At 55.1% G+C, this 284,978-nt stretch overlaps 2 protein-coding genes and 1 pseudogene across 5 annotated transcripts; 1 reads left to right on the forward strand and 2 right to left on the reverse strand.

Annotated features, from left to right (window-relative positions):
• Window positions 1–11,487: 11,487 nt before the first annotated feature.
• CAMK2D (calcium/calmodulin dependent protein kinase II delta) lies at window positions 11,488–170,548 on the reverse strand. Of its 3 annotated transcripts, none has more exons than XM_079771813.1 (20): window positions 169,769–170,548; window positions 168,381–168,475; window positions 95,963–96,022; window positions 72,775–72,829; window positions 56,446–56,511; window positions 53,842–53,914; window positions 47,013–47,115; window positions 43,808–43,891; window positions 42,011–42,105; window positions 40,425–40,547; window positions 39,677–39,760; window positions 39,272–39,314; window positions 36,223–36,260; window positions 32,709–32,768; window positions 31,075–31,116; window positions 28,738–28,786; window positions 23,287–23,362; window positions 19,653–19,747; window positions 17,959–18,187; window positions 11,488–12,749 (listed from the first exon to the last, which is right to left on the reverse strand). In XM_079771813.1, the coding sequence occupies exons 1-20, from the start codon at window positions 169,831–169,833 to the stop codon at window positions 12,746–12,748; spliced, it is 1,539 nt and encodes a 512-aa protein (XP_079627939.1). In that variant the 5' UTR covers window positions 169,834–170,548; the 3' UTR covers window positions 11,488–12,745. The 3 variants fall into 3 exon arrangements, with proteins under 3 accessions (XP_079627939.1, XP_079627940.1, XP_079627941.1); XM_079771814.1 differs by having other exon boundaries at window positions 32,748–32,768; window positions 169,769–170,547; XM_079771815.1 differs by lacking the exons at window positions 31,075–31,116; window positions 32,709–32,768 and having other exon boundaries at window positions 169,769–170,544.
• Window positions 170,549–227,627: 57,079 nt separating this feature from the next.
• On the reverse strand, window positions 227,628–241,546 carry ARSJ (arylsulfatase family member J). Its single transcript, XM_079772158.1, has 2 exons — window positions 240,592–241,546; window positions 227,628–230,216 (listed from the first exon to the last, which is right to left on the reverse strand). Exons 1-2 carry the CDS (start codon window positions 240,993–240,995, stop codon window positions 228,824–228,826), a joined length of 1,797 nt encoding a protein of 598 aa, XP_079628284.1. The 5' UTR covers window positions 240,996–241,546; the 3' UTR covers window positions 227,628–228,823.
• A 35,715-nt stretch (window positions 241,547–277,261) lies between these two features.
• On the forward strand, window positions 277,262–278,595 carry LOC307100294 (protein phosphatase methylesterase 1-like; annotated as a pseudogene). Its single transcript has 2 exons — window positions 277,262–277,339; window positions 277,591–278,595. The product of its transcript is annotated as a protein phosphatase methylesterase 1-like (transcript).
• Window positions 278,596–284,978: the final 6,383 nt, after the last annotated feature.

The raw sequence follows: 284,978 nt of genomic DNA on the forward strand, positions 1-284,978 counted from the left end.
AGCTCTGGCTTCAGGAGAGAAGTCGTGCCCTGTGAGGCAGATGAGGGAGCATCAGAGAGGCAGGGAGAGGGAGAGAGACATCAATGAGAGAATCATGGATCGGCTGCCTCCTGCACGCCCCACACTGAGGATCGAGCCCGCACCCCGGCCTGTGCCCTGACCTCCTGGTTCCTGTGCCCACGCTCAGCCCTGACCCCGCCGGCGGCTCTGCTGCCGTTTTACCTCAGAGCTGCCTGTGCCGTTGCTGGCGGCGGCTAAGCCGAGGAACGGGCCGCCCTGAGGCCCTGTGGGTGTCGGTACACAAAAGGAGAAAAGCAAGGGTTTCACTTGGGGATCCCTGGTGACTGAGATCAGAATTGGGGTGGGGGGGGGCTGCGGGTGGGTCAGTTCTGTCCTGAGGCCCTGGCTCTCAGGACACACCTCCATGTGCCTCCCAGTTTATTTCTCCATCTTTCAAGTCTGGCTACAAACAAAGAACCTAGAAACTTAAGTCTTAGAAACTGCGGGATATGGCAAAGCAGAGGTCCCGGGGAACCCGGCCTCGAGCCAGGGCCCTGATTCCAGGCCGGATGGCCGGACCGCCAGACAAAGTGTGTGGAGTGTCCGCGAGCGAGCGAGTGGTTGCTGTTTGGGATGAACACAAACCTGCCAGACCCGACTTACTGATCGGAGGAGAAAACACGAGAGGCCCGGCTGCCTGTGGGGGTGCCCTGGGGAGGTGTGCGGGAGGGGCGGGCCTTGTGGGCCTGGGATGTGTGTCTCAGGCCCTGGAAGGGAAGTGCGTCTCCTTGTCCCGGACAGCCCCTCCCTCCGCACCTGGTCTCCTGGTCTCCGAGGCACCTGAGGCCCTAGGGGCCTGGGCGGGAGCCCTTTCCCACCCCTGACCTGGGAGCCGGCAGGCTGGAGGGGATCCGTCCCCAGCGCCCCGTGGGCTCCTGGGTCCTGCCTGTGGGATGTGGCCCAGGAGGGAGGGTGGGGAGCTCAGAGGGCGGGGGGCACGGGAGCCCGCCCTCCCCACCTGCCTGTTCCTGCGCGACGCCCCTCACGGTGCACGTGATGGGGGAGTTACAGGTTCCTCTCGGTTCTGTGAGGGGTTCTAACCAATTCCTGGAACCCACGGGGCGGGCTGCGGGGCCCTGACTCCTGCCAGGTGGCAGCACGGGCTTGGGACGGGCGTGGAGGGCGGCTGTGGGCCCTGCCCCTGGGAGCTGAGCTGGGAGGACACAGCTGGCGGTGGGGACACACGCACTGGGATGGGGGGCAACACTCCTTCAGGGCGGTCCTCAGGGCGGAAGCAGCTCTAAGAAGACGCCACCTGATTGTGTGGAAGGAAGCGTGGAAATCCGAATAAAGATGACTTTGTTTAAATGGGAATTAATGAGAATTAGCACAGAAGTGAGAATTCTGTGTGTCAGTCTGGCTGGGCCCAGGGACACCCCGCTGAGTGGGGACCCTGCCATCGGGCAGGTGTGGGGGAGGGCACCGCCCACTCGGCGCAGCCTGAACAGGACGCCCCTCTTCTCCTGCCGGTGACGGTGACGGCAACGGTGACGGTGACGTCGGAGGCCTCCCAGGGGACGAGGGGGGCTTCTGGGTCTCCTGACCCCGTGAGACGGGGGGTTCGGGAGCCGGTCCTGCCTGTGGGCTTCTGCCTCACGAAGTTGGAAGATAAACGTGTTAGGAAAAGGGTGGGAATGTACTGGAAGCAAATACAAATGCCCACGTGGGGAGGGGTTCCCGAGGGGCCGCCACGGAGCCTCTGGGAGGTTTTAAAGGCGATGGTCTTGGTCCGCCTCCCCTTCCCACTGTGACCCCCACTGTCCCGGCTGTCAGCCCCCTCTCTCTTCCCTCCCTCCCCGTGCCCTCCCCCTCCTCCGGGAGAGTGTCTCCCTCCCTCCCCGTGCCCTCCCCCTCCTCCGGGAGAGTGTCTCCCTCCCTCCCCCGTGCCCTCCCCCTCCTCCGGGAGAGTGTCTCCCTCCCTCCCCGTGCCCTCCCCCTCCTCCGGGAGAGTGTCTCCCTCCCTCCCCCGTGCCCTCCCCCTCCTCCGGGAGAGTGTCTCCCTCCCTCCCCCTCCTCTGGGAGACACTCTGCTCCCTTCTGCCCCCATTCCTCCCAGGGCGGGGCGGCGGGCACCTCACCCAGACTCCCCAGGCCGGGCTGTGCAGGCGGCTAGGAAGCTTCAATAAACAGGAATTCCCACGTCTCGGGCTGCCCCGGGCCCAGGAGAACAGGCAGGTTCCCTACGTTTCTTCCAGGAAGCAAAACGGCAAAGCGCCCCCAGAATATTTAAAACGACAATTAAACCGAGGCCAGTGCCCCTGAGGAACCGCCAGGCAGATCACAGAACGACAGTGGGTTCAGCACATGTTTTAAGAGATTTTTATTGATTTTTAAAGAAAGCGGGACATGAACATCGACCAGCTGTCCTCCCCCCCCCCCCATGGGGAATCGAACCATCAGCCTTTGGTGCCGGGACACGGCCCAGCCAGTGCCCGGCCAGCTTTGCACACGTACCACGCAGCCAGGCCGGTGCCGGTCGCTGTCCCGCTCCACGCTGCGGCCAGGGGCCGGCGCACGGGGTTCCCACCTTTTGGGAAATGGATGCCCTTTTATTTATAAAAGCACATGGAATCACTGTCCTCAAAATCCTTCAACCTCCACAGCCTTCTGCAGGGGGGCCGGGCGGGGGGACCCCTGCTTGGGGCGCGGGTCTGCGGTCCTGTCTCCTCGCTCTCTGAGAGGCACTGTCCGCGCCCAGACTGCAAAGATGCTGGAGCTTTCCAGCCCCATGGAGACCAGTCTCTAGCCTGCTCTGGCCCTGAGGGTCCCGCCGTCCCCACCCTCCCAGGCAGGTCCCAGCCCCGCCCTGCAAAGGTGGGGAGGTGTAGGCGGGCGGGCGTGGGGTTCAGCAGTAGCCCATCTTTGGATACGAGATGGCCAAGGTATTTGACTTGAGGTAAGCACAACTGAAGCGCGTCCTTGGAGACGTCTGTCCCGTATGGCTAGCTGCTGCAGGAGGTGGAGCGTGTCCCTTTGAGAGTCTGGTAATGTCCTAGAGCAGTGGTCGGCAAACCGCGGCTCGCGAGCCACATGCGGCTCTTAGGACCTCGAGCATACACGTACATCACCCACATTCTGGATTAGAGTGGGATCTCTAGGGACTTTCACCTCATTTCCATCAGCTTCTCATGTCTGGGAGAAATGGGCGGGACTTCCTGCATGTCCCTGGGCATCCATCACAGTCCAAGGAAATTGTCCATCTTCCAGGTGAGGCCGAGATACTGACTGTCCTCTCCTGGAATGCTGCAGAAGGCCCTGCGTGAGCCTATTCCTGGGCCCTGGCCGGCTCGCTCAGTGGATGGAGCGTCGGCCTGCGACCTGAGAGGTCCCAGTTCAGTTCCGGTCGAGGGCGTGTGTGCCGCCCACACGGCCAAGGGGAGCCTGAGGGGGCGGTGAAGGCTTAGAAAAGACGGACAGAGAGGAAAGCTGGGTCTCGGTGGGACGCTGCTTCCTGAGACAGCGCCACGGACTACAAGCCGGGTCTTTATTGTATAGCCGATGCCACGAGGCAAAGGAAGGACGTGGTCAAGATGTTGACAACATTCTGTGAGTTTCGATCCTCCTCAATTACATGCACCTGATCCAGCTTTGTTTACTTGCAGCCTCTCTCACTCAGGCACGTGGGGCCACGTGTTCGTGTTCGGACCACAGGTTCAAGCTCACAACTGCAGCTGTTGGCTACCACTGTGCTGGGAGGCCCTGCCCTCCAGGCTGAGACTTGCATGTGGTCATGAGAGGACTGTGCCCTCTCGTCAGTCCGAGGCTTGAACCTGTCCAAACACTGTAGCCGTGCCCCCCAGGCATGTGCCCAGGTTGTGGGCTTGATCCCCAGTGGGGGGTGTGCAGGAGGCAGCCAATCCATGATTCTCTCTCATCATGGACGTTTCTGTCTCTCTTCCTCTTCCTTCCTCTCTGAAAATATATATTTTTAAAATCTATTACTGAAAAATATTGGCAAGTCACAGGAATGGCTGCTAATAAGGTATATGGATTTGGAAATACAGGATGTCTGGGAATAACGATCCTATTTACAGCTCTGAGATCCTGTACAAATCTCCATCCTTCCCCATTTGGTTTCTTTACTAGAAGGCTAGGAGAATTACAGGGGCTTGTACATGGAATTATAAGTCCTCTTTTTAAGTAATCCTATATAATAAAAGGCTAATATGCAATTTGTCCCCTCCGGAGTTCAACCCTTGGGAGTTTGACTGTTCACCATGACAGCAGAGCCCGTGCTTTGTCCCGGCGCCGGCCCGCACCCAGCCGGCCGCCGGCACCGTGGGAACAGGTGAGGCGAGACCTGGAGCCAATTTTCTCTTCCCGGCTCCACCAGGTCTGTGATGGGCCAGGGTGTCCTGAGGTGAAGACCTGGGAGCCATTTCTCCATCCTGTCCAGGCAGCGTGTGAGATGTGGGGTGCCTGGGGCGGGGTGCCCTGCAGCCAGCTGGAGGCCTGTGGGCACGTTCTCCAGCTGTTTGCAAGTCGTGCTTCCTCAGGACCCTTTCCTGGGGGGGCGCCCCGGGTTCCAGTGAGACCCCATTTTGTGATCACCTCCTCCAGGCAGGATGCGGGGTGCACTCCTTCCAAATTGACGAGTTAATGGCTCAGCTAGAAGGCGCAGTGATGGGCCCAAACCCAGGGGAAGGCTGCAGGTCAAGGTGTCTCCTCCAGCGGCCAGGAGAGCTGCTGGTTACCAGCATAAAGGAAGCGGGGCGATGCCCGCGTTTTGTGGAAAACCTGCGGTATTGTAGGTTACCAGACCATGTGTGTGCTCACTCAGAGGACCACAGTCGGTCATACGTGTTTGGTCTCGCCCACAATTCCTGCTCGCGCCCCGGAAACCCTGGAGTTTCCCAAGAGGTGAAAGGTATCAAGGTCCTTTGTTCTGTGTATAAGGCGACCTTAGCTCAGCCCCGAAGGCGGGGCTGGCTGCCAGGGGAACCCTGGGATTGGAGGGATGGAGCTTCCAGTCCCAGCCCCGCCCCCACCCCCAGGGAGCTGACTGGCTCCCAGGGGTCAGCGAGCTAATCCATCACGTGCAGGTGAGGAGCCTCCATGGGAACAGGAGGTTGGAGCTGGGTGGTGAGCGCGGAGGAGTGGGGAGCGGGAGGGCTGTCCCCGCCTCGTCCCGCACCGAGGCCCCTCCGCTCCGAGCTGGGCAGGCGGAGGCCGGGGCGCACGCTGGCGCCTTGTGGGGGCCAGACCCGAGTTAACGCGGGGTCTCCGCGGTTGGGGCGGCAGGTTTGGGGTGAGGGAGTCGGGGCGACCCGGGAGCCTGGGTGCTTTCCGCGTGGGCCCGGGGGCGGGCGCTCCAGCCGCAGCCGGAGGGCCCTTCCCAGATGCTAGGGCCTGCTGAGCCGAGGTCTGCTGGGCCAGGCTCTGCCGGCCCCACCTCCCCGCTCCCCCCTCCCCCCCCAGCTCCTGCCGCCGGGCTGCTCCTCCCCCGGGGGCCCGGGAGGGGCGGGGAGGGCGGGAGGCGCCCGCGGCCACCCGGGCAGCCCGCCCTCCAGGTGCTCCGCGGCAAAGGGAGGCGGAACCTGTCAGTGGACACGCGTCCTGGTGGGTGCAGCCGGCAGGGCTTCGGGAGGGGCTGGGGGCTGAGGGCGGGTCCCCACACCCAGGCCTGAGGCCCAGCCCTGGGAATGCACCCCGTTGTCCAGGGGTGGAGACACCAGGAAATGCCTGGCTGGTTTGCAAGAACAAAACTGTGAAGAAATGTCAAAGAATCTGAGCTAAAATGGCCATGTTTATACAAAAAGATGTGTTTTATTTTTATTACTAGAAGCCCGGTGCACGAAATTCGTGCACGGCAGGGGGTTGTCCCTCAGCCCAGCCTGTACCCTCTCCAATCTGGGACTCCTGGAGGGATGTCCGACTGCCCTAAACGGGCAGTCGGACATCCCTCTCACAATCCAGGACTGCTGGCTCCCAACTGCTTGCCTGCCTGCCTTCCTGATTGCTCCTAACCGCTTCTGCCTGCCAGCCTGATCACCCCCTAACCACTCCGCTGCCAGCCTGGTTGATTCTTAACTGCTCCCCTGCCAGCCTGTTTGCCCCCAACTTCCCTCCTCTGCCAGCCTGGTCACCCCTAACTGTCCTCTCCTGCAGGGTTGATCACCTCCAACTGCCCTCCCTTGCAGGCCTGGTCCCTCACAACTGCCCTCCCTTGCAGGCCGGGTGCCTCCCAACTGCCCTCCCCTGCTGGCCATCTTGTAGTGGCCATATTGTGTCCACATGGGGGCAGGATCTTTGACCACATGGGGGCAGCTATATTGTGTGTTGCGGTGATGATCAATCTGTATATTACTCTTTTATTAGATAGGATAGAGGCCTGGTGCACGGGAGGGGGCCAGCTGGTTTGCCCTGAAGGGTGTCACAGATAAGGGTGGGGGTTCCCTTGGGGTGTGGGGTGGCCTGAGCGAGGGGCCTGTGGTGGTTTGCAGGCCGGCCACGCCCCCTGGCAACCCAAGGGGAGGCCCTGGTATCTGGAATTTATTTTCCTTCTACAATTGAAACTTTGTAGCCTGGAGCAGAGCCAAGCCTGGGGCTCTGGCAGCCATTTCTGTGGCAGTTAATTCACCTTCTACAATTGAAACTTTGTAGCCTTAAGCGGGTGAGCCCGGCCAGGGTGTGCGGAAAGCTTTGCTTCCCCTGTTGCCGCCGGCAACCCTGGCCTGCTCTCTCAAGCTCCATTCTGCCACCATTTGTTTGAATTTGTTTACCTTCTATAATTGAAACTTTGTAGCTTGAGTGGAGGCTTAGGCCTGCAACGGCTATGGAAAGCTTGGCTTGCTCTGTTACCTGGGAAACCTTGCTCTCTGTGGCTGTAGCCATCTTGGATTGGGATTAATTTGCATACTCGCCCTGATTGGCTGGTGGGCGTGGCTTTGGCTGGTGGGCGTGGCTTATGTAGCAGAGTGATGTTTAATTTGCATATTACCATTTTATTAGAGAGGATTTTTAAAAAATATATATTTTTATTCATTTCAGAGAGGAAGTGAGAGGGAGAGAGAGAACCATCCCTGATGAGAGAATCATGGATCGGCTGCCTCCTACTGGGGATCGGGCCCACAACCCAGGCCTGAGAACTTGATCAGAATCGAACCCGGGACCCTTCAGTCCGCAGGCGGATACTCTACCCACTGAGCCACACCAGCCAGGGCCGGTGTTTTATTTTAAAGCATTGCTGAATTCAGACAAAAGAAAAACTAGTTTTCAGTTAATGAATGTACTTGCCTTTGGAACGGCCATTTTCATGGCGAGTGATGCGAAGGTTCTCTGAGCAGTGAGGTGGGAGGGAAGGTCAACACCTTCAGGCGAGTCTGTCTCCCAGGCCAGCCCAGCCTGTCCGTCTGTCCGTCTGTCCGGAGGGGTGAGTGCCCTGAGGGCGGACACTCCCCAGGACCTGCTTGTTGTGAAGTGGAGAATCCGGTGGCCCCTCTCCCTCCCGCTCTTGAGCCTGGGGCCTGTGATGGGGGGGGGGGGGGAGGGGGCCGGGGGCCCACAGGCTGGCTGGCTGGTGGCACTGTCCCCAGGGCCCCTCTGCCCGGGGGCGCGCCCCCTCATTCCCTGCAGGCGGAGGTTTCCGCCTTCAGCCGAGGTCAGCAGACCCGCAGCCTGGACGCAGCCAGGCAGTCAGCCCGCAGCCAGGCGGGCCCTGCTCTCCGCAAGCCCAGCCCGCACAGGGCGCACAGGGGCGGCTCCGGCGGGCCAGCAGGGCTGGGCACTGGGGTCAGGCCTGGCCCAAGGGCAGAGCCTCCAGCTCCCCCTCCGGCTCCTGGAAACGCACCCGTTTGCCACTGGTTGGGGCGTGACCTTGGCGTGGCCTCTGCAGAGGCTCGGGCTCCGTCCGTTTCTGGGTTTGATCCCCCAGCACCACTGCCCGCTGACTGACAGGGAGCTGTGGCCCGCCCTCGGGGCCTGGTCCCCAGAACCTCACTCCAAACAGGGGGTCGTGTTTGCAGGGCCGTTGCCCTGCGGGGTGATTTCCGGGCTGGGGGAGTCTGTGGCCCAGGCGGTGCTGGTTTCCGGTTTCACGGCTGGTAAAGGAGGAAGCAGTTCGGGATTGTTGGTAGCGAAGTTGTCTTCACACCGTGTGGGGTGATTCCCTGTAGTCACAGGGTGAGACGGCAGAGCCTTTTAGTGGGCGTGGCCAGAGCGGCGGGAATGGCGGGAATGTGGTGAACGGGAGCCGGTGGCAGAGATGTTGTAGCTCAACCCCACCCCCAGGCCACGGCTCTGCGTTCCGTCTGTGGAGAACAATTTCCCCGGACTTTCCAAAGTCTCGAACAACAGACAAGGACTGTCAACGACAGATAGATGTTGGTTGGGCTGGACCCTATGACACGGCCTTTTTTGCAGGTCAAAACGGTGGGTCTGGCTTAATGACGTGTGTGAAATGCTAGAAGTTAAACAAAGGCGAGGGGGGGGGTGCTTGCGTATTACCATGTTTTAACACTTGCTGGTTCTAATTTTGAAAATGGTCCATCAGTGAACATAACCTCCATGGATACCTTTATGAGGTGGCCCATTATTTAAAAAAAAATTTTTTTTAAATTGACTTCAGAAAGGAAGGGAGAGGGAGAGACAGAAACATCAATGATGAGAGAGTCATTGATCAGCCGCCCCTGCACGCCCCACACTGGGGATCAAGCCTGCAACCCGGGCACGTGTCCTGACCAGGAATCCAACCCTGCGCTCCTGGTTCAAGGTCAACGCTCAACCACTGAGCCACGCCAGCCGGGCTGTTGCCAATTATGCTGGAGAGGAATGTGTCCCGAGACAACTGAGAAATGGCCCCTCAGTTTTGTGAATTCCTTCCTTTTTCCTTCCAGTTTTACAGTCGCAGGAGGGGCTCTATTTCTTGGGATTCCCTTCTCCTGAGGTTGGCCACTGGCGTGGATGCCATCAACACGCTGCTGCTCCTCTGGGCTGACCGGAGGCAGTGCTGTTTTCCTCTGTCGCTGCCAGCACTAGTGCGGGCCGTGCTGCCGCCTGGCCTGGGCGTCCCTCTGCTAAGTGAGGTGCTTGAGCGTGAGAGTAGCATGGAGTTGGTGGAGGGAGCAGCACAGACCACCCTCCCCTAATGCTGGGCCTCATCCAACCAGTCGACGGTGTGAGCAGAACACAGAGCTGCCCTTCCCGGCAAGAGGAGGGCTCCGTCAGCCGGCTTCCCGGCCTTCAGCCCTGAACCGAAACCCGGGCTCCGGGGTCTCCGCTCGGCCAGCTGCGGGTCTTGGGGCTGCTCGGCCCCCACAGCTCAAGCCAAGCCTTTATCGTCAGTCTCTGCTGCGCACGGACCCATCGGCCTCCTTCTCCCGGAAACCCTGATGAACGCGCCAACAGCAAACAAGCACCAAGAGGGGGCTGCCAAGGGGCCTGGGTCCTTGGGAGTCCAGCCACTTGGGCAGGCCCCACAGGTCACCCTGGCCGAGCCCCACCCAGCTGTCAGGCCCGGCCCGTGGGGCGACGCCAGGAGAGCGGGTGTGCCAGTGAGGAAGGCGAGCCGAAGGGAAGAGCCACCCGACCCCAACGGGAGCCCCAGGGGACATCGGACGGCTCTGCCAGGCTGAAGCCCAGCAGCAGGTCCCGGATCGCCCGGGGCCTGCCCTCCCGGGTGGGGACGGAGTCCACGCACACCGCCGTCGCCGGGAAGCCTGGCCCTTGTCCACGGCATACGCCTGGGTCACAGGCGAGGGGAGACCGCGGCCTCCGAGAGCCACGCTAGGGGAGCACCTGTTTGAAATGAAACTATTTTGTGCTGCTGAGTGGGAAGGTCAGGCCTCCTGTTCACGTGCGTGAGATCGGGGACCGGGCGCCCCGCTCCTCCTGCCGACAGGAGGGAGGTGTCCCCAGCACTCCACCCGCTGGTGCGTAACCACCAGGGCGGGCTCCTCAGGGCCGTGAGCTCGGCGGCGGTGAGGGGGAGACACCCTCCACGGAAGCACAGGCTCCCGAGCCGCTCCAAGAGCTTCTCCCTGTGCTGGGGGAGCGGGGAGCCCCGAAGAGAAGCCTGGGGTTCCACGCTGGGCAGAGGCACCGGAGGGAGGGACCAGTTCTGGCTTCAGGGGCCCTCGTGGGGATGGGGTGACGTGACAGCTGTCCCGCCCGAGCTCCGTTCCCACCTGCCTGGGGCGCGTGGGCACTGCCCTCCGGGGTGGGGGGGGGGCGGGGGGGCGGGCTTCCAGCTCTCCTGGCCGCAGCGACGCACAGGCGCCCTGGAGGTTCCCCACAGAGTTGGTCCTGAGCTCCTGGGTGCCGGGCCTGCGGGAAAGTGGGGTCTCAGCGAGGTGAGGAGGGGGAGGGGCGTGGGGCGAAGAGGGGAAGCCTGCCTGGCTGCGGGAGGCCGGGAACCAGCGGTGGTGGAGCCTGGGCTGGCAGGTGAGGGGGGGAAGCATTGAGGCCACCACGGAGCAGAGCCCAGTGCGGTGGGCCCGACCTCTGCGCCTGGCAGCGGCCGGTGTGCCTCTCGGTGAGTCCCCGGCACGCCGGCCGCGACACCTGTGCGGGTGGAGCGCCAGGAGCCCTGCAGGCTGACTGTCGCCACGGAGACCAGCGACAGCTCGGACAGGTCTCCCACTCAGGGCTCGGACTGGGGAGAAGTCCCTGAGGTGGACACGCCCCGAGACGGGCCTTACAACCGGGCTGTGCTTGGCGCTCGTTTCTGTGGCTTTCGATTTTGTCAAAATTTAATCAACATAATCCCGCCCTCTGGAGGGCCCGCAGGGAGCACCGCCTCGCGGGGTCTGCAGAAGCTGAGGGCGGGGAGGCCGCGGGGCTGTGCGCCCAGGTCCCCGAGGTCATCCAGGCCGCAGCCCTCGGAGGCCCCGCGGACCTTCCCCAGACTCTGGGTTTCTCCCTCACGGCCCGTCCAAGCACAGGGCGGTCACAGCGCCTCGTCCCAGAGCGCCCGGCCCGCGCCCCTGCTCAGAGCCTCACGCTCAGGCCTGCTCTCTTCTCACTCTGGGACCGAGCAGAGGAGGTGCTGCTCCAGCCAGCGCCGGGCGGCCTGGCCTCCTGCAGCTCCGTTCCCCACGGGCCCAGGGCTCCACGAGGGTGCACCGCCCTCCCCTCCCCTCCCCCCCCCCTTGGCTGCCCTCTCCTCCCCCTCCCCCCTCAGCTGCCCTTCCCTCCCCACTCCCAGCTGCCCCCCCACCCGGGTTGCCCCCCCTGCGGGCCACATGCAGCTCCAGCCTGACTCCCCATGCTCCCGGGGAGCGGGGGCCTGGAGTCCACAGGAGGGGAGCCCTGGGCTGAAGGGGAGAATGGTCTGGAACACACAGGGGTGCCCCTCGGTAACCAGGCCCTGAGCGGGGTGAACGCTCTGCTCCCAGCACCTCCTGTCGGGACAAAGTCACGCTGCCGGCCCGCAGTGGGGACGGTGCCACGGCGCAGCAGCCGTTCCTAAGGAGGGAGGCGGACACGCTGCCAGCAGAAGTCACAGATTTATTAACTCTTAAATATGTCGGTCGCCCTCGCCGTCACGGCGAGTCGTGTGCAGGGCCTGTGGCAGCTGCGGTGCTTCCCAGCGGCGCCGAGCGCCCACGTGCTCCTGTAAGCACACGTGTCCGTGTGCAGCCGCGTCACAGGAGGGAGGGGCACGGAGGAGGAGCTGCCACTTCACAGGCTCGAGGCGTTCACTTTGAATGTATGCACGGTGCAGGCGTGGCGGGCCGGAGGGCGGTGCCTCCCGCACACCCCGGAGGACACGTGGGGGCTGGACACGCGGGGGCTGGACACGCGGGGGCTGGGCGGCGGAGCGGCTGCTGGCTCTGCTCCTGCTGGGAGGGGAGCGGGCGGTGCAGGGAGCCACGCGGGGGCATGCACGCGGGCGGCACAGACACTGGGACAGCGGGGCAGCGGGGCGGGACCCACACCAGCCCTGCCCCTGGCCCGGGAGGGAGGCCTCCTCAGGGTGTGGCTGAGACCCCGAGAAGCGCAGTCACCCCCAAGTTCAAAGCGCTGTGAGGACGAGACCGCTCGGGCGGCCCTCCCGGGGCTTCCGGCCACAGGCCTGGCCGGGCCGCCTCCCGGTCCCCACTCCAAGCAAATCACAACCCTACCCCCACCGCACCCCGTACACCCCGAAGGTGTGCAGCCGCGGGCGGGGCCTGAGGCCTGGGCTCCATTTTCCTTTGTTTACACACACCCACTTCTCACACACCAGACAGAGGAAGCGAAGAGGAGGATGGGAAAAAGTTAGAAATGGGGAAAATGAGAGAAACCAGAGCAGATCTGAGGGACAAAAAGGCAGCCCAGCGGTCCCGGCAGTGCCCGCCTCCCCCGCGATCACACTCGACCCACATGGGTCCGACCCCCAATGGCACAGCGCCGCACCCTCGGGGCAGCGCCACTTCGCCGGGACACGCTAGGGAACACGTGGTCTTGCCCTTTTTGTTAAACAAGCCCAAACAGAGGACAGCAAAGTTTAAAAATGTACATTTCGCGTGCACGCCGTCCTGGGGACAGCGGGGGCCGCTGCGTCTTGGCAGGAACAGACACGAGGAGCAGGCGGTCCTCGGGCGGAACGGCGGCCTCCTGTGGTGCAGCTGTCCGCAGGGTACACACGGACAGCAGGCCGAGGACGAGACGCGGCACAGGCACGGGCCGCCTTCTCGCCTCACGCAGGCACCAGGGCCCGGTCCCGTCCGGTGCCTGAGACACGAGGCCGATGTGGCACGGGTGCTTAGCTGCCAGGAGGAAGGGGAGAAGTTAGACCGCAGCCTCCAACTGCTGTGCGGTGCTCCGTGAGCTGAACCCCGGGCTGAGGTGCTATCAACACCGTGCTCCCAGAGACCACACTCACGGGAGTCCGTCAGTCGTCTGCCCGTCTGTCCACGCGGTGCTGAGCTGCGGGTGACGGGCCGGGCTCCGAGCACACAGGGAGCAGCCAGTGAGGAGGGAGCAGGCCCCGGGGAAACAGCGACGCAGCCACCCCGGCTCCTGTCCCACTCCCACACCCGGGGGGCCACGCCGACAGGGAGGCGCCCCTGAGCCCTCCCCGTCCGGGTTCAGAGAAGGACCAACAGCAGCAGCTGAGGCACGGATTTCAGGGCAGCTTCAGGGGGCTGAGGCGTGGGCGGAGCAGCTCAGCCTCTCGGAGCCAGGAGGGCACCAAGGCCCCGGAGCGGGCTGGAGGCCTGTCTGCGTGACTGAGTGACTCCCGCCCGAGGCCCCGGGGCGGGAAGCCCAGGCGGCCAGGCCTGCAGGAGGCTGTGCTGCCACCGATGCCCAAAGGCCTCGCTTCCCACGGCGTGTCACGCGGAGAAAACCTCGGGAGCAGCCACGCAGCTCTGGGCGCCCTGGTCCGGCCGAGGCCGGTGCTGCTCACAGGACACGGGGAGCTGTGAGCCTGAGACGGCTGGCCGCTGGGAGGCGCCTCCCGAGGGACGGGAGTGCTGGTGAGAGAGGCTGTGCTCAGCCTCCTGGCCACGAGCACGGCGGCTCTGGGACACCAGGACCGGGAGCCTCGCCTGCAGGACGCTGCCCCCTGCACGTGGACGGGCCATCTGTCCTGTCCCTCTTTGGGGTAAAAAACACCCAAAATGGGTTTCTCATGATTGTGACATTCCTTGTGCACAGCACGGTCTTTAGACTGAATGTCCACTTCTCGTTTCTCCCTGTGGACGCGCTTTGACAAGCCCAGCTCCAGCCCCATGCACCTGGCGAGGTCTGGACGGGGCCTGGCCACCTGTGGTTCCGAGCCAAGAGCTCTGGACGAGTCTCTGGGGTGAGGTGAATGTCCGCTGTGTGACCTTCACTGCCCCCCTCCACCCCCCCAGACATTAAGGGGTGAACCTGGCGAGAGGACCGGCTGAGATGAGGAGGGGACACAGCTGCACAGAGACACCCTCTCGCTTCTCATCAGCCCTGTTCCCACCAGCCCCTCTACCCACAGCCAGTGCCCAAGCACTGCATGGCCTCCTCCGTGCCCCCGAGCTCCGCCCACTGCCTTTTTGCGGACGACATGATGCTGTACAGAGAAAACCCTAAAGACTCCACAGAAAACTAGAAACAATAAACAAACACAGTCAAGTTGCAGGATACAAAATCAATGTGCAAAACCCACTGCCTTCCTATACACTAATAACAAAACTTCAGAAAAAGAAATGGAACAAAAACAAAACAATTCCTTTTGCAATTGCAACCAAAAGAATACCTAGGAATAAACTTAATAAAGAACATGAAAGACTTACGTACCAAAAATTACAAAGCATTATTAAGAGAGATTAAAAAAGACACAGCACAATGGAAAAATAATCCGTGCTCAATGGTTGGAAGAATCAACTAGTTAAAATGGCCATATTACCCAAAGCAATATGCAGATTTAGTGCATTCCTCGTCAAAATCCCAATGTCATTTCTTAAAGAAATAGAACAAGAAATCATCAGATTTGTATGGAACTACAAAAGTCCCTGAACAGCCAAAGCAACCCTGAGAAAAAAGAAAGGAGCTGGAGGTATCAGCTACCTGACTTCAAATTATACTACAGAGTTACATAATCAAAAAGCATGGCATTGGCTGAGAAACAGACACACAGACCAATGGAACAGAATAGCCAGCCCAGATATAAAACCACAGGTATATGGGCAGATAATTTTCAACAAAGCAGCCAGAAACACAATGGAGTAAAGATGGTCTCTTCAATAAATGGTGCTGGGAAAACTGGAAAGCCACATGCAAACGAATGAAACTGAATTGCAGTTTGTCCCCATGTACAAAAGTTAATTCAAGCCTGGCTTGTCTGGCCCAGGTTGACCCATGAACCAGGAAGTCCCATGAACCAGGAAGTCATGCCTGGTTTGACTCCCAGTCAGGGCACATGCCAGAGTTGCAGGCTCATTCCCTGGTGGGGGAGGGGTGTGTGTGTGAGGCAGCCAATCAATGATTCTCTCTCATCATTGAGGTTTCTGTCTCTCTCTCCCTCTCCCTTCTTCTCTCTGAAATAAGTAAAAACATTAAAAAATTAATTCAAAATGGATCAAAGACCTAAATATAAAACCTGAAACAATAAGTTACACAGATGAAAATATAGGTACCAAATGTATGGACCTTGATTGTAGAGAACATTTTATGAACTTGACCCCAAAGGCCAGGGAAGTAAATGCAAAAACAAATGAATGGGACTATATCAATCTAAAAAGCTGCACAGAAGAAGTAACTGACGACAAAAAAAAGAGGCAGCCAACCAGATGGGAGATATTTGCAAACAGTACTCCCACAAAGGTTTGATCAAAATATAAAGAACTCATAAAACAACACCAAACAAACAAACTACCCAATCAAAAAGTGGGCAGAGGACCTGAAAACAAACCTCCCCTAAGAAGACATATCCAATCCTAATATATAAAAACCCAGGGTCTGTAACGTAACGACTGAAGGCTCAACCAACCGGAGTCAGTCCTGTAGTCAGTGCTGGGTTGCCGTGGCGACCCAGCACTGACTGCTGCTGCTGAGGGTGCGGCGACCCAGCACTGACTGCCGAGGGGGCTGCGGATCAGGCCCGGAGAGAGGCCCAGGGAGAGAAGCAGGGTGTGATCTGTAGCCTCAGTGGCAGCTGTTGATCAGCACCTGCCTCTCTCTTTCTCTCCAGGCCTGGCCAGCAGCTGTGCCTCTCTTTCTCTCCGGGCCTCCACGGAGGGGCTGCTGATCAGCCCCACCTCTCTGATCAGGCCTGGAGATAGGCCCAGAGACACTGACTGGCATAGAAACTGACCAATCAGAACCAAATCTGGGTGAAGTGAGGAGCCAATGGCTGCTTAGGAGGCGGAGCTTTTGACGCTGACTGGCATAGAAACTAACCAATCAGAACCTAATCTGGGTGAACTGTGAAGGCAGAACCTAAGGTGGGGGCTGAGGAGGGGTTTTAAGGGAAATAGCTGTTTGGTGTAAGGTATAAGAAAGCGGTTCAATTTTTTAATGACCGGTTTGGCAGCATAGTGCATATGGCTATCAGTCCACAGATAGGGATTATGTGTTTTTGTCTGCCAAGAGCATCTCCTCCTGCTGAAAAAGGCTTTCCCCCATTTAAGCAATCCTATCCTATATAATCTATCTATACTAATAAAAGGGTAATATGCTAATTAGACTGGGTCAACAGGACATCTTCCAGACGTCTGACTTCCTTCCAGACAAAGCCATGGTGGTGGGGGCCAAGGCAGAGAGGGCAGTTGGGGGTGAGATCAAGCCGGCAGGGGAGGGCAGTTAGGGTCGATCAGGCAGGCAGGCAGAGAGGTTAGGGGCGGTCAGGCAGGCAGGCAGAGGGGTTAGGGGCAATCAGGCAGGCAGGCAGGTGAGCGGTTAGGAGCCAGTGGTCCCAGATTGCGAGAGGGATGTCCGACTGCCGGTTTAGGCCCGTGGGATCGGGCCTAAACCGGCAGTTGGACATCCCCCAAGGGGTCCCCAATGGGAGAGGGTGCAGGCTGGGCTGAGGGAACCCCTCCCCTCCTGTGCATGAATTTTGTGCACCGGACCACTAGTATATTAAAAGATATTCAACCTCATTGGCAATTAGGAAAACGCAAATCAAAACTACAATGAGATACCACCTCACACCTGTTAGAGTGGCCATTATCAACAAGACAAGCAATGACAAGTGTTGGAGAGGCTGTGGAGAAAAGGGAACCCTCATTCCCTGCTGGTGGGAATATAGACGGTACAGCCACTATGGAAAGCAGTCTAGCGATTCCTCAGAAAATTAAGAATAGAGCTACCATACCACCCAGCAATCCCTCTCTGGGTATATACACACAAAAAAACTCGAAATCATGTATCACAAAGATATATGCCCCCCTGTGTTCCTTGCAGCATTATTCACGTGGCCAAGACATGGAAACAACCAAAGTGTCCCGCGATAGAGGACCGGATACAGAAGACGTGGTCCATAACACAATGGAATATACTCAGCCACAAGGTAGGACGAAACAGCGCCATGGAGGGACCTTGAGAACATTATGCTGGGTGAAATGCATCAGCCAGAAAAGGCTAAGAGCCATATGACTTCACTCATACGTGGGCTATAAAACTGAAACTCGTGAACACAGACAGCACGAACAGTGTGCTGGTTGCCAGAGGGAAGAGGCTGGGGGGAGGAGGGGCCCTAATATGAGGTGACAGGAGAAATGTCCCTGTGGGTGGTGGGCGCAGGGTGCAATGCACCGATCTTGTCACACAGAAACCCACACCTGAGACCTGTAAGTTCATGTTGAATGTCACCCCAATCAACTTAATAAAAAAGATAAAGTAACAAGTGAGTGAGTGATGTCTGTGACCAGCTGGTGGGTGGCCTGTGGGCTGAGGCACCTGAGGTTACACTGACGCTTTAGAAAGCCCCGGATATTCCCCCACGGCCCTCCCACTGCCCGTATGTCAGTGAAGTCAGACATGCCGTCCTCTCACACGGACCGTGATTGGTGCTGACAGCCCAGCCCGAGAGGCACCCTAGTTCCCACCTGGCCCTACAGGGAGACGCTGCAGCCGGTCAGCCCACACCGGACGCATGGATTACACCCACTCCCACGTGTGATGCCCTCTAGGAGCAGTGGCTGAGTGATAGCCTGGCGGCCGGGACTCTTACTCGGTGGGCACCGCGGGGGACTCTTACTCGGTGGGCACCGCGGGGGACACTTACTCGGTGGGCACCGCGGGGGACACTTACTCGGTGGGCACCGCGGGGGACACTTACTCGGTGGGCACCGCGGGGGACACTTACTCGGTGGGCACCGCGGGGGACACTTACTCGGTGGGCACCGCGGGGGACACTTACTCGGTGGGCACCGCGGGGGACACTTACTCGGTGGGCACCGCGGGGGACACTTACTCGGTGGGCACCGCGGGGGACACTTACTCGGTGGGCACCGCGGGGGACACTTACTCGGTGGGCACCGTGGGGACACTTACTTGGTGGGCACCGTGGGGGACCCCGAGCGATGGAAGTGCACATTCTGCCACTTCCCGTCCCGGCGGTGCCACACGCGCGTCTCCTCTGACTGCATGGTCCTGGGCCTCCCGCCGCCGTCCGTGTACTGGGTGAGCCGGATGTAGGCGATGCAGGCCGCGTCCTCGCCCAGCAGGTGCACGTGCGGGTTCAGGAGGATCGTGTGGACGGGCTTGCTGCTTTTGGACAGAGCTGCAGAGGAGAGGAAAGAGCTCTCAGCCCACGTACAGAAACCACACCAGGCCCTTCAGCGGGATCAGCGAGCGAAGGCCACTCCGTCCTCCGACTCAGCGGACGCTTCGTGGAGAGCAGCAGGGCCAGTTCTATTCCTCTCGGCCCCAGGCAGTGCTGCCGGGACACAGGCAGGGCAGGCTCCGGGCCTTGTGTGTCCTGGTGGTGCCGTGTGTGGGGCAGGAGGCTGTGGAACAGGCACGGAGGCTGCTGTCTCCGACGAAGAGGCCTGGTTGGTGTCCCCCAGCCTGAGGCCCTTGCTCAGCACGCCCGCCCAGGCCAGGCCAGCTGCCACCCAGCGAGAAGCCCAGGCCTGAGCTGGCGGTGCAGCCCGCCGGCTGCAGCCTCGGTGCTGACGGGAGGACTAAGGCGTGGAGGTCCGTAGGCCCCCAGCAGGTGGAGCCATCTGACTCTTGGGCAAACCTGCTCCCGCCCTCGGAGGGGATGTGTGAGCTGGCGCCAGGCCAGCGGTGCCGCCTCGGAGGTCGGCGGGCATGGAGGGCACTGTGCGGAGTGTGCTGGTCAGGCAGGCGTCGCAGGCCAGCCCCCGCTCCCTCCCCTGGAGCTGGGGCAGAGGTGAGGCCACCTCGGAAGCTTGGCGAAGCCAGTGACCACACAGTCACCTTGTCTGCCCGCAGATGCGTTCCCTCCACAGCACTGAAAGCACCCGCTGAGGCCCTGCGGCGGCCTGTCCTCCCTCAGTCCGCACAGAGCCCGCCCACGGCGGGGAGGCGGGGAGGGCGCGAGCTCTTCTGCAGGCGCTTCTTCGTCACTTGCTCGGAAGCGAGGCCTCGGAGGCCATAAAACCTTCACCTGAGCGCGGGCCTGCGGCCTCACGGCCACTCGCCTTCGCTCTGACGGGAGCACCGGGTGGGCTGGCCGCTCTCTGGACTGCAGGCTTCTTCGCCTTTTCATATGAACAATGTTTTATGAAAACTTGAAATAACGCATTTTTGGGGAACTCACTTTGCTGCCTATATCACACCTTTACTGGGGCTTGTATGGGTGTATTCAATCAGCATTACTTTTTATACAAAACCTGGTATTTTTCAAAACACACTAACACTTTCAACCCTGTCAACTTTTTAATGTTTTTATTGATTTTGAGAGAGGGAGGGAGGGGGAGAGAGAAGGAGAGAGAGAAACATTGATGAGAGAGAAACATCAATATCCACTGGCTGCCTCCACACTGGGGACTGAGCCTGGAACTTGAGCATGTGCCCTGACCAGGAGTCAAACCATGACCTCTTGGTACATGGGATGACTCTCAATCTACTGAGCCACACCAGCCAGGCAACCCTGTCAATTTTTTCAATTTGAAATATTGAAAATACTCATTGCATCAAAGAGCCAAAGAAGCTGCAAACTGGGGAGAAATTCCAAGAGCAGCGGGAAAAGGCATGCCATGGAGGTAGGATGACGGTACCGTTTTCAAAGTAGAACCGATGGAAGTCCATCCCTTCTACCAAGTTGCCCAGAGCTTCCGGCTCAAAAGCAGTGAGGCCCGGGTCACAGATTTTTCTGTAAGGAAAAAACAATGAAAAGTAACGAAAGAATTCCTGTACCTTGTTGTTTCACACATATCCATTCTGGTCCGCCCAAGTCCGTGACCAAGAGTCTAAAACACAAAACTGTAACCCCTGCCCAACCTTGCCTGGGGAGGTGGGGGAGGGGGAGGGGGAGGGGGAGGGGGAGGGGCAGACCCCACGTGACGGGCAGGCTGGCACCGGGTCCAGCAGACGGCAGCTTTTACAAGCTCCTCCTGTGTTAGCGTCAGGTGCGTCCGAGGCCTCCCAGGTGCTCCAGCTCTGAGTTATTGTGTGTGAATGCTGTCCGAGCCCACCAAGCCCACTCTGGCTCTGAAAGGAACCACGTTTGGGCTACCTTTTACACCTTCTCCATCGCGACACACTTCTATGTTCTGATCGCCGTGAAAGCAGTTGTCACATCCCACACTTCCTGGCAATGTTCGCAAGCTTAGTCATCTTCTGCTTAAATTTATTTAACTTTCAACATGAAGTTAATGAGCGGTTCAAATGCACACACAGTTTTCTTTTTAATCCTAGAAATCCGATTCAACAAAGCACGGCACCGTTTTAAATACGTCTTCAGAGAAAGCCAACGGGTTTTCTTTTAACACCTCTCATGTGGCAGATATTCTCCGAAACAAGCAATTAGAACACAACAATGAACCTGGCAGAGTAGTAAGCAGAGTCTCAATAACCAGGTCACTTGCACACAAGACGGACAGACTTAGGAGAGGAAGGAGTTGGAGCCGGGCTTTTACGTCTGGGCAGTTTTCCTGGAGTGTGGGGGGCAGGCAGTGAGCACCGGCAGAGCTGTGAAACGCAGTGAGTCTGGGGACGATGGTGGTCTGACAGGAGCATCGCTGGGTGTGCAGAAGTCCCCGGGGGCACGCGGGGAGGCAGTCCCGGATCAGTGGGCATCCCAGGACGTGACATAAACTCTGGGCGTGAAGAATTAGTGGACGTTCACACGGGAGACGGAAGCCGCTACGGAAGGGTTCTGGACTAATTCGTGTTCTGCTGGGTCGGCACCCAGATTCCATAGGGCAAGTCCCCACTGGGGAGGGAGGACGTTTTCACTGCCCAACAGAAATACAAGCGTCACAAGGCAAACGCACTATGGTTCTGAAAGCGCCGTTCGTAGGACGCGGGAGTGAGTGTAAGAACAGCCGTGGACGTAGTTTTAAAATGAAACATCACAGTGGTTGCTCTGTGGTCAGAAAGCCTGGAAGGGGCGTGGGGGGGGGGTTTGGGCTTTGCCTGAGGCTCCGGTGGGCTGGTGGTGTCAAGCTCAACGCCAAACACATACAGCCTCTTTCTAAGGAGCCACGGGAAGCACAGTGTTCCCATGGTAACCACAGGCTTGTGCGGGGCTAGGGCACCTCCAGAGATGATGTGGCTGTCAGCATTGGGGAACCGAGCTTTCCTCTCCCACCGGCATGGACTCACTGAGATCGCTCGCTATGACAACCCCTCAGCCAGCCATCAAGACTCAATCCATCCGAAAACCTGTTCATCTGTTCTCTCGTGCACGTATGTACATACGTGTCCCTCCTGTAACCACTCTGCGTTAAAACGCGGCTCAGGAAGCTGCACATGGCCTGTGGGGGCGTGCTCTGGACCAGGTCTCGGGCAGGCGGCTCGCGAGAGAGGGGTGGGGCTGTCCCTGGGCCTGCCGCGCGGACCTGAGGGGATTCCAAGGAAGTGCCTCGCTTAAAACGCCCTTCAAACGGAGAACCAGGGAGCCCCGTTTGCCACTTCTGCCTGGCTGTGCCCCAAGAGAGAGCATACTTCTGTTCCACAGGGGACATGCGTGCACATGGAGCCTGAGCAGGAAGCGGCTCTGTCCGGAGGGTCACCTGGTGTGACAGGCCTACCAGCAGGAGAGAGGGGGCAGGTGTCCTGTTTATCCCACACCTCCCCGTCCCTTCTTCCGAGGTCACTCCGAGGCCACATTCCGGAGCTGATGCCGCAAACTCATATGCACATGCCTGCACTAGCACACACATGTAATCTGGGGAACAGCCCACACAAACACACATGTGCATGTCTGCACTAGCACACACGTAACCTGGGGAGCAGTCCACACAAACACGTATGTGCATGTCTGCACCAGCACACATGTAACCTGGAGAGCAAACACATATGTACGTGTCTGCACTAGCACACATGTAACCTGGGGAGCAGTGCTGGCCTGGATTCAGACTCACGCTGTCACCCGCGTCTGTCTACATGTGCCGCCCATTGTAGCCGATGATGAAGGAAATAACTTCTCATCACATCAAATGCGGGAAGAAGTGGGAATCCCCAATTTGTTCTCCCAAAAGCAACCTAGTTTTCCTTTTTAAAAACAATCTCGCGTTTTCTCTCCGTTATGCTGATGCCGCTGGACTCGTCTGGAAACACGCTCACATCCCGCTTGACCTTCAGTGACTGTGTGCGCCGTCAGCGCCACCATCTGTCTGCCACGTCTGCAGCGTGCGATGCACCACGGACCCTCTTGGCGCCCGTGACGGTGGACACAGAGGTGCTTCCAATTCTGTTATGAACACGGCTTCAATACACATCCTGGTTCGTGGTCTTGTCCGTGTTTCAGATTCAAAGCCCAGGGCCACGTGACATGTTCGTCGGCAGTCCTCGGCCTGAAGTGACGGGACTGCCTAACCCTCTCCTCCAACCGCACGCACGCCACGGCCAAGCGCTCCAGCCAGCGGCGGCCCTCACCCTCAGCACCGCCAGGGAGCTTCCGGCTCGCTACCCTCTGGTTGCTGCCTGCCTCCGCTTCCTGTTCAGGCAGCCAGGCCAGTCATCGCCTCACGGGGCCACTCCCTCTGCTCCACCGAGGCCGCCCCAACCAGTCAGGCCCTCTCGCCTGCGAGGCACCAGCTGGGGCAGAGGGAGCTGAGACCAGTTTTCACCTCACAGTCAAGCGGGGCTGCTGAAGGTGGAGGCTGCCTGACATCACAGACACCCCTCTCCCCATGCCCCTCTCCCTACACCCCTCCCCCCGCACCCCTCTGCCCTGCACCCCTCTCCCTGCACCCCTCTCCCCGCGCCCCTCAGGCCTGCACCCCTCTCCCCGCGCCCCTCAAGCCTGCACCCCTCTCCCCGCACCCCTCAAGCCTGTACCCCTCAGCCCCACGGCCCTCTGCCCCGCGCCCCTCTCCCTGTACCCCTCTCCCCACATCCCTCTCCCTGCACCCCTCAGCCCTGCGCCCCTCTCCCCCGCGCCCCTGTGGAACTGCAAGGATGTTTTGAGCCCCCTTGTCCTCTCTCTGTGCTTCCTGCCCTGTTTTGCCTGTAGGGGTGGAGCTGACTGCTTCCGCCCCCCACAGAGAAACCCCCTTCCTCTCCGAAGTCCTCTTCTCCTGAAATGCTGACACACCTGCTGATTCCTGGGCCCGGAAGTCCTTCACCCCTTGAAATACTAGGAAGGCTGCTGCTGACACGGGAGCCTGGGTTACATGCAGATGAACTCGGCTCTGAGGACGCACTCCCGCAGACTGCCCCGGCCACGCAGCCCCCCGCACTCACGTGTACGCCTCGAAGTCCCCGTTGTTGATGGCCTCGATCAGCTGCTCTGTGACCTTGATGATCTCCTGCTTCCGAGCTAAAGGCAAAGGGACAAGCTGGTGAGAACGAGGACCCGGCACCCCTCCCCCACCCCCACGACACGGCCTTCCTCCCTCCGGCGCCGCAGTGGACAAGGCCTCCGGCAGACACTGCTCGGCAGGGCCACCGACCGGGCTCCGCCCCACCCGGGCGGCCGTCTCAGCCGCTCAGGACCACGGGTCAGGGCTGCGCCGCTCAGGGCCCCCAGGACCCAGGGCGCACCCCCAGGAGGCCACGCCCTGCTGCTTGCTGCACAGCGCCCCACGGCCCGGGCTCTGTTCTTATTTTTTATTAAAATAAACGTAGTTTAGTACCATGGTTTATTTCAACTTTTAGGCTTAAAAATGCTTTTATTTCAGAGAGAGGAAGGGAGAGAGAGAGAAATATCAGTGATGAGAAACATGGATCGGCTGCCCCTTGCACGCCCCACACTGGGGATGGAGCCCGCAACCCGGGCATGTGCCCTGATCGGGGACCGAACCCTGACCTCCTGGTTGATAGGTCAATGCTCAGCCCAAGCCACAGCGCTACGACCCGCGTTTAACCTGAGGAACTGCGCTCCCGCTCCGCTCCCGCACGAGGAAGCCACCAGAGCCGCCATGCACTGAGGGGCCTTCAGGGAACTGACCACATGGTCGTCAGTGGGCGTCCACGCCGCCCCACACAGGACTTGCCGCCCCAGCCCACGCCTGCACGTTAACAGCTGGCTTGGCTCGAATCCCACCCGGGAGACTCTCCTGCTCACGCCGCCGGTCCTGTCCGAGGCCGCGTGTGCGCTCACTCGCGTCGCAGCCGGTGCCTCCCGGACCCTTCTCTGTCCCACGTGACCCGTGCATAGTGACCCTCTGTGGCTCAGTCGGCTCTGGCCCTGACTGTACCCTGAAGGCCGCCGCTCTCTGGTGCCCTGAAACCCCGGACCTCACCGTCCTCACGGCTGCAGAGCCTTTGCAGGAGCAGGGCCCCCCCGCCCAAGGCCAGGCTCCTCCTCCACGTGGGCTCCACCCTTGGGGCCTCCCAGGCTCTGTTCCACCCACCCTGTGTCCTGGTTGCTACCCCTCACGTCCCTCTCCTGAGCCCTGCAGCTCCCTTGCCCCATCCTCACAGTCCTCCGGTGACGACAAGGCCGAGCTGTCCCACACTGACCCCAGCAGCCGCAGGGGAGAAGTCAGCCCACTGCAGCCTCCCTTGGACCCTGGCGGGATCAGTCATCTCCAGGAGCTACTCCGTGACTATCCAGAGGAGGAACCGGCCACCAGGCTCCAGCGCCTCCTGCTCACATCCGACTGCAGACGTCCCCACACCATCCAGGGGCAGCACAGCTCTCCTTCCTGCGGACTCTGCGCGTCCCAGCGCCTCCTCGCTCACCCACACCCCCCATTTTCCATGGACCCTGGGAGTTCCCCCACAGTAGCTCACAGCTGTCTCCCCAGACCACATGGGCATGTGCCAGCACAGCAGGCCCAGGACGGACCGGCTCCCACCGCCCTGCTGCTGGCGGTCCGGCTGGCGCCCAGGACCGTCCTCTCTGGCCAGCACGTGGCGATAAGCCCTTCCGTTAGGACGTCGTCGTCGGCCTCCAAGGTCCGGGTTTAACAACAGGCGTTCACAGGTCTGACTGGGACTGGCCCACTTCCTCCCTCCCGCCCAGGACGGAGCGCTTGTCCACGCCTGCGCAGGAGCCAACAGCCGGTAGAGACCCCGTCTATGAACACAGGTACCTCTGACGACATCACGTGCCAGCACACAGTGATGCCATCCCGTTGTGGTATGGGGGTGGCCGGGCCACCCTAGGAGTCACCCGCAGCTGTCGCAGCCTCAGGACAGCAGGACCACCACACATGAGGCCACAGGGTCTCCGCCGCCGGAGGCCCAGCAAGAAGCCGGAGGCCCGGGGAGCAGCCGAGGCCCAGCGAGAAGCCGGAGGCCCGGCGAGCAGCTGGCACAGGCGCAGCGAGATAAACCGCGTGGTGAGTCAGTCCTTTCAAGGCAGTGGCGGGCAGAGAGGCCCAGGTGTCTGTGGAGGGAGCTCCTTGCTAGTGCACCTGACGCAGGAGCCAGCTGGTCTGCGATGAACTCGGCCAGGAAGGGAGCCAGCCCACGCCTGCAGGTGGACCCTCATCCAGCGTGAGCAGGGGTCTCACACTGAACACGTGAGCGCTGCCTGAAGGTGTGCCTATTCGGGGGCAGGCCGCACAGGGCGCCGCCCGCCTGTCTGCGGTGTGTCATCGTAGCTAGCAGTTCTGTCTATTCGCTGTCTGCCCACATGGAGCTGTTTAAGGCGGCCTCTCCATCTCAGAGCCCGGCTGGGGGCTGCGAGGCGTGGGGTGCCAGAGGCTGGGCCAGGGCGGAGCTTTACGTGGCTCAAGGCGCCTGCCGCTCAGTAGCTCATCAGCTCCTCTCCAGCCCCTGGTGCCCAGCTCAGTATTCTGAAATCGTAATCTTAAACGAAGCACCTAAAATGCCTCCGACCTTGCCAAGCGCGGACTGACACTTCGTGACTGGGCCAGGACGGTGACTGATCGCTACACAATCCCCAGGAGCGGGTGCCTGTGGCCTCACCGTCTTCCAGGCCGCCGTCAGCAAAAGCAACTACAAATCAGGGCGTTCTCACGCTCTGGTGCTTTAACAGGAGCCCAGCCTCGCGGGGAGTTTCCCGCCAACTAGCGGTTGCTTCTTAGTGGCCGGACCCCCTCACAAGTCGACCTGTTAGTTAACATGGAGCGTCACTGCCATTATGTTGGCCCCTGGAGGTGGCTTAAAAACTGTAACGTTCTTAACTCTAAGGCCTGGAAACCACCACCTTTCTACTTGAGATGCGTTCAGGAATACCCACAAGTCACCTGCTCAGTGAGCCCTCCAGATAACAAAGTTAACTTACTGAAGCCACTTTTTACTCTGCGTGACCCGAGGCCGGGGCAGACTGTCCAGGGCTGGGCCGGGGCCGGAGGGTCAGGAGGCCTCTGGCCCGTCCTGGGGCTTTGCAGCCACTGCAGACCCAGGGCAGCAATGTCGCCTGACCTGGCCTACTCCTGGTGTCACCCTGACCGCTGCCCGTGCACACGCTCCGGGCAGGTGACGTGACCTGGCCTACTCCCGGTGTCACCCTGACCGCTGCCCGTGCACACGCTCCGGGCAGGTGATGTAGGAGAGGTCGACGGCAGAGATGTCACGTTAGAAATGGAGGGAAGAGATGGCGGTACCTTGGAGCAGACTCCTGCAAGGGCGGGTGGGAGCTGTGTATTTTGAAGGACAAGCAGGAGGATTTGCTGATAGACTGGCTGTAGGTGGAAGCGAAGCTGAGGAGACACGTTGTTCGATGGGGACAGGAGTGTTGAAGACACGAAGTCGTACCGCATCCTGTTAGACTCACTCGTCTGTGAGGCGCGGGAACACGGATGCAGGAGAGCAGAGACCTGACACTGGGGGCAGTGCAGCTGGACAGACGCCGTGCGCAGCACAGACAGGACAGGAGGGGAGGGGACGGAGGCACGTGTCTGGGAGGTGTCAGCGTGAACTGGCGTTCGGGATGTAAACTACAACCTAAGCAACATGGCATTGTTTTACAGAGTTTTTATATTTGTTTTTAAAGAAAACACAACTGAAGTCCGAGAGTGGTCAACCTCAGCACAGCGCTTCCATCTCCTGCTCTGCTCCGAAGGTCACACAGCCACCAGAGGCACCTGCCCTCGAGGACCAGCCCCGGCCAGGGCGCCGCCACGCAGTCTGCCTGTTGTGCCAAACACGATGTGACTCTGTCACGAGTGCAAACCCTGCTCCACAGCCCCGGCCAGGGGAGCGGCCTCCATCGCCGTTGGAGCAAGGAGAGGAGCCGCCTCCTCCACCATCCAGGGCAGACAGCGCTGCAGGAACTGTCCTGACAGGTGGCACTCCTGGGGAGGGGCCCCCCAGGTGAGCCTCACAGCCTCTCCCGGCTGCTCCACAACCAGCACACAGTAGGTGCTCAACAGTCTTCTCTAAAAACTGGAGTGCACCCCAGCATTCCACACGGTGCTGTCTTGTTAGGAATCGCACATCCTGAGCGCCACGGAAACCTTGCAGAATGGCTCCCAGAGGACTGTTTCAATGGACGTGGACGTTACTCCGTTTTAGAATTATCTGGACACCAAGGTCATTCTCACGCAGCACGTCTTGTCTCTTCCAGACCTGCTCACGGGCAGGAAGCGCGGCTGCTCTCCGCACGCGCAGCTGCAGGCCCCACAGGACACGGGCTGCACGGGACGGACAATGGAGATTCCGCTGCTCCGGGTCCAACGGTGAAATCGCTCACTCCAGGGGCCCCGCTGCTGAGCGCCTTGCCGCAGCCACGCCCCTCTGCTTCCTGCCACACCTTGGGTCTCCAGGACACGGGTCTGGCAGTGAGACCTGTAACCCGGAGAGGGGGCTGACGAGGCACAGGGCTGAGACTCACTTTTACTCCTCTCACCTCAACTGCTCCTGCGCAAACTCAAGGGCTACAGCGGGAGCCTGTCCGCGGGGAAGGCCGCCGCCCTGATGCCTCGGCGATGCCCCCTCTGGCACCCCAGCCCCCGGTTCGCCATCAGGAAAGCGACCTCTCCGGGAAGGTTAACCAAGTGATGCCCACTCCCCTGGGGTTACACTCCTCCTGTCACACTTCTGCTCGGAACACCCTACTGTTACCACGGTGCCTGGGACCCGCTTGCAGACACTGGCCTGTGGAAACGGCAGTTACGGAGACTGAAGTACAAAACGAGAACACAAATGCAAACCAGGTTACCCAGGGGAACGCTCTAAGACAGCCACGGACCAGAGAGCAGGGCGACGGCGGCTGATTCCGGGGTGCACATGCGTGAGATGGTGCGCAGGTGTGGCGAAGACACCTGCTCAGCTACGGAACCTGGGCAGCTGCCCCTGCGGAGTCAAGACTACGTCGCGAAGGACAGGAAGCCCCGCATGAGAAGGCCACCAGAGGCAAATCCCACCGACGCCCATTCCACACCCCCGACGTCATCGTCAGAGCCTCCTTGCCTAGAAATGGTTTCCTGGGAGGTTTCCTGGGTGCACGCAATACATGCACATGTGTGTTTCCTTCTGACTGGTCCAGTCACAACGTGGCATGACGTTTCTAAACTGTCACTATTAGTTTAACATCACCACAATGTGCTAAAGACCCACCTGTTGTCTACAGTGTAAAAAACAGAAAAGAATATAGTGTGGGAAAACCTGACAAAATCTGTACATAGAATCAAAACTCTAACAGAACACTAACACAGAGGAGGTTATTTCTGTGTCTTCGGACAGGCCCGATCCTAACAGCATGGTTATGTGAAACGAACGTGATTTCTGACACACACGGAGCTCGGAGTGGGGCGCCCACCCCTGGCTTCCTCATACCTTTCACATCTTCATCCTCGATCGTCGTGTTGGAACTCTCTGTGGACTCCTGCGGAGAGGAAAACACACACGTTGCAAACAATGAACAGCCTGGCTTATTTTCTTCCTAGGAAACTGGCGAGTGATGCTCACATCATGCAAACCCCTCAGCAGGCGTGTGCATCTCTGACATGCAAATGGACAGACACATCCTATGGCGTTCACAGAAATGAAATGCCAAACGCTGCAAACACTGGGAGGGGCGCACCTGCGGCCTCACCTCGGAGCAGGACGAGCGGCGATGCGCGCACACAGCCTAAGGCCGTGCCTTTCAGGATTGAGGACCGTCTGGGCACAGTGCCCCTGGTGCTCTCTCTATGTGTCTGTGAGAACCTGGCTCTATTAGCCTAACGAGCCGGAACCTACAACAGAACAATTTGTGTTCTCCATCTAGTATCAGGAAGCAGCCCTTCTCCGGCTGGGGTGGCCCACGAGCACAGCCGCACAACCTGTCCTTCCGTGGTCTCAGCCTGCAGGGAGCGAGCCTCTCGGGCCAGGAGGGAGGAGGCACTGAGAGGCACACGTGCTTCCAGGAGCGTCCGCGCGGGCAGCACCGGGGTGACAGCGAGTCACTGACTGAGGACAGTTAGGTTCTCTCACCTCTGAGGCGGCACTGGCTGTCATGACAACGAAAGGCAGAGCTGCTCTGTGAGCCCCCAGTGCAGCCGAGCTGGGGAGCACACCGGGGCCCATGCCCGCCCGAGGCCACTCCTCACAGTGTCTGACACACTCTCCGTCAAGGCAGTTCCAGCGAAGAAACTCACGTTCCTAAGACCCAACTTTCTACTCCAATGGCCAGAAACTAAACAACTGGACACCAACTTCCACTCAGCAGCTGTGTGCTCAGGGACGAAGAATGGCTTTTGCAAACACCAGCCAGCGTCCCTTTAGAGATTCAATATTCAAAAAAGTGACCCATTTATACAACGATCACAGCGAGTATGGAAACCAAAGGGACAGGCCCATCAGCTGTGCAGGGTCTCCGTCCCCCCAGAGCCAGGGTCTTCCTGCTCTGGGCCTGGCCTGGCGCACCTTCCACTCGCGAGGAGGTGCAGGCGCCTACACACAGAAGTCCGCAGAGCCAGGCAGCCATGCAGCAGCCCCACCCGCAGAGCCACCGAGTGGCCCCGGCCGTGCACCTGGCCTTGCCTGGCTGACGACCCTGCAAACCTTGGGCTCGCGTGGGACACTCCTCAGTAGCTCCGGGTGTTAGGGACCGAGGGCAGCGATTTCCCACCCGCGTGCCACAAGGACGTTGAAAACATGCAACGCCTGACTGTTCAGCCAGGGGCACGGCCTGCTTTCCCCTTAGACTGTGAAACAGAAAATGACAACAGCCAGCACAGCAGCCAAACACTGTGCGCGCAGATTTAGTAACCAGCGTAGGTGCCGAGAGATGGAAAAGGTGGGAAATCGCTGCCTTAGACCATTTTAAGTGTCATGACTACAAATATGCCTCCTAACAGAGAATGAAGCGCATTATGGTTTTTACGCTAATGATTTTGATACTGACTCACTCGATGTTAAACCAGAGATAGTGTGTTCTGACTGCAATGTTGCTGCTAACAGTGAGCAGACAGACCAGGCCTCGCCTGTGGAAGTGAGAGGAAGCGCTGCTCCCTCCGTAGAAACACGGCCGTGCGTGAGGATGCCAGCTGGTCCCAGCGCATGCTCAGAAAGTCTCCTTCCCCAGGCGTGCACACAGCCCGCCACGCAGCGAGGACGCCGTGCGGACGGACACGCACAGGCTCCTCTCGGCACAACCAGTCACACGTCTGCTGCTGACATGCATGTATTTCCACAAAAACATGTTTCCCAAGTGAACTCCCTTATTCTCTGCAAACTCATGCCAAACAACAAAAACACTACCAACCGGGAATTCAAAGAAAAACCCCTATAACCACAGAATAAATGAACTCAAAGCAACGTTAAACCTCAACCCAAGCTCTGAAGACAGAGGAATGACACAGCAAGAAATTCTAACTTCCATGCAGACACAGGTCAGTGCAATGAGACAGGCGGGGAGGAGGGCGGGGGCGGCGGAAAGAGCGACGGACTCGCGGAGGACACAGTCGTCTGGACAGAAGGACACTGCTGACCGACTTAGTGACTAACGGCACCCGCGTCTCTCAGGGTGCCATTCTTTGCCTGTTCTGAGAGAGGGTGCAGCACTCGGTCCGTCGGGCCACAGGAAGCGTGGTGGGCGCGGGCGGGCTACCCCCATCCGGCAGCTAAGCCGCTTTGTGCGGGATGAGGTGTGTGATGGGAGCACGAGGCCGCCCTGCCCTCTCTGCGTACCTTGTTTCCATCAGGGCTGTGGATCACAGTGGTTTGGGGTTCCTGAGTGAGAGCAAAATGGAGAGAGAGCAGTTCGCATGGTAAGTATACTCTGGCGGAGCAGGAGAGCGCTGAGCCAGCCCGCAGCACCCGGGGCAGCGGAAGCGATGGAGCTAGGGCAGGGCTGCAGAGGCAGGGCTGATGGAAGGCCTCCGGGGCCTGGGCCCGGCCCGGCAGCAGCGTGCAAAGGCCTGACTCATCGGCACACAGACCGGCTCTGACGCGGGAGACCTCAGAGGCAGCCACTGTCCAGCCCGCACCAGGCCCTCTCCAGCACGAGGCCTGCCCACGTCTGCCCCGCGCTGGCCAAGGGCGCCGGCCGCCGGGACTCTGAGGACGTACAGTTCTCTCTGAAGATACTTTCCAGCTGCAGTGTTTTCAGGATTGATTATGGTGCTGACAATATAGTTAATACACAAATACATACCCTTGGAAAATCTCCATTGGACTACACTTTAAAAAGTACTATCGTAAAGAACATATTTCAAATGTCCGTGAAAAATTCTAAAGGACACTAAAAAGGTTTATTTAAAGGGTTCTTTCTAGAACTAACCATAAAATCATAGTAATTTGAGACACAAGGCTGTTGAGTCCTGGGTTGGTTCATTAACACATTAACTTTTCCGCTTTATGGACCACATGTAACATGTGCACAGAGGCGTGCTTCACTGTAAATCCAGCTTTCTCCATAAGGGAAGTAGTGCTTACACTCTCCCTCTTTTAAAATGGGATTGTTTTTCCTATTGCTTCCGACCAGAAAGGGGAGACACGTTCCCACGTGGAGACTAGTCAGCGCCGTGTGGACGGCGCCTGGTCAGCGGGAGTCCCTGCCGTGTGCGCCCTCCCGGCTGGCTGCAGGGAGCCTCGGAGCCCCTGTGGCCGCCCTCTCCCTGCGGGACCTTTGCGTGCACTGAGGTCAGGGAGGGAACCCGCCATCTCCACCTGTCCGTCCTTTAAATGTACTAGTAAGTGGAGTACATTTGGATTCATTTAAAATAGCACAGAGGACAGTAAAAAATCAGGAACATTTCTGAAAATCATCAACCCAAACAGGAAACAGTTCAGGGGAAATGGTGTGGAATTCAGAGTGCTGCTGGGAAGTGGTGGCTGCGGGGGCAGAATGGGCAGGCCGGGGCTGTGCTGTGGGCGTCCTTCTCTGGGTTGAAGTGAAAGTGACCTTTCAGTGACAGTCGACAAAGCGCAGACTGGAAATCCAGCGCCTCTTCATCTGGCAGGGGAGGCCGCCACGCCGCCGTCTGCAGCCAGCGGCCCGGCCCTGCGCTGGGCTCCAGCGCTGCCTCTGAGCCTCCAGCAGCCACGCCGCGAGCAGCGAAGCGCATTCTCCTGCCCGCGGGCACATGCAAACGTCACCGCGAGACACAGCGGCCACGCTCAGCCATGGCATGAAGGCGTCACGTTAGCCACACGCTGCCTGACAACCACCTTAACAAAAAGAAAAGGAAACAATGAACGTGCCCGTATCTCAGAAAGCAAAACCAAAACCAATGCCAAAGCCCAACACAACGCGTGTATACGTCTGCACACAGCACACGAGAGCAATGGCAGAGCAGTGAGCACGCAGGGCGTCGCTGTACCAGCGCCGGGGCGGGGGCGTTCTCTTTGGGGCTAGTTACCACGTTGGCTCTGCTGTTTATCTGTGGGTCGCAGAAAACAGAGAGAGACGCCTTAGAGCCCGGCAGCAAAGGCTCTCCCTGCAGCGTCTACGTGCAGATACCGACACGGGAATAAAGGGGGTTGCCTCAGCGTGGAAGACGCTGGTGACGCAGGAGGAGCCCAGCCTTGTCCCTGATGGTCCCCGCAGGCTGGGCCCAGACCCGGAGGGCGCCCAGGACCCGGCTGCTCTGGCTGTGCCCGCGGCGGACAGAGCAGGCGCGGGTGAGTGCCTCCTCCATGCTCTCCACGCGGCACTGCCGCGGGCTCCGGCTCACTCACTCTGGGGCCAAGCTCGCCACCGACCACCGTCCTGAGCCCCCATCCCTTTGCTCCAATAAAACTCATCTGATGAAACCCAGGCTTTACAACACATTTCTGACAATGAGAAGTCTGGGTCTCCTTCATAAACGACGTCTTCATCACAAATGGGCAACTGCACTCTCCCGACTGTAACATCCTTCCCTCTTCACAGGGAGAGGAGAGCCCGCTGCTGTCACCGAGGACGCCCTGGGACAGCGGGCCTGCTCCCTCCACGCCCCCCTGCAGCGGCCGCTGTCCCCGCGGGAGGCACGGAGCGCCACCGTCAGGGCTGCAGCCGCCAGGGAGGCCTGCAGACAGGCACGTGAGGCTGCAGCTGAGCTTGGACCTAAACGGTCACAGACGAAGGTCGCAATCGGCAGTCATCTAAACTCTTCACCTAAACTCCCACCTGACAACTTAGTGTGGCCGTCAGCCAACAGGAGCAGCGCTCATTTCCTCGCACTATGCTCTCTACGCGTTTTCTTCCCACGTTATCCCTAGAGGAGCACAACCCACAGGGCAGTCTGAACGCACAAGGCGTGAAGACAAGCACGCGCTGCAGAAAGAGGATGCCGAGCAGCTCCCAGCAGTCACACCGGGCACGGTGTGGGCTTCCTGGGAAGCCGCCTGCTGTTACACCAGAGATCACGCCGCATCCAGCTCCGAGGAAGATGGGGGTTCAACGTGGACCCAGGTCCATACGTGTCTTCTCTAACCGCCCTGCGGGTGGGTGGGACCTGCGTGCCCAGCGGGCGGGTGGGACCTGCTGGGGACACGGGGGAGCGGAGCCGGGCCTCGCTGGAGAAGCTTGAGACATCGGTCTGTCTTTGGCAGATAGTTTGTTGGGAACTTTTCTTTCAATAGAAGGGCACAGAATTTAACATGAATGTTGTGCAACATCTCGAAAGAGACCAGAGGAAATGGGGTCCCCTGAAGACGGCGCACAGAATGCCCAGCAAGGGGCAGGCACCCCCAGCAGCGCCGCTCCTGGGAGCTGTGCTGGCCACGCAGCCCTCTGCCTTCCCCGGACAGAGGGCTCGGTGCACGTGGGTGCCCAGAACCGGTTCATCTTGGTGCCGATGTCCCCCACGCACACCTCTGCACAGACGGCACGCTGCGCACACAGCACACACGCCACCTCCTCCCCATCTCGCATCCTGGGTCAGGCACGGCCAGTGTTGACGGCATTTAAGAAGTCTCTGTCACGTGGACCAGCCGGTGAGAATTCACTACAGGAACCCTTTGAAGGTAAGTGTGATAACGACTAGTTGAAAACAAGGGGAGACTTTCTGAGTCGCGCGGGAGGCCCGCCGTGCGGAGGGTCCAGCCCCAGGCGGGGCCGCAGTGCCGTGAGCCGACGGGAGCCTGGCTGTCGGGAAGTGCAGCCCTTTCAGTGGAAGCCGGTATTTCCCTCTGAAAAGAGCCGCATCAAACCAGACGTGTGAAGCTGCACCGAGTTACCCTCTGAGGCGCAGCCAAGACACTCCCATTTCTCAGGTCACTTACTCCCTGCAGGTTCATCACGTTTCCTTGGCCAGGACGGCCGCATGGTCCACCCTGTACTGTACGTGAACGCCGCGGGGTGTTACAGCGATCCGCACCGCCGTCACCCTATTTGAGCATCACAGTCGTCATTTAAAAATAATCCTAGTCTTGCCCTGGCTGGTGTGGCTCAGTGGATAGAGCGTTGGCCTGCGGACTGAAGGGTTCCCTTCGGTTCCCAGTCAGGGCACTTGCCTGGGTTGTGGGCTCAATCCCCAGTAGGGGGCGTGCAGGAGGCAGCCGAACAATGATTCTCTCTCATCAGTGATGTTTCTCTTTCTCTCTCCCTCTCCCTTCCTCTCTGAAATCAATAAAAATATAAAAAAATAGAAAAGTAACAAGCATGCTAAGAATATTAAGAAAAAACAAACCTGTCTTTTTTACGATCAGTAAACAGACAGCAGTTGCCTCCCTCCTCCCGTCAGCTTCAGAGGAAGCTGGGCCTTGTCCCGGTGCAGACCCTTCGCAGCGCCTGGAGGAGTCGGGGCTGCGCCTTAACCAGCCACCTTCAGAGGTACCTAGCGTGGACCTGCACTCCCCCAACTCGGTGGGCGGGCTGTGTCCTGTCCTCACCACCCTCTGAGCACTCGAGCTGGACCTCCTCCTCTGAACTGACTGGCCAGAGAGCAGGGAAAGAGAAACGTGGCCGGCGGAGCCTGTACGTGTCGCAGCACAGAGCGCAGCACAACGCAGGCCTGAGGAGGAGCTGTGAGCCGCCTGGAGGAAAACACTCTGGGAGCGTTCCTACACGAGGAGCCTGAGCGCCGAGTCTCTGAACCTACAGGGAACGCGGAGAGTGAACCACGCGGGAGACGTGCGGCCACCACATTCCTCCCGTGCTGACGGGGCAGGCCTGGAGCTGAGGGAGAGATGGGCCATGGGCAGAGGGCGGCGCTGTCCTCCTGGGCAGGCAGGAGTGGCTGCCACGGCTCAGAGCCCGCCACAGGCGGTGAGGCGAGGACGGGCACGAGCACACGTGACTGGCCCTTTTCCATGTTACGCTTTCAAATGACTTTGGGTCAAGGTCAAACGGTAGGACAGTTAAGAGTTCCCACGAATGCTGCCGTGCTGGCGAGGCACGCGTGCGTCTGCTGCAGGAAGCGTGGAAGACATCGGGTAACACTGGAGGATCAACACGGTCCCAGCAGAGGAGGACCCGGAAGCAAATGGAACCCGTGGAGTCAGTGGTGGGGTTTCGTTCAGAAACCGCGAACGTGGCGGTGACCTACTCTCTCTCCCAGAAAGCGTCTAACGTCTGTCCCGAAAGTCCCCTGAGCTCCTCTGGGCCTGGCAGACACCTGGGAGGTGGCACTCGGCGCCCACGGCCGCAGGCCGCCCACTCCGCAGCCTCCAGGAACCCAGCACAAATCCTGGGAAAGGTCTGGTTTCCACGATTTTCAGGTCTCCACGACAATTGGAAATGTGGGAACAGAGAGGAATTAGACGCTCCGTTTCCATAGCAGCTCCTAGGGCATAAGTGCTCGTCACCGTGTGCGACAGTATGTGACACGGCAGCCTGCGTTCTGCTCGGGAACAAACCAGCGAGCTGGAGACGCGCGCCGCAGCGGGCACCCAGCCAGCAGCAGAACTCACCTTCACTCCGTCCGGCTTCTTCAGCAGACTCTTGGCCGCTGCAAAACGAGAGAGACCGTGTTAGCCAGTCCTGCACAGGGGCCCGGCCGGTGCCGAGACGGGCGCTGCCTCCCAGCACCGCTGAGCCACGCCACACGCCCAGCCGCGAGGCCCGCGAGCCCAGCTCCTGGCGCGGACACACGGTCTGGCTCCAAGTCGCTTCAGAGCTCTCTGCACACAAGCGAACAGGTGGCCAGTCCTGCCCCTGGGCCCGTCCCTGCCGGGGGAGGCCTCGCGCCTGTCGCCGGCGGCCTCTGTCCGCGGACGGCGCCTGTGCAGTGTTCACGTCATGCCAGCCCTGCGCCTGAGTCCTGCTCCACAGGCCCAGACTCACTGGTGAAAATTTTCTCTGGCAAAATAACATCTTTTAAAAATATATAATTTTGAAATCAGATCATTTCACTTTTACAAAAATGTTAACAACTGTATTTAAAATAAAATGGTATATTATTGACCTACTTTAAACCCTTAGCATATATGTTTAAGAAGAGAAATTATGTATTCTTCTCTACTTCAAAGTCAGAATAACAAGACTTCAACATCAAAAGCCATTTACACCAAAAAATTAAAAATCACAAAACCTGAGGTCAGACATGAAACAAGATAAAACCTTCAATTCAACCAGAGAGCTCCCAAGGACGCGGTTCCACAGCAAGGTCGCCCCTTGCGGGCGCCAGCGCCCCTTCAGTTGCTGAGCCTCAGCACTGACGATGGGCACGCGGACACTCCACGCCGCGATGAGCGGCCAGGGGCAGAAGACAGGACAGCGGGACGAAGCGCGCCGGCACGGGAACGGTCAGTGCGTGGCCGAGAACTTGGTGTCGGGAGTGAACCGCCTGGCTGTACCAGAATCGCATGCACACCCAATTCCCTGTCATCTCTTTTCCATGGGACGGTACTTTGGCAAACTTTTAAACTTATTTAAGACACAAAGCCTGATTTTATGTAGTCCTTAGCAACACGGCTCCGATTTACTAGTAACTGGGAGTGTGAGAAATCCTTGTCTTGGCGACACTACTACTCGCATGGAGCTAAAGAGCAACACTGAGCAAATCCTGGGCCTCCAGATGGGAGAGCAGCGTGTGGGTGGAAATGTGCTGCGGACAGAGGGGACCCAGCGGGCAGAGGGGACCCAGCGGGCAGAGGGGCCCTGCGGACAGAGAGAGGACGGGACGGGCTGGGCCAGGACGGGTGGAAGGGACCCGGGCCTGTGCACTCGCCTCACAACAGCACCTCCCACCTAAGGGAGAGAAGGAAACACGAAAGCAGTTCTACAGCCCGCCGTGCTTTACAGGGCAGCTGGGCGAGGAGACAGAATAAAGAAAATACTCAATGGACACAGCGCCAGGCCCGCACTGGGACCGCAAGGCCTCAGGTTATCAGCCGGCTCTGAAGTGAGGAGCAGAGCCTGCCTCCCACGCGGTATCAGGAAGGACAGCACCCACACCTGGCCACGCGCCCGGTGCCTGAGGAAGAGGGGGCAGAAGAGGCCCGCAGGCCAGAGGAGGCTCAGGGCGCGTGCATTGTCAAAAGGCCCAATTATGGCCTAGAACGTGGTTAAGCCTTTAACAAAACACACAGCCTGTTCCGAATGTTTCCCCGAGCGAGTCTGCCATTCACAGCAGACTGCACAGACCTCCCTAACGCAGAGCGACTTGCTCCGATTGGGCCCCAGTGCGATACGGCATGGATTTATTTGAATACAGTGCACGCTAGGTAACCTTCACAAGAGGAACTGAGCTCACCCCTAGATGGGCCAACGACATGAGCCAGTTGTTCACAAAGGAGGGCACTAACTGGCAGAGCGACCCGCAGAGTAGACAGTTCTCACAGCTGACCCCAGGCCCGAGCTCCCGGCTGCTCTCACTGCTGCTGGCTTCCCTGCCGACACCCAGTGCGACAGCCCGTCCCCGCGGTGCCAGGCCGCGCGGAGCCGACTAGAGGGCGAGACCCTGATAGTCCTGCTGACACTGCAGACCCTCTCCCGAGCACAGTCGTTTGACAGCGGTTCCAAGGGTCAAAGGCCAAACAGAAGATTGACTAAGAGCAGCTTCCTTGCTCTGCCGACCTCCTGTACTTCAGACTGACCAGCTGGTGCCAAAATCTGACTTGGAAACTAGGTCCTTTGAGATAATCTGTCAAGAAGGGGCCCCAAATGCAAGCATTTCTGCCGACAACAGACACTGTACCACTCTGCAGGTGCCTCTCGGGACGTTAAAGCACCGAGGCTCAGCCCCTCACTCACATTCCCTGTGCCCACGGGCTCGCTGAGGTCCGCCCCCATCCTGCAGGGATCCCGTGGGCAGCTGCTCTACCGAGCCGACACCCGCCAGCGGCTCCCGTCTGCACCCAGGGACACTGCTTTCGGGAGGAGGCAGGCCTCGGAGAGCCGGTTCCTCAGTGTGGTCTTAAAGATCTTGCTTACTGCAATGCCCTAGGGCAGTGGTCAGCAAACTCATTAGTCAACAGAGCCAAATATCAACAGTACAACGACTGAAATTTCTTTTGAGAGCCAAATTTTTTAAACTTAAACTTCTTCTAACGCCACTTCTTCAAAATAGACTCGCCCAGGCCGTGGTATTTTGTGGAAGAGCCACACTCAAGGGGCCAAAGAGCCGCATGTGGCTCGAGAGCCACAGTTTGCCGACCATGGGCCTATGGAATGTGATACCAACTCCTTCATTGTGAACTTTATGGATCATCAACTGACGTATCCGAGGTGCAGGTGCTGAGCCAGGACGACAGGGACACATGCAGGGTCGGCGGCCGGGGCTTGTGTCCTGCATAGGCTGCTGGGTGGTGGGGCGGCTGCACCCTTTGGGGGGGGGGGGCTCACCTGCCTGAACCCCAACACACCACAGTGTGGGGAGCCTGTGGGCCCATGAGGTTGAGTCCACGCCACATCACCATCCCCAAATAACAGCGTGTTCCTAATTATTATTATTGTTCAATCCCAAAGAGACAACTGAAGAGGATAACGGAAGACAAGGACCAGGTCCTCCCCACGCACCTGAGAAGTTCCTTGTGGCCAGCATGGTGGTCAGGATGGCGCCCTGCCAGGGAGAGAAGACAGGTAAATGGCGCTCTACAACCTCTGACCCAACACACAGGCCCGACAGCCGCCCAGCCCGACTGGTCGGGGCGATGGCCGGTTAGTCCCTGTCGGCTTCCCAGGCAGCAGGCTCTGGGCCGAGGCCGTGTGCGCGGCACACCAGGCTCCCGACAGCCGCTTCCTCGGCCAGGAGGGGCAGGCACACGCGGTCACAGCCCTAGTGCCCCACCATGGTCCCTTCCCGCGTGCCCCCAGCGCCCCAAAACCCTGAGACAGTCCCGAGGGGGACCCGCAGCACTCTGCTCAGGTCAGAGGCCCTCCCCCAAAACTCCCCCCCGGCTGGCCCCCAGGAGCGCCCCTCACCTTGAGCTTCCTCCGTGCGTTGAACTTCTTCAGGCAGTCCACCGTCTCCTGCCTGTGCATCATGGAGGCCACCGTGGAGCGTTGCTGTGGGAGGGAGGGACGTCACCCAGGGCTCCCACTGAGCACCCCACCACCTGGCCAGGCCCCACACTCGCCACACGCACGCCAGCTGTGTGCACGAGCCAGCCCCTCCTGTTAACTCCCTTCAACACAAGGCTCATCGGACCCCCACAGGCCTGCCTCTCCTTGACTCAGCAATGCAGTTAGCACCCTGACGTGTGACCCACATCCCTAGGCGTGACAGCAATCCACCCGCAGTGCTCAGGCTGTGTTCTCGGCACGTGGACAGCTCTGCCCGGCCTCCGGCGGCCGCTGTCCTGCGTGGACCTCTCAGCTGCCAGACCTGGCGTCCCCTAAAGCTGCCTACCATCCCCTCATGGACTTGGGCCCCTCCTTCCTGGGGTGTAGTGAGGCCTGGTGTCATTTCCTAACTCCCGCTCGTGAGTATACTAGTAAAGGGGAGGCGGACGCTCGCCCCGTGTGACAGTAGGCAATGTGGATTTGGCCATGTATGTAAGCCAGATTCTGCCACCCAAAATGCGTTTTTAGCCATGAAATTAACTTCCTTAAATACCTGGAGTCAAAATTCAATCCCTCATCTCCTCTTTTCCTGCAAAAAGTACTTTAAGCCCCTGACAACTAAGGCAGCCCCTTCCTTCCAGCCACCGGGCGGGCGGGGGCCACTCACGCAGATCCACGGGTGCTTCAGCGCCTCGGACGCGGTGATGCGCTTGGCGGGGTTGATGGTCAGCATCCGGTTGATGAGGTCTTTGGCTTCGGGAGTCACCGTGTCCCACTCTGGTGACGGAAACTTCAAGGCATAAACTCAGAGTTAGCAGCAGATCCCTCCGTGGAACAGGCAGCAGCAAATGCAGGATCATTCCACAGGCAGTGGCTTCCCCTCGAGTCACGCTGTCTGAGCGGAATCGTCCAGAGAAGCTGACCGAGATGGGAGCTGCCCGTGCACCGAGCCACCCCCTGTCTATCAGAGAGAGGCGCTGCTGGGGCACACACACACAGATGCACGTTACATCTGGTCCATACACCCTCAAGCTTAGACAATTCTGAGCATCTGTTAGTCCTCTCAGAGGAGCTTCGCTTTGATCTGAAAATGAAATTCTACGCAATCCTCCTAATTATTTACAAAAATCACTAACGCATAGAGCGGAGAGCTGCCCTCGGCACCGACGCCCTCGAGCCGCTGTGCTGGGCCGGTCCCGGGGCCCCTCCCGGCCCGAGCAGCGACAGCAGGCCAGCTGCCGGCACGTCCAGGCTGCGTGGGCCACAAGCCTCGGCCTGCATGCCAGCCCTTCCGAAGGCTGGCCCCTCGCCAGGAACCTCCCCAGAGCCGGTCCTGGAAGGATCGCCTCCCTGACTTCCCTCAGGAATCGCTTCACCAGGGACTTCACAGCGAAGCATTTACCCTGTTTCTTCAAGTGAAATTTTTGTTGACAGTTATGCAACCTCACTCACATAATTAGCACATTCAGCAAAAATACTCTCAGTGAAGGGTTAAGAGTTTACATCCCGCCTGGCCAGCGTGGCTCATTGGCTGAGCGTTGACCTATGAACCAGGAGGTCACGGTTCGATTCCCAGTCAGGGCACATGCCCGGGTTGTGGGCTTGATCCCCAGTGCGGGGCATGCAGGAGGTAGCCTATCAGTGATTCTCTCTCATCACTGATGTTTCTATCCCACCCTCTCCTTTCCTCTCTGAAATCAATAAAAGCATATTAAAAAAAAAAAAAAAGAAAGAAAGGAAACCAGATGTGGCCGTATTCTTCCGATTCGGAACTAGTCCACGGGTGTGGGTGCACACACCAACTTCTCATCGTCAACAGCCTTTCCAATGCCTTTCACTGCGCAGCCCTTCTTCGAAGGGAAGCCTGCCCGGGCCCAGGCGGCACAGAGCCCAGGAGAGGCGCGGGAGGGGGCGGTGTGCCGAGCCCCTGCCGACCGCTGCCATAGGGCGGAAGGCGATGGCAGGCACTGGGGACTGCATTAAAACCAACAGGTGGGAATCCTTTCTAAAGCAAACATGTTTCCATCTTTAGGTGTTAAAATGCACCGAGAGCAAACATTTTGACAAGATGTCCTTCCTCAGAGACTTGGAGCTACTTTCCTCTCGCTCTGAGCAGATGTGGGCTGAGGACACGCAAGATGTGCCGCGTTTCCCTGCGAGGACGACCACGGAGCCTGTGGGTGACCTGCATGCGGTGGAGGCGGCGGGCGCTGCCCTCCCAGAGCGCCCCATGCAGCCCCAGCCCCCACGTACGTCGTAAGCTCCGGCCTTGATCTGCTGGTAGAGTCTGTGCTGGTCCTCGTCCCAGAACGGGGGGTACCCCACCAGCAGGATGTAGAGAATGACGCCTGCAGGGACGAGCGGGAACAGCATTAGGTCGCAGCCACGGAGAGCTCCCATGGCCGGCCCTGGACACAGCCCTCCCCACCCCGCCCCTGCAGGCTGCTGGGCCCCCGCAGGCCGGGGGGGGGGTGTGTGTGTGTGTGCTTGGAGGCGCTGGGGGAGGGGGATCTCGCGAGCACGGCCCCAGCGTCCAGCACCAGGACTCCGGCCATGGCAGAGGCCAGCAGGCCTGAGCTGAGGCCTCCCGAGCTTCCCGCACTCGCCTCTGCTCGCTCCTGTGCAGCTTCAGTATTTGTGTGCCTGTCTCTTCTAGTCATTTTGCCTCTACTTAGGCTACGTGTTGAGCGATGGGGCCGGGTATAAACTCACGCCCTGAACAGCAGGGCCTGGGAGTGTGGACAACCTGCGAGGAGAGGAAGCCTTGCTCCTGCGGTCTCGGTCTCCATACAGAGTGCCGGGGGCCCACGGAGGCCCAGGTTCCCACAGAGCATGCGTTACAGGAGGGACATGAGGGAGAGGAGGGCAGGCCTGGCCCCGGGTCCCTGCCCAGTCTGCACTACCGGCCCTCCTTCCAGCGTTCAGGGTTCGAGGGCAGCCACACACCCGCTGCCGCCACAACACCCCTCAGTGCCCGCCTGTTAAATTCAGCAGCAGAAGCACAGCTGGTGGGGCTGACTTATTGCAAAGCCAAGATTGCCATTAGCACGTAGAAGGGAGCAAGGGTGTCGGACAGTGCCCACCCCAGGGCCCTGGGGCCCAGGCTGGGGAGCCGCTCAGCAAGGGGAAGGCAGGCCGGGGAGCACACCTAGGATCTCACCAAGTCAGTGGACATCCCAACCTTTTAGAGTAACCGCTATTTGCATGTCAGTTGCTTTGCAAACTATATACTACCTGAATTTAAAGAGCACCCTACTTGACCTGCACGTAATTCCACGAGGGCAATATCCTCCTGTTCACAGTAGGGATGCCACTCAGAGGCAGGACGGGCGGGGTGGCAGGCGCCCAGCAAAGACTGACCAGCGTGGGACCTCCCAGTGGCCGCCCTGGGCGAGGAGGGCCCAGAGCCGGGCGCTCCCAGGTTAAACGACAGGCACCTGGTGCTGCTGCTAACGAGGCCACAGGAAGTGGAGGTGGGACAGCCCACTCTACAGAGCCTCAGGGAAGGGCTTGTTTCTAAGTGAAACCAAGTTTCTTTCAGAATCGCAGCTGTGCCGGCCCGTCCAGGCGGAGAGGAGCAGCAAAGGCAGCGGGAGCCGTGCGCGGCCCGGAGCGCCCGTGTCCATGGCCCCACAGGACCGGGCCCAGCGCGCCTGTCCCGCCTGCTCAGCCTCTCCCGGGCAGTGAGCTCCCGGAGAGACTGCTGCAGACACGGCGCCGCCCGGACCCACAGGACAGCCGGCTCCTTCTCTCCAAGCGGCACCCCGCCCCCCTCCCACGCACGAGCACTCTGCAAACCCAGGCTCCGCGAGGCTGCCGAGGGGACAGAGGCCCAGCAGGCTCACCGTGGGCCGCCACGCCCCTCACCTCAAAGTGCCACTCAGACCAGCCCCCGGGAACTGGGAACGGGCTCCTGAGTCAGAGGCGGCAAGCAGGGCCCGCCCGCCCGCCCGCCCGCCCGCCCGCCCGGTGACCTCGGTGCAGATGGAGAAGGTCCTGTTCTAAGCCTATCAGCTCTGCTGCACCCAAACCTGCCGGGAGCGTGCTTACCGCAGGCCCACATGTCCACCGGCTTTCCGTAGGGGTCCTTCCGCAGCACTTCTGGAGACAGGTACCCGGGCGTGCCAGCGAAACCTGCGGGCAGAGCCAGGGAGTCGGCAGGTGGACAGCAGCGATGGGAGGTGGAGGCGGCGAGGGAACTTTCCTGCTCTGTCAGCCGTTTGTCCAGGTGAGCTGGCCTCAGGCAGGAAGACAGCGTCTCTCCCACGCTGTGTACACCGATCTGCCGCCTGGTGGCTTGGGACCACCCAGCTCGTCCTGACACGAGCCGCCCCACGGCGCCGGCCGGCCCCTGCGGCCCCCGAGCAGCCCCTCCTCTGTGTGGGGCTGATGCTCCCTGTGAGGGGGAGGACGCACCCCCCACACGGTGAGGCCCCAGAGCGTTTCAATGCAGGCAGGACCCCTGCCTCCCCCTGGGCACCAACAAGCAGGCCGCCAGTGTCCTGTGCAGAGGGCCCCCTGCACCAGGAGGAGGGCCCCCATGGCACCAGGAGTGCGGAGCGACGCTGAGGAGTCTGTGGAACAAACCCACTCACCACGCTGTGTTCCCGCATCTTCCGCACCTGCCACTTCCACGGCTTCCCCCAGCCCAGACCCTTTCTCTCTTCAAGTAAAATGATGTAAAAGCCTGAAACCCTGGCATTTCACACGACAAAGGAAGTTCTGTTCTTCTCTCACGAAGGTGAAAAGCCCGCCCCACCAACACCACCTTTTACCAGTTGACACGGGTCAGACACGTGAGCACTGAAGGCAGACGACACTGAGTAGACACGGAGGAGCTGTGGGCGCTAGCCAGGCCCTGCCTCCCGGGCCCAGGACCCGGGGCCCCAGGCGCCCAGCCACCCCGTGCCTCCCCGCAGGCTGCACGAGAACTCACATGTACCTCAAACTTAGCAACGAGGGTCCCACACATTAGAAATGCGCACTTTTCTGAAAAGGCGCTTCTCTAATGGGCACCTTAGCAAGAGCTGCACGTGGGCAGTGCGTGCTGGGGAGACGGGAGCTCCCCCCCCGCCCCCCCCCCCCCCCCCCCCCCCGCATCCCGGCTGCTGGGACCAGCTGCTGCCAGCAATGAGTGACTGCAGCTCACAGCGGGACGCACTGGCCCTGCCTGCGGACTCGCCTTCTGTGCGCTCAAGCAAGCGAGTGAGGGGTGTCCACCCCAAGGGTGAGGCTCGCTCACAGGTCCTGGCTCAGCACGCTTGCGGCCCTGCCCAGAACGCCACCTCCTCTCACAGACACGGCCTGGGAGTTGGAGCGACTGCCCAGGACATAGCTCCAGGAGTCAGCCAGGGTGAGGCTGGGGTCCTGACTCAGAAGAGCCAGCCCTGCCCACACAGTCCACCTGCCTCCCGGCCATGGAGATGACACGGGAGGGCCAGGAGCACAGACGGCCCCTGGCACTCAGGCCAGACGCTGGTGCCAACTCCGCCGTGGCTCTGGCCACGAGGCTCCGTCCATCCTCCTGCTCCCGGTCATCCTCCTCCAAGCCTGCCTCCCCCCATCCCGGAGCTCTGGAGGGTCCCGCTCTGTTCTCGACAGAACCCGCCAGGCCCCGGCAAGATTCCTGGAGCTCAGAGCCGTGTGCTACCCGAGGAAGGGAACCTGCTTGCGCCCCCTCCCACGCCCATTCCCGCTGTCCTCACACCGGCACGCCAGCACGCCCCAGTGTCCTCCTGGCAGGAGGCTGTCGGCACCCCCACCCACTGCCACACCGGCTGCTGCACAGCCCAGCACGCCCCAGTGTCCTCCTGGCAGGAGGCTGTCGGCACCCCCACCCACTGCCACACCGCCTGCTGCACAGCCCAGCACGCCCCGCTGCACCTGAACTTGGCATCACATCCCTGAACTTCCAGGGCAACAGCAGCCCCTTCACTGGGACAGGCTCCCTCCTGCCTCCACCGACCCGCCGGGCGTGCACTTCAGCTGCACACTCCTCAGGCCCGAGACCCTTCGGGGCCAAGCCCGTGCCTGGACACCCTTAGCGCCTTGCCAGCTGGAAAAAGCCCCCTCCTTCAGGATGGCTGAGTGAGCCTCCTGCCAGACCTGCCAGGCTGTGCTCTCCATCCCCGTCAGCCACGCTCTCACCCAGCACGCAGGCGTCGGAGTCTCACGCTTACAGAACGAGTCCCAGGCTCCACCTTCGTTTGTTCTACAGGGACAAGCAGGGCGGGCTGAGAGCGTGCCTCATGGTGGGCGGGAGGGACTGCATGGGGAGGCATATGCAATGGGAGTGGGCCACAGACAAGAACCGGTCTGGTCCCACGGACACAGGACAAGGACAAGGACAAGGACAGCAGTAGAAAGTGAGGACCCCAATCGCCGGGAGGCCGCCACGCCATCCACCATCACCTGGCAGGCAGGCGAGGGGCGGGCAGCAGGCTCTGGGCACGGCCAGGAGATGGGCGTGTTTCGGGCACAGGCGCGTCTGAGGACAGCGGGGAAGGGAGACCTGCAGGGTGTTCCCGCTGACAGCTGTTCAGAGGAAAAGGACTAGAAGCAAAAGGCATTTGAAATGCTCTCATCGCAGCCGCTGAGCGTCAGGAAGGGAAGGAGACCGAGGCTGGGGAGCGGCTGCCTCAGGGCGCCCTAGGAAACGGGTGACTCGGGCGCCCAGCAGACGCGGACGTCAGTGCAAAGGAGCTATGCAGGCTGGTCGCCGAGGTGGTCCCGGCTGGCAGAAATGCTGCAGTCTACGCTGGTTTAGCACCATCTCCTCCTTCATTGGAGGTAAACAGAGACTTCATCGTATAGAAATGTCACAATTATCAGTTTTAGAGAGGAAACTGGCCTTTTAGAGAAAGGATATTTAAGATGGAACTCAATATCTATGTACATGTTCTTACAACTATTTTTTAAAATTTTCACTTACTAATCACAGGCCTGGGGGCACTCTGCAAGATTCCCTGAGTCCTGCTCTTTGCATCGTCTCAGCATCAAGTGAGGCTGCGCGTGGCACCCCTTTCCTCACGAGGGAAGCTCAGGGGCTCCGAGCGGCGTCTGTCACACTCTGGGCCCCTCCCCGCCCAGCAGAGTCCCTGCTGCTCCCGTCACATCCCCTCCCGTCCCTTCTGACTGACACCCTGCAGTGCCAGGAAGGCTCAGTGCTGTCAGCCCATGTTTCTAAGCTGGAGCCGGGGGAACCCGTCCCCCCAGTCCTCGTCAGGAGTGGGGTGATGACAGGGGGGCTACTCACCGAACCACGCCTGCTGGTCCCCTTGAACCTCAATGGCGAGGCCGAAGTCCGCCAGCTTCACGGCCGCCCCCTTGGACTTGCTGGCCAACAGCAAATTCTCCGGCTTGGTTAGGAAGGAGAAAGACGGGAGCCCATGGTGAGTGACGGAACTGACATGCTCTGTGATCGGGAGCAACCAGCACGCACTGTCCTCTCGAGGCGGCTGTTGCTGACCCAGGGCGACGCTGCTAGGAAGGGTGACCTGCCATGGTGCGGGTCAGACGGACGCACGGACGCACAGGACAGGCCCTGGGCAGGAGGGAGGGTGCTGCCCGCTCCCAGGGCAGGCGGGGTCCGGCCGGGCCACAGACCGTGGCTCAGAGCCTGCAGAGCAGACACTCAGCAGAAGAGAACGTGGCAGAATGACCCCAAGAGTAGGACCAGTTTACACAGGTGATTTTTGGGGTCTCCCAGGCACGTGGCACAGATTTTTGGGGTCTCCCATGTATGTAGTACAAGAGTTTTGTTTTCGTTTTCCAGGGGATGGGTGCGTGTGTTTGTGTACTCAGCGCAGGGAGCTTCCAGCAGAAGCATGTGACCACAGCGTGCAATCAGAGGTCTGCTCCCATCAGCACATGCGGTGAGGCCGGCACTGCTGTCCCCTTGACTGCGTGGCCGTCAGCGCACACTCAGGCAGCGCCTGCGCCAACACCCAGTGCTGCCCTGGCCTGGCACACAGACACTCAATGGCAAAAAGCAGAGTGACTAAATGGATTACGGGATTCATCACACACACAGCTTGTTCCTAAAATAACTACACCAGTGGTCAGCAAACTGCGGCTCGCGAGCCACGTGCGGCTCTTTGGCCCATTCAGTGTGGCTCTTCCACAAAATACCACGTGCGGGCGTACACATACAGTGCGATTGAAACTTCTGCCCATGCGCAGAAGTCGGTTTTCGGCTCTCAAAAGAAATTTCAATCGTTGTACTGTTGATATTTGGCTCTGTTGACTAATGAGTTTGCCGACCACTGATCTAGACAAACATAATGCACAAATACGTTCTTTAAAGTTTTATCTACATGTGGTTCTCAGAAAAGTGGAATTGTGATTTTAGATTTGTTCAAAGTGTAGAATTCATAACTTGATATATGTACTACCATGTGAACAAGAATTTACTATGTCTCACGTTCCCCCCAAAGAAGGAATTTCTTTCTTTTCTGCTCATAACTATTTTTCCCCCATGAAATAGTATTTAAAATCCTCCCAAATCCAGAATTACTACCTTCATTAACATCTCTTTGTCTTCCTATGTCATCTATCAATCCATCCATCCATCCCACACCTACCATCCACCCACCATCCATCCACCCACCATCCATCCACCCACCCCACCCATCCATCCCACATCCACCACCCATCCACCCACCATCCATCTACCCATCCCACCCACCATCCATCTACCCATCCCACCCATCCATCCCACATCCACCCACCATCTATCCACCCATCCCACCCATCCATCCCACCCCCACCACCCATCCACCCACCATCCATCCCACCCATCCATCCCACATCCACCTACCATCCACCCACCATCTATCCACCCATCCCATCCATCCATCCAACATCCACCACCCATCCACCCAACCATCCATCCACTCACCATCCATCCCACACCCACCACCCACCCACCCACCCACCATCCATCCACTCACCATCCATCCCACACCCACCACCCATCAACCCACCATCCATCCACCCACCATCCACCCATCCATCCATCCACCCATCCCACCCATCCATCCCACATCCACCACCCATCCATCCATCCACTCACCACCCATCCACTCACCACCCATCCACTCACCATCCATCCACCCATCCATCCACTCACCATTCATCCACCCATCCATCCATCCACTCACCACCCATCCATCCACTCACCATCCATCCACCCACCATCCATCCACCCACATCCATCCACTAACCATCTATCCACCCATCCATCCACTCACCATTCATCCACCCATCCATCCATCCACTCACCACCCATCCACCACCCATCCATCCACTCACCATCCATCCACCCACCATCCATCCACCCACATCCATCCACTCACCATTCATCCACCCATCCATCCATCCACTCACCACCCATCCACCCACCATCTACCCATCCATCCATCCACTCACCACCCATCCACCCTCCATCCATCCACTCATCACCCATCCACCCTCCATCCATCCACCCACTCACTATCCATCCACCCACCATCCACCCATCTATCCATCCACTCACCCACCACTCATCCACCCACCATCCATCCACCCATCCACTTACCATCCACCCACCCATCCACTTACCATCCATCCACCCACCATCCATCCACCCATCCCACACCCACCATCCATCCTCCCACCATCCACCTATCTATCCATCCACTCACCATCCACCCACTCATCCACCCACCATCCATCCACCCACCACCCATCCACCCACTATCCACCCACCCATCCACCCACCATCCATCCACCCACTATCCATCCACCCACCACCCATCCACCCACCAATCACCGACCCACCCATCCTGCCGGGGCAGTGACGTGTGCCCCTGCCCTAATTCCCACCCCCACCTGCCCCTCCTGCTCACTGCTGGATGCCTCTGCTCGCCCGGCTGCGCTCAGCACTGTCCGCAGTCCTGGGGCTCTGCACCAGGCGTGCCCATCGTCTAGCAGCCCCCGTGAGTGTCCTGCAGGTGTGACTGTATCAGAGACCTCGTCTTCTCTATTCAGTACCCAGTGACGTGCGGATCAATCGCCTTCGCTTAGCGCTGCTTTTGCTAGGCACCTGCCGCACCTTCGAGAGGTGCGCTCAGCTCTGCACCAGGCCCTGTGGCCCCCTATCCCCTGAGCGCTCAGCTCTGCACCAGGCCCTGTGGCCCCCTAGGCCCCTGAGCGCTCAGCTCTGCACCAGGCCCTGTGGCCCCCTAGGCCCCTGAGCGCTCAGCTCTGCACCAGGCCCTGTGGCCCCCTATCCCCTGAGCGCTCAGCTCTGCACCAGGCCCTGTGGCCCCCTATCCCCTGAGCGCTCAGCTCTGCACCAGGCCCTGTGGCCCCCTATCCCCTGAGCGCTCAGCTCTGCACCAGGCCCTGTGGCCCCCTATCCCCTGAGCGCTCAGCTCTGCACCAGGCCCTGTGGCCCCCTAGGCCCCTGAGCGCTCAGCTCTGCACCAGGCCCTGTGGCCCCCTATCCCCTGAGCGCTCAGCTCTGCACCAGGCCCTGTGGCCCCCTAGGCCCCTGAGCGCTCAGCTCTGCACCAGGCCCTGTGGCCCCCTATCCCCTGAGCGCTCAGCTCTGCACCAGGCCCTGTGGCCCCCTATCCCCTGAGCGCTCAGCTCTGCACCAGGCCCTGTGGCCCCCTATCCCCTGAGCGCTCAGCTCTGCACCAGGCCCTGTGGCCCCCTATCCCCTGAGCGCTCAGCTCTGCACCAGGCCCTGTGGCCCCCTATCCCCTGAGCGCTCAGCTCTGCACCAGGCCCTGTGGCCCCCTATCCCCTGAGCGCTCAGCTCTGCACCATGCTCTGCAGCCCCCCGAGCCGCAGCAGTGCTCCCCGAGGGGCTGCAGACAGCACCCCACACACGCCCAGCTGGGCCTTTGATGATGAACAGCAACTCTCAGGCTTCTCTCTGACGGACGTGGATGACTGAGCTGTGCTCACACGTCTGCATGGCCCCGAACTAGCACACGAGCCAGGGCCTGAGAACAGTCAGGGCAACATTGCGTGTAGCGCCCGGCAGGAAGGACCCAGCTGTGCCCTTGCCCTTTCTCAGGTGCGGCACGTGGCCGCCGCCCCAGGGCTATGGCGAGCCCAGGACCACACGGGGACGGGGCTGAGTGGGCCTACGGGGAGCGGTCTGGCCGGAACAGGCGCGAGCTCCCTGAAGCTCACCCCGTCCCCTAACGTCAGAGGACGGAGCAGAAACTTCTCCCCAAAAGAGCCACGTGGGGCAATGGTGCGCCTTACCGCTCGGCGGGAAGCGGTACCGCTTGGCAGTGAGCCTTCCCGAAGTCCCTGCCTGCGTTTCTAACTACTGACTTCAGCTCACACGTCACAAAGTAGCTTAGCGCACAGCTCACTCGCTGGGCCCGCCGCCAGCCTGATGCACGTTCCCGCCCGCAAAGGGCTCAGCTGAGCTTGGACACCGACAAACATCCACGTCACGATCCCAGAAAACGCACGACAAAGGTCCTGGGAGAGAAGCCACTTTCCATCCTTGGCTCTTAGGCCCTTGGCTTCCCACACACAGAGTAAGATTCCAAACGACCGGTTTATTACAGAGCAGCCGACCCCATCGCATAAAAACGTGCACGTCCTGTACGTTCGCTTGAAAAGAAGCAGTTCTGAGTTCTGATAAGGAACAAAAAGGGCTGTCTGTGCACGGCATGGAAGGAATAAGATCACCAAAGAAATGAATTTTCAAAGGAATGTGCTGTTCCCTTATTCCGGCGGGGAGGGGAAACCTGCCAAGGGCTAGTGGGCGCGCAGTCCGAAGGAACCACCACTGACCACGCCTTTGCCTTCAACACTGAATGCTCTCAGATGCCAACTGAGGTCAAAGGAAGATTCCGGAAATGAAGGTAATGTTTTGCTTACAAATCTCATCTTCAAGTAACGCACTGTGGATCTTTAAAAACATATTCTTCCAGGACGTACAAGGGATGTATGGTCGGTTGTAACTAGAGAGGTCTGCCCATGAGAAAGCCCAGGGGCCACCGGACACGCAGCCGCTCGAGCCGCTGCCCCAGGAGCAAACGCCTGGCCAGGCCGAGGTTTCACACGAAGTCCCACAGCTGCACACGCGGCGCGCACACGCAGATGCTTCTGCCCACGGTCTTCCTCCATTTCCATTTCCCGGCCGTCACTCCTCCGAACGGCACAGGCACAGCCGGGGTGCTGAGGACTCTGGTATGAGGTGGTATGAGGAGCTGAGTGACATCCTAACGTGTGCGTATGCTCCATAAACCCTACTGGATCAGAACACGTGCGTCACTGTCTTCGCCTCACTGAGAGGTGCCGGCGTGTCCCCGGGAGGCACGTAAGGTAGGAACAGGACGCCTGGCGCCCTCAGCCTTCCTGGGCTGATGTCCAGGGAAGGAGACTCCGCGTCCCTCACGTGGGCCTCAGCTACTTGTGACTCTGCCTCCAGCTCTGCCACCTGGGAACCGTCTACTCACTATTGGGGCCCCAAGGCCTGGCTATACAGCGTCTGCCCCGTGTCCGCAGACCAGTCCAGAATGAGGGAGCGCATCGCGCTGCTCGCCGGCCCACTGGAGGCTCTCCTGCTCCGATTCAGGAAGTCATTTCTCTGAGAGACACGGAACCGAAGTCTCAGCTGGCGAGGAACTGGTTTCGTCCCGAGCGGGAATGAGCCCACGGCTCTCCAGTGGATCTGCCGCAGACAGGACTGCGGTCAACAGTCTGGCACCACTCACCTTCATGCCCGGTGGTCCACGCCCACTGAGGCAGGGGGGCGGGCTGGCTGCTGAGTGCAGTGACTATGTGCCAACACCAGGGGCAGCGTCAGTCCCCAGCACACTCAGGAGCGGGCCTCCTGTCACAGCCGGCCGTGTCACACCTTCCGGAAGCGGACACATTGCTCCAGCACAGTGACCACTGCTTCAGGACAAGCAGGGTCCTGTCAGACGTGTGCCCAACGGTGGGCCCGCGTGTCCTAGAAAAACCCACCTTAAAGATGCTTCATTTAATCCAGGAAGTAGATTAGGACACAAACCAAACCTTACAGCTGTTGTGCTCCCCCAAGTGGTTCCCCATTCTTTCCATTTCCTGGTACCTCTTGGAGGCTGTCAAAGCACAGGGCACATGGGGTGACACTCGGACACCAATGCATTCTGAAAAAGCCTGGCTCTGCCTGCCATGGGATCACCTCCTGCCGAGGGCTGAGGGCCTGGGGGAGCCACCTGCCGCCAGCTTCCCTACCACGGCCTCCGGGTCTCAGGACAGAGGTGGTGTTCAGTCCGAGGTGGCACACATCACAGGCCAGTGATGGGCAACCTTTTGAGCTTGGTGTGTCAAACTTCACCAAAAAACTGAGCATAACTCGGGTATTGTGTCATCAGGAGCAGCAAATGTTTCATCCTCGGCGGCTGCATGTCATCAGAAATGGCTACGCCTGTCAGTGCTGACACGCGTGTCATAGGTTCGCCATCACTGTCATAGGCCAAGGCCTCCAGGCAAGCGCTGAGTTAGGGAAAGGCACCCCCCCCACCCCATGCTGCCCTGCTCCCTGGTGCAGCCCCGCCCTCTGGTGCTGCCCCGCCCCCTGGTACAGCCCCGCCCCCTGGTACAGCCCCGCCCCCTGGTGTACCTCCTGGATAGGAGCAGGCATGTCCTGTACCATCCTGCCCTGTCGCTGTGATGCATGTTTTTCTTTTTAATATATTTTTATTGATTTCACAGAGGAAGGTAGATGGAGAGAGAGACAGAAACATCAATGATGAGAGAATCATGTATCGGCCGCCTTCTGCACGCCCCCCATTTGGGATCAAACCCACAACCCAGGCATGTGCCCCTGACCGGAATCGAACCCAGGACCCTCCAGTCCCCAGGCTGACGTTCTATCCACTGAGCCACACCGGCGAGGGCTCACTGTGATGCATGTTGAAACTGCAGACAAGCAGCTGGGAGGCATGGAGCATCATTTCAAAGCAGTCAGTTTGGGCGGAAAGCTGGGAGCAACCAGGGAGCCATGTTAAGTGCCTGCCCTCGGCTCTTTCCCGGAAACAACACACTCCTCCAATCAGACTACAGGGACGCGGCACACTGACCTTCAGGTCCCTGTGCACGATGCCGTTGAGGTGGCAGTGGCTCACGCTCTCCAGGATCTGCTGGATGCAGTGGCTGTGGAGACACAAGGCAGAGGGGTGCTGGAGGACCGAGTGCCGATGGCAGGCCAGTTCCAGCACACACACAAAATCACCCTCTTTCCCAATTTCCAACTGGACACTGGAATTGAATGATGCCGAATAAAGGCGATTCTGGTCCCAGCACGGACTCTGTGGCATGTTCAGACAAAACCACTGGAGCTGCGTTCCGTGGACCCCCCTGCAAACGAGGCCACTGCTACACAGGAGGGAAGGGTTCCTGGGAGAAGAATGTGTCCCCGCTTCCCATTATGTCCTGGGAACCCCTCAGGGACAACAGCGGGTGGTGTTTCTCACACACCTGAGCTGTGCGCACCTGGTCACCATGAGGCACGGGGGGAGCAGGAAGGAGTGGCAGGTTACAGGGTCGGACCTGGGGCACAACTACCATCTGACTCGGCAGCGCTGCTTCGTGTCTCACATGTCGGAGGAAAACGAACGGGGTCCCCGAAAGTCCACCCACAACGTGAACCGCCTCGGCCGTCGGGCTGCTTCTGGGGAAGGGCTAAGAGCCGAGGGGGAAACAGTACAACGGAAGTCCTGGAGCAGGTTACACGCGTTTCCATGCCAGTTTGCTGTCACCTGTGGAGCTGCACCAGTCGTGCCCTCTCTCTCAGGCCTTGCTCCCTGCTGGCAAACGCTGTTCAGTTAGGACCCCCCACTGCGGCTCTTCGTCCCTGTCACCCAACAGTGACATGGGCCTCCGCCCGGCAGTGTCCGAGCTCAGGCACACACCACGGCCAGAGGAAGCGAGAGCGCAGGGAGGACACGCTCAACCATTAGGGCACAGAGCAGCGCTCCAAGGTGAGCCCTGGTGGACAGTGACCACCTGGTGTATCCTAGGTCAGTGCCAACACGCCGGTCAGGGCTGGGCGCCTGCAGAGACCCTCAGGCCGGCTACCTATACCAAGGCTCGTTTGAGTGCTGGCAACTTTTCCTAAATCCTGGGACTTGTTTTCCTTCTATAATAACGTTCACTTTATACTACTTTTTGGGAAATTCACTTTCTCTCCTCAAACTACGGTACAGGTCCCAGGGCCTGAAGAGTCACAGAAAAGGAGGAAGCAAACAGTAACCCACACTGAACGGCCCTCACCACTTCCTGGTGAGCATGGGCGGGACCCCGAGCTCCCTGAGGGCCAGCAAACACGCCGCCAATGATTTGCAGAACAAGCTCTTGATGCTTGTGGCTCGGAAGAGAGTGTCTCCTCCTCGACTTTGTGTGGACTGCCCCCAAAATGCCCCTGGGAGCTCCAATGCCACGGGAGCATGCGCACGGGTGACCCGCCCGTGGGGCTGCCCAATACCCTGGGGCCCTCTGATGGTGACACAACCTTTATTTAATTTGGCCGGCATTTTTCGATTGTACATCGGCTGCTCACATAGCACATGAGCACTCAAGTAAGCCGCCAGCTTGCTGGCCACCCTGAGCACCCACCCTCCCTGGCGCGGGTTCTCCTGGCTGCGCAGGAGCCGCAGGGGCCTTGCAGAGGGTCTGGGTCTGGGTCCAGGAGCCACTAGCGAGTCACTCAGCGGAACAGACGTGACACGGAGCTTTCCCGTTGACTCTGGCAGAGCCAGCCGTGCCAGATGAGCCCACAGAAAGCCTGGAGCAGCGGCGCTAAGCGCAGGGCATTCGCAGGGCCTAGGGAGCTGCGCAGCCCGGCTTCTGGGGAGACAGGCCACTGCGGCCGGACCAGCCGACGGCACCGCGGTGTCGTGCACATGCTCACAGGGGGCCCGCGCTCCTGGCCGGCTGCTCGCGGGAAGTGCCAGCTGCGGCCATTGGCTTAAGCAGCGGCTGCTGCTCACTGCGTCACCTTGTGCAGCCTGGCGCTTCCCAGTGAGACAAGTGGGAGCCACTTCTGACTTCTGTACAGACTTGTCAGTGACAAGATCGGAAAGTCCTCTTGGACACTCTGAAATACCTGGACGAGCATTTTCCAAATGAGGGTTCCCAGGGCTGTGAGGACACTCCCAGCTGACCGTGACCGTGCCTCTGGGTGACTCTGTGGGCCGCTCCGAGGCCCGGAGGCCGGTGCTTGGACCTGCTGCCAATCGTAGCCCCTGAGATGTGGCCTGTGCAACCCAAGAACTGAGCTTTTAATTTTACTTAATTTTAATGATGAAACAGAAATCGAAGGGTCCTATGTGACTAGGCACCCTGGGCAGCCGGGACCTGGAGACCAGAGGGTGTCAATCTTCCATCTCTCACATCTGCTAAAAAAGTGTATTTCTTCAGCAGAAGCCATTCTAGTGAGGCTTTAAAAAATAAAATGCCTTAATCAATAAAGAAAATAAAAAAATAAAACGCACACTCTAACTACAGACACTAGATAAAAATAAAGTTTAGACCAGATTCATAGACTTTTTTCCAGAGAATCATCCTGGAAATCCCGCAGAGAAAAACCGCCAATGAGGAGAGCATCATCGTAGGAGTCCAGACGGAGCTGAGTCCCGGGCCGCGCGGGCGCGTGCGGAGCGGGGGCGCAGGTGGCGGTCACTCACCTGGCGTCGGCCTCGCTGTAGTACTCTCTCGCCACGATGTCTTCAAACAGCTCACCGCCAGTCACTCTACGGGAGGAAGAATGAGGTGGCTATGGATGTGCACCACACTCGTGTAGAATTTTGTTTTATTTAAAAATTATCATAATAAAGTGTTTTAAAACTGTAAGAACTGCCATTTCCTAGCAGTCAGTCTATATGAGGTAAATGTTCCTCTCTTGCCTACACGCCTCCCTGTCACCAGACCCTGAGGACACCACGTCTTCACACCGTCACTCCTTCAGGACTCATCTATGGAAAGCGGCTGCTGCGACCCCCTCTGATTCAGTTCCTCACAGAGGGAGCGTGGAGAGGGGTGAGGAGAGGGCAGGGAACGTTTTCTCAGCTCGTGGAGGACGGCCTGTCGAGGCAGCAGCAGAGGGAAGCGCACCCAGCCTGCCTGAGGGCTCCTCGCAGTCTGGGATGGACGTGCCTGTGGCCAGAGGCGGCCTCCCTCACAAGCCCAGGGCCGGCGGGGAGCCGGGCTGTGCTGACAGCCGGTTCCCTCAGACCCGGGTTTACCAGGGACCGAAGACGGCTTTGAGCCATGTCCGGGAGGCGGTGGTGACCAGCCAGCCAGGAGTCTGTCCCCCTGCAAGGACTCCCCCCGTCCCAGCTGGACTCAGTTCCTCAGGGAGCTCACTCACACCCTGGGTCCCGGGCCTCCCGACAGGACGGGTGGTGCCCTGGAGGCGCTGCTTCTCCAGGGCCTACAGGCGACTGGTTTGGGGTAGAATCCTCCGAATTCTCTGGCTTAAGTTTCTTTCTTTCTCCTAAAATAGCATGTTTTTAAATACAAAGTGACAGTGTTGTAGGGAAGTTTAAAACTACGGCAGTGCACCAAGTACTCCCCTCTCTACAACGCCACCCTCTGGAATAAACGTACTTCATGCGCATCCCTTCAACGTGCTCATCTTTAAACGTGTGTACTTTCCTCCTTGCAAAGACACAAAGGAAACACTTTCTCACCAGTGGCTGGGGCGATAGGTAAGGCCACTGTGACTTGTTCATTCCACAGGAAGTAGTTTTCCATTTAAAATAAGTAACGGAAGTCCACGTGTGTGTGCATACTTCAGAGTATTTGCGGAATACGCCTTCTTAGAAGTAAAACTGCTGGGTCAAGAGTACCCACATTTAAATTTGGGGGCAAACAAACCTCCCACATTGCCAAGGGCCACATCATCATAATAGTGGTTACGGCACCCAATCACATGCGGGTCCCTGGGAAGAAGCCCCTCCCTTCGGGTAAATTCCTGCTGCCAGTGCCCTGGACCCTGCTCATCATTGAGCAGCTGTTCCCTCCGATTGTGACCCGGAGTGAGTCCTGCGCCACGACTGCTGTCCCAGGCTGCCACCCTCTGGCCGCCTGCCCGTGGCGAGGAGACGGAGCTGTGCCAGCTGCGAGTGACAGCGCTCTCGGGGCGCTCGACAGGCACCAGCTCACTTCCAGAACGCGAGTGTCCCCTGCTCTCGGCATGACTGACGGGCAGCCAGCGGGAACAGAGGTTGGCAATGAAGAGTCCAGGTGTGAACTGAAGGGAATACATTTGCTTTAAGGAAAGATTTCAAATCAATATCATACCTTGTTCTAAATAAAAATACAGAGAACCATACATTTTTAGAGCTTTCATCCGAAATGTAATTTATTCCAACGGCCTGATTAAGCCGGAGACACCACGGAGGGAAGCGGGGTCACAACCAGCACGGTGAAACCCCACTCACAGACCCCGGTCAGAGCCGGAGGCCCCGCTTCCTCACCGCACGCACAGGCGCGCAGGCCGACTTCCAGCCGAGACGCTGCCCCGCTGCCCCACAGCCCACACGGAGCCATCACTAGGTGCCCCGCCCGCCCCCCGCCCACGGGCCTGCCCGTAAGGACACTGTGCAGCGAAGTGTGCGCCCGGTCCCAGAGGTTCTGCTGGGCTGTGGGGGGCAGACTCCAGGGAATGAGTCTTTCTGCTGAGGTCGGAGGAAAACCGCAGGACTATTGGCCCGCCCTCTGACCTGATGTCGAACATGCATTCACAAATGCACAGCACTGTGAGCAAGAACACGAATCCAGCCATGCACTCACCATGATGGATGTGAGAATGCCAGAAGGTTCTTAGCCCCTTCCGCCAGGAAATCCTCCATCAACAGCACATGGCGTGATCCACGGGTGGGACACGCTGCCATCAATCCTCTGAGACTCACTGCTCCAGGTTAGACCAACCAGGCTTCGTACAACAGCACCGACAGCTCCACAAGCACGGGACGTCCTCACTCCCTCCTGCAGGCGCCTCTCTGGGCCGTCTGTCTGTCACAGTCCTCTCTGGGCCGTCTGTCTGTGTCACAGTCCTCTCTGGGCCGTCTGTCTGTGTCACAGTCCTCTCTGGGCCGTCTGTCTGTGTCAGTCCTCTCTGGGCCGTCTGTCTGTGTCAGTCCTGTCTGGGCCGTCTGTCTGTGTCAGTCCTCTCTGGGCCGTCTGTCTGTGTCACAGTCCTCTCTGGGCCGTCTGTCTGTGTCAGTCCTCTCTGGGCCGTCTGTCTGTGTCAGTCCTGTCTGGGCCGTCTGTCTGTGTCAGTCCTCTCTGGGCCGTCTGTCTGTGTCACAGTCCTCTCTGGGCCGTCTGTCTGTGTCACAGCCCTCTCTGGGCCGTCTGTCTGTGTCACAGCCTCTCTGGGCCGTCTGTCTGTGTCAGTCCTCTCTGGGCCGTCTGTCTGTGTCAGTCCTCTCTGGGCCGTCTGTCTGTGTCAGTCCTCTCTGGGCCGTCTGTCTGTGTCAGTCCTCTCTGGGCCGTCTGTCTGTGTCACAGTCCTCTCTGGGCCGTCTGTCTGTGTCACAGTCTCTCTGGGCCGTCAGTCTGTGTCACAGTCCTCTCTGGGCCGTCTGTCTGTGTCAGTCCTGTCTGGGCCGTCTGTCTGTGTCAGTCCTCTCTGGGCCGTCTGTCTGTGTCAGTCCTCTCTGGGCCGTCTGTCTGTGTCAGTCCTCTCTGGGCCGTCTGTCTGTGTCAGTCCTGTCTGGGCCGTCTGTCTGTGTCACAGTCTCTCTGGGCCGTCTGTCTGTGTCACAGCCCTCTCTGGGCCGTCTGTCTGTGTCAGTCCTGTCTGGGCCGTCTGTCTGTGTCAGTCCTGTCTGGGCCGTCTGTCTGTGTCAGTCCTCTCTGGGCCGTCTGTCTGTGTCAGTCCTCTCTGGGCCGTCTGTCTGTGTCAGTCCTCTCTGGGCCGTCTGTCTGTGTCAGTCCTCTCTGGGCCGTCTGTCTGTGTCAGTCCTCTCTGGGCCGTCTGTCTGTGTCAGTCCTGTCTGGGCCGTCTGTCTGTGTCACAGTCTCTCTGGGCCGTCTGTCTGTGTCACAGTCTCTCTGGGCCGTCTGTCTGTGTCACAGCCCTCTCTGGGCCGTCTGTCTGTGTCAGTCCTCTCTGGGCCGTCTGTCTGTGTCAGTCCTCTCTGGGCCGTCTGTCTGTGTCAGTCCTCTCTGGGCCGTCTGTCTGTGTCAGTCCTCTCTGGGCCGTCTGTCTGTGTCACAGTCTCTCTGGGCCGTCTGTCTGTGTCACAGTCTCTCGGGGCCGTCTGTCTGTGTCACAGTCTCTCTGGGCCGTCTGTCTGTGTCACAGCCCTCTCTGGGCCGTCTGTCTGTGTCAGTCCTGTCTGGGCCGTCTGTCTGTGTCAGTCCTGTCTGGGCCGTCTGTCTGTGTCAGTCCTGTCTGGGCCGTCTGTCTGTGTCAGTCCTCTCTGGGCCGTCTGTCTGTGTCAGTCCTCTCTGGGCCGTCTGTCTGTGTCACAGTCTCTCTGGGCCGTCTGTCTGTGTCAGTCCTCTCTGGGCCGTCTGTCTGTGTCACAGTCCTCTCTGGGCCGTCTGTCTGTGTCACAGTCTCTCTGGGCCGTCTGTCTGTGTCAGTCCTGTCTGGGCCGTCTGTCTGTGTCAGTCCTGTCTGGGCCGTCTGTCTGTGTCAGTCCTCTCTGGGCCGTCTGTCTGTGTCAGTCCTCTCTGGGCCGTCTGTCTGTGTCAGTCCTCTCTGGGCCGTCTGTCTGTGTCAGTCCTCTCTGGGCCGTCTGTCTGTGTCACAGTCTCTCTGGGCCGTCTGTCTGTGTCAGTCCTCTCTGGGCCGTCTGTCTGTGTCACAGTCCTCTCTGGGCCGTCTGTCTGTGTCAGTCCTCTCTGGGCCGTCTGTCTGTGTCACAGTCCTCTCTGGGCCGTCTGTCTGTGTCAGTCCTGTCTGGGCCGTCTGTCTGTGTCAGTCCTCTCTGGGCCGTCTGTCTGTGTCAGTCGTCTCTGGGCCGTCTGTCTGTGTCAGTCCTCTCTGGGCCGTCTGTCTGTGTCAGTCCTGTCTGGGCCGTCTGTCTGTGTCACAGTCTCTCTGGGCCGTCTGTCTGTGTCACAGCCCTCTCTGGGCCGTCTGTCTGTGTCAGTCCTGTCTGGGCCGTCTGTCTGTGTCAGTCCTGTCTGGGCCGTCTGTCTGTGTCAGTCCTCTCTGGGCCGTCTGTCTGTGTCAGTCCTCTCTGGGCCGTCTGTCTGTGTCACAGTCTCTCTGGGCCGTCTGTCTGTGTCAGTCCTCTCTGGGCCGTCTGTCTGTGTCACAGTCTCTCTGGGCCGTCTGTCTGTGTCAGTCCTCTCTGGGCCGTCTGTCTGTGTCAGTCCTGTCTGGGCCGTCTGTCTGTGTCACAGTCTCTCTGGGCCGTCTGTCTGTGTCACAGCCCTCTCTGGGCCGTCTGTCTGTGTCAGTCCTGTCTGGGCCGTCTGTCTGTGTCAGTCCTGTCTGGGCCGTCTGTCTGTGTCAGTCCTCTCTGGGCCGTCTGTCTGTGTCAGTCCTGTCTGGGCCGTCTGTCTGTGTCAGTCCTGTCTGGGCCGTCTGTCTGTGTCAGTCCTCTCTGGGCCGTCTGTCTGTGTCACAGTCTCTCTGGGCCGTCTGTCTGTGTCAGTCCTCTCTGGGCCGTCTGTCTGTGTCACAGTCTCTCTGGGCCGTCTGTCTGTGTCAGTCCTCTCTGGGCCGTCTGTCTGTGTCACAGTCTCTCTGGGCCGTCTGTCTGTGTCACAGTCTCTCTGGGCCGTCTGTCTGTGTCACAGCCCTCTCTGGGCCGTCTGTCTGTGTCACAGCCCTCTCTGGGCCGTCTGTCTGTGTCAGTCCTCTTTGGGCCGTCTGTCTGTGTCAGTCCTCTCTGGGCCGTCTGTCTGTGTCAGTCCTCTCTGGGCCGTCTGTCTGTGTCAGTCCTCTCTGGGCCGCCTGTCTGTGTCACAGTCTCTCTGGGCCGTCTGTCTGTGTCAGTCCTCTCTGGGCCCTCTGTGTAAGCGGTACGCTCTGCTCAGTCCTTACTTGGTTCATGCTAGTTTAACAAAATTAAAACCTCGCTGGCCTTTCCTTGTTCGCAGGTCCTGAGGGGGAAGGACAGTTGGACTTTATGGTGCAGTTTCCATGTGAAATCTTACACCAGAAACCTGCCCGTTTTTAAAGAAGGAGTTTTTCATGGAGCGAAACGGAGCTGGCGCAGCTGTTTCAACCCCTGCGCGTCTCCTCCCCGTCCCAGGACCCTGGTGAGAGATGCTGTCTTATTTTCCAAAACAAGGAGTGATCGCCTTTTCATTTGTTCTATTTGAAGACCAGATACCACGACCGAGTCATTCAACAGGTTTCACTCTGATTTCTTGGTCAGATTTCGCCACTTAAGCAGCGGCAGAGAATGGCGACTCTGACACTCGGTGACCCCCGTGCCTGGGTTTGGTTCTTTAACTCTCGGAGGGCCAGTCCGCCCACAGGGAGTCTGAGCAGAAGTGGTCTTCACAGCGTGGCATTCCATCGCTAACACGTGCCAACCTGGTGCCCACACCGTCAAGTCGGGCTGCCCTAGGATGACACACATTTCCTGAACCTGGAGAGAACCGTCTCTCTAGTTAGACAAGAGTCAAAACCCAAGCCAAGTGCAGAAACGGTGATGACGCCTTCCTCAGCCCTCACAGGCCGACAGCTGTGCAGCCTCGGAAGCAGGTCTATCTGGGCTCGCGCTCCGGTACGAACGCTCACTTCTTGGCGCTGAGGTGACAGCTGCACGAGGCAAGCACCCGAAAGGTGACGCCCCAGCCGGTTCCTGCTGGGGGCAGGGTGGAATGGCCGCGGGCACACGCGCATGTCCTCAGGTTGACGACAGCTGACTTTAACGATATCCCACTCTGCAGGAGGGCTGCCTTCCACCTTCCTTTAGGAAAAGGTGTCCGTTATCAGCCGCTCAGAGTGCAAGGAGAGGCAACCTGCTTTCCTCATGAGGAGGAGACTTTCCGGAACAGACGCTGGGCGCTGGCACCCACATCGGGCTCCGTGTCCCTGAGCAGCAGCAGAAAGGCCTTCTCGCTGCCCACGAACACATCCCCCGGGCCAGCATTTCTGGAAAGCGCTGAAGCATGTTCACCTTCCAAAACAGGAGATTCAACAGCACACAGAGGCGTTCTCCCCTCGACACCACGAAGCACGTGGCCACGCACGCACTGCGGGGCCCAGCCGCCCGGAGTCTGAGGACACGGAGCCCGTCCTCGGCGCCTGGCTCCGGGAGGCAGACCTGCTCGGCTCGCTGCCGAGAAGCAGTGACCCCACGTCCCAAGAGGAAGCCCAGGCGGGCGGTGCGTGTAACAGTGGAGGAAAGTCAGAGCTCGGCTCTCGCGCCAGGGACCACGGGTGACCTCACACTGTGAAAGGCGTGCCTGACCCCCCAGTGTGCTCCGCAGCAGATGTCTGGCTAACCTAACAAAGCCATGTCGATGCTCTGAGCAGCTACCTAGCATGTAGGCAGCCGGACCCTCGAAGAGCCGGCACCGTGGCAGCGTGGGCACCCAGAAGAGCAGACCAAAGGCCTAAAACGGTCGTGCCAGCCCCTGCACACCCCTCACAGAGCAGGGTGTCCTCCGCAGGTGGCCGAGAGCCTGTAGGTGAGGCAGGTCCAGGCACGGCCTCCATCCAGCGGGCGACATAATCACCCACAGAAATGCAGTGTCATGCACGCGGTCAGGCGGTGACGAGTGTCGAGCAGGAAAGAAACCAGGCATGGAGAGGCTGGGGGAGCTGGGGAGCAGGTGGACTTCCAGGCCGGGTGCACAGGGCAGGCGGCCTGGAGGGGTGAGCTGTGAGCCACGCCAGAAGGGGCGGCAGGACAAGGACACCCAGGGCCAGGGGCAGGCGACAAGGACCGCAGTGTGGCTGGAGCTGGGCCGCGGTCTCCCCTCACTGCACTGCTTGTCCCAGATGCGGCGCTGCCCAGACGCAGGGCCCGCAGCCGTGGAGGGTGCCCTCTCCCTCTCCCTGCAGCGGGGTTTAGCGCAGGGAGGGGCTGCCCTGCCTCCTCCTCAGGCTCGTGGCCTCCCGTGCTCCCCTCTCCCTCAAACCCACTGGCCTTCCCCATGAGGTCCCGGGCCTGGCACTGCCCTCGCCTCGGGGCGCTGCAGGCAGGAGCAGGAACTCCTCCCTGGCACCCTGCCCGCTCCCCTCCCTGCCGCCTGGCTTGCAGAGCCCCTTGGCACAGGCTGGAAGCGCCCGTGGGCAGCAGGGTGCCTGCTCTGGGTCTCACCTCCAGTATTCAGCGAAGGGCATGGCATATAGTTAGCCCCAGCCGTATGCTAGCCATCGGGTGAATGTTCGTAACAACAAGTCTATTCGCGGAGAAGGTCCGAAGCACAAAGCTCGGGACACTGACGCGCAGGCGAGCAGCCTGCCAAGCCCGTCTCCAGCCAGAGGGGACGTCAGCGGGGCCTGGTCCAGGCGGAGACATGGCCGAGGGCCCGGCGGGATGTCACCACCCGAAGAGCCGCTGCTAAACTTAGCCCCACGTCCTCACACGTGAGGCCCGCAGCTTCTCCTTCACAGCAGCGTCACCAAGGGCAGACCCTGCCGTCGCCCAGTGACCAGGCGTCCAGGACAGCACTCCGCCTTCTCCCGGGATCTGCCCACCCAGGGGCTGCAGGCACCCGCTTAGGAAGCAGCTTCCCCAAACTTCGCGATTTCATAGGTAACTTTCGGAGAAAACTGGGCTTTCAAAGGCTCCTTGAGCAAAACAGGCAGGAAGCTCTCTAATGATTCTGGACACCAGCTCCAGGGCAGCGAGGTCACCAAGGCCCAGCCGCTTTCTGAGCAGGCGCCACAGGCACCCGGGTCCTCAGGCCACAGTGGGCCTCACGGGGCCCGCCATGCTCATCTGAAAACAGGCCTTAAAATGTACATGTCCAGCCTTGAGTTCTGGCCTTTGGCTAATAAATGACTATGGCTTGTCTTTTTAATTCTAAACTATTTAGGAGCTTTCAATCGAGTTTATAAAATTCAAGATTAGAACAAAGCCCCTCGTGGGACCTCTGGCTTCCGGTCTGCATGCGAGGAGTTAGTTAGACAGTGTCGCTGTCCTAACAGGAAAAGCTGAACTGAAAAACCCTAGTTCTTCACAGATCTGCCCAGTCAGGTCCCAAGCAGACCGTCCTCCTCCCCGAGCCCCGCACAGGCCCATGCGGAGAATCCAGCGCCCCCTGCAGCCCAGAGGCCGGCAGGCAGGGACACCCGGGCTGTGACTGACCACCCACTGGAGGGTCAGCGAAGACAAGGCCTGAGACAGACACGGGCCCACGGCGGGGACCCAGGACGGTCACAGCTCACAGGCAAGGGCCACCAAAGCCTGAGGCCTGCTTACTCAGGACCACAGAGTGCTTGCCCAGCCCCATGCCCACGTGACTAACGACCTCTGACCACGTTCTACCCAGCACGTCATGTCCACGCTCAACAAAATTGCAAGACACACTGAGAGGCAAAAGCCCACTTTGAAGAAACTCAACAAGCATCAGAGCCAGAGTCAGATATGGCAGGAAAGTTGGAATTATCAGAACAGAAATTTTTAAAAAACTATGATTAACATGCGAAGGAAATTAACAGAAAGAGTAGACAATGTGCAATAACAGATGGGTAATGTAAGGGCAGAGACAGAAATTCTAAGGAAGAATAAAGGGGAAACTCCAGAATAAAAAAGAACGCACTGTGACAAACGCGCGGAGTAACGCCGAAGGGCTCGCCAGCAGACACCATCACACCCTCATCAGAAATGGACTGGTCCAGGAGGCAGGAAACCGTGAGGACACGGGGCACGCAGGAACACAAGTCAGCTGTGAGACTGACGCCCAGCGGTGAGACTGACGCCTGTCGCTCACGCTGGACGCACATTCCTCTCCAGCTCACCTGGACATGCACCTGACAGAACGCATTCTGGGCCAGAAAACACACCTTCCTTCACGCGTTCAGTACAGAAACCACACGACGTCTGCTCTCAGACCACATGGAATTAAACTAGGAATCAATAACAAGACAACAGCTGAAAAATCCAAAATACTTGGAGATTAAACAACATGCTTCTACACCACACGTGGGTCACAGATGAAATCGCAACAGAAGTCTAAAAATACTTTGAATTAATATCAGAAAAGATAAAAGATATAAAATCAGTAATCTAAGTTTCTATAAGGAAACAAAAAAGGGGGCAAATTCAATACAAAGCAAGAAGGAGAAATAAAAATTAAAACAGAAATCAATAGAATTGAAAACAGAAAATCAATAGAGAAAATCAAAAGCAAAAAAAAAAAAAAGCCAGTTTTTTTACTAGATCAATAAAATGGATATGCTTATAGACAGGCTAAAGAAAAAAGAAGACACAGCCTGATAGGCCTGGCTCCGTGGTTGAGGGTCGACCTATGAACCAGGAGGTCCCAGTTCCATTCTTGGTCAGGGCACACGCCTGGGTTGTGGGCTCAATCCCCAGGCAGGAGTGTGCAGGAGGCAGCTGATCAATGACTCTCTCATCACTGATGTTTCTATCTCTTTGTCCCTCTCCCTTCCTCTATGAAATCAATACAAAGTAATTTTTAAAAAAAAGAAGACACAAGTTACTAATATCAGAAATGGAAAAGGAGACATCACTACAGATACCATGGACGTTAAAAGGATAAGAAAGAAATATTATGAATAATCAATGCCCACGTTTGATGACCTAAATGAAATGGGCCAATTCCTTGAAAGGCACAATCTGACAAAACTCACACAAGAGGGAATAGACAATAAGTAAGCCTACCTATTAAAGAACCTGAATCCATAATTAATAACCTTCCAATCAGAAAGCATCACACCCGGATGAATACACTGATGAGTTACACCAAACACTTGAGGAAAAATTTAAACTAATTGTTCACAATTTCATCCAGAAGTAGAAGCAGAGTGAACACACCCCAAAACACTCCACGAGGCAGCATCACTCTAATACTAAACCAGATAAAATACTACAAGAAAGGAAAATTATTGACCAACATCTTTCATGAATATACACACAAAAATCCTCAACAAGATACCAGCAAATCGAAGTAAGCAATGTATACAACTGATATGCACTGCGAACAGGAGAGGTTTACTGTAGGTGGGCAAGGCCGGTTCAACATTTGAGTATCAATAAATGTTACCCCTCATTACCAACAGGCCACAATAGGAAAACCACAAGGTCATATCAATTGATGCAGGAAAAACATCTGACAAAATTCAATATACATTCATGATGATAGCGCTCAGCAAACTAGGAACAGAAGTGACCCTCCTCAACTCGATTTAAAAAATCTACGAAAACGCTAATATTACATGTCATAGTGAGAAAGTGGATGCTGTCCCACCAAGATCAGAAAAGACAAGGGTGTCCTCTCGCACCCCTGGGAGTCCTAGACAATAAAGGAAATAAAATATACACACTGGCAGGAAAGAATAAAGTGGTCTTTGCGCATAGATGACACGATGCTCTATGCAGAAAATCCCAAAAGATGGACAATAAAACTTCCGGAGCTAAGCAATCACAAGTTACAGGATACCAGGTTAATATCTAAAAGTCTATTGATTTCTTATATACTACAAATAACCAAGTGAAATTAAAAACACTTTGCCCATTTACATCCCACTTCCCAGAAATGCGATACTTAGATATGTCTTTCATAGAAGAGCCACATGAAAAAACTACACCGCGCTGATGAAAGATCTCGAAGAAGAACTACATAAACGGAGAGATTTCCATGTCAATCATTAGGAAGACTTGTTATTGTCCAGATGCCAGTTCTTAACAACTCAATCTATAAATTCAACGCAATTCCAATCAAGATCTCAGCAAGTCACCTGTGGAGACTGACAAACTGATCCTAAAGTTTATATGTAAGGGGCAAAGACCCAGAAGAGCCAGCACAGACCAGAAGGAGAGCAGAGTGGAGGACCGACTGCAGAGCTACAGGGATGGAGTGTGGTGTTGGTGAGAGAACGGACACAGAGACCGTGGGACAGAACAGAGCCCAGGAACACAGCCAACCCACCTCCCACACAGGAGCGAAGGCCGTGTGCTCAACCAACAGTGCTGGAGCCACTGGCCACCCACGTGCAAAACATGAAGCTAGACACAGACCTCACACCTGTCACAACAATGAACTCAAAGTGGATCAGAGCCCGAAATGTGAAATGCAAAACCATAAAACTGCTAGAAGATAGTAAGGGAAGAGATAAATGACCCTGGGTTTAGCAATGACTTTTTAAATACAACATCATAGGCACAATCCATGAAAGAAATCACTGAAAAGCTGGACTTGGTTAAAAGTAAAAACTTTCGCTCTACCAAAGACAATGTCAAGAGAACAAGAAGGTAAGTCATGGACTGGGAGAAAGGATTTGCAGAGATCTCATGAAGTGTGATCCGAAGAGTACAAAGAATGCTTAAAGCTCCACACAAAAAATAAACAGTCTGATTAAAAAATGGGCAACTGACCTGAAGAGATACCTCACCAAAGGAGATACACCGATGGCAAGTGAGCTGCCCATGCTGGCAAATGGAGGCAATGAGCGGCACCACGCCTGTCAGACGCACAGGCCGGAACTGGCCCCCAGTGCGCGCGGAGGGGGGGGGGGGGAGGAGCAGAGCAGCAGGAAGCTCACTGCTCGTGGGCACGCACACGGCGCAGCCCCTGGGAAGGCGGTACGGTGCCTTCTTACAAAACTAAACATACTCATAAGATCCAGCAACCGTGCTCCTTGGTATTTACCCAAAGGAGTTGAAAACTTATGTCGACACAAAAAACTGCACACAGATTTTTATACGCAGCTTTATTCATAACTGCCAAATTTGAAAGCAACCAAGATTACGCTAGGCAGTTTTAAGAGGAATGAAATTTGCTATGATACTGAGAATGAAATTTGCAAAGGGTACTGAGAAGACCACACCAGCCCTTGACGTGTTACAACCGGGGAGCGTGGTGGCGTGTGTGCCCCATGAGGCCCAGGAGGCATCGCCAGCACGAGAAGAGCTGTGCTAACCAGCATGGGGGTGACCAGCGCCCGGGCTCGCCCCGAGGTGCTCGCAGACGCGGGAGGCCTGTCCGCCGTGTCTGAGCGGTGAGCTTGCCGACGGTGGCTGTGCACCGTGCTCCCGCAGGTGGCAGGAAGCAGGCCCCTGGCACAGGTGGGCTCCCCCGCTGTCCTCCAGGGAGCTGGCCTGCAGGCCGGACACGGAGTGTGCCTCTCGGGATGAAGGGACAGCACCAAGATGCCACTCTGCCGCAACCTCGGGCCCCGACACCCCATAACTGCTCACGCTTTTCCGCGCAGGTCTGCACCTTGACGTTTTCCAAGCTGCCCCGTACCTTTCTGAATGTGAGATCTTTGAAAAAGGGAAGGTGTCTGACTTCCCTTCAGTTCTGACATCACCAATGCAACTATCAGCTCCCCGCCAAAGGGTGTGGTTTGAAAAAGTATTTTTAATATTATGACATAATTTCAAAATTTGTGGAAATGAAAAATATACATGGTAAGTACAAAGCATGCCCAGCCTTCCAGCGGCACAACTGCGCTCAGAGGGGCGGGCAGCACGGCCGCGTGCTCTCTCCTGGACCCGTGGCGCTGGGACACGTTCAGAACCATGGCGTCCCGAGCGTCAGGCACAGTGCCGTCCGCGTGTAGGCACCACTGTGCACCGTGAATAGGATTTCTTACCTGGAAAACACGAACACTCTGAACAGAGGGAGAGAGAAGCACTTCATGTACCCGGATGGGCTTTGCTGGGGGTTAGGGGAGAGGCAAGTTCTTTTGGAGATGTAATAACAGCATTTTTCTCTAACAGTTTGGAATCCTGACAGTTTCTAATATTTAAACATGACACCAGGAGCCCCACTAATTCTGCCGGAACTCTCCAATTGACGAGAGTGGCCCCGCGGCCCCTGGGACAGGACAGGACAGGATGTGCGAGACGGCTCCACCTGCTCCACCGCGCGCTGTGCAGAGAAAGACCAGGCTCAGAGACAAGAGCGAGTTCAAAGGTCAGCCCTGGGGTGCGTGAGCCGGAGACGCAAGCCTCGCTCTGGGTCAGACCCCTCTCCAATGAACCGATTCTAACCGCCCCCTCCATTCCCGTGGAGATGGTCAACGTCGCCTGTCTCCAGGTGCTGTCTCACCGGTGCGAGAGCTCCACGTGGGTGGTCCCGCCCCTGCAGGGGCCACACCTTCTCCAACACATCAGTCAGACTCCTGGCCAGGCCCTGCCCCTGGGACTTGCTCCATGGAGCTCAGAGAGCCCAGGCGCCGGCCCCACAGGCTGTGGTGGAACCCCGCCAGCCCCTGGAGGCCGCTCTGCGCCCCCTCCTTGCTGGCGGCGAGGACACCTCCGCTCTGCGGCAGGCCTTTCCCGTCCCCAGGTCGCCTGCAGAGCAGCTACTAGCGCTGCGTAGCTGCAAACGGTGGACAGACACCCAATCACACCTGCCACTTAAACTGGCAAGACGCTGTGATTTCCCAGAGAGCCCACCGCCTCTCGGGCTGCTTTTCAGAGAGGGAAAGGTGTCCACCAGGAAGACTCAGCGCCCCTACAAATCAGACCTCCCACTCGGTCCGGAATGGCTGCTGGCCGGGTGTGGGAGCCCAGCCACGCCCCGAGAGGAGGCCACAGGGCCCTCCTGGAGGGCGGCGAGCCGCTGACTTCCTGGAGGGAACTGACCTGCGAGGCAGCTCCCGCTCTCCCCGAAGAGCATCTCACAGACACACTGAACACGTTCTCATGGAGCACTACTCCCCTCTGCACAGGACGCCACTGCCATCCTTACATGATTTAGAGGAATTACACATTTGTTTTCTATATGTTTTTTTAAAAACTGGTTTCAGGGAGGAAGGGGGGGGAGAGGGAGAGAGAGAGAGAGAGAGAGAGAGAGAGAGAGAGAGAGAGAGAGAGAGAGAGAGAACATCAATGATCAGAGAGAATCATTGAACGGCTGCCTCTTGCATGCCCGCAACCTAGGCATGTGCCCTGACCAGGAATCGAACTGTGACCTCCTGGTTCATAGGTCGACGCTCAACCATTTAGCCACGCTGGCCGGGCTGAAGCAAGTTCTTAAAGAGAAAGGACACCAGGAGAGAAGGGACCCTGGAGCAGCAGGAAGGGAGGAAGGGTCACGGGAAAAGCAAACAGGAGCTGAGAAAGGACGCGCAGGTGGGACGGTGCAATGGAGTGACATGGCGCCGGTGCCTGCACACACCGGGGTTTCGGCCTCTGTCTCCTGCACACACGCGTCACCCACATGCCGGCCGCCCACCCAACAGGCAAGACGCCCCTCCCTTCCTGGCGACAGGCCATGCTGTCGCTCTGAACTGAGCATCGTGTGACGATCAGGGGCCAGCTCCGGGCTCACAGACCAGCCTCACACTCGGTCAGAGCCCTGGGGTAGGTATCCCTTTGCCAGTCTCGGCTCAGACGTGGCACGGCAAGCAGGGCTAGCCAAGGACTAACACAGCTTCTCAGGGCTGGGGAGGAGGGCGGGTAAACACATGCCATGAGCTAACGCTCCCATTTCTCCATAAGGGGCGCCCGAGCCAGAGGACACGCCCACCTGCGAGAGAGGACAGACAGACAGACAGACCTGGATTCCTCAGTGACGGCACTGAAGGGCTGCATGAACCAAATCTGCACCAACTGACCTTTAGACTCGTTATATGAAAGTTTTTTCTTTTCTGTTCCCCAAACGCCACGTTAACATGCTGGGACTACCCATGCTGAGAATTTACTGTCACTGCACAGCTGTGCCGCTATCGTTGGATGCTCAGGTTGTTTGCTTTCTTTTCCATGAGTCTCACTGTAAAGGAGGATGCAATGGACATCTCTCCGCATGAAGCTTTGTCTGAACTTAGGACCTATTTTCCAAGGAGTGAAATTGTGATGTCAAGTGACAGGAGCATGTCTGATGTGAAGTGTCAAACTGACTTCCATTCTTGTGAAGCCCTCCCCGCCACGTGACGGTCTGTCTCACCACGTCCCACCCAGCCAGAGCTGACTGCTCCCAGGCCACCACTTCCCTCAGTCATGGCCACAAACCCTGGTCGTCTGTCAACCTTGGCAATCCCCTTCCTCTTGCAGTGACCAATCCTGGCCAATGACAACTGGGGGTTTCCTGGGTAGAAGTGGGGGTTTTCAGCTTTGATTCCTAAGAAGAACGCGAGGCAGTGTCCTGAACTGGGCAACCCCATGTGTGGGGGACAGGGGAGGGCGGCCCTGCGTGTGGGTGACAGGGGAGGGCGGCCCTGCGTGTGGGGGACAGGGGAGGGCGGCCCGCGTGTGGGGACAGGGGAGGGCGGCCCCGCGCGTGGGGACAGGGGAGGGCGGCCCGCATGTGGGGACAGGGGAGGGCGGCCCGCGTGTGGGGACAGGGGAGGGCGGCCCCGCGCGTGGGGACAGGGGAGGGCGGCCCGCGTGTGGGTGACAGGGGAGGGCGGCCCCGCGCGTGGGGACAGGGGAGGGCGGCCCTGCGCGTGGGGACAGGGGAGGGCGGCCCGCGTGTGGGGACAGGGGAGGGCGGCCCCGCGTGTGGGGACAGGGGAGGGCGGCCCGCGTGTGGGTGACAGGGGAGGGCGGCCCGTGTGTGGGGACAGGACCTGCGTGGCTGTGAGCACAGCCAGGAGCAGAGCTAGCAGCTGAGTCTGAGGTGCTGTGAAGCCCCGTGAACCAGCCCCAGGGCCCTTCCCTGACGCTCCTTTTTATACAAAACGACAAGTGCAGGCCCTCAGAGCCTTCGATGGCAACTGGCGCTGGTGGCCACTTGGCTCCCCGGGGAGCTGACTGGGGATGGCGTCACAGGGCACACCCAGGACACAGCTCGTCACCGAGGGCCACTCCGCTGTGAACACGCCCTGCGGAGCGCCCCCCTCACGGGGAGCTGGGCTGACTGCTGCTGGAGGACAGGTGACGACTGAGGGGTCACCGATGGGAGGTAACCGGGGCAGCGCCGTCAGACCGGGCGGGGAGGGTACTCACAGGTCGAACACCAGGTAGTGGAAGCCCTCCTCCGAGATGCTGTCGTGCAGCCGCACTGGGGAGAGAGAGAAGGCAGTGTTACAGGTGCGGCAGCCTCCCCTCCTCACTGACCAGCACCCCGCGCAGCCGCGGGGCTCACACCCCCCCGGCGGGGGGGTCTGGTCCTTTAAGTGCTAACTGTGTGGTCACAGTCAAACGAACTAACTTGTAATGACATGGTGCCTGCCCTGACGGAACGGCTGTGAAGGTTAAGGAGTGGAGTGGCCCCAGGTTGCTGGTGAGGACCGACTAGTGTGAAGGAGTTATGTCTGCCCCTGGATGCAGAGCGCCCACCCCAGGCCACGCTGTCCTCACCAGCCAGGGCCTCCCCCTTCACCTGCATCCCCATCAGGCCGACAGGACCCCTGTGAGAGCTCTCTATTTTTAATCCTCCCCCGAGGATATGGGTTTTTTTTCATTGATTCTATAGAGGAAGGGAGGGGGAGAGAGAGAAACATCCATCAGCTGCCTCCCATGTGCACCCCGACCAGGGTCACACCCACAACCTGGGTATGTGCCTCGCCCGGGAACGGGCCCGAGCCCCTTGTGCGCAGGACGATGCTCTGACCACCGAGTACCAGCCAGGGCTGTGAGCGTCTGGTCGGGGTCTCTGCCTCTGCTGGCCCCCTTTCCAGGGAAATTCCTGCACAGCACTCCCTGGCCAACCTGTCAACAGTTTTCTTTATGACGCTGCTTCTAAACTCACGTCACTTACCAAGTTCGAAGCCAAAAATGTGCAGCTAGAACTCCTCATAAAATCATCGACTAGTTCCTCACACTAACACTGCTTAAGTTTCCAGGGGGCTAGGCTTCTACTAATAACTAGCCAAAGCAAACGTTTCTTCTGAGCTAAAACTCTCGGCATCTACCCTAGCCTCTGAAGCTAACACACGTGCAGAACTCACACACTGCTCGTTCTGTTTATTTCACATAAGCCTCCCCCAACTCGCCCCACAGATGGTCAACCCCCTGACTATACAACTGCCTGTGTGGCGAGGCCGTCGCTGGAGGCTGCAGGGGCAGGAGAAGCGGCCACCTTGTGGGACCTGCTTCTGAGCAGTCAGGACCGGACACGATGCACCACGGCCTGTCCTTAGCGTGTTCTCCACGCGGTGATGACTGCCACGTGGAAGGGTGGACTCAAGAGAACCGTGAACTGTCACACCAACTACAACCACCTGTGAGGGACTTCGCAGCACCTGCTCCTCCCAGGCTCAGACCCAAAGCAAGTCCATTCTTTAATTCTTTTTGTTGGTTTGTTTTGTTAATCCTCACAGAGGATTTTCCCCCATTGCTTTTCAGAGAGTGGGACAGAAGAAAGGGGGTTGGGGGGGTAGAGATAGATAGAGAAAGAGAAACATTTATGTGAGGGAGACACATTGACTGGTTGCCTCCTGCACGCGCTCTGACCAGGGGCGGGAGTGAACCTGCAACCCAGGAAGGTGCCCTTGACTGGGAATCAAACCTGCGACCCTTTGGTGTGTGGCTGGCACTAACCACTGGACCACACTGGCCAGGGCCGAAGTCCATTCCTGAAGTCCAATGCCAAGCCCTTCGGACGTCATCCTGGCCCACTACTGAAACCTTTCCGGCTCCCTCCCCAGGAATTTCCAAGGCAGAGACCCACCCCCCACCCCCCCGCCGTGGCCAGATGATCACTTGGCAAGTGGGCGTTCTGTCCTAGCAAGGGGATGGCTCAGAACGTAGGGGATGGGGTGGCTGCATTGTCTCCTCCTTCCCGTCTCAGCGCTGCCTGGACGTCTGGGCAGCATCGCTTACTTGCACTAACTAACGGCTGAGCTTTCTTCAGTTCCTGGAATTTCTTCTCACCCACCAACAGACCAAACGGGAACCATGTTTCAAAAACCCGTTTTCATGCATTTCCCACCCGGGATGCTCAGCGCTCTTCCAGGGCCAGGCGCGTCCCCCACACCTCTGGGCACCTACTACCCACGTGGCAGGTACAGCCTCCTGGAGCTGGATGGTGGGGACCCTCTCTCTCCTCTGCATGTGAGACGCCTGCTGCTGTCATCTACACTGGGGAACCTGGTTTCTGCCAAGGGCCATCTGGATATTTATAACATCATTTGCGGGCCATACACTTATAAATTTCAACGTTAGCCTGCTACACGTGGTCAAACATTTCATTAACTCGCCCCTAATGCCTCGGCAGGGCCAGACCGAATGATTTTGGTGACCTCCCGCAGCCTGTGGGCCGACGTTCCCACCCCGGTCTGGTCTGCCTGCTCCCAGGCTCGGCCACGGGTGAGCCAGGCGAGCCGGGCACTGCCTTTCCTGAGAGCCTCTCCGTGCTCACGGGCGGACTGGGGCAGTGTCCGTGTTTCAGTGAGCCGAGTGGTGCGGCTCCTTAGAGCCCGCAGTTGCTGTGTGAGAGTGAGGTGGACTTCTAGGCCAGTGGTCGGCAAACTCATTCGTCAACAGAGCGGCAAACCGCAGCTTGCGAGCCGCAGTTTGCCGACCACTGTTCTAGGCTATAAAGCCACGAGGAGTAAAAGTCTCACTGTGCGCCTGGGGTAGAAGCTGCCAGTGGTGGCTCCCGGCTGCCGGGCCCAGGGTGCAGAGAGAGCAGGGCAGCCAGCACCGCTGGGGACTGGGACTCACGTCTGCTTGTGTTGGGGACACACGTTCCTTAGTCCAACAACCACTGCCGCCCTAACACTTGGAACAGTCGTCCTTTGGCGGCGAATGATTCTGAACAAGTCAAGTTGCTCAGGTGCAATGCATCCTGATGATCAGACCCTCTGTTTCCGGTTAAAACCGGTCTCAGGAAGGCATCCCGCCAGGCAGCGCAGGGCAGTAGAGACAAACCATTTGGCCGGGTCCACTGCTCCTGCATCATCCAATTCCAGATCCTCTCCACATGCCTGCCGGGCAGGCGAGGCCGATACGAGAAAATGTCAGGACAGCGGAAACCCAGCCGCGTCTTTACGGAGAAATACGTGCACATTTCTCCCTTCTCACAACCCCTGCGCCTCCTTCCAGAAACTGTGAAGTGTTTCATGTGTTAATCCAACCAGGAAACCCAGTCTCCACACAGGGGCTCCACCAGCCAGCTGGAACTCCAGCCGGGCCCTGACCCCCTCAGTGGCTCCTGTCTCAGCTGGCCTTCCGCTGGTCGGGCGTGCCCCGCCCCTCCTGAGACCAGGGCTGGGGGCGGGGTCTGGGCTGGACAGAGCACCAGCAGCACTCCTCACAGTGAGCGTGCAGAGGAAGAATTGAGCTCTTTCATGGGAATCTGTAAGCACGTTTTGAAGACTGGGCTTCAGTTCTACCCATGAATGGACAGCAAATCGTCACTGGAGACATCCCCATTTCTCTTCAATCACTGCACGGCTGCTCTAGCCCAGGCTAAGACAATGGAGAACAAGCCCCCAGGTAATCATGCCAGTAATTCCATGTAGAAACGTGTTTTCTGTCGCTATAACAACTTTCGGCGGCCTCCCGGTCAGACCTCCCTGTCTGAGTCGCAGGGCACTGGGCCGTGGACACAGCCAGTGCTCGGGGACGCCGGCTACAGTCCCTGCCCCTCTCTGGTGCCCCTGCTCTGGATCCCAGGTCACCGCGTGACGCTGACTCACAGCCCTGCGCTGAAGCACAGCGCGGCGCCAGGACTCACCCGCAGGACGTCTCCACCAGCTCAGCTCACATGCCTGTCCCTGCCGTCTCACAGGCCCCGGCAGCCTCCGTGCGCTTAGAGACAGCGTCCACACTGTGCTATGGGGCCACGTTAGCCAGCCGCTCGCCACAAAGGCAGAAACGTGGGCTAAACAGATGGTGGGTCTGAGAGCTGGCACGCAAGTGTCACCGCCATGGAGCTCAGCTGGCCGCCCAGGCCGCCAGGGCTTCCCCCGAGCCTGATCCCGGACCCCACTTGGAAGTGGCCCGAGGGCTGATAGGCTCACAGACAAACGTGAGAGAGCAGCGAACGCCTGGACATGTGTCTGCAAATCCCGAGGACTGACTGTGTGCATCCCTTTCCGCTTCACGGGTCCTGGCTCCAGCTCTCTGTCACCCGGACTCAGTGCCATCGCGACGTTATTAACACACACAGCGCTGCAGGGTGAGGAGGCAGCCTTGTGGGGGCCGTCTAGGACATGGAGCTTTCTGATACACAAGTCTCATCAGGTCAGTCCACCTGAGACTACGTTTTCCAGACACAATATCCCTAAGTATTCCCACTCACCGTCACCGACACTGCTACAGGACCAGCCGCACACACCGCAGGTCATGTGCTGGAGCCCACACCAGCACACAAAGGGCCGGCAACCTTGGTGGGACCATCTGCACCGTCAACTGTAAAAACCAAACACGACTCAAAACAACTGTAAGAATTTGGTTTTTCAGGGAAAGACGGATGGCATTAACTGACTAAACGGAAGTTTTTAGCCTTTTAAACTTTTTAGTAAGAAACGACTCAGTAAAAGCACATTCTGTGTAGCACACACCTGAGCAACGTCCACACACGCAGCGGACAATCACCCAGGCCCACACGTAACTGCCACGCACTCCTCTCCCGTCGTCCGCCACATGTCCAGTTCTCTGCACAGTGCCTGCGACTGGCCACGGAGTCCTGTCCACACACACACCAGCCTGTCCTCACCCACAGGGCTGCAGCGCTGGGGCACTTAGCGAGCAAGGGCCCCCTCCCCCATGCTCTTCGCTGTAATACATGTCCTATAGGTTCCCTCTTGTCAACATCACATTCGCAGTGAAAACAAAGGACTGAAAAGCAAACTCTCGGCCTGCCACTGTCCCCACCCTTTTAAGCCAGCCTCCGCGCCCCTCATGGGACGCTGCACGGCTTCGAGGCCTGGACAGGAGAGCACGTGACAGGAGCGCGCGGGAGCCTGGCCACCAGGGTGCACACGCAGCACGTGACCATCCCCGCTCATCTCCCCGCCCATCCTACCCACTCAAATCACTGCCCAGAGCATCGTCTGCTGGTAACAAAGATGACGCTTCTTTCCAGGGACCAATGCTCCCACGGAGGGGACGAGGGGAGAGAAGGGAGCGCAGACGGACCAGCGTCTTGCTCATCAGTGTGTGTCTGCAAGGCTGCTGCCCAGAGCCTCACCAACACACAGCTGTCTCCTGTCCTGGTCTCCTGGGTCCGTTCGTGACACGCAGGGCATCGTTAGACACTTGCTCAGTCAGGCTCTCAGGGTTAGAACTGGAAGCGCCGAGTCCACGCCACCTGTGCTAAGGCCTTCATCAAACTGGCATGAGGCAGCTCCGGGACTGGCTGGGAAGGCTCATGGTGAAGCTTCCAGGGAAAACCCCCACACCAGGGTCCAGAAGCAGCCTGAGGAGAGAACTGCCCTGTGCCCACACCCTCACACCCACTGGGAGCCTGGAGGAGGGGCCCCGCCCTGTGAGAGAGGACGTGGGTCTGGGTGCCATCCACCACCTGGACCCTCGGTAGATCAAAGCCTGGGCCCTGAGCAGCACTTTTAGGAAGAAACAGAAAGCAGTTGAGTAACGCCAGACCCAAAGGCCCGGGTCCTTCCCAGCTGATCTGGAAGGCGGCACGCGTGGCAGAGCCAAGGTCCCGCAGAGCCGGCCAAGTCCAGGCTGCGCCGGTCCTGGGGTCGGGAGGGACCCATCCCCAGGCGGGCCGGCCGCGGTCCTGCAGCCCTCTGCGCCAGAGGAAGAACAGCTGCTCTCTCCGCAGAGACCGGTCAGGAGACCCGGCTACAGAGTGGGTGCCACTGAAGAACACACGAGGGAGTGTGCCAGCAGGTCAGTGTGAAGATGTTCAACGCGGGCATTAAAGGTTCCAGTAAGAGTTTTCAGCGGCTGCAGAGCTCCGTTTGTAGAAAATACATTTAGAAAGTGACCTGCTTCCTGTCTGTCTGTCTGCCAGTTTCCTGGGCACCAGCCGAGGACATCCCCCACACAGGTGGGGTGTCTCCACACCAAGGCTGTCACCAGAGTGGCCACAGTCACGTAGCTCTTAGGACATGGCCTTTCAAAGGACGTGACTGAAACAGCCTGACACGGACACAATGCACAGCGGAACGACCGGCCGCTATGATGTGCATTGACCACCAGGGGAGAGAACAGAAGCGTGGACAGGCCCCCATGCCCGGGGTGTCACCTGAAGCTGCATTTGTGGGAATCGGATGGGCATTCCGTTGACCAGACACAACAAGTCGCACTTCTGGTCGTTACTGTGGTGGCGTCTCCAACATGGCAGCCGTCAAGCTGTACGCTGTCCCTGAGAGGAGCCATGCGAGTCAGCACAGGCAGGAGCGGTGCGTCCCCCTCACTGCGTCTGTGCTGTGAGTTCCCAGCTGTGGGCACGGGACTGCCAACAGGACGCCGCGCACCGAGCCTCGGCATCACGCCCGCACGGAGGACACCCACCCAACCTCGAGCAGTTGTCATGTTAAGAACCAGGTTAAAGGGGCAGTCAGGGAACAGCTGGGAAGGGCAGGGGATCGCACTGTGTCACAACTATTTCTGGAGTGTGGGGAAGCACGGGACCTGGTTGGAATGTCTGTAAGGAGGATTCTCTGAAAGGTCGGGGCCTCTGGGGGGCCCTTGCTGAAGGCGGCAACCCCTCCCTTGACTTTTCCAAACTATTCCGAGCCCCTGTGTGTTCTGCTAGAATCTCTATGTTTAGTCTTTTAGACCCAACCTTGTTGGAGCATGTGCTTTCTCAAGGATGCTCACCTTGCTAATCTATAATAATACTAGTAAAGGCGTAATGTGCTAATGAGACCGGACGTCCTTCTGGACAACCTTCCAGATGAAGCCGGGGCTGAGAAGGAAGCCCGGGTCCCAGGTGTCAGAGGGAAGCAGGTGGCAGCAGCCGGGGAAAGGAAGGCCTACTCTTGCATAAATTTCGTGCATTGGACCTCTAGTATTTCTATAAATCTAGATATTCTATAGAGTTCTATAAATGACATGGAATCTTGTCCTTTTTGCAAAACACAATATTCCACAATATTATAACACTAGAGGCCAGTGCACAAAATTCATGCACGAATAAGGTCCCTAGGCCCGGCCAGCAATCAGGGCTGATCAAGGCCTTCTGGCTGCTGGTCAGAGCCTTCCTTCCCTGGCTGCAGCCTTCCTTTGTTCTGCACCACCCCTTGATGGTCAGCACACGTCATAGTGAGTGATCGAACTCCCGAGGGGACAATTTGTATACAATCTATCTATATAAAACCCTAATATGCAAATCAACCCAACAGCGGAACGACCGGCCGCTATGATGTGCATTGACCACCAGGGAACAGATGCTGCTCAATGCAGGAACTGCCCCCAGCCCGCAGGCCCCAACCAGTGGTGGCGGCGGGGGACGGGGCTGGCGAGCGGGAGGTGCCAGGCCAGCCAAGGTGGGTGTGATCAGGGGCCCTGATCACCCCGCTGGTCGCCCTATAGATCAGCCCTGATCGCTGGCCAGGTCTAGGGACCCTACCCGTGCACGAATTTCGTGCACTGGGCCTCTAGTTAGTTATAAATGAAAGCACATTAGAATTTATTTAATATGCATCTGTAAATAGAATATAATTATTATTCCTTTATTTGATAGAGCTTCCCATATACCTTAAGTATAAAATTTTCCTTCATAAGGAGAGAAAAAAAAATCTTAAAATCCAAACCCTGGGAAGGTAGACAAATATATTATACTAGAGGCCCGGTGTACAAAATTCATGCACGAAGGGGGGTTGTCCCTCAGCCCAGCCTGTACCCTCTCCAATCTGGGACCAGTCAAGGGATGTCCGACTGCCCGTTTAGGCCCAAGGGATCGGGCCTAAACGGGCAGTCGGACATCCCTCTCACAATCCAGTACTGCTGGCTCCCAACTGCTTGCCTGCCTGCCTTCCTGATTGCCCCTAACCGCTTCTGCCTGCCAGCCTGATCACCCCCTAACCACTCCGCTGCCAGCCTGTTTGACCCAACTTCCCTCCTCTGCCAGCCTGGTCACCCCTAACTGCCCTCTCCTGCAGGGTTGATCACTTCCAACTGCCCTCCCTTGCAGGACTGGTCCTTCTCAACTGCCCTCCCTTGCAGGCCGGGTGCCTCCCAACTGCCCTCTCCTGCTGGCCATCTTGTGTCCACATGGGGGCAGGATCTTTGACCACATGGGGGCAGCTATATTGTGTGTTGGAGTAATGGTCAATCTGCATATTACTCTTTTATTAGATAGGATAGAGGCCTGGTACAGGGGTGGGGGCCAGCTGGTTTGCCCTGAAGGGTGTCCCGGATCAGGTGGGGGTTCCCTTGGGGCGTGGTGCGGCCTGAGCGAGGGACCTGTGGTGGTTTGCAGGCCGGCCACGCCCCCTGGCAACCCAAGCAGAGGCCCTGGTATCTGGAATTTATTTTCCTTCTACAATTGAAACTTTGTAGCCTGGAGCAGAGCCAAGCCTGGGGCTCCCTCTGAGGCCGGCAGCCATTTCTGTTGGGGTTATAATTGAAACTTTGTTGCCTTAAGCGGGTGGGCCTGGCCAGGGTGTGCGGAAAGCTTTGCTTCCCCTGTTGCCGCCGGCAACCCTGGCCTGCTCTCTCAAGCTCCAATCGGCCGCCATTTGTTTGAATTTATTTACCTTCTATAATTGAAACTTTGTAGCTTGAGTGGAGGCTTAGGCCTGGCAAGGGCAGGTGGAAAGCTTGGCTTCCTCTGTTACCTAGGAAACCTTGCTCTCTGTGGCTGTAGCCATCTTGGTTTGGGTTAATTTGCATGCTCGCTCTGATTGGCTTTTGGGCGTGGCTTGTGGGTGTGTCGGAGGTATGGTCAATTTGCATATTTGTCTATTATTAGGTAGGATTATTACTTATTATTATTAAACAGTATTAAGTAATCTATACATTTAAAGTAATCAAATTCCTGACTAACATAACACAATCATTTTAATAATACATATGTATATATTTGCTTCCTAGGCAAACACAAGAAAAAGCATTCCCAAGCGGGCTCCAATGACTTCCTGTGCAGTCACTTTCATTTTCTTACTCTTAGTTTTCGAGGGTTCCGTTGCGTTTCGTTGCATTCCTGGCTCCTCACACAGGGCACTCCTTTGCCGGGGCTGACCGGCAGACCCTGAGCGAAAGGTGAATGGATGACTTTGACACACGTTTCTGTGGAAGAGAGGCTAAGGCACTACGTGGCTATCGCCGCCAAGGAGCCCCGTTCGCCTGCCTCCTTTGGCTTTTATTGTAACAACAGCTTGAACTCAAATTAACCTCTAGATACAATCAGCAGGTGAGCATCCTTGAGAAAGCACATGCTTCTACAAGGTTGGGTCTAAAGGCTAAACAGAGATTCCAGCAAAACACCTGGGGGCTCGGACTTGTTTGGAAAAGTCAAGGTAGGGGCTTCCGCCTTCAGCAAGGGCCTCCCAGAGGTCCCCCCAGAGGTCCTCGACCTTTCAGAGAATCCTTACAGACTTTCCAACCAAGTCCCATGCTTCCCCACACTGGAGAAAGTCTTTGCTTTTTAAAGACAGAGAGCACAAGCAGAAAGCAGAGAGCGATGTGGGCAGAGTCCTGCAGACCCAGCGTCCCACCCAGGACCCTGCCTCCCACGGAGGACACAGCTTCCCCCCACGGACATGGCCTCTTGCAGCAGACATGGCTTCCCACTGTGGACACAGCCTCCCACCCTGGACACGGCCTCCCACCCTGGACACGGCATCCCATCCCGGACATGGCCTTCCACCGCAGACACGGCCTCCCGCAGCGGACACGGCATCCCATCCCGGACATGGCCTCCCACCACAGACACGGCCTCCCGCAGCGGACACGGCATCCCATCCCGGACATGGCCTTCCACCGCAGACACGGCCTCCCACCGCAGACACGGCCTCCCGCAGCGGACATGGCATCCCATCCCGGACATGGCCTCCCACTGCAGACACGGCCTCCTCCCGCAGCGGACACGGCATCCCATCCCAGACATGGCCTTCCACCGCAGACACGGCCTCCCGCAGCGGACACGGCATCCCATCCCGGACATGGCCTCCCACCGCAGACACAGCCTCCTCCCGCAGCGGACATGGCATCCAATCCCGGACATGGCCTCCCATCCCGGACATGGCCTCCCACCGCAGACACGGCCTCCTCCCGCAGTGGACATGGACTCCTGCTGTGGACATGGTGTCCTACCCCGGACACGGCCTCCTGCTGTGGACACAGCCTCCCAGCCGCCTTTGGGAGCTGTGTGTGGAGCAGCGGCCCAGGCGCCTGTCTTCCCTCCCTGTCTGACCCTCGGCAGCGTCCAGGAGGCTCCGGGCTGTGCCCACTGCCCGTCTAGCTGCCACCAGGCATCTGAGAGGCTGGAGAAGGGACCTGAGGTTCCTCCAGGAGGCGATGGAAGGGCACCCGCGTGCACCAGGAGTGGGTGGGAGGGTGAGTCAACGCATCACTTCAACAGGAGAGGAAAAACCGCCACACCGCCCACGAGAGGACACCCGCCCGACACCAGCAGTGCCCGTCCCAGTCCTGCCACTTGTCAGCCGGTCAACGCTGCCCTCGGAGGCGGCACCGGGAGCCCTGGCTTCCCTGGGACTTTCAGGCGCCCACAGACTCACTGAACACACTCTGAGCACCAAGGTGTGCCAGGGCACTTTCTAGAGTCTGACCCGACTCCCTCCTGTGCCCCGAGTAGAGACGCGCTGAGGCCCGGGGTGTAGGGTCCCTCTTCTGGGGCTCAGAGCCCAGACCATCCTCTTCCCGACACACACTGGGCCCTGTCTTGGCCCTCACACAGGGGGCACAGCACGGGCCCCAGGACGCAGAGCCAGGAGTGGGGTCCCAGTCCTCAGGCGCCTCAGCAGAGGGCGCCCAGCCGTGCGGCGGCGTGCCAAGCACACGGATAGGCCAGGCAGCCTGCGCAGCCCGAGGCGGCACCGCCTGCATCTCCCAGGCCCGACACCTCCCTGGCCACGTCGGCCTCGCGCTCTGGAATGCAGCCCGGACCCAAACCCAACGTGCGCGCAAGACTGCCCTGGTGCCGCCTGGACTACGACTGCTGAGAAGGCGAGCAGGCAGGTCCCTCGAGCACCAAGAACAGCCACGCGGGAAATGGTGCATTAGGCGCGCGGCTGTGACGGGGCTCCACACAGAGCCCCAGCCCCAGCCATCAGGCGGTCTCGGTGTTTGCTTTACAGACTTTGTTCTCAAGAAGCCGGGTGGCTGTGGTTGGAGCACTGTCCCGACACGGAAAGGTTGTGGGTTCGGTCCTGGGTCGGGGCGTGTACCGGAGGCAACCGATCCATGTTTCTTTTTCTCCCTTCCTCTCTCTTCTAAAATCAATTAAGAAAACAATTAAGAAACATTTTTCTAAAGGAAAAGGAACTTTTCTGCAAAGGTGGGTGGGCTGTGGCCACGCTGGGCTCCGAGGCAGCCGGTGCTCTCCAAGGCCAGTGCTCACCCTCTTCGGAGCGTGTGCTGAGCCCCCGGCTCAGGTGGCGAGGACAGAAAGCGACGCGCCCTGCTCTGCCTTCTCCTTCCTGTCCTCATGTCAGTCCGAGTGTGAGAGTGAGTACCCCAAGGGGGAGGGGTGCCTGCAGCAGGGGCCCAGGGGGACAGGGCTCCGCCCCTCCGTCCTGACCCCTGGCCTGGCCCACAGGCTGCTCAAGATGCCGAGCCTCTCCCGGCTACGCTGGCAGCTCCCACGGTCTCACCTGACGGCCACCCAACGTCAGGCTCCCGTCCGACCGCCTTCCTGCCCTCTCCAACGTGGAAGTCTGACTGGCATTTTGAAATCCATGTGCCAAGGGGAACCCTCGCCTTGCGTCACAATACCAGCGCACCATGCCTGTTTCCCCACCAGCTCCGTCCTCGCAGCCCCTCGGACTTCTCCTGGGCCCCGTGACAGCGGGACCATACACTGGCTCCGCCTGCAAACATCCAACCCGACCCCAACCTGACCACGGCCGCCCAGCAGGCCTCCAACACAGCGGCCAGAGGGACCGTCTCAAAGCACAGCCGCCCCCCCCCCCCCCGGGCTCCCTGCCCAGAAAGCCCGCAGCACCCCCCCCCCTATCCGTCTGCGTGACCACCACAACCACATGCCACAGACTCGGGCTCACACAGCCACACCCCTCAGTCTGGGGGCTGGAGTCCCAGTCCAGGGGCTGGGGCGTCAGTTCTGGGGAGGGCTCTCTTCCTGGCTTGAGAGGGCCACCCTCTCACCGTGTCCTCAGAGGGAGAGGACCTCAGGTCTCCTCCTCTTGCAAGGGCTCATGGGCCTCACCCTCATGACTTCACAAAGGCCCCGCCCCAAAGACCACCCTCGGGAATAGGGTTTCAGCGTGAACGCAGCACCGTCTCCCAGGAGGGAAGCAAGGCCTTCCACCATCAACCCCACCCGCTCTGGTGGCCTCACCACAGCCTCCGGGGCACCCCGCCACCCCGCAGGCCGTGCCCTCACTCCCTGCGGGTGTGGCTCACTTCCACATGGGACCCCCAGAGTGCAGGCAGGACGAGGCCAGGGGAGTGCATCCGCTGCTGTGCCTGGAGGGCCCAGCATGGCAGGGACTAACCAGCCTTTGCTAACATGAAGAAATGAGCACGCTGTAGCTGAGGCCGCGGGAAGTTTCGCTCTGCCATGATTCCCCTACAACCTTGAAACAGCTCTATATCCAAACTGGAGCAGATCCTCAGTATTGTGCCTTGTTTCTCAAAATATCATAACAAAACCTATCCAGTGGAAAGAAAGCTGAGCGAGAGTGAGCTGTAAAAGGGAGTTATTTAAAGTCGGCTGGCAGTCATAGCCCGCGTGCGCCCTTATCTTCCTCCCTTGGTTTCGCTCGGGTTTGGTTTCAGAACCCTCCCAGGAAGCTCAGTGCGTCCTTTTGTTCTGGTCTGGGCCCCACAGGAAGCCTCCGGGAGGCTCAGGGACAGAGTGCCAGCCAGGGTCAGGCAGGGCTCTAAGCGGATGCCTCCCCCGCCAGGTGGCTCTGAGCCAGGCCTCCTGCTCACCCGGGCCTGTGGAGTCCGTGGCACAGTGCGTGAGCAGGCATGGCTACCAAGCCACCGCCTGTGCTCTATTCCATGACCACTGGGCGCTAGTCTTGAAGATAAACTGTGAGGGAGGTCCCCAAGGCTGAGGAGCTCGGCGTAGGGGAGTCTGGGACATAAATGGGTCACGTGGTGCCCTGTGCAGCGCGCAAGGCAGCAGCCCTGCAGACAAGCCCCGTGCCCTACATGCCGGGGCTGGTGGAACCAGGCGAGAGCAAGGCCCCCGATCAGAGCGTCACTGCTGCGCAGGGGCTGCTCCAGCAAATGCGGCCAATGCAGGGGAGGGGACTGCAAAGCAACAGGTGGGATGCACGTCACCGAGATGCCGGGCAGATTGGAGGGCAGGCGCCCGGGAGGGCGTCTCCGAGATAAAGGAGGAACCCAGGCGCCAGTCACAGCAGCCAGGCAGGTGACTCACACTCTCGCCGCAGAGACAGGGCGAGGCCCAGAGCGAGGTTCCCGTGACCCGAGTCAGCAGGAGGGACTGGTCCTGGACAGGCCAGTGTCACTGGGAGCCTAAGGGCGGAGGCGGGGACTGGGAACCATGCCCCTTCTGGGCGCTCCCTGACCTGCGGGGGGAGCGGGAGCTGCTTACAGGCTCACCTCAAAGGTCCAGGGCCTTGACATGTGGAGAGGACCGCCCACTGTGCCGGAACCGACTCGTTTCAGCTCCCAGGATTTGGGGGCAGCACTGTCCCCCCCAAATGTGGTCCCTGAGGTAGGTGGCTCTGCCCCGGATCTGCAGGAGCACCCACAGGCCGCACGAGCCTCTCCCTGACCCCGCTCTGCTGCACGGCCAGGTGCTGGCTTGGAGCGGACGTCCTCACTCCCGCACGAGTGGGCTGGGACGATGGTGAGATCAGAGCTTCACTTAGACCAGGGCTGGGATCGGGAGGTCTGGCCCTGCCAAGACCACCGCAGGCGGGACTGACATCCGGGTGCTTCCTTCCTGCAACACACGTTCACATTAGGTGAGTTCTACTGAGCGAACGGTGTGACCAACAGCCGAGGCCCTGGCAGGACAAAGGCTCCCACCCCGAGGGGCAGCTGCCCGGCGAGCCTGGCTCCCAGCCGGCAGGAAGGGGAGGACAGGACCCACAGGGACAGACCTGGACTTTGGAATCAAACAAAGGCTCTGAATCCGGCCCCACCCTCGGTAAACTGTCCCCGCCCCAGCAGCTTCCTGCGTGCAGGGCAGAGGGCGGCACAGGGCGGGCTCAGTGCTTATCACACTGACTCCGAAACAGGACATTCATGCCTAGAGTTCCTGGGAAGGGAAGCAGATAACCAGGGCAAGTGTGTGGACACACGGGTCAGTAGGTTATCACTACCTCAGCCTCCACCTGTCCTTAGTGCGTTCCTGCTCTGGACCTCGGCTGGAAAGGACGAAGGGGACAGGAGGCAGGTGATCGGCCCGAGCGGAATAAAAGGCTTCGCCCAGGTTTATAACATCACCCCGAGCACAAGGCCTCTGTAACCGTGGTCCTTGAAACCTGTATCAGAACCACCTGGGGTGCGTGACTTAATGAACTAATAAACAGCAAAGCAAGAAAACAAACGAACGGGCACCAACTCCTGGAGCCCGTCGCTGCGGTGGCGACACGTGGGCTGGCACACCGCCATGGGCTCCAGGACACCCGCGGGACAAGCCCCTGGAGCACTCACTGGTTCCTCATGGCCACCAGGCTGCACCGCCCCTTTGCTCTGGACGGTGAGGGATGGCGGGAAGAGCCCAGAACGACAGGAAACTCAAGGCATGTGGCCACTCCCTGCCTCCCACATTCCTCCCACCTGCAAATGCCAACAAGAGGGGACAGCTGGACAGCTCAGGCTGATACCCAGTGTCCACGAGAGGGGCTGCAGGAACGCCCAGCTCAGGTGTCCCTCATCTGTGCACGCTCACCACGCAGCCTCAAGGCCAAGCCGCTGCGAGAACTGGAGACTGTCCCCTCCTCCTTCTTAGGCCCACACAGCCGGCCCCCCTGAGCCCGTGAGCATGGCCCCACTCAGCCGGCCCTCCTGAGCCCGTGAGCATGGCCCCACACAGCCGGCCCCCCTGAGCCCGTGAGCATGGCCCCACACAGCCGGCCCTCCTGAGCCCGTGAGCATGGCCCCACACAGCCGGCCCTCCTGAGCCCGTGAGCATGGCCCCACACAGCCGGCCCCCCTGAGCCCGTGAGCATGGCCCCACACAGCCGGCCCTCCTGAGCCCGTGAGCATGGCCCCACACAGCCGGCCCTCCTGAGCCCGTGAGCATGGCCCCACACAGCCGGCCCTCCTGAGCCCGTGAGCATGGCCCCACACAGCCGGCCCTCCTGAGCCCGTGAGCATGGCCCCACTCAGGCGGCCCTCCTAAACCCGTGAGCAGGGCCCCACTCAGCCGGCCCTCCTGAGTCCGTGAGCATGGCCCCACTCAGCCGGCCCTCCTGAGCCCGTGAGCATGCATGGCCCCACACAGCCGGCCCTCCTGAGCCCGTGAGCATGGCCCCACTCAGCCGGCCCTCCTGAGCCCGTGAGCATGGCCCCACTCAGCCGGCCCTCCTGAGCCCGTGAGCATGGCCCCACTCAGCCGGCCCTCCTGAGCCCGTGAGCATGGCCCCACACAGCCGGCCCTCCTGAGCCCGTGAGCATGGCCCCACTCAGGCGGCCCTCCTGAACCCGTGAGCATGGCCCCACTCAGCCGGCCCTCCTGAGCCCGTGAGCATGGCCCCACTCAGCCGGCCCTCCTGAGCCCGTGAGCATGGCCCCACTCAGCCGGCCCTCCTGAGCCCGTGAGCATGGCCCCACACAGCCGGCCCTCCTGAGCCCGTGAGCATGGCCCCACACAGCCGGCCCCCCTGAGCCCGTGAGCATGGCCCCACACAGCCGGCCCTCCTGAGCCCGTGAGCATGGCCCCACTCAGGCGGCCCTCCTGAGCCCGTGAGCATGGCCCCACACAGCCGGCCCTCCTGAGCCCGTGAACATGCATGGCCCCACACAGCCGGCCCTCCTGAGCCCGTGAGCATGGCCCCACTCAGGCGGCCCTCCTGAGCCCGTGAGCATGGCCCCACTCAGGCGGCCCTCCTGAACCCGTGAGCATGGCCCCACTCAGCCGGCCCTCCTGAGCCCGTGAGCATGGCCCCACTCAGCCGGCCCTCCTGAGCCCGTGAGCATGGCCCCACTCAGCCGGCCCTCCTGAGCCCGTGAGCATGCATGGCCCCACACAGCCGGCCCTCCTGAGCCCGTGAGCATGGCCCCACTCAGGCGGCCCTCCTGAACCCGTGAGCATGGCCCCACTCAGCCGGCCCTCCTGAGCCCGTGAGCATGGCCCCACTCAGCCGGCCCTCCTGAGCCCGTGAGCATGCATGGCCCACACAGCCGGCCCTCCTGAGCCCGTGAGCATGGCCCCACTCAGCCGGCCCTCCTGAGCCCGTGAGCATGGCCCCACTCAGCCGGCCCTCATGAGCCCGTGAGCATGGCCCCACTCAGCCGGCCCTCCTGAGCCCGTGAGCATGGCCCCACACAGCCGCCCCTCATGAGCCCGTGAGCATGGCCCCACACAGCCGCCCCTCATGAGCCCGTGAGCATGGCCCCACTCAGCCGGCCCTCCTGAGCCCGTGAGCATGGCCCCACACAGCCGGCAGGCCCCCACACATGGAGGGAGGACTACACTCGCGGCAGGAGGACTTGTGGCTGACAGGGGCTGGAAGATTGTTTTAATAAAAATTACATATTGGAATCGATACTTTCCATCGCCTGTTTCTTCAGTTCCTCATTCAGAAAGCCACGAAGCCCTTCAGTTGTGAGGGTACCAGGTCCCTCAGGAAGTGGCATCTGAGTGTCGCCTGATACTCACACACGATCTGAACTGTTTCCACACCTTCTCACGGTGCTTTTCAGGAAGAATGTTCTTTTTAAGAATGAAACATTGTCAGGAGTCTCTAGCGTGGGCAGGAAGACACTAAGGCGGCGCACCTGCAATGGGCAACTTACAGCCACGACAGCTGTGCGGAGCCAGGGCACACCTGCGCGGTCAGGAGTCCTGCACGCAGGCTGGGGTGCTGCGGGGAGTCCCAGAGAAGAGGGCCCTGAGCAGCAGCAGCGAGTCAAACACAGACCCGCACCCCATTCTCTAACTTCATACTAGTACACAGCGCGAGCTACCTCTGTGCACAACTCAAGGCTTAGAAATTAACAACCCAAGTTCCAATAAGTGAGCCCACAGGGTGAGAGGGTGCACCTTCCTTGCAGAGCAGTTGCGTCTGCGTCTGCGTGACACAGCCAGCTGTCTGGCTGTCGGAGGCCCGCAGGGCCTGGTGGGAGGGATCAAGGTCAGCAGCCACCACAGGCCCAGGTCACAGAGCCGCCTGGCTCAGGAGCACAGACCCTAGCAGAACACGGGGGGGCCCAGGAAGAGCAGGAAACATGAGCCCTGCAGCAACACTGGGCAGCAGGGTCAGGGTGTGGGGCAGGGCTGGGGCGCGGGGAGACAGACTGGGGTTGGCGCTGTGCCTCCCCAGGGACTCTGACAGCCATGGGAGTGACACTCAGCTGCAGCTCGGGGCGCGTCCACACCAGCCTGTCCCTCACGCCTGCCCACTGACCCGTGCCTCCCCAGGGACATCCCTCTGACACCTGCAGGGCCAGCACAGAGGGCTGTGGACCCCTCAGGGGCTCGCCCACAGGGTCTCAGGACTGGGCAGGGTCAGGGCCGGGGGCCGACAGGGGCAGACATTCGGGAGATGTTTCCTCGGGAGAGATTAGACACCCACATTCATCCGCCTCGCCGGCCGTCATGGTCAGACAGAAGCTCTCACGCGAGGCCACGCTCCTTCAGCTTCCTGCACCCACAGACCCGTCCTCGGGTGTCTGGGGAGGCCGGGTAAAGAGGAGGCTCGGGAAACAGGCCCCACACAGCAGAACATGCAGAAGAGACCACACCGGGCAGGCCCCGGCTCCGAGCACAGCACACGCTGGCCCAGGAGTTAGGAAGTGCGCAACAGCCAGGGGTCGGGTTATTTTAGCAGCAGCACGTGTGTACATTAATTTCAGAGAGGAAGGGAGAGGGAGAGAAAGATAGAAACATCAGTGATAAGAGAGAATCATGTACCGGCTGCCTCCTGCATGCCCCCTTACTTGGGATCGAGCCCGCAATCCGGGCATGTGCCCCGACCAGGAATCGAACCGTGATCTCCTGGTTCCTAGGTCAACACTCAACCACTGAGCCACACTGCCCGGGTGGATTTAACTTTTAAACAAAAATTATAAAGACTACATCACTGTTACTATCCTATATAATAAAAGTGTAATATGCAAATTGACCAAACAGCAGAATGACCGGTCGCTATGACGCGCACTGACCACCTGGGGGCAGACACTCAATGCAGGAGCTGCCCCCTGGTGGTCAGTGCACTCCCACAGGGGGAGCGCCACTCAGCCAGAAGCTGGGCTCATGGCTGGCGAGCACAGTGGCAGTTGCAGGAGCCTCCTGCCTCCACTGCAGGCAGGCAGTAAAGAGCAAGGGGTCCCCAGATTGCGAGTGGGTGCAGGCTGGGCTGAGGGACACCCCCTCCCCAGTGCATGAATCTCGTGCACCGAGCCTCTAGTATTAAAGAACCAAAGAAGAGAAAGCTGAAGGAGACAATGAGAATTCTTGAGAATATGTATTTGCTGGGAAACTGTGCTGTTTCCCAGATTTGTTGAAAGAGGACAATCAGCTCCCAACCAGCTCCGCAGCAGGCAGGGTATTCTGAGCACTGAGGCCTTCACACCAAACAGTCAAGATAAGGAGGTGAGATTTAATCGAACTGCAGGTGAGCTTTTTACCACTGCGCAGTGTTAAATTACCTTATCTGCCCGGTGGCTAGAGCCGTGCAGCAATAAGCCTGCCTGTTCCCTCTCGTGTGATTACAGACTGCGAGGTGTCGGCATAACCGCCGACAGGAGGTCACAGAGGACAGCGCCGCTCGAGGGACGCTGCTGGGTTTCTCACAGCCGCCGCTCACAGCTCACAGGGAAGTAACGTGCAAGGTCATTCCCACGCTCCTCCAGGTTGACATTTTAGGAAATGAAAGTTACATAAACCGCAGATGGCGTGAGCTGTCACTCACAGGCCCGGACCGCGTGTGCGGAGAGCGGGGGCTCTGTCTCCAGCCCGCCGGCAGCTCCCGCAGCCTCGTCCCTCCACTGTCCGACCAGGAGCACCTCAGGGCACCTTCTGCAGCACGCGCCCTCGGGGGAGCGGACAAGGCCACGGCACCTCTGACGCTCTCTCCAGACTAAGTCTTGGGTTTTGTGTTAGAACGGGAAGTTTTTAACTTGATGTCTATCCCGAGGAGGGGAGACTCCAAGTTCTCCTGGGACGGGAGCGCAACAGCCATGTCTGCACCTGGCTGCTGCCACGCAGGCGCCCTGGCCCCTGCTCACTAGAGCAGCAGTCGCCAACCTTCCGGACCTCACCGACCACCGGCTGGCGACTGCTGCACTAGAGGGTCTCCTGGCCCAGGCTGGCGCGTCACGACCAATGGTGACTGTGGAGAAGTCATATGGATTCAAAATTTTAGTTTCTTCAATTATTAAAGCAAAAAAAAAAATTAGTTTGTATAGATGTCCTATAGACCCTGTTACGGTACTATTACTTATATGTTATATGTTATGTACCACACACATTACGTCACGGACAGCATGCGTGGTACAGAAAGCTCCTGCCACAGGCTTCCCGCCGCGGCACCTGTCCCAGAAGAACCCCTAAGCCCTGACGGAGGCGCCCCAGCTGTCTGTCTCCATCAGGCGTCTTCCCGGAGGTGAGCTGTCCCCTGGGTAACCCTCAGGGAGTAAGTGGTAAGTGTGTCTGCGGAAAAGAGCGCCTGGGCAGATGGGAGGCCTCGGGCTCAGACAGCACCGCAGCGGGAGCGCGGTCCGCTGGGGCAGGCACTCCTTGCCCTTCATTTCCACCGCCCGACCAGGCGCCCGGGAGCGTGCCTGTCTGGGTAGCGGGGCGAGGGGGTGGGGGGGCAACTGGAAGGAAGGAGGTTGTCGTGAGATGTGACGATGTGGCCCACAGGTCACCGCCCTGCACGGGCCGCAGCGCTGACCAGGCAGGGGGAAAAGGGCCTTGAGGCCTCTCAGTGAGCTGCCGTCCAGGGCTGGGGTGGATGCTGAGATGTAAATGTTTCTTCAAACTTTCAAGACGAGGTATTGCCTTTCTAAAGTCTACAGTGTCCATCAAGGTCTCTAGAGAATGGGACAGCCCGCAGCAAACCCATCCTGCCTCCAGCAGCGCGGCCGCCTGCGTCCTGCCCCGCACGACAGGCCCGGTGTCCGCTCCACATGGGACCCGCTAGTCGCTGGTTCCCTCTTCCTCCCGGGCCCACCCCTTTCCCACCAGGTCGGGGAGACGACTGTTCTGCCTGCCTTCCTCCCGACGTCCGAGCTATGTGGGCTTCACCACAGGTTCCAACACATTTCTCACCAGTGCTGCTTCCCGAAGACCAAGCACAGAGTCAGTGGGAACACGGAGTAGATGGGAAACAACGTGGCTACTGCCTCCACCGTGTGAACCCATTACCTTTAAGGTATTCTCTCCCTTAGGTAGGGCATATGGTGACGTAGCTTAAACAATTTGGTTTAACAAACATCAAGAGAGAACAAGTTATTTTGTGAAAATAAAAGATACATAATTATAAAAAGGGAGCGAACCAGAGAAGCACGCGTGAGGTACGCGTTCCCTCCAGCTGTTTGGCCCCTTTGTGCTGAGGCTGAGTCACCATCACCTCCCCAGCGGACGCGGACGCAGACCCTGCTCGCTGCGCAGCCTGACTGCAAGGGGCTGCCCGCCCTGTCCCGTCTGCAGGGCCTCGGGGAGCTGGGAGGGTGCCGCAGAGAGCCCGGCTGCAGCACTGACATCTCCCCGAGCAGAGGGAGGCCTGGGGTGCGCACGCTGGGCCGTGAGGACGCAGCACTTACACGCGCAGCGGTCAGGCGGGCGGTGGCACCCTCTTGCTGAGCTAAGGCCTGCCCCGGCTTCCACCCGCTGAGCAGGAGCTGGTTCCACAGCCCCCCACCCCAGCCACCCCAGCCACCCCTTCCACAGGGAAGGTCCTGCTGGGGCCCTCCCCCCCAAGGAGGGAAGCCCAGCCCTCGGGCTGTAACCCTCTCCTGCGCCTTTTCCTGACAGACCTTCCTGGCACCTGGAGGTCACGGAGACATGACTCCTCAGACACATCTCTCTGCGGGTGACAGACCCCCCGCAACCACACTGCACGCAGGCTCCCCGAGCCCTTCCCCGGGCCTTGTCCTGTGGGGCCGTCCCCACCCTGCAAGACGTCTGAGCCGAGAATCCTGCTGGGTCGTCCCCTCTCTGACATGAGACCTCACCCATCCGTGGGGTCTCAGTCCTTGGCCTGCCTCTAACAGAATCGTTTCCAGTCAGTTTAGTAAGACCCACCCCCCACCCCCATATCTCCTCATGGTCATTTCCACCACTCACACCGCGTGCTGCTCCTTGCTCCCCGGGGCCCCCAGTCTCAGGGGCTCCCAGTCCCCGGGGCTCCCCATTCTAGGGGCTCCCAGTTCTAGGGGGTCCATGTCCCAGGGGATTCCCAGTCCCAGGGGCTCCCAGTCCTGGGGCTCTGTTGCACTGAGCCTGAGCTAGCTCCCCCGCGCCCAGGACACTGAATGACACCTCTGGCTTTAGCTCAGGCACGACTGCTTCCTTGACAGCAGCCACACAGCCTACCAGCACCAAACCGCCTGTCTAGTCCTCTCATGAAAGCGATCCCTGCAATGCCATGGGGGCGCTGTCCCCCTTGACCACTGCTTCATCATCACAGCGACACGTTCATTTTGTTGATTTGGAGACAATTAACAATTACATTTCCATGGTTTATCTGAAGGGCTATGAAAATGCTCACAAGAAATTCTGGAAGTTAACATACATAAGATGTGTTATAAAAAGGCAGAAATAAATACGAGTATTAAAAGTTGTTCCCTCTGGTTTCTTCATGCATGATTGTTTCCCGCACTTTCCACTCAGTGTGTGCATTACTGTGAAAATCAGACAAACATCAAAACAGCCCTGGTGAAAAAGTGCTCCAGTGAGCACCCCTCTCAGGAGCCCCCCTTTCAAATGTGTTTCTCTGGGAGAAACCGTCTCCTGGCCGCAAGTTCTCAGACGATGGATCCTGTGCCGAGAGACAGGCACACGGAAATAAAAATGTACACATTTCCGGGGGAAACCCGTCCGTGCAGCATCACCTGCCTGGAAGCTCTAAAGCCTGGCAGACGGAAGGAAACTGAGCATGTAATAAAGTGGAGGAAGGCGAGGAGGGGGAAGAAGAGGACCAGAGTCCCCAGCCTCTCAGCCATCGCACTGTCTGTTCCAGGGAGAAGAGCCGGGCTGTTCCCTGTGTGACTCTCAGGAACGCAGCACACGTGCTTAGGAACTGCTCGCTGGTCGATGCTTCAGGGTTACTATGTAGAGCCTGCTCATTCCCGTCAGAACCTGAGAAACACCCACGAAGTGGGGGATCATGGAACTCCCGGGCAGGAACAGACACTGCGAGGGCCTCTACGTCACAAGAGAACTACAGGCTCCTCCGTGAGTGACTGCAAGTCCTGCTGCCCAGCCTCGGGCTTCCACGGCAGAAGGCTCTGCGGACAGAGACCCTGCAGAGCTGGGCCCGACGTTCCCCAAAGGAGACCGACTCGTGCAGAATTGAGCAGCAGAGTTGTTCTTCCTTTTCTTTCTGTGTCTTAGTTCATCGATGTTTCATTTTGAACATTACTGTGCTGTTGTAAAATTCATGAGATGCTATTCTACACTAGTTTCACTCGTTTCTGGAACAGGGTCAGGGATGGTAAGGACGAACGACTTTCTACAGGGCTGGGCAAAGCAACTGCCTCCGCCTTCATCAGCTGCCGCTGCATAACCCTTGGAGACATACAAAGGCATTTCCAACTAATAATACCTTACATTGGTTTTTAAATGTCAGTATATATAGACCTGCTATTTCTGGAAAAACTTAAAAACCTTTAAAGAATCAAATGTAACCAAGACTGAAAGTTAGGAGCCTATTTGTTAATCGTTGCAAATACTAGATTAAAAAACCACTTTATTGTGGTAAGCACACACCGTCACATTGTAATTAAGTACTTAATGCACGGGCACACTCCTTACCGATGTTGGGGTGCTTGAGAAGACGGCAGATTCTGGCTTCCCTTTCCAGTTTCTGATGATCTGTAAAAAAAAAACACAAAAACCCCACAAAAGTAAATCACAACTTTAGCAAAAAAGATTAAAAGATAAACAGTGTACCCAAACAACAGAAAGCCTGTACATTTACTTATCTTTTGATGTCTTTTAAAAAACAGATCATTTGGCCCAGCCAGTGTGGCTCAGTGGTTGAGCATCAGTCTAAGAACCAGGAGGTCCTGGTTCGATTCCCGGTCAGGGTACATGCCCAGGTTGTGGGCTTGATCCCCCCCGTAGGGGGCATGCAGGAGACAGCCCAACAATGATTCTCTCTCATCATTGATGTTTCTATCTCTATCCCTCTCCCTTCCTCTTTCTAAAATCAATAAAAAGATCTATTTTTTTAAAAACTGATCACCTGAATTTGGAGCTACGTGACACACAGTGTTTACCAGCCCAACTGCCTTCCCTATTCACTGGCTTCATGCTGGACAACAGGGACATGGCAGGCAGTGGTGTCCTCCTCTCTAAGTGTGTGCTGCAACAACTGAAATAGCAGCAGGCACCCACGGAAGAGGGGCCCATCTGGAACCCCGATGCCCAGGAGCCGGGCGAGGAGGGCTCCTGCAGCCTGTCCCGGCACGGTTCCTGTCTCTTCACACGGCTGTCCTCTCCGCCTTCCTAGGTGGCCAGGCTCTCCCTTGCAGCACGGACGCCCCAAAGCCCCAGCTGCTCGCTCTTCACGCTTCCCTGGCCCAGCCACTCTGTGAAGGGGCAGGAACACTGCAAACCTGCACTTGACGAACCACCTGATGCCCTTCTCTGGTGTCTCTGTCACGGTTCATGTGCATATGGTTATAACAAAACCACCAGCCAAAACACAGCAAACGCAGACAGAGGCACGAGCACAGCGGACACCCACGCGCCACAGCAGCCCGTGGAGGCCAGTACGAGGGCTTTCCTGAGCGAGGGCACCCGACTCGCCCTCACGGCCTGAGACGGAATGTGCCTACCCCTCACTTACCGATGTGACCCCAGCACAGAGAGGCTCACAGAATCAGCAAGGGGCGCCTACCAGGCAGCTCTGAGCTAAAGGCATAACCGCCGAAGAGAACGTGGGACACCACCCGGACCCCGGAGAGCCTCGCACGGGGCCTCAGCGCCGTGCTCTCGGGCCTCATGCTCCTAAAAGCATCGAGAACCCACAGAGCTTTGTTTATGTGGCTCAGAGCTGTTAATATCCACCCTATTACCATACAACTGAGGAAACTGTAAATAAATATTTAATTCACTTAAAAACAAAAATGAACCCATTACATATTAACATAAGTGCCTGCATTTAAATTTTAAACTTTTACTTGGAAATAAAACACAAGAAATTTGGAGAATGAGAATAGTATAAAAACACATGTGTACAATTTATCCAGATACAGCTCTTAACACTCCACCAATTTTTAACCATTTATCTCTTTCTGTCATGTACACCTGTGTGTGTGTACACACACATTTATCTAATTGACACCTATGTATAACTATACAAACATATAAATGTACTAGGGGCCCAGTGCACGAAAATTTGTGCACTTGTGGGGGGGGAGCTCTCTCAGCCCGGCCTGCCCCCCCTCTCACTGTCCAGGAGCCCTCAGGGGATGTCCTACTGACGGCTTAGGCCCGCTCCCCACGGCTGATCAGGGGAAGGCACCACCTCCATCACCCCCTCACTGCTGCTGCCTCTGGCCTCCCTCTGTAGGAGGTGGCCCGGCAATCAGGGGAAGGTGACACCCTCATCATGCCTCTGCTGCTGCCACTGCCAGCCGCACGGCTGCCTGAGCCTCGGCCCGGCCCTTGTTGCCTGAGCCTCGGGCCCTGGGCAGCGGCAGCCGCCATCCGTGGCTTGCCTGAGCCTCGGGCTGGCGCTGGGTAGCGGCAGCTGTCATTCATGGCTTGCCTGAGCCTCGGGTCAGCCCTGGGCAGTGGCACCTGCCATCCGCGGCTTGCCTGAGCCTCGGGCCGGCGCTGGGTAGCGACAGCTGTCATCCATGGCTTGCCTGAGCCTTGGGCTGGCCCTAGGCAGTGGCAGCCACCATCTGAGACTTGCCTGAGCCTCAGGCAGCTGCTGTGCTTTGTCCATAAGGACACAACATCAAGTCCCTGCCCACCTGTGTGCACCTCACCGAGCACGCAGCCCTGCCCAGCCGCGCGCACAGCCTGCTGATTGGTTGTTATAGCGTGATGGCGTGACGACTGTTAGCATGTTAGCTCTTTATTATATAGGATATTTACACCTAAAGTAACTTTCTCTGACCCTCCTGCAGGTAAGTAATTTAGGAAACGACTTTAAATGTCTCTACTGCTGTGAACAGCCCACAGTGAAGTGTTCAAAGGAGCCGGTGCAGTGCAGGACGGTCTGGCAGTGCACCCACCACCTCCAAATTACCAAATGCAAAGGCTGACATGCTCTGGCCACACCACTCTCTAACACTACCCATCCTTCTTCAACCCCCCCATCTCCTTCTGAAGACAAGCTACTTCTAGAATATTCTTACTTAGAAATAGACAACTAAACCCCAAACTCAGGTCCTGAAAGTGTGCCTAACAGCACTGTCAGTGCCGTAAAGGGTCACCCCCGAGCCCATGACAAAATGTGCTCTCAGGAACTATAATTCTGTTATAGATGGAGATATGCAAATATATGTGCAAAACCATGAGGAACAGGATAGAACCATTCACACAGATGGATATACACAGTAACCATCTGATTCATGTACAACTGAAAAACAAGGTATGAAGACCTTTATGGTAAAAGTGTGCAGAGTCTCAGCTGTGGGGAGGGCATCGGCCCGGTCGGTCCCTCGGCCAGTCCCAGGGAAACCTGCACTCATGTCCTAACCCTCCTCACGATGGCCCTGTATTTGGGGGGCGGGGTTTTAAAGGGGCAGGTAAGCTAGAACAAGGTCACGAGGGTGGCCCTACTCCAATGTGGCCAGAGGCCTTAGAAGAGAAGATGAGGAAAGGGATGGCAGCGGGGCCCTGAGGACACAGGCGGGGAGCGGCCCCCTGCCAGCCAGGGGAGAGGCCTCTGGAGGAAGTCCTGCTGGGGTCACCTGGCCCGGCTGGCGTTACAACGCTGGCTCCCCAACATATCCGCCTGGGCGTCAGCTTCCTGCTGTCAGAGACAAGCTCACGCATGCAGACGCCTGGGTTACGTTTAAGGGTGCCCTTTGGGGGTATCAGGCTGCAAGAGGCATCCCCAGGACTCAGGGCTCAGGTGTCTCTGGTCTTCACTGGAAGGCTGTGCTCCAGGTCTAGAGCCGTGGGGGCGTCCTTGGTCCTCGGAGAAGCTGAGCGGAGGTCTTGGTCCCCACTGGGCGCTGGGGGTTGCGGGGGTCCCCAGATGCTTCCTCCCACTCACCAGGGAGTCTGCCTTCCCACCCAGCACGGCACCGGTGAGACCACCACCGCAGCCAGTCAGCGGCCGGAAGTCACCAGGCGGCCTACACTTGGGTCAGGACAACACAAGGACAGGAACCCCAGGAGGCCAGAGCCGTGGGGCCACCTCCGAGGCTCCCAGGCTGCGTCTCGAGGAGCCTTTCCTCCGACAGGAGCTCTGACCTGCGCCCTCCCCCACGGCCCCCCGCCCGGCCTCCCGTGGCCACGACAGCCCACCAGGCGACAGCCTTGGGCAGCGGTGCAGTGCCCCCAACCCACAGGGGCTCCACCTCTGCTCAGGGCGGAGCCCTGGCTGCCTGCCACCACCGTGCATTCTGCAGCCACCCTGACAGGGAGCTGCGTGCGTGTCCCCTTCCAATGGCTCCCTGTGCCCTCCTGCAGCCTCCTGCCTCCGTCCTCCCTCCCGCTCTCTCTGCTACCTGGGAGGAGCAGGCGGTCACACTGGAGCCACCTGGGAAGGTCCTGCCCTCCCCACATCCTGAAGCTCGCAGACGGCTTTACCGTCAGCTCACTTACTGTGGGACCCAAACTGCGCCCGCTCATTGGCTCTTGCTCTAGCGCAAGCCCATCTCAGGCCCCTGGTGGCCCAGGAGGAGGCCTGCAGGGAACAGTGTCTAGGGAACAGCACGCAGAGCTCTGGACCTTAACATGGTTCCTGGGAATTTTGAGAAATATGCTTATTCCCAGCTTTAAGATACCTCTTTTTAAGATAAAAAGATTTTATTTCAAACGAGGAGAAAAACAGGAACTCAGACCTAATGAGCTAAATCCCTCACTTCTGTTCCAAATCCAAGTTCAGTCCCTCAGAGCAGGGGCGTCACCGAAGCTCCAGGCAGGACAACCACACCTGCTGGGTGGGGACGCGCCAGCATCAGCAGGGAAGCCCCAGCAGACATCCCTTCGATGCCTGGGCCCCAGGGGCCGCGGGGAGCTGCACAGTGCCTCTTGGAGTGGCTCAAGGGAACCTTCGCCGCAGCCATCCCCACGGCTTTGACCAGGGAGCCTGGAGGCCAGAGGGTGTCCCCACCTGCTCCCTGCCCACCCCAAGGAGTGGCCTTGTCAGCACAGCCAGTGCCAGGAAGGTTGGGGCAGAGGGGGGCTTGCCTCCTCCGTGACTGGTCAGGCAGTGCCCCGGACACTCACAGGCGCACAAGCACAGCCTAGGAGGACCCGATGCCTCCCCATGGGCAGATCCCTACCCCGGGAGCCATGCAGCAGTTGGGAAGCGGCAAAGTCCCTGTCCCCGGGCCCGCCCCCCGCCCTGAGGCCCGGCCCTGTGCTGGGCTCAGATCAGCCCTCAGATCCCCTGGTTTCGAGGGCGGCTCACCCTGCTCCTCTGGCTGCAGGACAACCAGCCCAACTTGATCCTCAACTTGTTCACATTTGCTCAGTTTCTGAGAAACTCAAGTCCAAGCGAGAGACCTCCCAGCCCAGGACCTCGCCCAGCTGGCCCCCACCCTCAGCAGAGGAGACGAGGTGCAGCTGAGGCCGCCCCTGAGCACCGCACCTTCTCCCCACACGCATGTCAGCGCTTCTCCAGGAGGGGAGGGGACATATGCACACTGTACCTGGGCGCCAAGTGCTAAATGGATAAGGGCTGCCTTCCTAGCACCGCACGGCTGTGAACAGCACGAGGGACCCAAAACCATGAACCCCCCCCCCCCCGCCACACACACACACAAAAACCTCGCTGTCCATTAGGCACGATGGAAAGTTACTGTGTTACAGTCCAAGCATGATGTAGACGGGTTTAAAGCCATCATCTTTAAATTCATAATTAAACTAGAGGCCCAGTGCACAAAATCGTGCACAGTAGGGTCCCTAGGCCTAGCCCTGTAGTCGGCAAACTGCGGCTCGCGAGCCACATGCGGCTCTTTGGCCCCTTGAGTGTGGCTCTTCCACAAAATACCACGGTCTGGGCGAGTTTATTTTGAAGAAGTGGCGTTAGAAGTTTGTTTAAAAAATTTGGCTCTCAAAAGAAATTTCGATCGTTGTCCTGTTGATATTTGGCTCTGTTGACTAATGAGTTTGCCGACCACTGGCCTAGCCTGTGATCAGGGACATCTTCTGCCCGTCTGCCAGTCTCCAGTCCCACCCCGCCGCCGACACCCACCCCAGTTCCCTGTTTGCCATCTGGCGATCTATCGGAGCCTGCGGGTCGGGGGGAGGGACCAAGAGACTCTGCCCGTCTGCCAGTCCCCAGTCCTGCCCCACCGCTGACACTCATCCCGCTTCTCCGTGGTTCCTGTTGGCCATCCAGCGATTGGAGCCTGCGGGCTGGGGGGAGGGACTGAGAGGTGGTCAATGCCCCTCATGGCGACTGGCTGATCGGTCATCCTGGTCGGGATGCCCTTATGGTCGCTGGCCTTTTATTATATAGGATACTGTGCTTCCGTTTTATACTTTTATTCTAAACTTGCAGCTCTGTCCTGGGGCCGCAACAGCCCAGTGAGGGGACAAGAGGACCGCACCCCACCCCCGGTCCACCCGACACAGGCCTGCCCTGGAGGGAGAGGTCAGGCACTATGCGCTGGCCAGGGCTGGTCAGCTCCGACACAAGGCTGTGCTTGTGGCTCAAAGGGGTAGCAAGGCGGAGACTGGCGGGCTTGCGGGCGCAGCAAGGACGTGAGTGAGGGTCTGCAGTGCTGAGGATGCCTGTCCCGTCCAGGACCTGGGCTTGCTGCTCACCGCCATTTCCTTCTCATCCAACCCTCACTTGCGAGTCCCTGGTCAATCCCTCTGGAAGCAGAGTCCGGCGGCCCAGGCCGCTGCTGAGAGCCTGGGAAAGGCCGTGAGCTGCCCCATCCCTCGTCCTCCGGCACTCCTGCAGGGGCACCTCTACCCCTGCTCCGGGCCCCATGGGGCCTCGGGCCACAGCGGGAACCCCTGCACAGGCTTCGCGCGACATGCATGCTCTGCCTCGCCCGCTCCGCACAGCCAGGCGCTGGGGGCTTCACACCTGGGCCCACTCCACGGCCACGGCTGCCGCCCTGCCCCGCCCAGCGCCCACATATCCAGGGCCACCGCACTGACTGCTCCTCCTGGACTCGGGGAGGAAAACGCTTGCCTCTAAGTGGCCACTTTAAGGTTGCCAGGCACTCTGTCCTGGGCACCATGACATCGCCGCCCGCTCCCCTACGAAACCCACCTCCAGTGTCGGTCGGCAGCACGGCCTGAAAACACCTTCTGATCTGTGTTAGTCCACAGGTACGTTCGGATTCACAACCGGCTCCCTGACAGCTGGAGGGCAGGGAAGCCCTGGGTTCCTGGTTTTTGTGTCACAGGGAAGCCAGTGGCTGCCTCTCCTCAGGGAACAGAACGCCGGCACTGGGAGAAACCATCCATTTGCTCCTGAAAAACTCGAGACTTGGAACTCTGCCAAGTGACCTGGAGACGGGACTGCGCCAGACCCTGTGACGAGCATCCTGCCGTCCAATCAAACGTGCCCAGTGCACCGCGCCCTCCCCCACGACTGTCCCGGCGCTGTAAGCCCAGTCCACACCCCTTCACACAGCCATTCTTGACAGAGTCCCCATCCTTGTTTTACCTTTTCTTCTCACCCCAATAATACTTTTATTTTTTAAAAGCCTTATTGCAAAATGATAGCTTTCAATTGTAAAATACATGTGACATTTTTCAAGTGATGCTTGGTACAGAGGCGGCCGGACCAATGAATGGCAAGAGCTTGCACACCTGACGGGGCAGAAGAACCTCCCAGCAGACACGCCCCATCACCGCAGAGTCCCTGCAGTGTTCGTCCAAAGCGTGGAGCTGACGGTGCCTCCCACACTCCCACACATGGGATCGGAGGAGAAATTGATTATTCTGATTAAACGTTCACTTTTGGAAGGAAACACACGAGACTACTGTGTAAACAATGCCACGCAAATGTGACTGTGGTCCCAGGGAGCAGCCATGTGCCGTTGCTGCAACGCAGGCTCCATGCTGCGCGCTCCACCCCCGTGGTCCGAGCTTTACCAGCCTCGCCGCCTGGGCCTGGGCCTGGACTCAGGCTCTGGAGGCCCCGTCACTCTGATTCCCTCTGTGACAATGCGGAGACAGAATGAACTATGGACCAAACAGCATTCCAAATCCAGGCTATGGCTGTCCTCCAAACCACCCACCTCAGGAGACGCTTCCTGAGCGGCAGTGAACGTGCCCCACCCCAGCACTCTGACCCACTCTGTCAGCCTTGCTTCCCCTGCTGCCAACTGGGTGCCCAGCAGTCCCTGGCCTCCTCGCCCGGTGACCTTCACGCCACTCCCCAAAGTCCCCGCCCTCACAGCCACTCCCTGGAGCTGCTTGTCCTCCAGAGTCAGAGGGTTCAAATCCCCACCTTCAAGCACCAATGGCTCACTTTCCACAGTGTGCTCATGGTCTCCTAGGTAACTACCTTCCTCCAGACTATCAGGACCAGCAGCCACAGGTTCCCGTGCCGCCCGGCCCAGGGTCCCTTCACTCTCTACGTTCCTCCACGTCCCACACCCTCTCCCCTCCAGCCCGGCCTCCCACACAGCAACACTCTCCTGTGGCTTCTAGCTCTGCGGTGTGAACGGACTCGCTCGGCAGGCGCTGTGCCTCAGTTCTGTGCTGTCCCTGAATGCGCTCCAACCACACAGCACTGCTCGAGGGTCTGGTGCGGCACCAGTGCTGAGGGGACATGAGCGAAGATGCGTAACGGACAGACAACAAGCAAAGGATGAGAAGCTGTTCATTATGAGAGGGACCCTGGGCCAGGCTGCAGAGGAGCCGGTGGCTGTGCTTGCGGCTCAAGGGCTACCTACACTGTCTTCCTGCCCAGGACTGACCAGGTTGGCTCCACACCATCAGCTGGCCCTCGCCTCTGCTCACATGTGCCCTTGTGTTGAGATGTGAGCTCCTCCCAAGTCCTTCCTTTCCTCTACCGCTGCTTAGATGCCTGCCCTCAGGCCAGCCATATGTCCCTGTCTCTGCTCCTCTGACCTTGGTAAGAAATGAACAATAGCCCTAGCCGGTGTGGTTCAGTGGATAGAGCGTGGGCCTGCGGACCAAAGGGTCCTGGGTTCAATTCCAGTCAAGGGCACATAAAATGGTTGTAGGCTCCTCCCTGGCCTAGTCAGGGCACATGCAGGAGGCAACCAATCAATGTGTTTCTCTCACATTGATGTTTCTCTCTGTCTTTCCCTCTCTCTTCCACTACCTGCTGGTGACCGGACAGAAGTCCAGGTCCCAGATGCCAGAGGGAAGCCAGTGCCAGCAGCTGGGGGAAGGAAGGCCTACACTTGCACGAAGTTCATGCATCGGGCCCCTGGTATATATATAAAAGGCTAATATGCTAAATGTCCTTCCCTCTGTCCAGGTAATGACGTCACGTAGCAACGCCCAGCTTCTTCTCCCTAGCGACTAGCCTTGTTGGAGTTTCTTCAGCCCAGGAACACGACTTACTTTATAGCCAGGTGGAAACATTTTATACTGTAACCAAATATCTGTGAAGCATTTTCCCGTGCCTCATCTCATTTGATCCTTACAGAAGTCCTGCAGTAGGTAGACAGGAGACTTGGTGGAATCCGATTTTCATTAGCCAGAAAATGGAGATTTAGAAAGTTTAGCAACTTGACCCAACTGGAAAGGAGAAATGGTGGGCCTTGAAAATGACTTCCAAGTTTTCTCACTGCGCAGAATACAGTCAAACACTGCTAGTCAAAATATTTTACCCTTTGTTCTCCCTGCGTGATCTACAATAATAATCTGACGGCAAAGATGACCAAGTGCAGACCCCTGAGGAAAACAAAGGAGAGAGAGGGCGAAGGGGAGGCCTCGCTGGGACACAACCCCATGCACTCAGGGCAGAGCAACCCCTCAGGGCGTGGCTCAGGTGCAGCCCCGGGACCAAAGAAAGCCACTAAGCAAGGACGCGGAGGAGCGTTCGTCAGGAATGAAGAATGGAGGTTAAACACACATCACAAACATACAAACCACAGTGAGCAGGACGGACACTCCCTGCCAAAGGCTCCTTTCAGCGGAAAAGTCGGACACAACGACCCATACCAAACTCCTCCGCAGACCTGCCGGGCTGAGAGGTCCCTTCTGGGTGTGCTGTTTTACTGGGGACTACTGCTGCCTGCTCTCTGGAGCCCCCCCGCCCCCCCCCCCCCCCCGGGTCCTGGCTTCCCTGGTTCAGCTCCTGCCACCGCCCAGGCCTGTGGAGGCAGACGCTGACAGACAGTGACAAGACCAACACCGGGAAAAGAGGAGGAGGGGTGATCGGGCCACGTGAGAGACAACTGTGACACTCCCTCCCCCTCCCCCTGCTGCTGAGTCTGCCCTGCCCCCCCGCCCCCCAGCAGCAGGGCCCTCCTGGGCACAGGGTCAGTCCAACGCACGAGGCTCAGGACGCCGGGTGGCACAGGGCAGCAAGGTTAGGGCTCCTCAGGGTCACACAGAACTAGAGGAAAACTGCTCTGGGTGCCACGCGAAACTTGTCCGTGGCCTGAGCACAGTGACCGTGGGACATGGAGTGATGGCGCTGTCCTGTGGGGACAGTCTGACTGATAGGCACCGTCTCTTGGGCAGCGCGGGCCCCTGGCCAGCAGGGCATCACTGACCTGCGCCATCTCCCTGAGACCGGCAGGTCACAGAGGGCATCACCCGCACCTGAGCACGGGAGAGAACGAAGCACGAAAGGAACCTGTGTGGCTTTCCTACAATCATTGGTAAGTCAGGGCGGAGCCGCAGAGGCCAGCCGCAGCGCCCGGGGCTGTGTTTGCTGAGGCAAACACTGGGCGTTACCGCCAGCTGTTTAACCTCGGGGCCAGCTCTTTCCTTCCCGCCCTGTCCTCCTGGGTGGTCCTCCTACGCTAATGAAAGGACATGACACCTTTATCTCAGGGCGAAGAGTGAGCGACATGGCCCGAGGCACAGAGAACTCCAACTATCAGAGGAACATTTCAAATTCCACCCTGAGTTCATGCCAAGCTACAGATACACGTGATCATATACCGAGGGGCACAAATCACAGATAAACACCCAGTTAGCCCACCCTTAAACCGGACCCGCTATTGAGATTAAACTGACACATGAAATATGCCCGGCATAAAAACCAGCCCTCTCCAGTGTCAACATGTGGTCTGGTTAGTTGTGCGATTCCAGTCTGACTGTCCCAGCGCGGGGTCACCAAGACCACCCCGCTGCTCTCCCAGCGCTGAGGCCAGAGTCTGGGGGCAAGGGCACAGGGAGTCGAAGTGGGCACACGTGCTCCCCGTGGAGGCACGGGCACCTTCTCTCGTCCATACCTGGCCATGGCCATGCAAGGTTACAAGGGGTCAACATAACCCTCGTCCCTACAGACACCCTGGGGCGCTGCATGGATGAGCGTGACTAGGACGAGAACTTGGAAAGCAACCACTGACACGAATAGTGTTCTCGTCTGTGTCAGGCACGCGGCAGCACATGGGGCGAGGAGGGGCGCCCTCACGACCCTGCAGCCAGCGCGACTCAGAACAGGAGAAACCCGCCCACCCCCTTCTGCCCGGAGTCCCGTTTACTGGAAAAGCTGCAAAAATCTTTACCAAAAATCCATTTAAAATTCTCTTTCTCAGAAAAACAGTGTTACTCTTCAGTCCAGAAATAACATCCGGGCCTCAGAGGGCTAAACTGTCATTGCTCCTAAAAATAAACAGATCTAGTCTTGAGGTCAGTTCCAAACGCTGTGCGGGGCAGCCGCGCAGGCCGCTCCCCGCGGTGGCCGGGCTCCCCACAAGGCCAGGCACCGAGTGGCTCCCACCCCCCAGATGGCCGCCCAGGCGGACACGGCCCAGCAAGGCCTGGCCCTGGTGGCTGCCCGCAGGGGGCGCCAGGAGAGCAGGCCCAGGAAGGGAGATCCCCCAGCCCAGCCCGGCAGCCCTTCCCAGGGGCAGTTCAGCGCCCCCAAACCCTGCGGACTTCCTGAGGAGCCCCTGACGTCACCTCAGCATCTGTCATCACAGTCCAGGCTTCAGAGAGGAAGCCAGGAGAGCGCACAGAAGGCACAGTGTCTGAATGTGAAACAAGCAGAAGGTGGTGGTACTATAGAAAGTGTTGAATCGGGACAGGCTAATTCGATGTCAATAAAGTCGTGAAAATTGTCCGTTTTTTAGACTAAATAACAGCTATCTTTGGGAACCAAGAGGTAAACATTTAAGTAATATATATCCCCATTATTTTCTTTGAAAGTTACAATTTAAACAGATGAATTAATAAAGAATGAAAGAAAGCCAGTCCTCAAAATGCACTTGATGCTGAACAATGTCTTTGACACTAAAATTGAAATTCATTTTCACCTTGAAGGCAACAGCAAATATTCATCAAACTCTTTCCAAGTGACCAAGTCCATCTGCCCACAAAGCCCCCGCAGACCTCTGCGACGCCAGGTGCCAGCTCGCTGGGGAACACCCACAGGAAGGCTTCTAAAGAGAGCGTGCGACTTCTCCCTTTTGTGCGAACCACTGAGCAGCCACACCTGCGGCTGCTTTCCTACCTGCCCTCAGCGACCCAACGTTCCCCTGAGGTCTCTATCTCCTCAGAAGAGGGTTCTACACCGAGGGAGCATCCCTCTTTAAGAAGAAGGAGTGTGAAGCTCACATCCGGAACCACTTCCCGGAGTAAGACTTTCGGAAATGAAACCTGCAGGAAGTCTGAGCCACACCCCAAGACTCTCGAGTCTGGGAGGCTCTGGTACATGTTAAAGCACCACTGAGAACGGAGCCTTGGCCTGACTCTGCCTAAGAAGAGAACCTTTCTCATCCACGCTGCTGAGCGTCAGACTTTTTGCCACACACGAAATGCAACATATTAAGCCCCTTTCTTGTTTTCAATGCGTATGTGTGTACACCCACACCCCGAATTGCTCCAATAGTGATTATGCCGTACCCGAAAGGAACCTTAAAATTCACAAGTGGAAGGATAAGAAAAAGAGTCTCGCACCACCACGTTGCAAGGTTGAGGGAGACGTTCCTAGAAGGAGAAATATTGGTTCTGTGTACATCGCGACGCGTGCGGAGGTTCCTGGGAGCGAGCAGGACACCCAGGAACCGGGGTCCTCTTCCTATCCACGGGCCTCTCCTCCCTGCGCACAGGGAACGGACCCCCTCCCCGCTTCCCTCGCTGAGAGTCCCTGCCCGGTCCCCAGGCTGCACCCAGCCACGACTCACAGAGCAATGCTGACAGCTGGATGTTTCCCGACTCAATCACCATTGATGGTCATTTCATGTGGCCTGTGGTCACAAATTATCTTTTATTTTTTTTGGTTTTTTTAAGGTTTTTATTTTTATTGCATTTTAGAGAGATAGGAAGGGAGAGAGAGAGAGAAACATTGACTGGCTGCCTCCTGAACAGCTCCCGTCGGGGAATGAGCTCACAACCTGGGCATGTGCCCTGATGGGGAGTGGAACCAGTGGCCTCAGTGCACGGGTCAGCACTCAAACACTGAGCCACGCCAGCCTGGCACAAACCACCTTCTTAGGGGCAAGCCAGGTCACCCACCCAGTCCAGCTCAAATGGTTCAGCACCCCGGGGGGAGGCAGGGCAGCCGCAGGCCGCCAGCCCTCCCCAAGTGCACCGGGACCATGGACCGGGACGCTGCGTCCAGCTCAGAATGCACAACCCAGCGGACTGCGGGGCTGAGCCAGCGCCACGCCAGCAGCGCCCTGTCCAGGGCGAACGTGGGATCTGCGCTCTCTAAGGCTTGTTAGCTGGACGCGCTTTGTAAGAAACAAGGGCCTCGAGAACCCTTGGACACCACACCAGCTGAAATGGGTAGCTCCCGCCTGCTCCTTCAGTAACGTAACAGCGGCCGAGGTAGGTGGAGTGTCTGCGCCCACCGTGACCCTGACCCTGAGCTGCACACGGTCAGCGCTCTCCAGAGCTGCGCCCGCACCCCTGCTGGTCCCGGCAGCACAGACGCTCACGGGGGCAGTGTTTCTGTGTTCAAATGGGTTCAGGAAAATCACCCGTTCAGATGATTCTGTTACAAATAACAGACAAAGTAACCCTCTATGGGGAGGTCCAGGATGCTGAAGGAGGTGCCTTGTGGACCAAGGGAACAGGCTCCCAGGGGAGGACGGTCCCTGAGCGGACCTGGGCCTACGCTGACCTCTAACCGAGGTCTCCACAGTGTGACCTGAGAAGCGTTACTGTGGTCGCCATCTATGACCCAAGCTGTGTTTCTCAAACTGCACACTGAATGATTCCCCGTGTTGGGCATTCCCTGCTGCCTGTCCAGCATCGTCTGAGCGTGACAAAGCTCTCCCCAACTTACAACAGCCCTGACCTGGCCTCAATTCATTCACGACACGTTCACTGGCTCCCTTACGCGCTCGGTACTGTGCCAGGCCTCAAGCCACCGGGAAACCGAGAGTCAAATTCCCCAGTCTCGGGAATACTTCCCTGTCTCCAATACTTCCCTCTGGAAGCTGGGCCAGGGACTGCTGCGAATACCCTGAGACCCCCAAACCCTAGACATAACCAAGGTCGTTACTGCAGCCCCACAGCTCTTAGCGCCAGCAGGGCGTTCGCGGAGGCTCCTACTATCCGGGGCCATAGAGCAGCAGCTCACTCCCAGAAAGAGGCCCCTGAAGACTGTACCTCCACGGAGTGGGGACACACAGGTTACCATCACGGCACTTTCCAGGACCGAACACTGAAACCCCGCCGGCCTGCCTGCCTCCTAGACGAGGCCCCTCCGCACTGCGAACAGCTCAGGACAGGAGACACGCTTCACTGAAGACCACCGCCGCCCGTGCCTCCTCCTGGGCAGCGGGGCAGGGGCACAGCGTGGCACGGGACGAAGGCGATGCCGTCGGGCGGGCAGGCCTTCCTGGGCCAGTCCCTCACAGGCTGCATCTGCGTCTAAGCAGGTGAATAACTGACCCTCGGGGCTGGGGACCCCGTCACACGGGCGCACGGCTGGAAGGGGAGGCGGGGCACTGGCCCCTCTGTGAAGCGTGCCAATAACAGAGCCTGTTCTGTGCTTTAACGACACGTTCCTCCTACTCCTGAGAAAAAGACAGAGAAAGCAGGTGCGCGAGAAGAACAAAGCCAACTGTGAAGCAATCACATGGGCAAGGCCCCGGACGCCGCCGAGAAAGCCTCTGAGTCCTTGCCAGTGTCAGCCTTCGGCCCCGTCTCTGAGTTCTTGGCGAGTGCCGGGCTGCACCTCTGCCGGGGTCCCCTCGGACCGCACTGTTCCCCTTCCTACAGCAGGCGCACTCAGCCCCTCTGAACGGGCGAGAGTGTGCTCAGTCCCCAGACAAAATATATTGAAAAGAAATGAAATCAACTTGGTATTCTCACTCACTAAATAAAAACATGTCCATAACCTTCAGTCTGTGAACGTTTTTTGAGAAATATTAAATTTGGATGCTTTGCATTTAGTGTTAATTCCAGTTGCACTAAATATTTAGAGAGACCGTGCATGCACAGAACGTGTGTGCATATGCTAACATACTCCATGAATACAAGCACGTGTGAGAAATGTGCAGTGCTCGCAGCACACTCTCTACTGCACCTGCTGTAGGACCCTTGTTGTAAGTTGCACTGACACAGCCTGCAGCTGCCCAGGGCTTCATCAAGTCACAGGCCATGAGAACTGCCACCCCTCGTCAGGCAGGAACCACAGGCACCCGCCCGCAGGCCTCTGACCACGGTGGCGCCTCTGACCACGGTGGCGGTGAGCCGCTCTGAGCTGACCTTCCTGACAATAGTCTACCAAGCAGGACGGGCCAGGAGGAATTCTGAGGAAGCGTCAGATGAGAAAACCTGTCCCACACCATGTCCCAGGTGGCAGGCCTACCCCAGCGGTTTCGTTATGTTGTCAGAAGCAACATGCTTATGGGGCCCACAGCTCCATAAAAACTCCTAGGCGACCAGCCTGATGCCAAGAAAGCCAAAGGGAGACTTAGCGAGTCTGGGTGAGTTCCAGAATGTTAATGGCTGTTTTTGGTGTACGGCATTTGGCGACGATCCAGCAGCTCCTACCTTTTCTTGCAGCTGCAGTCGGGCCCTTGTGAAGAGCGCCTGCTGCCGCCCCAGCTCCTTGGGCCCCAGCGCACAGAGCAACTGGAGCGCTGGCCAAGGGCGCCGGCCCAGGAGGAAGAACGCGCGGCCATCTCCCTCCCCCTCGGGTCTCCGTTGCGCATGCCCCGTGCACCCCCCCTGGGACAGAAATGTTTGGTTCTGAAAGGTTAAGGGGCTCTAGTGGAGACTTCTGCTCAGGACCTAAGAATCTGAGACTTGTGAGGCCAGATATGGCTAGAACCAAATATAAGCACAGAAATAAACAGTACCTAGTATCCATAAAAGGGTTTCCACTTGTCTAGATGAAAGCTTTTGGGGATTACCCAAAGGAAATGTTTTAGACATTCTTACAGTATCCACATCATGTTTTCTGATTTTAAGATCCACTACAGCGATTTCCAACTAGTGTGATGGGAACATCTAAAACATGCCATCCTGGCTACGGAGTGAGGGGCACTGACCTCTCTCCCCTGAGCTTGTCAGATAAAAAAAATGACAACAGCCAGCACATCAATAGCTGTCGGTGTGAATGAATCAGAACGATACCTATATTTTTGTCAGATCGGCAAAAAGCATTCTTTGGTGTGTCATAGAGTTTTAGTAATTAGTTTGTGTGGATGAGATAAAAAGGGTTGAAAATCGCTGACCTAATAAAATGAACCCAGTTCGGGAGACATTACCTGCTACAGAGCCATTCCACTCACACCAAGGCTCATGGGTGTTTTCCCGGCCGCTTTCCCGCACTCACTGCCGGTAGAGGAGCATTTCCGAGCCAAAGCCAGAGCTCTGCCTACAGACCAGCCTCTCCTACTCGTTAGCCGTGGGCCCGTGTGAGGGCACAGGTGCACTCACGACCCAAACCAGCTAGCTCGCCGTCGGGCGCAGGTGGGTGTGTCCAGGGAATGGAAACACCGCCTGATACTGTCTGACCTCAAACTTCAGTGGTTCCTGACCCTGGAGCACGGAGACGCACTGAGTCTTCAGGAAAAGAAGATCCCGTTTCTGGGCCGCGCTCATTATTCATGAAGCGCTGACACAGCTTTCTTCGTGCTCTCGGCTCTGAAGGAAGGCCCGGTGCTTCTATGGGGAGAGCGGATAGTGCAGACCCAGCGGCAGCCTGCAGGCCACTAAAAGGGTTCATTTCCCAAGAAGTAGGCATTTCATCTGGCCAGGGGCTCAGCTGGTGGGAGTGTGGTCCGGCGCCCCAAAAGGTTTCGGGTTCAATTCTTGGTCAGGGCACATACTCCAGTTGCCGGTTCGATCCCCGGCTGGAGGTGTACAGGAGACAACTGATCAATGTTTCTTCCTCATATCGATGTGTTTTTTCTCTCTCTCTAAAAAAAAGAAATCAATATAAACATATCCTTGAGGGAGGATAAAGAAGAAAAGCAGGTGTTTCTACGAATGAGGCTCTTCCTTTGGGAGGTGGGTCCCCCTTCATCGACCTGAGTGAGAAGGAGCACGCAGCTCTGACCTGAATGCCTGCCACCGTGTCACCAAGGCCAGTGGGCAGTGGACAGATGGAGAGCACTGCCCCAGGCAGTCAAAGGTTAATGTCCATCCGCTTTTCCTCATGCTGCTCTCATACACAGCCACGGCTCACGGAACAGCGCCCGGCTCCGGCTCTCAGGCTCCTGTCCCGCAGCCGCCCGGCTCCGGCTCTCAGGGCTCCTGTCCCGCAGCCGCCCGGCTCCGGCTCTCAGGGCTCCTGTCCCGCAGCCGCCCGGCTCTGCCTCTCAGGGCTCCTGTCCCGCAGCCGCCCGGCTCCGGCTCTCCTTGAGGCCTGCACTCTGTGCAGCATCTCTCTGTCCCCCACGTGTGCACAGACTGAGTCCTGGAAGGGCAGACCTGCACCGCACACGCTGACACACAGATAAACACCGCCAACAAGGGCGAGGACAGCAGGTTTCCCACACTGCCTGGAGCTGAGCGGGCCACCGGCAGAGGCCGGGAGAAGATGCTGCGTCTCGCTGAGCACTTGTCCGGCTCTGGTCAAATAAGGACAGCAGAGCAGGAAGCTGACGACCCTGTCAGCGCCAGGGCCACGTGGCTTTGCGAGGCGGGAAGGAGCGAGGGAAATCAAGTAAAGGAGCGAGATGCAGGAGGTCCGGACGTGCTCACCTCCCATTGCGCCTTCTCCTCGCTCACTGTCAGGAAGCAGGGCTGATGGCCTCCCGAGGGCGGGGTGGCCAGGACCTGGTGAGTGACTGGGAACTCCCTCCTGTTCTGAGGGGTCTCCTGACTCACTAGACAAACGGCAAATGGCCCTGCTCGCCCGCAGGTGCCAGGCACCAGTCTAGGTCCCGGCGGCACAGCAGGGCCCAATCCAAGAAGATGGCTGCCTTCCTGGCGCTGACATTTCAGTCGTAAGGAAATGTAGTGGTTACTGAGATGGCAATAGGGCTGGGAGCGAGGACACCGGGGAAGCGGTGTGTGAGTGTGTGTGCACCTGGGGAGGGGTGTGTGAGTGTGTGTGCGCCTGGGGAGGGGTGTGTGAGTGTATGTGAGCCCGGGGAGGGGTGTGTGAGTGTGTGTGCGCCTGGGGAGGGGTGTGTGAGTGTATGTGAGCCCGGGGAAGGGTGTGTGAGTGTGTGTGCGCCTGGGGAGGAGTGTGTGAGTGTGTGTGAGCCCGGGGAGGGGTGTGTGAGTGTGTGTGCACCTGGGGAGGGGTGTGTGAGTGTGTGTGAGCCCGGGGAGGGGTGTGTGCGCCCGGGGAGGGGTGTGTGAGTGTGTGTGCGCCTGGGGAGGGATGTGTGTGTGTGCGCCTGGGAAGGGGTGTGTGAGTGTGTGTGCGCCTGGGGAGGGGTGTGTGAGTGTGTGTGCGCCTGGGGAGGGGTGTGTGAGTGTATGTGAGCCCGGGGAAGGGTGTGTGAGTGTGTGTGCGCCTGGGGAGGAGTGTGTGAGTGTGTGTGAGCCCGGGGAGGGGTGTGTGAGTGTGTGTGCGCCTGGGGAGGGGTGTGTGAGTGTATGTGAGCCCGGGGAGGGGTGTGTGAGTGTGTGTGCACCTGGGGAGGAGTGTGTGTGTGTGTGTGCGTGCGCACGTGTGCCTGGGGAGGGGGGGGTGAGAGAGTGTGAGTGTGCGCACGTGTGCCTGGGGAGGGGGGTGTGTGTGTGCGCGCGCGCGCGCACGCACACGTGAGCGTGAGCCTGGGGAGGGGTGTGTGAGCGTGTGAGCGTGAGCCTGGGGAGGGGTGTGAGCGTGTGAGTGTGAGCCTGGGGAGGGGTGTGTGAGCGTGTGAGCGTGTGAGCGTGAGCCTGGGGAGGGGTGTGTGAGTGTGTGTGCGCCTGGGGAGGGGTGTGTGAGTGTATGTGAGCCCGGGGAAGGGTGTGTGAGTGTGTGTGCGCCTGGGGAGGAGTGTGTGAGTGTGTGTGAGCCCGGGGAAGGGTGTGTGAGTGTGTGTGCGCCTGGGGAGGAGTGTGTGAGTGTGTGTGAGCCCGGGGAGGGGTGTGTGAGTGTGTGTGCGCCTGGGGAGGGGTGTGTGAGTGTGTGTGAGCCCGGGGAGGGGTGTGTGCGCCCGGGGAGGGGTGTGTGAGTGTGTGCGCGCCTGGGGAGGGGTGTGTGTGTGTGTGCGCCTGGGAAGGGGTGTGTGAGTGTGTGTGCGCCTGGGGAGGGGTGTGTGAGTGTGTGTGCGCCTGGGGAGGGGTGTGTGAGTGTGTGTGCACCTGGGGAGGAGTGTGTGTGTGTGCGTGCGCACGTGTGCCTGGGGAGGGGGGGGTGAGAGAGTGTGAGTGTGCGCACGTGTGCCTGGGGAGGGGGGTGTGTGTGTGTGCGCGCGCGCGCGCACGCACACGTGAGCGTGAGCCTGGGGAGGGGTGTGTGAGCGTGTGAGCGTGAGCCTGGGGAGGGGTGTGAGCGTGTGAGTGTGAGCCTGGGGAGGGGTGTGTGAGCGTGTGAGCGTGTGAGCGTGTGAGCGTGAGCCTGGGGAGGGGTGTGTGAGCGTGTGAGCGTGAGCCTGGGGAGGGGTGTGTGAGCGTGTGAGCGTGAGCCTGGGGAGGGGTGTGGGCTGCAATTGTGAAGGTGGTGGTGAGGAAGGCCTTGCTTCAGGGCACACCCGGGGGGGGGCGGTCCTGGGAGGAGAGGAGAGGCCGCAGGCACCTGTGAGGAGCTTTCGGGCAGAGGTTCAGGAGGTGCCCAGGCCCTTGGGGGAGCACACCTGGCCTGGGCCGGGGACACAAGGGGCTCACACAGTGGAGCAGAGTGAGGCTGAGAGAAACAGTGGGCGAGGGGCGGCCGGGTCCCACAGGACAGCAGCCACAGCAGGAATGGGCGTCTCGGAAGGGTGTGGGCAGGTGCTGACGCCTGACTGGATGTGATGGGGCACAGACAAGAGGTGGAGGTGCAGGAGGCGTGGGGAGGCTGCTGAGCTATCCAGGTGCGCCATGTGGGCCTGGTGAGCTATCCAGGTGCGCCACCGGGGCTGCCTAGAGGTAGGGACAAGTTCTAGACTCTGGTTCCATGTTGAAAGCAGAGCTGTTAGAACTGCTGAGACAGGGTAGGAGGGAAAGAGGGGTGGGAGGGTAAGGGAAACAGAGGGACCACGCGGGTGGCTGGCGGGACAGGAGCTAAGCCAGAGCCTCAAGGACACTCAGAGACGGAGGGCTGAGCCTGGGCACCGCCTGCCGTTCAGGAGAGTCAGGGTTGGACCCGCACACCTGAGCTTGTAAATGCACACGTCTGTTCACGCCAGGGCCCAGGAGCACCTGCCTGCCCACCTTCGTGGCAGGTGAGACTGCGCGCAGAGGCGGCCCAGGCACACAGCCTGCCTCCTGGGAGCTCACAGGACACCTGGCCCCAAACCACCCTCACCCACAGCCCTGCGGGGCAGGCTCCCTCACTTCTCCCTTTCTAAAACAAGGCACTGAGCTTCAGAGACTTGCAGAGATTTCAGCTCAGGCAGGACGCACGAAATCGGGATGTGAGTTCAGGCCGCTGTCGAGGGCCACGTTCTTCACTCCAGCACCCCCGAGAAACGGTCCCTCGGGGATTGTAGCAGGGGGTGTGCGGGCGCCAGGATGTCTGAGGTCGTCGGAAAACGGCCTGGTGAGTGAGACTGGACCGGGTGCAGGAGGCAGGGACACTGACCCAGGGTCTCTCCAGAAGTTCACGGACTCCGGTCAAAAGTTCTGAGAAGGTCAAGGAGAAAAGGAAGGCAAAACCCACATATGGAAACACGCACGTGCAGGCACGTGGAGACACGTGAGTGCATTCACTCACCACCTGTTTCGCACCTACGCTCCAGGCCCGGACCCTGGAACCACCAGCCTCCTGTGCTGGGAGCTCGCCTGCCCACAAAGGCGGTTACAGGGCAAGGCAGAGCCGTGCAGACCAGGCGCGCAGCCAGCCCGAACCACAGCCTGGAGGAGCACAGAGAGAGGGCCGCCATGTAGGGCTCTGAGGGTAGGAGCAGGCGACGCTGGCGGGAGAGGTGTGCAGGCGCAGGTCTCTGGGCCACACGAGGATGCTGTGGGGTGGGGATCACTGTTCTAAGGGCCTGAAGCTGCTTTTCTCCCTCCTGGCCAGGCGACCACGGCAGGAGAGGAAGTCGTCGGTGAGCATCGCTCAGCCCTGTGATAATCCTGGAAACGTGAGAAGGGTCATCTACTGTCCTGGGCCAGTCTTGGGAGAATGACTCATGCAATGCCTCTCTGATTTGAAATTCCTGCAGAAAATTCCAAAGCAGAGCTGATTTTTCCCCCTGAAAAGGACTCCCTCCAATACAAGTCCTTAGAATTCCTCAAAGAGCCATGTTCTCCTTGAATCAAACTCCTAAGAACTACTGCCCTGTGCTGCCTGCTCACAGCACAGAGAGCCATGGTGCAGAGCCCGGTCCCATGGAGGCCACACACACGTGGCAGGTGCTCAGCACCGGCCCTGGCGTCCCAGGGCTCCCTCACAGGACTGGGACACAGCCACAGTCTCTGTACCTCCACGCCACACCGACAAAACTGGGACCTCCAGAGCCCGGCCTGGCGGGGTGTCTGCGGCAGCTCGGGGCGCGGGTGCCAGCCCATCCAGCACGCAACAAAGCTCGGCTCTCCCCGCTGCGACTGCCGCCTGCCTTTGGCTTCCTGCCAGCGCTGAATGTGCGCATTCACGATACGTTACACACACTAGCTGTACAGGTTAATAATGCTGATTTTTTTCAATAGATGGAGTTACTCATATGTTGATATATATGCAATTTGATATGTATGCTATTTTGTTGTATTGACAACAAGCTTCAAAACTTCATATGTCAAATTTGCTGAAGGTGCTAACATCATAGGTATTTTTACACTTAAAAATGTCGAATTTCATGCCAAAAAAAGGGTTCCTCTCTCTCGACTGTGTGGCTGGGTTTACAGTGAGTGTACCAGGTGTACCGGTTAATACTAGCAGATTTTGTAATCAAAGGAAACACGATAATTTCAGAAGTGCTTCACGCGAGTGAAGACCCGTGAACCCCTTCTCTTCTGCTCACCTGACACCTCTCCTCCGTGTCAGCCACTCCACCACGCACATGCGCTCTACTGAGCTGTACTTTCCAGACGTCACACTCGGAAACACTGACGCCCAAGCCCTGGGGCCCCTGTCCACGGCCTACGCTTTATCAGGGCGAGCACCGCCCGCCTCCGTCTGCCCCTCCATAGGACGCGGCGCCAGCACTCGGCCGCTCGGCCTCCAGCGCCTCCATGCTTGTCCAATCCCAACAGAGAGTAAGATGGATGGGAAGTAAGAAACTAGCCCTCTACAGAAGGAAGCACACTCCAGGAGCTCCGATGCAGTTACAGAGAGAGTACACAAGATATTCTGCAGGTAGAGACCAAATCGCTGTGACAAAAACGTAAGCACTCCCGTGACGCTGTGCTCACCGACTGTGTCCATGACTCGCTCTGTTTCATAAGCCAAAGGCAGTGACTTTTAGGAACAGCCGTTCTTGTGAGAAAACTCCCGGGCCGGGAACCAGGAGCCGGGGGAAGCTCCTTCTGTGTGTTCACGGCGCAGCCCACGCCCGCCTGTCCCTGTCTCCATCTGTCCTCTCTGGTGGCGTTCACAGCCATCCCGCGGAAGCACAAGGCGATCCCGCAGCTGAGGTGGGAGCCGCTCCAGAGAGGCTGACCCAGGCAGCCAGACGGCCTCGTTTGCATAAAACACAGGACAACTGCCGCACTGCCTGCCCAAGGGCTATTTTTAACAAGCTCATGATTATAGGTGCCGTCATGGCTTTTGTGGGTGAAATTTAAGTAAAGTGCATTCCACGAATTCATAGCGAGGCCCAGCAGGGCCAGTCCTGCCAGGCGGGTCACGGCCTACAGCGCTCTGTGGGAAGGTCTGGGAGGGAGCAGGCTCGCCGGCCTGCCGGTGTGCCCCTCCTCCCCAAGCTCAGCCCTGCACACAGCCCCTGGGCTTGGGGACAAAGGCCTCCCGACCCAGCTGAGAGCCATGCCAGCTACCAGCTCCTTCTGCTCCAGAAACAGCAGCAAAACTCGCAGCACCTCCCTCCACACCAGACAGAGCCGTGGAGGGCTCCGGAGGAAACACAGGGCCAGGCTACCCTGCCGTCCGCCCTCCCCAGAAAGACCACTGTCCAGGCTTCCCCGACCTCCCCGGAGTGGCCACTCTCTTCCCGGCAGAGGAGGAGGAAGCGGCCCCGGGGTCACCCCGCAAGCGGAGGCTCAGCTGGGCACCGGTGGAGTGGAGTGGGGATGCTGCAGCCTCCGGCCACACCCAGCCCCCCAGGGGCGCCTTCCTCCCCTCAGGACAGACGGAAGGCAGGGCCTGACCAGCCTTCAGCGAAGGGGGAGCACAGAAGCAGGTCAAGTCCACAAATCTCACCCAGGGCGGGTTGAGTTTTGTCCCACAATTGATTCGCTTTGCCTCCCTGAGGACTGTCCTCAGGGCCCACCCCTGCTCAGACCTGTTCCCTCCGGGGAGTCTGCCCGTCATGGCACACACACTGCAGTGTCCAGGCCACGCAGGTCCCTGCACCCGCCAAGCGTCCATTTACTTCTGCCTCTGCCCCTTCCTGTCCGCAGCTCCCACAGGAGAAGACCTCCCCCTCCTGCCAGGTGCGGTGGGTTTCTGGGGGCCGACCAAGGGTAAGGACAGGGAGGAGGCACAGTGGCTGCAGGGACAGCTGGGCTCTGAAGAGGATCCAGCCCAGCCCAGCCTGTCTTCAGTCAGCTCGGCAGGGCCTCTCCACTCGCCCTGCTCATCACGGAATGCCGGCTGCCCTGGAAGGGTGTGACCTGGGAGGGGTGTGACCTGGGCCAGGTGACACAGTGCCAGGGCAGAGGGTAAGACCTGTTTTGAAGGGGGAGGTGAGCAGCAGGTCACACGCCCAGCAGTCTTCCCAGTCGCTGCCCTCGTCCACCTCAGTTAAGCACTGAGCACTCCTAACGGTCACTTAATGAGCGTAATGTGCTGCAGAACCACGCAGGACCGGTTTCCACCGCGGGAGACGCTGCTGCAGGGTAGGGGCCGGACTCAGCCCTCAGAACCCCGTGAGAACAGGGACAGGCTATCGTTTTATAATGAGGCCAGATGGAAATATTCTAAGCTTTGATGATCACGGGCATATTCCCCCCACTAACAATCCTTTAAAAAAGGTAAAAACCATTCTTATCTCATCGGCCTTGAAACCAGGGCCGACAGGCCACGGCCATCACCTGCCAGCTTCTGCTCGGGGCAGCCCTGTCGGGTGCAACCACACGTGTAAGTCTGAGCTGTCTCGCAGCCACGTCAGAAAGCAAAAGGAACCGTGTGGCTCAACCTGAAATGCAATCAGAAACCCAGAAAGTGCTCTCATGGGACATGAATAAGCCGCTTTACAATCTGCGCGTCTGAAAGCTGTGTGCATGTATGTCTACATTCAATCTCACCGGGCCCTGGCCAGTTCCAGGCGCATTAGCCACCCGGAGCCGCTGCCCGCACCGAGCGCCGCTGAAGGATGCAGGTGGGGCGCCGCGTCCACAGACGCCCCACCCATTAAAGGGCGTTACTGAGGGCCAGCTGCTGAGATACAGCTCAACGCGAGGTGGTGGCCTAACAGGGCTCAGTGTTTCTCAGACTGTAATGGGGGCACTGACAGGTGACGACGAGGTGCCTGGGTGTCTGGAGAAGGGGTGACAGGACAATAACAGGAGGGAGGTCTTAGCTGATCACCTTGTTGGCGAGAGCGTCCATGCGCTATGGGGCCTTCAAACGTTCTTACCACCCTCTGCGGGAGAGGCACTGTGGTGTGGGTCATGGCGATGACACCCCTACAGCTGGCCAGGGCACGCCCTCCCGGCGAAGCGCCCACTTATTTATAGAAGGCACACAGCCTAGTACAGGACGGCTACTTCCTCCAGACCGAGCTCACCTCCTGCCACAGGGGCAGCTTCCCCTCTCACAGAAGAGCCAGGCGCTCCCTGTGGCAAATGATGCTTTCTGAAACCTCAAGTGGTCGATAAGTTTTTTCTTGCTTTTGTGCAATCAAATTATATGATTCCCAGAAAATGCAATTGACATTAAACACCCCCAGAAACACAGTAGTACTGTGAGAGAAGACAACCCAGAGCTGACTGCAGGACTGACTTCCGGTTGGTCAAGCCTCGGTCGTTACTGGTCGTTACGACCCAGGGTTTTTATATATTAGGATAGGATGTGTGTTCTAACACGTACGGACAGAGAACTGACGCCCTTGGCTGTGGACAGCGCCTCGCCCCTGGCATTCACTGTGCCTCCCCCGGGGCTGCCAGCAGCCCTGCCTGTGGAGTTCTAGCTCGGAACCACGTGGTGGGTATGAGGACAGTCTACTAGCTTTGCAACTCTCATAAATGTAGAATTATTTCAAAATAAGCAGTTCCAACCAAGGTGCGTTTTGAAACTATTCAGTGATAGTTTTTATTTTTTTCTATAAACCTGCCCAGACCAGAGACTGAATTTTCTTTAAAAGTGATGGGGAAGAGAACTTAAGGGAAGAACTAGTGCATCTGTCTTGCTGTGAAGTGGGAATCCTGCGTGCAGCACTCAAAGAGGCCCTCAGAGCGCAGGGCCCTGCGCAGGGGCCGGACCTCGCACACCTGACGGGCTGGGGCCAGGGCGACCACACACCTCACAGCCAGTCTCCGTAAAGGACAGGCTAAAGGGAGAACGCTGCTATTTCTGAAAACTGTTCAACAGTCATTCATAATAAGGAAGGTGCTAATCGACGGGTAAGAAGAGATTTTGAAATGATTTTCCAGTAACTCGCTGTCACACATTTTCTATATGGAATGCTGACTTCAGGGATCCATTCTAGAGAGAGAAGCGATCGATCTCATATCAGGGATTGATCCAGTGATGAACAGTGATGAGCATCCTCTCAAGTACTTCAAGTGGCGCTTACCGAGTGCGCGTCAAGCTTTGATTAAACGGGAAAAGCGTGTGTGAAGAACTCCAATTCTCAATGTGCAAATGTGTAAGACTGGGACAGAACGAAAACTCAGGTTCAGGAACCAACTACCCGACTCAGGCTGGATGGAAACAGGTATTCCCTGCCCAGATAAAAAGGTAACTGCCACCTCTTCCCCATAACAAAGAGGGTAGTTTGGGCATGAAATCAAGTAATAAAATAAGCAAATCTGAAAATGAAAAGAAATGACAACAATGACACCTTCCAGGAAACTGCTTTTGTGAACTGCCATGTTCTGGAATGGGAGGAGCGCTGGGAGCTTGGCCGAGAATGCGCGGTGCAGCACAGGCCGGGCGGAACTGCCTGGTGCCCAGCACTTCAGGGGACGGCTGATGGAACGGAGAGGCCCTGGGCTGCGCTAAGGGAGCTGGGCAGGCTGAACAGCACCGCAGCGGGCTGGTGTGAGAAAACCCACGGCTAAGGAGTTCAACGATGAGGCCAGGTCGCACTGGGGCCTGACGCCTGGTGCAGGTGGCGTGACTCCTCGAGGAGCAGAGCGTCTTTAACCATCACTGTGCGCACAGTACAATCTTTTAGAAGCTCCTCCCCCATCAAGAGAGTCTTCGTACTTAGAGCAGGTCTTCTCTGTCATGTGGCAGAATCGTTGTTTAGGGGTATGAGTGGCAGCGCACGTGGGGAGGCCGCCGCGGGAAACACAGGACAAGCCTCGTACCGGCAGGCCTGCGAGTGAAACAGGAGACGAGCCACACTCGTGTGCTCTAAGCAAGCGTCAGCGGTTATAAATAGAGATCAGCCTGGAAGCTGAGGTCAGCCTCCTCCTTTACTCACACTGCGCGACTGGTCCTGGACGCCCACACCCGGCTATGCTGGCCACAGCCGTGAGCGCGGCGCAGCGAGGAGGAAGGCAGCCCCGGGGGATGAAGAGGACGACGATAAAAGGATGGGAGTGTTCCGGCGGCGGCGACCACACGTCTGATGTCCCTGAGATCTATCGGGGTGCGGCACTGAGAATGGTCACCAGCTGTCCTCTCCATTTAGGACAAGCCAGGGGAGAAGGGCTTGAATCAAAGCAGTGACACATTTAGGTGACGAAGGAAAACGTGGGGTCTTTTCCAGTTATGTAAAACTAGATACTTAATTTCCACATCCTTTATCAAGACAGGTATAAAATGCAGAAAGAACCATCGGACATTTTTCAAAGCAGTTTTTAAATTTTTTTTATTTCTTGACTTTGAGAGAGAGAGAGAGAGTGGGGACGGTAGAGAGAGAGAGAGAGAGACATCGATGTGTTGTTTACCTACTCACGCATTCATTGGTTGCTTCTTGTATGTGCCCTCACAGGGGGTCAGACATGCAACCTTGGCGTACAGGGACGATGCTCTAACCAACGGAGCTCCGGCCAGGGTCCTGTTAGACATTATTGACCATATCCATTACTCAGAGGCAATGGAAGGCAGATGGTTCTGGGTGAAACTACCATTGGACACATGGGAAAGACTGTCAGCCTCAAGATGCTCCAGCCCGAGGGCGCCTTCATCTCCGCGGGCACCAGGACAGAATTCACCCAAGGCTGAGGAGGTGGCCTGAGATGCTTCATGTCTGTGCAGGAGCTGACCCAGCTCCTCAGATGCGTTAGCTGTAGGCTGAGGAGCCCGCCCGCCTGCCCGCCCCACGGATGCAGCACGCCATGCTTCCCAGCTGCAGGAGGAGCAGATACAACACCAAGAAGCCGCCCTGAACCTCTGCTCCCATCATTCACAGAACCCAGAGCAGAAAAGCGGAAGTACCAGCCACCAAGAAAGACCTCGGGTCCCGGGTCCCGGCCTCGCCCTCCCCCTGGCGCTCACAGGCCTGGGCCTGACTTTGAATATCACCAGGTTCCTGCTTCACAGGCAGGTTACAGAGGAAAGGGCTCCGCGCGCTGGTTCCTGGTCCTCGCAGGTGACCAGTTGAGAGGCCCAAGGTCAACGCTGCATCTGAAGCTTCCGAAGTGCTTCCACACGGAGGACACAGAATGTGGGGGACGGGTGCTCCAGCGGAACACGCTCCATCAGCAGCCTCCGGCAAGGGGGCCGGCTCAGAGCTCTGCTGCGGAGGCAAGCGCACCCAGCCCTGTGTCCAGGCTCACCGCAGCCGCTGTGCTGCGGGCACGGGGCTCCCTCTGCCCAGGACCCCGCACAGGCACCACATGGCAGATGGGAAAGCTTCTGCCACAGCTCTAGAGATGATCTTCTGAAAAAGCGAACCCTTTCTGACAGTCTGTAACCTACCCATAAGAAGTGTTATCAAATTGAGCCTGTTTTATTCCCTTCGAAATAAAAGGGTTTCTGGTTTTTGTGTTGTTTCTAATGGAACTGAACAATGTAAAATTTTAAGTACAGAAAAATATTGATACAGCAAGCTGATCCAGATACAAGAACAGGAAATTATTTTCATGTTTATTGTTTAAGAATAAATCACCCCATCATCTCTAAAACAAATTACATTCTCTTAATATCATCTTGTTTCTCTAGGCAGCTATATTTTAACCCAGTGGTCGCCCACTGGTGGTCCGTGAAGTCCAAAAGGTTGGTGACCGCTGTTATAACCTAATCTTTCTTTCAGAGAAATGTTAATGTAATTAAAATAGTTTTTTTAAAATCCAGAGAAATAAAGATAAGTGATCATCTGCTTTAAGATTACATATTTTTAACTTTAATACATGAACAGTCACTGAGTTATACCAGGCTCAGAACTGAAGGAAGCCCTGGACTTTCCAAACCAATGAGAACATGGGACAGGCAGCCAGCTCACAGCGAGGACGTCTATAAATATGGCGATGCGCCTGCAAGTGAAAGGGGGAGGGGGCGGCGAGGCACCGACATCTGGGGAGCGGGCACCTGCACCAGCCAGTGTCCTGGAGTCACTGTGGGCTGACAGTCCTCCAGAGGCCACGGGGCCGGACCCAGTGCCCCACAGCACCAACACCGCGAGACACGGGCAAATCTAAGAGCGCTTTCAGAACCGAAAACCAATGGAACTGCCCAGCAGAGAGGGCAGCTGGTTCCTCCGGCTCCTCCCTGAGCAGACCCGGCCTCTGGCTCCGAGGCTCTCCTTTCACTCGAATGCCACGTTGGGGGGGGGGGGGGGGGGGGACGCTAACTGCACTAGTATCTGTGCCTATTTCCATAGTCTGTGCTGATCTGGGAAGTGGAATATAGAAAGAGCTTGGGATATTTGGAAGGCAACAGCATAAAACTCCAACCATGCTGACTACACCAGACCCCATAACTGCAGATTGTCAGACACTCAGATTTCAGGGCATTTGCAAACTAGGACTTTGACAAGACTTACGCACATAGTTGTGAGTACATTCCTGCATTTCTAAAAAGTCAGAGGTAGTGATGACATCTGTAGACGACAGCAGGGCAGCCGTTTATTACGAGGCCCCGGGACATAGCTGAGCCCAGCCCTGGGCAGCCCGATGCAGGAGGCAGCTCTGGGACTAGAGACGGGACCGCACCAGACCCGTGGCACAGCCCAGCACATGCGGGCGGCCCTTTAAGCTGCAGGGCTCACGCAGTAAACAGACTCCTGAGCTCCCAGCCACCTGAGGCCACGTGTCTCTGCCCCAGAAGACAATAAACACCTTGCTCTTTGGTATCCATCAATTATGCCTTTGCCTCAGTTATTCAGGAAAGGTGAACACAGAGGGATGCTAACGGAGGGATAAACATTCCCACTGACGCAGCAAAGCAGGCCTGGTGGGCTGTGCCTGCATTACCCAAGCCTCACATCCCCACACCCAGCTCGGCCACAGCTCAGCCCTGGACCTTTCCACCGACAAGGCCGCTGTCTCAGCTGCCGCCACTATGACCGGAGCAGCGAGGGAGGCCAGGCAGGCCAGCCTGGCACACACAGGGTCATGGACTGCTGCCTGAGGGGTACTGGATTCATGCGAAGAAGTGGGAAACTGCCTTAGTGAGCTCTGGGGCACCGACCAAGGGCCCACTCACAGCACGGGCCCACGTGTCCCTGACGGCCTCCCCGGGAGATCTCTGCAGCGTGTCCACAAAATCAACACTATTTAGCTCACACCCTCTGAGGCCCGAGTCCTGCGGAATCGTCAGAAAGTTTTGTTTAGAATAGTTTTAGATTCTAATACCTATTTGGAATTTTAGACTTTAATGAGTTTACCCAAAAATATAATTTCTCTCTTACTTAACATAAATATATAATATATAGATACTGCTCCTAGTATATCTAAACATATTTATAAATAAAAATGTTATATACACATCTATTGTTTTATTATCAATTATGTCATATATGTTCAAAGTTGAATATATGTGTAAGTATATATTAGGATTTCCCAACTTATTCTTTGTAATAAATATTAAAATTACTAACACAGCCATGGATAATACCATTAAATCTCGCATTTTTCACACAAACTGTCTCAAGGGAAACTGTAGCAAGCTTAAAAGAGAAAATCTTTAACACTGAGAAATTAAAAATCTATACTGAAGCTAAAATATCTACTTGGGTAGCTGTGAACATATTTCCACTTACGGGTTTGTGCCTATTTGGACTGAAATAAAAATGTAAATGAGCTCATGAAGTTTGACCCCGAGGCTACTGCATAACTCAATTGAAATAATAATACTGATTCACAATGAAATGGTTATTCCCTAGAGATTCGACTCGCAAGGAACTAGCCTTTACTCCCACCTAGGAAAACTAACGCGCTGGAAATTCACTTACAGCAGCCCTCGGTGAGAGGACACGCCCCGGCCGCGGCTAACTCTCTATTATCAGCTCCTACTTCATGCTATGTACTACTATCATATCAAGAACACCTGAATATTAAATACTAGAGGCCCAGTGCATGATTGAATCATGCATGAATGGGGGGGGGGGGGGGGGGGGAGCTGGGTGCCTGTCCGCTGGTGCACCAGGCCTTTCAGAAGCCTCCGCCCAGCTGGAGGCTTCTGAAAGGCCTGGTGCCTGAGCGGACAGGCACCCAGCTCCCCCGCTTTTGATGGTCTGCGGTGGGACGTGAGCTCACTGCCCCAGAGGCCCCTTCTGTGCCGCAGCACAGCCATGGCGCAGATGCTGAGCTTGAGCCGCCGCTGGCGACGCGAGCTCAGCGTCCTGCTGGCCCAATCGGCTACCCCGGCCCCCCCGAGTCCCGCCCCCCCCGCACCTCCTGGCCAATCGCGGGCATAGCGAAGGTACGGTCAATTTGCATATTTGTCTATTATTAGGTAGGATTTTTCAGGATGAAAGGCTGTGTGATTCCTAATCTGTCTCCAATTTGCAATTTTAAAAAATACAGCTATCATGTCCACTGAATATACTTCTTCCTCATTCCAGTTAGTGTTCCCTTGCCTCCCAGGTATAGCATGGGCTCTCCAGGCGACGGAGTTCATAGTCACATGAGGGTCACTGTCCAACATCATCCCCCAGTCCACTGGAGGAGCCCTAACTTCCACTTTCAGAAAGTCACTATTTTCCTGTAAGTCTTTGAACTTCCTTAAAATGCAAGTAGCATTTGGAAATGAAACTCATCATTCAGACTCGCACACTTGACTGCGTGTGAATTTCTCCGCTCCAGAGTGGATCTCTGAGGAGAGAACAGGGCCACCAGCTGAGGGGTGGAGGGGAGCTGAGGAGCTGGGCCAGCCCCACTGAGCTCTGCCCCACCTGACAGTGTCCAGGAAGGACCAGTGAAGGATGGCTGGTTGTATGATTTAAATTACTCATCACTTGCAGAGTTAGGTTCAAGTTCACAAAGGGTTATAATTGACAACGTGGGAAAGCGCGCCTCCCACCTGGGTGCTGACCTGGACCCGCACACACGTCCTCCTGCACGTACCCCTCCTAGCGCACTCACGTGTGAGCACCAGCAGTGACGTGCCTGACCGCTCTCACCTCAAATCAGACACCTGAGAGTTTCTGTTCTCTCGGCATCCAGTTCAGCTCCTGATCCAGGCAGCACCACGCCAGCTCTTCTTCTGCAACAACTACAGTCAATACCCATGTTCTAAATTCCACTGGTTTAAAACTTACTTTTTTTTTTTACCAATGCCTTTTGCTTTGCAGACTTTGACTTGCCAAATCTGTGTTTCCACTCATTTTATTTGCATTTAAAGACTAGGTTTTCCTCCTCAGGGTTTCTAACCTCCTCAAGATCCATTTCTGAGAAAATGTAACAGTAGGAATGAATGAAAATCCTCCTTAATGAGCTGAAGATGTGGGTTAGGAAATACTAACAGAAAGTAAGCCCGGCCATAACTGTGAAGCCAGAGAAGGGGCGCAGCCTGAGTGGCCTCCAGACACTGTACAAACTAACGCGCCCGTGGGCAAGCACAGCTGCCGCAGGCGGGCGGCGCTCCGGGAAGATGCGGGCACCAGCGCACGCAGTGATGGCTGGAGCCCGGCGGGAGCGAGGCTGACCAAGGGCTATGTTTTCACTCAGGGACTCCAGCCTCCTGACCTTTCTTCGTAAAGATGGTCCCTCTTAAGGACATAAAATACGTTTCAATGTGGATAGACCAACCTTTTGCTGGGCATCAGGTCTGCTGGGAAGGAACGAGTCCTCTCTAAGCCACTGGCGGGAAGTACAGCTCTGCCCCAAATAGCTCGCAAGCAGCTGCCAGCAGCTATGAACAGGTTTAATCTGCTTAGAACTAAGCACTTTAAAGGATTCTCAACAAACCTTTCTGGAGTGGCTAGGATGCACTGGGAACTGTTTTGGCCCTTGTGTAGCTAGTAACTTAATTCCTTTATAATGGCCCTAAAAACTCTTAAATAACTAAGGATGATCTCCTTATATCCTACAACACTTATTCACACTGATGTTTCCTAACTCTAGAGAAGACAATTTAGAATAATATGATATAATAGTAATGGTCCAGTAATTCCTCCATCCATGGTTTTGCTTTCCACAGTTTCAGTTAATCATGGTCAACGGTGGCCTGAAAATAATAAATGGAAAATTCCAGAAAGAAACAATTCACAGGTTTTCAACTGCACACCGTTCCAAGTGGCACGAAGCACTCTCGAGCCATGCTGCTCGGTCCTGCCCGGGACAGGAATCACCTCTGTCCCGGTACCCAGGCCGCAAACCCTACCCTCCCACCCGCCAGCCACTCGGCAGGCACCTCAGTCAGATGTCAGTGCTCATGTGCAGGCGGCCCACCTCACTTCATCGTGTTCTCACGGCCATTCACTTAACTTTAATTGCAGTACATTGCCGTAACTGTTCCATTTCATCACTCGTTATTGGACTGTGCCTGATTTATAAATTAAATGTCATCACAGGCACGTATGCATAGGGAAACAGGGCATGTGTAGTGTGGGACCTCCCAGGGTTTCAGACATCCACTGCGGGTCTCTGTGGGTCAGGGGGACCACTGTAGAGTTAAAAATTCAACTGGGTGGAGAAGCATGAACTCCTCTCTTTCCCTAAGATTCCCATGGCTTCTGTCTTCAAAATATATCAAAGTTTTTCAAAATATATCAAAACCCAACTGTTTCTCTCTATTGAATGACTGCCCTAATATAAAACCATTATATTTTGGATTTTTTATAGCCGCCTAACTGTGCTCTTGGCTATGTCCTTGCCCAGCAGGGTAGTGAGAGAGATCTTTTAAAGATCAGTCATTTCAGCTCGGCCAATTTCCACAAGTAACGTGGGACACGCGGGCAGCAGGTAACTGACATGTAATCCACAGAATCTACAAAAAAAAGCAAGGGCACAGGATGCACGACCAACACACAAAAATAAGCCAGGCCTCCTGTTAGCCATGAAGATATGGAAACAGACATTAAAACACAATACCAGTTGCTAAAAAAGATAGATTACTTAATATAAATATAACTAACACGCACAGATCTGTGCGCCGAAATTACAAGCATTAATGAAAGAAATCACAAATCTAAACAAAGGAAAACTCTACACGGTTAATACAGTTTCTATCAAAATCCCAGGGAGCTTTTTATAGATATGGACACAATTATTCTAAAACTTACATGCAAATGCAATGTAACTAGAATAGCGACAAAGGACTGTGAGGAAGGAGGAGGAGACTCACGGTGTGGTGTTATCAAGACCTACAGCGTCCAGCAGTCCAGGCGCCGCGGCCCGGGGAAGGCGGACACAGCGCGGTGGGAGGACAGATGGCCTCGTCAGCAAGTGGTGCTGGGGGTGAGGTGCACACGCCCCAGTGAGCCACCACCCGAACCTTACTTTATACAAACAAGTTAATTCAAAGCAAAAACTTCTTTAAAACTGAGAAAAATTTCAGGATCTAGGGCTACACACCGAGTTTAGCCTTGACACCAAAAGCACAGCACATGAAGGGAAACTGACACAGGGGCCTCCTCAGCATAGAAACGGTTACTCTGAAATCCCTGCTGAGAGGAGGCCCGGCCACAGCGGGAGAACAGTCTGCACACCCCGTACCAAAGACGAGGGCTGCAAGCTAGGGAGCACGCCCACCCTAGGAGGAGCCCAAGGCCCACATGAGGAAAGGGGCAGGAAGACGGAGCAGAGGGAAATGGACACCGCTAGCCGTGAGGGAAGCGAAGAGGAGACCGCAGTGGGCACCACGGCACACTTCTCAGAATGGCTAAACGAAAGTGGCACACCTGGTACTGCGGGGAACATCACTCACGCCCGGCTGGGATTTAAATGGCTCCGCCCCTCGGAAACAGGCTGGCAGTTTCTTAAAAACTGAACATGCAACTGCCATGCCCCCAGCAATTACCCTCCCGGGCACGACCCCGGAGGAGTGAAAACGTATGCCCACACACAACCTACAGTGTTCACAGCAGCTGTACATTCATAGCCAAACCTGGGGACAGGGATGCCCTTGGACAGGGAGTGATTAAAGAAACTGGCTGAAGAATAAAAAAGGAACACATGCTAATATATGCAACAAACTGGATGAGTCGGAAGGGAATTATGCTGAGTTTTAAAAACCCAATTAAAGGTCACATACTGTATGATTCCATTTACATAACATTCTTCAAAAGACAAAATTACAGAGATGAAAAGTCAGGTGGTTGCCAGGGGTAGGCCTGGGCCTTGGGCCGTGGGAACTCGATAGGGGTGGGGGGGGGGGCGTTATAAAAGAACAACAGGAGAAACCTTCGCTGTTCCGTGTTGGCGGTGGGGCCGGACGTGGGATCTGCTGCAGAGAACCACACACACACCAGTGAGTGTAAAACTGCCAAAAGAAGATAATCGATCATATTAGTGTTAATTTTTTGGTTGTGATATTATATTAAGTTTTACTAGATGCTGCCCTGGAAGAAACTGGGTAAAAGGTACGTGGGATCTTTCAATATTAATTCTTACCACTGCATGTGAATCTATAATTTTCTCAAAAGAAACAATAATTGTTAAAAATATGTGGGTTCAAGTAACTCAGTGTTAAGAGAGAAACTGATGTCTTTAAATGCTAAAATTAAAAAAGAAGCTTTAAAATTGACAATCTAAGCTTTGCCTAAAGAAGCTAGAAAGATATGATCATATCAATCCTAAAATAAGTAGAAAGAAGGAATAGAAGTAGAAAGAAGGAATAGTGATGAGCAAAAGTCAATGAAATAGGAAAATGAAAAGAACTAAGAAAAAGCAATGAAATTAAAAACTGGTTCTTTGATAAGATTAAGAAAACTGATAAATCTGCTTGCTAGACTAAGTAAGAAAAAAAACAACAGGACACAAAATACCAATATTAGGACTTAAAAATGACATAATATATCACAAAGGTACTTAAAATATAATAAGAAAATATTAACAACTTTAATCCAACAAATTCAATGATAAAAACAAAACAGATACATTTCTTGAAAGAATCATAAGAAGTGACACAAAAAAAGAGCAGAAAGTATAAATAGCCCCTCATCTATTGAGAAATTTAACTCGCAATCAAAACCTTCATGTATCACAGACTCCAGGCCAGATGGCTTCACTGGTGAAATATAGCAAATATTGACAGAAAACACACACAATCTCCATGGAGAAGAGGAGGAGGGGAGGGAGGGCGAGGGGAGCAGAAGCTCCAGCAAACTGGGGACAGAGGGGACTTCTCAATCTGATAAAGGACACTTATGAAAAATTAGAGTGGACATCAGAGTCCACGGGGAAAGACTGAGTGCTTCTCCTTTAACCAAGAAATAAGCCAAAGATGTCCATTCTTCATTCCTATCACTTTTATTCTCTATTAGAGGCCCGGTGCACAAAATTCGTGCACAGGGGTGTGTCCCTCAGCCCAGCCTGCACCCTCTCCAATCTGGGATCCCTCAAGGGATGTCCAACTGCCCAGTTAGGCCCGATCCCAACACAATCCAGGACTGCTGGCTCCCAACTGTTCGCCTGCCTGCCTTCCTGATTGTCCCTAACCGCTTCTTCCTGCCAACCTGATCACCGCCTAACCACTCCCCTGCCAGCCTGATTGCCCCTAACTGCCCTCCCCTGCAGGCCTGGTCACCCCTAACTGCCCTCCCCTGCAGGCCTAGGTCCCCCCCCAACTGCCCTTCCCTACAGGCCTGGTCACCCCCAACTTCCCTCCTCTGCTGGCCTGATCACCCCTAACTGCCCTCCCTTGCAGGCTTGATCCCTCCCAACTGCCCTCCCCTGCTGGCCATCTTGTGGCGGCCATCTTTTGTCCACATGGGGGCAGCCATCTTGTGTGTTGGAGTGATGGTCAATTTGCATATTACTCTTTTATTAGATAGGATAGAGGCCTGGTGCACGGGTGGGAGCCAGCTGGTTTGCCCTGAAGGGTGTCCTGGATCAGGGTGGGGGTTCCCTTGGGGAGTGGGGTGGCCTGGGCGAGGGGCCTGTGGTGGTTTGCATGCCGGCCACGCCCCCGGCGACCCAAGCAGAGGCCCCGGGATCTGGGATTTATTTATCTTTTATAATTGAAACTTTGCAGCCTTGAGCGGAGGCCAGGGCCAGCCAGGAAGTTTGGCTTCCGCCATCGCCGGGGAAACTCAAGCCTCCTGCTCGCTCTGTGGCCACAGCCATTTTTGTTGGGATTTACTTATCTTCTATAATTAAAAATGCGTAGCCTTGAGTAGAGGCCTGGGCCGGCCAGGGTGTGCAGGAAGCTTGGCTTCCTCCATTGCCAGGGAAACCCAAGCTTCCTGCTTGCTCCATGGCCGCAGCCATCTTGGTTGGGTTAATTTTCATACTTGCTCCTGATTGGCTGGTGGGCGTGTCTTGTGGGTGTAGTGGAGGTACGGTCAATTTGAATACTACTCTTTTATTTGATAGGATTGAACTGGAGGCCCTAGCCAGGGCAATACAGCAAGAAAAAAGAAATAAAAGGCATAACATTGGGAAAGAAAAAAGTAAAAATGGATTTTTATTCATAAACAACTTTATTGTAGACATAGAAAACACTATAATATCTACAAAAATGTTGGAAGTGACTTTAGCAAGTTTACAAGATAAAAAAGCAGCATACAAAACTCAAATAAGTTTCTATTTTATATATTAAAAATGAACATCTACACTAATAAAAGAGAAAGATGCTAATTGACTGTACCTCCGCTATGCCCACAGCCAATCAGGAGTGATATGCAAATTAACCCAACAAAGATGGCAGATAAAATTGCATACGCAGGCAGCACAGGCAGTGCCCGATGCCACTGGCCAGATCCAAGCCGCGATCGGGGACCCAGGCAGGCGGCGATCGTGGCTTGGACCTGGGCAGCTGGTGATTGCAGCTTGGACTCAGGCAGGCGGCGATCGCGGCTTGGACCCAGGCCGGCAGCATCGGGGTCCAAGCCGCGGGGACCCGGGAGCCCCTGCCAAGGCCTGCCTGTGGGGTCGAGCAGAGCGAGAAAGCTGGCGGCTTAGAGGGCATCGCTCCCTCTGGAGCCCCAGCTTCCGCATCCCAGCTGTGGAAACTGACAACCGGTAGGAGGAAGTCCCACCCCCAAAGAACCAGCCATTGGTCACGCAGCTCAAAGGCCTGACATCCAGGACTCTCATTCACCTGTATCTCCGACCGTGGCAGTAGAGAGGTGGGACTATGTCCAAAGAAAAACTATTGATACAACGTAGCTCTGCAGCAGAAAGATGCTGACGTTATCAACAAAAATGTCTGAAGAGCAACGTGCCTCTGATCTTGAAAGAAGGCGACGCCTGCGACAGAATGTATCTGAAGAGCAGCTATTGGAAAAACGTCGCTCTAAAGCCAAAAAACACCAGCATCATCAACAGAAAATGTCTAAAGACCAACGTGCCTTTGAAGTTGAAAGAAGGCGGTGGCGAAGACAGAATATGTCTAGGGGACAGTCATCAACATGTATTAGTAATACTGGTAGAAACTGCCTTCTCAGTGAAAATGGAGTACATGAGGATGCAATTCTCGAACATAGTTGTGGTGGAATGACTGTTAGATGTGAATTTTGCCTATCACTAAATTTCTCTGATGAAAAACCATCCGATGGGAAATTTACTCCATGTTATAGCAAAGGGAAAGTCTGTCCAAATGATATACATTTTGAGATTACCCGGCATATTTAAAAAGATTAACCCTTTGCACTCGCTTGCTTTTTTCTCGATTCCTGCTACCGATGCTAACCGTGTCAAGTCACACTCGACATCCGAGTGCAAAAGGTTAATGACAAACGAAGATTCTGACAGTAAAAATTTCATGGAAAATATTCAAAATAGTCCTTATGTTTTGCTTCCATGGGTGCAAATATTGCATCGCCATCAGGGTACGGCCATACTGCTTTAGAATACATGGACAAGTTTATCACCGTACTGGAAATTTACATCCTTCGGATGGTGTTTCTCGGAAATTTGCTCAACTCTATATTTTGGATACAGCCGAAGCTACAAGTAAAATATTAGCAATGCCAGAAAACCAGGGCTGCTCAGAAAGACTCATGATCAACATCAACAACCTCATCCTACCTAATAATAGACAAATATGCAAATTGACCATACCTTCGCTATGCCCGCGACTGGCCAGGAGGCGCGGGGGGGCGGGACTCGGGGTGGCCGATTGGGCCAGCGGGACACTGAGCTTGCATCGCCAGTGGCAGCTCGAGCTCAGCGTCTGCGCCATGGCTGTGCTGCAGCACAGAAGGGGCCTCTGAGGCAGTGAGCTCACGTCCCACCGCGGACCATCAAAAGCGGGAGACTGGGTGCCTGTCCGCTGGTGCCTGAGCAGATAGGCACCCAGCTCCCCTGCGATCGAAAGCAAAAGTGTGGGAGCTGGGTGCCTGTCCACTCAGGCACCAGGCCTTTCAGAAGCCTTCGCTGCGCCGGAGGCTTCTGAAAGGTCTGGTGCACCAGCGGACAGGCACCCAGCTCCCCCGCGATCGAAAGCAAAAGCGTGGGAGCTGGGTGCCTGTCCACTCAGGCACCAGGCCTTTCAGAAGCATCCGCCGCGCTGGAGGCTTCTGAAAGGCCTGGTGCACCAGCGATCAAAAGCAAAAGCGTGGGAGCTGGGTGCCTGTCCACTCAGGCACCAGGCCTTTCAGAAGCCTTTGCCGCGCCGGAGGCTTCTGAAAGGCCTGGTGCACCAGTGGACAGGCACCCAGCTCCCCCGTGATCGAAAGCGAAAGCGTGTAGGGGACCCTACACGTGCATGATTCAATAATGCACTGGGCCTCTAGTGCATTAAATAAATGAATTAACAAAATCGTACAAGATGCTACATGAGGTAGAAAAGGAAGCCCAATCTGAAGCAGCAGCAAAAGGTATAGCTCCCACAGAAGTAACTACGGCAATTAAATACGATCGTAACAGTGACCCAGGTAGATATAATTCTCCCCGTGTAACCGAGGTTGCTGTCATATTCAGAAATGAAGATGGAGAACCTCCTTTTGAAAGGGACTTGCTCATTCATTGTAAACCAGATCCCAATAATCTAAGTGTCACTAAAATGAAACAAATCAGTATCCTGTTTCCTACATTAGATGCAATGACATATCCTATTCTTTTTCCACATGGTGAAAAAGACTGGGGAACAGATATTGCATTAAGACTCAGAGACAACAGTATAATCGACAATAATACTAGACGAAATATAAGGACATGAGTCACACAAATGCGGTATTATGGATTTCATCTCTCTGTGAGAAACACGTTCAATCCTATTTTAAATGCAGGAAAATTAACTCAACAGTTTATTGTGGATTCATATTCAAAAATTAGAGGCCCGGTGCATGAAATTCGTGCATGGGGGGGTGTCCCTCAGCCCAGCCTGCACCCTCTCCAATTTGGGACCCCTCGAGGGATCAGGCCTAAAAGAACAGTCGGACATCCCTCTCACAATCCAGGACTGCTGGCTCCCAACTGCTCGCCTGCCTGCCTTCCTGATTGCCCCTAACTGCTTCTGCCTGCCAGCCTGATCACCCCCTAACAACTCCCCTGCCAGCCTGATTGATGCCTAACTGCTCCCCTGCCAGCCTGTGTGTCACTAACTGCCCTCCCCTGTAGGCATGGTCACCCGTAACTGCCCTCCCCTGCAGGCCTGGTCACCCCTAACTGCCCTTCCCTGCAGGCCTGGTCCCCCCCAACTGCTCTCCCCTGCAAGCCCTGTCACCCCCAACTTCCCTCCTCTGCCAGCCTGGTCACTCCTAATTGCCCTCCCTTGCAGGCTTGATCACCCCCAACTGCCCTCCCTTGCAGGCCTGGTCACCCCTAACTGCCCTCCCCTTCAGGCTTGATCGCCCCCAACTGCCCTCCCTTGAAGGCCTGGTCCCTCCCAACTGTTCTCCCCTGCTGGCCTGATCGCCCTCAACTGCCCTCCCTTGCAGGCCTGATCCCTCCCAACTATCCTCCCCTGCTGGCCATCTTGTGGTGGCCATCTTGTGTCCACATGGGGGCAGCCATCTTGTGTGTGGGAGTGATGGTCAATCTGCATATTATTATTTTATTAGAAAGGATAGAGGCCTGGTGCATGGGTGGGGGCCGGCTGGTTTGCCCTGAAGGGTGTCCCGGATCAGGGTGGGGGTTCCTTTGGGGCGTGGGGCAGCCTGGGTGAGTGGCCTGTGGTGGTTTTCAGGCTGGCCACACCCCCCGGCGACCCAGCGGAGGCACTAGTATCTGGGATTTATTTATCTTCTATAATTGAAACTTTGTAGCCTTAGAGGAGCCAAGCCTCCTGCTTGCTCCGTGGCCTCAGCCATTTTTGTTGGGATTTATCTTATATTATTGAAACTTTGTAGCCTTGAGTGGAGCCAAGCCTCCTGCTTGCTCTTGTGGCTGCAGCCATTTTTGTTGGGATTTATTTATCTTCTATAACTGAAACTTTATAGCCTTGAGTGGAGGCCTGGGCCTGCCAGGGTGTGCGGAAAGCTTGGCTTCCTCCATTGCCTGGGAAACCCAAGCCTCCTGCTTGCTCTGTGGCCGCAGCCATCTTGGTTGGGTTAATTTTCATACTTGCTCCTGATTGGCTGGTGGGCATGGCTTGTGGCTGTAGGGGAGGTATGGTCAATTTGCATATTACGCTTTTATTAGATAGGATGGAGGCCAACTGAATAAATTTCATTAAAGCAAACCAATCAAAGTTGAGAGTTGAAAAATATAGTGGTTTGATAGATTATCTCAAATCAAGATCTGAAAATGACAATGTGCGGATTGGTAAAATGATAATATGTAGGGAGCAGTTATAGGGTTAAGCCTCGGACTGATCTGCTGGCAAAACCGCAAACAAGTACCAGCTTAGAGGGCACAGCCCTCTTAGCATAATTAAGCTTGATCTTGTGACTGCTCCCTAGATCTTTCCTGGGTAGCTAATGGGCTGTGGTAGGTGCAGCAAGTGCCACCAAAACAAGTGAAACTTACAAGAATATTGTAAATTACCTTGTTTACCTCTGACTATAAAATAAAGCATGAGCTTGCAGTCTGGATCTGTTCTGTGGTCTCAGTCACGCACAGAAGATCCACCCAGACCCAGCTTATTCTCTTTGTCTGTCTTTTCTTCATCCTTCGCTGGCCCTCCCTCAGGCTCGCCGAAACTTTGGCTGTGCTGGCGCAGTGCATAATACTTCCATCATCTTTTGAGGGTAGTCCCAGAAATATGCAGCAGCGATATCAGGATGCTATGGCAATTGTAACGAAGTATGGCAAGCCCGATTTATTTATAACCATGACATGCAACCCCAAATGGGCAGATATTACAAACAATTTACAACGCTGGCAAAAAGTTGAAAACAGACCTGACTTGGTAGCCAGAGTTTTTAATATTAAGCTGAACGCTCTTTTAAATGATGTATGTAAATTACATTTATTTGGCAAAGTAATAGCTAAGATTCATGTCATTGAATTTCAGAAACATGGACTGCCTCACGCTCACATATTATTATTAGATAGTGAGTCCAAATTACATTCAGAAGATGACATTGACTGTATAGTTAAGGCAGAAATTCCAGATGAGGACCAGTGTCCTCGACTTTTTCAAATTGTAAAATCAAATATGGTACATGGACCATGTGGAATACAAAATCCAAATAGTCCATGTATGGAAAATGTTCAAAGGGATACCTGAAAGAATTTCAAATTGTGACGATTGGAAATATTGATGGATATCCCAAATACAAACGAAGATCTGCTAGTACCATGTCTATTGGAAATAAAATTGTCAATAATACTTGGATTGTCCCTTATAACCCATATTTGTGCCTCAAATATTACTGTCATATAAATGTTGAAGTCTGTGCATCAATTAGAAGTGTCAAATATCTATTTAAATACATCTATAAAGGGCATGATTGTGCAAATATTCAAATTTCTGAAAAAAATATTATCAATCATGACGTAGTACAGGACTTCATTGACTCCAGGTATGTGAGCACTCCTGAGGATGTTTGGAGAATTTTTGGAATGTGAATGCATGACCAATCTCATGCAGTCATAAGATTAGCTATTCATTTGCTAAATGATCAGAATTTGTATTTTCATGCTGATGATTTTGCTGAAGTTTTAGATAGGGCTAAAAGACATAACTCAGCTTTGATGGCTTGGTTCTTATTGAATAGAGAAGACTCTGATGCACATAATTATTATTATTGGGAGATTCCACAGCATTATGTGTTTAATAATTCTTTTGGACAAAATGCCAAAAGGGTGGGAATAAAGTATTGGGTAGACTGTTCACTGTGAGCTTTAGAGAACCAGAACGATATTACCTTAGATTTTTGCTTCTGCATGTAAAAGGTGCGTTAAGTTCTGAGGATCTGCGAACTGTAAGAGGTGTAACTTATGATACATTTCATGAAGCTGCTAAACACCGAGAATTATTACTTGACGACACTATCTGGAAAGATACGATTGACGATGCAATCATCCTTAATATGCCCAAACAACTACGGCAACTTTTTGCATACATATGTGTGTATGGATGTCCTTCTGCTGCAGACAAATTATGGGATGAGACTAAATCTCATTTTATTTAAGATTTCTGTTGGAAATTGCACTGAAGAGAAGGTGCCTGTGTGAACTGTGAAATGCATGCCCTTAACGAAATTCAGGAGGTATTCACATTGCATGGAATGAAATGTTCACATTTCAAACTTCCAGACTATCCTTTATTAATGAATGCAGATACATGTGATGAATTGTACGAACAACAACAGGCAGAGGTTTTGATCAATTCTCTGAATGAAGAACAGTTGGCAGCCTTTCAGACTATTAACTTCAGCCATCGAAAATCAAACTGTACATCCCAAATGCTTTTTCTTGGATGGTCCAGGTGGTAGTGGAAAACATATCTTTATAAAGTTTTAATAGATTATATTGGAGATCGTGGTGGTACTGTTTTACCCACAGTATCTACAGAAATTGCTGCAAATTTACTTCTTGGTGGAAGAACCTTTCATTCCCAATATAAATTACCAATTCCATTAAATGAAACTTCAATTTCTAGACTCAATATAAAGAGCGAAGTTGCTAAAACCATTAAAAAGGCCCAACTTCTTATTATTGATGAATGCACCATGGCTTCCAGTCATGCTGTAAACGCCATAGACAGATTACTAAGAGAAATTATGAATTTGAATGTTGCATTTGGTGGAAAAGTTCTCCTTCTCGGAGGGGATTTTCGACAATGTCTCTCAGTATTGTGCCGCATGCTATGTGATCGGCCATAGTACAAATGAGTTTAAAGTACTGTGATGTTTGGGGACATTTCAGAAAGTTGTCTCTTAAAACAAATATGAGATCAGAGAATTCTGCTTATAGCAAATGGTTAGTAAAACTTGGAGATGGCAAACTTGATAGCAGTTTTCATTTAGGAATGGATATTATTGAAATCCCCCATGAAATGATTTGTAATGGATCTATTATTGAAGCCACCTTTGGAAATAGTATATCTATAGATAATATTAAAAATATATATCTAAACATGCGATTCTTTGTCCAAAAAATGAGCATGTTCAAAAATTAAATGAAGAAATTTTGGATATACTTGATGGAGTTTTTCACACCTATTTGAGTGATGATTCCATTGACTCAACAGATGATGCTGAAAAGGAAAATTTTCCCATCGAATTTCTTAATAGTATTGCTCCTTTGGGAATGCCGTGTCATAAATTAAAATTGAAAGTGGGTGCAATTGTCATGCTATTGAGAAATCTTAATAGTAAATGGGGTCTTTGTAATGGTACCAGACTTATTATCAAAAGATTGCTAACTAACATTATCGAAGCTGAAGTATTAACAGGATCTGCAGAGGGAGAGGTTGTTCTGATTCCAAGAACTGATTTGTCCCCATCTGACACTGGCCTCCCATTTAAATTAATTCAGTGACAGTTTCCCGTGATGCCAGCATTTGCATTAATTAATAAATTACAAGGACAAACTCTAGACAGAGTAGGAATATTCCTACCTGAACCCGTTTTCGCAAATGGTCAGTTATATGTTGCTTTCTCTCGAGTTCGAAGAGCATGTGACGTTAAAGTTGTAAATACTTTATCCCAAGGGAAATTAGTCAAGCACTCTGAAAGTGTTTTCACTCTTAATGTGGTATACAGGGAAATATTAGAATAAGTTTAATCACTTTATCAGTCATTATTTGCATCAATGTTGTTTTTATATCATGAGTTTGTCATTGTTGTTATATCATTTTGTTACTGTTTATTTATTAATAAAATTATGTATTATTTTCATATACATTGTACTCATTTCCTTTTATCTCTCACACTTTTATTATAGTGAAAGGGCAAATAGCAATATTAAAATATTTCCTATAATTAATTCCCTTTCAATTTGCACGAATTTCATGCACCAGGCTACTAGTTTAGAAAATAAAATTTAAAACACAATATCATTTACATAAAAATAAAATACCTTGAAATGTACCAATGAAAATTAGCAAAATTTCTATAATGAAAACTAACAAGACACTGCTAAGAGAAATTAAAGAAGACCTAAAAAAAAATTACATGTCATGTTCATGGATTAGAAAACAGAATATTCTTAAGAGGTTACTTTCTGCCATATTAATATAGATTAACTGCTATGCCAAATAAATTCCTAGCAAACTTTGTTGTGCACACTTACTGGTACCAGCAAATTCTGACATGTACAAAGAAATACAAAGGACCCAGACAAGCTTAAGCAACCTTGAATAGGAAGAACAAACTCGGAAGACTGTGACTTAGAGACTTGCCAGGTAGCTACAGTTACAGACAGTATGGAGTTAGCATAGGACAGACAGACAGTTTACAAACCACATGTCAGAGTCCTGTAACCATCCCATATGTGACCAATTCATTTCAACAAAGAAGTAATTCAATGACGAAAAAGCGTTTCTAAAACCAGTGGCAGTCACTGATAACATGCCTGTGGTATGAACTGCCCCCGAACTTTACTTCACACCACAAACACTGCTGATAAACCTAAATGCAAGAGCTAAATCTATAAACTTTCTAGAGGAAAACAGGAGAAAACCTTTGTGCTATTGAAGTAAGCAAACACTTCGCAGGACACAGAAAGTACTAAATTCAGTGAGAAAACTCACTGAATTAAAATTTACCAAAGTTGACGCTTCTGCTCATCAAAACACAAAAGTGAACAAGTAATACACAGACTGGGAGAAAATATTCACAACACATGTACCTGATCAAGAACTTGCATCCAGGATATATAGAGCATTCCTACACATCAAGAGCAAAAAGTGGAACAACCCAGAAACTGACCCACACCCACACATATTCCTCAATTGACTTGACAAAGGCACCACAACAATTCAATAGGGAGAGGAAGTCTTCTCAACAAAGGTGTTGGAACAACAAAATAAATGTGAAAAATGAACTTTGCCCTTTCCCTAATACCATATACAAAAATAAAGTTTAAATACATCAAAGACTTAATTCTAAAACTGAAATAAATCTTTCAGAAGAAAACACAAGAGAAAGACTTTGTGACGCGTGAAGCAGGCAGGCTGCCTAGCACAAAGACAATTAACAGTGGAGACAAAGCTGGGAAGCGTGACTCCATCAATATTAAACATTAGAGGCCTGATGCACAAAATTCATGCAAGGGGCTTGGTCCTCACAGCCCCCAGCCCTGGTTGCCGCCTCGGCCCTCACAGCAGCCCCGAATGTCTCGCGGCCCTGCCCACTGGTCATCCAGGAAGGTCGTTCTGCCATCTGGTCTAATTAGCATATTAGCGCTTCCTATATAATCATACCTAATAAAATGGTAATATGCAAATTACCATCACTCCGCTACGCCCACGATTGGGCCAGCGGGAGACACAGGGGGCGGGACTCGGGGTGGCTGGGGTGGTGATTGGGCCGGCAGGACGCTGAGCTCGCGTTGCCAGCGGCGACACGAGCTCAGCGTCTGCGCCATGGCTGTGCTGCAGCACAGACGGGCCTCTGGGGCAGCGAGCCGGCATTTTGGAGGTTTGGAGGCGGCGCGGGCGGGTGGGCGGCGCAGCTCCCGGGGGAGGAGTCTGGCGGCAGTTGGGCCGCAGGAGCGCGCGGTGGTGTCCCGGTGTCCCAGTGTCCTCAGAGGAGGTGGCGGCGGCCCCAGCATTCCTGGGTGGGAGGCGAAGGCAAGACCCCGGCCTGGGCTCCGGCCGCAGGAGGACCATGTCCCCACCCGGACTTGCCCTAGGGGCCCAGGGACTTCGGAGCTGCCGGCCACACCGGGTCCCGACCAGCGGACAGACAGCCTACACGTGCATGATTGAATCATGCACTGGGCCTCTAGTTAAGAGATAATATGCAAATTGACCATCACTCCAACACAACGTGGCTGCCCCCATGTGGTCAAAGATGGCCGCCCCCATGTGGACACAAGATGGCTGCCACAAGATGGCCGGCAGGGGAGGGCAATTGTGGGCGATCAGGCCAGCAAGGGAGGGCAGTTGGGAGGGCCCAGACCTGCAAGGGAGGGCAGTTGGGGGCGATCAGGCCTGTAGGGGAGAGCAGTTGGGGGGGACCCAGGCCTGCAGGGGAGGGCAGTTAGGGGTGACTAGGCTCTCAAGGGAGGGCAGTTAGAGGTGACCAGGCCAGCAGGGGAGGGCAGTTAGGGGCAATCGGGCCGGCAGGGGAGCAGTTAGGCGTCAATCAGGCTGGCAAGGGAGTGGTTAGGGGGTGATCAGGCTGGCAGGCAGAAGCAGTTAGGGGCAATCAGACAGGCAGGTAGGCAAGCGGTTGGGAGCCAGCAGTCCTGGATTGTGAGAGGGATGTCCCAGATTGGAGAGGGTGCAGGCTAGGCTGAGGGACACCCCCCCCCCCCCCACCGTGCACTAATTTTGTGCTCCGGGCCTCTAGTTATAAGACTAGAGGCTTGGTGCATGAAAACTCATGCACTGGAGGTGGGGTCCCTCAGCCAGGCCTGCCCCCTCTCACAGTCCGGGAGCCCTCAGGGGTGGGAGGTGACCTGGCGATCAGGGGAAGGTGATGCCCCATCACACCTCTGCTGCTGCCACTGCCGGCAGCGCAAGCCTCGGCCGGCCCTGGTTACCTGAGCCTCGGGCGGCCCTGGGTGGCTGGGCAGCCGCCATCTGAGGCTTGCCTGTGCCTCTGGCCAGCCCTGGGTGGCTGGGAGGCTGAAAGGACTGAGAGACTCCAGAGGCAGGCGGGCCCAGCCTTGCCACACGCTTGCCGCCCCAATGGGGCTGAGGGGACTGGGCGCTGCCATCTTGTGGCTGTGGGCACCGCCATATTTGAGGGTGTGGCAGTCAATTAGCATATTCCCTCCTTATTGGCTGTGGGCGCCGCCATCTTTGCGACAGTGTGAGGGTCAATTAGCATATTCACTCTTTATTAGATAGGCTAGGATTCTGCTCCCAAAGGACACTGGGAAGGAACAGGCAATGTGCAGTTGGGGAGAACATTTCCACAAGATACATATCTGACAAAGATATGTACACCTTAGAAACCTGCAATAAAGTACAAGTAATCCAAAATTTTTGTAAAGGATAGAAGACTCGTAAAAGACATATAAATGGCCAATAAACACATTAGAAGGTTCTTGACACTGTTAGTCATTAAGGAAATGCAAATTAAAACTACAATGAGATACCATTTCACACCCACCTCAATGGCTAAGTAAAAACTCGGATAATACCAAATGCTGGCACGGACGGCACCACTCTCCAGTGTGTGTGGCAGCCTTTCAGAGGTCAGGAGACATCTTGCCTGTAGTCCAGCAGTGCACCCTCCACAAATGCTCCCAGAAGTTTAACTCATAAAGTAGCAAAGAACTGGAAACCATCTGAATGTCTCTAAACAGGTAAGTGGGTTGATACATTATGATATACTCATATGTGGGAATAAGAATGAATGAGCAATAATCCACAACACAGATAAATCTCCAAAATGTTGTGTTGGGCAAAGGAAGACAGACACAAAAGAATATACAGCGTTTGTTTCCACTCCACTAAAGTCTGGGGGTGGGAGGAGCGGGGCAGGGGGCGGGGAGGATCTGACTGGCGTGACAAAGGAACACTATGCAATGAAAGAAATACTCGTGTTTTGTTTGGGGAGGTGGCCACGTGGGTGGATACATCTGCAAAATTCATTGAATGACTTTAGATCTGTGCATGTTACGACCTGTAAATTTCCTCAATAAAAGATACCTTCTTTTTTTTTTTTTTTTTTTTTTTAAAGTGTTTTAAGTGGTGTATCAGAAAGAACCAGGTCAAATTCTTCTCTGTGCGTGCGACCCTGGGAAATGTCCTTCAGTTCTTAGCCCGAGGTTTTCTCATTTTCCAAACGGAGATACCCAAAGCGCCCACCTCACAGGACTATTGTGGAGATTAGGTGAGGTAATGGATTAGAAAGCCTTGCAGTGCATGAAATAAGAGTCGGCTCAAATACCTCCACTATTATTAACTTCTTCTAATCAACGCTTCCTAAGAACATGCCCAATACAATCAATCGCAGGCAAGGGTATACGCAATTCTCCACCAAAAACTAATTTCTCACCACAGTGGGTTACAACAAAAAGGCTCTTATGGTATTGTATTTATGATAAAAAAAACCATGATTATTGTAACATTGCTTTCCAGTGGGCAATGGGAAACACAGGATTAAATCTGCAGCTGTGAAAACTGTAGATTATGGGGGGAAACAAAACCAAACCCTCCACCCTGCACGGAGCCCCCGCCCCTCCCTGCAGGAGTCATTGGTCTGCAGACTCGCCTCACAGCTCTGCTCCTGCACTTTTCTCAGTCTGAACCACTGACTGTTTCTGAACCCAATCCAGGGCCCTGCTGGAGTCAGCTCAGGCGAACACCGTCTCCGGGTAAAGTCCACACGCCCACCTGCCCAGGAGACAGACCCCTGCCGCAGCTGCCCCCGTGCACCTGGCGGGGTGCCCTCACTCCCGCGCCCCGCCTGCTCTGCACGGACTTGCCTGTGCCCACGTGCTGGTCTCCTCCCCTCGGCCTCCCTCAGGTCCGCCCTCAAGGAAGCCTCGGCTGGCGGCCTGCCTCGCACTGGCTCCAGGGACGTCACCTTGGGCACCTGTCAACCCTGCACCCACTGTCCAGCTCCAGCCCGAGAGGAGCCTCAGGCGGACGGAAGCCTCCCGTTCGCTCAGCTCGAGGCCGGAGTCAGTGCGGCAGAGCTGTCACCGCCGACAGCTGGTGCGCACAGCACTCCTTCCCGCCACGTCCACTGCGCACTCTGCCTCTGAGCCCTCATCTCACCGACTCCCACGTCTTTTGTTTGGGCAGCGGTTTCTCCTCAGCGACGCGGTGGGTCTCAGGGATGGGGCGGCAGTGAGTCTCCGAGGAAGAGAGAATTCTGTAGAAATGGCAGAAAGTCCTTCCAGTGCCTGGAGCTATGTTGCAGAGGTGCTCCTGGGAGCACTGGCCACACACTGTTATTCCATTGGCTGCGAAGACCTCTGTGCTGAGCACGCAGAGGAGCAGGGCCTGAACGGCCTCCCAGGACCACTCAGATGGGACGACAGCCTCGCCCTGCGCACATCTCCTCACTCCAGCCAGGGACTCTGTTCCTTCGCTTTTCAATCACTCACCCCCTGGCCCCGCTCCCTGGGGGACCCCTGCAGACAGACGCAGCACTGAACCCTCCCTCCGGGTTCACCGCTGCTCACTGCACACAGCGGGCCAGGCGATCACGCCTTCCCTGCTGTCTGCACCGCTGTCAGATGCCCCACTGAACCCGGGAAGTCCGACACTGTCATCGCACATAGGAAGGTACTTGTTAGCAGGTGCTGTGGCATCAAATATTTCAATCGCAGACTTAAAAAATGCCACACATATAACCCTTAGATTCTAAGTCTTCAATTTCAATATAGTCACTGGCTGTCTCTTTTCAAGAAGTGCTAGTGAAAAGCCAACTGACTTCCCTAGCGTTCCAACCTCTCTCCCATCCACCTGCTTCTCTCTAAGGAACAAAGAAAAGCGAAGTTAAAACACAGGCAATGGGTCCGGCCAGTGTGGCTCAACGACTGAGCATGGATCCAGGAACCAGGTCACAGCTCAATTGCTGGTCAGGACACATGCCCGGGTTGCGGGCTTGATCCCCAGTGGGGGTTCGTGTAAGAGGCAGCCGATCAATGACCTCTCTCATCGATGTTTCTCTCTCTCTCTCCCTCTCCCTTCTTCTCTCTCTAAAAATCAATAAAAACATATTTTAAAACATACACACATAGGTAATGGGCATAAAGTAGAGTGAGGGCTAAGACCTGGATCTCATGGCCCCTGGCCATGCAGGGGCCTCTCTGTGATCAGTGCTCCCGGTGGAACCAGGGTCACTGACCCTCCCTACTTATTCTCGGACTTTATAAAGCAATAACATTGTAACTGCAAGAATGGCTCCACAAAGTTTGAGGCTATCAAAATAATGAGTCTGCTATTACCAAGTTTCCAAGGGGTCAGAGGTTCACAGCGCAACAGATAAAACCACGACCTTCACCTCTCAACTTACTCCCTGCCTCAGAGTCCCTCACGGTGAATCCCGAGCCCTGGAAGTACGAAGGCAGGCCCGCTGCTCTCTGCGACCACCACCTCCCATCGCACCCGTGTCCGGTCCACAGCTCCACAGAGGACACAGGGTGCTCTGGGCTGCCCTCTCCGGGTGGGGTCAAATGGGTCACTCCGCAGCCTTGAGCCCCGTCTCCTCCTCGTTAAGGTCAGGCGGCTGGACTGCAGCAGGGAGGCCAAGGCTCTCGGGGCATCAGCACCCTCTCAATGTCTAAGCACTCAGTAGTGGTGCTTCTAGTACTATTGTCTGAGCTTTCATGAATTCAGGAAAACTTTTACATGAACCGCCTTCCATCAAAATGGCCTTAATTCATAGCGGTGTCAGTTACATGCTGCCCACGTGTCCCACGTTAACCAGTGCGCATGACATGGGCCTCGTCACTGGAGAAGCTGTGGAACGCCCCATCCCGCCCTGCACCTGGGACAGCGACACAGACCCGTCCGGAACCAGGGGACACAGCTAAAGGCGGCAGCGTCAGTCTTCACAGCACGTGCAGCAGTCCTGGGGGGCTGGCTCTCCGGAGCTGCTGGGAAGCACACCCTCTGAGAGACTGACATTTTTCTTTCGAGAGCCACCTTTCTTCGGCCATCTTTGAAATGAGACTTTCACGCGTTCATCAGAAGGAGTGTGATCTGAGTTTCCATCAGCAGCTCTGACCCCCGGAAGAGACTGTGTCTTCCATGTGGAACCTGGGGGCGTCATCTCTGGGGAGCAGCACACCAGAGTGCATGCTGGGAGTCACGCCTGCATGGATGTGAGGTCACTTCACAGCCTCCAGGGAACTTCCAATGAACATAGGGCAACATTAATTTCCAGCCGTAATGGAGGTAAAGGAAGAGCCCATGCGGGACAGAGGCGCTGAGTGGCCACCCACTGAAGACGCTGGTCAAGGTTTGCGGGACGAGTGAGCGGTGCTACAGGCCGACAGCCGGGCTCAGAGGCAGACAAGTGTGAGCAACGCGTGGCTGCTGCCACTCAGCACCCAGCATCCAGATGGCCCCTCCGCAGGTCCCAGCCCCGGGAGGAGCTCCGGGATGCTGAGGGAGGAGCGCCCTCCTCCTCGCTCAGGCAGGGCTGGAGGTGTGAGCCCGCGAGTGCAGGGTCAGGCACGAGGCCTGCGCTGCTAGCCTGCTGTTAGCAGTGCTAACCTTCTAACTCTAAGTTAACGCCTGATCTAGTCCTGCTTTGTTTTTCAGCCGCTCTTGTTGTAAATGAGTTAAAAATCCCCACATAAAGAGAAGAAAATGCAAGTGATCAGGCTCAGGCATAAACTCAGGTAAAACGCCAATAATGTTGAAAGTCTCAAAGATGGACCTGCCGCTCTGCTGAAGGCTTGGCCGCCGGGGGGAGAGCTGCCGCCCAGGTCACATGGAGACGGGCCACTTCCCTCTGCACATCCAGGACAGGCTGCTCGCACAGTGGTGTCGCGGTGGGCACTCAGCGGCCTTCTCCTGGGGAGCGAGTGGGAGGCACACGGCACCATGATGGGCCTCTTCATCAGGTGTGCCTGACATCGGCCTTTGAAAATAAACACGCAAGTAACTGTTTATGACTCACCCCCGGGCGAGCCAAACGGAGGCCAAATATGTGCAAATGAGGGCAAGTTTCCACTCCGCCTTTGACAGGATGGACAGGAAAATGGTTCTTAAGGAAAAATAAGGCCCATGCTAACTGTCAGAAGGCTCTCAGCTGACTTCGGTGGGAGAAGGAAGGAGCAGGAACTTGGTTTTAATAAGGGAATTGTGTTTTAGGTTTCAGCTGTGGGTATAAAATCAAATCTTTGCAAACAAAATCCCTAAGAAACACAGAAGATCGAGAGTAATGCAAACACCTTATTCCAGATGTTGGTTACAAGAGATTAGTTCAGGAGTTTGACCTTCCTTTAGTTGTTTCTTAGCTCTTTCTAAAATACGGCACGTCGTGGGCACGCGACCGACCTAACTCAGAGCTGGTGACCGGGAGGGAAGTCCCAGACCACTCCCGGAGTCTGACTAACACATCTACAGAATGGAGCCACTCTATTCTCGTGTGGAAGCTTTTAGGTGGTTCTTTCTCAGTGCTTAGTAATCTCTTGAATTTAACCATTTCAAAAATAATTTTCCAAACAGATGGCATCTATCCAAACCACAAATGAGCATGCAAACCAAACAGTGCAAATCGCTAGTATCACCCCGGACAGAAGAGTGGGAGGTCCGAGCATCAACGCCAAAGCAGCCTGACCATCGTGAGAACAACTGACAGCCTGGAAAGACTGGTTATGAAAATGACAAGGCTTTCCTAATCGACAAGACACAACCAACCAGAAAAGCTGATGGGGAAACACTTGCCTGTGAACGTGTTTCTGTTTCTCTAAACGCCCTATATGCGTGCACGCTAGCACAAAGGGTGCACTGAAGGAAAACAAGAATAAAATGTGACACTCCACTCAGTTTTCTTAAATGCCACAAAAAATTTAACCAATTTTACTCCTAACAGCTTTAGGAAAATTAAAAAAAGAGTCAGAAAAAAAATCAAAAGAAATGAGCCAGGATTTTTAAATTATTTTAAATGGCAAACTTCTTAGGCTTTAATGTATAATCACCAAATTAATACTGCAGATTCAAAAAGTACACGAGAATGAAAACAGTGACAAAACAAAGCACAAAGAAACTGCCCATGAGAGAAACGGGCATGCCCGCAGCAGAGAGGAGCCGGCAGGGCGCCCTCGGGAGCCTGGCCTGTACACCCACCTGGAGAGAGAGATCAGGGCAGCACTCCCATCCTAACAATGAGGAAGTGAAGCTGTGACAGCTGAGAGGAGACTTGCATTAACTTCATACACAGCAATTTCCTAAGAAGCAACAAGGTAGCTGAGATGTTTTGTATTTAACATAAAACAATTAGAAAGGAAAAACAAAAAGGAGACTCAAGTAGAGAGATAAAAGCCAAATAACAGTAGAGAAGGCATATATATAAATATGTCAGCACCATCGCCTCTGCAAATGGCAGCAGAAAATGAACTCCCATAATTTTCCAAGAAAGAAAAACGCTAATATTTTGAACATCAGAAAAAATAAAAATGAAAAATGTCCTTTTATCGTCTTTGTTAGAGCATCAGGAAGGCTTAAAAAGGCCCATCCCTTTAGGTGGCGAGGCAGCGAGGACACACAGAGGGTCCCTCCGGAAGCAGGTCTCCTGGCACAGCCCTACCGGGCAGAAGCCTCCAAGTCATGAGGAGGGTGAAGAGGACCCGCCACCACCAGCCGGCCATCCTCGTGCAAGAGCCTATGTGCGGCACCACCACCTCGGAATAACGCCTATCCCTTAGCGGCAGCGGGAGCTACCATCTAATTACTTGGTCAAATAAATCCTTAAAAAATACGAGAACAAAAATCAACAAACAAAACGCAGACCTCAGGAAGAGGGCTTTTCAAAAAGGCTTTCTTTCCCACTCCTAACCGTACTTTCACTTTGACATATTCACAGGCGATCAGATCTTGCAAATCCAACTACTCCCAAGGCTGTCGGATGCTCTCCCTCGGCGCGGCTCTGTAGCTCTGCTGCACGCACGAGCCTTAGCCACTAAGCGTGCGTGGGAGCACGTCAGCCCGTAGAGACCTAGTGAACCCGCTTCACCTCGATGGACCCCGAAGTCAGACGTGTGCACACCACCTTCATACCTTCTAGCATTTAAACGAACCTGACTTCTAAAGGCAACTCACTGCTAACGTTTCTCAAGTGGATTCCATCCAAGTTCGGCCAGTTGCGCTTGCTTGCTCTGAAGCAGATGAAATGAGGAGCAGGCGCACCCTCCCTCCTGCTTCTTCCTGCGTCAGCACCTGCAGAGGCCGAGGGCGTCTGCGGCCCGGGCCACACACAGGCCCTGCGAGGAGTTCTCAACACGCCAACACGCCTTCAACACCGCCCAAGGGACTAGGTCTGAAAACAAACACTGACCTCCATTCAGATTGAAATTACTATCATCACACTAGTCAGATGGAGAGTCACTAGCAAAGCCAGACCCAGGACAAAAGAAAAGCACGCCCTGCTAAGCTGAGGATTTTAGAAAGGTCCAAACACCCGCTTGCTCCTCTTGACTTATTAAATCACATTGCAATGCACTAAAAAGCCAGATGCCAAGGACAGTTTGGGGCAGACCCCAAAATAATAAGTGTCTTGGGGTAAATGCCACCACGTGCTTATGTACAGCAGAGAAGTCAAAATTATAAAATATATTATATTTTCCTTCCTCCCTTCCTTCCCTCCTTGCTTTATTTTCACCCATTAGAACGTTCAATGTAATGACCATAAAGAACTTCTAGATAAAACACTTAAACCCCTACTATTCACAATAGCCAGAAGGTGAAAGCAACCCAAGTGTACCTCAATGGGATGATGGAGACACAACAGGTGGTCCACACACACAATGGAACATTGTTCAGCCTTAAACGGGAAGGAGCACAATGCAAATACACAGGTGATATGTCAGAGAACTGTACACCTGAAACCTATATAATTTTACTAACCAATGTCACCCCAATACGTTTATTTTTTTTTTAAAGCAGTTATGGGCAACCTTTTGAGCTTGGTGTTTCAAACTTCGCCAAAAAACTGAGCATAACTCGGGTAGTGTGTCACTTTGAGGAAAAAACATTATTTCGCAAATGTTTCATCCTCAGGAGCAGCAAATGTTTCATCCTCGGCATGCGGCCGCCTGAGCGGCCACGTGTCATCAGAAATGGCTACGCATGTCAGTGCTGACACGCGTGTCATAGGTTCGCCATCACTGTTTTAAAGGAAGGAAATTTTGACACAGGCTACAAGATGGATGAGCTTTGAGGATGTTACACTCAGTGAAATAAGCCAGTCTCAAAAGACAAACACTGTGTGACTGCATTTGCATGAAGTTACCAAGAGTAGTCACAGCTATAGAGACAGCACGCAGGATGGTGGGCGCCAGGGACTGAGGAGCGGGGAGGAGGAGGCTTGGGGTTTGATGAGTACGAAGTTTCAGTTTGGGAAGAGGGAAGTTCTAGGGATGGGTGGTGGTGATGGCCACACAACAATGTAACTATATCTACTGCCCCACAGATACACACGTGAACATGGTGGGTGTTACCACCACATGCCTTCAGTTTCCCACAGTTCTCACAACTCTAAATTAGCTTCCAAGTAACAAAACATCAACCAAATTGCCTAAAGTCATCCCCCGATGGTAGAAATCAAAGTTTCCAACTCGTATAAAAGAATTGCTAAATCACAGCTTTTATATTTTGCAGAACAAGAATGAATAAAGAATCAAACTATGTCTTAGAAAAACAAATTAAATTCCTGCTTATGAAAGTCTCCTCCTTTGCTCCCTGACAGTCATCCCTCCGGCGGTCCGAACATCACCCAGGATGGTCTGTGCACGTTCACGCTCCCTCCAGTCCAGGCCGAGGTTCCCGAGGCTGAGCGGAGAGCCCCACAGAACCACCGGGAGGGATGTGTGGGAAAGTTAGCCAGTTCCAGATTTCCAGCTCACCAACCTGATTTTTAAAACTGAAAATAGGATACTGCATGATCAGTACAATATTTTTAATGTGTTGTCATCCTGTTTGGACTTTGGCAGAACATAAATGGTACTTTTCATAATTCCTATGTCTTCTTCTTAGGAACTCTGTGCGTGTGTGTGTTCACAGAAGACTACATAATGTACCATTTCATTATATTTAATTGTATTATATTTTCATGTATTCTATTTGGAATGAAAATAAGATAAAATAACACATTCACTACTTCAAATATTAAGGCAAACTTTTCCAATATGGATTTCTCCATGTTACCAAAAGTCAGCCAACTCTGAAAGGCTTAACAGGCTATTAATCCAACCTAGTCGTTAAAGCTAATTGCCATATTTTATGATAGATGTAATGAGGAAACAATACTTAATTCGCCTAGAAATACAAATACACATCAAACTGTACATACATTTGACAACACAGAACCCATCCAGAACAGGTCTGCAAAGCAGGGTTTCAATGTTGGATGAGCAAAGCAGCTTCCCCCTCCCCTCTCCCCCCCCTCCCCTCCCTTCCCTTCTCTTCCCAGCGTTCTGGGCAGGAGAGCACAGGACCAGTGGCCGCACGGCTGGGCTCATCCCAAGCATGTCCACGCGGCAGAGAGAGCAAGTCCACCCTGAGCTCACGGAAGGAAGGAGGGAGTCGCACGCAGGCCTCAGGGAATCCCATGTTCACTCTTCTCTTTAGAAGAGGAAAAGGGAAGTTTTGCTGGTTCTCAAGCTAATCCAGGGTTTGAGTGAAAGATACTCCGCCTGCTCCCTCCTCAGACCCTCCCCATCACCCCCAGAGCAGCTCTGCACCCAAAAGCGAGGAGCTAGCAAACCCTGCCGCAGTGTGGACAGACTGCCGGCCGCTTACGGCCACGCAGGACAGGCCCGGCTCCAGTGGGGGGCGGGAGGGTGGGCCTCACACGAGAGCATGACCACACCTGCCATCAAACACCAAAATCCCCATGGCACCAATATTCTAACAAAATCCTGGTGCAAAGACCCATGCCAAAGTCCTTCTAGAACAGTCCCCTCGAGTGAGAAGGTTGCAGAGGAGAGGCAGGTTGGATTGATGGTTCTTTGGCTTGAAACAGATAGATGTTCACCTGTGGACACAGCCAATTTAAACCATGACTAAATCAAGACTTTCCTGCTGGGGGTGTATTTCTCTTTCCTGTTCACAAAGGGAAAATGGTCATAATTCACTTTCTTGCATTGAAACTACTTCCATTTCTCTTATAGCCACCAGCATCTCTAAGTCCCAATGCTTTCTGAGCTACTGGTTACACGCACATGTGCTAGGATGCACTTTAACCAGGTCAGTAACCAATACTTCTACACTCCACTACATGGCACTGTCTCCATGGTAAACTCTGCACTTTGTACCTTCAATGTGTGTGTGTGTGTGTGTGTGTGTGTGAATAGTACTTCCTCTCCCTTAGGTATATATACAAGAGAAATAAAAACATAGGTCTACACAAAAACCTTGGACACAAATGTTCATAGCAGCATTACCTATACCAAAAAGTGGGTACACCCAAATGCCCATCAGCCAACGAAAGGATGAACAAAATGTGACCCAGCCACACAATGGAACTTTACTGACCTACAGCACATGATTTAGCAGGGCCGAGCCTGGAAATATGCAAAATGAGAGAAGCCACACCAATACCACATGATACGCAATGTCCAGAATAAACACAGCCATCCGAGCAAGCAGACCAGGGGTTTCCTGGGGCGGGAGAGCAGGGGTGGGGAGTAGCTGTTCATAAGCAGGCAGGCAGTTCCTTTCGGGATGATGCCTTTACAGTTAACAGGTCACAACCTGAACTCCTGACCCCCCGCCCCCCAGTCCCATCCCAGGTCCCAGGTAACGTCACCACCACGAGAGCGTGCCTTTGGCCATAAACGAGGAGCTACGCCTCCGGCCCCCTGCACACCTGGCCGCCTTCCTGTCCGCAAGGTCCATGCTTCTTCCTTCTGAGACACAGCCTCCCCTCCCTGCCACCTTCGCCTCCCCCGGAGACCTGGCTCCCCTACACGCCCGCACAAGGGCGCACGGCTGCTGTGAACACCGCCCTGAGGCTCGGTGTCCGCTGCCCTGCCAGGATCACGCGCTTCTCTCCTCCCTGCTCATCACCCCAGCTACGAGGACGTTCTTTCTACTCCTGCGCAAGCTGGAGTCCCTGTGCCTCTGGCCTGAATTTCCTCCCCCTGGTTTGCTGTTCCTCACCCCCTGGCGAGCACTACCTCAGAGCCCTTCTCCCTTGCTTCACGCACCGCGTAGCACCGATCTGTCAGTGACCCGTCCAGCCGCTCCCACACCACCTTTCTCCTTACTGCATCCCCAGAACCAAGAACTGCACATAGTAGCTGCTCAATAAATACTAGTTGAAGGAGGGCTGATGGTGAGATAAGGGAAAGATAAGACATGGATCACTTGGCAACTGGAGAAGCAAAGTCCACGGCCACAAAACGTCAGCATCAATACATCAAATGCATCCACGCACTAAAGACAACAGCTCCTACCCACTCTTTTTCTTCTCCAAATAAGCTTCGGTTTTATTTATCACCCACCTGGTGGATCCCTGAAATTAGTCCTGAGTGTGTCTCTACTTTTCTATTTTGTTAAAAAAGCAAGGTTTTACATAGTATCTCCATTTATTCTTTAATTCTAAGAAACAGTTGTTTTTCTTCACTCACTCAGCAAACATTCATTAAGTAGCAGCTAGACTTCAACCCATCTACTTGCTCGGGTTGGGATGAGCCTGCCTCCCACCTGCCCTCCCTCCTACAACCATGGTGTGGGGGCCACGCCCTCCCTGTTAGGGCCCTGCTCCCCAGGCCCTGCGCACAGCGCCTCGCCCCTCTGCGACCCCACAGGGAGCCCTCACCTGCTCGGGGCTGGCCCCTTCCTGAAGGAGTCCCACTCCCCCACCCAAGGCTCTCCGCTTTCTGCATTCTCCCCCTCGTGCTCTCGCCATCCCTCGTGGGGACTAGTCACCAATATGCTAGATGGACTGCCCGCCTCACAGGGGAGGGGCAGGCTTGCAGCGGTCAGGGAGTCGGCGAGGCCACGAGGACGAGCAAGCAGTGCGGACAGGAACCCAGGCCACTGGGTTTCAGGGTCCACACTGCACTGTCTCCGGGTCCCTTTCTCAAGGACCACACCCAGTTTTCAATGGCTTTGTAGACCCTTGTGTCTGAATATACTGCTTACACCCTATAAAGCAGTTCTTGATTCTGACTTCTCAATCTGTTACATGAGAATTCCCATCTCCCCTGACTGATCCTGGAAGCCCCCTCATCCTCCATCCCCTCAAGGGTCAGATCACTCAGTACGTCCACTCTGTGCCCGCCCACCGCCTGCTCCCTAACGTGTCCCTGCCACGGGGCAGACCTTACATGGCTGTAAGCTTTCCTTTCTGATTTCCCACAGCTTCTCTATCTTTTGCCCAAACAGGGATCTTGGTTCTTCCCCGACTGCGCCCGGTCCTCCTTCCTTCCATCCACGTCTCCTTCCTCTGCCGCACGCTGCTTCACGCACCTCCACACCAGAAGTCAGGACTCGGTGCCCGAGCGCCCCCTGGCCCCTCCGCGCCTCCCCTTCAGCACCCGGCAATGCTGCGTCTCCTACCCTCCAGTCCAGGCCCTAAGTCTGGTTGTTGGACTGACCACATTTTACTTTATTTTATTTTATTTACTTAATCCTCACCTCAGGATATGTCTTTATTGGTTTTTAGAGACAGAGAAAGAGAGAGAAACATTGATTAGTTGCCTCCTGCACGTACCAGAGCTGCGGATCAAACCCACAACTCAGATGTGCGCCCGCCTGGGAATGAACCGAAACTTCTGGGCGTCCGGGACGCCATTCCACACCTGAGCCTCGGGCCTGAGCGTCCCTTCTGCCGCGGGCCCTGAGCCTGCTGGGGCCGAGTGCCACGGGGCTCCCTCCTGGCGCTCCTCCTGGCAGCTCTCGCAGCACCTGCCAGCGGCTGCGCCCTCGCCCTACCTGAGGCGGCCATCATGCAAGTCCCGCTGCTGGACGCCAAGCTGCAAAGGCACAGCTCACACAGGTGACCAGGGAGATGGAGTGCATGTCCGTGGGGATAAAGCGGCAGATAAAATGGCTGAAAAACCATTCAGGAATAAGGTTACTGACCCAGAGACCTAGCCCAATCCCACCCAGGCAATCTGCTCCGTGCTCCGAAACCCCCAGCCCCCTGCCCCTCCAATGCTGCCTCCCCAACTGCCGGGCCCTGGGGCAATGTCAGGGCGCCACTGCAAAGGGCACCCTCGCCCACACCCACCTGGGTCTCAGACAGGTGTCTCAGATCCTGCAAGGAAGGCTAAGGAAGCACCTGTGCGGCCTCACAGACGCTCCATGACACCCACTCCCTCCCGATCCCCCCGTGGCTGCGGAAGCCTCAGGACACAGGGGCGCGGGGTGGAAAGGGTTACCCTCTCAGAGCCACGGGCTATTTTTAACCTGACCCTGTGCGCCTTCGCTGCATATTTCCAACACTGGTATCTCTCAATTTGGGCTTTTTCTTTGCTTCAGATATTTCCAAAACATATTTCTACCTTAAAGTCTCCTACCTAAAATAATTTCTTAAAGTTTATAAACAAGTAACAAATATTTAGTGAAATAAAGTAGTATTATTCTAAAGAATAAACACTCAGCCATCCTTTACCATCCCTGCTCATGTCTTAGGGACTTCTCTTTGCTAAGTCACTGGCAGAACACCAACATCAGCAGGAAAAGGAAGATACGGGGCTACAGGTAACTCAGGGATGGGTTCTGTTAACGTAAAACATGCTACGTATGTATTTTTCTTTCAAACAGACTTCAGGTTAACAATTCAATGGTGTTTTCCCTTTTCCTGATCATAAAGATGCATAAGACACAAGGGGGAAAAGTCAATCAAAAGAACGTTTTTTTCCAAAAATAATTTCCAAAGCACGTAAATGGTAGAGAGAAGCAGGCCTCAATCCCCTTCACGGAGACAAACAGTTGTCTTTGACAGCGTTTCCTTCTCGGTTCTGCTGGAACTGCCTGACCTCAGGAGACGCACACTCAGAACAGCAGCGGCCTGGACTCGGAAGTGTGCTCAGTATCTGGAAGCGGGGTCCCCCCAGCCGGCTTCCCCCAGCCGGTACCCCCCGAGTCACGGCTTCTCAAGCAGCAGAAGGCTTCTGCTCCGCAGACGCAGCTCCCACCTCAGCTCAAGAACACTCCGCTGTAAACACAGGCACACCGAGTGTCTCCCCTTTAAAACCACAGGCACCCAGCCCTTCATGTCAGTAAAACCAGGAAGGAGCTTGCAAATTAGCTTTTTATAGCTGCTAAGATCTTTTTAAAAATAGGGGATACTGCATGGCAGAGCCGACTGGGGAGGTCATGCACTATTTACATGGAAGAACCTTCTAAGTGAACGATATTTTTTTTCATTATTTAATAAATGATTATTTCCAACCACCAGCTCGTGCTAAATTATAAATTATATCACACAATTCATCTGACTATTAAATTTTGAGCTTTTCTTAAAAAAGCATTTTTAAGGCAAAAACTGGGAAGAGTATACAAATCTTACTGCTAAAAGCTCTAGGTCCTCCATGTGCTCATGTAGCATCGTAACATGAAGTCTGGGAGTAATTTATTCATTCACTTATTCAACAAAAATCTGTGAAGGGTGCCAGGCAGTATTCCAGACACTGGGAATCCAGGAACTCTGAGCGAGGTTGAAAGCATTTTTAGACTTCCTTCTTACCTGGGTTTGAACAGAGCCCTATGTCCTCTGCCAGTCATTATCCAACAGGGCGCCGAGGGACAGCCCAGCTCGCTGGGCATCCACAAACACGTTCCCTCGGGCACTGGACTGTTGGTTGATTTGAAAAAAATCTCTGATTATCCCCCTCCTTTATCTTCCACTTAGTCACTCGATTCTTGTTTAGACTGCCCCAGAGCTAAAGGAAACAACACGTGGGGACGATAAGAAGCTGCTCTCCCTCCCTTATCCGCTGTTTATCCCAGTGAGTCAGGCTGTACCCACAGCCCACCTACCGCCTAGCCTCTCCCCAGCGGGCCTGGCTGCGCAGGACTCACCAGGGAAAGGTGTGCATGCTCTCCTGAACCTCTCTGCTCAGGGCCGAGTATCTCCATCAATCTGGTCTGGATTGGCACTTTTTACTTCCTTGCTTCTCACATTTTTTATAATACCCTCTTAATTTGTGTCTTTTCTACCAGCTTTAAATTCAAAACTGGCTATTTTCAATGCCCCGTTCAGACAACTCCCCCAGGAAGTCTTCCTCACCCCTCACAACCAGTGCTTGGCCCACACCTCCAGGCAAGCACTTCCACTCTGACTCACCCCCTGCGCCATCCAGGGCCCCAGGGCTCCTCCCCGTGTGAGGAAGGACCACATCGTGGGGCCTTTATTTGTCAGGCACCAGGTCTGCAAGCAGGTCTGCCAGCAGGGTGAGGACATGGGGCATTTGGTCTGTCTTTAAATTGAAACTGAAATTCAGAATCACTGCCCCGCAAATGGTTTCACTGATGACATAAATGTCACGGGTGGAAATGGACACAACTTTCAGGATGAAACCTGGCTACATTTATCAAGAATTCTGGAAACTCAACCCTCTAACCTATTAACTCTCTTTACGAATATTTCCTAAGAACCAGAAATCTGAAGACAAATTTTACTATTATATCATTTATCATAGCAAAGAACAATTTTTAAAAAAACCAGTAATACTAAACTAATATTTTACTCACTGATCTATAATTCGTAAAAAATTCAAAAAGAGAAATTTTACATTAAGCAGTACACAAAATTGTATATTCTAGTCCAGTATTCTGAGAATTATTTTTAAAAAGAAAGAAGACAAAACATTAACAGTGACTGGGGAAATTAAACTATAAATATGTCTTCTATTTTTCTGTATTTCCCCAGATTCTGTATTTTTATGATATAATTTTTAATGTTTTTATACAAATTAGTAACAAATAATTAAGAACATATTTCAGAGGTGTGTCCAGATTGTATAATTCTCTCTGTACCTAACCAATATTTATGTACAATCTTTAATATAAAAAAGCATGTACAATTTGCTTAATTAAAATAAAACATTCATAATGGCTAAAGTTTCTACTAAATGGCCAAAATGTTCAGCTGAGCTAATTTTCACATACCACTTCTGCCACCATGACTACAACCTTAAGTTGCCTTTTAAAAATATGAATGGCATTTTGGAATATGAAAAGAACAGCATATTTTCTAAAACTATGTGTGTGTGTCTGTGTCCACTGAAAGCTGTAGAATCACAAAACCCCTGATTTCCAGTAACACATCCCACAAGGGAAGCCTGCGGGGGCGGGGGGGGGGGGCACTACACGGCAGGCGCTGCAGACGCGCCATGGGGCCCAGGGCCTCCAGCTCGGAGGCAGCCGTCCCAGGCCTCCTACGGGCTCTGGGATGACAGACACAGCAGCTGTGACAGCTGGCCATACCTGCCTTTACTAAACCATCAAATCATCTCCATAAGCAAATAATAGCCATCCACTGTGTATCAAAACTCCCTAACGTATCACCAAAACCCTTTTTAAAACGAGCTTCTTTGAAACGTTAAGTGTCAAAGCAAGCACTGGAGAGCGGATCACACCGGGAAGGAAAGTGAGCTGACACTTCATGGCCAGCGAACACCGAGTCCAGCGATTAATTTCTAATTCCCAAATTATTTCATTCTTCCCTGATGATCCTTCGTTGTGACTCAGAGCCTCAGGTTCCTCTATTTAAAAATGGAGAAAGCACTGTCTACCCAGAGGGCGTGGTGTGGATTAAATAAGACAAAGTGTCTTTAAGTATATACCTGTTGCTTAGAAGGTTCTCTTTAAAAAATGACTAATAACACTTATATTTTATTATTATTATTACTATTATGATTATTATTATTGATTTGGTAGTAATAAAGTCCCAAGAAGTTAGAAGGAGAATGTAGTGTCAGAAAAGAGCTAATAAACTAAAAGAATCAGTAATGTTGTTGCTCTGTGTATAACTGTAATGATACTTAAGATAGTAAGAATCAAAAGCAAACAAACAACAAATAAAGCTGACTTTTCTCCCCCTCAAACCTCCCAGTTTCCCCATCCTGGAGAGAGACATGAATTCACCTTAAGAAGTATTGTTATATCTACCTTAACTGGAATCATAGAATTCTGTCACCTAAAAATGTTCAACTTCATTTAAAATTATTTAATTCTAAAAATAACTTTATATAGATAGTTGCAATAAATTTACCATATGAATAAAATAACATTTTCATTACAAGCAGATATTAAAGCTATTTTGAACAATCTCTCCAAATTGTTTATTTGCATGTGGGTACTTGAACACCAGCTTTGTTGTGGTTTAAATTTGTATTTCAGTCCATATGAGATGAGAGCCTTCCTCCGTTTCTCTGGGCAGAAAGAATCTCACCTCCTTTGAAAACCCACAGCACCTGATTCAGGCCAGTCTCTAGCACCTAACAGGAGAGCAGTTAGGGCCATCAAGCTGGCAGGGGAGCAGTTAGGGGCATCAGGCAGGCAGGAGAGCAGTTAGGGGCATCAGGTAGGCAGGCAGGTGAGTCTATTTGGTAGGTAAGCCTTGTTTTCCCTAACACTTTGCCCTTGTAACCATTCAATATCTATATATACACTAGAGGCCCGGTGCACGAAATTCATGCATGGGGCAGGTGGCGTCTCCCTTAGCCCAGCCTGCACCCTCTCTAATCTGGGACCCCTCAAGGGATGTCCAACTGCCCGTTTAGGCCCGATACCACCGGGATCGGGCCTAAACGGGCAGTCAGACACCCCTCTCACAATCCAGGACTCCTGGCTCCCAACTGCTCACCTGCCTGCCTTCCTCATTGCCCCTAACCACTTCTGCCTGCCAGCCTGATCACCCCCTAATCACTCCCCTGCCAGCCTGATCGACACCTAACTGCTGCACTACTGGCCCGATTGCCCCCAACTGCCTTCCCCTGCTGGCCCGGTCACCCCTAACTGCCCTCCCTTGCCAGCCTGGTCGCCCCTAACTGCCCTCCCCTGATGGCCTGGTCGCCACTAACTGCCCTCCCCTGACGGCCCAACTGCCCCTAACTGCCTTCCCCTGATGGCCTGGTCGCCACTAACTGCCTTCCCCTGGTGGCCTGGTCACCCCCAACTGCCCTCCCCTGCAGGCCTGGTCCCACCCTACTGCCCTCCCCTGCAGGCCTGGTCCCCCCCCCAACTGCCCTCCCCTGCAGGCCTGGGTCCCCCCCCAACTGTCCTCCCCTGCCGGCCCAGTCACCTCTAACTGCCCTCCCCTGCAGGCCTGATTGCCCCCAACTGCCCTCCCTTGCAGGCCTGGTCCCTCACAACTGCCCTCCCCTGCTAGCCCGATCACCCGCAACTGCCCTCCCCTGATGGCCATCTTGTGGCGGCCATCTTGTGTCCACATGGGGGCAACCATCTTTGACCACATGGGGGCAGCCATCTTGTGTGTTGGAGTGATGGTCAGTTTGCATATTACTCTTTTATTAGATAGGATAAAGAGGTAATATGCTAATTGGTCCTAATGGTGTCCCAGTCAAGACCAGTCAACAGGCAGGAGCTGGTGCGTGGGGACTTCCGCCCCCAGCGCAGGCGCGCACAGGCCTGCCCAGCGCTAACGTCACGCTGACTCGGAGGCGGAGACCGCTCCTGACACAGGCACCCGCAGGCAGGAGCTGCTGGGTGGGGACGGGGGCGAGGACTTGCACCACCAGGACATGAGGCTGCCACCGGGGGCGGCCTCCCTGGTGGAGGCGCGCGTGGGCCCGCGGCGCCGCCTGGACCAGAGGGTGGTGTCAGGACGGGTCGTGGCAGCCCCCCTGCCCTCCTGGCAGAAGCACGGCCAGGCCCATGGCGCCGCCTGGCCGGGAGGGGGGGCATCAGGACAGGGGCGGGGGCGGGGCCTCAGCAGAGAGCTCTCAGCACTCCTGTGCCAGGCTCTGAAGGTGCGGAGAGGAAGGGAGAGCACATAGGCAGTTAGGGGGTTTAGGCCAGGAGGGGAGAGCAGTTAGGACCATCAAGCCGGCAGGGGAGCAGTTAGGGGCATCAGGCAGGCAGGAGAGCAGTTAGGGGCATCAGGTAGGCAGGCAGGTGAGCGCTTAGGAGCCAGTGGTTCTGGATTGCGAGAGGGATCCCAGATTAGAGACGGTGCAGGCCAGGCTGAGGAACCCCTCCCACCCCCCGTGCATGAATTCCGTGCACCGGGCCATTAATTTATTAAATAAAAACACGTAAAGTAAGGTCACATATGTGAATGTGATTAGTAATCTATAAAGTAGTATGAAATATAAGTTACTACTAAAAAGGTATTACATTTTAGACTAAAAATATTGCTAGATACTCCATTTAATGTATCACCGTTAAGTGAAACGATCTTAAAAATGTTAATACACCTCTTATGTAAACAATCATTAATTCATTGCCAATAATTTTTTTAAAACCTTGTACACATTATACTCTAATAAATGGAGAGAGAAAGATGTTTTAAAAAAATACCAACCCAGGCCTAGAGACACTAGCAGGGTGGCTGCCTCAATATCAGCCAAGGAAGACTGTCAAAAATTAATTAAAATTCCATTTAACAAAAGAAATTAAATGCCCAAGAAAATACTACTATGTGCTTCATAGCAACTCACAGTTAACATTAAAAGAACTCTAAAAAGGAATTACTGAATTTTACATTTCACATTGGGTTGGTTCCGTGTGTCAATGGGAACGACAAGTACTGATCTCACTGTATACCAACGAGGTTCCCAGGGCGCTCAACTCTCACCACAGAATCTGCCAGACAGAAGCTGACCCTGGTTATCAGGGCCAAAGCCAGCTACTGACAGCCACAGCTTTGCTAGGTTTGCCTTATTTAATTGATGCTGGAACACAGAAAGGATTTTTATTATTTCCTAGAAATGTAGATACACACTTTCATTTTTATTTCCTAATTGGTTTTTTAATATCAATAATATTCTCATTCACCAAAAGAGGAAAATAAAAGTCTAATGTCAGGGCCTATGTGAGAATGGAAATACAATTAAACATAACTAAAGAACACAACATGATAAGGATGATACATGCCATTTTGGGGACCAATAATTGAAGAGTTGTAGAGATTCTATGAACAAAAATAAAAATGATTTACTAATTTTTCTTAAAACACTGTTGGAGCCAAGAAACTTTTAAAAATATTTATTTGTTTAACAAGTTCTAAATAATCAAATCAATAACATATTCTGTGACTCATCTATCATCTCATCTATTTGTACTTCAAGACAAGTAACCACGGGCTGAGAAATTACATAATTTCTGGACTATCTAAATGCCAAAATAAGGAAAAAGTAATAGGAGTTAGTTATTGACATACCTATTATAGCATAACAAAGAAACTTCAGAACATATATTCAACCTTCAGGTTTCAAAACTGAGACCTAATTCTGTGTACATGGTCAAGTAGTTTTATAAAGGCATCAATATGTAGGAATTAACAAAAGTAGCAACATCAAAGACTACCGACATGATTTAATTGCATTATGTCTGAAGATTTATAGAAAAATAAAATTTGAAACCCTTTTCTAACTTGCATAGCAGAGTAAAGGTAACTACTCTTATCATAGCATAATTATTTTAAGCTTCCATTGGAATTCATTATATTTAACAAAAACAGGGACTTCTGGCACATCACACTCTGTCATAAGTGGTTTCTAATGATCAAAAAATACAACGGGAGACGCACATCAAGTCACCACGACCATAAAAACCTTTCAGCCCGGGAGCTTTCAGCGCAAAACCCACCCCTTGTCCTGTCTCTAAAGACACCGTCATCGGGGCCACCAGCCACCGGCTCTGACCTCCCAGAGCCCGACAGCACCTCACAGTGACAATCAGGTCAAAACAGACCAAACATCAAGAGGGCAAGCCCCATTCGCACTACCTAAGTACTAACCTAATTGTTTGGGATCAACTGACCAAAGGATCTAATTTCTAATTCTCATGGTAAAAATATGAGATAAAATCCAAGTACCACTACCTAGCATTTACCAAACATGCTTTCTATTCCTATCTAACACAAAACTTCTTAGAAGACAGAAATTACATATAAAATATCAGATGCTTGAGACATTTCTACATTACTTATTTTTATTTTTTTAAAGATATTTTTGTTGATTTCAGAGAGGAAGGGAGAGGGAAAGGGAGAGAGAAACATCAATGATGAGAGAGAATCATGGATCGGCTGCCTCCCCACTCTGGGGATCGAGCCCACCACCCGGGCATGTGTCCTGATCGGGAATCGAACCGTGATCTCCTGGTTTGTAAGTCAACACTCAACCACTGACCCACACCAGCCGGGCTACATTATTTATTTTTAAAACAAGCCAAATTATATGAGTGTACTTATCTATCTGATCAGAATTGCATGAGGAAGCCCTGTGCGCAGGTGTTAACGCAAAAGAAAGGAAATTCTTCAGGACTCTGAGTCTCCCAAATATGGCGTGTGTGACCAGCAGCTGAGAGGAAGCGTAGCTGAGAAGGTCTGCTGGAAACCCACCGAGACCCACGGAAGAACGCCGGGGGACGGGGGCGGGGTGTGCAAATCTGTGCAGGAATGAAGCCACATTTTTGGCAATTCCCTTATGGTCTGGGATGACAATCACTGGCAATGGCCTTCTTCTTCAGTTGTAACGTTATATTTAAAGAACATTATTTTGGTTGAAGGACCTGTCTGGTTGGTCTTTAAAACTAATAGGTTTAAAACTCGGATTTACAAAGGTATGTGGCATTTCAAATGAAACACAAATTTTTACCAAAAAAAAATTATACGTGCCACAAAAAACACCATATGCACCCCCGACAAAAACAAAAAATTTAGCATGCTATTTTGCATTTCATCCTACATTTCCCTTTACATAAAATTTTTGTAATAGTAGTGTTTTAGGATCATTATATTCTGGGACTGGAGTGTTTTTAAAGGAGAACTCATCTTTTAAAGCATATGCTCTGATACACTCTTTACAGACGACTTCACACCCCAATGTGCTTGTTCTGAATAAACAAGGTACCTCCCTCCTTTCCACTCGATTTAAGAATCAGGTCTGATCCTGGTCACTCTACCAAGCCATCCTGTGTCCTCCAGGCTGTGGCATGTTACACTACAAAACAAAAGCATGGTATTTCTCCTCCCAACGGTTATAACCTAATATGGGTATAGATTAAACAAATGTATACATTCAAAGGCACAAGTAATTTATAACCAGTTCAATTGTTTTGACAATATAAAATAAATTAAACTTCTTGAAGTTAAAGTACTGTAATATTTTCAGGTGAGCAATAATAATAGATAAAATTGACACAGCACTTTGCAATTTAAGAAGTGACTCTCATACAATTCAATGAATCCTCACAACCCATGATACTGTCTGGGCATCCTCCCCTCCAATTTTATTGGTGAAGAACCTGCCATCAAAATACTATAGAAACTGACGCAGTTTTACCTATTAAGTAGTAGAGCCTAGAAGCAAATTGGGTTCCCACAGTCAATCAGGGCTAACACTGCCTCTCTGATTGACCTTCCTCCAGATACGTCACCTCACTAGCTGCTTACCACAACCCACAGAGATAACAGCAGCTAACCGCCACTCCCAGCACGGAGCAGTCGGTGGTAACTCATCACTCCTCACATGCCCCACAACAGCAAGTGTTCTAGGCTTACCCCGGTTTCAAGGTGAGGAAACTGAGGCTCACTGGAAGGAAGGAAGTGCCCAGGAGCAGCTAGCAGGCAGGGGAGTGAGACTTTACAACTGCAGCGGGTTAAGGTCAAGCAAGTGAGGAGCCGCCTGCAGCCCAAGGAGAGGGGAGGAGAGCAGGAGGCTGGTCTCCGTCCTGCACCCACCGCCTCTCCGGAATGCAGGATGAACGTAACTGGGACAGTGGGGAGCGTGCCTCCAGGAGAGCAAGGCGGCTTGGGGTGCAGACTGCTCTTTAAGCAGAGGATGGGCAGGGAGGGGGCAGGAGCTGGGGAGGAGGAAGGGGAGGCAGAGGAGAGGAGAGTGCAGTCAGTGCGTGTGAGCGGACATGGCGTCTGCCTCTCAGCGTGGGTCAGGTGGATGAAGAGGGACGGCTAAGTGAAGCAGTGTCCGCTGGGAGAGAAGCCAGCCTCTGAACTCTGGGGGGGTGGAGGTGCCTGGGAAAGAAGTGCTCCCACGGGTGCCCAGCGCCCGCGCCCGCGCAGGAGGAGGCGGCCCCGGCACTGAGAGGTCGGGCCGTCCACATTGTTTAACAACCAGAATGTCCTTTACAGCTGAGCAGCTCCCCTCCCTGCCGAACACCTTCCTGTGGGAGCAGCAGCGGGAAGGGAGCATCACTGAGCCCAGTGCTCCCCCCCCTCCGCTGCCTCTGCCTGGGCCTGGGCCTGCTCAGCACAGAGGCTCCTCCGAATCACAACAAACCCCACCTGCTCAGCACAGAGGCTCCTCCGAATCACAACAAACCCCACCGAACCTATACGCTGAAATGCCAGCCTGCACCTACAGTCCACGTGAGGCGGGATTCGCAACAAATAAAGAAAATCTTGACAGAGACCAAACACAGTGATACCAGAGGCCCAGGCAGCAGCACTTTTTTGAAGACAAATTAAACCTTAATGGAATTTCTTTTCTTATTACTTAAAATAAAATAAACCAGGTCACTGAAATTGGCTTACACTATGGCATTTTGTTCATTTTCATTTCACGTTTCTTTCGTTAAGCCATAAATTCCCATGGCAATACCTTAGCCACATTCTCACAATACCTGGGAGCCTCACATTTCAGTCGAAGTACTTTCGCATGAGTTCAAAGAAGTAACACGAGTGCAGGGAGGGCGCTCCAAGTTTCTTGCTTATGTCAACAGCTATTCACGAGCATGAATTATCTCTGGGCTACTAAGCATGTGCAAAATACATTCCGGGTCTGTGAGCAATCTCAGTGCGAAGGCCAAGGGGAGGTCTGAACTGCACATGGAAATGTCAAAACAGGCTGAACTTCCTAGAATACAGCAGTCAAATTTTTCCCCCCAAAGCAATGAGTGTTAAATATACCTTGATGAATTAAGTTCAAGTGTAACTACAATTGAAATATATGAATCAACTGAGCTCTGACCTATTTTTCCTCTCAAAAGCAAAAGGAAACAATGATAGTTGTGAGACTTACATTTTTTCCATTCCAGTGGTTTTTGAAAGTTATTTCACAGTAGAGCTAAAGGCAAAATACACTTCATGACATTTATTTGCTTTGAAATATAGTTATTTGTGTTATTGCTCATAGGACAGTAGAATTTTTATAAAAACTTGTTAAATTGTATTTGCTCATTTATTTTTAAACTGTATAGACCAAGAGGTATTCAGAAAAGAACTAATCTCTGTACGTGACACACGACCTAAGTCTATAATTCAGCTGCAAGGATGTGATGTACTTGCAAGAGAACCCCCAGTGGGCCTGAGAAACACAAAGGTAACAGACAGGCACAGTGGAAAACACCTACCCCTGGCAGATAGCTTCTTGGTGTTGATGATTTTGGCAGCATATTCTTGACCAGTAGGGATTTTCATACATCTTCTCACCACTGAGAAAGCCCCCCTGAAAATAAAAAAATTACCAGGTCATCTCTATAATCAGCTCTGATAGTTACTTAAAAATTACAACATTCTGTTGAATGGACTGAATTTTCAAATATCAGTGCACTATGGTAATATCCAGAAAATGACCCACTCTTCCTGGAAGCCCAGACCAGCCTTGATGCTGAGAACAGAGTAAATCTCATTTAACTGGGAGCACACATTATTAATCAACAAAATGACAGGGACTGCCACTGAAGAGGCTCGTGTCTGCACAGGAAACAGGAAAACCTTGTACAGTTCACACACTCACACCGCACCAAATGCTCCAGAAAAACCCTGCAGAGAGCAGAGCTGAGGAAGAGCAGCAAAAATCTGCTGCCTATTTATCCTGGTAAGAAAAAAATTAATGTGGCTCCAAGTGAGCAAAGATGGCGATGGTTTTCATTAACACATAAATCTTGGGAACATTTGTGTGGTTTAAAAAACCCTGGTATGGTGATTTCTCTGTGCCTGTTTTGGGTTGGGGGAGGGGAGAGATTTGAATTAAGCTGCTCTTCCAACATATTCTCCATGTTTTCACAACAAACAATGCACAAGCATGTAAGGATAGCAAGTTCATTCCATTTAAAAGGTATTTCCATTTCCTTTAATTCAGCTGCACGAACATCGTCATACACCGCACCCTTTCATCGGTAATAGTGAAAACAGAGGCAGAGGACTGGGTTTGGGTCAGATGTTGCATAAATCATAAATCAGCCTCCGTGTCGCCCCTGGGTCCTGCGCACAACCCGACCCTCAGCAAATCCCGTGCCTCGCTGCACACCTCCAGCCCCTGGTCCCCGCGCGGGCCTGGGCAGGTCCCGGTTCTCTCCCCGCACATCTCCAGCGGTCCCGCCGGTCCACGCACCGCTAGGCCACCCTGGGGACACCACGACGTCCACAGGCCGCGTGTAGGTCCTCTAGGAAGGCGGGGATGCGCGCGGGCCTGGAGGGGGCGGCGAGGGTCTCCGGGAAAAGGGTGACAGTGGCGCGGGGCAGGGTCTGCCTCGCCCGAGCCCCTCTCTGGACATGGAACTGCGGGCGTCAGTAGCACGGCACTGCGGGGACAGCGCGTCCCCGTTCGCGCGTGGTCGCCCCACGGGCTCCGGAGGCATCTCCGCTTACAGAGAACCGTCTACAACTACGGGTTCTACGACTGCGGGACCGCCGGCCCCGGGGCGGACGCGAGGGCGGGGGCGTAGGGGGGCAGGGCGCCTGGTCCGACCCGTCCCCGCGGAGAGCACCCTCCCGGCCTCCCCGGCGCCGCGCTTACTTTCCGAGCTCTTCGAAGAGCTGGTACTCGTCCGTGAACCGGGTGCAGGTGGTGGTGGAGGCCATCGTGGGGCCGGGCTGTCCCCGGGCCCGCTCGCTGCCCGCGTCCGAGAGTGGCCGCCCGCCGGATCGCGCGGGGCGGGGGCGACCTCAGCGGGCTCCTGCTCCTCCGCACGGCCCGCGGCCCCTCCGGACGCCGCACCGCCCTCCCCGCCGCAGAGGCACAGTGCTCAGTACCCGGGGCCGGGAAATGGAAAACAGCCGGCGCGGGGCGAGACGCGAGCAGCCAGCAGCTGCGAATGATCCTGGGCCCGCGGGCGGGGCGGAGGCGCGCGGCCCGGGGCGGAGCCTGGGCGGGGTTCCATCGCGGAGGGCGGGGCCGCGGGCGGGATCCGGCGACGAGGGGCGGGGCCAGTGCAGAGGGCGGGCGGTGGGCGGGGCATGACGCCGGGGCGGGGAGGCTGGAGGGGCACGTGCGGGGCGCGCGGGCCGGCGCCCCTGGAGCCACTGCCCCCGCCTCGCGGTCCCAAAGGCCCTCGGCGGCCCCAGCCCGCCCCTCTGCCTCAGGCCGCCCGCGTGGGGAGAGGCGGGGATGGGCCGACCGGCCTCAGGACTGGGCGGCGCGTGACCGCGGGGGCGGGGCCCCGCCGCGAGCGAGACCTCGTCGGGCCGGGCCTCCCTTCCAGGACTGCCCCGGCCTCCACCTTCCCGCCTCCTCCAGGTGGGGGTGCTCACACTCGGGCAGCCCCCACAGGGGTCGCCTTCGGCCGTCACGGTAGCGGAATGAAGGCAAAAACACCGCCCCCGGCCACACCTTCGCTCCTGAGGGACGCTCCGACCGTTCCGAGAGGAAGGCGGTTCTCGCGAGATTTCCGCGCTGCTGGAGGGGCGGGGCCTCTGGGGCGGGGGAGCGGTTACGCACCCGGTAGGCTGACGTCATCCACACACGTGAGCACGCCTCGCCCGCCCCCCTGCTAAGAAGCAGAGGGGAGGTCGCGGGCCTCCCAGGCAGCGGGCTCTGCCTGGTGGTACACGCGTGTCTGGCGTGAATGCTGATCGTGAGCCCCGGCTGCTCCTTAGCATGCGTGTCATTGTTTACGGTAAAAGGCGAGAAAAATAATCGTGCGCTGCGTGGAAAACAGTGGATAAGTTAGGACTGCGAAGGCAGCCCTTGGCCTTCCCGCAGGCCCTGTGCCCTTAGTAAGCTATAACATTGAAAGGTTGGCTAGACAGGGAGCCAAAGCTACAGCGTTATGAGCGGTGGTCTGTTCCTTCTGCTTTACTGCCTTTTGCTCGGCAGCACCCACAGGGAAACCTTGTGACTCCATCGCTCATTTGTTCACCCTTAGCCTTACATCATGGACTCAGAATTTCACAGCTGGGAGAGGCGAGGTAACAGGGAGAATCTAGGATTGAAAGGCAGTGTGGCTTGCACCCAGGGGCTGCTATTGTCCACGTCACACCTAATTCCCTGTGCCCCCATCTTGGACATGTTAGACTGCCAATAACTTGAGTTCTCAAAATGTTCACAATTTTTAACGCTTACTGTAACAAAATTGAACTTTATGCATATTTTGATTACCAGCCTTAAAAGTAAATATTACACTGGTACGAAAGAGGATGGTACCAAAAACTACATAAAGGGAAGAGACAGGGTGTCTAAGCATTAATAGTGGGGCTATAACGTGGGAGAAACCCCTACCAATTCGGTCTAGGTTAAAGATGTTTAATATATGGCGTAAATATTTAGCAAGATGGTTCCAAGTTACAATGCAATGATTTCATATTCTCTGAATCTAAAAATGAAACAAAAAGTAAAATTAAGACAATAAATCAAGTTATAACATTTTACAACTCTGGGGAAGAAAATTGTTTTTTAAATACTCACATAATGAGGTCTACATAATTACAGTATTTATCTCAGTTCCTTAAATTACTGGTAATTGTAAATGGTTATGACAATAAAGGAAACATAACTGAGTTTTAATAGTGATGTATTAGTAGACAACAAATGTGTACTTTTTTAAAGCAAGCAGTCTACTCAGTCTGTGTTTGCTCTGGTCCTTGATCTACTGTATAGACTCTATATTAGTACAGATAGAGCAAGGGCGGAGGGGACTTTCAGAACAACTGTTGACAAATCAATCAATATGGAGTCACTGTCAGCCATGACTGCTTATGCCAAGTGCTATGTCAAGACTGAGACAATGGCGCGTAAAGGGGACGCCCTTAGGAGGGGCCAGGAATGCCCCAAACCATAGGTCTGAATGCGTGGATAGGGAATCCGTCTGGACACTGATACAGGTAAGGGCAGAAAAGGAGTGTGGGGAGCAGGGGTAATTGTAAGAAGTATTAATGATGCTCTGTTAGCAGTGACTGTTGTTCTGGTTAAAGAAGGCACATTCTAACCTGGCTGGGAGCTGCCTGTTATCATGGAAAGATCAACAACCTTGTTGCAGAAACCAGAGCCACCAGCGCTTTGAAGATCCCCAGCCCTTTGCATATCACCAGCGCTTTGAAGACCCCCAGCCTTTGCACACCCGCAGCCTTTGCAAATCTCCAGCTCCCATTACCTGCAAACTGCCCCTTTGGTGTACCCTTTTGCCTACTTCCCCAAGTAATCTTTGTCCTTCTACCCCATATAAGCAGCCGGCTTATGGGGGGGCAGCGCAGATGTCTGTGGGTGACCTGCTGCTCCCCCTGCTGCCGGCAGGACTGGAATAAGCGCTCACATAGGATCCAACCCTGTCTCTGGGGGATGGGCTCAGGAGTGACAGGCAGCCCGGACTGCTTGGCTGTCGGTTACACCATGAGTGGGACTCCAGCCCTGGTGGCTGTAAGAACTCAGCTCCAAGACTCCACACTGGACCCTCGCTCTGCTCGCTCCTGTGGCGCACGCTCCCTCTCTGTGTGTGACCTGTGTGTGGCTGTCAGCTTCGTGGGAAGGATTCCCTCAGAAGCCTGGCGTTGGGGAAAGACACAAATGTGTGGGTGACTCTCCTTGGGGATGCTCCCTGGCTCATGACATCTATGTCTTGAACTAATTAAAACATTTCTCTTATTTAAACAAATATTGACAATTCTTGCTGAAGTTGGACTCCTCAAGACAGAGGTCCTAAAGTTACTAAGAAGTTGTTCCATTTGGATCATAGCCCTGGCCTCCTCGCTGGCCTTCTGCTCTGCCCTTGCCCCCTTCACTCGAGTCGCAGCCCAACAGCCAGACGTAGCCTCTTAAAAACTCAGAACAAGGATCCCTTTGCTCACAACCTTCCGAAGGCTTTCCATCTCAGACTAAAACCCCAAATCCTAAAATGGCTCCCAAGGGCCCAGGGCATCTGCCCGCCACCCAGACTCCTTTAGTCTTCCTCCCTCAGACTGGGCCTGGCCCCTTCTTGCACCGGCCACACTGGCCGCCGCTGGCCCCGGCATGACTGGCACTCCAAGCTAGAGGCTTTGTATGTGCCCCTCCCTCCTCCCAAGAATGGTCCCCCTTGCCGAAACCGGTTTGGCTCAGTGGATAGAGCATCGGCCTGTGGACTGAAAGGTCCCAGGTTCGATTCCGGTCAAGGGCATGTACATTGGTTGCGGGCACATCCCTGGTAGGCGGTATGCAGGAGGCAGCTGGTCGATGTTTCTCTCTCATCGATGTTTCTAGCTCTCTATCCCTCTCCCTTCCTCTCTGTAAAAAAAATCAATAAAATATATTTAAAAAAAAAAAAAAAAAGAATGGTCCCCTGTTGTTTATCCGCCTATCTCCTCTCTTCACCTCCTCCCAGCATATTCTCAACTATCACTCACAGGCATAGCCTTCCTTCCCTGGCGACTTAGCAATTACTGCTTTTCTTTCTATCCCTGCTCCTGCTTCCTTTCCCCTGAATACCTATTACCCGCTACTATAGCATACGTTTTACTTGTTCCTTGTGAATCATTTATACTTCACAGCGAGAAAACAAGCTCCCCACCCGCATGCGTTATTGTCTGTTTTGTTTGCTGCTTTGTTTCCAGCGACTGGAATCATGCTTGGCACAACATAGTGGCTCAGTGAACTGTGTTGACAGGCAGATTAATTATTGGGGGCTTACACAATCTAATCTCAATTTTCATATTACAGTTGGCAGCTGATAACATACCAATAAGACTTCTTACTATAAAGTGTGATCGTTTTTAATAAGGACGGTAATGGTAGCCCATTACTAAAAGTACTTATGTGTCTCCACAAGGAGACCTTGTTGAAACTGTGGGGTCGTGCATTACAATGGAAAATTTAGTAAGGCCCATACATCTCAGAACCAGAGATTTCTTGTTTCTTTAAAGACTTCAATGGCAGGAAAATTAGTACTAGATCCTTTTCCCCTGATGCCAATTATTAGTGTATTTTAAAAATCCATTTTCCCACTTATTTAAAAGACTTTTTAAAAGATATTATATCCATTTACATGTGGGTTGGCCTGTTCCTGTGACAATTCTTTTCTCTTAATTCATGGAGTTTTAATGCTCTTCTCTTTCATTTTTCATACCTGGAGGGAGGGGGAGGGCAGGCTTCAATGAGTCGCGTATTTATGAGCAACACTTCTTTTTCACAACTACTTGGTTGATTTAACAAAGAATGTGTGCCCTCAAATTAAGAGTGAAAAGTTGTTTCTGAAGGTGAAGGCAATTAAACCAGGTGGATTATCAACATGGGCAGAAAACAAAACAGAGAACCCCTGCGGCTTAAACGTGGAGAATCGTGCAATTAATTTTGCAATATTTATTCTGTAAATTACAATATTTATTCTGTAAATTCTGTAAATTCTCTGTATGAGGCCAGGGGCTCTGAGGATGCACAGTAGAACAACATGATAGTGTCCCCACTTTCATATGGTCGAGTGGGGGAGATGGACATGAAATCAGTTATTCCTAAAAATGCCAGTACTACAAAGGAAGACTGTAGGGGGCTATGACAACGTACTCTGTTTGTCTTGGTGGAGTAGGCAAAGGTTCTTCCTGAGAAAAGGGGAGCACACTGAGATCTGGAGGATAAGTGGGAGTGAACGAGAGATGAGAGAGGCCAGGGAACAGCATGCTAGGGGATGGGGTGTGGCCATTCAAGGGACCAAGAGGCCCGCTGTGGCGGGTGCAGGGAGCAACGCCAGGCTGTTGCCTGGGACTTGAAGGACTTAGTTTGGGTGTGACATCTGGGCCGCACAGGCCAGGTGGCTGCCTCCTGGAAAGTGGAGGTTAGCCATCTAGACTATCAGCTCACAGGCAAGGTGAGGAAAGAGATGGTGTGAAAACAGAGATAAAGGCAGAGTTAAAATATATCTGGGGAAATTAATATCAAAATAATGAAACATTGACAATTGAGGCCGTCTGTGTTAATATGAATTAGATAAAACTGTAGACTGTCTATGACTTAGATTAGTGTGACTTAGATTCCATTTTTTTGTTTTGTTTTTAGGCAAAGCAATAGTATTCAACAAGTTTCTTTTTTTAAATATATTTTTATTGCTTTCAGAGAGGAAGGGAGAGGGAAAGAGAGAGAAAAACATCAATGATGAGAGAGAATCATGGATCGGCTGCCTCCTGCACGCCCCACACTGGGGATCGAGCCCACACCCAGGCATGTGCCCTTGTCCTGAATTGAACCCAGGACCCTTCAGTCCGCAGGCTGATGCTCAACCACTGAGCCAAACCGGCCAGGGCAACTCGTTTGTACATGTAGCAAATTATTCAGCTTCCACTGTGGCAGCTGTGCAGGGGACATGGGAAGGGAGCTGTCATCTTTCGTCGGAAATACTTGGGTGGGTTGCAGTAATGTTTCATTGCTGAAGCGTCCTGTGGGCCCTGGAGACTGGGCAGCGTGGCGTTGACCACTAGGGGGCTAGGAGCTGCCATCCCTGTAGGCCTGTGGTCATCTTCAGGGCCTCTGGTAAATTCTGAAGAGGGATGTTGGCACACGGACTCCGTGGCTCTCCTCTGACTGGCACACGCTCTAATGAAAATCCTTTTTAGTGTGTGTTGGCATCTTCATTTCTGAGCAGTCGTACCGTGTGGGTGGTTATTTTACTATTATCCGCCGATGACTCTTCCCGGGAAGCGGAATGAATCTGGAGTGTGATGCAAGGGACGTCCTGGGATTAACAACAGGGAGAGGCGCTTAGAAAGTGTTCGGGGAGAATCAGCCAACAGGAGCCTGGATGAGATCCCAGGAGAGAAGGGAAGGGAGGATGGCAAAGAACAGAGAGCCCTCTCCCCCCCCCCCCCCCCCCCCCCCAGTGGAGTATTCCTGCCTTGGAGCGATTGGCACGCTTGACAACATGAAGTCAGGGCTGAGAGACTGGCTGGAAGTCAGGGACCAGGGGCCTGCATGGCTGGGTTCTGGGGGGCCCCTCCCAGGTGCACAGGAGTTGCCTTCCCGGCTGGGTTCTGGGGGGAGAGAGGGACAGTCCTCCGTGCTGTCTGCTTTCCAGGCTCTCGCCCGATGTGAGGGCTCCCCCGTCACGGCCCCGTCACCCCCAGGAGCCTGCCTCGGGATGGCTCAGTAGAAATGAGGACTTTATGGGCAAACCCTGGGGAGACACAAGCGTTTCATTCCCAACGGAGGATGCTGTTGTCATCGCACAGACAAGAAAGCTGGGACTCAGCCTCGAAGGCTGCGCAGTCGGGAGGGTGGAAACCAGGCACCGGTCCCAGTTTACCTGACACTAAGGCCTTTCTGTTCCATCATATTGTCTCCTGACCCTACCATATAGGAGTTTAATTATTGCCAGTGCAGAGTTAATGCTGCAGGGATGAAAACAGCGCAAAGGGAAGTCATTCATTTTATTGTGAGATTCAGTATTTATAAATGTGACTCTAGGGAAAAAAAACACCCAAAAACAACCCTAAATATCTTTCTGGAGAGTAAATTGATGCAAAAAAAAATGGCTAAAAAAAAGGGAAAACTGGCTTATATAATTCAGACTTGATGAAAACTTGCTTTAGTTTACAGGACGAACTCTGCAGATCCTGTGCTTGAGAGTCGGCTCGGCTAGGAGTAAATGCAGACTCACGCATGCTTTCCACCCAGACGGAAGAAGCACGGAGGGCCCGGAGTGTCGCGATGTCCACAGGAATTCTGACGTCGTACTGAAACAGGAAGCGCTCTTTTGCACTGAAAGCATTTAAATTGCAGCACACTTTTCAGACCTGAGCGGCCCAGTACCCTCCCACGCCCTCACCTCTGAGCACTGCCGTCCCTGAGCCCAGTGCTGTGCAGTATCCGGGCCGGGCCGGGCTCTCCCAGCCAGAGTCCCAGGACCCATCCTCGGTTCTAAGCTGCAGAAGGAATCAGAGCAACCGCCTCCGCTGGTCAAAGCGCGGGTGTGTGAGGCCGGAGCGGGGCTGCCCCGCTGACAGGGGAACATGTGAGCACCCACAGGCCGTGGTGGAATTCTATCCCTTCATTCTTATCTTCTGGGCATTGGTGGGCGCAACACGGTCCGTCAGGACAAACGGAAGGGTTCCAGTGGCTCCGGGGTGGAAACATTCGCTTGGTGCTGTGCGCGAGGCAGGGGCTATGCTGTACCTTGGAGACCAGGAGAGGCAGCATCAGCCTGTAAGGGCCATCGACTCTGTGAATTACCTTCTGTATTGGTGAGCTCAGTGGTCGGCAAACTGCGGCTCGCGAGCCACGGTTTGCCGCTCTGTTGACTAATGAGTTTGCCGACCACTGGGATAGGGGCTTAATCACAAGGAACAACCACAGCCTGTAATTATTGGAATTGAGAGTCTAGGTCAGTGGTCGGCAAACTCATTAGTCAACAGAGCGGCAAACCGCGGCTCGCGAGCCACATGCAGCTCGCGAGCCGCAGTTAGCAGACCACTGGGTTAGCTGCTGCTGAGTAACAAACAACCCCCAAATTCCATGGCGTGAACCAGCGACATTTATCATCTGCTCCTTTCTGTGGGCCGGGCACCCTGGGTGGCTTCGCTGGGTGCTTCTGCCACAAAGTCTCTAACATGACTGAGCACAGTGGAGCCGTGGCTGTGATCACATCTGCAGGGCTGACCGGGGAGGATGCAACTTCAAGTTCACTGGCGTGTGGTTGGCAGGTTTCTGTCCTCGTGGGCGTCACACTGAGGTCTCAGTTTCTCGCTCTCTGGTGGCAGGGTCCTCCCCCGGCTCGATGCCACGTGAGCCTGTCCACAGGGCAGCTCGCAGCCCAGCGGGGCTTCCATCAGATGAGTGAGCAGGTGAGCACGACAGGGCATTGAGATGGAAGCCAGTCTCCTGCCATGGAACCTTGAACGCACCCTGGCACCATCGTTTCTGCCATATTCTATGCATTAGAGGTGAGTCTCAGGCCCAGCCCACACTCAAAGGTGGACCCTCGCCAGTTTTTCTCAGTGGCTAGAGCGTCAGCCCACGGACTGAAGGATCGGGTTGTGATCTTGATACCTCAGTTGCAGGCTCGATCCCCGGCCCCAGTTGGAGCACGTGCGGGAGGCAACCAATCAATGTCTCTCCCACATGGATGTTTCTCTGTCGCTGTCCCTCCCTTCCACTCGCTCTAAAATCAATGAAAAGATATTCTCAGGTGAAAACTAAAAAAAGGCACACAAACCAAGGGGGAGTTTACAGGAGAGCTTTGGGGCCACCTAGAGGTGCCTTACACGTGCCCTTCATGGCTGAGGAACCACTCGGAGTTTAGGGACAGTTTTGAGCAAAACAGAGCATAAGTTTAGGAGCTAGAATCCAAACTGAGGCCTGACGTGGGGCAGCACCAGGATGAGTCAAAGCATCGATATTAATAATTTTCAAAGGAGCGAGGCTATGAGTCAAGGTCAGCTGAGGGAAAGTGGGCTATTTTTATCTGCAGAAGATAAGGAAACCAAGTGGACCATGATGGCATGGCTGTGTATATAAATATTTCAAGTGAACCCTAGGGACAAGTATTAGAGTTTATTTTGAAAGTTTGTTCAGAAGTTTAAAAAAACAAATGAATTTTCATTCCCGGCAATTAAATGTTAAGAAAATAAAATAAAAATGTGGTACTACTGACAGAGGCAAAGAAATCAAACATCTAGGAACCAAGTTAATGAAGCACACAAGACTTACACTCTGGAAAATACCAAATTGTTGAAATTCCCGAGGACCGACATAATTGGAGTGATAAGACATGCTCATGGTTCAGAAGCAGCTGTTATCCATGTTGTAAAGAAGTGAATTCTTGCCCGGCCGGCGTGGCTCAGTGGTTGAACATTGACCTATGAACCAGGAGGTCAACAGTTCGATTCCCAGTCAGGGTACATGCCTGGGTTGTGGGCTTGGTCCCCAGTGGGGGTCGTGCAGGAGGCAGCCAATCAGTGATTCTCTCTCATCATTGATATTTCTATCACTTCCTTTCCCTTCCTCTCTGAAATCAATATAAAAAATATTTTTAAAAAAGAAGTGAATTCTTCCCAAATTGATGTGTAGATTAAATGCATTCCAAGCCATACCTCCAATGCTGTGTGAGTGGTGAGTGTGTGCACTGACCAACCTTTGTGAAACTTACATGGAAAGACAAAGGGCCAAAAATGATCTTGACCACCTGCAGGAAGGAGAATCTGCTGGGGGATTTACTCTTGAGATGAAGCTCGCTAAACTCTGGTGGCACTGGTCCAAGGTCAGACAGGGGATACGTGTCTGACCACAGGCTGCAAACTGCAGCGCTGACTGCGCGTTTCCAGACTCAGACACAAATCATTTCCCGCTCTGCTCTTCCTCTGCTGGCCCACACCTGCCGGTAGTGAGCGTGCTTTCTCGTTTAGCTCAGTTCATTGTGGAAGAAACTGAGTTAATCTCAGTCTTTAAAATCATCTTTTTTTGCTATAGGACTTATAATTTTGAAAAAGTGTAAAGCACTTGGAAATAAAAAAAGACACCACTAAAATGAAGGTAAATTAAACATCCTATATAATAAAAGCCTAGGTGGTGTGATGCCCTCGCACGACATCATCACAAGATGGCTGCCACAAGATGGCCACCCTGACATCGTCAAAAGATGGCCACCACAAGATGGTTGGCAGGGGAGGGCAGTTGTGGGTGATCAGGCCGGCAGGGGAGCAGTTAAGCACCAATCAGGCTGGCAGGGGAGCGGTTAGGGGGCAATCAGGCTGGCAGGCAGAAGTGGTTAGGGGCAATCAGGCAGGTAGGCAGGCAAGTGGTTAGGAGCCAGCAGTCCTGGATTGTGAGAGGGATGTCTGACTGCTAGTTTAAACCAGTAGTCGGACATCCCCTGAGGGGTCCCAGATTGGAGAGGGTGCAGGCCAGGCTGAGGGACAACCCCCCTGTGCACGAATTACATGCACCAGGCCTCTATAATAAAAGCCTAATATGCTAAGTGTCCAGTCTCCATTCAACCAATCAAAGCGTAATATGCTAATGACTAGAGGCCCGGTGCATGAAAATTTATGCACTGGAGGGGGGGTCCCTCAGCCTGGCCTGCCCCCTCTCACAGTCCGGGAGGGAGGCGACCTTCAGGGGTGGGAGGTGACCCAGCGATCAGGGGAAGGCAATGCCCCCATCACACCTCTGCTGCTGCCACTGCCGGCAGCGCAAGCCTCGACTGGCCCTGGTTACCTGAGCCTCGGGCGGCCCTGGGTGGCTGGGCAGCCGCCATCTGAGGCTGACCTGTGCCTCAGGCTGGCCCTGGGCAGCTAGGGGGCTGAGGGGACTGGGGAACTCCAGAGGCAGGTGCACTGGTGGGGCTGAAGGGACTGGGCGCCGCCATCTTGTGGCTGTGGGCACCACCATCTTTGAGGGCGTGGCAGTCAATTAGCATATTCCCTCTTTATTAGATAAGATATGGTAAAACCGATCAACTGCTCGCTATTATGTGCACTGACTACCAGGGGACAGACGCTCTGACTGGTAGGTTAGCTTGCTGCTGGGGTCTGGCCAATCAAGACTGAGTGAGATGGGCCGGACACACCCTGGAGTCCTCCTGCCGTCCCTCCCCAACTGGCCAACCTCCTGCATCCCTCCCAGGTTCCAATTGTGCACTGGTGGGGTCCCTCAGCCTGGCCTGCACCCTCTCGCAATCCGGGCCCCCTCAGGGAATGTTGGAGAGCTGGTTTCAGCCCCATCCTGCAGGCCAGGCCGAGGGACCCCACTGGTGCACGAATTCGTGCACTGGGCCTCTAGTATCTAATGATTTCTTAAACCGAAGCCCGGTTGCTGGGGCGTCCTAGGGAAGGTGTTAGTGCTGTGGTAACTTGGCTGGTGTTCCTAGATGTGCTCTTAGGGCACCTGCTTGATTTTGAAACCTGGGGAATGAAAGGAAGGGGACGTTGCCCTGGAGGCTGCATAACAATGAACCACGGGTGGTATCTCCCGAGTGCTGGCTGCCTTGATATGGATTTAGAACTGACCTAAATATCTCCAATTTTAAAAAGGGGAAAGAGTCTTTGCTCATTGCTCTCCGCTGCCAACCATGGCGATGTTCCCTTGCTGCTGCCTTTTAACAGAGAAGCAGAGAAAGCCTGGGAGTGGAGGCAGGAGGGGTGCTGAGGGCAGGCAGGAGGGGTGCTGAGGGCAGGGAGGAGCTGAGGGCAGGAGGGGTGCTGAGGGCAGGAGGGGTGCTGAGGGCAGGAGGGGTGCTGAGGGCAGGCAGGAGGGGTGCTGAGGGCAGGAGGGGTGCTGAGGGCAGGAGGGGTGCTGAGGACAGGCAGGAGGGGTGCTGAGGGCAGGAGGGGTGCTGAGGGCAGGCAGGAAGGGTGCTGAGGACAGGCAGGAGGGGTGCTGAGGGCAGGCAGGAGGGGTGCTGAGGGCAGGCAGGAAGGGTGCTGAGGACAGGCAGGAGGGGTGCTGAGGGCAGGCAGGGAAGAGCCGAGGACAGGCAGGGAGGAGCTGAGGGCAGGGAGGTGCTGAGGGCAGGCAGGGAGGAGCTGAGGGCAGGAGGGGTGCTGAGGGCAGGCAGGAGGGGTGCTGAGGGCAGGCAGGAAGGGTGCTGAGGACAGGCAGGAGGGGTGCTGAGGGCAGGCAGGGAAGAGCCGAGGACAGGCAGGGAGGAGCTGAGGGCAGGGAGGTGCTGAGGGCAGGCAGGGAGGAGCTGAGGGCAGGAGGGGTGCTGAGGACAGGCAGGAGGGGTGCTGAGGGCAGGCAGGGAGGAGCTGAGGGCAGGAGGGGTGCTGAGGGCAGGCAGGGAGGAGCTGAGGGCAGGAGGGGTGCTGAGGGCAGGAGGGGTGCTGAGGGCAGGCAGGAGGGGTGCTGAGGGCAGGCAGGAGGGGTGCTGAGGGCAGGAGGGGTGCTGAGGACAGGCAGGAAGGGTGCTGAGGGCAGGCAGGGAAGAGCTGAGGGCAGGGAGGTGCTGAGGGCAGGCAGGAGGGGTGCGGAGGGCAGGCAGGGAGTAGCTGAGGGCAGGCAGGGAGGAGCTGAGGGCAGGAGGGGTGCTGAGGACAGGCAGGGAGCATGCAGCTGTGACCTTGGGCAGCCCTCCTCACCCCCCGCCCCAAAGTCACGCTCCCAAGCGGGCCACTGGGAGATGCCACAGCGGGAGGGACGTGGACAGTGCTTGTCCCCCTCCAGAGCCTGGGCCAGTCCCCTCGTTGGCGTCGTCCTGGGGGGTGTTTCTGCGCGTGGACCGTCCCACCCACCACACCAGCCGGTGGTGCACCCTCGTCCCTCTGTCCCCCCATGCGCTTCTAAATGAGGAGAGTAGCGGGGAACACTGCTCAGGCATGCGCTCAGGGCTGAAGTGTTTTTGTCACTCGTGTCCTTTTAAAAAAGTCTGTGGTCGATGAATTTAGAGAAAAAAGTTATGTTAATTAGAATAAATTATTATATGAACCAGAGTTTACCAGTATTGTGTCTGATTGTTATTGCTATAGATATAAAGTTTTAAAATAAACTCCAATTTATTCCTTTTTTGGTTGTTTCATTTTGACAGAATTCTTAATGCCCAATTTTTTTTACTGTGTTTCACGTACTCAGAACTATAACCCTACTTTTGCCCCACTCTGTAAATATAAACATATATGCACTTAGTATATTTGTTTTCCAACACTATGATACTAATTGGAAAGCTTCACAGAACTAATTGACTTAAAAACTTCCTCAGCATAAAAGAGGCTAGTTATCAATCATTAAAATTCATCATCAGAGACAAGAAAACCACAAATTTAATCCTGATTGTTACAAGAAAAAATATGCTAATGTGGGCTGTGTATTACCCAGAGAGGGATTTACCTTTTTTTAATTTTTATTTTATTGTTTAAAGTATTACAAGTAGTAGTACATATGTCTCCTTTTTTTCCCCATTGACCTTCCCCCTATATCCCCTACCCCCCGGCACATGCTCTCCCCCTTCACCCCCATTAGTTATGCTTATATGCATGCATACAAGTCCTTTGGTTGATCTCTTACTGCCCCCGCAACCCTCCCTAGCCTTCCCGCTGTAGTTTGACAGTCTGTTCGATGCTTCTTTGCCTCTGTATCTACTTTTGTTCATCAGTTTATGTTGTTCATTATATTCCATAAATGAGTGAGATCATGTGATATTTATCTTTCTCTGCCTGGCTTATTTCACTTAGCATAATGCTCTCCAGCTCCATCCATGCTGTTGCAAATGGTAAGAATTCCTTCTTTTTTACTGCAGCATAGTATTCCATTGTGTAGATGTACCATAGTCTTCTAATCCACTCATCTGCTGATGGGCACCTAGGCTGTTTCCAAATCTTAGCTATGGTGAATTGTGCTGCCATGAACATAGGGGTGCATATATCCTTTCTGATTGGTGTTTGTGTTCTTGGGATATATTCCCAGGAGTGGGATCACTGGGTCAAATAGGAGTTCCATTTTTAAATTTTTGAGGAAACTCCATACTGTTCTCCACAGTGGCTGCACCAGTCTGCATTCCCACCAGCAGTGCACGAGGGTTCCTTTTTCTCTGCATCCTCGCCAACACTTGTCGTTTGTTGATTTGTTGATGATAGCCATTCTGACAGGTGTGAGATGGTACCGCATTGTTGGTTTGATTTGCATCTCTTGGATAATTAGTGACTTTGAGCATGTTTTCATGTGTCTCTTGGCTTTCTGAATGTCCTCTTTTGAAAAGTTTCTATTTAGGTCCTTTGCCCATTTTTGATCAATGCCCGATTCTTTTAGAAAGAAAAGGAAGTCTTTTTGCGCTGAGAGCTAACAAAAGCCTTCCCGTGCTGTCGGGAGATGGCGAGGGTGCCGTTCCCATGACGGCAGTGCTCCTGTGCTGGCCCCAGCCCGGCCGCCTCAGCAGTGCTTGTCCGGATGAGAACCCGAGGTCCTGGCCGCGAGGTGCCACGCCGGGGCCGCCAGCTCTCCTCGCCAGCTGTGGGGGCGGGCCCAGGGAGGGCGGGAGGCCGGGCGATGCACAGTTCATGGATGGCCAGGCTTCTGATTTCAGAACCGCACCGCTCTTGTTCCTTCCGGAACTGTTCTGCGTGCTGTATATAGCTGTGTGTGTGTGTGTGTGTGTGTGTGTGTGTGTGTGCATGTGCGTGTGTTCATCATGTATTTCCCTGTGCTGAGCTATTATTTACTGAATCCAATGTCACGCGGAAGACGTTGCAGCCTTAGGAGAAGCACAGGCTTGGGTGGTGAGTGAGCACATGCCATCCTTGGTCCGTGGTGTTAATGAAGATGCTTTCAGATCTGAAAATTTAAGTTATAAAATACTGAGCCCTGGCTTGTTTGGCTCAGTGGATAGAGCATCGGCCTACAGGCTGAAGGGTCCCGGGTTTGATTCTGGTCAGGACACATGCCCGGGTTGCGGGCTCGATCCCCAGTAGCGGGTGTGCAGGAGGCAGCTGCTCAATGTCTCTCATCACTGATGTTTCCATCTCTCTCTCCCTCTCCCTTCCTCTCTGTAATCAATAAAAATATATTAAAAAAAATAAAATACTAAGAGGCAGCATTGTTTTTCCTATCTGCTATTGTTTGTTTTTTTTGTTTTTTTTTTTAAGAAAACTGCGGGAAGCCACCCATTGTCTTCACCAGCAGAGAGGTGTGGACAAGGAACCCAGAAGGCTGGTGACCCTTGAGCTCTGACAAAGGTCAGGGCTGTACACCCACTGTTTAGTTGAGACAATGGTAGCTGAAGCAACTTCCCCACCAGACAGTCATGTAAATCCTTACTGATAAGATAGTCTGCCTGTTACTGGAAATTGCCTGCCTAAGGGCTACAGGTGTGTCCCAAATTGAATAAAAGGATGGCAAGGCCTGAGCCCAAGCAGAGTCCTTCCTCTTGAGCTGGGCTCCCACCTGGTCCCCCAATATTTCCAAATTATTGTTTGTCTCGTCTCTTTCATTTGTGTGCGGCCCCCCTTCCAGAGCCCAAACCCTGAACCACGCGTGTCGTGGGACTTCACAGAAAACAACCCTCACTTTAGTAATCCAAATTTTCTGCTTGCTGGCTTAGTAGGAATAATTATATATATATATATATATATATATATATATATATATAAAATTGATTTTTTTTACAGAGAGGAAGGGAAAGGGATAGAGAGAAAGAAACATCGATGAGAGAGAGAAACATCGATCAGCTGCCTCCTGCACGCCCCCCACTGGGGATGTGCCCGCAACCAAGGTACATGCCCTTGACCGGAATCGAACCCGGGACCCTTCAGTCCCCAGGCCGACGCTCTATCCACTGAGCCAAACCAGTCAGGGCAGTAGGAATAATTTGGAGACAAAAATGTGAACAAACATTTTGTCTATTAAAAACGATTGCTCCTTTTTGTGGGCAATCATTTTCCAACCATTCAACTGGATACCTTTTTTTTTTTTTTTAAGTTGAGAGGTAAAAATTAAAATACACCATTTGTTAGCTTGAAAAAAGATACTGATTAATTCTTTACCCTCTACTCACAAAAGATCGTTCTTTTGCCTTGGCCAGTGTTTTAATGCACTTTTCCATGGGCTGAATTAAAGAGGAATTTCACAAGAAGAAAGCAAGTGAGAAGTGAAGCTATGCTCTTGTCTCTTTATAATACACTTTAACGTGCTATTTACCAGAGGCAAAAGCCAAGAACCAAACCTTTGAAAGTTGCCTAAAATAAAATGGTTTTATGAGTCAAATTAGTCCTCCGAAAGGGGCATTGGAAAGATGACATCATGCGTAAGCCATGGAGTCACCCCCATGTTGCTGGAATGGGCACTGATTGCATGGAAGTTTCTGGAACAAACGTGTTAGAAAGATCACGTCAGGGAGGCAGCTGGCAAGGACAGCCCTTAGCACCGTAGCCAAGGCTGCTCCTTCAGTGCCTTTGTGCTGCCGTTGTGCGTCTGCAGCTTGCACGTCTCTTTCCAGAGCCCACTGCTATATCCCTCTTCACTTGCTTTGGGTTTGAGAGGACAAGGATGTCAAGTGTCTCCAAACTGCCCGTTAGCGGTGTTCCTGGCGATGAGAGACTGTTCTGCCACCGGAAGGGACCGTTCCCGCGTCAGCCGTCTCCTTGGGAAGCCAGGGTTCTCCGAGCTGCCCTGTGCACCTCTGGTCCCTGGTTTCCGGTGACATTTTGGGAGAAAACCTCGTGGTAACGCAGGTCAGAAAGGAACCGAGTCTTAGGGACGTCCAGGAAGGAGCCACGTCACCTGCAGGCCCCGCCAGGTGGGCAGAGGAATGTGGTCCCCGGCTGCGGGCGGCAACCAGGAGGGAACGCCGGGGCGGGTCCGGGAACACGAGCGAACGTCCGACTCCTGACGGGCCCTGTTCGCAAAGCCCCGAGGCTGCGGAGACAGCGCTCACAGGACACAGCTGTGCAGCCCGCCGCCGTGGCGGACCGGGGACTGGCTGGGGGTCCAGCCCACCCCTGCAGGTGGCACCTGTGACGGACGGAACCCCAGCTGCGCCCTCGCCCTCGGGAGTGCGAGGCTACAGCATCCGCCACTGCTCTGCTGGGGCAGCTGCCCTGGAACCCCAGTGCTCAGGAAGTACCCCGTCTCTCCTCGGGGGGCAGGTTCACTCAGGCCTGGGCCTTCTTGTCTATCTTCAGTGCTGATATATCTTGTTAATGAAAAACGAGCAAGCAGCCTGGCCGGCGTGGCTCAGTGGTTGAGTGTCTACCTATGAACCAGGAGGCCATAGTTCGATTCCTGGTCAGGGCACAGGCCTGGGTTGCGGGCTCGGTCCCCGGTGTGGGGTGTGCATGATTCTCTCTCATCATTGATGTTTCTCTCTCTCTCCCCCTTCCTCTCTGAAATCAATAAAAATAAATAAATAAGTCAGTGAAAAGGGTCTACTAAGCAAATGAGCAGTGAAAACTCTTTCGGAAGAAAATAAAAAGGACAAGGACTCCCATGAGCACGCAGGGTGGGAACGCGGCGCGGCAGCTCTGCGGGGCAAGGAGACAGGCTGCATCCTCTCCCAGAGCAGCAGGCAGGCGGCTCCCGCGGGGATGGGTGGGCAGGAGCTGTGGAGATGTGCTCTGAACGGTCGGTTTTCCCTCGTGGTCTCTAGTCCTCCACTAGTTTCTTTGTGTTCTTCTGGAAACACTGACACAAACATTGAAAGCTCTCCAAGCCCGGGAAGGGGGTCAGCCCCCAGCATCGGCGAGTGAGGCGCACTGAACCGCTCCAGGTCGCAGACTGGAGCGGGGGCTGCCCCCAGAGGCAGCAGCCTCATTTTGATTATTGGACGTCATGAGGTTCTGAGATGCATGGGGTGAGTTAGGACATCAGAGAGTCAGTGCCCAGCCCACAGGCCTCTACACGGAGCCGCTTAGGGTGCTGAGTATGCTGCTGCCATTGAACGCTCATTCACTGTTTCGCAAATTGGAGCATTTGGAAAGAGGGATGAAACTGGACACGGCCTTGTTTCCTGCCTCGCCAGACGAGTGCTTGTCCAGGAAGGGGCAGCTGAGATGTCACTCAAAATGCACCCGATCCTGACACTGCAGCGTGTGCTGAGGGACCTCCGTCACCACAGAGCGGGGAGCCGGCCGGGAGGTCCTTAGGGCTGTGAGCTTTGTGCGGAGTGTGGGCACGTAAGCAGCTGTGCCGCCCCCACATCGGAGTGAATTCAGGACACAGAGTCTGCTGTGTGATGAGTTCTCCCCCCTCCCCCCTCCCCCCAGCCACAGGGACAATAAACAGCGACACTGCCCTGGGCTCTTCCTTTCCTGGGTAAAGCCATTCTGACCTATTATCCTCTCCCTCCTCCTGGGAAGAAAACCAGCCACACGGACACTAACTTCTCTGCTGGCCTGGCCTTTGCCCAGGGTCCTCACCACCTGCCCAGGGTCCTCACCATGGTGGCCCGGCTCCCCTGCTCCCCTGCCGGCAGCTCTGACCCCTGCCTCACCCCCCTCATCCCTGCATCTCCCACCACATGAGGGAGAGGTGCCCGGGAAGCCAGCCGGTGCTGAAGGGAGACCGAGGGAGAAGGCAGTTCCAACAGGGATTGTAAGGAAGGCTTTTGGGGAGACTGCTCTGAGCAGAACTGGATGAAGAGCAGAGAAGAAAGCGGACGTGGCGGAGCAGGGAGCGGCCAGCGGGCGCTGCACGGTTCCCTGGGATCCTCCCGCAGTCCTTAGGCAAGGCCATGGGGCGGAGGGCTGCGGCGCTTCAGAAACGTTTGGAGTTGTACAACGTAGGGCTAACTCTTGGCAAACTGAAATAGGAATAGCTCTTACTATTGATTTAATTAAGTAATTGTTACTCTGCTATTAATAGCTACACTATAAATAACATTGTTCCACTTTCCAATCACACAATGATTGCATGTAACTTCTTATTTGAACTCAATGCCATGGGAAGTTAGGTAGCTAAGCATCATTTTTTGTTGTGATTGTTGTTAATCTTCACCTGAGGATATTTTTCCATTGATTTTTAGAGAGAGTGAGAGGGAGCGAGGGAGGGAGAGACAGACAGGGGAGAGGGAGACAAGAGAAACATCGATGTGAGGGAAACACATTGATTGGTTGCTTCCCTGGGCCAGGGATCGAACCTGCAACCCAGGTATGTGCCCCTGACCGAACCGAGACCCTTCAGGGCACGGGCAGATACTCTAACCACTGAGCACCATGGTCCAGGGCCAGTGAAGCATCATTTTGCCATGTTTTATAACAAGGAAGCAGAGACTACTGATTTTAGAACACACCCGGCTTTAAGCGGCAGATCTAGGACGTAAATTCAGGTGCTGCGACTCTGTCCTCTGCACTGAGCTGGGCAGGGACAGGCCCGGGAGAGCCTGGGCCAGAGCGGACTGATTCAGCGTGTGCGGCACCTCTAACAGTCCCAATGTCGTAGCGTAAATCAGCGAGCTAGATACAAAATGCCTTCACAAGCCAATTAATTAGGAGTCTTTATTACGCGCAGGCTCAGAGCAGAATATCTCTGTCAAATTCCGAGCAACAAACATGGAGGAAGCTTTTTTATTTATATGCTTCCAGTTCTTTGTTTCCCAAATATGGTTTTTCCAGACCTTCTGTAGACTTTACAAAGAGTTTTGTGTAAGTTATTTTTGCAGACCGTTTGTAACCTTGGATACATAATGAACAAACACTTGGCATGAGAATATGGGAATATTACCAGTATTAGTCTATTACATTAGATGGCTAGCTTGCAAGATCTGACAGTTAAGTTTATCTTCTCTATTATTTGAGCTAAAAAACAAAGTTATTTTATAGAATAAGAGACTGTCCAAAAATGACAGAGTTTACAAAGACAGAGTTTACAGAACAAGGGACTATCTAACAATAGCAGAGAGTTACAAACAGCAGTTTCTATACAAGATGGAGGTCACTATGCTTCACCAACACTGCACTGGCCCTGGAGCGGACGGTGCCCACCACAGAGGGGTCCCTGCTGGCCTGCAGCCATGGTCCGTCGGGGAGAGCTGACGCCAGGAGCAAATGAAGGCCTGGGACAGCTGTAGGTGCCGAGTGCCCTGTGCATGGACAGCGGGCTGAGAGCACTGGAGAGGCCATCCACGGAGGACGGGCAGTGACCTGACCACCCCTCACAGCAGCCGACGGACGATGCTGTCACTGCAGAGGCCGGTGGAGCTGCACGCAGGCCACTCTGACCCTGGCGGGCTTGGGGATAAGAAAAGACGTTATTAGGGACCAGCCGGTGGGAGGCTGCAGAGCTCCACAGCCACGTGGGCTGCAGCCGCGGGCACTCCGCCCACACTCCGCCAAGCGCCCGCTGCCCGCAAGGCATGGACACGAGACCCTGACTGCAAAGGGCCCCGGGGTGAAGCCCACGCCCAGGGCCGTGTTCCCTTCATCTCGGCGCCTTTCCCACTGCACACGTGACACTCACCAGGAAATCTGATACTTCGTGTCCGTTAGTCTTTTAAGCACAAGGTCTGTTTGCGAACCGTTGGGGTTTCAGTTACCCCACATTTTTATCACATAATTAACTGCCTACAACGAGCATGTCAAACTTGCGGCTGACGGGCCACATGCCTCGTTTATGCAGCCCGCCGGCCGGTCGCGAGTTTGACATGCTTGGCCTTCAGCATGTAAAGGTGAACTTGAGCACACAGAGAGGAGAAAGGACAGCTCCAGGCGCCAATAACTGTCACCTTGCACAGACTGCTAACCTCTCCGGGTTCCGTGTCTCCTCTGTAACCAGGATAACGGTCCTGTCACTTCCCTGCCTCTAGGGATGTTGTCAGCATTGATGAGCCACCAGGGAGCAAAGCTTCCCTCTTCGCCCAGAGAACGCAGGGATGTAAATAAAAGTGAGGTCTCTGCTTTGTGCCGCGCTTCCTTCGGCTATTCCTTCCGCCTCTGAACCCCAGAGAGCTGTGAAGCAGCCAAGGGCGGGCGCGGTGGGTGTTGCAGGCAATCACGGAGCTGCCTCTCAGGAGAAACAGGCGGCAGGAGCCTGAGTCAGAGCCGGCAGCCTCCCAGCTAATGGGAGCTGTGGGCGGCGGGGGCGACTGCGAGTAAAATATTACTGTTCAGAGAGCATTGAGAGGAGGAGGCGAGACCAATTAAGTCTCCATCCTGAAAGCAGAGGAGAGGCTGCGGCTGCCATGTTCTTCGCATCCTGGAGAGGGAAGACGGGTTGGGGGCGTGCTGTAGGGTCCGAGCCCTCGAAGCCACAAGAACTTCACGGCCCGTTATGTGCCACTGGAAGTGACACTTTAGGAAGAGAACAGTGTCCTCAACAATGCCTGCCAGATCAGGCAACGGAGTGTGTCAGCACAGGCAGCAGGTGCCGCACAGAGTGTCACTTCCACGGGATGCAATCCCCTGGTTTTGATTGATGTTATGATGTCAAAAACACAATCTTAAAAAGACTTCCTCTTTTCCATCTGCAGGTGACGGATCTCTAAACAAAGCAGTTCCTGGGGCACAAAGCAGCCAGCTCTCGGTGACAATGGACTGCCCGCCTGCAGTCACACTGCTTTCTTCACGCAGGCCCTTCTCTTCTGTCCCTAAGCAAGTGCCACGCGAATCTACACACGTCCCCGGATGTGCTTCACGCTGCTTCCGGCAGGCACTGAGCGTGGTTCCGCGGGTTTGGAGCTGTTCCCTTCGCTTAGTTTCCCCGGGCTTGAGAATGGGAGACACACCCTCCAAATACCAATTCTATTTTACAATGTTCATTTGAGAAGTGTTTCATTCATCATTTAAAAATCAAGTCCATTAGGAAGAAGAAAATGGAAATTAGACGCCTGGTCTCTAATCGCAGCATGGAAGGAAGGTTCTGAGGCGGCAGAGGGTCGGTGACTGAACTTGCCCTCCAAAGGCAGTGAGACCACGGAGGCCAGCAGAGTCCGGAGCTCGCTTCTGCCCCTCCCTGCTGGGCAGTCGCCTGCCTCTCCCAGTAAGACTTCCTGTTTCTCCTTCATCTCCTCTTTCTCCTTCCAAATGGCACAGCTGCTTCAGGTGGTTGGATGTGGATAAAGTCGGCATCACAGATGGCTCAGGGACTGCGGAGGTGGACGGCAAGTGCCCATTTTAGGTTATTTCTTCCTCCCACTCAAGCTAAGCAGAAAAACAAAAACAAAAATAAAACCTTTTAATTTTTAAAGAGGTTATGGAGCCCTAGTCGGTTTGGCTCAGTGGATAGAGTGTCAGCCTATGGACTGAAGGGTCCTGGGTTCAATTCTGGTCAAGGGCACGTACCTGGGTTGCAGGCTCAATCTCCGGCCCTGGCAATGTGCAGAGGCAGCCAACTGATATATCTCTCTCACATTGATGTTTCTCTCTGTCTCTCCCCCCCACTCCACTTTCTCTAAAAAAAAAAAAATCAATGGAAAATATCTTCTCGTGAGGATTAACAACAACAACAAAACAATAAAGGAGAACTAACACTTAAAAAGCAAAAAGAAGAAGAGGTTATGAAAGATGCCTGCACTGAGCAGTAACAATGGTACGGACAGCTGCTTGGTAAGAGCAAAGTAAGTGTTTTTAAGTCCTTTTTCCCTGCAAATATGAACATGGATCCTGAGACTGGAGGGATGGAGCCAAGTGCTGAGCCCTTTGTCAGTGGAGAAGGAATCAGTGTGGTAGCGAGGCTCGTGGGGAGAGGAGGAATGCCTGGCTCCCACCCAGAAGACCGCATGCTAAACACTCCTTTGTTCAAAGACACACTCACACATAATGGCCTGATTGTGCTTCAAAGGATAAAAACTGGAATGGAGTCAGCTTCACTGGTATTTTCAAGTGCCCTATTACTTCAGATATTCAAACTGGATGCAAATAAATCAACAAATAATAAAAACCCCGTGAGGTATCCAAAAGTGAGCATTGGAGCAGAAGCTAGACCTGCCGGGGAGTGGGCACGCGGCTGCCCCACTGGTCAGCTGACCGTGGAACTTGGCCTGTGGTCACACACCACGTGCCAGGTCCCTGCCAGGATGCCAGGGGGCAGCAGTCTCTCGTCAGGCTTGCATCGGTGGCCTCCAGGTGGCTGAGTGTGTCTGCCTAGTTCAGTGGTCGGCAAACTCCTTAGTCAACAGAGCCAAATATCAACAGTACAACGATTGAAATTTCTTTTGAGAGCCAAATTGTTTAAACTTAAACTTCTTCTAACGCCACTTCTTCAAAAGAGACTCGCCCAGGCCGTGGTATTTTGTGGAAGAGCCACAATCAAGGTGCCAAAGAGCCGCATGTGGCTCGTGAGCCGCAGTTTGCCGACCACGGGCCTAGTCAAATGTGTCAGTTTACAGCGCCTAAGTACGTTATCTCATGAAGGGTTACGGAAGACAGCACAGTAACTAGTGAGGAAAACCCAAACGCTTGGGAGACCGTATGCGCGTTCCTAAGAGTTAATTTCAGCACACACACAGCTAATTACCTGTTTTTGACTAACCTGTCATCTCTCCACGTTGCCATCATTTGCTTCTCATACTCGTCACTCAACACATATCTGTTGGATATGAAGGTAAGTGCAGCCAGACAGGGCCCAGTCCCCAGGGAACTATGCCCTGAGTCGGGGAGACACAACTAATCAAATACTTATAGAAGTGAAAATGACAATTCTTCAAAGAATACATAGTCAGCTCCTGGTGGCCTTCGCAGGGCACTGCTGGTGACTCCGAATGTTCTTATGACTGCAGCCAGGCAGTACACTGCCCCGCCTGAGACTCTCTCCTGCCGGTTCCTGACCCACTTCACCCTCAGCACCCCTCACTGACTGCCGGGCTCTGCCGGCCCGGCTCTCACCACCCCTAACTTACTCTCTGGTCTGAGTTGCCTCTCCACCTTCCCCTTCCATGGCCTCTGAATCATCTTATTTCCAGGAGCAGAGAAACATCAGCCTTCAAACTGTTTTCCAAATCTTTCTGTCTCAAACAGTGGTCAATGGCTTCATTCTTTCGGTCTTTGGCTTGTGGGGCCATGGGCTAGGAGAAACGCCCTCAGAGTACTATGTGCAAAGCATTGGGAGAGACAATGCGCAGGACACACACACATTGTTGCTGTGAGGTGCAGTCCTGCACAGAGTAAAGCAGGCAGGTAGGTATCTGGCACAGAAGGACAGGTGGTGGGTGGCGGGGAGGCACAAGAAAGGATGAAGTTCAAAGCAACAACTCAGAAATGAGCACGACTCTGGGAGTGCTGGGTCAGGATAACAGCAAGATGGGTCCATAACCGCATCAATGACACTGGGTGAGTATAGGAAGCTCCACGCTGCCCTCTGGGCATGCGTGGGGGTTCCTGTGCCAGGAACACATCCTGTTAGACTTCCCAGACAGACCGGGCAGGGTGGGAGTTGCCGGCACATGGCAGAGGTGGGAGAGGGAGGAGATTCAGCAGAAACTCCTAAAGATTTTTCATAAGCATACAGTCCCAGGTCTTCTCTAAGACTTTTGAGATGATTACGGCTTTTGATGCTGGGCTGAAAGGAAGCTGTATCTTTGCCTGAGGAGGGAAGACGTATAGCTGTCTTCAAATAATGAAAGGGTGGCAGGAGTAAGCAGCATCAGGCCTGCTGGTCAGGATTCCCGGGGCAGAGGCAGGCGCTCTCCAATGTCGAATGTCCTCACCGTGGACTGGGGGACCTTGGGAGGCAGAGCATGACAGTTTTCGGAGGTTGCATGGCCTTTTCTCACGAATGGACGGACATCCCAGCATCAACCAGAGGCTTGAAACAAACTTTAAGTCCCTCCTGCTCCAGTTTCTAGATGAACATTCCCAACCCGAAAATCTCAAGAGCACAGTGGTTTTACATTTTTGTGTGTGAAAGAAAACATTTTTATGAACACAACCAAAAAAACATTTAAGAAATAATAATACAACTTAAAATGGCAGGTGATGCTTTTGTTTCGATTTTTAAGTTGCTACAGGGGATTTTCCTGGCTTTACATTGAACATGCTGGTGAGCCTTCACAAAGGATGTGGGGGCTGAATAAAAAAGCAGAGAATCTTTATTTTTCACATCTGCTGTTCCCAATAATGTTTTGATTTGCTGAAATTTGAAGTCTAGTTCTCAACTCCATTATGAGCCATAAATTCCATTTACCGTCTCACACAGGGCTTTTTCTGGCATGAAGCATGATTATAGCAGGAGTGCAGACCGGCACACACTCTTCCCCAAGACGGGCTCTCCAGAACCAGACAGGCTCTGCGGCTTCGGGCAGATCAACACCTGGACACGGTCCCTGGGACCCAGGTGCGGCCCGCTGCTCCCCAGGGGCGGGTGCGGCGGGAACGGCGCTGCTGGGGACTTGGTCCCTGTGTGCAGCGTGGGACGCCGGGAGGAGCCGCCGCGGCGCTGTCCGGGCCGCACTTCCCCAGCGGAGCCGCGGGCCGCCCTGCGCGGGCTTTCCCTCGGGCCACGCGGGAGCCCACTCAGCGTCCACGGCCCAGGACGCCCTTCCGATGGGGCCTGGGACACACACCGGGCCGGGCCGGGCCGCTCCCCGCGGCCTTGGTTGCAGATGTGGGTTGAATCTAGCGCCGGCCGTGGGGCTCCTGGCTCCGTCCAGACGTGACATCCCCGATGCGGTATCAGTTCCCGCGGAGAGCGCCCGGAGCCGAGGCCCGCCGGCACACGCGCCCAGGCCCAGCGCCCGGGCTCCCCGACTCCGGTGCACCGCTCTGCCTCTTCCACGTGGGCCAGCCTGTGGCCAGAGCGCGTGTGGGGTGGTGAGAACCACGGCGTCGGGCCACCGGCCACTCTGGCTCCACGGGCCGCCCGGGGACACGGCGCCCAGGCCTGTGGCCCACGGCGGCGGCGCTGTGCGAGACGGGCCTGCTGGCGGGCGCTGTGACGGAGCCGCCACGAGGCCGCTGACGTGGCCAGGCTCCAGCACTGGGCTCCGTCAGTCTGTTAAGATCACCGTCTTCACGTGGCTCCTCGTGGGAGACCCCATGGCGAGCACCACGGGCCCTTAGGCTGGGCCACGCGAAACAGTCCTGCTGCGCTGCGGCGTCAGATCGTCACCGAGTACGTCATGACGTCACCACGTCCCAGGTGATGGACGGCTCGAGCTCACCTGCCAGCTCCTGGGGTCTGAGGGGAACGTGGCCAGGGCTGGCGGGCGGGTCCTGCGGAGGAGCCCGAAGGCCGTCACCACGTCGAGGCGTCGCTACGTCCCGGTGTCATACGTCATGACGTCACGACGTCCCAGGTGATAGATTGCCTCCGGGAGCCTGAGGGGAGCGCAGCCAGGGGGTCCCGCAGAGGGAGCCCGAAGGCAGTCACCGTGGCCACGTAAGGGGCGTGCTCTCTACCACGAGTGTGACGTGTGTCTGAGGACAGGCCCCATGGGTGCGTCCTGCCCCTGGTGTGACACGATGCCAGCCCTGAGCAGGCCCAGGGTGCACAGGGCTGGGCCCGGATGCAGGCAGGCCGGTGGTGGTGCGGAGAGCAGTGGCGGTTGGGACTCAGGGATGCCCTCAACAGGACCCACGCTCCGCCCTGCGAGGGACACACCACGAGGAATTCACCACACCGTTTAGTGGGCGGAGGGGAAGGGAGACCACAGGTTTGCAGCGATTCCAAGGGCTCAAGTTTGCAGGATGAGCAGGGCGTTCCCAGTTGGACAGGACGCAGGGCTGCTGGTGGGGCACTGATTTCGAGGCCTTGATTCGGAGATGCTGAGAGTGGGTCCATGAGGAAAAACGCCAGGCACAGGCATGGGCACGGGCCCAGGCACGGGCACAGCCACAGACCCAGGCCCTGGCCCTGAGACCAGACACACCTGGGCTGATGCTGCTCCGCACAGGTGCTCGGCCACTACTCCCCGGGCTCCCCTTTGCCCGTGTGCAGAACGCGGTAACTTCTGCAGCCAGCCCTGGCTGACGGAGAGCATCCTGTGAAACCCTCCACAGTGTGTGATGGAATGGAGCTCAGCAGCCGCGACCTACTCTGCTCCTAACCGTGTCCTTGTGGGCGGGAGGAAGCAGGTAGACACTGTGGAAGTACCATCCTGAGTGCCATTGCTGAAGCAGGGCTGCTGGGAGCCATCCTAAGGGATGAAAGCTGATCACCAGCCCCTGGGGAAGTGTCCACAGTTAGAAGATGGCAGAGAAGAGGGTTCGTGAAAAATATCAGAGAAACACAGGAGACACTGAGGGAAAAGTCTTAAAAGTCATGCCCTAATCGGTTTGCTCAGTGGATAGAGCATCGGCCTGCAGACTGAAGGGTCCCAGGTTCGATTCTGGTCAAGGACATGTACCTTGGTTGTGGCACATACCCAGTAGGGGGTGTGCAGGAGGCAGCTGATTGATGTTTCTCTCTCATCGATGTTTCTAACTCTCTATCCCTCTCCCTTCCTCTCTGTAAAAAAGCAATAAAAATATACTTGAAAAAAAATGTACTTTAAGTCTTCAAAAAAAAAAAAAGTCATGGAATTACAAACAGTTGCAGGGCCAGATTTCGCTAAACTCATATATGTCTATAACTATAAAAGGCTAAGCGACCATCACATCCAAAACAACCAAACGGATGACCGAACGGGCTGTGTGGGGTGACCAGGCCGGCTGGGGGGACAGTTGGGGGCGACTATGTCTGCAGGGGGGGGGGCAGTTGAGGGTGACCAGGCCAGCAGGGAGGGCAGTTAGTGGCAATCAGGCAGGCAGGCAGGTGAGCAGTTAGGAGCCAGTGGTCCCGGGTTGTGAGAGGGATGTCCGATTGCCGGTTTAGGCCTGATTGCAGATCAGGCCTAAACTGACAGTCGGACATCCCCCGAGGGGTCCCAGATTGGAGAGGGTGCAGGCTGGGCTGAGGGGACCCACTGTGCACAAATTTCGTGCACCGGGCTTCTTGTCTATATATATAAAAGCCAAGTGACCAGACCGATGGAACGACCAGAATGACTGGAATGACCTGTTGCTATGACATGCACTACTGTGGCCAACGAGCCTGATCAGGCTCTGATCAGCCCCCCACCCCAACCTCCTGCGGCCCCTCCCCTGGCTGGCCTGACCCCTGATCAGCCCCCCAACCCCTAATCGGGGGCGGGCTGGCTGGCCAACCTCCTGCGTCCCCCTCTCCCCTCTGTTGGCTGGCCCTGATCGACTTCCATCAAGGCGAGTCGACTGGACCCTGCCTGTGCACAAATTCATGCACTGGGCCTCTAGTATATTAGAGTAGTGGTCACCACCCCGTGGTCCACGGACCACTGGTGGTCCGTGAGGTCCAAAAGGTTGACGACCACTGGTTTAAGGAAATCTTTGGAGCAGCTGTCACCAACCGGTGGTTTGCGGACCACTGGTGGTCCATGAGGTCCGAAAGGTTGGCGACCACTGTATTAGAGGCCCAGGGCACGAATTCATGCACCAGTAGGGTCCCTTGGACTAGCCTGTGGGATCAGGCTGAAACTGGCTCTTCGACATCCCCCGAGGGGTCCCAGATTGAGAGAGGGTGCAGGCCAGGCCGAGGGACCCCATTGGTGCACTATCGAGGCCAGGGAGGGATACAGGAAGTTGGCCAGCTAGGGAGGGACTGCGGGAGGGCTCCAGGGCATGCCTGGCTTGTCTTGCTCAGTCCCAATCAGCTGGACCCCAGCAGCCAGCTAACCTACTGGTTGGAGGATTTGCCCCCTGGTGGTCAGTGCACATCATAGCAAGCGGTTGAGCAGCCTTAGCATATCATTAGCATATTATGCTTTGATTGGTTGAATGGCCGACCAATTGACTGGACACTTAGCATATTAGGCTTTTATTATATAGGATATATACACTGAGTGGCCAGAATATTATGATCTCTGAACGCATAATAATCTGGCCACTCAGTATGTGTGTGTGTGTGTGTGTGTGTATATATATATATATATATATTAGAGGCCTGGTGCATGAATTCATGCATGGGTGGGGTCCGGCCAGCCCACCCCAATGGGGACCCATCTGGCCAAGCTGGCAGGGGAAAGGGGCCACGGGCGGTTCAGGTTGGTTGGCTGCTGCAGTGCACATCATAGCCACTGGTCGTTCTGGTCGTTCCGCCGTTCCAATCGCTGGGCTTTTATATATATATATATATGAGGCTCGGTGCATGAATTCGTGCATGGGTGGGGTCTGGCCAGCCTGGCCAGAGGGAGGGGACATGGGCAGTTGGCCGGCCTGCCTGCTGGTCGAACTCCTGGTCGAGGGGACAATTTGCATATTAGCCTTTTATTATATAGGATATACACTGAATGGCCAGATTATTATGCGTTCAGAGGTCATAATAATCTGGCCACTCAGTGTATATATATATCATTGATTTCAGAGAGGAAGGGAGAGGGAGAGCAAGACACATCAATGATGACAGAATCATTGATTGGCTGCCTCCTGCACGCCCCCCACTGGAGATGAGCTCACAACCCTGGGCTTGTGCCCTGACCAGGAACTGAACCCTAACTCCTGGTTTGGAGGCCTGGCAGATTTCGCTAAACTCTTAAGAAGGCTGTGGGCGGAGAGAAGGCTGTGGGGTTGTTCAGGTCATCAGTCCCATTCAGAGGCATTTATCTGAGGAGTACTTTTCTGGGTTTTGGCCTTTGGCTTCCTCCAAACTGCATGGAATTGTGGCCTCCATTGCTCAGCATCAGTGATGCTGGTCACTCACCACCCTGTGCTTGCAAGTCTGAACATTGCGTTGAGCCATGTTATGGGTTGAGTTTGCAAAGCCTCCTGCAAACCTTCCACCAGAGACGCTGTCATAGTAACCAACACCCTCTTGTCGGTTTGAAATGCGTGTGATGCCAATACTTTGGAGCTAAATGGCATTTTCTACTTTTCTCTTTAATTTTAAACTTTTTTCTTAGTTTTATTTTATTTTTTTAGCATTTTCTACTTTTAATCCATATTTACTTAGACTAGTGAATTTTATCCTTACAACTACCTTTCTACTTAGGTAGGAGAAGTATTATATTCCCCCATTTTATATGTGAGGGTTCTGAACTTTCAAAAGGTTGAAAAGTAAATAAGCAAAGAGTTGGGCTTGAATTTAATCACCAGTCAAGAATTTGCACCAGAACACACACTGGTCCTTTCCCTGCCTTATCCACCCTCTTTCCTTCGAAATCTTCCCCTGTGTTCCATTTAACAAAATCCTTTCTTCTTAAAGCATCTAAAAAATTTCCCATCCCTCCTTGTATTCTTCATAACTGTCTTCACTTGATAACTCACGTGAGGGATCATTACAGGGCACAGATGTGAGTTTCTCACATGGATGTTGAGGTGAAAGAGGAATGAGGAACTCTGTCTGATTTTTGGCTCTGATAAAGAAAAGACAGAAAGAGAAAGAAAAAAACATACACCCTGTGATTAGAGGTTTAGCAAAAGCACTAGATAGTTTTGGTTGCCATGGAAACCACCACTGGCAGCTGCTCTGTATGCAGAGAATGTGTGGGAAGGGTGGGCAGGCCAGCTAGTGGTAGATGTGGCTCCAGGGGTGGGATGGCCGTGCTGGAGAGGCTCCTGGCCTTGCGGGTGGGGAGCCTGAACAGGCCCCGGAAAGAGAGAATCAGCGTCGAGGCCCTGGCGTGGCAGGCGGAGTCGGAGAGCTTGCAGAGAGTCATCGGTGCTGCATCCCCGTATCCCCAGCTCTCCTCCTCAGAGAACAGGCAGGACGGGCAGGCTGCACCTGTGTCGGTGGGCGGAGCCAGGTGACCAGTCTGCCAGTGAGCTGGAAGCAGAAGTGGCTGTGTCGTTCCAGGCCTCGCATTTAACCTCCGGTACAAGGCCCTCCAGAGCCGTGGCTGCCTCTCAGCCCAGGGAACGGAATGACGGTCAGCCCGAGGGCCTAGGAGAGGGGCTCCCTGCTCCCAGGCAGCTCGCAGTGTGAGGACTGAGCCTTTGTTCTTCAAAACCATTGAAATGACTGAGCTGTTTTTACTTCCGTGTCACCTGGCCTGCCCTGGCGCATCAGCTAGGGGTGGTCAGGGTAAAATCATATTTTATGTGAGAGGTTTTTTCAGTTATTTATTGCTGTGTAATGACCCACCCAGGACTTAGTGCCGTAAAACAACACGTGTTTAATTGTGCTCATGGATTCTGTGGGCCAGGAGTTCAGAAGGCAGCGTGGGCGGGCTGTCTCCACTCCACGGTGGCTGCGGTGACGGGCACGCGGGCCTGCAGTTGTCTGGTGCTTCCTCCCTCACACGCTGGCACGTGGGCCGGGGAGGCTGGAGGCCCTGCGAGGCTGGGTCTATCCACAGGGGCAGGTGCGGGTGACCTCTCCACGTGGCGTTGGCCCTCAGCCTGTGAGCAGAGGGGAGAGAGAGCGCCTGGGAATGACATTCCCGAGCCCAGTGGGCGCTCCGTGCCCTGGTAGTCACACGCTGTCCTCTCGGTGCATTCCATTAGTGGTGACCGAGTGACAAGGACAACCAGGGACCCAGTGGGGGGCGTGGAGAGCTAGGCTTCCCCTCCCCACGGGAGGGTGTCTGAGGACGGGCAGCCTTTGGGGCGTTATCACTGACAGACAGGTGAGAAAAGGGCCCGCAGTCTTGGCAGGAAACTGATGTGCAGTGTGGTCAAGTCCCAGTTTGTTCACAGAGACCAGGTCGCGCCTCTGGCTAAGCTCTGCGGCTCATGCACCGCCACAGCCCGCCTCCCGCGGACAGGCCGCGGGAGCAGGGCTGTTATTTCTATCCCTAGAATACAGAGGAGGGGGAGATTCTGCGAGGACCCGGACTAACCAAACACTGCACCCGCAGCAGACAGACACGTCTACCTCCTGAGGTCTCAGACCACCCCTCCCACCTTACTCTGCATGAAGTGCTATTGATGCTCATGATGAGGCCCCCGAGGCACGAGGGTCCACCGGAGGATGAGTGAGCGCCTGTGAGCTTGGACACGCACAGCACAGGCTGCCGCCAGAGCCAGAGCCAGGCTGTCCGGAGGGCACCTCGTTCAGACCAGGGCACAGTGTGTAAGCCGGGCCTCAGAGAAGGAGAGCTATGCAGGAAGGTGGCAGGGGGGTGGCCAACCTCCTGCGTGAGCAAAGGCACAGCCCGTGAGCATGTGCTCAGAGTCTGCCCCAGAAGCAGTGTGGCTGCAGTGCGGGGCGAAAGGAGCCGCGAGGGCACCTGGCCTGGCGCCCGTCCATCCGCCTCACACTGTCTCAAGTCCAGCTCGGACGCAGCAGCTCGTTCATGGATGATCGTTTCGTCTCTGGAGGCGACTCCTGGTCACTCACCTCTCCCTGGCCTCAGGAGTTCTCCTCCAACACCCTGCTGCACCGAGGGCCTCGCTCTCAGGCGAGGCTGACCTATGTACAGACCGCCTTTCCTTCTAGAAGAATCTTTCTTAGTCATTGACCTCCTAATTTAGGTGGTCTTAAAAGTAGCCAAAAGCCTTATTAAAGGAATGAGATAATTATTATTGGGACAGGTAGAGAATTAGTCACTGATTTTATAGAGTCTTGCCATGTTCTACCTCTGAAATAACACTGAAGCAATCAAGCAGCTTCTTTCTAGGCAGGTTTTCAAAAGGATCTTTTCCAATTCAATTGGGAACACCCTCCTCTAGGCAGCTCCCCCTCTACACCTCCACCCCAGCGTCCTTCTCCTCTCCACTCTCAAATTGCTCAGAATCCATTACCTATTTGTCTGTTTCCTGTCACCCACGGTTAAATGCCCTTCTGATGACAACAACAGGGACTAAAAGCTTCGCACTTCCAGAAAATATTATCTGCCCAGGATTTTGCTGTGCAACTTTTCATGAGCACCGGGGGAGAGTGAGCCTGAAATGATTACATAGAAATGACTGCACTGCTGTTGCCAGGAGTGTTTAATTGAAAGTATAATGGCCGTGAGCATCTGGGTCTGATTTCACTTTACGCTCTAAACAGGAAATTACTCTCCCGCTAAAGGCACTTAAACCCTTGTGAGGTTCCAAAGCGCGGAGGACGCAGGCCTGCAGAGAGGACCCGGCAATCCAGGCGGAAGACCTGATCTGGACCCAGAGAGCAGGCGTCCCCGCACACGGCCAGCATGTCAGAGCACGTGACGGGTGCAAACCCTTCCGCAGAAATCAGCGCTTCCGAGAAATCAGCAGGCACAGGCCTGTCATGTGACAGCAGGTGGATACATATCTGAGAAGGAGACCAGCACTAGAAGACTCCATTTTGGACAAGTGCGTAAGCATAATTACAACCCATTTATGAGAGCCTGAAAGAAACAAACCCCAGACCAGTTCAGTAGGACAGCAAGTTACCGGGGAGATATAGAGAAACAGAATACAGTCAGCAGCAAGGATTAAGGGAAATCATCCAGTATTTAAGAATATGAGCTACTGCTTAGCCTGTGTGGCTCAGTGGTTAAGCATCGACCTATGAACCAGGAGGTCACGGTTCAATTCCTGGTCAGGACACATGCCTGAGTTGCAGGCTTGATCCCCAGTGTGGGGTGTGCAAGAGGCAGCTAATCCATGATTCTCTCTCATCACTGATGTTTCTATCTCTCTCCTCTCCCTTCTCTGAAATCAATAAAAATATATTTACAAAAAGAATATGAACTACTATATCCTGTGTTCATAATGTACTCAGGCTGCAGGGAAAGCGTGGTGTATTTCTGTGGAGTGTGAGTTCAATTACGTAACCGTCTTTGCCCTTCACAATGAAATAGCTTATTAATGCAGATGCCTAAGTGTGGGGCCCGGGTCTGGCTGTTGCAGCTAAATCTCTGTGCTTTGGTGGGCGAAGCCAGGAGCAAGGAAAGTCACAGAGTGAGGTCTTTATGAGGGAGGCTGCAGGCGCCATGGGGCTCTGTGACCGAGGAGAGTAGCTGGAGGCGTAGTGGGCGCAGTGACCTGCCCAGTGTCACCACACGCGTGGTAAGAGAAGAACCAGTCTCCAGGCCTAGCTCCACAGCGCGGCTGTTTCCACCACTCGCTGCGGATTCTGGGCTCAGGACACAAGCCCTCGGGCCCCTGAGCCTGGCCCATGTGGGAGGCAGCCCAGCAGGGACTGTCCTCCGGGCAGAACCAGATTCCCGTGTCTACTCTGATAACCCGGGCTCTGCACATGGGCCCCTTCTCACCTTTAATTGTCGGCTCCCATAACCCGCCGTTTGTTTATACAAAATGATGAGCCACAGGGGTTTACAGAGAAAGTTGCTGAAAACAACAAGTCTTCCCTTTGTGCTAAACTAGTATCTGTCAGCCTTCTTTCCTGCCTGGCCAAGTGTAAAGTCTTTTGCTGAATGTATGACTGAAAAGAACACTCAGTGAGTAGATTCAACATGGTGGTCAATGTCATGAATGCTACCGGGAGAGGTCATTTTGGTTCAGATGAGAGCATTTTAGCTTATGATCCCATAACTGCCCGCATGGACCTGCAGGAACGAGTGGGCGACTATTGCTCCATCTGAGGGTTACGACTTGAGCAAAACCCAATGCTCAGGGCCTCCCAGGAGCCAAGGGAAATGGCTCCTTGGAGCTGCAGATGTTAATGATGCCCAGTGGGAAAGGTCTCCCTGCAGCTAGCACTCTGAGCGCTGGCATCAGCTTCACTGTTTTCGAGCTGTTCACGTAGCAGGAAATGCATTTCAGATGCTCAAAGCAATGCTTTCTCTTTAACAAGGGCTGGTGTGCGTTGGGGAGGTAACTAGGCTGAAATTAAGTACGCAGAGATCGCCCACAGGTCCCCTGAGGCCAGGCTCCTCTCTCGCGCTCTGTCAGCACCTGGCTTCCTGTGGACACCGTTAGTAGTATGCCAGCCACCCCTCTTCCCCACAGATGTACTGAAAACTACAGGGTAAGGAGCTTTAAAGGCACTTTGTGGTCTCTCGGGCCACATTCTCCACAAACTGCCCTTATCACAGTCCCGAGAGCAGCGTGAGGGTCTGCTGCTTCCAAGGGCAGCGGCCGATCCGCGGTAGCGCTGACATGGACAATCAGAGCGTCTGTATGTCAGCCCCGAGAACGATGGACACAACTGGCTGCCTTACCCTCCTGCCCTGGCCGGTGTGGCTCAGCAGATAGAGCTTAGAACTGCGGATCGAAGGGTCCCGGGTTCGATTCCCGTCAAGGGCACATACCTCGGTTGCAGGCTCCTCCCTGGCCAGGCCGTGGTTGGGGCACATGCGGGAGGCAACCAATCGATGTGTCTCTCTCACATGGATGTTTCTCTCTGTCTTTCCCTCTCTCTTCCACTCTCCCTAAAAATCAATGGGAAATGTCCGAGGGTGAGGGTTAACAAAAAACAAAACAAAAAAACATCCCTCCTGTTAAGCAATGCAGCTGGGCACTCATTTGACTTAAGAAGAGCAGCTGACTGACCAGGCTGGTGTGGCTCAGAGGTTGAGCATGGACCTATGAACTAGGAGGTCAGGGCACATGCCCAGGTTGCGGGCTCAATCCCCAATAGGGGGTGTGCAATAAGCAGCCAATCAATGATTCTCATCATTGATGTTTCTCTCTCTCTCCCTCTCCCTCTTTCTGAAATCAATAAATACACATTAAAAAAAAAAAAAAAAGAAGAGCATCTTTCAAGAGCAGCTGATGGGCTCGGCCAGTGTGGCTCAGTGGTTGAGCATCTTCCCATGAATCAAGATGTCACCGTTTGATTCCCGTCAGGGCACATGCCCAGTTGGGGGCTTGATCCCCAGCAGGGGGCATGCAGTAGCCAGCCAATTAAGTTGATGTTTCTCTCTCATGGATGCCTCTCTTATTCTCTCTCTAAAAATCAATAGAAACTTTTTTTTTTAAAAAGAGCAACTGGTCTGGCTGACATGGCTCAGTGGTTGAGTGTCAACCTATGAACTAGGAGGTTATGGTTCAATTCCTGGTCAGGGTGCATGCCCAGGTTGTGGGGCACGCAGGAGGCAGCCAATCGATGATTCTCTCTCATTGTTGATATTTCTATCTCCCTCTCCCTTCCTCTCTGAAATCAATAAAAGTATATTAACAAAATAAAATAAAAAAGAGCAGCTGACTGGGAAGACAATAAGGCCCTGATGAAGATTAACAAGACCTAAGATCAAATGTGTTGCATCACTAAACACATTACTAAATATATTTTGGTAAAGTCTTTTAGGTGACTTCATTTATTGAAATCCATAAAATGAAATATAATTTATACTAGAGGCCTGGTGCATGAAATTTGTGCACGGGGGGGAAGGGGTTTCCCTTAGTCCCTTAGCCCAGCTTGCACCCTCTCCAATCTGGGACCCCTCGAGAGATGTCCAACTGCCCACCGGGATCGGGCCTAAACGGACAGTCAGACATCTCTCTCACAATCCAGGACTGCTGGCTCCCAACCGCTCACCTGTCTGCCTGCCTGATTGCCCCTAACCACACCCCTGCCAGCCTGATTGACGCCTATCTGCTCCCCTGTCAGCCCGATTGCCCCTAAATGCCCTACCCTGCCAGTCTGGTCACCCCTAACTGCCTTCCTCTGCTGGCCTGGTTGCCCCTAACTGCCCTCCCCTGCCGGCCCGGTTGCCCCTAACTGCCCTCCCCTGCAGACCTGGTCACCCCTAACTGCCCTCCCCTGCAGGCCTGGTCCCCCCAACTGCCCTCCCCTGCAGACCTGGTCACCCCCAACTGCCCTCCCCTGCTGGCCTGGTCCCCCCTAACTGCCCTCCCTTGCAGGCCTGGTCGCCCCCAACTGCCCTCCCCTGCAGGCCTGGTCCCTTCCAACTGCCCTCCCCTGCAGACCTGGTTCCCCCCAACTACTCTCTCCTTCAGGCCTGGTCCCTCCCAACTGCCCTCCTCTGCAGGCCTGGTCACCCCTAACTGTCCTCCCCTGCAGGCCTGATCGCCCACAACTGCCCTCCCCTGCTGGCCATCTTGTGTGTTGGAGTGATGGTCAATTTGCATATTACCTCTTTATTAGATAGGATACCTTAATGTATATACACACAGGAATAATTTAAAATAAAAGTGCTGATATATCGCATCTGATTGAGCTATTTAATTTAATTTTTTTTTAATCCTCACCCAAGGATATTTTTCCATTGATTTTTAGGGAGAGTAGAAGAGAGAGGGAAAGACAGAGAGGAACATGGATGTGCGAGAAACACATCAATTGGTTGCCTCCTGCAGGAGTCTTGACAAGGGCCCAGGCCAGGGAGAGTCTAAAACCAAGGTACGTGCCCTTGACCAGTTGAACGCGGGACCCTTTGGTCCATAGGCGGATGCTCTATCCACTGAGCCAAACTGGCTAGGGCTCCCATTGAGCTATTTTACATTGAGCCTATGTGGTGACTGTGGAGATTTGAAAAATGAGGAGTGGAAGGATCCAGGTCTCAGGGCTCCGGGCCAATGGGAAAGGAGATGAACCTGGCCCCGAGCCCGTGCCCAGCAGAGCAGTGGTCAGCTTCCAACATGTGGTGTCCAAAGGTGGTGAACACGGCTGGAGACGCTGCTTAGTGGAGCGAGGCAGGAAGGGCTCGCGAGGAGTGGTGCTGGCCAGGTAGGTGGGACCTCCAGATGGCCTCTGCCTAAGCCAGGAAGACCGCCAGGGGCAGTCCTGGAGCCGAGCCAGTCCCAGGCCTAGTGGCAGCAGGGGACAGTGCCGCTGAGGTGGCCACGCAGGGCCCTCTGCACGGCCTGGGCTGGCGTCCACAGGGCTGGGTGGTGACCCTGGCTCTCCCATGCTCACTTGTTGGTGCTGGGTTTCAGAGTTGAATCTAGCGGTTAGGAGTATGGGCACTGAGAACAGGAGGGTGCTGGGCCCCGAGTCCTTGCTGGCCTGTGACTCGGGTATCTGCTCATTCTTTGTCTGGGTCTCTCATCTCTACCAAAGGGACGCGAAGGCGCCTGTTTCTTAGGGCTTGTGTTAGCACAGTGCCTGGTATGTCCCAGGAATCGATGAAGTGAATTATGACCATAACATCACAGGGCAAAGGGAAGGTGTATTGTTGCTGTTATTCTTGTTGACAGGCGAGGCACACAGATAGCCGACCCTGTGGGTGCATGGGAGGAGGCGGGAGTAGCGAGGGCCCAGGTGCCTGGGCTGCTGTAGGTTAAACCCGCAGCCGTGTGGGTGGAGTCTGTGTGTCCATGTGCGACTCAGGGTCTGAGCAGGGCGGCCGGGCCTGAGCCGGGGGGAACTGAGGCACGGGCCTGATACGTTTAAGAAGAAAACCACGTGTGTCTGCTGAGAATGGTATCTTTCTCAGAATTGCCGCCTCCTTTCTGGCTCATTCTGTTCTGCTTGGAAGCCCCTGACGATGTGTCAGAGTGCGCCCTTCCTCGCGGACCGTCACTGTAACTGCATTTCCCCCATTTCCACTGAGGAACATTCTAGACTGTTTCCCCATGTTCTTGCTTCTGGGCTATACAATGGAGGGATGGATGTGACATTCTGTCACAGCCTTTCAATTGACAAACTATGTGGCTCTGCAACACCTCCTATTGGCTGTTCCTAGAGGCCATCCTCGGAGACAGGACGTTCGAGAGAGCAGCCGCCTTCCAGCCAGTCCTGGGGATCCTCGTGGAACTGGACCCCGCATTCCGTGCCACGGTGCCTCCATTCTGTGGAGTTTGGTTTATAACACGTGTGCGCTAGGGAAAGTGATTCATCATGAGCGGGAGCCGGAGGGAGGCACCCTGACTGCTTTCCAGATGCTCTGTCTTACCGTCTTATATTAGGGGCAGAGTCTCCTGGAAAGGACGTGACCTTGACAGAAGGCACCAGGGGTTCCTGCCGGCAGCTCCTCCCTCCCCCCTCCCTCAGCCCCATCGCTGCTCTGAGCTCTGCCTGGCACACTCAAGCACGCTCGGCTTTGTAGACATCACATGTCTCAAGAACCATTAGTACTTCTTCAAAAGCACTTTGCTCTTTCTCCGATGACATGTTATGTCACGGTCACACTGACTAACATCTCTGTGCTCAGGGTGTTGGGTGCATTTAAGTTTAATCTCCCAGGACCCCTGCAGGGCAGTGGGCCACGGTACCCATTTTATGGACGAGCAAAGTGAGGCTTGGAAAGGGCGAGTGTCCTGTTGCAGTCACACTCAGCTTTCTAGACAAGCATGAGGGATCGGTGGCCCTGAGGACAGCGGAGCCCTGGATTTCGACCTGTGACCTTCACTAACGACCCCTCAAGGTGGTTGGGCGGCGGCTCTGGAGCCCACAGCTATTCTGTGGACCCGGAGGCTTTCTCGTGGCAGGTGCTTTGCTGTCTCTAAGTCCGCTCACTGTGTTTTTCTCAGATGGAGCTTAAATCTATTTTTATCGAAACTCACAATTCCCACAGGCTTTCCGAAAGTTCGGGGATTATTTCTATTTGGAAGTAGCTTGTACCACTTCCCAGGAGGATTTTTGCCTTTAAGGCTCTTGAAAAATAAGTGATTTTGAGTTTCCTCTGTCCTCGAAGAGCTATTATTACCAACCAAATTCTAAGCATCACAAAGAGGCCAAAGGGTAAGAGGCTATTATTGCTACTGCTCCGTAAAATATTCATCACCAGGAATCGAAGACGAGCTGCCTGTTGCGTGGATCAGCTGCACCGTGTGCCTGCCCTGTGGGCTTTTTCCAAGTCCTTTCCAGTGCAGGTCTGAGGCCTGTGCGTGGGGCTGGGACGCCCGGCGGGTGCAGGTGGGGGATGGGAGGCAGGTGAGGCAGCCCCCCGCGGTGCCATCAGTGCCTGGTCCCGGCGGGAAGCCCGGCTCCAGAGGAGCAGTGCACAAGCACCTCCAACTGTCTGCAGGGGACCGAGAGCCACGCTTTGTCCTGGCTCCCACTCTTGGGGAGGGGGGCGGATCAGGACGTGCCTCAGGCCCTTTTGAGGGGTCTGGGTTTGCCTCTGCTGGACTGGCTGCACGTCCTCCCAGCAAACCAGGTGTTGGCAGACTCTGGGCAAAAGGCAGGAAACTGCGCAGTGGAGGGAGGGCCTTCAGCTGCACCTCCAGCCTCCGGTTGCCACGGTAACAGCTGGAGCGCAATGTGGCCCCAGAGGAGGCGGGATGACCCCTGTCTCCAAGTGCAGGGTGTGCACGCCCCCGTGTTTCACCGAACAGTCGAATAGTTACTGTGCCGTTTCCAGTTTTTCTTTTGGCTGCCACAGTGCTGCACGGAGCATCGAATGCACAGTCTCATTAGCTGGGGTGCAGGTCTGTGAGGTGGTCCCCCAGGCGGAGCTGCTCGTCAAAGCACTTCATCGGCTAACCCTCAGCGCCCCGAGCGCCGCTATTACTGTCCTCATTGTCACAGGAGGCAGCGGGCGTTGGCGTCTAGGAATGGCGGCTGTTGGAAGTTTTTTAAAAATATATATTTTATTGATTTCAGGGAGAAAGGGAGAGGGAGAGAGGACAGAAACATCAATGATGAGAGAGGATCATGGATCGGCTGCGTCTTGCACGCCCCACACTGGGGATGGAGCCCCAAACCGGGCCTGTGTCCTGACGGGGAATCAATGGTGACCTCCTGGTTCATAGGTTGATGCTGAACCACTGAGCCCCGCCGGCTGCCTGTCTCATTCTCCATGTCAGCATTCCCAGCAGTGAACGCAGCTGCAGTGAGCGGGTCCCGGAGCTGCTCTGTGTGTGTGCCCTGGGCATGTGCTGTTCCTTTACTCCGTGCCCGCCCCACGCTCCCACACGCCTCCACTCCGAAGCACTAGAATAGGGGGACCCCCGTGCTCCATGCTGCTCTGCCTGTGCAGGCTCTGTGGTTGCATGTACTGTGCTGTATTCAACAGCAACTGATGTGTCCCACTGTCCTGCAAGTCCTGAGGGCACCCGGAGTCCGTGCCTTTCCGTCTTCGTGGTCACTGCACTCAGCAGGCTGCTGGGTTTGCAGTCAAAGACATTGAAAAAAATGGGTGTTGCTCAGCCAGCCTGGCTCAGTGGTTGAGTGTCGACCTATGAACCAGGAGGTCACAGTTTGATTCCCGGTCAGGGCACATGCCCGGGTTGCAGGCTCGATCCCTGTAGGGGGTGTGCAAGAGGCAACTGATCAATGATTCTCTCTCATCATTGATGTTTCTATCTCTCTCTCCCTCTCCCTTCCTCTCTGAAATCAATAAAAATATATTTTTAAAAGAAGAAAACATGGGTGTTGACATGAGTTCATCTTAAAGGCACAGAGTCCCCAAGGTCAGTGTTAAGTCAGTGACTGGTATTAGATAACGGTTTCTGCAGGATAATTCTGGCAGCTGTGCCCGATGGATGGGTGGGCGAGGGGAGAGAGGTGGCAGAGAATCTGTTTGGGAGGTTTAGTGACTGTGGAAATGAGGAAGAATGAATGAATTTCAGAGACCGTTGCGGGCAGGATTTCTGGGACCTGCTGAGTGCCTGAGGGGAGAGGAGCACAGGCCAGGGCCTCTGGGCGTGGCCACCAGGTGAGATGGGTGAGTGAGGAAGCTTAGAGGGAGGCTGTGTGCGTGGGGAGGAGACAAGGCTTTTTCTGAACACGTGGAGGGAGACGTGCTGAGCAGACACATCTATGAAGGCAGTTGGAGACAGAGGTCATGTGTGTATTTTGTATGTTTTATGTAAGTGTATTATGTATTTTGGGTGTATTATATATGTGTTATGTATATTATCCATGTATTTGAATGTTTTCTATATTTGCATGTTTATGTATGTATGATGTATTGTGTTTATGTGTATATGTATATATTGTATGTAGGCATTGTGTACATTGTGTATATTTTGTACATCTTTAAGCATTTGTCTCAATATGTGTGTTGATGTCAAGAGTGTTTAAACAAATCGATGGAGAACTCTTTATTTCTACAATCGAAACCTTTATCTCCTTCTCTGCTGTGCAGGCACCGTGCACTCCATGCCGCGGCTCAGAATGACGGGCAGCAACGCTCCGCTGACCAGGCATTGGCCCCTCCGCACCTGACGTCCGGGGAGGAGGGCACACCCCGTGCCTCCGGGGCGCAGCGGGCACACGGCAGGACCGGCTCAGGCTCAGGGCCTGTGGGAAACAAGGGAACTCTCCATTTTCTGACTCCACGAATGTTTGTCTCAGACTACATTCGCCATGCAGTCTGGCTTCCTCAGGTGACGCTGAAGGACCCCTCCCCTCCCCGTCCCCGGATGTAACGGTGAGGCCTGGAGGGCTGGCTCTCTGGTGGTGCTTCGGGCTCGGGCTGTGGAAACCTGTGCGTTAGTGGCATAGCCTTTAGTGCCCCTGGTGCCCGTGCCTGCAGAGGAGGCATGTGGGGCCCCTGTCCCCGTGACCTCTAATGCAATGGATGGGACAAAGGGGTCCGTGTGTCCCCGAAGGACTCGACAGGAGGTGACCCTTCCACTGAGGATGCGCAGCGTCTCCGAATGCGGACGTGGTGGCACTGTGACCCCTGTTCACACTCACCAGGACGTGCGAACCAGCACCAGCTCCCTCACCGGCGAGGCATCTCCTCACCCCTCGCTCCCGGCTGTGTAGGAACCGTACACAGCACGTCTCTCCTGACATTCGTGTGTTTTCTTCTCCAAATGCAGGGAATGCAGCCTCCCACGGATTGCGAGCGAGTCCGAACTCTCCCCAGGAGATTTCTCCTCAAACTCCTTGTGCCCACATACAATTGGTTTCAAGTGCTCTTGAGTTTCTTAGGACTTTAATGAGTCTCCGGAGTGTGTGGCTATCATTGTCCACATCAGGGCTGTCTATTCTGAGAGCTATGCGCTCTAGGGTCTGCCAGAGCCGCTCCCGCCCTGGCTGACAGGTGGACACCAGCCATTTAAAAAATTTGTTTGAGCCGGTTTGGCTCAGTGGATAGAGCATCCGCCTGCACACTGAAGGGTCCCAGGTTTGATTCAGGTCAAGGGCACATGCCAGGTTGCAGGCTCGGTCCCCAGGGGGAGCGTGCAGGAGGCAGCCATCAGTGATTCCAGACACTCGGTCACAAAGCAAAGGCAGCTCGGCAGCGACCTTGCGGGACATTTTGTTTCCACCTGGCTATGGAGAGTCCTTGCTGCCATGGCAACGGTGTCCCTGGATACCCGGCAGTTGACAACAACATTCTTTATGTGCTGATTTTATGCTCAGAAACGTAGGTGGGCTGGTGGGAGGAACAAAACAACAAGCTGGAGGATAAAATTGCTGTAAGACACTGTTGTAAGCCCTTTATCTCACACCTCCTAGCCCGTCCAGCACCCATCACCAGGTCCCATCCTCCCCCCACTCCCACCTGGTCCCAGCCCCCAGCACCTCTCCCAGCGTTCCTGCAGGGCCGTCCCCCGCCCCTCGCTGGTCTGTTTCCTTCCTTGTACTCTCTAAGGGCTGTCAGCGTGGGCCTTTTATAACCTGACTAGGGGCCCCGTGCACGAATCCCTGCACCTTGAAAGGAACTGCGGGCTGCGAGGCTGCGGTGGGCACAGGGGTGGGTCTCGGCCCCTCCTCCTGTTACACTGTAAATCAGCGAGCTGAACATAGGACGCCTTAACAATCCAATTAATTAGGAGTCTTTATTAACGCCAGTGGGCCCAGAGGGAGATGTCTCCCAAATTTCTGAGCAAAAACATGGAGGAAGCTTTCCCTATTTATATCTTTCTAGCTCTTTGTCTGCACATTTTACAAAGAGCTCTGTGTAAGTTATTTTTGCAGACAGCTTGTAACCTTGGGCATATAACTAACAAATACCTGGCATGAGAATATGGGAGTATTATCAGTATCATCCCTTTACGTTAGATGGCTGGCCTGCAAGGTCAGACAGCAAGTTTATCTTCTCTATTATTTAAGTAAAAAAAACAAAGTTATTTTACAGAATAAGGGACCATCTAAAAATAAGAGTTGACTTACAGAACAAAGGACTATCTAAAAATAGCAGAGAATTTCAAACAGCAGTTTTTCCAAAAGAGGGATTATTATGCTTCACTCCGTGCCCCCGCTCGGCCCCTCCTGCCACGGCCCCCGGCCCCCTGTCTGCTGGCAGCCCCGCTCCCCTACAAGCTGACAGCACCCACTGACAGCGCGGAGCGACTGGGGCCGGCGCCAGCAGTGGGTGTGAGCAGGGCCGGCGCCAGCAGTGGGTATGAGCGGCAACTGCTGTACTGATCGCCCCTCAGGAGCTGGGGGAGGTGGAGAAGCCCTCAGGGGCGACCTGGCCGGCAGCCGCTGCTCGAACCCACTGATGGCACTGAGCGATCGGGACCAGCGCCTGGCACCAGCAGCAGGTATGAGTGCTGGGCAGGACCACGGCACGTGAGAGCAAAGAATTTTCAGTAACCACCAGAGGCTCATCCCAATGACAGCGACCAGTGCCCGACCTTGGTCTGGTGCCCCCCCACCTGGTCCACCATCCTGCCATGCTGATGCCTGCCATGTTCCATGCTTTGCTGCCTGCTGCTGACGCCTGCCATGTTCCATGTGTGCCCCCAGGTGGTCAGCGCACATCATAGCGACTGGTTGTTTGGTTGTTCCGCCACTCAGTCTATTTGCATATTAGGGTTTTATATATAGACTAGAGGCCCGGTGCCTGAAATTCTTGCACGGGGCGGTGGGGGGATGTCCCTCAGCCCAGACTGTACCTTCTCCAATCTGGGACCCCTCTCACAATCCAGGACTGCTGGCTCCCAACTGCTCACCTGCCTGCCTTCCTGATTGCCCCTAACTGCTTTGCCTGCCAGCCATATCACCCCCTAACCACTTCCCTGCCAGCCTGATTGATGCCTAATTGCTCCCCTGCCAGCCTGATTGCCCCTAACTGCCCTACCCTGCAGGCCTGGTCACCCCTAACTGCCTTTCCCTGCAGGCCCGGTCGCCCCCAACTTCCCTCCTCTGCTGGACTGGTCACCCCTAACTGCCCTCCCCTGCAGACTTGATTGCCCCCAACTGCCCTCCCTTGCAGGCCTGGTCCCTCCCAACTGTCCTCCCCTGCTGGCCTGATCACCCACAACTGCCCTCCCCTACTGGCCTGGTCCCTCCCAACTTCCCTCCCCTGCTGGCCATCTTGTGGTGGCCATCTTGTATCCACATGGGGCAGCCATCTTTGACCACATGGGGGGCAGCCATCTTGTGTGTTGGATTGACGGTCAATTTGCATATCACTCTTATTAGATAGGACTAGAGACCCGGTGCATTAAATTTATGCATGGGGGGGGGCGTTCCCTCAGCCCAGACTGCACCCTCTCCAATCCAGGACCCCTTGGGGGATTTCCAACTGCTCGTTTAGGCCCAATCCCACAGGATTGGGACTAAACTGGCAGTCAGACATCCCTCTCACAATCTGGGACCACTGGCTCCTAACTGCTCACCTGTCTGCCTGCCTGATCACCCCTAACTTCCGCACCCCTGCTGGCCTGGTCACCCCTAACTGCCCCCCTGCCAACCTGGTTGCCCCCAACCCCCCCCCCCCCCCGCGCCAGCCTGGTCACCCCTCATTACCCCCTCTGCCAGCCTGGTTGCCCCACACAACATGCTGCACAGTTGTTTGGTCATCCCTCACCAACCCCCCTGCCGGCCTAGTAGCCCCACACAGCCTGTTTGTTCATCCGTTCATGCGATGGTCGCTTAGGCTTTTGTTATTATAGATTCTCATGCTCCTTGGATGGAGAGCCGTGGTGGGAATCCATGGGCTCTCGTTTCATTAGGTGCCTTGGTGTTTACAATGCCCATCATTCCAGTCTGCTGCCCAGGTCACCTGGGTGGCTCTGCTGCAGGCTCAGGGCAGTCTTACCTTGGGCCCTGACAGAAGGGGCAGGCCCGCTGTGGCCGGCTCTCAGATGGCACCCAGGGCAGCCCCAGGAGCCAGACCTCTATGTGGGGACATTCAGGCCTCGGCCTGTGTCATCGTCACTAAGGCCTGTCCTGGTCGCTAAGAGCCCATCACCAAGGCCAGTCGCAGGTGTCCCTGGTGTGAGGGATACACTCTCCCCCGGGGAGGGGGCTGCAAAGCGAGGCCAGGGGTGTGGAAACTGGGACCAATGATCAGATCTCCCCCCGACGGCTGCTCTGGCACTTGGATGAAGCCCAGCTCAGCCTCCTGCAGCTCACAGGCTCTGTGCCGGCCTCTGGCCAGCTTCCGGGGGAGTCCCACACTCTCCTCACCCTCTCCCTACTATGCGCTGGTCCTTTTCTGTTCCTGGAACCCTGCTGGGAGCTCCTGTCCCCTGCAGCCCCCTCCCAGCTTCCTCTGTCCTCATCAGGCCTCTGGCCAAGAGTCCCTTCCTGAGGAAGCCTGGGGGTGCACCGTCGCCCCTGCCAGGGCTCTCAGGTGGGTGCTGTGCACGCGGCCGCCTCCCGGAGGCCGCAGAGAGAGGATGTCGCTCTGTCCGGAGGGAGGAGCTCCGAGGGCGGAGTCAGACAGGCTTGCGGCAGGAAGGAGCGAGCGGACGGCGGGCTTCCAGGCCCTGCCCCGGCACACACCTCTGGAGCCTGTGGAGCGGCGGCCTGGGCCTGGCACAGGCCCTCGGAGGGGAATGCTGACCGGCGTGGCCGGGGTTGGCGATGAGGCCTGAGGGCTTTGCTGTGCGCTCCGCCCATCATGCCCATCAGTGGTGTGTTAGCGTCTGTCAGGGGGGGGCAGGCCTCCACGCTGGGTGCCCACTGCCAACCCCGCCTCCCCTGGACCTTTTTCTGTCTGTCCGAGTAAGGCGTGTGTAGACTGAGGGCACAGCTGCCATTCCGCCGCCTCCCGGGCTGCCCTGGGAGTGAGGAACCCACCCAGGCACTGAGGACGGCATTTTCGGAAACAGGGTCTCTCCAAAGAGGCGCAGGGGCGCTGGGTCTGGCGAAGGCCGGTCTCTCTGGGGCACGTCCAGCAGTGGAGTGGGCGCCTGGGTGGTCCGCCGTCACCTGAGCACAGCTGCACCTGCTCGGAGGCCAGCGGCAAGTGGGAGGCCGCAGAGGGACAGGGGTCAGTGTGTGATCTGAGATGACCTTTGGCAGGGGAGCTGGGAGCAGAGGGTGGGGACAGCAGCCAAGGCCTGGGACTGGGACGGCAGCCAATCAGGGCCTCCGCTGAGCAGCCAGGGGACAGGACGGTGAAGGTCGGCCAATAAAATACACTGAGAAATGACTCAGTCCTGGTCAGCATTGAAATACGTGGCAGTCAGTTTCCACCGAAGGAAAGGAAATGACTCTCTATGATGTTAGACAATTCACTACTTATTACCCACTGATAAGTCATCTCAGAGTTAAGCAGTTTTAAGGCCATACCGTCAACATCATTTATTAATTCATTTACTTGCCAAGTATTTATTAAATACCCTTTAGTTCTTTATAAAAGTACTAAATTTTATACTGACTACCAGGGTAAAGGACTAGTAGCTAGAGAATTGGCAGTCTCGGCAGGACTGTACTCAGGAGTTAGTGCTTTTTGTATCACAAGAATGTCCTTGTTTACAAATCAAGCCAAGTCCTTTAACAAAACGCACCGCTCCAAATGATCTCAAACAAAGGAGAGCGTGGGTTCTTGACCCTGCGAAGTTCCAAGGGAAAGAAGTTACTGGGCACAGAGACCCAGATCCAAACGGGAGAAGCCCAGAGAGCAGTGACTGCTGCCATAGTTATAGTAGGGATCTATTCTGGCCGGAGGCTCCGGTGCGCACACAGAGCGACGTCAGACCATGTGCTGGGGGATGGTGCGCCTGACGCCTGTGCAATTTTGTTAACCAGTGTCACCGATACGACCAATAAGAAGTAAAAAGTCAAACATTTATTCTGTGTGCAAATCCTTTTACAGCGTTCTGCAGGTTATAGGCAGAAGGAAAGAGGTGTTTTTGTTTTTTTTTCAATGTATTTTTTATTGATTTCAGAGAGGAAGGGAGAGGGAAAGAGATAGAAACATCAATGATGAGAGAAAATCATTGATCGGCTGCCTCCTGCACGCCCCACACTGGGGATCGAGCTCACAACCCGGGCATGTGCCCTGACCGGGAATCGAACCCTGACCTCCTGCTTCCTAGGTTGATGCTCAGCCACTGGGCCTAACCAGGCAGCGGTGGAGATATGCGCGGGAAGTGCTTGTGTCCACGGGTAAGGTGCCCACAGTGTGTCCCACAGGGACGGAGGTGGGAGGGGGGATGAGACTCTGAAGGGCAGGGGTTTGTAAGGAAATGGAGAGGGCACGCAGTCTGAGAGGGAGGTGTTGAACGGATGGAGATTGTCCCATGGAGAGAACTGCTAAGGACTCCGCGGGGCTGCGGTTCCTTGAGGGCGGGAAGGAGCGTTTGTAGCGCCTCAGCTGCCTGGACAGACAGGACACGTTTTCTTAGAAGCAATGACGCGCTGCAGTGTCCAGAATTCTCACGGCCACGGAGAGAGGCCGGGCGCCGTGTCACCACCCAGGCAGAAGGGGCGGCATGGGCAGGGCCCTGGCCCAGCACGTGTGTGTGTGTGTGTGTGTGTGTGTGTGTGTGTGTGTTTGTGGTAGCTGCCTACTCAAAGGTCCCCTCCTATTTAGATACAAGTGGGGCTCCCCACCGCTCACCCCGTGTTCTCCATGCCAAGGGAGGAGAGTTGGAACCCTGCCCGACCCTACTGCACGTGTGATTTGGGGCAGTCCCTCGGTTTTCACTTGACTAAAGTGGGGGTGACAATCACATTATTACCCAGGTGTTGGGAGAATTAGTGGACACATGGAAAGTGCCTAAAACGGAGCCTGGCACACAGTGTTCTGTGCCTGTGAGCTACGCAGGTGGTTACATGCAGATGGGTGAGCGTTTACACACTTAAACCTATGGAATAACTACACCAGCATACACATGACAATTCCTTTAACATTTAAAAAATATTTTTATTGTTGATAGTATTACAAATGTCTCCCATTCTACCCTCTTCCCTTAACCCCCTCCTCCCAGCTCCTACTCCCCCAGGTCTTCCCCACCCTATGGCCCATGTCCATGGGCTGTGCCTATCCTATATAATAAAAGCCTAGGTAGCATCACGCCCTTGCACGATGCCCTCATGCGACGCCCTAGTACAGTGGTCGGCAAACTGTGGCTCGCGAGCCACATGTGGCTCTTTGGCCCCTTGAGTGTGGCTCTTCCACAAAATACCACGTGTGGGCGTGCACGTACAGTGCAATTGAAACTTCATGGCCCATGCGCAGAAGTCGGTTTTCAGCTCTCAAAAGAAATTTCAATCGTTGTACTGTTGATATTTGGCTCTGTTGACTGAGTTTGCCGACCACTGCCCTAGCACAACATTGTCACAAGATGGCTGCCATAAGATGGCCGCCACAAGATGGCCACCACAAGATGGCCACCACAAGCTGGCCACACGCACAGCGGAGGTGGGGCCCAGTGGCCGCTCTGCGTGGTGAGGCCTGAGAGTCCTGTGGCTCTGCGCAGCACGGAAGAGGCTGGTCCCGGCGTCTCCGCTGCCTCACGTGGAGGAGGCAGGTCGCGGCAGGGGAGGGCAGTTGTGGGCAATCAGGCTGGCAGGGGAGCAGTTAGGCATCAATCAGGCCAGCAGGGGAGTAGTTAGGGGGTGATCAGGCTAGCAGGCAGGTGAACAGTTAGGAGCCAGCAGTCCTGGATTGTGAGAGGGATGTCCAACTAAACCGGCAGTCGGACATCCCACGAGGAGTCCCAGGTGGGAGAGGGTGCAGGCCGGGTTAAGGCACACTCCTTCCCCTCCCCCCTCTCTGTGCATAAATTTCGTGCACCGGGCCTTTAGTAAGTATATAAGTTCTTTGGTTTATCTCTTCTTGTCCCTCAGCCCCACACCAAGGATGTCAGTCTGGTCCGTGCCTCCCTGCTTTGGGTCTTATTTTGTTGGTCAATTCATTCTGCTCATTAGATTCCACATATGAGTGAGGTCATGTGATACTTGTCTTTCTCTGACGGGCTTGTTTCACTCAGCATGATACTCTCCAGGTCCCTCCATGCTGTCCCAAAGGGTAAGAGATCCTTCTTCTTTACTGCTGCCTAGTGTTCCATGGTGTAACTGTACCACAGCTTCTTTATCCACTCGTCTGCTGATGGGCACTTGGGCTGTTTCCAGATCTCAGCTATTGTAAACTGTGCTGCTATGAACATAGGGGTCCACGTATTCTTTCTGGTTGGTGCTTTGGGTTTCTTAGGATATATTTCTAGAAGTGGGATCAATAGGTCAAATGGCAGTTCCATTTTTAATTTTTGAGGAAACTCCATACTGTTTTCCCATAGTGGCTGCACCAAACTGCTTTTTTATATCTCTGTATATCACAAACTCGTGTATATATATGCACATATACATGTTGCAAAAGCGTTGGCAATGTGTGTAGACATCGAAAGGTGCTGGCAATGGGCGTGATCGTGTTTAGTGAAGGAGGACCCCTGAGGAAGACGTGTCCGCATTCACCGAGTGGAAGAGGCGGCGGTGGGAACCGCTGCGCTGAGACAGGGTGTGCGGACAAGGCAGCTCTGAATCCGCTCAGAACACAGCACCGCCGTGCCGCTGTGCACCCTCCTCCTCACCGCGGGCTCCCGACAGGCGGCGCCACGCCCCGGGGTCGCCGCCCGCAGCGACCGCAAGGCTTGGCCTCGGCGTGGAGCCAGCCTTGTCCACCGGATGTTTCCAGGTTTCCTCGGTTTGGGTGACGTTTGCCATCTCTCAGCAATGACTTCTCTCCTGGTCACAGCTGCCTCGCTGACCTGCAGCCACGGACGGTTAACTCAGGTGCTGTTTTATCTGGTTTGCAGGCACGGTGTGTGTGCGTTTGCCTAACGTGGGAGCGAAGGTTTGGGGTCACGTTTTATTCAGGGTTTGTTGTGATGAAAGGCCCGATTCAAAACAGGAGCCCAGCCGCCCTGCGCAGGCATGAGCTCAGTGTCCCTGACAGTCGTGTCTGAAGGCGGCGGCTGCATGGAGGGAGCGTCCTTCTTCATGGCCCGGGGGCCGGGGAGAGAGCCGGTGGGTTCCGTGGTCGGCCTCAGTACCGACGTTCTCTCTGACTGTGCGCCTCTGATAGATGCTGTCACATAGAAAGTTCTGCATTTACGTCCCCTTTGTCTGCCAGGCCCTACACATCCAACCTGATGGCAGCACGCTGAGTGAGTGAGGACTCTGCCCGGGAGGGGCGTGCCCCGCTCCGCTGCTGTCCAGGGGCCGGGGGTCCAGGGCTGTGTCTGTACGGAACCTCCTCCCCCTCCCCTGAAGCTCAGTGAGTGAGAGCAGTTAGCCGCCTGCCAATTACCCATAATTAAAGCAATAACAAGGAGGCCCTTATGCTCATGACACCATGGACAGGCTGTGGACATGCTGTGGACATGCCATGGACACGCTGTGGACATGCCATGGACACACTGTGGACATGCCTTCTTCATGCATACTCAGGGTCTGATTGCTCTGTTTGAAAGGTAAAGTAATGAGTTAACGGGACTTTATGCCATTCCTTCTGAGTATGTGAGGAGCACCTCGGGGTTACACCCTTCGTTTACTCGCACTAGCCCGGGAGGGGCGCTCGGGCTTTTCGGGGTGACACCCTCTCCTGTACCTGCTGCTGTTGAGGTGCCTTTCACTCACTCGAACCCCCCGGGGCGGATGTTGGGGTGCCGTGCTCTGGCCCTGAGTGTGGCCGTGAGTCTGGAGTGAATGGCGGGGGTGAGTGCTACCGAGGTCAGTCACCCCACCAGGAAACCCGAAAGCAGGCGCGTCTGTGGGATGCGGGGAGAGCGCGGGGTCTCCGAGCCCCGGGGAGCTCTGTGCCGGCGCCGTGGACCGTGCGGTCCGGGCACTGGCTGAAGCCAGGCGGTCGGGCGACAGCCCAGCTCTTGCTCGTAGACGTTCAGATTTACAGCGCCGGGCACAGTGTTCCCAGCCGCGCCCTGGCCGCAGAGATCGCGATCCTCATCCTGGAAGCGGTGTCGGGATTTCAGTTCTGAAAGACAGGCTGTACTGTCACCGAACCAGTGAGCTCACCGCGGCCCACTTCTTCCAGGTCCCGCTGGGAACCACCCGCAGAGTGAGCACGGGACACGCCACGGGGCCTGTGGCTTCCTCGCTGCTTCCCGTGTCTGAGCCGGTTTACCCACCGTTGCATAAGCCAGCGGGCGGACGGCATCAGACGGCTGTGCCAGTCCGAGGGGAGGAATCTCGAACCACAGACGTGCATGGAAAGGCAGGGACACAGTCAGGTGCCTGACTCCCACGCCCCGTGGTGTCCTGCCCCGCAGCTGCCCCGCAGCGAGGGCCTCCCCTCTGGGCATGGACGGGCTCCACAGAGACACGGCTAGGCAGACGCTGCTCTCTTTTTTGAATGGATCTACTTTTATTGATTGATTTCAGAGAGGGAGGGAGAGGGAGAGAGAGAGAAACATCAACGATGTGAGAGAATCGTGGATCGGCTGCCTCCTGCACGCCCCATACTGGGGATCGAACCCACAATCCGGGCATGTGCCCTGACCGGGAATCGAACTGTGACCTCCCGGTTCCTAGGGAGACGCTCACCCACTGAGCCACGCGGCTGGGGAAATAAATCACTTTTCTAAAGGAGGAGACGGAATACATATGCAGGCAGAACGTGAACTGTTTCGGAGGCTGATGAGGACCATGGAGAGGGACCAAGCCAGGAGAGGGAGCAGGTCATGTGATTTACAGCTATCTTCCCGGAGCGTGCGACTCCCTGAGGGGGACCCGGTCCCATGTCGCTGTCACCAGAGCCATTGGGGTCATCCGCGTGGCACATACACATGTTGTGAATGGATAGACTTGGTGCCGACTGCCCCCTCCCTTAGCCTGCCTGCCGTCTCCTCCCCACACCCCTGGGCGTGGGTGTGGCCCACTCACTGGTTATGTGCCTCCCTGCTGCCTGAAGGCGCGAGGTCACCTGCACAGGGTGGGAACCGACCTCTGGTTTGATCCCTGATGTGTATCAAGAAGACAATAGTCTTTAAAGAACTACTGCCTGGCAGGTGTGGCTCCGTGGTTGAGCATCGACCTATGAACCAGGAGGTCACGGTTCGATTCCCGGTCAGGGCACAGGCCCGGGTTGCAGGCTCGATCCCCAGTGTAGGGCATGCAGGAGGCAGCCGATCCATGATTCTCTCTCATCATTGATGATTCTCCCTCTCTGTCTCTCTCTCTCCCTTCCTCTCTGATATCAATAACAAAATATTTAAAAAAATATTTGTTGACTGAATGGATTTTCAAGTCATTCGCAATGAGAAAACAAGTTGTGAATTTATGATGGACGGGTTTGGTTGCTGATCCTGGCAAGCGGGGTTGTTCCTGCCACCAACACGCATGCTGATCGCTCCCAACAAACCTGCGCCATGCCCAGGAGCCTGTGGGGAGTGCTGGTGGCGGGCCCGGCTGCCAGGCATGCACCTGGGCGCCAGGTGTAGGGGCATCGATGGGCGCTTGTTCCATTGCCAGTGCTACCACAAGTCCTCTATTCTGGAGATTATTAAAGGGGCCCGGCCAGTAAAGCTGGGACAGCGAGGAGAGGGCATGGAGCAGGTGGATGGCAGTGAGGGGAGGGCATGGAGCAGATGGATGGCAGTGAGGGGAGGGCATGGAGCAGGTGGATGGCAGTGAGGGGAGGGCATGGAGCAGGTGGATGGCAGTGAGGGGAGGGCGTGGGAGCAGGTGGATGGCAGTGAAGGGAGGGCGTGGGAGCAGGTGGATGGCAGTGAGGAGAGGGCATGGGAGCAGGTGGATGGCAGTGAGGGGAGGGCGTGGGAGCAGGTGGATGGCAGTGAGGGGCGGGCATGGAGCAGGTGGATGGCAGTGAGGGGAGGGCGTGGGAGCAGGTGGATGGCAGTGAGGGGAGGGCATGGAGCAGGTGGATGGCAGTGAGGGGAGGGCGTGGGAGCAGGTGGATGGCAGTGAGGAGAGGGCGTGGGAGCAGGTGGATGGCAGTGAGGGGAGGGCGTGGGAGCAGGTGGATGGCAGTGAGGAGAGGGCGTGGGAGCAGGTGGATGGCAGTGAGGGGAGGGCATGGAGCAGGTGGATGGCAGCGAGGAGAGGGCGTGGGAGCAGGTGGATGGCAGCGAGGAGAGGGCGTGGGAGCAGGTGGATGGCAGCGAGGAGAGGGCATGGGAGCAGGTGGATGGCAGCGAGGAGAGGGCGTGGGAGCAGGTGGATGGCAGCGAGGAGAGGGCGTGGGAGCAGGTGGATGGCAGTGAGGAGAGGGCGTGGGAGCAGGTGGATGGCAGTGAGGGGAGGGCGTGAGAGCAGGTGGATGGCAGTGAGGAGAGGGCGTGGGAGCAGGTGGATGGCAGTGAGGAGAGGGCGTGGGAGCAGGTGGATGGCAGTGAGGAGAGGGCGTGGGAGCAGGTGGATGGCAGTGAGGAGAGGGCGTGGGAGCAGGTGGATGGCAGTGAGGGGAGGGCGTGAGAGCAGGTGGATGGCAGTGAGGAGAGGGCGTGGGAGCAGGTGGATGGCAGTGAGGAGAGGGCGTGGGAGCAGGTGGATGGCAGTGAGGAGAGGGCGTGGGAGCAGGTGGATGGCGGTGAGTGGAAGGTGTGGGAGCAAGTGGATGGCAGTGAGGAGAGGGCGTGGGAGCAGGTGGATGGGCGCTGGAGACGGCCTGCCAGGCGCTCTCACTGACCGAAGGCAGAAACAGCCTGCCTGCTTTTTATTTGAATAAAATGTTTGCGTCCTTCCTCATCTAAGACACGGAGCCGTGCCATGGGTCACTTTCGCGCAGAGCCACTGTGGTCCTTTTTCAAAGGGTGGGTTCTTCTGTTTCGAGAGGGACAGGAAGTTAAGAGAGGTGCTTACACGGAAAAGCGTCCTCCGTGGTCCTGGACCCGAGGCTGAGACCCTCCGTCAGGGGAATGAACCTGAGAATATGTGCCCGCCTCAACACAGCTTCCTGACAGGGATCAGAGCCCAGGGTGCAGTGCTGGACACCTGTGACGCCTGTGACTCCTGTGACGCCTGTGACGCCTGTGACACCTGTGACGCCTGTGACGCCCAGTGACACCCAGTGACGCCTGTGACGCCTGGGACACCTGTGACGCCTGTGACTCCTGTGACGCCTGTGACGCCTGTGACACCTGTGACGCCTGTGACGCCCAGTGACACCCAGTGACGCCTGTGACGCCTGGGACACCTGTGACGCCTGTGACGCCTGTGATGCCTGGGACACCTGTGACACCTGGGACACCTGTGACGCCTGGGACACCTGTGACACCTGGGACACCTGTGACGCCTGTGATGCCTGTGACGCCCAGTGACGCCTGTGACGCCTGTGACACCTATGAAACCTGGGACGCCCAGTGACACCTGTGATGCCTGTGACGCCTGTGACACCTATGAAACCTGGGACGCCCAGTGACACCTGTGACGCCTGTGACGCCTGTGACACCTGTGACGCCTGTGACGCCTGTGACGCCTGTGACGCCCAGTGACGCCTGTGATGCCTGTGACGCCCAGTGATGCCTGTGACGCCTGTGATGCCTGTGACGCCTGTGACACCTATGAAACCTGGGACGCCTGTGACGCCTGTGGGACCTGTGACGCCTGTGGGACCTGTGACGCCTGTGACGCCCAGTGATGCCTGTGACGCCTGTGACACCTATGAAACCTGGGACGCCCAGTGACACCTGTGACGCCTGTGACGCCTGGGACACCTGTGACGCCTGGGACACCTGGGACACCTGGGACACCTGTGACGCCTGTGATGCCTGTGACGCCTGTGACACCTATGAAACCTGGGACGCCTGTGACGCCTGTGACGCCTGTGACTCCTGTGACGCCTGTGACGCCTGTGACGCCTGTGTCTCCTGTGACACCTGTGACGCCTGTGACGCCTGTGACACCTGTGACGCCTGTGACACCTGTGACACCTGTGACGCCTGTGACGCCTGTGTCTCCTGTGACACCTGTGACGCCTGTGACACCTGTGACGCCTGTGACGCCTGTGACGTCTGTGTCTCCTGTGACACCTGTGACGCCTGTGACGCCTGTGACGCCTGTGACTCCTGTGACGCCTGTGACGCCTGTGTCTCCTGTGACACCTGTGACGCCTGTGACACCTGTGACGCCTGTGACACCTGTGACGCCTGTGACGCCTGTGTCTCCTGTGACACCTGTGACGCCTGTGACGCCTGTGACACCTGTGACGCCTGTGACACCTGTGACACCTGTGACGCCTGTGACACCTGTGACGCCTGTGACACCTGTGACACCTGTGACGCCTGTGACACCTGTGATGCCTGTGACGCCTATGAAACCTGGGACGCCCAGTGAGGTGTGACAGCACTGGAAACATCTGTTCTTATTACACATGACGGTACAGACTTTCCCTAGTAACGGGCAGGACAGACGCTTGCACAGGTGGCAGTTCTCTTAGGAGCAGGGAACAGCCCGGCCGGCGTGGCTCAGGGGTTGAGCATCGACCTATGAACCAGGAGGTCACGGTTTGATTCCCGGTCAGGGCACCTGCCTGGGTTGCAGGCTCGATCCCCAGTGTGGGGCGTGCAGGAGGCAGCAGATCAATATTCTCTCTCATCATTGATGTTTCTCTCTCTCTCTCTCTCTCTCTCTCTCTCTCTCTCTCTCTTTCTCTCTCTCTCTCCCTTCCTCTCTGTATCAATAATAATTTTAAAAAGCAATGAACACCACCCGTTTCCAGGTGGAACGGGTGCGGGCTCCTTCATTCCATGACAAAGTCACCCCATTTACCAAGATCATAAACCCCGCCATGTTCACCAACACCTGCTCACACGCGTCGATTTCCATCACCTAACGTGCATCTTTGCCCCTTTTTCATCTTGCTACGGATTTCTGCCAGGTTCTGTATTTCAGCAGCAACTTTCAAAGTCTGTCCCACACTTTGCCTCATCTTTCGTAGTGCACAATAGCCAGGGTTTTATGGTGAAATAAAGTAGAAAAAGATTACACACACATTTCCTTCTGTTAGGGATTTAAAGGAAAAACTAGGGTTCTAAAGCCCTGAGAAAGTCTGCATTAAAGTCACCCCTTCAGTTTTGTTTATTTAACTGGGCATTTCCTGACTTACCCCCTCAGACTCTCTTTTAACGTGACAATAGCTGCTGTGGTAGAAGTCACCTGGGTATTCTATGTGCTGGGAAGAAAAGCTCCGACCACAAGCCTTTGACTTCTTAGATCCACTTAAACCTGCAGTCGGCAAAGCACAGACTCGGGAAACAGCCCTTTATCCTACGTGATGAAATGGAAATACATGTTCTAGAAGTAAAATATTTAAAATGAAATTTTGCCCAGTTGGCGCAGCTCAGTGGTTGAACGTCAACCTATGAACCAGGAGGTCACGGTTCGATTCCTGGTCAGGACACATGCCCGGGTTGCAGGCTCCATTCCCAGTGTGGGGCGGGCAGGAGGCAGCCGATCCATGATTCTCTGTCATCACTGATGTTTCTCTCTCCCTCTCCCTCTCCTTTCCTCTTTGAAATCAATAAAATATATTTAGAAAAAAAAGAAAATGAAATTGTAATCGCTCGGTCCATGTTAGTAATTCAGTAACCGTCTGTACAGCCTCTTCCTGGTTTCCATTAACTGTGGAGGCAGCCCTGGAATTACGCTCCATTGTCGGTGCACACCACGAGTCACACTGCTCACGCGTGACTTTTCCGTGGCCTCCATGCCGGGGGCAGGGGCCCCTCAAATGGAAACATCCATTTGTAAACTCTGTATTATTTACTACTAGAAACCCGTTGCACGAAGTTTCGTGCAATAGACTTTCACCTGGCTGCCGGCAGCAGTTTTCCGCCAGCACCAGTTTTCCTCTGGCCACCCGCCGATCAGAGCGCCTCCCGCCAGCGCGATCGGCCACCCCGAGAGGAACTCCGATCCGGGGAGGCGCTCCGATCAGCGGGTGGCCAGAGGAAAACTGGTGCTGGCGGAAAACTGCTGCCAGCAGCCACGCAATCGGCCACCACCAGCGTCTTCCGCCGGCCCCATGGGTCCTTCCGCAGCGTTGGCCTAACGGCCGGTGGGAGGAGCTGGAGTCGGGGACTCGCGAGTCCCCGCCCCCCGCTCCTACCGCCAGCCAATCGGCCACCCTGAGTCCCGCCCCCCGCGCCTCCAGCCGGCCCAATCGTGGGCATAGCGGAGTGATGCAATTTGCATATTGCCTTTTTATTATGTAGGATGTCGTTAGCAAATCACACCTTCAATTGCCTACTAGTAGAGATTTTTGTTTGTGAATATGAATAATATATTATTTCAAAGTTAAAGCAGGAAAGCCACACTAAACTTGCCAGTGCCATAAAATAAACCATTTTAATAATTAAGATACATAAATAAGGTGTTTATTATGGAAACAATAAAGATGTCTCTCAGCTCTGTACAAACACTGAATTTCCCAGTAATTTGTGAGAAATATGTTCATCTTAGTACATTCAAAATAATGGCTGAACAATGATGATTATCATTTTCCTGCATCATTTTCTTTTTATATTCTCTGAATTCACACCATGTTACAGTAATTTATAGTATTACAGTGCTTGGTAATCTTGAAGATATGCAATAAAATTCTTCTAATGGTGTGTAGAAAATAAAAATAAAATAATTAAAAGTCATTTGCATAGCACTTTATGAAAACAAAAGTGTTTTTTTCTGTAAACATACATGACGGGCCTGTGCTGAAACGTCTTCCAGGAAAGTGCTGAGCACATAGGGACACGGCGCTTGGGCGGCTGCTCATATGTGCTTAGTGGCTGCCCCCGCGGGTGCCTAGAGCGCGGCTCCACCGGAGCAAGGCAGCTGGCTTTCCTGGGAAAGGGAAGGGCTCGGGAAATAGAGTTAACTCACAAACCCAAGTGCTCCGTGACAGACATGCAGAAACTCACTCAGCAAATGTATTTCTCACCCGGGCCAGTGTGGCTCAGTGGACAGAGTGTTAGCCCGAGGACTGAAGGTTCCCAGGTTCGATTCTGGTCAAGGGCACGCACGTACCTCGGTTGTAGGCTTGCATGCCGAAGGCAACCAGTCGATGTATCTCTCTCACATCAATGTTTCTCTCTCTGTCTGTCCCCCTCCCTTCCACTCTCTCTAAAAATCAGTGGGAAAATATCCTGGGCTGAGGATTAACAATAACCACAAATCTATTTCTCAGAGCCTGGGAGGTGGACCAGCCTTTGGCTGTCCTTCTCACAGGCAGTTTTAACTGGGCGCCCAGGCCCTCCGTCGGGGGAGCAGGCGCTGCGGCAGGTCAGCATCCCGTTAGAACGGAAAGCACAGTGTTGGCCACCGGCTGAAGCACAGTGGGGGAGCTCATAAGGCCACGACTGTCTTTTAAGGAGCCAGGGAGGTGGATATCCCTGTGTCCCCTAAGGATGGCTCAGGAGCGGCACCTCGGGCACCCAGCAGAAGGGCCCCAGGCGATGGCCAGGTGGCTGCAGTGGCCTGTGACGGGCGTGAAGGAAGGTCTGACGCTGTGGTGGGAAATGTGAAGCCACATCTGCTTTCTGAGGCCTGTCACCCCCAAGGAGCACCCGGTCGGCACTGGGGTCGGCCTGCCTCCTGCAGCCTCTTCTTCGTCTTCCTTCTCTTCTGCTTCCCCTCAGCCTTATTTTTGCATGGCTTCTTCTTGCTTTCCTCTTTGTACCAGGGCCCCCAGACCCCCCCATTGAGCCGAGGGTTGCTCCTGGGGTCCCCGGGGGGATACCTGACGGGCACCGCTGTCCTGTTAAACTGTGACAGTCGGCGGAGCAGCTGCCTCACGACGCCGGGGTACTTGCTCGAGAGGTCCACCCTCTCATAGGGGTCGGCCGTGATGTTGAAAAGCCACACGCTCTGGCCCGTTGCCAAGGTGACCCGCTCATTGTGCCAGCGGTTGGGGCCCAGGTTGCTGAAGGCCTGAGGGGGCACCCAGTCGCTGTACCCGGGGTTCCCCGTGAGCAGTTTCCAGTGCTGCACGCGGATGGCCGACTGGATGGCCGTGTTCCATATGCCGTAGCCCGCCGCCCAGGAGCCGTGCTTGGCCTTGGTGTAGACAGGGTCGATGTTGTGCAGGATGTCCACACGGGGCGAGCGCAGGCCCTCACTGATGGCCTCCCAGACGTCGTAGCCGTCCAGGTGAGCGTCCTCATCAATGTGCCCCTCGGCCAGCGCCACCAGCGTGGGGTACCAGTCGGTGATGTGCACCAGCTCCCTGCACACCGTGCCCCGCTGCCTCAGGAGGGGGCTGTGCACGAACCCCACGGCCCGGATGCCCCCTTCCCAGTAGGTGCCCTTGCTGCCCCGGAGGGGCCAGTTGCTGCCCCCGGCGGAGGGCTGGCCGCCGTTGTCGGAGGAGTAGATGAGGATGCTGTTGTTGTAGAGGCCGTGCGCCCGCAGGGCCAGGGTCACGTTGCCGACAGCCTCGTCCAGGCAGGAGAGCATGGCTGCGTACCGGCGTCGGTGTGTGTTGGCGATGGACCGGTAGTGCTCGAAGTACCTGCCGGGCGCCTGCAGCGGCGAGTGGACGGCCTGGTAGGCAACGTAGAGAAACAGAGGCTTCCTGGGGTCGTGGGCTGCCAGGATCTGCTGCACCCTCCGCGTGTACATGTGCGTGGAGTACACGCCATCGTCGTGGTCCCAGGCGGCGTGGTCGTCCTCGTACAGGTCGTAGCCACACACCCCGGGGCCGTCACACTTGTAGTGAGTGTAGTAGTCACCGCTGCCCAGCAGGGAACCAAAGAAGCTGTCGAATCCCCTGTGGGTGGGCATGCACTCCCGCCTGTAGAAGCCCAGGTGCCACTTGCCCACCATGTGCGTGGCGTAGCCCACCTCCTTCAGCTTCTGCGGCAGCGTGGCGTGGCCCAGCGGCAGGCAGTTGGGCTGCGCGGGCCTGATGATCGAGTGCTGCAGGCCCGTGTGGATCTGGTACCTCGGTGGAGAGCAGAGAGCTGTCAGTGCAGAGCAGGGATCCCACAAAAACATGAGCCCTGGGAAGGTTTCCGAAGAGAAGCTCCCCGCCCCCCCAAACAGGACCAGCTCCCCACACCTGTGGTGACCGCAGGTCCCACCCAGTGAGCTTCATGTTTGCCGTTTGAAATACATTTGACTAAATTAGAGAGAGAGGAAGGGAGAGGGAGAGAGAGAGAGAAACATCAGTGATGAGAGAGAACCATGGATCGGTTGCCTCCTGCCCACCCCACCCTGGGGATAGAGTCCGCAACTCGGGCTTGTGCCCTGACCGGGAATTGAACCCTGACCTCCTGGCTCATAGGTCTACGCTCAACGACTGAGTCACACCGGCCGGGCCTAAAGTAGTACTTTGGAAACCAAGATTTCACCACTCATCTCAAAGTGTTTTTAACATTCTTGTAGCAGAATTTATTTGAATAATCTTTACTCTTTTAATGAATTATATGACACAGAAAATGAACACGATAAAGGAAAGCACCTACATTTCAGAGTCTTATTATTATCATTATTGCTTTTCATCCAGGGACCTCACATTAACTCCTAAATCATTTCCTGAAATAACTTATTTCAAGCTAATTCTGAAGCACAGAACACATGAAAAGATTACACTAAGTCTTCTGTTCCACTGTCAGAAATATTCTGTAATTATCCTCCCCGTTAGGTCTGCCAAGAGAACGAGAGGGTCTCGGACTCACGTTATTGTTGAAAAACCATTTTCTTTTACTTTAACTTGTTAATGTTTCAATTGCTGTTGACATTTAATATTACATGCGTTTCGGGTGCGCCTCGTGGAAAGTGATGTCAGAGTAGATGCCGCAACCAGCGCTCAGGAAGGGGCGAGACACGGGAAGCAGGGCGAATTCACAAGCCCGAGAGCGGGAGTTTCATGTCCCCCAACCAGCAGGGAGTGAGCTCCTTCGCGCTCCCCACGGCGTCTGCTGCCTCCGAGCAGGTGAAGGGATGGTGCTACGCTTCCTGGGCGCTGGGTGAGGGATGGCGGGTGTCCGGCGCTGGTCGCTCTGTGGAGATTCTGCCACGGGGTGTTTCCCCTGAGAATGTTATCATCACATACGTGTATGAATTCTCAGTTTGGGTCACGATGCGCCTCTGAGTTCATGACCTTTTAAAAGCTAAGGATTCTGCCCTGGCCGGGTGGCTCAGTGGGTTGGAGCGTCCTCCCGTGTCCAGAGGTTGCGGGTTCCATTCCCCGTCAGGGTGATAGTGGGGAAGGGCCATGATGAGAACAGAGCCACAGCTGTCTGACAATTCCTCCCCTCACTAGCCATAGAGGAGACGTTTTCTTTTATTCATTCATTTATTTATTTATTCATTTATTCATTCATTCATTTATTTATTTATTTTTAAATATATTTTATTGATTTTAGAGAAGAAGGAAGAGGGAAAGAGAGATAGAAACATCAATGATGAGAGAGAATCATTGATTGGCTGCCTCCTGCACGCCCCCTACTGGGGACCGAGCCGAGCCCACAACCCAGGCATGTGCCCTTGGCCGGAATCGAACCTGGGACCCTTTAGTCCGCGGGCTGACACTCTATCCATTGAGCCAAACCAGCTAGGGCGAGGAGAAGGTTTCTTACAGACCCTGGGAAACGGGGGTTGGGGGGTGAAATGAGGCTGTAAAATGTCAGATGCCTCGAAGGGGCCAAGACTCAGAAAAGAAGTGCATTTGAGAACAGACCACGGACGGGGCACAATTTGACTCGGTAGCTGTGCCGGACCCTGACCCCCTCCGGGAGTCTCTCTCAGGACCCTGACCCCCTCCGGGACTCTCTCTCGGGACCCTGACCCCCTCCGGGAGTCTCTCTCGGGACCCTGACCCCCTCCGGGACTCTCTCTCGGGACCCTGACCCGCTCCGGGAGTCTCTCTCGGGACCTGACCCCCTCCGGGACTCTCTCTCAGGACCCTGACCATGCTCTGGGCCCAGGCAGGGGCTGAGCTGTGTCACATCACGGATCAGCCTCCTTGGTATGGGGCTCTGAGCTCCTGAGGGCCGGACCCTCCCTCCCTCCCCTGTTACACGGCAGCTGCACGTGGCTGTCTCTCCCTCGTGTGTGAGGAACCAGCCTCCTGGGAGGAGGTCCGGGCAGAACTTCCAGGGCGCCCGCCTGCTCCCCCTGCTGCCGGCAGGACTGGGATAAACGCTCACACAGGATGCACCCTGTCTCTGCTGAACTGGCTCCAGGAGGGACGGGCGGCCTCGGACCCCTGGTGTCCAGTCTCATTCTCACAGCTGGGAACCCAGTCACCCCGTTTCATTTGCTCAGGGCGACCCTGGCGAGGCCGTGCTGAGAGCGGTCCCTAGAGGGCGGCAGAGGGCTGGCAAACAGCGTGGAGCTGGCCTGTGGGAGAGCTGTCCCTTAGGCTGGTCCAGAACCCACCGAGAGGCTCATGTGAAACCGGGACAGACCCCGAGGTCTGCAGTGGGCCCTCGGGGAGGACATCACTCGCAGGAAGTTGGTATCAGTGTCAGAAACAGACCTGCCCTGGCCGGTTCACCTCAGTGGATAGAGCGTCGGCCTGCGGACTGAAGGGTGCAGGTTCGATCCCCTGCCCTGGTCCCAGGCCCCAGGCCCCAGGCCCGGGTGCGCGCAGGAGGCAACCATTCGATGTGTCTCTCTCACATGGATGTTTCTCTCTGTCTCTCCCCCCTCCCTTCTACTCTCTCTAAAAATCAATGAAAAAATATCCTCAGGCGAGGATGAACAACAACAACAACAAAAACAAAAACAAAAGAGAGAAAGAAGAGAAAAAGACAAAGAAAGAAAGAAACAGCCTTGGCCCTGGAGCCTGACCCGCCGACGCCTGTGCTCAGAGCTAAGGCCAGGCAGCGCGGGACGGGCCTCGATGCCGAGGTCGGCTGAGTGTCTGCTGGACACCTAGCAATAAACGCCTCTCATTCTGGAACAGCCCCCAGGAAGTCACAGGACCCACTCATGGAAAGAAAGCTGCAGCCTAAGAAATGTAAGTGCAGACTCGGGGTGCAGACAGGGCGGCTGAGCTGCAGCGAGCACCACCCCCACTTGGTCACGGGGACCCCCGGGGAGAGGCCGGGGTGGAACCTGTGACCCTGGGGTTCAGGGACCTGCCTGCTCCCCCAGAGCCCTGTCTGCTAGTCCTCACATGTCATCACCCCCACAGTTCATAGTTCTCTCTGCTTTTTGTGGAGAATGAAACAAAATACATCTTATTAACATCCTCTGTTTTCTTTAAAGTCTTAAGGCAAATGTATACCTCGTCAGTGTATCTCTTTTTTTTTAAGTTTTTTTTTTTTTTATTGATTTCAAAGAGGAAGGGAGGAGAGATAGAAACATCAATGATGAGAGAGAGTCATGGATCAGCTGCCTCCTGCACGCCCCCACTGGGGATCAAGCCTGCAACCCAGGCTTATGCCCTGACCGGGAATCAAACCAGGACCTCCTGGTTCCTAGGCTGAAGCTCAACCACTGAGCCACGCTGCCGGGCCACTCGCCGTCTTTGCAACCTGCATCCCGAGGGACCGGGCGCTCCTGTGGAGAAGTTCTTCAAAGGGACTGTTTTCTGAAACTAAACGCAGTTGCTGTTTTTAGCCACTATTAACGGAGAAACAACATGGGTGTGCCTCCAATTAAAAAGCAACCTTGCCAGAACTAAGTGCTTAGCAGCCGTAACTCCAAACATACAGGTGAAGAGCCGGCTACCACGTGTGGTCCAGACTCCCTGGCCTGACCTTACCCTGAGAGGAGGGGAAAAGGTGTCCACTGTGTGTGTGTCTGTGTGTACACTGTGCACATGTCTGTGCATGTCTGGGTGTGCACTGTGTGTGTGTGTGTCTATGTGTGCGCACATCTGAGTGTATACTCTGTGTGTCTGTGTGCCGTGTGTGTACACTGTGTCTGTGTGTACACTGTCTGTCTGTGTGTACACTATGTGTGCATGTCTGTGCCTGTGTACACACTGTGTGTGTTTATGTGTGTACACTGTGTGTCTGTGTGCATCTGTGCATGTACACTGTGTGTGCATGTCTGAGCGTGTCTGTATGCACACAGTATGTCTGTGTGCATTGTGTACACTGTGTGTGTGTCTATATGCACAGTGTATCTGTGTGCATCTATGTGTGTACACTGTGTGTGTGCATCTGTGTGTGTACAGTGTGTTTGTGTCTGTGCACACTGTGTGTCTATGTGCACTGTGTGTAAACTGTGTGTGTGTGCACACTGTGTGTGTCTATGTACACACTGTGTCTGTGTGCATCTGTGTGTGTCTGTGTACACAGTTTGTCTGTGTGCACTGTGTGTGTGCATCTGTGCGTTCACACTGCATGTACATGTATGCACGTGTCTGTATGCACAGTGTGTCTGTGTGCACTGTGTACACTGTGTGTCTGTATGCACAGTGTGTCTGTGTGCACTGTGTGTCTGTGTGCACACTGTATGTGTCTGTGTACACACTGTTTGTCTGTGCACTGTGTGTGCATCTGTGCATGCACACTGCATGTACATGTCTGCACATGTCTGTATGCAGTGTGTCTGTGTGCACTGTGTGTACACTGTGTGTGTCTGTATGCACAGTGTGTCTGTGTGCACTGTGTGTACACTGTGTGTGTGTCTGTATGCACACTGTATGTCTGCATGCACTGTGTGTGTGCACTGCTATGTTATCTGTGTGAAGTAGCGGCGTTTCAGTGTGAGATGACTTCGGTTCTCAGAAGCTCAGCTGCTTTCTGCCCTGAGCCACGTGCTCTGCCCAAACAGGAAGCTCCGTCACTCACTTTCTGGCCGAAGCCCGGTCCCAGGGAGAGTCCGAGCCCCGGGCCTGGACACAGGCGCTCACTGCAGAGCCCGCGAGGAAAGGCCGGAGCCCCCGCACCTGCTCTCAGGCAGATCAGCCGTGCCGACAGCAGGCGCTCCACGAACAGGGAGAAGAGGAGAAGCTGGTCAGCCACAGCCATGAGCATGAGCGCAGGACTGTGCAGGCCCTCGCCCTAGCCCTCGCCCTCGCCCTCGCCGGGCAGCCGGGCAGCGGTGCAGAAGCTCAGGCCACCCGACCTCCCAGAACCACCTTTGCGAGAGGGGCCAGGGAGTGCAGGTGTAACAAACTCTCCAGGTGATTCTAATTGGATTGGTAAATGGGGCTCAGCTTCTACACGACACAAGCGAAGACCAGGACTGCGCTCCGTGCCCGCCCCGCGATGTGGGCGCCGGGTCAGCCGGGTCTCTGGTACGTGGAATGACTGCATCCATTTGCCCTGTGGTGGCTGCACTTCAGTGAGATATTCGTTGATTCCACTCGAAGGATAAGCCATGCAGCTGAGCCAAACCATCTGGTCCACCACAGGAGGAACGCAGTGGGAAGTCACAGCCAGGGCTGGAACCCAGCCTCGTTCCTCACCGTGTACTGGGCCAAAACACGTTACTTCTGTGAGCTTGATCTCTTCCTATGCAATATGGGTATAATCATTACCCTGAGGAACGAGGCATAGAGAATATATGTATGGATATATATAGCTAGCCAGATTACAGAATATATCTGTATATATGCCCAGAGAGATACATATATAGATAGATTACAGAATATATACAGATATACTAGTATACCCAGAGAGATACATAGATAAATTACAGAATATATATAGATATATAGACAGAGATACATATATAGGCAGATTACAGATTATATAAGAGAATAATATATCAAATATTTAACACAGGTTAAGTGCCAAATAGATGAAATCGCTACTCCCAAGATTTTATTTTCAATTAAATCCTTTAGATAGAAAAACTTGTATGATCAAATTCAATTTTATAGCATTATGAAGACAAGCTAGGATCAAAGTAAAAAACAAATGTCAAATATTTGAGCTGATATTTTCAAGGGTGTTAAAAACTCTCTAAACTATTCCCCGGCTGGCGTGGCTCACTGGTTGAGCATCGACCTATGAACCAGGAGGTCACGGTTCGATTCCCAGTTGGGACACATGCCTGGGTTACGGCTTGACCCCCAGTGTGGGGGTCCCCACTCAGACCAGCTCCCACGGGGAGTTCTGAGGTGAGGGCTCAGGGCGCCAGCCCGCAGCGGGAGGCCCAGGAGGAGCTGGGCGAGCCTGAAGCCATCCTAAGCGACGGCGACAGGGAGACCCACGGAAGGTCACGCGGGACACCTGTCCGGCCGAGGAGCCGTGGGAGACTGTGCAGGGAGGCGGCATTTGAGCGGAGTCTTAACGACGGCGGGCATCTGGGCAGAGGGCCAGGCGTGAGGCAGGAGGGGAGCTGCATGCAGAGAGGGGAGGTCAGTGCCGGGCACCCTGCCCCCCGGAGAGGAGGGAGGCAGCCCAACCTGCACCCGGGTGCCCCCCGCTCCCCGCGGGCAGAGCGGGTCAGACGCGAGGCTGCTGACGCCACACAGGTCAGGGTCAGACACGGCTGTGCCGCTTGGACGCTGTGTGACCGTGACCGACACCTGTAACCTTCCTAGCCCTCTCACATAGCCTCCATACAATGACATTTGCTCAATTATTTCACAAATATTTTTCAAAATAATACGAATCTTTTACCTCCGGGCGGATGTGATGGGGAGACAGCAGGGTGTTTGGAAAGAGAGTGGCATAGTCGGACGGAGTTTCTCTCCCTTCCGTGGCCGTCCGTGGGAACGGGGCGTGCCGGCTGTGACGAGATCACGTCTGAGTGACGCTAAGGGGCTGGGAGTCAGGGGGCGGGGGGGGGGGGCAGCGGGCAGACACCCAGGGCCGCAGCGCCACGGGGACAGGTAACGTCCAGGATGGTAAGAGCGTGGCGACAAGCCCTAAGGCCATCAGAGGGAGGAGGGCGAGGTGCAGGCGGTTGACCCCGGGCCGTGGCTGTGGGAGAAAGATGAAGGGAACCAAACCTTGGGATAGCAGCAGCTTTATCCAGGGCTCCAGGGGAAATGGGGTTCTAGTCTTGGGTCCCCATCTTTTTAAAACGTTTTTTATGGATTTCAGACAGGAAGGGAGACGGGGGGAGAGAGAGAGAGAAATCAATGATGAGAGGGAATCATGGATTGGCTGCCTCCTGTATGCCCCACACTGGGGATCGAGCTGCAACCTGGGCGTGTGCCCTGACTGGGTACCTCCTGATTCATAGGTTGACGCTCAGCCACTGAGCCACGCCGGCCGGGCAACACTTAAGATAAGTTCTTAATTCATCTGGATGGAGACACCAGAACAACCCGACATGCTTGGCAAATTACTACTGACTGCTGAGCTCAGCCCCGGGCCCTGGTGCAGTCACCGGCCGGGCGCGGAATCTGCGTTTTAAGGAGCGCTCCCTGATTCGCTCTGTTCACACAAGTTTGCGAACTGCTGCCCAGAGGTGAGGCCCGCTATGTGTTCCGAGAGGTTCCTTGCGGGACCTGCCCAGGATGCGGCCGCGTGGGCAGGCGACAGCTCTTGCCGCCAGGTGGGGCGATGTCCTTACTCAGGCGTCCTGCCCGGTCTGTGCCCGAGGGAGCGATTTTACACGGTGACCCCAGCAAACGTCAGGGGAGGGTTGTGTTGTTAAGCTTCAGAAATAGCTTCACCATGTAAGCTCTTTCTTTATAAATGTGAAGAGATGTGAATCCTCTCCTATTCCACATAACCTAGTTTCTCCTGCACAATAATTCGGCCCATGTCGGTTTTCGCTGCCTGTTTTTCACTTAGAGGACCCGGAAGCTGCAGCACGTCCCCGTGGAGAGAGCGGCCAGCTTCCCTGGGCGCCGCGGCACCAACGCGTGGCTGGGCCCAGAGCCCGGCTCCAGACCACGCTCTCCCGTCTGCGTGACGTGAAGGAAGTCCCAGCGTTTGTCCAGAGGAACTGCAGCTGGGCTGGTGTGGCTCAGTGGCTGAGCATCAACCTAGGAACCAGGAGGTCAGGGTTCGATTCCCGGTCAGGGCACAGGCCCGGGCTGCAGGTTTGATCCCCAATAGGGGGCGGGCAGGAGGCAGCCGATCATGATTCTCTCTCATCATTGATGTTTCTCTCTTTCTCTCCCCCTCTCCCTTCCTCTCTGAAATCAATAAAAATATGTTTTGTTTTGTTTTTTAAAAAGAGGGAACTGCAAGTGCCAATGCCCCTAACTGTCCAATGCAGACAGGAGCGCCGTCACCTGTGGAAGCACCGCTGGCCACGCTGGACATACGCTCCGTGGATACGTCTCCTCAGGAGGTGCCCCTGCGGGAAAGGGCAGGAGGCCCCCTCCGACTCCAGAGCCACGTCAGGACTTGTTCCCAGCTTCCTCTCTGTCTCCTGCCATTAAGTTACCATAACCATAAAAGAAAAACCTGCCCTGGCCAGTTTGGCTCAGTGGATAGAGCGTCGGCCTGCGGACTGAAGGGTCCCGGGTTCGATTCTGGTCAAGGGCAGGTACCTCGGTTGCAGGCTCCTCCCCAGCCCGGGCCCTGGTCGGGGCTCCTGCAGGAGACAACCAGCCGATGTGTCTCTCTCACATCGATGTTTCTCTCTGTCTCTCCCTCTCTCTTCCCCTCTCTCTAAAATCAATGGAGAAATATCCTCGGGGGAGGACTAAAAAAAGAAAGGAAAAGTGTGCTGCCGTCAGTGCGGGACGCGGAGGAACCACATGCTCTTGGCGAGGAGCCGGAGGAGTGTGCTCGGTGGAAAGATGAGCCACGGTGTCCAGCGCGTGCTGCTCAAGCACCGTGGCTCTCGTCACTGTCAATTCTTTATATATATATATATATATATATATATATATATATATATATATATACATTTATTGCTTTCAGAGAGGAAGGGAGAGGGAGAGAGAGACAGAAACATCCATGATGAGAGAGAATCATGGATTGGCTGCCCCCTGCCCACCCTTACCAGGGATTGAGCCCGCAACCAGGCATGTGCCCTGGCCGGGAATCAAACCGTGACTTCCTGGTTCATAGGTTGACGCCCAACCACTGAGCTACCCTGGCCGGGCTTGTCAGTGTGGATTCCGAGATTAGCTGAAGAGGCTCTCGGAGTCTTTGGGACACATTTACTCATAAACCAAGCAAGAGTGGTTGACCTCCAGGCCACCAGATGGACGCGCTGTTTTCCCGCCAACCATTGCTCCTTCATAAACATCCAACGCCCTTGACTCTGCCCTTCAAAATGACTGCAGCACAGCGAGACGTCTTTCTCTTTCTTTCTCGGGGAGGAAGGGTTTTTCCTGCTTTGGCACCGACGCTAACTTCTGACAGTTTGCTAAGCAGTGGAAATCATGCTGTAAGCAACAGTGTCTGCAAGACGAGGATTCCTACAAAATAGTCTTTATTTTTCCAGTGGAGACTGGCGACTCCGGTGGGATCCAATTCCAAGAACAACTTCACCGAAGCGAGGGCTCCTTGGAGCTGAACTCACGGGGACACAAACACCGGAGCCGGAGGCTTCCTTCTGCCCCGGCCAGGGAGGCCTGCCCTGGAGCTCCGCTTTCCAATCAGCTACCAGCATATTGAACCATTTTCCTTAAGCCTCCAAATTGGATTTTTCTTAGAGTTGATCAGAAAATTCCCAGGCATATGGGGAGCAGCACGAAACCTCAGAGGAGGTTTCATCTCCATTGACTTTTTTGTTTTGTTAATCCTCACCCGAGGATGAGGATATTTCTCCATTGATTTTTAGAGAGTGGGGGAGAGAGGGAAAGACAGAGAAACATCCATGCCCTTGACTGGAATTGAACCCAGGACCCTTTGGTCCGAAGAGCGGCGCTCTACCCACTGAGCCACACCAGCCAGGGCCCCATTGAGTATTCACATGGGTGTCCTGCACTTTGAGAACTGCCGTGGTGACGCCGGCCGGCCTCCGTGAGAGCCCAGAGAGGATGTCCCACCGAAGACGGAGCACAGCCGTGGGGCCACCGGCAGAGGGCACCGGCCTGGCACTCCGGGGCCCGCCCTCTGTGCTGGCCTGTGGCTTTGAGTCTTCAGTTCTTGAAGCAAGGCAAGAGCCACAGAGGCAGGTGGGCATGTCTTGCTTATCAGTGAGGTAACTGAGTTCTAGTGTGACCTGGAAGCTCCATTGAGCATGCCCAGCACCAAAGGAGATGTGGGGAGACCACATCTGGGCTGTCTGGTTGGGGGGTGAATGTTTCCAAGTCCCGCCAGCAGGCTCCCAGCTGCACAAAACAGCCCTAGACCAGTGCCCAGGCTCAGGGTCACTCCTATCCACCGCCACTCATTCATTCACTCACTCACTCATTCATTCAGCTGTTCCCCACATTTTTGGTTACTCCCCTAAGTCAGGAGCTGGATCTTAATTAATCAAATGCTTAAGGTTTCACAATTTCGATTCCCCATAAAGCACGCTAAGGTGTCTCCAGAAACCCTTACCTGCCCGTGATGAGCTGACTCCTGGAGGGTGTGCAGATGGGCTGCACGTAGTAGTTCTCCAGTTTCACCCCCTCGGCCGCCAGCCTGTCCAGCGTGGGCGTGCGGATCTCCGAGCCGTGGTAGCCCACGTCCCGAAAGCCCTGGTCGTCGGCCAGGATGAAGATAAGGTGCGGCTGGGCGCTGGCTGGGGCGCCCGGCTCAGGTCTGCGTGCAGCCTCCTGGCCCTCCTCGCGGCCGCGGGTCCGGGACAGGTGGCCGCAGGTGAGGAGGCCGAGGACCCAGAGACCGGCCAGCGCGCGCATGGCCCGCGCCCTTCCTGGTGGGACCCCTGGCCACACGCAGCCCCCCGAGCGCCATGCGGACTGGTCCCCGTTGGACCCCTGCGCCTCCGGGCGCACATGCATGCGGGAGGCAGAGGCTGGCTGCTCCCGCCACGTCCACAGCCAAGACCTCGGTCTAGGAGCGGGGCCTCGGCGGGCTCGGCGGGCGGGGCGGCAGGAGAGGCACCTTCTCCATCACGTCTGGGTCTGTCCTCCCCGAGGGGGCAGCATCCAGGCGGTCAACGCCGCCGCCCATGTTTCTCGGCAAACACGTCCAGGAGGGGATGGCGCATCGCCCCCGGCGCCTCCGCGTGGCCGAGCCCGGGGCTTGGGGGCGCTGCTCTCGGGGCGCGCGGATAACGGGGTCCCTCCACCTGGAGAGCACACGCCTGGCTCCTTCCCGGGCGGGCGAGGCACTGCCCGCGCTCAGACCAGCCGGTCACTCCAGGTCCGCGCTCCTCCCGGGTCGCTCCGCGGGAGGCGCCGGCCAGTCTCCGCCTCGCCCGGCGCTGGCGCAGGGGAAGCCGGTTCCCTCCGGCTAGTCCCAGGAGAAGGGTCAGTGCCGCCGGCGCCCCGCCCCGCCCGGGTCCCTCCGTGCGCGGGGCCACAGCTGCGCGTCCGTCTGCTCCGGCCCCCGCCCCCCCGCCCCCACCCAGGGAGTGAATCACCCACGCGGCGCCGCTCCCGCGGGCTGGGGCCGCCCGGGCGCTCCGCCACTTCCTCCCGCGCACGGAGCTCACAGGGGCGCACGGCGCTCTGGGGTCCCTGAGCGCAGGCCCGCGCGGTGCTGCCCGAGAACTTCGCTGGCGCCTGCTGGGACCGGGCGGGGAAGGCCCAGCAACACTCCGCCCTCCTCTCCGGTTTCCCTTGCTCCCCGCCCCCCACTTTGTAACAGTTTTGGGGTTGGATTCCCGTCCTGGGCAGGGGGCAGCCCGACTACTTTCTGGTGGGGCCCCCTTGTGCTGAGATGCCCAGGCTCCTCCCCCCCACTTACCCCGCCCCCCCATCAGAACCCTCCATCCTGGTGGCCTGGGGGCGGGGGGAGGGGGCTGCGGGTTCGCCCTGCTCACAGGGAGGGTCTGCGGGCACCTGCGGGCTGTCAGCTCCGCAGCCAGGAGAGCTTCCCCTGCACAGGCTTCCTCAGGGTGGTCTGCTGAGCCCTGAAATGCCCCACCCTGACCCTGACCCTGACCCTGACCCTGACCCTGACCCTGACCCACTGCCTAAGCATGAGCCTAGGGTTCCCTGAGCCCTTTAGTGTCATTCCCTCCTGTTGCTGGTTCCCATATAGTTTCCAGGCAGAACCTCTGGGAACTGGAACTCAGCCCCGATGGTTGCAGGGCGCTCCCCACCACACCAGCGGGGGGGCAGCTCACAGGACCTGGCCGCTGTCTGAGTGAGTCCCAGACAGGACAAGGGGACCGAGTGTGGGAGTGAAGGCACTGGGGGCCTGCTCCTGCTTCCTGGGCCTCGCCAGGCGTCTGGGTGGAAGAGGCGACACTCAGGGTCCGGCTGCTCTTAGTGGGCCGGGCAGTGAGGGAGCCCAGAGGTGGCCAGGCTGCCACAGGACAGAGGACACGTGCAGTTCAGGCTTCAAGCACGAGTGAGAGATAGTAACAATGATGTTGATGCTGCGGAGGACTCCCCAGGCGCTGACCACGCCTCCAGGGACCCTTAGAGTCCAAGTGCACTCCAGCACACGCGCCTTAGAGTGTTTCTGCAAGCCCTTCCCGCACTCCAGGCCCCTCCTCCTCCTCCTCCTCCCCACTTCCTGCCTCTGAGCCTCCTCCCTCCTCCTGTCCTCCCTCCTCCCATCCTCCTGTCCTCCTATCCTTCCTCCTTCGCTCTGCCTCCCAGGAGCTGGGCCTCCCTGATGCCAGGCGCCTGGAGGGTGGGCCTGGCGTGTGGGCGCAGCCTCTGCCCTGGTGGGGCACATTGAGATGGGCAGGGACAGACCCAGTCACCCCAATTTCCTAACTTACTGTGTGTGGTCCTCTCAGCCAGTACCCAGACAAGTCTTCTGAAGAAATGGGACAAAATTCAAAGAAATTTGGAAACAGAGAACCTCAACTCAGTGGTTGGTGGGTGAGGCGGTGCAGGGAGGTGACTGTTACCCGAGGGACATGTTCTTTTGTTTGTTGTTCCCCCTCCCATTTTTTCCCAGAAAATTTAGACTTAGAAATCTGTTTGATATCAAAAACCCATGTTTTAAAAAAGATTCTTTCCACGAGTGGGCTTTAAGGTCTCCTTCAGCCACACACACAGAGAACACGGCCGCCAGGGTAAGTGTCGCCACCTGCACAGCATGCACACCGCACCCTCACACGGGCGTGCGCACCTGCACACTCAGCTAGGAAGGGCAGAGCGCTGGGGCTAAAACAGTCATTTCTGCGGGAAACAGGACTCACACTGAGGAAGACTGGGACTCCTACAATTAGGAATGAGAAATGAGAAACCAGCGAGCAGTGCTCAGGAGACCAGGTGGGCGTGACTCCCAGGTGGCAGCTCTGTCAGCAGGGTGCCTGCCACTGGGGAAGTGGTAGGGTTAATCCCTCCCCCACAGGCAAGGGGGTCAGGCTGCGAATGCCCTTTGCCTTAGCGAGCCTGGACCGTGTGATGGACAAGTGTGTAAACCCCCATTCCTCCTTCAAGGCTTGGGTTTCACGCACTCGGACAATTTCAGCAGCTTCGCGGGACCCCGGGTTAGAGACCCTGCGTGACTAGAGCCAACACTTGTGTTCACGCATCAGCTCCTTCGATGGTGTCAAATCACAAACACACACTCGTGTGATGGCATGATGGCACAAGCATGAGAGGTAATGTGTGGCTCAGTTAAGATGAGCGGAAACTGTGTGGCGGTGAAATCAGTGTGGACTGACTGTTCAGGGGGGCCTAAGCAGGAGGCGGCTGAAGCCAGGCCGATAGCATGACCCGCACTGGCGGGAGAGAAGGGCACAGGAGGGCACTTCAGTAACGGAAGAGGCGGTCAGTGGCCGAAGCACGTCTGGACCAGATGCTGAGGGGCTTTGAAGGGTACGAGCAGCTGGAACCTGATTTGGGGGTGCCAGGAACGATGAGTCTCTGAGCAGGACAGGACATGATAAAGAATCGGGAAATCTTATTCAGGGTATTTGGGGGGTGGACTTACAGAGATCGAGGCTTCAGTCCCTCAGATTTTGAAGAGTTGTCACTTTACCCAGAATACTGAGTCTGCTGAAGGTTTTTGTTTAGAGCAAGACCGTGAACAATGGAGAAGAATTCCTGGTCACTTTGGGGGACAGACTTGAAGGGTCCGAGGCTAGACCAGCACACGGCCCCGGTGTGTGAGGCTGCAGGGAACTGCACTCTGGCAATGTCCCCAGTGGGAGGGCCTGGGGCAATATTTAGAAAGAAGCACGTAAGCCAGGAAGAGGGCAAGGGGCATCCGGGACCTTGCTTGGCTAATGGGATAAAGAGCGACTGAGCACGGGCACTGGCAGGGGGTGAGGACCCCAGAGAGGGCCGTCAGGTAAGGCATCTCAGTGTGGCCTGGCGCCCCAGGGGACAGACCAAGGGGATGGGTGGCCGGGGAGTGGGGGGAGTTCAGGAGGGGTTGTGAGGGGCTGTCACTAACAGAGAAGCTAAGAACAAAACATGGATTGTGCAATGTTTCTTTGAAATATCCATGTAAATCCTCACCGTTAAAAGTGACATTTCCGTGCTAGCCAGTTTACTCAGTGGATAGAGCGTCAGCCTGCGGACTAAAGGGCCCCGGGTTCAATTCCCAGTCAGGGCACATGCCCGGTTGCAGGCTCGATCCCCAGTGTGGGGCATGCAGGAGGCAGCCGATCCATGATTCTTTCTCATCACTGATGTTTCTGTCTCTCCCTCTCCCTTCCCCTCTGAGATCAATAAAAACATATAAAAATATATTTTAAAATGTGACATTTCCTGCATGCCCCCAGGCTGTCTGGACCGAACCTCCCACCTGCCCCAGCGCGCTCACCGGGACGAGTCTTCTGCTACACAGCTCCCTCCTTCCACGGGAGTTTGCGCTAAACGTGTACTCAGGTGCTTGCGTGATGTGGCTGCTTTTCACATGTAGGCTGAAACCTTGTGGAAACGGTCAGTCCAGGGATTTCCAGGCTATTCAGAAGACTTAAATGCAATTGCTGCTTGTTTGGGTGTATAAGTACATCAAATACTTAAAAATGAAGGAATGTCATCAAGTGTAAATTCCTCCTAAAACAGACGCCGTCCTCATGCGGTCGTCCTGACGTGGACGCCGTGGGACACGCTCCTCGCTCCTCGTTAACATTAGGAGCTGCTCATTGAAGCGTGGAGCGCGGATGGGAGCCACTAACCCATCACAGGAAGTGAGAGCCGGAGGGAGAGCGACAGGAGGGCTGGTCGAGTCGTCCTTAAGTCAAGACCACTTTCCTTTTGGGGGATGTCTGTTGAAACAAGCTGGACTAATTCATAAAGAAAGGTGAGTGTGGCCCGGCCGGCGTGGCTCAGTGGTTGAGCGTTGACCTATGAACCAAGATTCCTGGTTCGATTCCCGGTCAGGGCACATGCCCAGGTTGTGGGCTCCATCCCCACTGTGGGGCATGCAGGAGGCAACCGATCCATGATTCTCTCTCATCATTGATGTTTCTCTCTCCCTCTCCCTTCCCCTCTGAATTCAATAAAAAAATTAAAAAAAAAACATAAAATATGTTTATAATGCAGTGCCTAGTGAAAAAGAAAGTGGAATATTTTGTAGGCCAGAACTACTTGTATAAAATGTATCTGTTAACCATCTTAGAGAGGTGTAGGTGTATCTCATCTATCGCTGGGCAGAGACTGTGAGGAAGAACAGAGGCTGCTGAGGAATGAAGAAGAAAGAATACAATGACTGGCTGGTGGAGGCCGGTTCCGGACTCAGAGGAGGGGCCTGCGTCCTGAGTGAGAGGTGGCTCCCTGGCCACGCCCCTCCCTGTCTCTGGGATGGACAGCAGTCCACCCAACCTCTCCCAGCTTCCGTGACCCCTGGGGCAATAAAGGGCCGATGACCTCCAGCCCTGGCATTTCAGCCTCGGTTTCCTGTGTGGTTCCTTTCTCCCACTCTGATGGAAAGCCTCCTCGGCAGCAGCTCCTGGGCCGTCTGTGTGTGAGCCTCTCTTTCCGTGGGCAGCATCTCGGCCCCCTGGAGGTCACCATGGAGGAAACTGAGGGAGTTAGGAACCTAGTCACACAGCCAATAGCCTGGAACAGGGAGTCGGGCCCAGTGGGTCTGGCTCGCCAGCCACCTCTCCAAAACCAACGCTTTCTTTTAGCCCTTTCTTATGTCAGGGATTTTACTAAGGTCTTTCCAGAAAGACTCAAGGCGTTTAATTCTCACAGTTTCTCCCTGAAACAAGGATGCTTGGCCATCTGCGGTGACAGCGGTTCCCTCTCTGTCCCTCCTTCTCTCCTTCTCCCTGTCCATGGCCGCCCCTCTGCTCCGGGTTCTGCACACCCTGCTGGCACCTGGGCTGCCCTGGTGGGATCTGATGCTGGTGAACAGCCACCTGGGCAGGCTTGGTGGGAGAGTGTTTAGGTGGCAGGAGAGCATCTGAGGCTCGCCCACCTGGACGGGCTGGAGCCATGACTGACCTGCCTCTCAAACTGGAGAGGGAGGCTCCCGCTGTCACCTGGCTTTTCCAGGTCACGTGACAAACCCGTGACCAGGGGCCTCTTGCCCGTGCTGTCACGCTTTCTTGTTCCATGACATCACGCCTGTCTGCTGTTGTTTTTACAGTTTCTTCCTCCTTATTTAGAAATTCAATGCCCGATTTCCACTTGGAAAACATGAAGAGCACAGCACTCTACAAGTACGTTCTTAAGGAGGCCAGTGCCTGCCCTCAGTGGTTCAGAGGGATTTAATTTCCAGGAAACAGGTCGAATCTGTGATGAATCGGCCCTCGCCCTGCCCGGAGTCCGCCTCTCCAGGAAGCATGTGGTTAAGGCTCGGGGTCGGCGGAGGCAAACCGTCTCGGGGCGACGCTGAGACAGACGCAGACGCCTGCAGGGCTGCAGACCCGAGTGGAGGACGCTGATTTTGCTGAGGAGACTTTTCAAATATGCATTTCAATGTAAAGTGTTATTTGTCAGATTTTCATAGTAATCCCCCAGAAAGGTATTCATTAATTTAAACAAGACTGCAATTGATACAACTTCCTTTTGATATCAAAGACCTGGACCATTAAAGTAAGGTTTTATGGGATGCGTTTCCCCTCGTGGCCGTGCTGTGTTTATTTCCCATAATAAATAAGAACACAGATTTCCTGCAGATGTTTCTACCAGCTCACGGAGAACTCTGAGCCATAAAGTCTGATTCTAGTTTGCAAAAAATACCACCTTAAAAACCCTTGGAAAGAAACGGAATGTATTCTGTTTCTTTCTGTTTACCGTTATGTGGTATCTAGGTTTGTAACATTTGCCACAACCTTCGAGGTGGGGTTCAGGATCTGAAGGAGGGGCCGACGCACAAATGAAAATGCTATACAAGAAATATGAATTTAGAAGGCATGGGGGGCAGGTGGAGACCTCTCTCTTGGAGAGGCACACTGAAACGTGGCCTTCTCCGCTTTTTATTCAGTTTTAGATACACATCCTGCCCTCAGTAAAGCATGGCAAACAGATAGCAGACAGACCGTCTCTAAGGTCAGTAGAGATCAGTAAAGATCAGTAAGGTCCAGTAAACATTTACTTTGAGGCCATCAGGTCAGGAAATTGCTTCGAGCCACCGCTATCTCAACACGGAACAATCGGTGCTTAGCGTCAGCCCTGCCAACGCCCAAGGTCCATCGGCCTTCCGTGTTCCTTGGTGCACTCTCATTGTAGTATCGGCAGTGGGTGGCTTCCCGCAAAATTCATACATTTTTTTTTTTGGTTTGAATTAACATAAGGAAAGGAATACACTTAACATTTTAGCAAAACATGTACATGTAAATATATACTTAATCATGTAGTTTCTCTTTGTGGAACTATCCAATTCATTTATTTGTATTTGAACTCAACATGAAATAACCAATGATTATAGTTATATGTGTCTAGCTGACATGATGGTAGCTTTTCAAATTTATCAATTGATACATGGAAAATAGTTCATTCCCTCATCACTGAAGACTCAGTGACGTTTGTAGTGAGAGAATGTCTGTTCAAACATGAGGAACAGAGAAGGTCAACTTTGATGCCAGGTAAGGAAGTAAGTACTTTACAAGGTTAGAAACGTTCTGAATTTTAGGCCCTTGAGGGAGTGGTCAGCAATTGGTGCTGTTTCAAATAATTTGAGGTTAAGTAGGAAAACATTGTATAGGAATAATGGAAGAATAATGGAATTTTAGAGACAACACATATACAAATCCTATATAATAAAAGCCTAATATGCTAAGTGTCCGGTCGTCTGGCTGGCTGTTCAACCAATCAAAGCATAATATGATAATGATATGCTAAGGCCACTCAACTGCTCGCTATGATGTGCACTGACCACCAGAGGCAGATGCTCTGACCGGTAGATTAGCTTGCTGCTGGGATCCGGCCAATCAGGACTGAGCCAGACGGGTGGAACACACCCTGGACCCCTCCCATGGTCCCTACCTGGCTGGCCAACGTCCTGTGTCCCTCCCCAGCCGGATTGTGTTGGAGAGCTGGTTTCAGCCTGATCCTGCAGGCCAGGCCGAGGGACCCCACTGGTGCATGAATTCGTGCACTGGGCCTCTAATATATATATATATATATATATATATATATATATATATATATATATATAATGTAAGGTAAAAAAGGGAGCATTGTCTCATACATTTTAAAATGCTTTATTTAAGTCATTTTAATAAAAACATATCATTTGCCCATAGTGTCCTGATCTTAGCATTTCTATCTGATGTCTATAAGCTGAGTTTCCTTCGTCAGTGCTATTTTCTGGAAAGAATAAGAAGGACCTGTCTGTCAGGGATATTTTGTGTTGTGATATTTATATATTTTAATCCTCACCCAAGGATATTTGTCCATTGATTTTTAGAGAGAGTGGAAGAGAGAGGGAAAGACAGAGAAACATTGATGTGAGAGAAACACATTGATTGGTTGCCTCCTGCACACTCCCCAACCAGGAGCCTGCAACCCAGGTATGTGACCGGAATCAAACCCGGGTCCCTTCGGTTCGCAGGCTGACGCTCTATCCACTGAGCCAGACTGGCTGGGGCCAGTGATTTCTATTAAGGATCCATGTTATTGACCTAATACTTGGGTTCAGAGATACAACTATTTGAATCTATTCCCACTGGTACCGTATCTGAGGCTTCGCGGAGCGATGACTGGAGCGAGTGTCCAGGGCGCGTGCCTGTGCCTCCGAGAACCACTCCCGTGGAAAGGAAACGCAGGAGGAGGACGTGCAATGAGCTGGGAGCGCACGGCTTGGCAGCGCCGCGGAGGCGCGCTCACTGCTGCAAAGTCTCTTTCTCTCTGTCCCAGACCAGGGCACGCAGCAGGAGGCTGCTTCTCTGAGCACTTCATTAACCTTTCATACGCCCAGCGCCTGCCCAGGCGTCACACCGCCTCACTCCCCGGAGGGGTCCGCACCGGACTGTGTTCACAAACCGGTCCCCGGCCAGCGCACGCCCAGGCCTGCCCTGGCCGCCGTCCTGTCCTCTGGCCCAGAACGTCTACTTCGGCTCGTGGGACGGGCAGGGACTTGGGCAGGGACTTGGTGGGCGTCACCTCCGTGTGGGACCGGGCGGACTTGCTCCCTGTCCCAGGCACAGGGCTCCCCAGCCGCCGCTCCGCCACAAGGACGCAGGGAGCGGTCGCTGATGGGGGAGCGTCGTGGCCCCACGCTGCATCTAGTCATCCTCGCGAGGTCCTGGGTGGCCCATGTGGCTTCTTCGCTTCTCAAAATGCCTCCCCCCCCCGGCCCCCCCCCCCCCCCCCCCGCCACGAGCGGCTGGCTGGGAAGCTCTGAGACTGCTGGGCCCGTCACGTGTCCGCCGTGTCCTCCACAGGTGCACGGAGACCACACGGCTCGTGACTCCTCCGCCCACCCACAAACAGGCCGTGAGCCGCGGCAGAGCGTGGGGGGCACCGGGGTGCTGACCGCGAGGCCGCCTCTGCTCCCACAGCTGGCGATGCGGGGCCGAGGGGGCGGCTCCTGGGCGTGCTTCACGCCTCTCCCGCGAGGACGCCTTCCCTCCCGGAGGGAGGCATGGGGTGCAGAACTGGTGTGCAGTCCGCTGGCCGAGCCGCGGTCCTCCCTCTTTAGGAGCACGGGGCCCCGATGGGAAATAGCCTCCATCCTCACCCCCTCCACCCGTGGAGACCTAGGGGACGCCCACTCGCACCAGCTGCCACGGGAGACAGTGTGCGTGGCTGCTGGTCAGGGAGACAGTGTGCGTGGCTGCTGGTCGCCGCCGGCTGGTCGCTAAAAGCTGCCCAGAGTGGTGACCGCACAGCAGCGCCAAGCCCCAGGGGAGGGAGCAGAGTCTGCTGGGGGGGGGTGTTCCCTTCCTGTGGGGGTGCCAGGACTCGGGCACCAAGCACACCCCTGCAGCAGCGGCCGGCCGTCCACACCTGCGGCCAGAGGGGGCAGCGCTGCCCGGTGAACAGGGAGGAGAGCCAGGGAGAGCGGCCTGCGCGGAGTCCAGCCCACACAAGGGTCCACGTGGGCCGCGGAGGAGGAGGAGCTGACAGGAGGCCCGAGACAAGCAGTTCCCCCCAGAGGCGGCATTGGAGGGGGCGTCGCTTCTGGAGGATTCGGAACCTGCTCCGGGCCCTGGGGGAACAGGCTGTAGGCTCCTCCCAGGGAGAACAGACTCCCTGGCGTTTTCCTCACCGGGTTAGGGGCGGGCACAGGGCCTGGGGTGAGCCGGGGCAGGAGGGCGCGGGGGCTGCTAGAGGAGTCTGGCTCCCCCTGAAGTAGGCCGCGCCCTGGACATGGTTCTCCCTCCTGCGTTGTCCCCAGCACAGGGGGACCTTCAGGCGGGGAGGGGAGGGGGGAGGGTTAAAGCAGGGGTTTATTGGGGTGTTTGAACCCCGAAGACCTTTTCCTGCGAAACACACTAAACATGCACTCAGTCAAGAGTGGGATCAGGTGGCTGCTTTCCCGCTGCGAAGACTTTTCTGGTTATTATCAGGCCACTTGCTGCAACAAGGAATTCAGTGCCCAGTTTCCTCCATCCATGAGTTAGAAAGAACATGCGATGTGAGGGAGGCCGAGTAAGACGCAGCATGTGGCTGGGAGAGAGCCTCAGAGGGGACGCACACCTGCCCAGTGTCCACACGGTGTTCCGGCGCCCGGCCTCCTGCTGCCCCGCTCAGCCACCTCAGCCCCCGCGATGCTACGGGGACACGCGTGTGGCCTTTCTCCTTGCTAGCGGCTCTCGGGTGCCCTGGGACAGGCAAGGCAGAGGCCGGCGGGAGGAGGAGAAGGTGGGAGCTTCCTTTGTGTGGAGTTATGTCCCATGTTTCCCAAGCCCCAGGTCCCTCAGCCCAGCCCTGGAGAGGGCAGCTGGGCTCCCGCCGAGCTGAGGACAAAGCCAGAGTCCAGAGCCTCTGCTCCCTGTGGGCCGGTCCAGGTCAGCATCAGGCTGGCTGAGGCCATCAGGCCATTGTGGGGAGTGAGAACCCTGCGAGCCTGGTACTAGCAGTGAGGGAGGGAGAGGGAGGGGGAAGAGAAGGGGAGGAAGGAGGAGGGAGACAAGGAAAGGGGGAGGGAGGGAAGTGAAGGGAGGGGGATAGAGGGAGGGGAAGGGAAGGGGAGGGGGAAGAAAGGTGAGGGAGGGAGCTGAGTGGGAGGGAGAGAAGAAGAGGGAGAGAGAGAGGGAGAAGGGGAGAGGGGGGAGGGGGAGGGAGAGGGGGAGGGGGAATGGAAGGGAGAGGGGGAGGGAGAGAAGGAACAACAGGGGCTCCTTTGTTCAGGAGCTTGTTTATCTCAGGCTTCCTGCCCTTAAGGTGGCCGGTGGCCGGGCCAGTTCTGGCCAATGACCTGCTCCCAGGGGTGACTGACAGATCCTCACCTTTCCAGACCTCACTGGCTCCCTGTTGGCCCTCTGGGCATGGCCCGCCACTGCTGGAACCCTCAGTCCCAGGACGTGTCCCGAGGATTCCACTGTGAACATCTCTGCTGTTGGGAGCGCGATGCCAGGGCGGGGGAGTCTCACTAGCTGAGCCCCAGCTGCTCAGCGTGGATCCGGGAAGGGCCACATGCCGTGGAGGGGTGGCGGGGCACGCAGGTGCAGACCTGCCCGGTGCCGCTCAGGACGCTGCTGTGAAGCCTAACAATGCAGGCCACAGTGCAGGACTGAGCCTCGAGGGGACAGCAGGCTTGTCACGCGGGACTGGAGAAGAGTAAGAAGTCGGGCGTAAGACATCATATAATGGCGCTGGCCGGTGTGGCTCAGTGGACAGAGCGTCAGCCTGTGGACTGAAGGGTCCCGGGTTTGATTCCGGTCAAGGGCACATGTCTGGGTTGCGGGCTTGGTCCCCAGTGGGGCGGGGGGCATACAGGAGGCAGCTGATCAATGATTCTCTGTCCTCATTGATATTTCTCTCTCCTGCCCTCTCCTTTCCTCTCTGAAATCAATAAAAGTATATTTTAAAAAAGTAAAAAAAAAAAGAAATCAATGAAAAGGAACATGGGCACGAGCACGTGATGAGCCCTTCGGGGGAGTGCGGCTGAGCAGTGATGGTCAGAACCATGCGGAGAGGGGCGCCCAGAGCTGTCCCGGACAGGACCAGCGGGAGAGGAACCCAGTCAAACTCGGTCACCGCCCTCAGGAGCCGCCTCGAGGGTGGCACCCGGTCCAGCGGCTGGCCCTGCGCTGTGGGTTTGGGGATGGCAGCCAGCAGTGAGGGGCACGTGGCTGTGGGTCTGGGGGAGCCAAGAAGGTGGGGGACCATGCGTGGGAGGGGATGGCGCGGGCCCCGCCTGCTCCCCATCCTGTAAATGTGAGAAGCGGATCAGAAGTCCAAGGAAAATGAAATTCTGCTCAAATTTGTAAAGAACAGGAAGGAACGGGTGTTTCTCATGACAATAATGTGACCCCACCTTCTTATTAATGAGTGTGGGAGGTTTTGTGTCAACGCCGAGGGCGGGCGCGGCGGCTTTGGGCCCGAGAGACGGGCTTTCCTGGGAGGCAGCCTGAGCCAGGTGGGGGTGAGACTGACAGCGTCACTGCAGACGGGCGGGGGGCAGCCGCACAGGGCGGGGGACTGGCCTGCAGGCGGGGGCCTGAGGGAAACAGAACAGTTAGGCGGTCACCACTGCCCGGATCTGGGCCTGGAGTTCCCACACCCCGAGTCCCCACCAGAGGATTAGTATCGATTTAGATCAAACCAAACATGTTTATATCCCTCCTTCTGTTTTTAAAAAAATATTTTTAATGATTTCAGAGAGGAAGGGAGAGGGAGAGAGAAACATCAGTGATGAGAGAATCATGGATCGGCTGCCTCCTGCACACCCCACACTGGGGATCGAGCTCACAACCGGGCAGGTGCCCTGACCGGAATTGAACTGTGACCTTCTGGTTCATAGGTCGAAGCTCAACAACGGAGCCACACCTGCTGGCTGTATCCCTCCTTCTTATGTTATTTTGGTAAAGACATTCTATTCCTTTGAGGTGAATGAAATTATCATATGGTTTTAATCCTGCTGTTTAATGGTGTGAGTGCCGGACAGAACTAAGGGTCCATTTTGTGTTTGACTGCTGTTTGCGCTAAATGGGCAGCAATGCCATTGGAATCCTAGTGTGGGCGTGACCGTGAGAAGCCTGCAGCGTCCGGGACACTGAGAGACCTGCCTCCTATCATCAAGCAGACGAGACGCTCCCACACCAACCACCATTTCCACGCAATCAAACGCACTGAGTTCCAATGCAGTCGAATAGTTGCAATAAAGTAGTATTCCGCATGAGTTTTATTATCCGTTAATGATTTTCATATATAATTTTCTTTTCATATTTTTCAAGTCAGTAGGCTTTTATTTTTTTAATTTTTTAAAATCTTCATCTGAGGATATTTTTCCATTGATTTTTAGGGAGAGTGGAAGAGAGAAGGAAAGAGAGAGAAACATTGATGTGAGAGAAACACATCGATTGGTTGTCTCCTTCATGGGCCGACCAGGGCCTGGGCCCGGGGGGAGCCTGCAACTGAGGTACGTGCCCTTGACCGGAATCGAACTCAGGACCCTTGGTCCACAGGCTGACGCTCTATCCACCGAGCCACACCAACCAGGGCAAGTCAGTAGTATTTAAAGAGTCTTGATAATCCGGCACGCCCAATGCGGTGCTCTTAACGTTTCCCAGGGAAACTGGGCCCGGGAGTGGCTGCGTTTGCAGGTGCAGGACAACCTCCAGGGAAAACCTGCCTTCAGACTCACTGCAGAGGGCGGAGAGCTGCCGACCCTCCAATGCACCTCCACGCAGCTGCAGGCCAGCCGGAGGGGTTGGTCTGGGGTTGGATATTTTCCATTCATGTGGCTTCTTTCCTGAAGTGTCTTGTAAATGTCTCAAAGGTACAGCTTCCCTTTCTGGCTTCGTTTTACCCCCAGGCTCTGTCCAGTGACTCCTATTTAGTGAGTTTATAGGTTAACTAGAGGCCCGGTGCACGAAATTCATGCATGGAGGTTGGGGGGTCCCTCAACCCAGCCTGAACCCTCTTGCAATCCAGGACCCCTCGGGGGTTGTCCGACTGCCGGACATCCCTCTTGCAATCTGAGACCCCTGGCTCCTAACCACTCGCCTACCTGCCTGCCTGCCTGGTCACCCCTAACCACTTTCCTGCCTGCCTGATCACCCCTAACTGCTCGCCTGCCTGCCTGATCACCTCTAACTACCTCTGCCTCAGTCCCCGCCACCACAGGTTTGTCCAGAAGAACATCCGGAAGGTCGTTTGGCTGTCTGGTCTAATTAGCATATTACACTTTTATTGTTATAGATTGTTCCTTCAAATCCCACCACCTCCTTTTATATTTTTGAAAAAATAAGTTTACTAAACATTTGCTTAACACAGTAAGGTCCTCTGCTGGGGCCAGCTGGCAGGAATTGTGAACATGTGTTAGCAATAGATGGATTGTGCAATATTTGAGAACACTGCTGACTTCCCACGATCTGACCAAGAGAAAAAAGTATTTAACGGTCAGCAGATGGGTTTCTGCATTAAAAGTAACCTTCTCACCCAGCTGGGTGTGGCTCAGTGGTTGAGCATTGGCCTGTGAACCAGGAAGTCACAGTTCGACTCCCATGCCCGGGTTGCGGCTTGATCCCCAGTAGGAGGTGTGTAGGAGGCAGCTGATCCATGATTCTCTCTCCTCCTTGATGTTTCTCTTTCTCTCCCTCTCCCTTCCTCTCTGAGATCAATACAAATATATATATTTTAAAAGTAACCTTCTCAGAGCTTACATCAAGTATGTCAAACTCACAGCCTGTGGGCCGCATGCCTCGTTTATTTGGCCCGTGTTTGCCTTTGAGTTTGACATGCTTGGCTTACATCTTTGCATATATGATTGTGTTTAATGCCAGCTTTGAGCTCGGTGTATAAGTAGAGAAGGGAAGTCTGCCATGTCACAGACTTGCTACTAAAATGGTTACAAAGTAACCAGGTCCTTTGCTCTCGATATTCTAGTGTAAAGAAAGTTTATCTTTAAATATACTTTTATACAATGTTTGTGCCAGATCTACTCTCACCCATTTTCCTTTTCAGCTGGTGGGTAAGCTGTGTTGCAGTGAGGTGTGTTGAAAGGTGTCGTGCCACCTGGGCATGGCCTTGGGGTGTGACTCGGGTGGGGCTGGGAACAGGCGTCCATAGGAAATGAATGGGCCACAGGCCACCCACGGGGGTGCAGGTGGTTTGGGAGTCGCCACAGGCCGCAGCACCGCCCTCCCCTTACAGTCAATGAAAAGACAGTTTGCAAAATGCCTGAAATTATCATGTACTAGTGGCCCCGTGCACAGATTCGTGCACTTTGAAAGGAAAATAATTAGAAGAAATATTTTAATATTGCTATTTGCCCTTTCTCCCTCAGCGCCTTGGAGCCAGGCAGTGGCCCCGCCCCCCACCTTGGCCTGGCGCCACCCGCTCACCTGCTCCACCATCCTGCCACGGTCTCATTCTTGTCGGGGCCCATCCGGGCCTGGCAGTACCTCCACTGCCGCATCGCCAATGCACGCCATGTTCTGTGCGGCCCCCTGGTGGTCAGCGCATGTCATAGCCAGCGGTCGAACTCCTGGTCGAACTCCCAGGTGAACGACCGCCTGAGGGGTCAGTTTGCATATTAGGCTTTTATTATATAGGATGGTGGGACGGATCTTCATTTTGAAATCAAGTTTGTCCTTCTGTAATGAGGTTTTTTTGTTATTTTATTTTAAAAGGAAATGATACCTGCTAAAATGTTACCCATTTGGAAAATATAGAAAATACTAGTGGCCTGGTGCACAAAATTTGTGCACAGCCGGGGCGGGGGGTGGGGTGTCCCTCAGCCCGGCCTGCACCCTCTCCAATCCGGGACCCCTGCCTGCCTGATCACCCCTAATCACCTCTGCCTGCCAGCCTGATCCTCCTAACTGCTCTCCCCTGCTGGCCTGATCCCCCTAACTGCTCTATCCTTCCAGCCTGATCACCCCTAACTGCCTCTGCCTCGCCCCACCCCCCACCCCCGCCACCGTGGCTTTTCCGGAAGGATGTCTGGGAGGATGTCCAGAAGATGTCCAGTCTAATTAGCATATTACCCTTTTATTAGTACAGATGCTACAGATATCATCTATATATACTAGTACACCAGCAAGAGGGATTAATTCAACATCTTTTTCTATTCCATGTCATTTAGGAGAAGGGAACAATAAAACCATTACCAGTTTTGAATTGATAAAAACATAATGTGACAAAATAAGCGAACATATCCAGACAGCTTAGATCAGTGGTCGGCAAACCCATTAGTCAACAGAGCAGCAAACCGGGGCTCGAGAGCCGCAGTTTGCCGACCATGGGCTTAGATCATTAGGGACTCTTTACACGCTGTAAAGAGTGTAAGAACTCATTGATTTTGCCTGTGCATGTGCCAAAAAGTACTCCTTACTCCTTAGAGAAAAGAAATGGAATGAAAGAGAGAGAGAAAAGAGTAGTGAGAAAAAAAGAGTGCTGTGATTGGTGGGAGTGTGAGGAGGAGTCCTGGAGGGAGGGGCCTGGAGAGAGGGGCTTGCAGGGACAGCCGTGGAGATGAATTAGAGTGTGCTGAGACAGACTAACACAATAATCATGGTGATGACACTAGCAGTCACTGTTATGAGGAGGAGGCCTTGAGGGCGGGCCTGGAGGGCGGGGCCTGGAGGGGGCCCTGTGGGGATGCTCAGATCCCTGATAGAGCTGAGTCTGAGTAAAAGGCATCCCCAAGCACCATGGCCACAGGGCGGGTCCCAGGGCGCATTTGTGGTGCTTAATTGAGTTGTGTCTGTTACGCTTGAATGGTGAGCTGGGCTCATGGTGACAAAAGAGGAAAGCACAGTTAGAAACTGCAGCTGCTGCTGTCCCGCCCCAAAGTGTTGCCATGGAAACCACACTCCACTTTTTTTTTTCTCTCTCTCTCTCTCTCTATTTTTTATTATTGATTTCAGAGAGGAAGGGAGAGGGAGAGAGAAACATCAGTGATGAGAGAGAATCATGGATCGGCTGCCTCCTGCACACCCCACACTGGGGATCAAGCCTGCAATGTGGCAGCCTTGGCCAGGAATCGAACAATGACTTCCTGGTTCATGGGTCAAGGCTCAACCACGGAGCCCACCTGGCCGGGCCACACCCCACTCTTCATCCAGAAGGAGTGTTCCATGTGCTTGGCCATTTCCGGTGAAGGTGGGCTCTTCCTTCCCAGACACTAATGCCTGCGCTGACGGGGGAAGTCCCTGCTGGGTGGCGAGAGCTCATGGAACGCGGAATTCTGCTCAGGGAAGGGTCTGGAGCTATGACGAGAGTCCGCGGGGCAGCAGTGTGTGTTAGTGCAGGCACCCTGCGGGGCTGCGGGAGCTGACATCAGGGGGAAGCTGGGAGGAGGGAAGGCCTGGAGTCGGTCCCCAGGGCGCTTTTCTTCACCCCTAACTCCCAGAAGAAGCTGCATTTCAGAGGATGCATTCCAGTTCCCCACCTTGCTTGCTGCAGAAGCCTTCATCAGGGACTCAGAGCCTTTTGTTAAATGGAGATGGACACACCTGCCTTCCGGGACAGCCATCGAGATGAATTAGAGTGTGCTGAGACAGACTAACGCAGTAATCATGGTGATGACACTAGCAGTCACTGTTATGATGCATTTTGTCCTCCTCAAGTTCCACATTTGGGAGCCCTCGCCCCCCTTTCCCCCGGCACCTCAGAATGTGACTCTCTTTGGGGATAGGGCCTGGACAGAGGGAGTAAGTTAACATGAGGCCATTGGGGGGACCCATTTAATCTGACTGTGTCCTTCTAAGGCCACATTGGGGCACAACAGAGAGACACCAAGCAAGCTCCTGCCCCGAGGAAGACCAGGTGGGGACAGGAGAGCAGTAGCCACCGGCTGCCAGGGAGAGGGGCCTCAGGGTGAGCCTCCTGCCCACATGGGACTGCAGCCTCCAGCCTGCAGAGGGTAAAACACACACATCGGTTGTTTAGATCCCAGTCTGTGGTGCTTTTAAAAAATACATATTTTTTTATTGATTTCAGAGAGGAAGGGAGAGGGAGAAAGATAGAAACATCAATGATGAGACAGAATCATTGATCAGCTGCCTCCTGCACACCCCCTACTGGGGATCAAGCCCACAACCTGGGCTTGTGCCCTGACTGGGAATCTAACTGTGACCTCCTAGCTCATAGGTCAGTGCTCAACCACTAAGCCATGCTGGCCAGCAGATTTCTAAATTCTTTGCATCAGTTTAGATATGAACCACCAGAATATGAGGATCCCAGTTGCCCCATGTCCTTGCCATCTTCTGGTACCGAGAGTCACGGCATGAAAGTGTATTTTGCACTTCATTTGAGCGTCGCTCCATCCTATCTAATAATAGAGTAACATGTAAATTACCATCACTCCACTACGCCCACGATTGGGCGGCGGGAGGCTGGGGGGCAGGACTCGGGGTGGCCTATCCGGCCATTGAGAGGCACGGATCTGCTGCCACTGAGGGGGGCTACCCTGCTGTTGAGAGGCGCAGGGGGCGGGACTCCCGCCCCCTGTGCCTCTCAATGGCCAGATCCACGGCCACTGAGGGGGCTGCCGCGGACACCCAGCTGCGCCTCTCAACAGCAGGACAGCCAGGTGTCCGCGGCAGCCCCCCTCAGCGGCCGGCCTCTCAACAGCAGGGTAGCCCCCCTCAGCGGCCGCGGACCATCAAAAGTGGGGGAGCTGGGTGCCTGTCTGCTCCGGCACCAGGCCTTTCAGAAGCCTCCGCCTCGCCTGGTGCACCAGCGGACAGGCACCCAGCTCCCCGTGATCAAAAGCAAAAGCGTGGCAGCTGGATGCCTTTCCGCTCAGACACCAGGCGGCTTCTGAAAGGCCTGGTGCACCAGCGGACAGGCACCCAGCTCCCCCGTGATCGAAAGCGAAAGCGTGTAGGAGACCCTACACGTGCATGATTCAATCATGCACTGGGCCTCTAGTTAGATAATAAATACACAAAGACGAGAGGTGATGACAAGCCATCTGGGTTGACAGTGTGGGAGAGAGACACGCGGGAAGCTTGGACATCGGATGAGAACGTTTTTGTGCTGGAAGAGCTGGCTGTTGCTGCACGGTGGCAGGTACTCTCCTGACTGGTGCTCATTCCTGTTTCGGAATTCAGAGCTAAATGCCTGGCATTGATAAGAACTCTTAAAGATGCACCATCTTGCCTGGCCAGCGTGGCTCAATGGGTGAGCATCGACCTATGAACCAGAAGGTCACAGTTTAATTCCCGGTCAGGTCAGGGCACATGCCCGGGTTGTGGGCTTGATCCCCTGTGTGGGGTGTGCAGGAGGCAGCTGATCAGTGATTCTCTCTCATCATTGATGTTTCTATCTCACTCTCCCTCTCCCTTCCTCCCTTAAATCAATAAAAATATAGTAACAGCCCTGGCTGGTTTGGCTCACTGGATGGAGCGTCAGCCTGTGGTATGAAGTGTCCCGGGTTCCATTCTGGTCAAGGGCACATGCTCGGGTTGTGGCCTTGATCCCCAGTAGGGGGCATGCAGGAGGCAGCCAATCGATTCTCTCTCATCGTTGATGTTTCTTTCTCTCCCCCCTCTCCTTTCCTCTCTGAAATCAATAAAAATATATTTAAAAATCCTATATAATTAAGAGCTAATATGCTAATTAGACCGGACAGCAGAACGACCATCCAGACGACCTTCTGGACAAAGCCAGGGCTGCAAGGGCTAGGGCAGCTGGGGCTGCGAGGGCCGAGCCCCTTGCACAAATTTTGTGCATTGGGCCTCTAGTATATATATTAACAAATATATCTATAATAATAAAAGCGTAATATGCTAATTAGACCGGACGTCCTTCCGGATGACCTTCTGGAAGAAGCCTGAACTGTAAGGGAAGCCCAGATCTCGGGTGCCAGAGGGAAGCTGGTGCCAGCAGCTGGGGGAAGGAAGGTCTACTCTTGCATGCATTTCGTGCATTGGGCCTCTGGTATCCTATATAATAAAAGCCCAGTGACCAAAATGGTAGAACAACCAGAATGACCAGAGACCAGAACGACCATGGCCCCTCACCCTGGCTGGCCCCACCCCCCAGGGAGTGGTTAGGGGTGATCGGGCAGGCAGGCAGAGGTGGTTAGGGGTGATCAGGCAGGCAGGTGAGTGGTTAGGGTCGATCAGGTAGGCAGGCAGAGGCAGTTAGGGGCCATCAGGCAGGCAGGCGAGTGGTTAGAGGTGATCAGGCAGGCAGGCGAGTGGTTAGGGGTGATCAGGCAGGCAGGCAGGCAAGTGAGTAGTTAGGGGTGATAAGGAAAGCAGGTGAGCAGTTAGGGGTGATCAGGCAGGCAGGCAGAGTGTTTAGGGGTGATCAGGCAGGCAGGTGAGCAGTTAGGAACCAGCTGGATTGTGAGAGGGATGTCTGACTACCAGTTTAGGCCCAATCTGCAGGGATCTCTATGGGATCAGGCCTAAACCATCTGTCAGACATCCCCCGAAAGGTCTCAGATTGAGAGAGGGTGCAGGCCAGGCTGAGGGACCCCCCGCCATTCATGAATTTCGTGCACCAGGCCTCTAGTTTATAAATAAACAGATAAGTAAATAAGTAAGTAAATAAATAAATAAATGAATAAGGGTTATGCCTATTGTGCCCCCGAGCTGCTGGGGCCTGCCCGGCGTTCCCTCTGTAACCGCAGACCCACTCTGTGACACACTGTCCTAGGTCCCGTCACGCTTAGGCACCAGCCAGATGGTCTATGTAGTGGCCACGTGGTGGGAATCGGTTTCCCTGCATTGAAAGCTCTTTGGTTATGGAATTAACTTTTCAGTTCACCCAGACAGGTGGTATCCCTTTGGGCTGGCTGTGTGCTGAGGGGGGTGGTGGAGAGGCGCCACAGGAGGGGTCACAGCTGCTCCCCCGACAGCAGCTGCCCCTTCCCAGTTACCTGGAGCCTGCAGCATCCAGCAGGGAGGTACCTGGGAGGACCCACGTGCCCTGAACACAGCCTCTCCTCCCTCCTGAAGGCCTGGTGCCCCGTGGGCCAGACCAGGCTGAAGCGGAGGGGGGGCTGCCGGGCACATGCCACGGAGATCAGCCCCCTGGAGAACAAGATAAGAAATAAGGCCATGGCTGGGGTGGCTCAGTGGATAGAGCATCGGCCGGCAGATCAAAGGGTTCCGGGTTCAATTCCAGTCAAGGGCATGTACCTCGGTTGCAGGCTTCTCCCAGTCCAGGCCCTGGTCAGGGTGCGTGCAGGAGGCAACCAATCGATGTGTCTCTCTCATATCGATGTTTCTCTCTGTCTCTCCCTCTCTCTTCCACTTTCTCTTCCACTCTCTCTAAAAGTCAATGAAATATATCCTCGGGTGAGGATTAGATAAAAAAGGTAAGAAATAAGATGGAGAGGGAGGGGTGGGGACCCCTGAAAGGGGCCTTGAGACAGGCCTCACACAGGGTAAGCACGCTGCTGCTGGGGGGAGGGAGATGAACAAGGGCTGGAGACCGAGTGACCATCCGACGCTGACCTGCCCACGTCACTGACTGTGCAGCCCGGCAGCCCATGCGCTCCGTCCGTGTCGAATCCGAGCATCGGGGTCGCCCCTCCCTCCTTCCAGCTCCTTGCTCAGAGCGGGTTGTCTGAACCCCTTCCCACAGAACCTAGGTCTCACGATGCAAAAACAATAAATAAGTAAAATAAAAATGCTCTGCCCGGCCGGCGTGGCTCCGTGGTTGAGCATCGACCTAGGAACCAGGAGGTCACAGTTCGATTGCCGGTCAGGACACAGGCCCAGGTTGCGGGCTCCATCCCCAGTGCGGGGCGTGCAGGAGGCAGCTGATCAATGATTCTCTCTCATCATTGATGCTTCTCTCTCTCTCTCTCTCTCTCTCTCTCTCTCTCTCTCTCTCTCTTCCTCTCTGAAGTCAATACAATATATTTTAAAATATGCTCTGATTCCCAAGGTCCCACTGGCTGGTCAACACCCACACGGAAACTCTGCTAAAGAGCGGCCCTTCTCTCCGCTGGTGACGGATTATCTCCGTTCTCTCCTTGGGCACTAAGCCCGCCTGTGCGTATTTTCTGGGCTGTATCATCCAACGTCTGCCCGCCCGCGGCAGCGACAGCTGTTCTTACAGGAGAACATTCCTGACTGTTTCTTCACGTCCACAGACCTGGTTTCCATCCACAGCTGGAGCCACCGGTGCCACCCACGTGGCTGTGGGAGGGACAGCGCCTTCCTCCTGTTTGTTCTCTCTGGCGTTTCTGGGCGGGGTTTGGAGCTGAGAGATTTTGAAATACCAAGTCCATTTATGTGGGCTCTAATGTAGTGATTTCTGAGTTAGAAATGGGCTGTAAATAGTACGTGGATTTGAGATCCTAAATATGCTGTTGACACTAGAAAACAGTCCCTCCTTAAATTTCAGTTTCTGAGCAAGCCCCTCCCGGCCAATGCTCTGGGCCCCACAGGGACCCTGGGCGAGTGGGGTTCCTAGCCCGGAAGCAGGACCGCCCAGCGCCAGCAAGAACCCCACTCTTTCCTGAAATTGTGTAGGATAGAATTTAAGGGCTTAACAACTAAATGAGAATTTAAAGAGGACATTTTAAAACTCAGGCCATTCATTCCCTCCTATGTTGGGCCGGGGACTTTAGACTACAAAGAAAGAATGGAATTACCCCGGATGAAGTATCTGGTGGAGTTTGTTTTTTAATATATTTTTATTGATTTCAGAGAGGAAGGCAGAGAGAGACAGAAACATCAACTGGGGATGGAGCCTGCAACCCTGACCTCCTGGTTCCTAGGCCGACGCTCAACCACTGGGCCACGCCGGGCGGGCTGGTTGTTTTGCTATTCTTCCTCTGGAAGCACCTCAGCGTTCCTTCCTGATTAAATGACACGGAAAGTGGGAGCATTGTCAGTTCCATACGCCATCCCTCACACAGGGCTGCATGGCTTGTGGAACCCAGCGTCGTGGGAGCTGGTGTTTGTCCTTCAGCTAACTTGCTCTGACACTTGGGGAGCACCGAGCACCCACAGAAATGGAGTGACTGACAGAGTGGATGCCTCACCCTCCGTGACTCACTCCTTCACTGGACGTGTCTGTGGGAACAGGACCTCCTGTCGGGTGGGGTACCCCTGGGAGGCGGAATTCCAGCGAGCCCCGGGCAGTCCCAGCAGGAGGGCTCCCCGCCCCATCAAAGGCTGTGGCTCTGACCCCCTGCTGGGGGGGGTGCAGGTGTGGAAGACACTAGGTCTGAGGCTGTTTCACCTGAAGAAAGCTCCTCTTGCTTGATTTTGTTACACAAGGATTTGGCTTTTCCGAAATGTAAAAGATGGAAAAATCCAATGACCACCCGTAGCTGTCTACATAGTCCCTGTGGGAGATGACTGTGAAATGACAAAGGCCATTTCCAAACTGGCATTAATTTACATGTTTTAGTGAAGTGCGCTGGTATATTATTCCTCAGATAATAGAGCAATTACAAAACCCATTTTGATTATGGCCAGTTTTAATTGTATAAAGAAAGCAGAGAGAACAGTGTAATGAAATCCAATTAGTCATCAACAAGACACGGAGATTCTAGAAACTTCCTCCTTATGTAGCAGATGCTCTGAAACATCCACAGAGGTCACGTGACTCTCAGGGTTCACCTTTGAGGCTGCAGGGGGGCTGGTGGTCACCCCTCTTCTCAGAGGCCCTTTCACCTCTTTCCTATGCTCCCTGACACCGAGCGCCCCCCCCCCCCCCCCCCCCCCGCCAGCGCCAGGTCTCTGCGGCCGCTCAGCTTGTGGCTTCATAAATAAAGAGGCAGAGAGGGGTGAGGAACAAAGCCTTTGCGAAAAAATACATTTCCCTTTGTGCAGTGGTCCAGGTTCCACAGAACACGCCTCAGGCCACACAACGCCTGCGTGCTGTTTGCTGTGCAATGTTTTATTCCTATAGCCGCCCCACCCCAGTGCATGTAGGCCTCCCTGCTTTCTCTTTCCATTGGGCAAAGTCTCCTGGTTTTTCTTTTCTTTTTGTGTCTGGGGCTCTGCGTACATGTTCACGTTTCATTGGTAGTTAATTTCAGAATCTAATGAGAAAGAATTCCTGTGAGGAAGCAGGCAATCGCCGCCTCCTTCCGCTCAGCCCTCAGGGAAGAGTGTGGAGATGCTGGGAGCCCAGCGAGTGGCCCCGGGGTCCCCGAGAACTCCCCAGGCCGGTGGTCGGGCTGCGTTAGTGTGGCCTCCGCACGGGCATTCCAACCCGCCTGTCCTCGTCTGGTAGGTGCTGTAGTAATAACCCCGCCGAGAGGCCAGCCTTTGACCTCTGGGTTCTTTAAAAGTAAAAACAGGTTGTTTTGGGTTCTCTCTCTCTCTCTCTTTTTTAAAAATATATTTTTATTGGTTTCAGAGGTGAAGGGGGAGGGAGAGAGAGAAACATCAATGATGAGAGAGAATCATTGACTGGCTGCCTCCTGCACGCCCCACACTGGGGATTGAGCCTGCAACCTGGACGTATGCCCTGACCTGGAATCGAACCCTGTCCTCCTGGTTCATAGGTTGATACTTGACCACTGAGCCACACCAGCCGGGCTATTTCGGGTTCTTTTAGTCAAAGAAATACAAGAGTATTTCACTCTCTATTTAAACCTCATGACTGAGTGGTGTACATGGAACAGGACTCTGTTAGGTTAAGTCCCCGGTACCCCAAAGAATGAGGAGAGTTTCATAGAAACATCCAGGAGACTTCCTTAGAGCCCTCCACCAGGCGTGCAGGAGCCACCTCCACGGCAAAGGGGCCACCTCCACGGCGCAGGGGCCACCTCCACGGCGCAGGAACCACCTCCACGGCGCAGGGGCCACCTCCATGGCACATGAACCACCTCCACGGCTCAGGGGCCACCTCCACGGCACAGGAACCACCTCCACGGCGCATGAACCATCTCCACGGCACATGAACCACCTCCACGGCGCAGGATCCACCTCCACGGCGCAGGAGCCACCTCCACGGCACAGGAACCACCTCCACGGCGCATGAACCACCTCCACGGCGCAGGAACCACCTCCATGGCGCAGGAACCACCTCCACGGCGCAGGAGCCACCTCCACGCACAGGGGCCACCTCCACGGCACAGAACGCCCAGGGGACATCCCGCTGTGTCTGGAAATAGCAGCTTCTCATTCCCAACATCTCAGCTTCATGAGGGCAGATTTTCCAGGTAAGAAAGAAGTAGGAAATGTCCAGGTCGTGGAGGTCTTTGTGAGCAGGTAGAAGCAGCCCACAGCCTCCCCGTAATAAAAGAGAAACTTGAACCTCAGGATCCCGACTCGTAGCTGCTGAGCAGATGTTACGTCAAGATGGTGAATGACCACTGTCTGCAACTTTCCTAGTTGATGGTTCTGCTGTGAAGTCCCGTGTGTGTGACCGGGACTGTGTGAGGAGGACGGGAGAGTCGGAGAGAAGTCCTGGCCCAGAGAGGAGGAGACAGGGATATGTCACATGGTGCCCCAAATCCAGCCTTGAGGTGACACGCAGCTTCACCAGATGGACGAAGTATTGAGCATGTGCGAGGGGGTTAGGATGTGGACCTGCTCTGTTCAAATGCTCACACCTTTACTATGTTATACTGTAAACCAGTGAGCTAAACAGAGGATGCCATAGTAAGTCAAATTAATTTGGAGTCTTTATTACGCTAGCGGTCTCAGAGGAATTGTTTCCAGAGTCTGAGCAAAATAGCATGGAGGAAATTTTCCCTTTATACCTTCTTAGCTTCTTTGTCTTCCAAATATGGAATGAGGCTTCTGGACCTTTCGCAGGCTTTGCAAAAAAACACACAAACAAACCAAAAAACAAAAACCCTATGTGCTGGGATGGGGCCGTGAGACTGTATCTCAAGGCCTGGCCTGGTGCCAGTATTGATAACTTGTCTGGGGGTTGTATGGTTTATGGCCTTTCCAAAATGGGAGCAGTGCTTAGGTAAACAGGCCTTGCAGGACCAGATAAGTGAGCTCGTTTTCCCTATTATGCGAGCAAGCGTGTTTACAGAAGCCAAGAATAGCAAAGTTAATTCACAGATCAGAGGACCATTTTAGTAGAAAACTTCAAACAGCAGTTTTTACAACATAGAGGTTACTGGAACAAGATGGCCTGTGCTTCAACTACACGATCACTGTGGCCATGACAAGCTACACGCCTCTCATTCCACGACTTCCGTCCAAACACACATGATGCTCCATGTGTAAACTCAGCCCGGCAGTAACAGTATGGGCTTTCTAAGTACAGTTTTCATTGATGATGCTCTGCCAGTTTTCAAAGTACTTTAAAAATGTACAGGAATGCTACTTTAAGCCTTCATATTACATCAATTTGTCTGTGGCAGCTCTGCTATTAAATCTTTACCTTTAACATGTCTTCATAATCATTTAGTTTCTAGTAGAAATGATAGTTTTACACCAATTCATTCACCCAACTCTTTAGTTTTATATGCTCTCCCCTTACCCTCTCTTCCAAGTTCATTCAGCGTGGAATCCTCACTGTGGGTCAAGAACTGTGGTGTCATGCATGTTATTTTATGAAGTATCTTCCATTGTTCACAACAATGCCTACATATCACAAGGGCATAGGAAGTAAACAAATCATCAGAGGTAACATTAAAACAAGAAAGAAGAAAATATCACATGCCTTTTATTTTTTAATGTATTATTTTAAAAAATATTTTTATTATTGATTTCAGAGAGGAAGGGAGAGGGAGAGAGAGATACATCAATGATGAGAGAGCATCATTGATCGGCTGCCTCCTGCACGCTCCACACTGGGGATTGAGCCCACGACCCGGGCATGTGCCCTGACCGGAAATCTAACTGTGACCTCCTGGTTCCTAGGTCAACGCTCAACCACCGAGCCACACCAGCCAGGCTCACAGCCTTTTAAGTAAGCACACTCGATGGCGGCCATGAAAGGCACAGAGACTTCTGCCAGGAAGGGCGAAGAAGGCGATGTTTCCACAGGAGGAAACGCCAGGGCGCAGAGCCCGTGCACCGGGCCATTCTGTCCCCACCCCCCACCTGCTCTCTACAAATGGAAACTGACAGAGCAGGAGTCCGCCCAGCATCACCCACACGCTCTGACTGAGAACCGACACAGGCCACGGCCCTTCACAGCTGCAGCCACGTGTTCGATTTGCTCCTCTCTGAGGAGTGGATGGGAAGAAAGCTTTATGGAAGGAAATCGGCCAAGCAAGCACATGGCCGTGGGATTCCTTTCAGATGGAGTCATTTTAAACTGGGATTCCTCGGAGAATTTTTTCCCCACGGAGTCTGAGAGCGGCGTCCTTAAAATCCGGTCGTGACAAAGGGGAGCAAGTGATCCTTCCCAACCCGAGAGCATGGCCAGTGCGCGTCCTGAAGGGATTCTGGGGAGGGCTGCGTACCATTGGGAGCAGCAGGTGGGTCTGCGGGCTTTGCCCGGGGAGAAGCAGTGAGGCCTGAGGGCTCAATTGTGCAAACACGAAGATGGGCTGTGTCAGCGACTGGCCGACAGGAGCACAGGCAGCCTTGCAACTGCCCCCCCCCGCCCCCCCACCCCCTCCCCGTCGCTGGGATGTCCTTCACCGCACACAGGTCCGCGCTGGCACAAATGTGCTGTCATTGTGTCTTGTTTGGCACATTGGTTAGACCCTGTTTAAAATAACAACAACAACAAAACCACACACACCATCACACCACGCAGCACTAAGCATTTTAGCTATTGCTTCAACCCAGCCAAATCCTATATTAATGTTACCTGGGTAAAGTCATAGGTTAAATTTTATTAAAAAAAAAACACAAGCCTTTGTGACAGTTGCTTCATTCGTTGTCTGTTTAATAGCCAGACGTCATTATTACAGTGGGTGGCACTCACAGTAGCAATTATGTGATTGCCCCTTAAAGGAAGATACTCACTATGTTCGTTTTATATTACGAAATAAGGCAACTGGCTTCCTGGATCTCATTTAATCTTTCAAACAAGCCACAGATGTATATGTTATACCCATTTACCCTTAAAATATATTTTTATTGATTTCAGAGAGGAAGGGAGAGGGAGAGAGAGACATCAATGATGAGAGAGAATCATGGATCAGCTCCCTCCTGCACGCCCCACACTGGGGATGGAGCCCGAAACCCGGGCACGTGCCCTGACCAGGAATCCAACCGTGACCTCCTGGTTCATAGGTCAAAGCTCAACCACTGAGCCTCGGGGCCGGGCTACCCACGTGCCACAAAGGGGTGGAGCAGTGTGCCCAAAGCTACGCCCCTGGCGATGAGCAGAGCCAGGATTCAAACTCGGGCAAACTCTAACCCAGGCTACACCCACAGGAGAAGGGCTATTGGAGAAAGTGGCCCATAAACTGTGTTTGCAAACCGGTCGTCATTAGATGGGAGGACACATGCTGGTGGTGGGGCAACGAGGCGGCCGAAGGCGACCACCAGGCGGAGGAGTGGAACTGGGCCAGGCAGCCTGGAGACCCAGCGCCCGACTTCCGTCGCTCAGACAATAGAGAGGTCGCCTGCCCAAGAAACAGCCAATGAGCATCAGGCTTTAATGCGATTCACTGGAAAATGTCTCTCAAGTTTGGAGGGAAAGCTGTTTGAAAAGACTTCCAGTGTGTGGAGCAACGCAAGGCACCCTCCGGAAGGTCCGCAGGAGGAAGCACACACCCTCCCCGTCCCCGGGACAAGGAACGAGGGTGAGCCCGGAGAACGGAGAGCGTGCATGAGAAGAAGGTGTGGACAGTGGGCTCAGGGGAGCGTTAGGAAGTTATGAAGGTGGCTGTTAGTATCATCACAAAGAATGCGGCTGTCAGATAGTTCCCACACGCGAAGGCAGCAGTGCAATGATGCGAGTGTGAATACATGGCCCATGGTGTGTGGCAGAATGTGGAGCCATGTTCTCGGGTTATTCCAACATAACAGGAAGAAGGATGCAGGAGGTGCCTGGGGAGAATAAAGCTTTTATCTTAAAATGGGGAAGTAAGCAGTTATTGCTTCTTTATTGATAACATTAGAGAAATATATGCTCACATTTAAAGTTATGAAGCTAATATTAATAGTTAAAACAAGCTGTAGAACATCTGAGTCACTAGAGAAAAAGCATGAGCTGAGAAACCATGTTCATTGCATAAGGATAGAACCGAAAACTAAAGAAATGTAAAAAATGCCAAGGAACTCCAAAATAAAATCACAAACAAACCTGCACAATTTTACAATAAATATGATCGGTTCAAAATTATATTAAAAGAAGTATGTTATAAAATCATTCAATGGTATGCTGTTTTTGAGAAATACAAAGTGAAATATTAAACTAGAAGAAGGTTAAGGTCAATATTGCAAATTGCAGTGACCCAGCCATTGAAATCACGAGGCTCCAAGGGCAGCGGTGGGTAGGTAAGTCCATCACGGAGAACTGTATGTATTTGAAAGGCCAGTCTATAAAACACAGAGATCGCAAACATCATGTTCCAAATAACAAAGCTTCAAAAGCCGTAAAACCAAAACTATTGAAAGTACAAAAAAAGTAAAAAAGGGGCAGAAATTGTAAGTGAATAAAATAGGTTTTTAACCTGAGTCTTTTTTAGGTCAAATAGACTCTATCATCTATCTATCTATCTATCTATCTATCTATCTATCTATCTATCTATCTATACCTATGATCACCTATCTATCTATCTATCTATCTAATTTTAACAATGTCACAAATAATTTTTTTCTTTTTAAAATATATTTTATTGATTTCTTACAGAGAGAAAGGGAGAGGGACAGAGAGTTAGAAACATTAATGAGAGAGAAACATCAATCAGCTGCCTCCTGCACACCCCCCACAGGGGATGTGCCCGCAACCAAGGTACATGCCCTTGACCGGAATTGAATCTGGGACCCTTGAGTCCGCAGGCCGACACTCTATCCACTGAGCAAAACCAGCCAGGGCACAAATAAAATTTTTATTAAATTACTAGAGGCCTGGTGCATGAAATTTATGCACGGGTAGGGTCCCTAGTCTTGGCCGGTGATCAGGGCCGATCAGGGCCTTCCTTCCCTCGGCTGCTGGCTGCCAGCTGGGGCATTCCTTCGTTCTGCACCACCCCTGGTGGTCAGCACACAGCACAGCGAGCGGTCGAACTCCCAAGGGAACAATTTGCATATTAGCCTTTTATTATATAGGATTCTTCCCTAAGGTCCTTCTCTGCTACTAGTCACAGACTGTGTTTCATAGGGTCCCCGCACATCCTCTGAAGTTCCTTGTCTGGACCGGTGGGCCACTCTCACATCACAGTTCAGAGTTTCATCTGGACCTCTGTACCTGTCCCAGGCTTTCCCACCTTCCCTACAACTATCTTTATGTGAAAAGCAAGTAAACAAAATAGCCACTGGTTAGTAGCATGGACCATGCTCCTAAAAGAGGGGAAGAGGGGTTGGGCTGGAGATCTATACAAAAGCAAATGGTCTTCTAGGTACAAGGCTCTGGTTGTGCTGTGGAGTGGGTCCAAGCACAGATGGTGTTGGACAGAGGACCTCTCGCCTGGAAAACTCTGGATGCTGCTCTGGGTGATGTGTGGGGACTGTGAGCAGTACTGACTATAGCAAACAAAATAGGGTGGTGTTCCCTTTTAATCTAATATTTCATCTGTTTTCAGCTTCCATTCCTATCAGGGATGGAGTCTTCTTTACAATAAGTATTTCACACCCACTTCCCAAGATCTTTGGCTGTTGAATGCTGACCAGTGTAAAGTATCAACCACAGTCAGACGTTAAGTAGAGAGGACTCGGCCTAAACTGTGAGTAAGGACAGACAGCAGCAAGCGCACTTACTCGTAGGAGCCAGTGAGAGAGGGAGTGTTGTGAGAGGAGCAGAAACAGAGCCAGCGGGTGCAGAAGAGTCCGAGCGCCCGGGTCCCCAGAGGAGAAGTGTCTTTCCTGTATTATTACAGTCACTTCAGGTACAAACACAGGGAGTAAGTGACAGAATTCTCAGAGTGTAGCTCAGCCAGAGGTAAGGCCTCTGATTTAGGGAGGGAGATAACTGGGGGTGGGGGGGACTGGGCGGGGAAGAGAGTGGGGGGCATCCCTGATGGACAGGGAGCTGTCCTGCCCAGAGTGGGGAGACTGGGCTATTGCCCCCTTTAAGGGACTGACTTCAGGAGGCTGTTCTTATTAAAGGGGTTTTCATGTTCTGCCTCCTTTCATCAACAGACACAGTGAGGACGTCTCCAAGGCCATTTATTGCACATTCAGGGTCAGCACACCAGCAAATGCACTTGTGTTCACAATGCGCTTGGTTGTACATGTAGTGGGTCCAAGCGCCTTGTAAACCGAATGGATGGCCATCCAGCCTGGGGAGAAGCCTGTGCTGTCTGTGGGACCTGGTGTGTGTGGGGGGCAGCTCCCTGTCTGTGGGACCTGGTGTGTGTGTGTGGGGGGCAGCTCTCTGTCTGTGGGACCTGGTGTGTGTGTGTGTGTGGGGGGGGGGGGGGCAGCTCCCTGTCTGTGGGACCTGGTGTGTGTGTGTGGGGCAGCTCTCTGTCTGTGGGACCTGGTGTGTGTGTGTGGGGGGCAGCTCTCTGTCTGTGGGACCTGGTGTGGGGGGGCAGCTCTCTGTCTGTGGGACCTGGTGTGTGTGTGGGGGGGCAGCTCTCTGTCTGTGGGACCTGGTGTGTGTGTGGGGGGGGCAGCTCTCTGTCTGTGGGACCTGGTGTGTGTGTGTGGGGGGCAGCTCTCTGTCTGTGGACCTGGTGTGTGTGTGGGGGGCAGCTCTCTGTCTGTGGGACCTGGTGTGTGTGTGTGTGGGGGCAGCTCTCTGTCTGTGGGACCTGGTGTGTGTGTGTGGGGGGCAGCTCTCTGTCTGTGGGACCTGGTATGTGTGTGTGGGGGGGCAGCTCTCTGTCTGTGGGACCTGGTGTGGGGGGCAGCTCTCTGTCTGTGGGACCTGGTGTGGGGGGGCAGCTCTCTGTCTGTGGGACCTGGTGTGTGTGTGTGTGTGTGGGGGGGCAGCTCTCTGTCTGTGGGACCTGGTGTGTGTGGGGGGGGCAGCTCTCTGTCTGTGGGACCTGGTGTGTGTGTGGGGGGGGGCAGCTCCCTGTCTGTGGGACCTGGTGTGTGTGTGGGGGCAGCTCTCTGTCTGTGGGACTGGTGTGTGTGGGGGGGCAGCTCTCTGTCTGTGGGACCTGGTGTGGGGGGCAGCTCTCTGTCTGTGGGACCTGGTGTGGGGGGCAGCTCCCTGTCTGTGGGACCTGGTGTGGGGGGGCAGCTCTCTGTCTGTGGGACCTGGTGTGGGGGGGCAGCTCTCTGTCTGTGGGACCTGGTGTGGGGGGGCAGCTCCCTGTCTGTGGGACCTGGTGTGTGTGGGGGGGCAGCTCCCTGTCTGTGGGACCTGGTGTGTGTGTGTGGGGGCAGCTCTCTGTCTGTTGGGACTTGGTGTGTGTGTGGGGGGGGCAGCTCTCTGTCTGTGGGACCTGGTGTGTGTGTGTGTGGGGGCAGCTCTCTGTCTGTGGGACCTGGTGTGTGTGTGTGTGGGGGGGCAGCTCTCTGTCTGTGGGACCTGGTGTGTGTGTGTGGGGGGGCAGCTCTCTGTGGGACCTGGTGTGTGTGTGTGGGGGGCAGCTCTCTGTCTGTGGGACCTGGTTTGTGTGTGGGGGCAGCTCTCTGTCTGTGGGACCTGGTGTGTGTGTGTGGGGGGGGGCAGCTCCAGTCTGTGGGACCTGGTGTGTGTGTGTGGGGGCAGCTCTCTGTCTGTGGGACCTGGTGTGTGTGTGTGTGGGGGCAGCTCTCTGTCTGTGGGACCTGGTGTGTGTGGGGGGCAGCTCTCTGTCTGTGGGACCTGGTGTGTGTATGGGGGGGCAGCTCTCTGTCTGTGGGACCTGGTGTGTGTGTGTGTGGGGGCAGCTCTCTGTCTGTGGGACCTGGTGTGAGGGGGCAGCTCTCTGTCTGTGGGACCTGGTGTGGGGGGGCAGCTCTCTGTCTGTGGGACCTGGTGTGAGGGGGCAGCTCTCTGTCTGTGGGACCTGGTGTGTGTGTGTGGGGGCAGCTCTCTGTCTGTGGGACCTGGTGTGTGTGTGTGGGGGGCAGCTCTCTGTCTGTGGGACCTGGTGTGGGGGGGCAGCTCTCTGTCTGTGGGACCTGGTGTGTGTGTGTGTGGGGGGGAAGCTCTCTGTCTGTGGGACCTGGTGTGTGTGTGTGGGGGGGCAGCTCTCTGTCTGTGGGACCTGGTGTGTGTGTGTGGGGGGGGCAGCTCTCTGTCTGTGGGACCTGGTGTGTGTGGGGGCAGCTCTCTGTCTGTGGGACCTGGTGTGTGTGGGGGGGCAGCTCTCTGTCTGTGGGACCTGGTGTGTGTGGGGGGGCAGCTCTCTGTCTGTGGGACCTGGTGTGAGGGGGCAGCTCTCTGTCTGTGGGACCTGGTGTGAGGGGGCAGCTCTCTGTCTGTGGGACCTGGTGTGTGTGTGGGGGGGGCAGCTCTCTGTCTGTGGGACCTGGTGTGTGTGGGGGGGCAGCTCTCTGTCTGTGGGACCTGGTGTGTGTGTGTGTGGGGGCAGCTCTCTGTCTGTGGGACCTGGTGTGTGTGTGTGGGGGGGCAGCTCTCTGTCTGTGGGACCTGGTGTGTGTGTGTGGAGGGGCAGCTCTCTGTCTGTGGGACCTGGTGTGTGTGTGGGGCAGCTCTCTGTCTATGGGACCTGGTGTGTGTGTGTGGGGGGGGCAGCTCTCTGTCTGTGGGACCTGGTGTGTGTGTGTGGGGGCAGCTCTCTGTCTATGGGACCTGGTGTGTGTGTGTGGGGGGGCAGCTCTCTGTCTGTGGGACCTGGTGTGTGTGTGTGGAGGGGCAGCTCTCTGTCTGTGGGACCTGGTGTGTGTGTGGGGGGCAGCTCTCTGTCTATGGGACCTGGTGTGTGTGTGGGGGGGGGGCAGCTCTCTGTCTGTGGGACCTGGTGTGTGTGTGTGGGGGCAGCTCTCTGTCTATGGACCTGGTGTGTGTGTGGGGGGGGGCAGCTCTCTGTCTGTGGGACTGGTGTGTGTGTGTGGGGGGCAGCTCTCTGTCTGTGGGACCTGGTGTGTGTGTGTGTGGGGGCAGCTCTCTGTCTGTGGGACCTGGTGGTGTGGTGTGGGGGGGGGCAGCTCTCTGTCTGTGGGACCTGGTGTGTGTGTGTGGGGGGGCAGCTCTCTGTCTGTGGGACCTGGTGTGTGTGTGGGGGGACAGCTCTCTGTCTGTGGGACCTGGTGTGTGTGTGTGTGGGGGCAGCTCTCTGTCTGTGGGACCTGGTGTGTGTGTGTGGGGGGGCAGCTCTCTGTCTGTGGGACCTGGTGTGTGTGTTTGGGGGGCAGCTCTCTGTCTGTGGGACCTGGTGTGTGTGTGGGGGGGGCAGCTCTCTGTCTGTGGGACCTGGTGTGTGTGGGGGGGGGGGCAGCTCTCTGTCTGTGGGACCTGGTGTGTGTGTGGGGGCAGCTCTCTGTCTATGGGACCTGGTGTGTGTGTGTGGGGGGGCAGCTCTCTGTCTGTGGACCTGGTGTGTGTGTGTGTGGGGGCAGCTCTCTGTCTATGGGACCTGGTGTGTGTGTGGGGGGGGGCAGCTCTCTGTCTGTGGGACCTGGTGTGTGTGTGTGGGGGGGCAGCTCTCTGTCTGTGGGACCTGGTGTGTGTGTGTGTGGGGGCAGCTCTCTGTCTGTGGGACCTGGTGTGTGTGTGTGGGGGGGCAGCTCTCTGTCTGTGGGACCTGGTGTGTGTGTGGGGGGGCAGCTCTCTGTCTGTGGGACCTGGTGTGTGTGTGTGGGGGGCAGCTCTCTGTCTGTGGGACCTGGTGTGTGTGTGTGTGGGGGCAGCTCTCTCTCTGTGGGACCTGGTGTGTGTGTGGGGGGGGGCAGCTCTCTGTCTGTGGGACCTGGTGTGTGTGTGTGGGGGGCAGCTCTCTGTCTGTGGGACCTGGTGTGTGTGTGTGGGGGGGGCAGCTCTCTGTCTGTGGGACCTGGTTTGTGTGTGGGGGGCAGCTCTCTGTCTGTGGGACCTGGTGTGTGTGTGTGGGGGGGACAGCTCTCTGTCTGTGGGACCTGGTGTGTGTGTGGGGGGGCAGCTCTCTGTCTATGGGACCTGGTGTGTGTGTGTGGGGGGGCAGCTCTCTGTCTGTGGGACCTGGTGTGTGTGTGTGTGGGGGGGCAGCTCTCTGTCTGTGGGACCTGGTGTGTGTGTGTGTGGGGGCAGCTCTCTGTCTGTGGGACCTGGTGTGTGTGTGTGTGGGGGGCAGCTCTCTGTCTGTGGGACCTGGTGTGTGTGTGGGGGGGCAGCTCTCTGTTTGTGGGACCTGGTGTGTGTGTGGGGGGGCAGCTCTCTGTCTGTGGGACCTGGTGTGTGTGTGTGTGGGGGCAGCTCTCTGTCTGTGGGACCTGGTGTGTGTGTGGGGGGGGGCAGCTCTCTGTCTGTGGGACCTGGTGTGTGTGGGGGGGGGGCAGCTCTCTGTCTGTGGGACCTGGTGTGTGTGTGTGTGGGGGGGGCAGCTCTCTGTCTGTGGGACCTGGTTTGTGTGTGGGGGGCAGCTCTCTGTCTGTGGGACCTGGTGTGTGTGTGGGGGGGGGACAGCTCTCTGTCTGTGGGACCTGGTGTGTGTGTGGGGGGGCAGCTCTCTGTCTGTGGGACCTGGTGTGTGTGTGTGGGGGGGGACAGCTCTCTGTCTGTGGGACCTGGTGTGTGTGTGTGTGGGGGGCAGCTCTCTGTCTGTGGGACCTGGTGTGTGTGTGTGGGGGGGGGCGCAGCTCTCTGACTGTGGGACCTGGTGTGTGTGTGTGGGGGAGCAGCTCTCTGTCTGTGGGACCTGGTGTGTGTGTGTGGGGGGGCAGCTCTCTGTCTGTGGGACCTGGTGTGTGTGTGGGGGGGGTAGCTCTCTGTCTGTGGGACCTGGTGTGTGTGTGTGTGGGGGCAGCTCTCTGTCTGTGGGACCTGGTGTGTGTGTGTGGGGGGGGCAGCTCTCTGTCTGTGGGACCTGGTGTGTGTGTGTGGGGGGGCAGCTCTCTGTCTGTGGGACCTGGTGTGTGTGTGTGTGGGGGCAGCTCTCTCTCTGTGGGACCTGGTGTGTGTGTGTTGGGGGGCAGCTCTCTGTCTGTGGGACCTGGTGTGTGTGTGGGGCAGCTCTCTGTCTGTGGGACCTGGTGTGTGTGGGGAGGCAGCTCTCTGTCTGTGGGACCTGGTGTGTGTGGGGGGGCAGCTCCCTGTCTGTGGGACCTGGTGTGTGTGTGGGGGCAGCTCTCTGTCTGTGGGACCTGGTGTTTGTGGGGGGCAGCTCTCTGTGGGACCTGGTGTGGGGGGCAGCTCCCTGTCTGTGGGACCTGGTGTGGGGGGCAGCTCTCTGTCTAGAAATAGTGATATTTTGCTTTCCCAGAGCATCGTTCTTTCCCAGACTCTCCGCCTGCCTGCCTGTGACGCTGTGTCCTGGCTGTTCTCAATCAGTAGGTTCCAGCCCTCCTGAAGGCATCATTTACATTTCTACACGCTACAGAGTGATTTTTATCCCATTTTCAGGTCAGTAATTGTGTTTTTAGAAAGAATCAAAAACCCGAGTGGGTGGAGTTTCAGGAGCCGGTGGCCGGTGGGTGGTCCTGCGCTGGGTGCTGTCCCAAGGCGACTGGAGCAGCTGACGGGGCAGCTGTGACCGGTTGGGCTGCACTTAACCTGGGATGAAGCTTTGGCTCCTGTGTGACTGTGGCCTCCCCTTCATGTCCGCCCTCTAGAAAAGCATGCACCTGGGCCGCTACCCTCTCGCCCCCTCTACCCGGCAATGGAGGCGATCAGAGTGGAGCCAGGATGCGAACGGGGCGTGAGCTCTTTGAGGGCAAGAACTGAGCTTTTCATTCATCGATGGGCACGTCTGGCCCGCTGGTTGCCATAGTACCCAGAAAGTATAGCATGGCCTGCCATACAGAGCACAGTCAAATATCTCCTTAATTGGATTGGAATTAAATGAGCTGTCATATAAGCAAGTTGTACTGGAAAGAGGAACTAAAATAATTACCCTGAAGATATTTGCTATGAAGTATCTTTTATTCTCTATTACCATGGCATTCAGCCCCGGAAGAAAACGGGACGTTTCCCCTGTTTCTCGGAGTCAATACTCTGAGTCCATGGAAGACGTAGACGTAGAGAATGAGTTTACAGAGCGGCTCTGAGGGCCCAGTCCCACTCCTTTTGCAGAGGAGGCCATCCCGCCCTTTCCTGGGCTGTGGTCATGGCAGCAATCATTAGGGTTCAGTGTAGGATTGTGGCTTTGGATCTGCGAGGTCACGGTAAAACAAAGGTCAAGAATTCTCAAGATCTATCTGCAGAAACAATGGCAGAGATGTTGGCAATGTAGTTGAAGCCATGTATGAGGACCCCCCCCCCCCCCCGCCCCGCCAATGATGCTGATTAAACATAGCATGGGTGGGGCTATTGCAGCCCACACAGCATCATCCAACCTGGCGCCAAGCCTCCTGGGCCTGTGCGTGACAGATGCTGTGGAAGGTACAGCCATGCTCTTCACAGCAGGCAGAACTTCTTTCGTGGTCGTCCTAAGACCTTCAAGTCTCTGGGAATGCCATTGAATGGAGTGTGAAGAGTGGCCAGGTTAGAACTCTGGAGTCTGCCCAGGTCTCTACTGTTGGCCAAGCCAAAGAGTGTGAAGGAATTACAAGTCCAGAAAGCTCAAAATCCGTAGTGGAAGGAATCATAGAGGAAGACGAAGATGATGAAGAAGGAAGTGAATCACCAGACAAGAGGAAGAAGGAAGGTGACATGGAGACCAAGAAAGACCATCCATACACTTGAGCATTGAGCTGGCGAGAACTGAAACATACTGGGCTGGCTGGTTCCTCGGCTTCTCCGGTCTCTTCCTTGGTTGTCCGGTTCCTAAATTGCTGCTCTTGCTGGTGTTGACAGATTGGATGCAGATCTGACTATTGGCCAAGTGCAAGGGAAGTCCCAGATGCAGGCTCTACCTCAGTGTGGTCACGCAGTCCATGCGGACGCCCCAGGCACAGGACCTGCCGCTGTTGCCACTTTCCTGATCCGGAACAGGGTTGCGGAGCTGCCGTGACCTGCGGCGGGTTCAGGATGATCTGCAGGAGAGCTGCAGCACAATGAATACACTACACAAGAAATATGACTTTTGAAGGCATTGGGGGCCAGGTGGGAACCTCTTTCGTGAAGAGGCACAGGAGTCAGGGTCCTACCTGCTTTTATTCACTTTGAATACACATTTGCCCTTCAGCAATGCATTCAGGAAGATTAAAGGTAAACTTTGGTAAACAATGTAAAGATCATCAGGTCAGGAAATCGCCTGGAGCCATCGCCATCATGGCAAGAGCAATCTTGTGCTGATTTCTCTGAGGATCAAGGTCCATTGGCCTTCCAACGTCTCTTTTGCACTTGCATGCTAATGCTGTTACGCAGGAGCCCATCCGTGGATCCCAGTGGGTGTTTCCTGGCTGTCAGTGACCTGCTGTCCGCCCTGCCCTTGACATTGAGCTCTGTTGTAAATACATCGCACCAGAGGCCACTGTGATGCCCTGCCTCCTCCTCACCATCCTGCCCTGCCATGTGACAACAGCTTCCTGTAGATGGGCATCTCCAGATAGGACATTCACAACCTAACCCTTTTGTGTATTTCTGCCAAAAGCATTGTTTTCCAGGGCCTTTGGCCAACATCAGCCTCCCTAGTCAAAGGTTCCCAGATCATCCCTCTTCCCTGTTCAGAGGTCGCCTGCCTCACCTGGGAAAAAGCCTCCATCAGAACTGCCACGGGGCCTCTTCTGGCATCAGGTGATGCACTGGGTTCAATGTCCCCCAGGCTCAGAGACCGCCATTCCTTGATATGGTTCTTGGTATAGATCTGCCCGACCTCAAGGTTTGGGCCATGCATGGGTGGTCCCTGAGTTTATAAGAGTGGTTGTTTTCCTTCCAGCTGCCTCACCACCACACTGCGGCTCCCGCTGCCCCGCACCTCTTCCAGGGGCAGAAGGGCAGGCTCCGCAGCCCAGCTCTTCTGTGACTGTGGTGGGTGATGCGCATCCTCCTCCACCTTTTCACGCCACAGCTTCCTATCCCTGTTCTGCTGCACAATCGGAAGTCCGGACCTACTTTGTTTCTTTGTTATTTATTATCTTGTTAACATACACATCTCCCAGCCTTTATCGATATAGTCTTTCTCTAAAAAAAAAATATAATAATAATAAAGAAAGAAAGAAAAGAAAGACTAAAAGTAGAAAGAGAACCTTGTCTTGCATCCAGGAGAAAGTCCAATGACAGAATTGTGGCACAGGCAGTGCGCAGGCAGGCTAACTCGGGCCACTCCAGCAGGACACGTCTGTCCTCCTCTGTGGGTTCCTAAGTGCAGGGCGGGATGCAGCACCGGTCATGCAGGGCCGGGGGAAGCAGGGTTCAGGGGCCAGGCTTCCAGGCTCCGTGTGTCTCCGGAAGGTTTAGGATTTGCTCCATGGCATAGGGAAGCATACAACCTCAGGAATAATAGAAAGTGTGATATTGAAAGCTCCGTTTCTAATTGCAAGTCTCATTTTCTGTAGACTTTCGCCACACCCGCATTTCACTTAATTCTGCATATTCACATGCAGTGAAACCAGTGACGTACCAGAGGCCTGCTTCCCGGAGCCTCTGAAAAGTGTATTCCAGGTGTCAGAGCCAAGCAGGACCCCGGGAGAAGCTGAGTACAGAACTCTGACCAGGAACTTGCTGGAAGTGTCTGTGTGTTTGACGCCTGTGTGTTCTGGACGCCTGTGTGTTCTGGACGCCTGTGTGTTCCGGATGTCTGTGTGTTCCGGATGCCTGTGTGTTCTGGACGCCTGTGTGCTCTGGATGTCTGTGTGTTCCGGACGCCTGTGTGTTCCGGACGCCTGTGTGCTCTGGATGTCTGTGTGTTCTGGACGCCTGTGTGTTCCGGACGCCTGTGTGTTCTGGATGTCCATGTGTTCTGGATGCCTGTGTGTTCCGGATGCCTGTGTGTTCTGGACGCCTGTGTGTTCCGGATGTCTGTGTGTTCCGGATGCCTGTGTGTTCTGGACGCCTGTGTGTTCTGGATGTCTGTGTGTTCTGGACGCCTGTGTGTTCCGGATGCCTGTGTGTTCCGGATGCCTGTGTGTTCAGGATGCCTGTGTGTTGGACGCCTGTGTGTTCCGGATGCCTGTGTGTTGGACGCCTGTGTGTTCCGGATGCCTGTGTGTTCCAGATTCCTGTGTGTTCCGGATGCCTGTGTGTTCCGGATTCCTGTGTGTTCCGGATGCCTGTGTGTTCCGGATGTCTGTGTGTTGGACGCCTGTGTGTTCCGGATGCCTGTGTGTTGGACGCCTGTGTGTTCCGGATGTCTGTGTGTTCTGGACGCCTGTGTGTTCCAAAGCAGCAGCCGAAGATGCTAAGTCAGTGTGTTAGCTACGTGGTGTATCCCCTGAACTGTCTCTTCCTTCTAATTCTGCTGAGAATGATTATGTAAATGTAGTCTAATTTACTGCACCTTTCAGGTAAAGTTCAATCTACATTTGCATTTCAGGTGTGGATCTTAGTGTATGTAATATTTAACTTTTTATATTACACTACAGGCCCAGTGCACGAAATTCGTGCACTGGGGGTTGGGGGTTGGGGGGAGAGGGTCCCTTAGCCTGGCCTGCACCCTCTCTAATCCGGGACCCCTAGGGGGGTGTCTGACTGTTGGACATTCCTCTTGCAATTCAGGACCACTGGCTCCTAACCACTTACCTGCCTGCCTGCCTAATTCCCCTAACTGCTCCCCTGCCTGCCTGATCGCCCCTTATGGCCCTCCCCTGCCAGCCTGGTTGCCCCCAACGTGCATATGGCTGGGGTCCCTCAGGTTGGCCTGTGCCCTCTTGCAGTCTGGGAGCCCTCAGAGGATGTCCTCAGGGGAAGGAGCCTAAGCCAACAGTCAGATATCCTTAGCTCTGCTATGGAGGCGGGAGAGGCTCCCGCCACCGCTGCTGCACTTGTCAGCCGTGAGCCCAGCTCAGGGATTCTGGCTGAGTGGAACTCCCCCTGCGGGAGTGCACAGACCACCAGGGGGCAGCTCCTGAATCGAGCATCTGCCCCCTGGTGATCAGTGTGCGACATGGCGACCGGTTGTTCCACCATTAGGTCGATTTGCATATTAGCCTTTTATTGTATAAGACAATTTTACCTCATATTTATTTTCACCTGCTACTTTGCCAGATGAGAAAAATTTAATCTTGGGTTGGGGTTCAGCCATTCCTTGGCTCTGTGAGCTCCCAGGAAGTTGTACCGGCTGCTGGAGTGAAAGTGACTCACTGCCCCTGTATCCAGATGGCACCTGTGACTCAGTGTCCCTCTCCCCACAGGCACCTGTGACTCAGTGTGTCTCTCCCCATATGCACCTGTGACTCAGTGTGTCTCTCCCCACAGGCACCTGTGACTCCGTGTCCCTCTCCCCACATGCACCTGTGACTCAGTGTGTCTCTCCCCATATGCACCTGTGACTCAGTGTGTCTCTCCCCACAGGCACCTGTGACTCTGTGTCTCTCCCCACAGGCACCTGTGACTCAGTGAGTCTCTCCCCACATGCACCTGTGACTCTGTGTCTCTCCCCATATGCACCTGTGACTCAGTGTGTCTCTCCCCACAGGCACCTGTGACTCAGTGTGTCTCTCCCCACAGGCACCTGTGACTCAGTGTGTCTCTCCCCATATGCACCTGTGACTCTGTGTCTCTCCCCATATGCACCTGTGACTCAGTGTGTCTCTCCCCACATGCACCTGTGACTCAGTGTGTCTCTCCCCACATGCACCTGTGACTCAGATGCGTAGGCCCGGAGCAGCCAGGGGCTGGGCGGGAACATCCCTAGGACCCATGCGCTCCAAGACGGGGAGTGTGCAAATGGCTGGGGGCGGGGCGGGAATGTCCCCCACAACAAGCAAGCAGACAGCGGACAGCAGGCCCCCACAGAGAGCAGTCACCAGGGCCTGCGGTGATGTCAAGCGGGCAGGTCCACAGAGAGCAGAGAACCATGGTGAGCAGGCCTAAGCCGTCAGTAGGACATCGCCTGGGGGCTCCCAGATTGGAGAGGGTGCAGGTCAGGCTGAGGCCACCCCCCACCCCCCCACACCCCCGTGCACAAATTTTGTGCACTGGGCCCCTAGTTCTGAAATAAAATGCTCTGGGCCTCAGCACCACGTCAGCAGCTCTGTGGGCCTGTGTCGGTCTCTGTCCTAGAAGACATAGGAGTGTGGCGCTTGGACCGCTCTTGCGTTGGGGTGACATGGACATACGCTGTGCACTGTGGTGGGTGGGAGATTGTCGCTGATGCCGTCGGCATCCTTTATCACATGACAGCTTTTTACTTCCTAACAGAACAATTTCCCGGGGGTGGCGGCTGGAATAAAGTGGGTTAGAGACATTGGTAGGGCTTCCCTTGGACTCCCACGGGCCTCCCAGCTAAATATTGAGCATCAAGACCCTCTGGTCTCTGGCAAAATGGGAGGGTTGTCGTTCTGTAAGGCATGTGGTCTGGCAGCGACTTTTTATGTAAACTCTTGCGTGTGGTTTACCTTCTTGCCTCTCTGCCTCTTTGGAAACCGCAGGGAAAGGCCTCTGAGTGCCTGACGTCAGTAAACGTCTGTAAGCGACACTGGATGTGAACGCGGGCTGGGTGTGGCAGGTTGGAGCGCGCGCTGTGCTCGGCACCGTCCTGCTCTCTGAGCCTGGTGCCTCTGAGGCTAGCTCACGTGGCCCTCTCTCTGTAAGCTAGGAGGGTTGCAGGACAGCACTGAGCAGGATTCAAGATGCGGGTCCCCAAGCACATGGAGATTGAGGGCCTACAAGCCGGACTTGATGGAAACAGGTCGGTGCCCGGGAGGAGCGCAATTCTCTGCCTTGGCACCATCCCTTCCCTCTCATGCAAACCACACAGCACTGGTGCACCTGGCCATGCATCGCAACTTCCTTTAGGAATTGCATGCTCTGATCACATGTGACTTAACCATATAATTATCATGCATGTCACACGTGTCTGATGTCAGAAATGCCTCAGGGGATGCAGCGTGGGACCCCACCTACACTGTTGAGTGACCTGTGTGTGTTCCCGTCATTGATCCACGTGTGTGACCGACGTGTCCACGGGCTGACTGTCCCCAAAGGCCAGAAGGAAATGGAATTGAGATGAGGAACCAGCCTTGTGAAGGACGCAGGTTGGCCAGGCTTCAGCCTCGTCAGTGAACACCCCGGAACATTACTCGTGCATGTTTATAGGCATTCAGTGATGACACTGCCACTCAGGCTCATGTCTGAGGAAATCATAAAAGTGTACAAAACAAGGGGTATAAGCTATGTACACGTGTATAGACTGATTTAAATCAGGTTGAGAAAGACACCCTGTGCAGAGAAAGAAAAAGGAAGAAAATCACCAAAAGTTGTGAGTCCTTCCCATGTTTTGTGTGTCAATACATATTATCATTCATTTCACTGTCATTTTCTAAGTTTTTAAAAGCTATAATATATATTACAGATTATACAAAATACTAGAGGCCCGGTGCACGAAATTCGTGCACTGGGGAGGGTGTCCCTCAGCCCAGCTTGCACCCTCTCTAATATGGGACCCCTCGGGGGATGTCCAACTGCAGGTTTAGGCCTGATCCCTGTGGAATCGGGCCTAAACCTGAAGTTGGACATCCCTCTCACAATCCGGGACCGCTGGCTCATAACCACTCACCTACCTGCCTGATTGCCCCCTAACTGCTCCCTTGCTGGCCTGATTGCCCCCTAACTGCTCCTCTGTGGGCCTGATTGACACCTAACTGCTCCTCTGTGGGCCTGATTGCCCCCAAATACCCTCCCCTGCTGGCCTGATCACCCCCAAGGCTTTTATTAGTATAGATATGACCCTGCACAGAAAATTTTACTAACCCTGCTTTACAATAAGGGCTTGACGATTGAATCATTAGGACCAGACACCAAGATTTCCTTTCTTTGAATAGTGGAGGGAATACTTATCTTGTCTTTAAGTTGCTCGGAAATTAAAATGAGATAATGACTTAGAAAAGTATAAAAGCACCATATAAAGACAACTATCTTTTTAATAAAGTGGTGAAATGAAAAACACTTTTTATTCTCCCCTTCCTTCCTTTACAGCTTTTATTTAAACTTTGAAATTTATAAAAATTTCACTCCAATTTTCATTTCTTTACATTCAACATTATTTTGTATTGGTTTCAGGTTTTATATTAGTTACAGAATAGTGGTTAGACAATCATATACTTTACAAAGTGTTCCCCGATATTTCTAGTACCCACCTGGCATCATACCATCATTACAACACTATTGACTATATTCCCTATTTAAGTGACAATGGGTTTACAGGTTCCTTTCAGTCTTTCTTTTGTGTTGCTCGTCCTTCCTTTTCTTTCTCACTTCTTCCCGCATTTTTTAATATAGTATCTCAATTGGCCA

Source organism: Cnephaeus nilssonii (assembly GCF_951640355.1).
Source record: "Cnephaeus nilssonii genome assembly, chromosome: 5".
In the NCBI taxonomy this organism is placed as follows: Eukaryota; Metazoa; Chordata; class Mammalia; order Chiroptera; family Vespertilionidae; genus Cnephaeus; species Cnephaeus nilssonii.

Coding starts and splice junctions, on each gene's coding strand:
- CAMK2D (XM_079771813.1), bottom strand. CDS start 169,833: ATGGCCTCCACCACCACCTGCACCCGGTTCACGGACGAGTACCAGCTC. Junction 47,116..53,841: donor TCGTGCACAGGGACCTGAAG/GTCAGTGTGCCG, acceptor TTCCTAACCAAG/CCGGAGAATTTGCTGTTGGC. Junction 32,769..36,222: donor AGAAGCCGGACGGAGTGAAG/GTGAGTTCTGCT, acceptor TGCGACCCACAG/ATAAACAGCAGAGCCAACGT.
- ARSJ (XM_079772158.1), bottom strand. CDS start 240,995: ATGCATGTGCGCCCGGAGGCGCAGGGGTCCAACGGGGACCAGTCCGCA. Junction 230,217..240,591: donor AGTCAGCTCATCACGGGCAG/GTAAGGGTTTCT, acceptor CTCTCCACCGAG/GTACCAGATCCACACGGGCC.